We start from the raw sequence: 288,358 nt of genomic DNA, 5'->3' as shown, positions 1-288,358 counted from the left end.
CAAGCAATCGTCTCAACTCACTGTCCACCAGCGAATTCACACTGGGGAGAGGCCGTTCACCTGCTCCATATGTGGGAAGGGATTCATTCGATCATCCCAACTCGTGACACACCAGCGAGTGCACACTGAAGAGAGACCTTTTAATTGTTCACTCTGCGGGAAATGTTTTAAAAGTTCTCAGGAAGTGATGACCCATCAACGTGTTCACACTGAGGAGAGACCTTTTAAATGCTCAGACTGTGGAAAGTGCTATAAAACATCTGGGGATCTGATGTCTCATCAACGTGTTCACACTTCTGAAAGACCATTCAGATGCTCTCACTGTGGGATTGGGTTCAAACATTCTTCTCACCTCACTGTACACCAGCGAATTCACACTGGGGAACGACCTTTTAAATGCCCAGATTGTGGAAAGTCCTATAAGAGTTCTGGCTATCTGATGATCCATCAACGTGTTCACACTCAAGAGAGACCGTTCAGATGCTCTCACTGCGGGACAGCATTCAAGCAGCCATCTCACCTCACTCTACACCAGCGAATTCACACTGGGGAGAGGCCTTTCACCTGCACTGTGTGTGGGAAGGGATTCACTCGGAAAGCCCTCTTGCTGAGTCACCAACGGGTTCACACATAACTATGAGTGTTGGAGTTTGTTGTTAGTTATATCCTGAACCAAACCATGTTCATTGGCTAATAAACCCATTTGAGTTGTTAATATTTTGGATAAAAATAAAATAAAGCAGCTTTGTAATTCAACGGAGATTGGCGCATCTTTTCAATATCTCTGACTCATTTGCTCTGAGTGAGTTCATTTTGAAGAGCAATTCCTCGTCTTCTCCGTCCTCACCAACAAGTGTGAGGTACTCATGGAGCTTCTTTACTACTGAGATTGAAACAATATGATCGGCTTTCTCTCCCTCCCACTAATCCACGGTAAAATTGCCCCTACAGTTCCTCCCTGTCTGAACCTTGAACTCTTGTCTTCCTTCAGTTTCTCTCTGATCTGCTTTAATTAATCTCAACATGTCCAGGAGACCCAGCTCATAGTCTCTGAATTCTATTCCTACTAACCATTCAAGTTCTCCACATTAGCTGATACTGTTAAGATTCTGTTCTATTTTGTGCCCCTCGCCATGAAATCAATAACGTCACCCATTCTGAGTAAATAATCAATCCTTCACCACGCCATCTTAACAAGCTTCTGCCTGTTTTCCATATCCTTGCCCTCTCCAAAGTCCTTGAACTTGGTGTCCCCGAAGGCTGCTCTTCTTTCACATCACAATGAGGATGTGAAGTTCCTATCCCTGACCTACATGAGTGAACCAGTTTGTGATTTTACAACACTCAATCACTATTCCCTAGTGCCAGCCCTACCAGATTTAATGACCATGGTTTCATAACCTGCCTTTGTTTTCATACATTGTCTCATGCTCCTTTATTTTTAGAGTCATAGAGATGTACAGTTAGGAAACAGATCCTTCGGTCCACCTGTCCATGCCGACCAGATATCCTAACCTAATCTAGTCCCATTTGACAGCACTTGGCCCGTATCCCTCTAAACCCTTCGTATTCGTATACCCATCCAGATGCCTTTTAAATGCCGCAATTGTACCAGCCACCACCACTTCCTCTGGCAGCTCATTCCATACATGCATCACCCTCTGTGTGGAAAAGTTGCCCCTTATGTCTCTTTTATATCATTCCCCCCCCCCCTCACCCTAAACCTATGCCGTCTAGTTCTGGACTCCCCCATCTTAGGGAAAAGACTTTGCCTATTTATCCTATCCATGCACCTCATGATTTTATAAACCTCTATAAGGTCACCCCTCCGCCTCCAATGCTCCAGGGAAAACAACCCCAGCCTATTCCGCCTCTCCCTTTAGTTCAACTCCTCCAACCCTGGCAACATCCTGGCAAATCTATTCTGAACCCTTCCAAGTTTCACAACATCCTTCCGATAGGAGGGAGATCAGAATTGCACACAGTATTCCAAAAGTGGCTGAACCAATGTCCTATACAGCCACAACATGACCTCCCAACTCCTACACTCTGTCCAACAAAGAAAGCATACCAAATGCTTTCTTCACTATCCTATCTACCTGCAACTCTACTTTCAAGGAATTATAAACCTGCACTTCAAGGCCTCTTTGCTTCGCAACGTGCCCCTTACCATTCAGTGCAAAAGTTCTGCTCTGATTTTCCTCTCCAAAATGCCTGTCAGCTCCTCTGGATTGTCCATCCACATCAATGATGCATTTGAAGTCTCGAGCCAGAATGACAGGACTGGATGCCACCAGCAGCAGTGGGAGCTGCTGCTGGTTGCCAGGCTGCTCACTCTTTACCACTGGAGTGTACGTGTTAATTAGTCTCAGGGAAGCGTTTCTGTGGATAATGTCTGCTGTGAAGAGGCACCCATCCACCACCACCTTAACTTCAGAGATGGTGAAGTTGCCTCATCACAGAATACCCAGACCAGAGGAGTGGCTATTGTTTCCCCATGATCAAATCAAAGGCCCAACGGACCATAAATTCGACTATTTCCTGTAGCTTCTGAGGTGCAGTATCCCACACTCCAGCGGAAACAGGAAGACTGCTTTGATGTTGGCCACATAAGCCAATGTGGAGACACATTGTGTAGTCGATTTAATGCTATGCACATTAATACTAGGAATTTTAAAACTCTTTTTAAGAGTTCATAGAATTACCCAACATCCATTCAGCTGCAGGCTTGTTACTGGGGGAATCCCTGTGGTTTGGGCAAGTTATTGGACGCCGTCAGTACTGAAGTAGCCACCTTGTTCCTCCATGGGCTGTGGGGATGAATTGCCCTGCTCTGATATCGTCAAGGTGAGAATGAAGCCAGGAAGGTCCATTTCTGAGTTTGACAAAAGGATTGTTATGCACAACTCCTGATTCAGAGTGTCACTGCTCCTGGTTACCTGCTGTAGTCGTACCAGCATTTCCAGGTTTGGTGGGGGGGGGGGGGTGCTCCTCTCCTTCTCCCCTGTGGCGCTCTGCCTCTTTTTTTCTGTTGATTACCATCCCTCTGCACATCTTCGTCTTCAGAGGAGCTACATGATGTATCCATCATGCAGCTGCCTCTTGCCACTTTGCTCTGGGCTTCAGAGGCCTAATGTGTTTTTCTTTCTTGGTTATTTCTTACTGGTATCTATTCCCCTGCTTCTTTCACTTCCCCCTCCTCCACTGACTCCAGCTGTTCAGATGGAGGTTGGGTCAGTTGTTGTGCTGCTGCGCTGGCTACCCCTCCCTCGTCTCTGGCTTGTCCATCCTTCTGGGTGCCCCTTGTATTAGGTTCTTGCTGAGGGGTGGTACCTTACTGACAAGCAATCCTTCCTCCACCCTCTTCACCATCACCCCAACTGTACTGCACATCTATAGCCAGAGTGTGGGCACTAGCAGAGACCAGAGCTCTGGTTGGGAGGTCACTGAATTGACGTTACACTGAAGCCAGTATAAAGATCCATCAAGCTTAGCTCAGCCTCAGCTCAACCAATGATCTTGCATGTTCTGCTCCCAATCCAGCGCTGATCTCAAGGCCTTCCAATGGTGAAGGTTCTGAGCTCAGACCATGGATCTAGGTGTCTCCCCTACTGAGATGTGGTGTCCCTCAGGTTAAAGCACCACCAGCTGTCTCTCTCTCTAATAAGAAACAATCCTATGGTCCAGAATGAGTGTGGCATCTTTCCTATTTAATGTGTAGCTCAGACTGGGAAAGATGCCATATATATTTGTAATATATAATTTGTGATATTATATCCCTGGGATGCCCAAAGAAATGTTTAATTCTCTATAATATGTATTACATACGTCAGTTGTCCTTGTGGGAGGTAAGTAGAAAGATTGCTTGTACACTGAACAATAAATAGATTTAAAATTTACAATGGTGGTAACAACGCAGAATTCCAAGTTCTGGTGAACGTCCCCTATGCACAGAATTGCTTAACACTGCGTACGCGCAGTATTTTCCCTAACCACAGTCTAGAGCATGCGCAGTGACAGTGACCCTGAAGGTCAGCAGCTGTATTCTTCGGTTTCACAAAAGGTAACAATGAGGCAGAATGGAGGGGGCAATGGACCAGGCGGTTCAACTGAAATGCTTTGTAAATAACTTGTGGGATGTGGTAGACCCCATATAAAGAAATTATCTGTCCCTGTTTCACAAAACAGGATGAATCAAGGCTTTCTTTCAACAATAGGAGTGGCAGGGTGGCTCAGTGGTTAGCACTGCTGCCTCACAGCACCAGGGACCCGAGTTCAATCCCAATCACGGGCGATTGTCTGTGCTGATTTTACACGTTCTCCCTGTGTCTGCGTGGGTTTCCTCCCACAATCCAAAGATGTGCAGTTGAGTGAATTGACCATGCTACGTTGCCCCAGTGTTCAGGGATGTGTAGGTTAGGTGCATTAGTCAGGGATAAATGTAGAGTAATAAGGTAGGGGTCTGGGTGAGTTACTCTTCAGATGGTGGGTGTGGACTTGTTGGGCCGAAGGGCCTGTTTCCACACTATACAGATTCTATGAATAGGCTCTGGATAACGGCTGCCACCTTTGTAAGGAGCAAAGGGCAACAAGGCACATCCTAGGCTAGGGGAGAGAATGTTGTGAATGTTTCCCCTGGACTGACAAGGATGGAGTATATAAACTCCTTTTATAGGGAGTGAGGAGGGGAGGATTTACATACAGCAAACTCCACATAACAAAAATATTTGTCTTTTCTGAATTTCTGCCCCGGACTGTTTGAGATGGCATTTGTAAACTTATTTTAATGTGTTTTAGGAGTTGCAGATGGGAAAATCAAACCAAAAACAGACCAAGATCTGAGTGTGCCACATGGTTCATTATTCATTCAGCACTGGATATTATTGGCCTTTGAATGTCGGTATTGAGTAACATAAAATTCCATCCTTACATCTGCCAGTAGCTTTTGCCCAACATCTTAAATCTGTGTCCGTAATACTGTTAGTATCAGCTGCACTTTATCTACCTTATCTAAACCTACCAAAAACCTTTGTCAAATCTCATCTCAATCTCCTTTGCACTGTTCAGAACAACTTCAGTTTCTCCAGCCCAACCTTACAATTAATATCACTCATTCCTTGAATCATTCTGAGAAATGTATTTTTAAATCTCCTCACAGATAGAAAGGGGGGAGGCAGGAGAGGAGGGGAGTGTGGAGTTTTTGATAAGGGATAGCATTACTGCTGTACTTAGGGAGGATGTACCTGGGAACACATCCAGGGAAGTTATTTGGGTGTAACTGAGAAATAAGAAAGGGATGATGACCTTGTTGGGATTGTATTATAGACCTCCTAATAGTCAACAGAAAATTGAGAAAGAAATTTGTTAAGGAGATTTCAGTTATCTGTAAGAATAATAGGGTAGTTATGGCAAGGGACTTTAACTTTCCAAATACAAACTGGAACTGCCATAGTGCTACAGGCTTAGATGGAGAGGAATTTTTAAGTGTGTACAAAAAGATTTTCTGATTCAGTATATGGATATACGTAATGTAGAAGGTGCAAAACTTGACCTACTCTTGGGAAATAAGGCAGGGCAGGTGACTGAGGTGTCAGCGAAGGAGCACTTTAGTTTTAAAATAGTGATGAAAAAGGATAAACTGGACCTAAAAGTTGAAGAAGGCCAATTTTGACAGTATTAGACAACAATTTTTGATTGAGGGGAGATGTTTGCAGGTAACAGCTAGAAAATGGGAAGGCTTCAAAAATTAGATAAGAGAGTCCTAACACAGTATATCCTGTTAGGGTGAAAGGTAAGGCTGTTAGGTCTACAGAATGTTGGAGGTTTTAGTTAAGAAAAAGAAGGATGCATATGTCAGGTATAGACCAGACAGATTGAATGGATCCTGAGAATAGTATAAAGGCACTAGGAGTATACTTAAGAGAGAAATCAGGAGTGCAAAAAGGGGACATAAAATAGCTTTGGAAAATATGGTTAAGGAGAATCCAAAAGGATTTTATATATACATTAAGGACAAAAGGGTAACTAGGGACAAAATAGGGCCCCTCAAAGATCAGCAAGACAGCCCATGTGTGCAGTGGCAGGAGATAGCAGATACTAAAGAAGTATTTTGCATCAGTGTTTACTGTGAAGAAGGAGTTGGAGGATACAGAATTGAATTTATTGTCACGTGTACCGAGGCACAGTGAAAAGCTTTGTCTTGCAAGCAATACAGGCAGATCACAGAGTTAAGTTGCATAGATAGTAAATAGTAGGTAAATAACGGCAAAAACAAAAACATGGCTACAGGCAAATGTTAAGAATTTGTGAGTCCATTCAGTATTCTAACAACAGTAGGGCAGAAACTGTTACAAAATCATCTGGTGCGTGTGTTCAGGCTTCTGTACCTTCTCCCCGAAGGTAGAGGTTGTAGAGAAACATTGCCAAGGTGGGATGGATCTTTGAGAATGCTGGTGGCCTTTCCTTGACAGCGATCCTAGTAGATGGATTCTATAGATTAGATTAGATTAGATTAGATTAGATTAGATTAGATTACTTACAGTGTGGAAACAGGCCCTTCGGCCCAACAAGACCACACCGCCCCGCCGAAGCGTAACCCACCCATACCCCTACATCTACCCCTTACCTAACACGACCTAGATGGGACGTTGGCCTTTGTAATTGTCCGGGCCGAGTTCACCACTCTCTGTAACCGTCTCTGATCTTGAATGGTACAGTTGCCATACCAGGTAGTGATACATCCAGACAGAATGCTCTCGATGGCTCACGTGTAAAAGTTGGCAAGGGTATTCGCCATCATGCCCAATTTCCTCAGCTGCCTGAAGAAGAAGAGACATTGGGCCTTTGTAACCAGTGCGTCCACATGAGGAGTCCAAGAAAGCTTGTTGTGGATGACCACTCCCAGGAGCTTGACACTCCACTCATTCCACCTCTGTGCTATTAATGTGTGTGTGTGTGTGTGGGGGGGGGGGGGGGCATGAGTAACATCCCACCAAAAGTCAATAATGTGTTCCTTGGTTTTGCTGGCATTGAAAGCTAGGTTGTTCTCAGTGCTCCATTTTTCCAGGTCTTCCACCTCCTGTTTGTAGACTGTTTCATCGCCATCTGAGATTTAACCGACTATGGTGGTGTCATCAGCGAACTTGTAAATGGCATTAGTGTGGAATTTGATGACGCAGTCATGGGTATACAGTGAGTACAGTAGGGGGCTGAGTATGCACCCCCTGGTGGTCTCCAGTGTTGAGTATTAGTAAGGGTGAAATATTGTCCCCAATCTTCACTGATTGTGGCTTGTGGGTCAGGAAACTGAGGATCCGGTTGCAGAGAGTGGGCCTTAGTCCAAGATCACTAAGTTTAGAAATCAGTCTCGAGGGGATAATAGTGTTGAAGGCTGAACTGTAGTCAATGGGTAGGATTCTTACATAGCTGTTCTTGGTGTCAAGATGTTCTAGGGAGGAGTGAAGGGCAAGTGATATGGCATCTGACGTGGATCTGTTGGTCCGATAGGCAAATTGGAGTGGGTCAAGAGTAGTGGGGAGGCTGGAGTTGATTAATGCCATGACCAGCCTTTCAAAGCACTTCATGACCACCAAAGTTAGGGCCACTGGGTGGTAGTCATTGAGACATGCTGCGTGAGACTTCTTAGACACAAGGATGATGTTGGCCCTCTTGAAACTGGCAGGGACAGTGGCCTACTGCAGGGAGATGTTGAAGATGTCCAAGAGGATCTCTGCCAGTTGATCTGCACATGCCCTGAGTGCACAACCTGGTACTCCGTCTGGTCCCATCACTTTCCTTGGATTCACACGAAGGAAAATTGATCTGACCTCTGATGCAGTGACTGTTGGGATAGGTTCGTCAGGACTTGTGTTACCTCTCCGCCGAAACTGGGGGGAATAAATGGTGGAAATAAATGGTGACACCTTGAAACATGTCCATATTACAGGAGGAGGTGCTGAATGTGTTGAAACACATAAAAGTGGATAAATCCCCCAAACCTGATCAGGTGTATCTCAGAACTCTGTGGAAAGCTGGGGATGTGATTGCTGGGCCCCTTGCTGAGATATTTGTATCATCAATCATCACAGGTATGGTGCCAAAAGACTGGAGGTTGGCTAACGTGGTGATGCAATTGAAGAACGGTGGTAAGGAAAAGCCAGGGAACTATAGACCAGTGAGCATGATGTCAGTGGTGGGCAAGTTGTTGGAGGGAATCCTGAGGGATAGGATGTAATTGTATTTGGAAAGGCAAGGACTGATTAAGGATAGTCAGCATGGCTTTGTGTGTGGGAAATCATATCTCAGAAACTTGTTTGAGTTGTTTGAAGAAGTAACAAAGAGGACTGATGAGGGAAGAGCAGTAGATGTTGATCTATATGGGCTTCAGTGAGGCATTCGATAAAGTATCTCATGGGAGACTGGTTAGCAAGGTTAGACCTCACGGAATACAGGGAGAACTAGCCACTTGGATACACAACTGGCTCAAAGGTAGAAGACAAAGGGTGGTAGTGGAGGGTTGTTTTTCAGACTGGAGGCCTGTAACCAGTGGTGTGCCACAAAGATCGGTGCTGGGTCCATTGCCTTTCAACATTTATATAAATGATTTGGATGTGAACATAGGAGGTATAGTTCATGAGTTTACAGATGACACCAAAATTGGAAGTGTAGTGGACAGCAAAAAGGTTTACCTCAGAGTACAATGGGATCTTGATCAGATGGGCCAATGGCAGAAGTGGCAGATGGAGTTTAATTTAGATAAATATGAGGTGCTGCATTTTGGAAAAGCAAATCAGATCAGGACTTATACACTTAATGGTAAGATCCTGGGGAGTGTTACTGAACAAAGAGGCCTTGGAGTGCAGGCTCATTTCTCCTTGAAAGTGGAGTTGCAGGCAGATAGGACAGTGAAGAAGGCATTTGGTATGCTTTCCTTTATTGGTCAGAGCATTGAGTATTGGAGTTGGGAGGTCATGTTGCAGCTGTACAGGACATTGGTTAGGCCACTTTTGGAATATTGCATGCAATTCTAGTCTACTTCCTTTCAGAAGGATGTTGTGAAACTTGAAAGGGTTCAGAAAAGATTTATAAGGATGTTGCCAGGGTTGGAGGATTTGAGCTATGGGGAGAGGCTAAATAGGCTGGGGATGTTTTCCCTGGAGCATTGGAGGGTGAGGATGATCTTATAGAGGTTTATAAAATCATGAGGGGCATGGATAGGATAAATAGACAAGATCTTTTCCCTGAGGTGGCGAGTCCAGAACTAGAGAGCATAGGTTTGGATTAAAGGGAAAAGATATAAAAGGGACGTAAGGGGCAACCTTTTCACACAGATTGTGGTGCGTGTACGGAATGAGCTGCCAGAGGAAGTGGTGGAGACTGGTACAATTGCAGTTTAAAAGGCATCTAGATGGGGATATGAATAAGAAGGGTTTGGAGGGATATGGGCCAGGTCAAATGGGATTAGCTTCATTTAGGATATCTGGTCAGCATGGACAAGTTGGACTGAAGGGTCTGTTTCTGTGCTGTACATCTCTCTGAGTCTACGAGAACTTCACATCCTTCATGGTGATCACTTGTTTGTGCAGACCCAAATACTCTGTGTTCGTGTGGGTGATGTTATCACACGCAGACTCAGTAACACTGATTCCTGGGTATTTTCTCAACCGGGAGAGTGTCCTCTGACCTCAGTGCTTCTGATTTCTTTCAAGCTGCAGACTCCGCCATTTGATTTTAAAATTGAAGACAATGAAATTATTTCTGTATTTTGAACAAGTAGCCTACCTGATTTAGCTTCTCGTGCTGTTCTCCATTATTTGTGAAAACTTGACATGGCTCTGGGGCTGGTGTGTCCCCTTAACTGTGGATCTGAATCAATGTCCATCCACTGAGATGATGCTGCTCCTTTAGCAAGGTTAGGTAGATCTTGTTTTTTTTTAAAAGGTCATAAAGATAGAGGGTCTGTTTTCGCTGCATTTATCTGCTTGAAAAGTTTAAGTTTAAAACAACACTTGTACAATGAAAGGGGAGTGACCATTCTCCTGGCTCAGCTTTTCTCTGGTTTGGTTTGGGTTTTTTAGCAGTCTGAATGTTCAGAGCTGCTAGTCAGTTTAAGCTGGTCAAAGAAACAGCTACATGGGAGAAGGTGTTCCATGCTGAACCTCTCTGCCATCTCTCTCTCCTGTAAGAACCTGTGTCTGATTTTTCCTTTTTGCCAAGGGGGTGTTTATGGGGACTGTTGCAGGCATTTGGAACAGCATCATTAAGTTGCGATAGAATCGGTTAGATTCTTAAATACTTAAGTGATTCTGTCCTCTGTTCTCTTTTGTTTGTGTTTCATTCAGTAATCTTGCAAATGAATTCTGCTTTGTTCAAAACTAAGTGGTTGGGCCAGCTGCATCCCTCCTGGAATATCCACTCTACATCTACTTAAAACAGCTGGCAAAGTTAGGGTCTGGGCTACTTTCTTAAACTGTTTTGAGGAGATCTGGCCTGGTCCATAACAGACTGGGGGCTCTTTGTAGGATTTGTCCTGTAGTTTCAAACTGGGATTAGGGTTGCTGAACTCAAAGACAGTGAGTGATCGGTGTGAGTGTCTTTTGTTCTGGGTATTGAATTTGGTTGGTTTGAACCATGCTATGGATAGCAATGGCTCTTTCAGTCACTAAGAGTTTTCTGGGGGTGGAAGAAGTGACTTTAGGGGCTTTACAAAAGATGAACAAAGAAAAGTTGCTGGAATTGGCAGCCGAGCTGGAGTTGGAGCTGCCTCCTTCCATGAGGAAACGAGAGATAATGACAGCAACAGCTCAGCATTTAAATTGGCTGAAAACACCATCAGAATCTTTAGAGATGGCAAAGGTTCAATTGAAAATGATGCAGCTTGAGTTAGAGGCTAAAGACATGGGGCACAACAGAGGCTCAGTGATTAGCACTGCTGCCTCACAGCACCAGGGACCTGGGTTTGATTCCACCCTCGGATGACTGTCTGTGTGGAGTTTGCACGTTCTCCCTGTGTCTGTGTGCCTTGCCATCGGGTGCTCCGGTTTATTCCCACAGTCCAAAGATACTCAGGTTAGGTGGATTGGCCATGCAAAATTGCCCATGGTGTCCAGAAATGTGCAGGCTGGGTGTGTTAGCCATGGGAAATGCAGAGTTATGGGGATGGGTCTGAGTGGAATGTTCTTTAGAGGGTTGGTGCAGACTTGGTGGGCCAAATAGGCTGTTTCCAAACTGTAGGGTTTCTATGTTCTATAATCTAACAAGGAAAGGGCAAAAGAAATGAAGTTGTTTGAATTATGATTAAAAGCAGAAGAAAGAGGAAAAAGGACAAATTGCTTTAGCAGAACTAAAAGAAAGAGAAAGAAGAGAGTGGAAAGTAAGAAAGAGAGGGAGTTTAAACTTAAGAAGTTGCAATTTAGACAGGAGTTCAAAAATTCACTTCCTGAAGTAGTGAGAACTCATGTGGAAATCTTAATAAATTAAGATTAAGGGGTTTTAAAATGAAGCCATCTTTGGATATTGATGTTTTTTAAAGGGGAAGGTGTGACGATGCTGCTCCTTTAACAAGATTATGTTGTCCTTGGCTTCTTTTTCAGTGAGGTCATAAAAGCAGCGATTCCAAAACATCTGGCTTGGATATGTTTTAGGGCCAATTTGATTAGAGCTAACAGATACTGCCTCAGGCAAAAGATTTTAAGTTTTCATTAAAAAAACACTTGTATAATAAAAGGGGAGTGACCAGTTCTCCCAGTTGAGCTTTTCTCTGGTTTGATTTGGTTTTGGCAATCTGGCTATTCATTGAAAGCAGTTAGGGAGTTTTAAGACTGCTGATCCACAAAACAGCTACATGGAAGATGTTCCATGCTGCCACTTCTCTCTCTCCTGTAAGACCCTGTGTTTGATTTTTCCTTTTGTGCCAAGGGGTGTTTATGGAGATTATTTCAAGTATTATTAAGTTGGGATGATCTGTTGGATTTTCTGATCGGTTAAGTTATTCAGTATTCTGTTCTCTTATGTTTGGGTTTCATTCGATAATCTTGAAATAAATTCTGTTTTGTTTAAAACTAAGTGGTTTGAACAGTTGCATCCTTCCTGGAATATCTGTGTTTTACCTGCTTAAAACAAGGAACAAATTTAGGTTCTGGGTACTTTCTTTTGAGGAGCTCTGGCTTGATCCATAGCACCATTCAGAATTGGAGGGTGCATTAGCAAGGTGGCATCAGACATTAAGGACCATATTGAGGGCTTATAGTCATGACTATCCAGAGAAAGGAAATTCAATTTTTTAATTTTTGCCATTAGAAACACACCAAATGAATCGACCGAATTCAGTTCATTTGCATTAGTTTTGGGCATGAAGTGAGAGGGTCTGTTAAAATTGATTCAGGGGAAATTGGTAACTCAGAATTCAGAGACCACTTATTTGGACAATGTGTCAGATTTTGGGGAATGATTAAATAGAGCAGGGGAGATGGCTAGACAGCATTTAAAAGTATCACAGCGTACAATGGTCAGCAGACATCAAAAAATCGCAATTTTGCTATTGAAGTTAAGGTATTAGTGTTACCTCCAGTGATAGGTGAACCTTTAAAAGGAAGGTTTAGTGGACATTATCAAATCAAAATGAGTTTGAGTGGGGTGAACTATTTGATAAGAACTCTAGACAGAAAGAAATCTGACAAAGTGTGTCATGTAAATATGCTCAAAAGGTATTTTGACAGGAAGGAAAGCAAGAGGAGACTGTGTTATTGGTAACAACACAGAGGGAAGAACCAAGTTCAGAGAATTGAGAATTGGACATTCCTCAAATTAAATTGGACCATGAGGAAGTTGTCAAAAATTGGAATAAGTTACTTAATTACCTTCCAGAGGCAAATCAAAATGACCTGGAAGAGTTATTGCTATCACATGGGGAGATATATGGTAATAAGCTGGGAAGTACAAATCTAATTGTTCATGATGTAGGTATGGGGGTACTACTCTAATTAAGCAACATCCTTATGAGCATAATCTGCTAAAATTGACACAAGCTCAAAAGGAGATTGAATGCATGCACCAAGCCGACATAATCAAAGTAAGTTACAGTGACTGGTGCTCACCCATAGTAATGGTGCCAAAACCAGATGGTACCCAACAATTATGTGTGGATTATTGCAAAGTCAATGCAGTTACAGAGACTGATGCATATCCAATTCTATGTTTGGAAGACTATGTTGAAAAGATGGGACAAGCAACTTATATGTCGAAGTTGGACTTGCTCAGAGGGTACTGACAGGTACTTCTGTCCAAAAGATTAGATTCCCTACAGTGTGGAAACAGGCCCTTCGGCCCAACAAGTCCACACCAACCCTCCAAAGGACAACCCAGACCCATTTCCCTCTAACACTATGGGATCTTTAGCATGGCCAGTCCACCTGACCTGCACAGCTTTGGATCATGGGAGGAAATCGGAGACACGGAGAGAACATGCAAACTCCACACAGACAGTCACCCAAGGCTGGAATCAAACCCAGGTCCCTGGCACTGGGAGGCTGCAGTGCTAACCATTGAGCCACTGTACCACCCCAAGAACAAAGACAATTTTGGCTTTCATAATGCCGAATGGACTGTATTAATTTAAAATCATGCCAGTTGGTATGGAAAATGTGCCAGCCACATTTCAGAGGCTAACCAATAGGGTCATTTCCGAATTACCCAATTGTGTCATATATATACATAAACTGGTGATTTTTAGTCACACATAGAAGAAAAGTTTGCAACATTTGTCAGACTTCTTCAAACGACGTCAGGAGGCAGGCTTGGTGACAAAACTGGCTAAGAGTGAATTTGCCGAAGCCCAAGTCACCTTCCTGGGCCATGTTATTGGACATGGACAAATGGCCCCACGGGATGCAAAAACCAAGGTAACTGGGGAGCTTCCCATACCATCGACAAAAAGAGCACTTCCTGGGATTGAATGGATTTTATCAGATATTTGTACCAAGTTTTAGCAGAGTGGCTGCTCTACTCACTGAATTGCTAAAGAAAGGCAAGACGTTTCAGTGAACAGCAGACTGTCAGAAGGCATTTGACAGCCTGAAAACTGTGTTAACTACTGCCCCAGTGTTAACCACACCTAATTACACAAAGCCATTCAAAGTGGCTATTGATGCGAATGATGTGGGTGTCAGTTCTGTGCTCTTGCAAGAAGACGACGAGAAGATAGAAAGACCTATCGGATATTTCTCCAGGAAACTGAACATTCATCAGTTGAGAAGGAGACTTTGAGTTTGGTGTTGGTGTTATAACATTTCAAAGTTTATGTCACCAGTAATGTATCTGAGACAATCATATGCACTGATCACAACGCATTTAAGTTTGTAGCAAATTTTAAGGACAAAAATTCCAGACTGTTTAGATGGAGCTTGTTGTTACAGCCATTCAATTTTAAAACTGTGCATGTGGCAGAATGAGAAAACATCATTGCCGACGCATTGAGACTTGAATGAGAAACGGAGGCGTTCGGTGGCAGGAGTAAACGGACTGAAACAGAATGTAGTAGTTTGCATGTCTACAGTCAGTGTAATGTATATGAGTGTTATAGTGTACTAACAGTTTACGATTAAGAGGTTTTAAAATGAAGCCACTTTGCATATTGCTTGTCCTTTTTTTGAGGGGTAGGTGTGACAATGCTGCTCTTTTAGCAAAGTTAGGTTGTCCTTGGGTTTTTTTTTCAGAGGGATTGTAAAGACAGAGGTGCAGTTTTTTTCTGCGTTTATCTACTTGAAGAAGCTTTTCAGCATTTAAAAAAAACTTGAACAATGAAAGGGGAGCGGCCAGTTCTCCTGCCTCAGCTTTTCTCTGGTTTGGGTTTTTTAGCAGTCTGGATGTTCAGAGCTGCTAGTCAGTTTAAGCTGGTCAAAGAAACAGCGGCATGGAAGAAGGTGTTCCATGCTGAACCTCTCTGCCATCTCTCTCTCCTGTAAGAACCTGTGTCTGATTTTTCCTTTTTGCCAAGTGGGTGTTTATGGGGACTATTGCAGGCATTTGGAATAGCATCATTAAGTTGCGATAGGATTGGTTGGGTTTTTAAATAGTTACATTGTTCTACATTCTGTTCTCTCTTGTTTGTGTTCGTTCGGTAATCTTGCAAATAAATTGTTTAGTTTAAAACTAAGTGGTTGGACCAGCTGTATCACTCCTGGAATGTCCACTATATACTTGCATAAAACGAGAAAAGTTAGGGTCCGGCTATTTCCTTGACATGTTTTGAGGGGGTCTGGCCTGGTCCATAACACTATTACTCTGTTTTGTCGCTGCTCTCCCTGATCAACTCTCTGTCATTGTTGAACTTAAACTGTCTCCAATAATGGGTGTATTTTTTTTTGACACTGATCTAGCTTCATTAGAGCCAGCTCTCACAGTGAACAGAATGCTTGACACTCCGAGTTTTTTTTTCTTTTTTTCTCTCTACCCCCACACCTAACTGCAGTAGTGCTTATTTATTCCCCCGCACCCATGTTGTGTGTGTGCAGGTGTAAGACACAGTGAAAGACACAAGGTGCATGAATCTTTATTCAATTTCCACCACCAGGAAGCAAAGAAATACCCAAGTGGCCAGTGACAAGCAGTGCCCTTCACATCAAAGGGCAATGCTGTGTGATCAAACAGTCAAGGGGACGGCAGGGATTCCAATAATAGGTGTAACTGTCCGAGGTCAGAAAGTCATAGAGTTGTACAGCAGGGAAGCTGACCCTTGAATCCACTCATCCATGCCAACCAGATATCCTAACCTAACCTAGTCCCATTTGCCAGCATTTTGCCTGCACCCCTCTAAACCCTTCCGATTTATCTACCCATTCATTGTATCAGCCTCCACCAATTCCTCTGGCAGCTTATTCCATACATGCAGAATCTACTGCATGAAAAGGTTTCCCTTATGTCCCTTTTAAATATTTCCCCTCTCACCTTAAGCCTATGACCTTATCTATTTATCCTATCCATGCCCCTCATGATCTTATAAACTTCTATAAGGTCATCCCTCAACCTCTGGCACTCTCGGGAAAATAGCCCAAGCCTTTTCAGCCTCTCCCTATAGCTCAAACTCTCCACCTTGGCAACATCCTTGTTGCACCATTTCCACTCCTCATGCTACCCAGCGAATCTTCTTGAGTTGCAGCCCCTGCTCCTTTCAGAGGGACAGGGTTGTCTTTAACTCGTGCAGGCTGCTTTAAACAGTGTTAGCCTCATATGTCTTTGGGCCCAGCATTGAGGTTGTGCAGTCACTTAGCAGCACATCAACACTGAGTTGCACCTCATTACCAGTTACATTACTGACAGCACAACGTTTTTGAGCCATCTGCATCACTCTGATAGGAGCAGGTAAATTTCCCATCGTCATTCCTGAGCTCAATTCCCAGCCTGATCCAATTTTAGCCCTTGATGTTTGACAGCACTGAACAGCATGTAGCATGGGGGGGGGGGGGGGGGATGGGGAAAAACATGAACAAAAATATTTTATTGTTACTACCATTGACTCTCTAAATGATGCTTTTACAGTTGAACATCACCGGACCGTTGCTGCTGGTAATTACCTTCCCTTCGTAGCTCCCACAATGCCATGAGGTAAGGAGTTGTTTGTTGAGTCCAAATCAATGACAATGGCTTTCACATAATGGAGACTTCCAAACTTTTCCTCAGGATTATTAGAAAGCAACTTTTGACCCCGTCACATAATGTGATATTAGGAAGATGACAAAATGTTTTTTGGTCAACTATGTAGTTTTCAAGAAGTATCTTAAAGTGCGAAACTGAGCCTGGGAAAGGGAGAGGTTTAGTGCAAAGATTTCACAGTTTATGGCCTTGGCAGCTGAAGATTGAGAGCACCAAACAGTTAAAATTGAAAATGCTCAGGAGGTTGGAACTAGAGGTAATGCAGATATCTCAAAAGGCATTTTGAAAATTCGTCCTTGGGATGTGGGCAGTGCTGGCTGAGTTAGCATTTATTGGCCAGCCCTAATTGCCTTTGAGAGGGCTGGAGGACATTACAGAGATAGATACAGAAGAGACTAACAAGAGGTTTGATTAGAAAGATGAAAAGTTTAAAATTTAGCTGCGTGAGCGTGGGATGGTAGGTAAACAAGATGTGGTGCAAATACTCACCTGCACAGTAGAGGTTTGGATGGCCTCACTGGATTACATCACTGGGTGAATAACGATAACCTGTAACTCCTTCCCCTACAGCATTGTGAGAGCTTGTGTGGGAAGATAAAGGTAGCAGCACCTACCTTTGGTTGGGAGAATGGGCAGTGGTAAACCTTCATTCAGATACAGGCAATGAAAGGAACGATAAAACACTAAACAGAGCTCAAGTTCACTCATTAACAGAAGCAGAGGAATAAGGCAAGTACAGAGAGGGGAACGTGAGAGAATGGTAGGGAGAGCATTACAATAATTAAAGTCCAGAGGTAACAAAGCATTCAATGAGAGTTTCAGCAGCAGATGCACAGAGATTAGTAGGAGTTGGGTGATGTTACTGAGGTGGAAGTCTTGGTGGTGACGGGGATATGTGTTTGATGGCACAACAGTCCCGCAGAACTTCCTGCAGTCCATGCACTGAAATGGTCTCTCCCCAGAGCTGGTGTTGTATATGACGGAGTGAATCCCTTCCCACACATTGGAAATTAATTCCTCTCCACAATCCCCACAGTTTCTCCCAAGTTTGACTGCATTTGTGGTTTGGAGAAAGTGAGGACTGCAGATGCTGGCGATCAGAATCGAAAAGTGCGGTGCTGGAAAAGCGCAGCAGGTCAGGCAGCACCTGAGGAGCAGGATAATTGACGTTTTGGGCATAAGTCATTCCTGATGAAGGGCTTATGCCTGAAACATCGATTCTCCTGCTCTTCAGATGCTGCCTGACCTGCTGTGTTTTTCCAGCACCACATTTTCCAATTCTGCATTTGTGGTTTGTGAGCTGTGATGATTGGCTGAAGTCTTGTCCACACACACAAGTGTACAGTTTCTTTCCAGTGTGAACAGAGCTTTATCCTTTCATGTTTAAAATCTGATCGAGTTCCATTTGTGATAAAATGGGCGACTCCATCAGATCATGGTGTGACGGTTGGTATGAAAATCTTCACCTTCTAATGTCCTCTGAAGTTGATGTCAAACAAAAAACAAGAGAGTGAGAGAGAATCTCTTACAAGACTCTGGCTTCTGTGTGAAGACAGGGACTGAAGGAGAGGGATGTTTGACACCCATATGTTAACCAGAGCTTTGACAGAATCTTCCAAACCGTCAGCCTCCATCACCGAGGCGGAGCACGGTAGCAACTGGATGTGAACACCATCACCTCCCGGTCCCCTCCAGGTCACACACTGTCCTGACTTCTCTGACATCCAGTCTTGGTGGAACAGAAATTTCCTTCAATTAAATCCTGGTAAAACTGAGGCCTTTGTCTTCATTCCCCAACACAAACTCCACTGCCTTGCCACTGACTCCATCCCTCTCCCTGGCAACTATCTGAGGCTGAACCAAACACAACATAACCAGTGGGAAATATTTCCGCCCGAGATGAAACTGAGGAGAAACTGTGGAGATGTGGGGATTGTGGGGAAGAATGCATTTCCCCTTCTGAGCTGGAAATTTATGGGCACAGTCCCACCAGTAACAGGCCATTCACCTGCACAGTGTGTGGGAAGCGATTCACTCAGTCATCTAACCTGCTGCAACACCAGCTCGTTCACACGGAGGAGAGACCATTTCAATGTATGGTCGGCAGGAACTGCTGTAAAATGTCTGGGGGACTGTTGTGCCATCAATGTGTTCACACTGAGGGCAGACAATTTAAATGCCCAGATTGTGGAAAATGCTTTAAAACTTCCAGGGACTTGACGTCCCATCAACATGCTCACATTAGTGAGAGACCATTTAAATGTCCAGACTGTGGAAAATGTTATAAAACCTCTGGGGACTTGACGTCCCATCAACATGCTCATACTAATGAGAGACCTTTTAAATGCTCAGACTGTGGAAAATACTATAAAACGTCTGGGGACCTGATGGCCCATCAACGTGCTCACACGGAGGAGAGACCTTTTAAATGCCCAAACTGTGGGATGTGCTATAAAACTCCCAGGGACCTAATGTCCCACCAACTTGCTCACATTAATGAGAGGCCTTTTAAATGCCCAGCCTGTGGGAAATGCTACAAAACCTCCAGGGATCTGATGTCCCACCAACGTATTCACTCTGAGGAGAAAGCGTTTAGGTGCTCTCTCTGTGGGACTGGGTTCAGGCGATCATCTGACCTCATGGAGCACCAGCAGGTTCACACTGGGAAGAAACCGTTCAGCTGCTCAGAGTGTGGGAGGGGATTCACTCGTTCATCCAACCTGCTGAGACACCAGCAAGTTCACACTGCGGAGAGATCTTTTACATGCCCAGACTGTGGGAAGTGCTACACGAGCTCCTGGGAACTGACTTGTCATCAGCGTGTTCACACTGAGGAGAGACCGTTCAAATGCTCGGACTGTGGAAAGTGCTTTAGGAATTCTGTGGAACTGATGTCCCATCAACGTGTTCACACAGAGGAGAGACCTTTTAAATGCTCACACTGCAGGAATATAAGTTCCTGGGGACTGTTTTATCATCAACGTGCTCACATTGAGGAGAGAACTTTCAAATGTCTAGTGTGTGGGAAGTGCTATCGAAGTTCTGTGGAACTGATGCCCCATCAACATGTTCACACAATGAGAGACCTTTCAGATGTTTTCACTGTGGGACTGGGTTCAGGTGATCATTCAAACTCTCAGTGCACCAGCGAGTTGACACCAGAGAGAAAGAATTTACCTGCTCCATGTGAGAAAAACAGTTAGCTCACTCATCAACCCTGCTGAGATAGCAGAGAGATCACACTGGGGAGACAGACCGTTCACCTGCTCCACGTAGTGGAAGGGATTCACCTACCCATCAACCCTGCTGAGAAGCACAGAGCACACAAATCTTAACAGCGATCGGACTTTGCTGTTCATCAAGTTCAGGACTGAAAGCAAAGTTTTAATATTCTGTATAAAAGTCAAATAAGCTTTACGTTAAATATAGGTCATTGTAGGATGTCTTGACTTAGAAGAGTCAGCACCACTTTGTCAACGGGAAGTCATGTCTGACAAATCTGTTTGGATTCTTTGAGGAAATAACAAGCGAGTTAGAGAAAGGAGAGCCATGAATATGATCTGTTTACATGTCCAGAAGGCATTTGCCAAGGTGCCATACAGAAAGCTGCTAAATAAGATGAGTCACTGATATTAGGGGCAAGGTACTGGCATGGATTTAGGATTAGCTGACTGACAGAAGGCAGAGAGTTGGGATAAAGGGGTCTTTTTCAGGATGGCAGCTGGTGACTAGCGGAGTTCAATAGGAGTCAGTGTTGAGTATTATACATTAACAATCTGGACAAAGGAGTTGGGGCATTGTTGCTATGTTTGCACGTGACACAGTGATCGATGGAGGGACAGGTCATACTGAGGAAGTGGGAAGGTTGCAGAATGTCTTTGACAGGTGAGGAGAGTGGACAAAGAGGTGGTAGGTGGAATACTGTATGGGAAAGTGTGAAGTTATATATTTTGGTTGGAAGCTAGAGGTTTTAGAAAACTATTTTCTAAACGGGGAAAAAGCTTCAGATATTTGACACACAAAGAGACTTGTGAGTTTTAGTTCAGGATTCTCTTTAGGTAAACGTGCAGGTTCAGTTGGTTGTTAGGAAGGCAAATGCAATGCAGGCATTCATTTCAAGAGAGCTAGAAAACATGAGCAGAGATGTACTGTGAGGCTATAAAAGGTTCTGGTCGGACCACATTTGGAATATTGTGAGTAGTTTTGGACCTGTTTCTAAGGAAAGGAATGCTGGTGTTGGAGGGGGTCCAGAGTAGGTTTCCAAGAATGATCACAGGGATGAGGGGCTTGTCATATGAGGAATGATGAAGGACTCTGCATCTGTACTCAATGGAGTTCAGAAGGATGGCATGGTGTGGGATCGGATTGAAAATTACAGAATACTGACAGGCCTGGATAAAATGGATGTGGAGAAGACAGTCCTAGTAATAGGAGAGACTAGGACACCAGGGCAAAGAATCAGAATACAGGGATAACCTTTTAGCCTTTAGAGGAAAAGGAATTTCTTCAGTGAGAGGTTGGTTAATCTGTGGAAATCCTTGCTGCAGAGGATTGTGGAGACCAAATCACAGTGCAGGTCAGACAGAGATGGAAATTTATTGATTAGTAAGGGGATCAAGGGTTTTGGACAGAAGGTAGGAGAATGAGAAACATATTAACCGTGATCAGTTGGTGGAACAAACCTGATGGAAATAGATGGTGTCATCTTGAAAAATGTCCACATTAAAGAGGAGGTGGTGCAGGATGTCTTAAAATACATAAAAGCGGATAAATCCGCAGGACCTAATCAGGTGTACCGTAGAACTCTATGGGAAGTTAGGGACGTTATTACTGGGCCCCTTTGTTGGGATATTTGTATCATCGATACTCACAGCTGAGGTGCCGGAGGATTGGAAGTTGGCTAATGCAGAGCCACTGTTTAAGAAAGGTGATAAGGAAAAGCCAGGAAACTATAGACCATTGAGTCTGACATCGGTGGTGGGCAAGTTGTTGGTAGGAATCCTGAGGGATAAGATTTATATTCATTTGGAAAGGCAAGGACTGATTATGGATAGTCAACATAGCTTTGTGCATAGGAAATCATGTCTCACAAACTTGATTGACTTTTTGAAGAAGTAACAAAGAGGATTAATGAGGGCAGAGCAGTAGATGTGATCTATATTGACTTCAGTAAAGCATTTGACAAGGTTCCTCATGGTAAACTGTTAGCAAGACTAGATCTCATGGAATACAGGAAGAACTAGCCATTTGGATACAGAACTGGCTTGAAGGTAGAAGACAGAGGGTGGTGGTGGAGGGTTGTTTTTCAGACTGGAGGCCTGTGACCAGTGGAGTACCACAAGGATCGGTGCTGGGTCCACTACTTTTCATCATTTATATAAATGATTTGGATGTGAGCATAGGAGGTACAGTTAGTAAGTTTGCAGATGACACCAAAATTGGAGATGAAGTGGACAGCGAAGAAGGTTACCTCAGATTACAATGGGATCTTGATCAGATGGGCCAATGGGCTGAGGAGTGGCAGATTGGGTTTAATTTAAATCATGTGAGGTGCTGCATTTTGGGAAAGCAAATCAGAACAGGACATATTCACTTTATGGTAAGGTCCTGGGGAGTGTTGCTGAACAAAAAGACCTTGGAGTGCAGGTTCATAGGTCCTTGAAAGTGGAATCGCAAGTAGATATGAGAGTGAAAAAGACATTCCTTTATTGGTCAGAGCATTGAGTATTGGAGTTGGGAGGTCATGTTGCGGCTGTACAGGATACTAGTTGGGCCACTTTGGAATATTGTGTGCAATTCTGGTCTCCCTTCTATTGGAAGGATGTTGTAAAACTTAAAAGGGTTCAGAGAAGATTTACAAGGATGTTGCAAGGGTTGGAGGATTTGAGCTCTCGGGAGAGGCTGAATAGGTGAGGGCTGTTTTCCCTGGAGCATCAGAGACTGAGGTGTGATGTTATAGAGGTTTATGAAATCATGAGGGGTGTGGATGGGGTAAATAGACAAGGTCTTTTCCCTGAGGTGGGGGGAGTCCAGAACTAGAGGGCATAGGTTTAGGGTGAGAGGGGAAAAATTTGACAAGGACCTTAAGAGGCAACCTTTTCACGCAGAGGGTGGTGTGTGCATGGAATGAGTTGCCAGAGGAAGTGGTGGAGACTGGTACAATTACAGCATTTAAACGGCATCTGGATGGGTGTATGAATAGAAGTGATTTGGAGGAGCCTGTGTTGGACTGGGATGTACAAAGTTAAAAATCACACAACACCAGGTTACAACAGGTTTATTTGGAAACACGAGCTTTAGGAGCGCTGCTCCTTCATCAGGTGGTTGTTTGAAGGAGCAGCCTCCGAAGGCTAGTGCTACTAAGTAAACCTGTTGGACTATAACCTGGTGTTTGTATGATTTTTAACTATGAATAGGAAGGGTTGAGTGGGATATGGTCCAAGTGCTGGTAAATGGGACTAGATTAGTTAGGCTATAATGCTGACCATCCACCTCCCCCTGATCATGGATATTGTTAACAGTTTTGTACCTCTTCTGCTTCTGCCTCTGTATCTCTCGCCGATAAGTCCACCATCACCAACAGTCCTGAGAAAGACTGACCCTTCATCCTACCACCCTTCCAAACTACTGCCCCAGCTCCACCTCCCTTTCCTCTCTAATGTCCCTGAACTTGCTTATCCTTCAAGGCCCCTCCCATTTCTCATCTACACACTGCCTCCAGTTAGTTTTCACATGAGACAGCACCCAGCTCTACCTCACCACCATTCCTCTCCGTTTCTCGACTGTTGCTAGATTATTGAACTGCTAATCACACATCCACTAGTGGATGAGCAGAAATTACCTTCAATTAACAAATCAACAAAACTCAAAAGGCATTGTTTGCAGTCACCACGAAAACTTCCACTCCCTATTCCCAAGTTCATCTCTCTCTCTTTGGAAACTCTCTTCAGACTGAACGACACTTCAAAATCTTGGTCTCATCAGGAGGCAAGGTGTGTTTTACTGTCACTGGGCTAATCATTCAGATCATGTCCTGGGGAAAATTGGCAGATGGTAAGATTTGAACTCAGTAAATATCTGAAATTCAAAGCAGACATTGTTATAAAGACTATGCCCTTTAGGGACAGAATTCTGCCAACTTTACTGAATGGATGACTCCGGACTCCGGACCCACAACCCAATAGTTGTGGCTGACCCTTAACTGCCCTATAAAAAAGCCCAGCAAGTTCTATCCATCACTAAAAAGGTGTCCCACCAGAAGGATAGACACAGCAGAGGGAATAGCATAGTAACATAAAGCTAGCAGGGAATTGCCCTGGGAATCTTCAATGTTTCCTCCAGACCTCCAGAAGTATGATTGCACCAAGGTCAAACTTAGGCAGGAAAACCTACAAGGTACCTGCCAACACCCACACCCATGCTTGTAACCTGTCCTGCTGATGTATCAGTGCACCTCTGTGTGAACAGCATTTGGAGGTAGCACTGAGGATGACAGACCCTTCGGTCCAACCCATCCATGCCGACCAGGTATGCCAACCCAATCTAATCCCACCAGCCAGCACCCGGCCCACATCCCTCCAAACCCTTCCTATTCATACACCCATCCAGATGCCCTTTAAATGTTGCAATTGTTCTAGCCTCCACCACTTCCTCTGGCAGCTCGTTCCATACATGTACCATTCTCTGCGTGAAAACGTTGCTCCTTAGGTCTCTTTTATATCTTTCCCCTCTCACTCTAAACCTATGCCCTCCAGTTCTGAACTACCCCACCCCAGGGGAAAGACTTTGTCTATTCATCTTATCCATGCCCCTCATGATTTTGTAAACCTCTATAAGGTCAGCCCTCAGCCTCCGGGGTGTAAAACGTCTTCTGCACACAGGATTTCAACGTCCACCACTTAGAGTGGCCCAACAGCAACATTTAGAGTACGAGCTCATCAAGTCCAGAACTAGAGGTTTTGGGTGAGGGGGCAAGATTTAAAAGGGACTGAAGGGATAACGTTTTCACGCAGAGGGTGGTGCGTGTGTGAGCTGCCAGAGGAAGTGGTGGAGGCTGGTACAATTGCAACATTTAAAAGGCATTTGGATGGGTGTATGAATGGGAAGGGTTTGGAGGGATGTGGGCCAGGTACTGGCTGGTGGGACTAGATTGGGTTGGCATACCTGGTCGGCATGGACGAGTTGGACCGAAGGCTCTGTCATCCTCAGTGCCAACTCCAAATGAACAGAGGGATGTGGGCCATGTGCTGGCAAATGGGACTGGATTAATTTAGGTTGGCATGGGCGAGTTGGACAGAAGGGTCTGTTTCCATGCTGTGTAGCTCAATGACTCTATTGTCCCAAAGAACATTGCTGCTCGATTGGATGCGCAGCTATTGGAGGGAACCATCAAGTGGTGGGGTCAGGGAGCTCTCCTTGTTCGGGAGTTGTCCCCTTGGGAGGGCTGGCTTTATACAGCATAGCTCTCAAGAGTGGGACCATCTCCTTGGACGTTGTAGCAATCTGCTCAGCACCAGTAATGCCCAGTCACACTGTCCTTCCCAGTCCAATAGGCACCATCAGAGAGAGGCGATATTGAAACAAGCAGAAACTGTTATTTTTAGTAGAAATTCACCGTTTTTTCAAGCCGGGGACCATTGAAGTGAAGCAGTGACGACCATTACCTTTGAAGAAAATCAGCAGGCCCGGCAGCATCTGAAGAAGGATCACTAAAGTCGAAACATTTTGCCTCCCCGCACGGACGCCGCCAGAGGTGAATTTTTCCAGCAATTTGTTTTCTTTGGTGTTATTTGCCTCACTCACTCAATTGGAGGACCAACCGCCCGGGCTCGGTCTTCCAGCCCCGCCCACTCATTCACTCCGATTGGTTGGAGGACCAAGCGCCCCGGCTTGGTCTTCTAGCCCCGCCCCCTCATTCACTCCGATTGGTTGGAAGACCAACCGCCCGGCTCGGTCTTCCACCCCCCCCCTCTCATTCACTCCGATTGGTTGGGGGAACAACCACCTCGGCTCGGTCTTCCAGCCCCGCCTCTCATTCACTCCGATTGGTTGGGGGACCAACCGCCCCGGCTCGGTATTCCAGCCCCGCCCCTCAGTCGCTCCGATTGTTTGGAACACCAAGGGCATTGGTTCCTCCAGAATCACGCTCACTTCCTATTGGTTTGGAGCGGCCGCCAATCACCTTAATATGAAACACTCTACATGTGTCATGTCATCATGCACCAACGTCTGCTCCAGATTTGTCCCTTTATTCAGAGTGTCTGATCTGTTCAGTTACAAACTATTCATGTGCAGTATAGGGTTTTCAGTGCTGTGCTCTGTTATTTGAGACAGAATCAATGGTTCTGGGGCTGATCTGACCCCTTTCCAGTAAATCTGAATTGCTCTGTTTCACCTCTGTCCTCCCTGTCATCTCTCTGATATTGTTTAACCTCCTCTGTCTCTCACAATGGGGCCACCTAACCCATGTGCAGAGTTTTATTGGTCAATTTCCTCAACTGCCTAACCTCCTGATTTACCAGCTTGACTTTCCCACAGGATCATTCAAAAGTCAGAAATTGTTTTTATTTCTCCTGTATAGTCCATCCTCTTCCACTTCTGAGATTATTGACCAACAAATTCTGCACTGTTTTATACTCCCTATATTTTATCCGACATACGATTAAAGAGTTTATATTCATTCACAGGATGAGGTCAGTTAAGAGTCAGCAACATGTAGGCCAGACCAGGTAAGGATGGTAGTTTCCTTCCCGAAAGGACATTAGTTAACCAGATGAAGTTTTCCAACAATTGGCAATGGATTCATGGTCATTATTAGACTCTTAATTCCAGTTTTTTTTATTGAATTCAAATTTGACCCTGGGTCCTCAGAACATTATCTGGATCTCTGATTAACAGGCAAGCAATAAGACCACTAGGCCATTACTGTTTCTGTCTCCACTGCCTGACGTGCTGAATTTTTTTCAGGATTTTCTCATTGCAGATGTCCAGCAGCCACACTGTTTTATTATGATTGTATTATAGATGCTCACAGGACAAAGCTTGGAAAGCCAAAGGTTGGAAATCTAGACACAGTAATTAAAAGATGGTTTGTATCTGGGTGCGTGTTGCTTACAGATGTTGGTCCCTGGTTGCACGGTTTTGTTCAGAATTGTTCACAATCCCTAGAGTGTGGAAACAGGCCCTTCAGCTCAACAAGTCCACATCAACCCTCCAAAGAGTAACCCACCCAAACCCATTCCCCTCCTCTGTATTTACCCCTGACTAATGCACCTAACTCTATTGGCAATTTTAGTATGACCAACTCACCTGACCTGCACATCTTTAGACTGTGGGAGGAAACCAGAGCACCCGGAGGAAACCTACGCAGACACGGGGAGGATGTGCAAACTCTACACAGATAGTTGCCTGAGGCTGGAATCAAACCTGGGTCCCTGGTGCTGTGAGGCAGCAGTGCTAACCACTGAGCCACTGTGCTGCCCCAGGCAGGCACAATTTAAGACCTGAAGGTGAAGGAACCCCTGGGGCTTGTGGCCATAATATGATAGAGTTCACCCTGCAGTTTGACAAGGAAAATATATAATAGTAATAGTATTACATTTGAGTAAAGGTAACTCCAAAGATGAGGGAGGAGTTGGCAAGAATTGATTGGAAGGAAAGCTGAACAACGAAGATTGGTGGAACAGCAATAGGTTCTGGGGAGTAATTCGGAAGGCACATCATAAATTCATCCCAAGGAAGGAGAAACGAATACTAAAGGGAGGATGAAGCAACTGTGGCTGACAAGGGAAGTTAGGGACAGCATAAATACAAAGGAAAAAAACATACAACGTGGTGAAGATTAGTGGGAAGCCTTTAAAAACTAGCAGAGGATAACTAAAAAAATTCTGTAAGCAGGGACAAGGTGAAATTTGAGGGTCAGCTAACTAGTATTATAAAAGAAGATTGCAAGAGTTTTTTTAAAGATATATAAAAAGGTAACAGAGAGGGAAGTAGATATTGGGCCACTGAAAAATGAGGCTGAAGAAATAGTAATGGGAAACAAAGCAATGGTGGAGGAACTGAACAGGTACTTTGCATCCGTTTTCAGAGTGGAAGACACCAGCAGCATACCAGAATCTCAAGAGAATCAGGGGGCAGTGGTGAGTGTAGTGGCCATTACTAAGGAGAAGGTGCTGGCAAAGCTGAAATCATCCAGACCAGTTGCATGACACACCAAAGTTCTGAAGGTGATAGCTGAGGAGATTGTAGATGCATTGGTGGTGATCTTTCAGGAATCACTGGAGTCAGGGAGGGTCCCAGAAGACTGGAAAATGGTTAACATAGCGTATCTGTTTGAGAAGGGAGGGAAGCAGAAGAAAATAAATTATAGGCCTGGCACCCTGACCTCAATCATTTGTAAGACTGTCAAGTCCATTATTAAGGCTGAGATTGTAGAGTACTTGGAAGTACGTGATAAAACAGGGCTGAGTTGGCATGGCTTTATCAAGTGGTTCTATCGAGAGCAAATGGAGAAAGATGTGAATCCAGGCTCAGACAAGGAAATATGTGAGAAACAGTTTGGTCCAGTGGCAACTGGAAAGGAGGGAAGCAGCTGATCAGATTATTTCAGATTTACTCATTCTTAGTGACTAAGAACATCCATGAGCTCCTTGTATTTATTGGGAGAGCATTTCAAATAAGGTTGGTTTATTTAACTTTATCCAATGTATTAACACCAACACCTGAGCTAGAGATTATTGATATCAACAGAAACAGGCTCCAGTCAATATAGCTCAGTCCTCAGTGAAATAAACAGCCAAATAGAATTCCTGTAGTTATTGATAAAACAGTTGGTGTTTCAGAAGGGTAGATGAAGTCATGAATGACTTCTCACACTGGAAGCTGGTGAACAGCCTCTCCCAGTATGAACTCGCTGGTGTGTCCTCAGGGTGGATGACTTAGTGAAGGTCTCCCCACAGTCAGAGCAGGTGAATGGTTTCGCCCCAGTGTGCTCTCGCTGGTGTACTGAGAGTATATACGATTGTCTGAATCCAGTCCCACAGTGAGTGCATCCAAATGGTCTCTCATCAGTGTGTACACATTTTTTTGGGCACATCAGTTCCCCAGACCTTTTTCACATCTCCCACAATCTAAGCATTTAAAAGATATGTTATCCATGTGAGTGTGTTGATGGGACAGCAGTTCCCAGGAACTTTTATAGCACTCGCCACAATCTAAATGTTTAAATGGTCTCTTATCAGTGTGAACTTGCTGGTGTTTGAAAAGGATAGATAAATCAGTGAAACCCTTTGCACAAATTAGGTAGGCAAATGGCTTCTCCACAGTTTGAATGCGTTGGTGTCTCAGCAGTGCAGATGTCTGAGTGAATCTCTTCTCACACTCAGGGCAGCTGAACGGTCTCTTCCCAGTATGGCTTCGCTGGTGCACAGTGAGCTCCTCAGTTCGTTTGAATGCAGAGCTGCAGTCAGAGCACTGGAATGGTTTCTCCTCACTGTGAAGACATTAGTGACGCTTCAGGTCTCCAGAGCTTTTAAAGAACTTTCCACACTCTAGGCAGTGAAAAGGTCTCTCCTCAGTGTGAACTTGCTGGTGTTTCAGCAGGTTGGATAACTAGGTGAATTCTTATCATGTCAGGAGCAGGTGAATGGCCTCTTCCTGGTGTGAACCCATTGGTGTGGTAGCAGCCCTGATGAGCAAGTGAATCCCTTTCCAGCTCAGAGGGGAATCTGAATCCCTCCCCACAGTCTCCACATTTCCATAGTTTACCTCAGATGTGAGCACTGCTTATGCTTTCCATATTAATCATCCAAAAATATGGATGTTACACAAAATTGTGGCAGATGCTTATGTGATGTATTGTTTTAGCTGTCTGACTTCAAATCATCTCATTCAAGTACCCTGTAAAATTAATGTAAAACAGGAGAAAATGGAGTGAGAGAGAACCAACAAAAAATACAAAGGCAGACTGTGAAGGACAGCTGGTAGTTTGGGCAGCCAGCACTCGGAGAAAGTGACATAAAAGCTGCTGGATTGACATTTTTAAAAAATCAAGTTGCTGATATTCTGCAGGGAAGGGAAGCTGCAACCAATGTAACCAACAGAAGAGTCTGGCCTCTCTGGAAGGAGGGATGAAGAGAGACAGAGATAGAGAAGCTGGTGTTGAAGCTGAACTGTTGTTGCTGGTTTGAATGGACATCACCATACCTTTATCAGCTCTGTGTAAAATCCTTTAACTCCTTACCCAACAGCACAGTGTAAGCTGCTTCACCACAGAGACTGCAGCAGTTCAAGGTGGTCAAAAATCATCTTCTATACTGAAGAGTTCCTGTCATCAGTGGCATTCAAATCCAACGTAGATTGATAGCATCTTCAACAATATTTGTCCTTAAAACAATATCCTGTTACTTTATATGAACAGTGTCAAGTTAGCAACCTGAACACCAACACAATTTCTCTCTCTTTAACAGTTTCACATTGGACATTGCATGGCCCAACTGGATTCCAGTGTCTTTTGGGGCTCACCCCAGCAGCTTCTCCTCCATCTCCAGTCCAGCACAAAATCCAGAATTTCCTGCTCCCTGCTGGGGAACCACAACCACAAGCTACTCCAAAAAACCATCTTGAAGACGTTCTGTGAATTCCTTTATTTGCGATCCACTACCAATCTGATTTTTCTCATCGACCTGCTTATTGAAGACCCCCATTATTATTGTAAGAGCCTTTGAAACCGAAACAGCAGGGTTAAGTTTATAGTTTGAAAATGTAAGTGGTTTGTGAAGTTTTCAGCGTAATTTTGTCACAGCCCTGAGGCAATTCTTTCAAGCCAGCATCAACAATTACTTGTCTTTAAATTGCACTTTTAACCTTGAGCAAGAGTAAGTCAGAGACTTGGAATTCTACAGTAAGGAACTCACCTCTAAAGCTATGACCTTGACCTTCTGTAAGAGCAACAGCCACAGATTCATAGGAACATCAGCAGATTTAAGTGACCCTGCAAGATATTCACCATCCTAACTTGGAAATATATTCACTGTCGCTGGGTCAAAATCCTGGACCCCTCCCCCCACCCAAGAGCATCGTGAATGTCCCTACACCACATGGACTGCAGTGGGTCAAGAAGACGGCTCAGCATCACCATCTGCAGGTCAATTAGTGATAGGCAACAAATATTGGACTAGTCAGCAATACCCATATCTCATGGATGAATAAAAAAATTCGTCAATCTATGCATTTTAAAGAACAGTTCACAGGAGCTGTTAAATGCAGATACAATTACAACAAATGTTTGATATGCAAATAAGATGATACCTGCGACAAGTTACCAGGATTTTCCCTCTCTGGGCGGAGCAGGTAACGGCTGTCTGGTGTTTTTTGTAAGTCACGGTATAGTCCAGTTATTGTTTTTTTAACAGCTAAAATTTAAAGTTTTTTTTAAGCGCCTAGCGGACCTGGAAGCTGGTGTCACGCTAGTTTACCTGGGAAGGTTTTTTTTCTTATAAAAGCGTGCAGGCGAGGAACCCGAGGCACTACAGGGGTAGAGCCTCCCACCCACCCTCCTCCTCTAACCTAATAATAAGACCCATTGTGATAAGCAGGTAAGTGTTGCATTTTGCTTGTTTGTTTCTTTAGATCTAGTTTTTAAAGTTTACCTTTTAGAGGGATGGCAGCGAAGGCAGTGCAATGTTCCTCTTGCAACATGTATGAGGTGAGAGAAGCCATTAGCGTCCCTCCTGATTACACTTGCAAGAAGTGCACCCACCTCCAGCTCCTCCAAGACCGTGTTAGGGAACTGGAGCTGGAGTTGGATGAACTGCGGATCATTCGGGAGGCAGAGGTGGTCATAGATCAGAGCTTTAGGGAAGTAGTTACTCCGAAAGTTATAGAGAGATGAGTGACAGTGAGGGGGAGTGGGAGGAAGCAGCCAGTGCAGGGACCCCCTGCGGTCATTCCCCTCAAGAACAAGTATACCGTTTTGGATACTTGTGGGGGGGGACGACTTACCAGGGGTAAGCAACGAGGTCAGGCCTCTGGCATGGAGCCTGTCCCTATTGCTCAGAAGGGAAGGGTGGAGAAAGGTAGAGCGATAGTTATTGGGGACTCAATAGTGAGGGGCACAGATAGGCGGTTTTGCGGGAGCGACAGAGACTCACGATTGGTATGTTGCCTCCCAGGTGCAAGGGTACGTGATGTCTCTGATCGTGTTTTCCGGGTCCTTAAGGGGGAGGGGGAGCAGCCCCAGATCGTGGTCCACGTTGGCACCAACAACATAGGTAGGAAGAGGGGTGAGGATGTTAGACAGGCTTTCAGGGAGCTAGGTTGGAAGCTCAGAGCTAGAACGAACAGAGTTGTTGTCTCTGGTTTGTTACCCGTGCTACGTGATAGAGAGTCGAGGAATAGGGAGAGAGAACAGTTAAATGCGTGGCTACAGGGGTGGTGCAGGAGGGAGGGATTCCGGTGTTTGGATAACTGGGGTTCTTTCTGGGGAAGGTGGGACCTCTATAAACAGGATGGTCTCCACCTGAACCTGAGGGGCACCAGTATCCTTGGGGGGAGGTTTGCTAGTGCTCTTTGGGAGGGTTTAAACTAACTCTGCAGGGGCATGGGAACCTGGAATGTAGCTTTAGGGTGCAGGACCTTGAGTGTAGGGAGGTTAGGAACATGGCATCGATCTCGAAGGAGGGTGCCTGTAAACAGGAAGGTGGCTTGAAGTGTGTATACTTCAATGCCAGAAGTATAAGAAATAAGGTAGATGAGCTTGCAGCATGGGTTGGTACCTGGGACTTCGATGTTGTGGCCATTACAGAGACGTGGGTAGAACAGGGACAGGAACGGCTGTTGCAGGTTCCAGGGTTTAAATGTTTTAGTAGGGTCAGAGATGGGGGTAAAAGAGGGGGAGGTGTGGCATTGCTTGTCAAGGATAGTATTACAGCAGTAGAAAGGGTGATGGAGGAAGACTTGCCATCTGAGGTAGTTTGGGCGGAGGTTAGAAATAGGAAAGGTGAGGTCACCCTGTTAGGAGTTTTCTACAGGCTTCCTAATAGTCCGAGAGAAGTAGAGGAAAGTATTGCGAGGATGATTCAGGAGAAGAGTGAAAGTAGCAGGGTGGTTGTTATGGGGGACTTTAACTTCCCAGATATTGACTGGGAAAGCTACAGCTCGAGTTCGTTAGATGGGTCGGTGTTTGTCCAATGTGTGCAAGAGGGTTTCCTGACACAATATGTAGACAGGCCAACAAGAGGTGAGGCTATACTGGATTTGGTTCTAGGTAATGAACCAGGCCAGGTGTAAGACTTGGAGGTAGGTGAGCACTTCGGGGACAGTGACCACAACTCGGTGACTTTTACTCTAGTGATGGAGAGGGATAAGTGTGCACTGCAGGGCAACAGTTATAGCTGGGGGCAGGGAAATTATGATGCGGTGAGGCATGACTTAGGATGTGTGGATTGGAAAAATAGGCTTCAAGGCAAGGACACAAATGATATGTGGAGCTTGTTCAAGGAGCAGCTATTGGGTGTCCTTGATAAGTATGTACCAGTCAGGCAGGGAGGAAAGGGTCTTGTGAGGGAGCCGTGGTTTAATAAGGAATTGGAATCCCTTGTAAAAGGGAAGAGGGCGGACTTTGTAAAGATGAGGCATGAAGGTTCAGTTGGGGCGATTGAGAGTTATAAGGTAGCCAGGAAGGATCTAAAGAGAGAGCTAAGAGCAGCGAGAAGGGGACATGAAAAGTCCTTAGTTGGTAGGATTAGGGAAAACCCAAAGGCTTTCTATAGGTATGTCAGGAAGAAAATGATGACTAGGGTAGGTATCGGTCCAGTCAAGGATAGTAGTGGGAAGTTGTGTGTGGAGGCGGAGGAGATCGGTGAGACACTAAATCAATACTTTTCGTCAGTATTCACTCAGGAACAGGACATTGTTGCCGATGTGAATACTGAGTCACAATTAATTAGAATGGACGGCTTTGAGGTATGTAGGGAAGAGGTGTTGGAAATTCTGGAAAGGATGAAAATAGATAAGTCCCCTGGGCCTGATGGCATTTATCCTAGGATCCTCTGGGAAGCAAGGGAGGAGATAGCAGAGCCATTGGTCTTGATTTTTATGTCGTCGTTGTCTACGGGAATAGTGCCAGAAGACTGGAGGATAGCGAATGTGGTCCCCTTGTTCAAGAAGGGGAGCAGGGATAGCCCGAGTAACAATAGGCCAGTGAGTCTCACTTCTGTCAGCATGGTTTTGTGAAGGGCAGGTCGTGCCTCACAAACCTTATTGAATTCTTTGAGAAGGTGACCAAGGAAGTGGACGAGGGTAAAGCAGTAGATGTGGTGTATATGGATTTTAACAAGGCGTTCGATAAGGTACCCCATAGCAGGCTAATGCAAAAACCACAGAGGTATGGCATTGAGGGTGCATTAGAGGTTTGGATTAGGAATTGGCTGGCTGGAAGGAGACAGAGGGTAGTAGTTGATGGTATAGGTTCATCTTGGAGCGCAGTTACTAGCGGTGTTCCACAAGGATCTGTTTTGGGACCATTGCTGTTTGTCATTTTTATAAATGACCTGGAGGAGGGGCTTGAAGGTTGGGTGAGCAAGTTTGCGGATGACACGAAAGTCGGTGGAGTTGTGGACAGCGAAGAAGGATGTGGCAGGTTACAGCGGGATATAGACAAGTTGCAGAGCTGGGCAGTAAGGTGGCAAATGGAATTCAATGTAGCTAAGTGTGAAGTCATTCACTTTGGTAGGAGTAACAAGAAGATGGATTACTGGGCTAATGGTAGGCTACTTGGTAGTGTGGATGAGCAGAGGGATCTTGGTGTCCATGTACACAGATCTTTGAAAGTTGCCACCCAGGTAAATAGTGCGGTGAAGAAGGCATATGGTATACTGGGCTTTATTGGTAGAGGAATTGAGTTCCAGAGTCCTGAGGTCATGTTGCAGTTGTATAAGACTCTGGTGCGGCCTCATCTGGAGTATTGTGTGCGGTTTTGGTCGCCATATTATAGGAAGGATGTGGAGGCATTGGAACGAGTGCAGAGGAGGTTTACCAGGATGTTGCCTGGCATGGTAGGAAGATCGTATGAGGAAAGGCTGAGGCACTTGGGGCTTTTCTCATTGGAGAAAAGAAGGTTTCGGGGAGATTTGATAGAGGTGTACAAGATGATTAGGGGTTTAGATAGGGTTGACAGTGAGAACCTTTTTCCGCTAATGGAGTCAGCTGTTACTAGGGGACACAGCTTTAAATTAAGGGGAGGTTGGTATAGGACAGATGTTAGGGGTAGATTCTTTACTCAGCGGGTTGTGAGTTCATGGAATGCCCTGCCAGTAGCAGTGGTGGACTCTCCCTCTTTATGGTCATTTAAGCGGGCATTGGACAAACATATGGAGGTTATTGGGCTAGTGTAGGTTAGGTAGGCTTTGGTCGGCGCAACATCGAGGGCCGAAGGGCCTGTACTGCGCTGTATTTTTCTATGTTCTATGTTTATTGATGTGTACCTTTTACAGTCCTCCTCCCTGTTAACTTTTGCATCACAATTTGATAATCAGTTAATTCCTCAATAAAGCAGTTTATCACTTCCTCATGACTTGTTCAGTCAGCAAAGGAATTGAGATTTAGTATGCTGAGCGACCATGCTTTATTCATTTTAAATTTCTGTTTGCAGTTTATTGGAATTCTGCCTCCAATTTTTAAAATTGGAATTCAGATTTCTGATGTCCAAACTTTTACATATTATTAGGAACAGTGGGCTCAGTGTTAACCATGGAAGTGGAACACTACTTCCCAACTTTGACTGTCTTGAGTAGCTTCTCTTAACTACTACATTCTGATTTCTGTGTTATATCAGGCTTGCCATCAATCGCAGTATGACTGATCTATGAGGTGAACCTGAGCAGGATGCGTGGAGTCATAGAGTCATAGAGATGTACAGCATGGAAACAGACCCTTCGGTCCAACCCATCCATGCTGACCAGGTATCCCAACCCAATCTAGTCCCATCTGCCAGCACCCGACCCATATCCCTCCAAACCCTTCCTATTCATATACCCATCCAAATGCCTCTTAAATGTTGCAATTGTACTAGCCTCCACCACATCCTCTGGCAGCTCATTCCATACACGTACCATCCTCTGCGTGAAAAGGTTGCCCCTTAGGTCTCTTTTATATCTTTCCCCTCTCACCCTGAACCCATGCTCTCTAGTTCTGGACTCCCTGACCCCAGGGAAAAGACTTTGTCTATTTACCCTATCCATGCCCCTCATAATTTTGTAAACCTCTATAAAACAGCCCCAGCCTGTTCAGCCTCTCCCTGTAGCTCAGATCCTCCAACCCTGGCAACATCATTATAAATCTTTCCTGAAACCTTTCAAGTTTCACAACATCTTTCTGATAGGAAAGAGACCAGAATTGCACGCAATATTCCAACAGTGGCCTAACCAATGTCCTGTACTCAATACTCTGACCAATAAAGGAAAGCATACCAAACGCCTTATTCAGTATCCTATCTACCTGCGACTCCACTTTCAAGGAGCTATGAACCTGCACTCCAAGGTCTCTTTGTTCAGCAACACTCCCTAAGACTTTACCATTAAGTGTACAAGTCCTGCTAAGATTTGCTTTCCCAAAATGCAGCACCTCGCATTTATCTGAATTAAACTCAATCTGCCACTTCTCAGCCTATTGGCCCATCTGGTCCAGATCCTGTTGTAATCTGAGGTGACCCTCTTCGCTGTCCACTACACCTCCAATTTTGGTTGAACAGGCAAACAGCAGAATGGATGGAAAAATCAAAATAGAACCATCCTATAAGCATTCCAACCCCAGAACTCTATCAACAAACACATTGACTTGGATCCCATTTACTACCCCCTGAGAAAAAGAGCAGGACGTGACATCACCACAGGAAATGACATCAATGACCCAAGGAAACCTAAACACAAATAGAAAGTGTGTCATGCCACCAGTGGTTCACCTGGAGGCTCACTGATGAGGAGAAAGTGAGGACTGCAGATGCTGGAGATCAGAGCTGAAAAATGTGTTGCTGGATTCCTGAAGAAGGCCTTATGTCCGAAACGTTGATTCTCCTGCTCCTTTGATGCTGCCTGACCTGCTGCGCTTTTCCAGCAACACATTTTTCGGCTCATTGATGATGCTACCTAGTGATAAAATGTCTGAAAATGAACCTTCCAGCTCAGCGAGCATCTTGAACCACAGAAGAACACCCTGCCTATTATATCTGCACTGGCTCTCCAAATGAGCAACATGACCAGTGTCATTCTCTTGCCTTTCCATTTAGTGCTGCATATTGTTTCTATTCACATAATTATCTGATCCTAACTTGAATGTCTTGTTAAAAGATGCTGCTACCACACTCCTAGGAAGCATTCCAAAACCTAAGATTTCCCTCACCTTGCATTTGCTTCTTTTGCATTTCACTTTTAAGTCATGCCCATTGGTTCTTGATCCATTTATAAACAGAAACAGTTTCTCCCTATCTCCTGCATTTGGATGACTCATGATTTTGAAAACTTCAATCAAATCTCCTTTGATCCTTCTCCTGTCATGAAAACTGCCTCAGTTTCTTTGCATTATCTTTACAACAAATTCCTTATACCTGGAACCATTCTGGCAAACTTCAGCACTCTCTCAATCAGTTCTCTTTTTTTCCTGAAGTGCAGCACCCAGAACTGTACACAATATTCCAGCTGAGGTCTAATTAGTGCCTTACACAAGCTCAGCATAGCTTCTTCTCATCTATGCCCGTAGTAATAAAGCTATTAGTTTCATTAATCGCTCTGTCTACCTGTCCTGCCATCTTTATTGACTGATGCATGTATGCATCTAGGTCCCTCTGCTCCCTTTATAGTATGATGTGGAGGTGCTGGTGTTGGACTGGAGTGGACAAAGTTAATAATCACACAATGCCAGGTTATAGTCCAACCGGGTTATTTGGAAGCACTAGCTTTTGGAGCGCTGCTCTTTCATCAGGTAGCTAAGGACCAGTGCTCCAGAAGCTACTGCTTCCAAATAAACCTGTTGGACGATAACCTGGTGTTGTGTGATTTTTACAGCAGTCACTGTATATTTATATTGTCCATGTTGTTCCTGAACTTCATCTGTTATCTATCCACCCATTCCACCTATCGTCAATATCCTTTTGAAGTTGTACACTGTCCTTGCAGCTTATAATTCTCTGATGTTTCTGGCTGTCTGTAAACTTTGTAAGTGTGCTCTGGAAAAGGAAGGGTCTCGATGCAAACCCCTGGGGAACTCCACCACAAAGTTTCCTCTGCCTAAAGAATATCCTTGACCATTCTTAGCATTCCATAAATGCTCTCTGTTCAGATGAAATCCATATGGTTTGTAGATGGGCAATTCATTCCTGACATAGTCCCTCATAAGAGTTCCTCAACAAATCTGAAAATGCTGATGGGGCATCAGTTGCCGGAACCTTGAAGGTACTTGTCACACTCTAAGCATATCAGATGTATCTCCCCAATATGATTTTGGGAATGTTTCAGGAAGACGGATGACTGAACGAATCTGTTCTCATGCGTGGAGAAAGTGAACTGCCTCTTCCTATTGTGAGTGCCATGATGTGGAAGAGCCAGTGTTGGACTGGGGTGGGCAAAGTTAAATGTCACATAACATTAAATGGTCCAACAGACGCATTTGGAAGTACAAGCTTTCGGAATGGGATTGTAGGATTCAGAATTTATAATAAAAGATCCTTTAGTCAATATGCATGATCTTCTTGGAGACCCTCTCCACTTTGAGCCAGCAATTGGTGGTGTCGATGGTAGCTGTGGAGTGGAGGTGCTGGTGTTGGGCTGGGGTGGTCAAAGTTAAAAATCACACAACACCAGGTTATAATTCAGCAGAATCTTTGACTATAAATTCTGTGTCCTAACACTCTGCCCCACTAGCTACCTGATGAAGGAGCAGCGCTCCAAAAGCTTGTATTTCCAAATAAACCTGTTGGACTACAACCTAGTGTTCTGGATTAGTGGTGCTGGAAGAGCACAGCAGTTCAGGCAGCATCCAAGGAGCTTCGAAATCAACGTTTCGGGCAAAAGTCCTTCATCAGGAATAAAGGCAGTGAGCCTGAAGCGTGGAGAGATAAGCTAGAGGAGGGTGGGGGTGGGGAGAAAGTAGCATAGAGTACAATGGGTGAGTGGGGGAGGGGATGAAGGTGATAGGTCAGGGAGGAGAGGGTGGAGTGGATAGGTGGAAAAGGAGATAGGCAGGTAGGACAAGTCCGGACAAGTCATGGGGACAGTTACTGAGCTGGAAGTTTAGAACTAGGGTGAGGTGGGGGAAGGGGAAATGAGGAAACTGTTGAAGTCCACGTTGATGCCCTGGGGTTGAAGTGTTCCGAGGCGGAAGATGAGGCGTTCTTCCTCCAGGCGTCTGGTGGTGAGGGAGCAGCGGTGAAGGAGGCCCAGGACCTCCATGTCCTCGGCAGAGTGGGAGGGGGAGTTGAAATGTTGGGCCACGGGGCGGTGTGGTTGATTGGTGCGGGTGTCCCGGAGATGTTCCCTAAAGCGCTCTGCTAGGAGGCGCCCAGTCTCCCCAATGTAGAGGAGACTGCATTGGGAGCAACGGATACAATAAATGATATTAGTGGATGTGCAAGTAAAACTTTGATGGATGTGGAAGGCTCCTTTAGGGCCTTGGATAGAGGTGAGGGAGGAGGTGTGGGCACAGGTTATACAGTTCCTGCGGTGGCAGGGGGGAAGGTGGGTTGTAGGGGGGCATGGACCTGACCAGGTAGTCACAGAGGGAACGGTCTTTGCGGAAGGCGGAAAGGTGTGGGGAGGGAAATATATCCCTGGTAGTGGGGTCTGTTTGGAGGTGGCGGAAATGTCAGTGGATGATTTGGTTTATGCGAAGTTTGGTAGGGTGGAAGGTGAGCACCAGGGGCGTTTTGTCCTTGTTACGGTTGGAGGGGTGGGGTCTGAGGGCGGAGGTGCAGGATGTAGACGAGATGCATTGGAGGGCATCTTTAACCACGTGGGAAGGGAAATTGTGGTCTCTAAGGAAGGAGGCCATCTGGTGTGTTCTGTGGTGAAACTGGTCCTCCTGGGAGCAGATCCGGTGGAGGCAGAGGAATTGGGAATACGGGATGGCATTTTTGCAAGAGATAGGGTGGGAAGAGGTGTAATCCAGGTAGCTGTGGGAGTCGGTGGGTTTGTAAAAAATGTCAGTGTCAAGTCGGTCGTCACTAATGGAGATGGAGAGGTCCAGGAAGGGGAGCGAGGTGTCAGAGATGGTCCAGGTAAATTTAAGGTCAGGGTGGAATGTGTTGGTGAAGTTGATGAATTGCTCAACCTCCTCGCGGGAGCACGAGGTGGTGCCAATGCAGTCATCAATGTAGCGGAGGAAGAGGTGGGGAGTGGTGCCGGTGTAATTACGGAAGATCAACTGTTCTACGTAGCCATCAAAGAGACAGGCATAGCTGGGGCCCATACGTGTGCCCAATGCTACCCCTTTGGTCTGGAGGAAGTGGGAGGATTCAAAGGAGAAATTGTTAAGGGTGAGGACCAGTTCGGCCAAACGAATGAGAGTGTCGGTGGAAGGGTACTGTTGGGGACATCTGGAGAGGAAAAACCGGAGGTCATGGCGGTTGAAGGTGTAGAGGGATTGGATATCCATGGTGAAAATGAGGCGTTGGGGGCCGGGGAAACCGAAATCTTGGAGGAGGTGGAGGGTGTGGGTGGTGTCTCAAATGTATGTGGGGAGTTCCTGGACTAGGGGAGATAGGACAGTGTCGTGGTAGGTAGAGATGAGTTCAGTGGGGCAGGAGCATGCTGAGACAATGGGTCGGCCAGGGTGGTCAGGCTTGTGGATCTTGGGAAGGAGGTAGAACCGGGCAGTGCGGGGTTCCCGGACTATGAGGTTGGAAGCTGTGGGTGGGAGATCTCCTGAGGTGATGAGGTTCTGTATGGTCTGGGAGGTGATGGTTTGGTGATGGGGGATGGGGTCATATCCTAACCTATCTAGTCCCACCTGCTAGCACTTGGCCCATATCCCCTCCTATTTATATACCCATTCAGATACCTTTCAAATACTGCAATTGTACCAGCCTCCACCACTTCCTCTGGCAGCTCACCCTATACACGCATCACGCTCTGCGTGAAAAAGCTGCCCCCTTGGTCTCTTTGAAATCTTTCCCTTCTCATCCTGAACCTCTGCCCTCTAGTTCTGGACTCCCCCATACCACAGAAAAGACCTTGTCTGTTTATCCTATCCATGCCCCTCATAATTTTAAAAAGCTCAGACCATCCAACCCTGACAAAATCCTTGTAAATTTTCTCTAAACCCTTTAAAGTTTCAACTTTCTTCTGATAGGGGGGAGATCAGAATTGCACGTAATATTCCAAAAGTGCCTTAACCAATGTCTTGTACAGCTGCAAGATGACCTCCCAACTCCTGTACTCAATACTCTTACCAACAAAGGAAAGCATACCAAATGCTGTCTTTACTGTCCTATTGACCTGCGACTCCACTTTCAAAGAGCTGTGAACCTGTACTCCAAAGTCTCTTTGTTCAGCAACACTCCTTAGGACCTTACCATTAAGTGTATAAGTCAAGTTCTGATTTGCTTTTCCAAAATGCAGCACCTCACATTTATCTAAATTAAACTCCATCTGCTACACATCAGCCCATTGGCCCATCTGATCAAGATCCTGTTGTACTCCTAGGTAACTTTCTTCGCTGTCCACTACACCTCCAATTTTGGTGTCATCTGCAAACTTACTAACCATACCTCAAATGTTCACATTTGATTCATTGATATAAATGATGAAAAGTAGAGGACCCAGCACCGATCCTTGTGGCACACCATTGGTCACAGGCCTCCAGTCTGAAAAGCTACCCTCCACCACAACCTTCTTGTCTTCTATCTGCGAGCTAGCTCTGTAATCAAATGGCTAGTTCTCCTTGTATTCCATGCGATCTAACCTTGCTAACCAGTCTCTGACGAGGAACCTTGTCGAATGCTTTACTGAAGTCCATGTAGATCACATCCACTGCTCTGCCCTCATCAATCTTGTTTGTTACATCTTCAAAAAACCCAATCAAGTTCATGAGAAATGATTTCCCATGCACAAAGCCATGTTGACTATTCCTAATCAGTCCTTGCCTTTCCAAACACATGTAAATCCTGTCACTTAGGATTCCCTCCAACAGCTTGCCCACCACCAATGTCAGGCTCACTGGTCTGTAGTTCCCTGGCTTTTCCTTACCGCCTTTCTTAAATAATAACACCATGTTAGCCAACCTCCAGTCTTCCAGCGCCTCACCTGTGACTATCGATGTTACAAATATCTCAGCAAGGAGCCCAGCAATCACTTCCCTAACTTCCCACAGAGTTCTGGGGTACACCTGATCAGATCCTGGGGATTTATCCACTTTTATGCATTTCAAGACATCCAGCACCTCCTCCTCTGTAATATGGACACTTTTCAAGATTTCACCATCTATTTCCCCACATTCTATATCTTTCTTCCATGTCTTTCTCCACAGTATATACTGATGCAAAAAATTCATTTAGTATCTTCCCCATGTCCCCTGGCTCTATACATAGGCTGCCTTGGCTGATCTTTGAGAGGCGCTATTCTCTATCTCTTTGCATTCTCCTGAACCATTTTTGCCCAAGCTACCTCATGTCCCTGTTAAAGTACAGATTTGAGACAGCCCAGGGGAATCCCTGTGGACTCAGACCTGTAAAGCCTTGGTTTGTCCCAAAGATCATACTCTTTAGAAGTCTAGAATAAAAACCTCTAACAGACAGTTTAGTTTAATTTTAGTCATCCCCTTTACTCACTAATAGCATCACTGTTACAACATAAACTCTGATACCTATACTCTGAGACACCAACACCTACCAACAGGTGGAGCTAGACCCGACCCCACAACTAGGAAACAAAATTACATATCTCCTAAGAAAATTACACAATTCCAGATAATTAAACAAGACGGAATTCCAAAAAAATGAAACCAGATGGGACCAACACCCCACGATTCTATGGACTACCAAGAATCCATAAACCTGGAGCCCCCCTCAGACCGATAGTCTCACTACCCGGAACACCAACTTACAGACTGGCCAAAGACCTACACGCAAGACTGAAATACCTAGTAGAAGAGTCACAGCACTCCATCCACGCCACCCAGGAATTCCTAAAAATCATCAAAAACACCAAAATAGAGGAAGACGAAACAATGGTCTCATTCGACGTAACAGCACTGCTCACCTCCATCAACATCGACCTGGCAAAGGAAACACTTACCACACTTTTAGAAGAGACCATCACACACACCCCAACCACCATCAATCACATTACCAACGAAAACAGCATGAAGCTAGTGGACCTGTGTGTCACAACCCACTTCACCTTCAACAACATAATCTACAAACAAACCAACGGCACACCCATGGAATCTCCACTATCAGGATTCATAGCAGAAGCAGTAATGCAAAGACTAGAACAAACAGCTCTACCAACTATCAAACCAAAAATCTAGGTCCGCTATATAGATGACACCTTTGTCATCACAAAACGAAACAAGATAGAAGAGACATTTAACATCATCAACAACACCCTCACAGATGTAAAGTTCACCAAGGAGGAAGAAACCGACAACAACCTCACATTCCTGGACGTCACAGTCGAAAGAACGGAGAACTACAAACCTGCGTATACAGAAAACCGACAAACACTGACCAAATACTTAACTACACCAGCAACCATCCCAACACACACAAACAAAGCTGTATCAGAACACTATTCCAATGAGTCACCTCACACTGCAGCACAGACGAACTTCGGAAAACAGGAGAGCCACCGATACAACGTATTCAAGAATGGATACTCAAAAAATACAGTCCGCAGATTCCTCAAGAACAAACCATGACAAGCAGACCAAACACAGCCAGAAACCCTAACCATCTTACCATACATCAAAGAAGTTTCAGAAATGACAGCCAGACTATTAAGACCCCTCGGAATCCTAGTAGCACACAAACCCACCAACACTCTCAAACAAAAACTAACAAACTTAAAAGATGCAGTACAACCCATGGACAAAACCAATGTTGTCTACAAAATTCCATGCAAGGACTGCCACAAACACTACGTAGAACAAACAGGAAGAAAGTTAGTCACCAGGATAAATGAACACCAGCTAGCCACAAAAAGACATGACCCCCTCTCCCTCGTAGCCCTACACATGGAGGAAAAAAAGCCACCATTTCGACTGGGACAACACATCTATCCTGGGACAGGCTAAGCAAAGACATGCCAGAGAATTCTTAGAGGCCTGGCACTCCAACCACAACGCCATAAACAAACACATAGATCTAGATACCATCTATCAACCCCTCAGAAAACAAACAGGAAATGACATCACCACAAACCCCAGGAACCCAATCCAGGACAAACATATAAATAGGAAGCAGAAGACAACAGCTTTGCTTTACTTGGAGGTTGTCACTGATGATGTTGCCTAGCCAGGTAATGAAATGTCTGGATATCAAACCTACACCCTACACCTCAGCTACAAATCTTGCTGATACCTATAAGCTAAACTAACTATATCCTAATAACCTAGGAGAGTAGGCTACTCTGATGTAATGCTACAAAGTGGCTTTCTTTATACAAAAACATTGTATGTTCTTAATTAGACAGATAACAGTGAAAGACAATAATTCATAAGGAAGAAAAGTTAATTGACAGATATGTGTGCACTTGACTAATCACACCTGCAGGCCTTGAGCTATCCATCAGGTGAGAAAAACATATCCACCTTGCGAGTGAGATAAACTCCTATCATAAAGAGGTCCAGTCTGAGCTAATTGGAGAGTTCATAAAGTAACTTTGCACAGCTCGCATGTCTGATACAATTGTTTTACGAAATGGCTTCTTAGCAAAGAGGGCAAACATTTGGCCATAAAATGGCTTCCCAACAGATTGTGTCAGAATCTCTTCAATGTTAGGTTTAGAGTAATTTTAAGCTGGGAGCAGATTCCTGCTTTTTATCTTAAGCACAGAATCATTCTGTACCTGAGGCTGAAATGTTACAGCCAGGCTGTATTTAAAATTATTAATTAGTCTTGAATTAAACATGCCTTCTTTTCAAGGTTGTGATTCAAATTCAAATAAGACATAAGATCTGACTAATTAGAATTGACAGTGGGGCAGTCATGGTCTGTAAAAACAGCAAGTAAATTAAAGCTTTATCAATATTACATTTTACAGAGTTTGCATTTCATAACCAGTAATGGCTACTCAATATCATCATAAAGTCCCAAAATGAATTAAATTCAATCCATAACAGATAAGCAGTAAGAGTTAATTTTCTACTGGCACCAACAGCCTCAACACTAAAATGGTCGGTCTCTCTCTCGTGTCCTTTTGAACTCTCAAGTCAGGATTTTGTAACAGCAAAGATGTTTTTCTCTGTGTCTGCCCCATTTGCAAGGAGTAAAAGAATCCATTATAATTAACAGCATCTGACCGTTAATCACAAAGTTTTTGATAGTACTGAGTTTCATTTCAGGGTCAGAATCGAACACTGTCATTAACTTCACAAGGGAAGGGCTGTGAATGTTATCACTTAGTGTCCTGTTCACACAGATTCACAAATGCTAAGGCAAATGTTCTTAATTGTCTTACAGCATTCTGTTATCACTTGGTGAGCCCAGATATCCCTATCTTCTTCATTCCTTGAGATCCCTCCTTTTTCTAAGCCTTCCTGCCTGTCTGTTTTCTAGTGCAGTAAATGTGTTCTATAATTCAGCATGACATTTTAGTCTAAATGTTTAAAGACAAGGTTTAAGGCTATAGACATTCTCCTCCCCTTTTTGCCCTCCTGATTTCCTTAAGTATACCCCTACTGCCTTTGTAACCTCTAAGGAATCACTGGATCTCTCCTGTCTATACTTGTCATATGCATCCTTCTTTTTCTTCACCAAAACCTCAATTTCTTTATTCATCCACCATTCCCTACACCTTTCCTTCACCCTGGGGCTATCGTTCCAAGTTAAAAAGGTGCATGCTTGGAGGGATACATGTAGATGCTGATCTGATGATGAACCTGCTGTACTTCTTTTCTAGCTCGTTGGAATTCTGGGTTTAGAAAGTGTATTGGATGAACCTTGTGCTATGTACACTGCTGCTAGTGTGCATTGATGGTGAAGGGTATGACTGCTGAAGGCGTTGGATGGATTGGCAATCATATTTTGTCTTGGATGGTGTCAAGCTTCTTAAGTTTTGTTGAAGCTGCACTTACCAGGACGAGCAGAGAGTAGTTGATCACCTACCTATCTTGATGGGTAGGCACTGGGGAGACGGGAAGTGCTTTATTTGCCAGCAAAAATCCGAGCTTCCGACTTACTTTTGCAGCCATTTATATATATATATATATATATAGTCCACACAGTTTCTAGTCAGTAATCATCCCCAGGATGCTGCTACATTTGTAGATACGGTATTCATAATAAGGGTTTTCAGTGCAAAGGTGTGCCTGGGTCCACTGATACAGTTTCACTCTAGCGACGGCTTTACATGAAATGTGTCTACCAGATTTATTATTGAGCCTTTCAGACCTCTGCCTCGACCTTCCAATAACAAAATGAATCATGACACCAGATTTTGAATCCTCAGTGGCTGTTACCCAGCATTCTCAGCGGGGCGGTAACCCCCCCCCCAAACAACGGGAGCATACTGCGCAGGCGTGATGTCGTGCCCTGTATGGAGCATGCGCGGAGTCTGTGGAGGTGACGGGCGGAGTTTTCCTCGGATCCGCAAAGCGTAAGAATGAGGCGGCCCTTGAGGGACCGATGGATCCGGTTGATGAACGGGAAGGCTTCATAAATATGTTTTGTAAGTTTCGGACTCCGAAAGAGATTTTTCGGTCCCGTTGTTTGCACAGAGCGAGGCCGCAGCTCACAGCGTTAGGCTGGAGTTAACGGTAGCCATTTTTAATAGCACCCCCCTCTCCTCCCCCCCCCCCCCGCAACCAGTGCAGCGGGGCGCGTGCGCAGTTGCCTTTTTATTTAGCAATTTATTTTTCTAATGATTGCGATTCCAAGTAGTAGTTTCAGAAAGGCCACAACTTGTCCATGAAACTGCATTTGTCATTCAGTCCCAATGACTTACGGATGAAACAGAACAGTGGTGGAGAAGGCAGTTATGTTCTGCAGTTGCCATGACCTTGTTCCATATCTAGCCCCTTGTGTCCTATCACAGCTCTGCTCAGTGATGGCTTTTGTAAACTTCGTTTGCAGAATACTAGAAGAGGATTTCTCAGAAAATCAAGTGAAAATTAAACATCAATCTGAGAGTCATGCCCACATTAACACTTCAGTTAAACAATGACATACTAACACATTTATATACTTATGCACAGGCACTCTCAAAGCAACTTGTAGTCACTCATACTCACAATCTCTCACATTCACAATCTGTCTTAAAACACACTACAAGCAAGCAAACACTAACTCACATACTCATGCACGTATTGAATCACATGAGCAATCTAATATGTACACACACCCACTCATTTCACATATGCTCACACTCCTGTCACATCAGCAAGCACACCCACACATTCTCTCTCAAACTCACTCATTCAGATTTAGACACTCACTCTCCTACTTAATATGCACATCCCTTTCACTCATTCTCATTACGCTCTTGCTTTCACAATCTCTTCTTATGCATGCACTCAGAATCACTCACGCAATCACATTCACTGACACTATTCACTTTCATGCAGTCTCTCACATACACACTCCTACATGCAAATGCATATATTCATTCACACACTCAAACACTAATGAGACACCCATATACACAGTCTTTTTTACATGCTGACAGGCACATTCACACAGACCTGGTGTCACATGCACATAATCACATACTCAACCATGCTCTCTTGTCCACACTCATGCATGTGTGCACCCATGTGTATGTTCATGCACACATAGAATCCCTACTGTATGGAAGTACCCATATGTGTACACATACTGACACTTAAACGTACACTCATACTTGTAAACTTCCATATGCTAGCATATGTTCTTGTTCACACGCACTGTTACACTTACAAACGCACACATTCATGGTCACTCTTGTGTAAAGAATAACAATTACGTGGGAGTGAGTTACAGTTGGGTGTGAATTGCAGACTGAAATCTAATCAAGGGGATTGGAGTGGTTTGCATATTGAATAACAGATAATTGGGAATTAGTTGCAGTCTGGAATTTAATCAAGGTGTTCAAGTAGTTTATATACTTCTGAGAGTGAGTTACAAACTGAAGTCTAATTGAGGTGGTTTAATGTGCGGACTGCAGTGGGACTTGGGTGTCCTGTGCATGAAAAAAGTTGGTTTGCAGGTGCAACAGGTAATCAAGGCAAGTGGAAAATTGTCCTTCATTGCTAGAGAAATGGAGTTTAAAACTAGGGAGGTTATGCTGCAGCTGTATAGGGTGCTGGTGAGGCCACACCTGGAGTACTGTGTATAAGTTTGGTCTCCTTACTTGAGAAAGGATGTACTGGCATTGGAGGAGGTGCAGAGGTGTTAAAGTACAGATTTGAGATGGGACAGGGAATCCCTTTGTGGACTCAGACCTGTAAAGACTTGGTTCGTCCCAGAGATCGTACTCTTTGGAAGTCTGGAATAAAAACCTCTTACAGACAGTTTAGTTTAATTTTAGTCATCCCCTTTATTCACTAATAGCGTCACTGTTACGACATTACACTGATACCTATAAGCTAAGCTAAACTAACTAGGTTCTAATAACCTAGGAGAGTAGGGTACCAGCTCTTCAAGTGCCCTGTCAGGCTACTCCGTTGTACTGATACAAAGTGGCTTCCTTTATACAAAAGTTTGAAAAAAAATTGTATGTTCTTAATTAGACAGATAACACTGAAAGACAATAATTCGTAAGGAAGAAAAGTTAATTGACAGGTCTGTGTGTGCTTGACCAATCACTCCTCCAGGCCAAGAGCTACCCAGCAGATGGGAAGAACAAATCCAGCCGAGTTAGGCATCTGCTGGCAAGATAAGTTCCTATAAAGAAATACCAGTCTAAATTAAGTGGGAGATGTCATAAGGTAGGTCAGGCAGCATCCAAGGAGCAGGAGAATCGACGTTTCGGGCATGAGCCCTTCTTCAGGAAGGCTCGTGCCCGAAAGGTCAATTCTCCTCCTTGGATACTGCCTGACCTGCTGCGCTTTTCCAGCAACACATTTTCAGCTCTTCTCCAGCATCTCCAATCCTCACTTTCTCCTCTATGTCATAAGGTAACCTTGCACAGCTCGCATGTCTGATATCATTGTTTTACAAAATGGCTTCTCAGCAAGGAGGGCAAACGTTTGGCCATAAAATGGCTTCCTGACAGATTGTGTCAGAATCTCTTAGAATAGTTTTAAGGCTTAGAATAATTTTAAGCTGGGAGCAGATTTCTGCTTTTATCTTCGGCACAGAACCATTCTGTACCTGAGGCTGAAATGTTACTGCCAGGCTGTATTTAAAATTATTAATTAGTCTTGAATTAAACATGCCTTCTTTTCAAGTTTGTGATTCAAATTCAAATAAGACACAAGATCTGACTAGTTAGAATTGACAGTGGGGCAGTCTGTAAGGTGTCCCTATCTTTTTTGATTAGATTAGATTACTTACAGTGTGGAAACAGGCCCTTCGGCCCAACAAGTCCACACCGCCCCGCCGAAGCGTAACCCACCCATACCCCTACATCTACATCTACCCCTTACCTAACACTACGGGCAATTTATCATGGCCAATTCACCTGACCTGCACATCTTTGGAGTGTGGGAGGAAACCGGAGCAACCGGAGGAAACCCACGCAGACACGGGGAGAACGTGCAAACTCCACACAGTCAGTCGCCTGAGGTGGGAATTGAACCCGGGTCTCTGGCGCTGTGAGGCAGCAGTGCTAACCACTGTGCCACCGTGCCGCCCACATTCCTTAAGTTCCCCCCTTTTTCTGAGCCTTCTTGCCTGTCTATTTTCTATGCAGTAAATGTGTTCTATAATTCAGCATTACATTTTAGTCTAAATGTTTAAAGACAAGTTTTAAGGCTATAGACTTTCTCAGAGGAGATTCACTAGGTTGATTCTGGAGTTGAGGGGGTTGGGTCATGAGAGATTGAGTAGACTGGAAGAATGTGGGGCGATCTTGTAGAAACATAAAATTTATGAAGGAAATAGATAAGCTAAAAGCAATGAGGTGGTTTCCACTGGCAGGTGAAACTAGAACTAGGGAACATGGCATCAAAATAAGGGAGAGCAGATTTAGGATTGAGTAAAGGAAGAACTTCTCTTCCTAAAGGGTTGTGAATCTATGGAGTTCCCTGCCCTGTAAAGCATTTGAGGCTGTCTCATTGAATGTTTTTAAGGCAAAGATAGGCAGGTTTTTGAACAGTAAAGTAATTGAGGGTTATGGTGAGCAGTTGAGTAAGTGGAGCTGAGTCAATGAAAAAGATCACCCATGATCTTATTAACTGGTGGAGCACGGTCATGTGGCCAGATGGCCTACTCCTGCTCCTATTTCTTGCATTCTTAATAACAGATACCTGGGAATGGGTTACGGACTGGAATCTAATTGAGGAGTCATGGTGGTTTTTGTACAGAGTCACAGTTCCTTGGGAGAGAGTTACAGTCTGGAATCTAATCAAAGCTATTTATGCTGCACTTTATTGAATGTGGCCTTGATTCAAGGACTGTACTCTCCCCTCACCTTTGGAATTCAGCTCATTTGTCCGTGTTTGAACTAAGACTGGAGGTCAGTAGCTAAGTGGTTCTGACAGAACCCAAACTCTGCATCACTGAGCAGGTGCTATTGGATGTCACTGTTAGTGACACCTTCCATCGCTTTACTAATGGTCAAGAGTATACTGAAAAGGTGATTAATGGCTCGGTTGGATTTGTCCTGTTACCTGTGTGCAGGACATATCCTGGCAATTTTTCAGATTATTGGTTGGATGCCATTGCTGTAACTGGAAGAACTGAGCAGTTGTGAAAACTAAGTGTATCTCTTATCACACTCCGAGCAGGTGAATAGTCTCTTACTTGTGTGAACTCAGCAGATGAATGAACTGAGTGAATCCTTTTCCATACTCTCGCCAGTATGGATGTGTTGATGTATCAGCAAGTTGTGAGGCCATGTGAATTCCTTCCCACACTCAAAGCAGATAAACCATTTCTGTCCAGTGTGAGCTTGCTGCTATCCCAGCAAATTTGCGATCTGAATAAATCCCTTCCCATGCACAGGACAAATAAATGGCCACCCCCCAGTGTGAATTTCTTGTTGTGTAGTGAGGCTGACAGTCTGACACACTTTCCACAGGAAGTACAGTGGAATGGTTTCTCCTCAGTGTGAGTGACATGTTTCTGGAGGCTGCATAAACATGGTTATGAGCAAAGGAACTCCTTTTCTCACAAGCTTGAGTTTTTTTGAAGAAATAAACAAGATGATTGCTGAGAACAGAGGAGTAGACATTGTTTACTTGAACTTTAGTAAAATCTTTGACAAGGTCTAGCGTGGTAGACTAATCAGTGAAGTTAGGTCACACGGGATTTCGGGTGCGCTTGCCAATTGAATGCAAAATTGGTTTATCGACAGACAAAAGGATGATGGAGGGTTGTTTTCAGACAGGAAGCCTGTGACCATTAGTATTCTACAGTGATCGGTGCTGGGTCCACTCTTGTTTGTCATTGATGTAAATAATCGAGATGAGAATATAGGAAGCATGGTTAGTAAGTTAACATTTGGCACCAAGATTGGTCTAGTGAATGGTGAAGAAGGTTATCTCGGATTACAAAGAGATCTTGATCAATTGGGTCAGTGGGCTAAAGAGCGCGTTGGATAAATGTAAGTTTTTACATTTTGGTAAAACAAACAAAGGCATGACTTATATAATGAAAAGCAGGGCCTTGGGTAGTGCTGCAGAACAGAGAGACCTAGTGATTCAAGTACATAATTCTTTGTAGTTTACATCACATTTGGATAGGCTGGTCAAGAATGCTTTTAGCATACTTGCCTTCTTTGTTCACACCTTTTGAATAAAGGAGTTGGGTTGTTGAAGTACAGGATATTGGTGAGACATCTTCTGGAGTACTGTGTGCAGTTCTGGTTTCCTTGATATAGAAAAGATATTAAGCTGGAGAGGGCTCACTAGAGACTTACAGGGACATTGCTGGGAATGGAAGGTTTGAGTTATAAGAAGAGGTTGGAGGGATTGAAACTTTTTCACTTGAGCATAGGAGGTTGAGAGGTGAATTTATAGAAGTTTTTAGAATCATGAGGTATTGCTAGGGTGAATGGCACGTGTCTTTTCCCTCTGGGGGATTTCAAGGCTAGGGGGCATATATTTAAGGTGAGTGGAGAAATATTTATAAAAGATATGCGGGGCCAGTGCTTTTACAAAGATCATGGTTCATGTGTGGAATGAACTTGCAGAGGAAGTGGTGGATGTGGGTACAGTTAAAATAAATTTAAATAAGTAGATGAGTTAGAAATGTTTGGAGGGATATGGGCCAAGTCCAGATGGGTGGAACAAGTTGAGTTTGAAATTATGGTCGGCACAGACTGGTTGGACTGAAGCATCTGTTTCTATGCTCTATGTCTCTGTGACTCTAATCTAATTTATGTCTAATTTTATTACTGGGGCATGAGCAAGGCTAAAAAAGGCCAGCATTCACTGGCTGTACTGCTATGACAGCTCTCCTACAGCGCTGTTCAGTGAGGAGTTACAGGATTGTCAGACAGCAGCTATGAAGAACCAGCGATACGCATCCACAAAAGGAAAGTGGGGTGCCTGGAAGTGGAGTTTATAGGTGATGGTTCCCCATACGTGCTAGCCTTGATTTTCTTGGAGACAGCTTCTGTCAAAGTTATTCCTGTGATGTAGAAGAAATTGTGTCCTTAAGTATCCCATTGTCTCTCCTTCTGTCGAGGGCTGAGTCTTGTGAAGGCCCAGGGCAGGCAATGGGTCCCCTTCCCTGAAGGATATTCACAAACTTGAGTTTTTAAGACAATCCAGTAACATTTCTTGGTCACTACTTCGGAGTGTCTTACTCTCTCAATTCCGGATTGAATTAACTCCATTTTACAATCTCCTGTTGCGTCTTAAATAGTTCTTTCTCACCTGTTCATGATGCAAATTTGTTTTACAGGGCATCACAGAAGCACATTTATTATCAAGAATTCCAAACAAACATTCTTTCAAGATCTGTGAGTGAATCCATTCATCAGAACTTGATAACCATTGGATTTTCAACATTTGTCTGTTCTGCTTGTGGGAAAAGATTTCAAACATTGGTGTGGCTGGAAATATACCAAGACACATACGTCCAAGCGAGTGTTCCAGTGAACTGACCGTGGAGAGAGCTGTAACTAGTTACACAGCCTGAGTGAGCGTGTTCTAACATACTGACCGTGGACAGATCTTGAACCAGTTGCATAGTCTGAATACCTTCACAGTATTCACAGTGGGGAGAAACTGTATCCCTGTCCTGTGTGTGCGTGAGGAGTCAGCTGATAAATCAATATGGAGAGACATGAGCACACCTGTACCATAGAGAAACCCTGGAAATGTGCAGATTGTGGGAAGGGATTCAAATACCCATCCCTGCTGGAAACCCATCAACGCAGTCACACTGGGGAGAGGCCGTACACCTGCTCTGTTTGCAGGAAGGGATTCACTCTGTCATCTGACCTTCTGAAACATGAACGCACTCACACTGGGGAAAGACCATTCATCTGCCCTGAATGTGGGAAGGGATTCAGTGACTCGTCCAACCTGCTGAAACACCAACAAATTCACACTGGGGAGAGGCCATTCATCTGCTCTGAATGTGGGAAAGGATTCACTCTGTCATCTGACCTTCTGAAACACGAACGCATTCACACTGGGGAGAGGCCATTCATCTGCCCCGAGTGTGGGAAGGGATTCAGTGACTCATCTAATCTGTGGAGACACCAGCGCGTTCACACTGGGGAGAGGCCATTCATCTGCTCTGAATGTGGGAAAGGATTCACTCGGTCACCCCACCTGCTGAAGCACCAGCGAGTTCACACTCGAGAGAGACCATTCATCTGCCTAGAGTGTGGGAAGGGATTCAGTGACTCATCCTACCTGCTGACGCACCAGCGAGTTCACACTGGGGAGAAGCCATTCCCCTGCTCTGAGTGTGGGAAGGCATTCTCTCAGTTATCTAACCTCAGGGCACACCAACTAGTTCACACTGATGAGAAACCTTTCAAATGTTCGCTCTGTGAGAAAAGCTATAAACGCAGACGTGAAGTGCTGACACATCAACGCATTCACACTGGGGAGAGGCCATTTCCCTGCCCAGAATGTGGTAAACGATTTGTACATTCAAAAAATCTTCTGAAACACCAACGAATGCACGCTGGTGAGAAGTTGTTACCTGCTCCTTCTTGGGAAAGGATTTACTCAGTCATCCAACCTGTTGAGACACCAGCAAGTTCACAAGTGACTGTAGAGCAGGCGCCTGTCGCTGTTGTTGTTCTTAATGAAACTTTTCCTCATGTCAACACTGCATCTTTTTCCCAAAACCTTAACTCTAGCTCCCCAATGCTTGGACCATCACAGAATGGAAACAATGTTTTATTTCTCTACCTTAACTAAACCTGTCAATAACTTGTACACTTGAGGCATGGTGACTGGGACTAGACTCTAGTTCAGTCCTAAAGAGAACTTTCTCACACCACCAGGTTATTGTCCAACTATTTCCCACAACCGGTCCCTCCTCCCTACCTGCTTAGCACACCCTCCTCCTTCCTGAAGAAGGGCTTATGCCCAAAACGTCTACTCTCCTGCTCCTTGGATGCTGCCTGACCTGCTGCGCTTTTCCAGCAACACATTTTTCAGCTCTGAAAGCTAGTGCTTCCAATTAAACCTGTTGGACTATAACCTGGTGCTGTGATTTTTAACTTTGTACACTCCAGTCCAACACCATCTCCAAATCATGACTACCATCAACACCTTTAAAAAGGTCAATATTTTTTCCCTGATTTTCTTCTCTATCTCGATTTATGAAGTTCAAGGTTCCATATGTTTTGCTCACAGCTCTCTCAATGTGTCCTGTCATCTGTATAGTGTCCCTACCTTGCAGCCAGAAGATCTGGTTTCAAGCCCTTCCTGCTGTGGAGCTGTTAGAGCAGTTTCATCTTTTTCTTAACTGATGATTGAACCATGTCCATTGGAGTCTGTTTTTGCTGAAGGTAATGAACACCAGCTCAGTTAAACAGACTACCAGGGTGGGGTGGAATAATAAACTCAAGTTCATTTCTGCAATAAACTTGTTAATTTGTACAATAGATCTGTGTAATCGGCATTCATTTGTAAATTGGATTGATTCATTTGTGGGATTCTCAAACTCGTTAAAAGTAAACTAGCTGACTTTACTTATCCATTTAAACCTTCTGTTGATCTGTATGAAAATTGTGTTCCCATATGAAATAAATTTGTATATGGTTACAGAAACCTGTGTTCTGTTGTCTAAATGAACCTGTATTGTAGCTGCTGCTGGTTTGAACCACAGCTTTGCCTCTGTATAGATTTTAAATCTGGGGCCATTGTGGATGAGATGGGGGAGGAGAGGGACAGACTAAACTATTGAGCTGCTGCTTTCTCCCACACCACCCTTCTCTTTTCCCCCTATAATCTCACAAAGATGCTTCTTTGAGTTCTCCATACCTACGGAAGGGGTGCTCCATTTCGAGGCAGCTGGGAGCTGACTGGATGAGCTGGGATTTGGGCAGAGAGGGATCTTTGAGTGACAGAGCTGAAGGCATTTCAAGTAGGTCGTGGCAGCCATAGCTGCTCCTGCCATGTGAATGAACCAGGAGGTGAGTATCAGCAGGTTTCTGTCTGTATGTGTGTGGGTACAGTTGGAATCTCACTGCCAGCGTTGAATCTTTGCCACCCCCGAAACATCCCAACTGACATAAACTCTGGGAATATGGTCTGTCTCTCATGAGAGAAAGGGAATGTGAGAAACCACAGAGAGAGCTAGGATCCACTTGAATGTGGAGTGTCCCTTCCTGAGTCTCTTCTCTGTCTTTCCTTCCCTCCTGTCGGTCTCTCTCTGGCTTTTTTCCCTTTTCTTTCTTTCTCTGTCTATTTCTCATTCTTCCTTTGTCTGTCTCTTCTTCAGTCAGTCAGTCTGTCTCTCTTGTTTTCCCTCTCTCTGCCTTCCTGTCTAGCTCATGCTGTCTTGCTTACTCCCTTCCTCTTTTTTTTCCATCTTTTGTCTCAGTCACTCAGTCCCTTCCTTCCATCTGGAGCAAAACTCCAACTGAAAATAAAAAAACCTCCTTCAGCTGATATGGAACTCCAGTAAACATGGCTCTGATTCAGCTCTAACATTACACTTCAGTTTATGGGAAGGAATTGAGATGCTAATGCTGTTAGCACACAGCAGAAACAATGTCTGGACTCTACAGCTGGTTCTTTGCTGTAAAATGTTTGAGAATATTGAGATGCAGCTACAGCCACCCCTCTGTCCTTGGTATTGATGTGGATTTATGTCTCAAATTCTACCTGTGATGCAATGACACTCATTAATGTTGGATTATTTTGAATGAATACAATTGAATATAGAAAAGGTCTCCTTCTTCCTATAAATAGCCAAGAAGTTAGACTATTTGACAGATCTAGCTCACCTTTGATAAATTGTGCCCAAAGGTGATTAAACTGTGTATAAAGTATTTTGGTGCACTCCTTCATTACTTCCACATCTTGTGTTTGATTGTATGACAGATAATCCAAGACTGTGCACTCTGGTTTGAGATATCCCAGCCAGGGATGACATCCTCCCACTAACTGTCCTGTTGAGACTTGTAACAATGTTGTAAGCTTCCTTGTGATCACCTCATTCTTTTAAACCATGGAGGATACATGCCAGTTTCTTCAATTTTTCTTCATGCAGCATCTTTACAATCTGGTGAACCTTTAGTAGGAGTTTAACACTGGTAAATATGTAGTTTTGTAGGTGAGACGACCAAAACTGCTCACAGCACTTCAAGGCCCTACACAACTGAACCAAGCCGTACTCTGCTTACAATAAAGGTCAACCTGCTGTCATGGTCACAAAGCATGAAGAGACACACAAACCAGTATAGATTTTCTAAAAAAATTAATTATTTTAAAGTGGAATGTTGTATGAAAGTGGATACTACCAATTGCAATGAATGCATGTTGTTAAATGGGATCTTGATCATATGGGCTGAGGAGTGACAGATGGAATTTAATCTAGATAAATGGTGCTACATTTTGGTGGGGTAAATCAGCAGGACTTAAACGCTCAATCAAAAGGTCCTGGTGAGTGTTGTTGAACATAGAGACTTGGGAGTGTAGGAACATTGTTCCTTGGAATTGGACTTGCAGGTAGACAGGATAGTGAAGATGGCATTCACTACACGTGCCCTTATTTGTCAGCACATTGAGTATAGGAGTTGGGATGTCATGTTGCAACTGTACAGGGCATCGGTTCAACCACATTTGGAATAGTGTCATGCTCAATGGTTAGCATTGCTGCCTCACTGTGCCAGTGACCTGGGTTCAATCACAGGGTGACTGTGCAAACTCCACATGTTCTCACCATGACTGTATGGATTTCTTCCAGGTGCTTAATTTTCTTCTTACTATCCAAAGTTGTGCAAGTTATGTGGATTGGCTATGCTAAATTGCCTGTAGTGTTCAGGGATGTGCAGGTTAGGTGTGTTAGCCAAGGGAAATGCAGAGTTATGGAATTAAGGTAGGGGATGGGTCTGGGTGGATACTCTTCGGAGGGTCGGTGTGAACTTGATGGACCAAATGGCCTGCTTCCAAACTGTAGGGAGACTATGGAATTCTGGTCTCCCTCCTGTCAGAAGGATGTTGGGTAAGTTGAAAAGGTTCATAAAAGAATTAGAAGGATGTAGCCAGGGTTATAGAACATAGAACATTACAGCGCAGTACAGGCCCTTCGGCCCTCAATGTTGCGCCGATCAAAGCCCACCTAACCTACACTAACCCACTATCCTCCATATACCTATCCAATGCCCGCTTAAATACCCATAAAGAGGGAGAGTCCACTACTGCTACTGGCAGGGCATTCCATGAACTTACGACTCGCTGAGTGAAGAACCTACCCCTAACATCAGTCCTATATCTACCCCCCCTTAATTTAAAGCTATGCCCCCTTGTAATAGCTGTAATAGGTTGGAGGGTTTGAGCTCTCTGGAGAGGCTGAATAAGCTGGAGTTGTTTTCCGTGGAGCATTGTAAGCTGAGGGGTAACCTTATAGAAATTTATAAATCATGAGGGGCATGGATAGGGTGACTAGTCAAGATCTTTTCCACTCCAAAACTAGATGGCATAGGATAAAGTTGGGAGGGGAAATAACGTAAAGGAGGTCTCTGGGGCAACTTTTTCATGCAGAGGGTGGTGTGTGTGTGTGTGGAATGAGTTGCCAGGGTTAGAGGAGGTGGTTCAGGCTGGTAAAATTATGCCATTTAAAAGGCATCTGGATGCGTATGTGAATAGGAAGGTTTAGTGGGAAATGGACCAAATGCTGACAAATGGGATTACAATAATTTGGGGTAAAAACCAAAACAAACTGTAGATGCTGTAAATCAGAAACAGAAATTGTTGGAAAAGTTCAGCAGGTCTGGCTTCATCTTGGAGGGAAATAAGAGTTAACACCAAATTTTGTGTACAGCCCCCTGATGTTTCACAAGCCCAGTTCTGCACCCATCCCTAGTTTTGTGGCTCCCAATCTGTCCTTCCAGTTTTGCAACCCCTAACACTGCTTTCCTTTGTAACCACAATTTTGTGCAGTATCACCCCCCCCCCCCCCCCAAATCGATGCACTGCCTCATTTTTCACCTCACAGTGCCTTCACCTGACCCCAATTATAGTGCAATTTTGCAGAGCCCCCAAAAAGTTTGCACATCCCCATGTTTTGTGCCCCTGTCAATTTTCCAGACAAGTGCCTCTGTACTGTCTATAGGAATGAGCCTGACTTTCCAGTTGTTTGCTGTTTCAATAAACCATTTTGTTCCCATTATGAACATTTAATTCCTGGAGCTGCTGCAATGATCCACTGAAGCTTCACGCAAGCTCAAAGAACAACACCTCATTTTCACTTTGAGTGGTTTACAGCCCCTCAGTCTGAATCCTCAATCTTCAGAAACTGACTCCATGGTGTTTCAACTCCATTTTTTTTTACATGTCAATCCCTGCGCCACCCTCCCCCGTCCACACAGCCTTGTCTGGTTTGCTTTGCCCTTAGACGAGAGGATCCATTCTTTCACATCTTACCTTAAAACCATGATCTGGAAAACGCCGGTGTTGGACTGGGGTGTACAAAGTTAAAAATCACACAACACCAGATTATAGTCCAACAGGTTTAATTGGAAGCACACTAGCGCGTGGGAACACCTCCCACCTTGTACATAGCAGGTAGTCATGTGACTCAGCCAACGTTGTCTATCTTATACGTTGCAGGCAAGGATTTCGACCTAAAAACCATTTTATATCCCTTTTCACAATCACAAACAAGTGCTTTGTCTTTTGCATTGGGCCTCTGCACCAACTACAGCCTATCTTCTGTCTTGTCCACGAAAGTAAAAATTCATTTTACAACACTTTTCAGTTTTGAAGAAGTCATATAAGATTTGAAATATTAACTCTGCTTCTCATTCCACAGATGCGGCCATATCTACTGAGTTAGGAGAAAGTGAGGACTGCACATGCTGGAGATCAGTCAAAGAATATGGTGCTGGAAAAGCACAACCAGTCAGACAGCGTCCGAAGAGCAGGAGAGTCGACGTTTCGAGCGCAAGCTCTTCATCAGGAAGGAGCACTTCCTGATGAAGGGCTTAATGCTTGAAACATCGAGTCTCCTGCACCTCGGATACTGCCTGACCGACTATGCTTTTCCAGCACCATACCTACTGAGTTTCTCCACCAGACTCTTGTTTGTAGCAGTTTTCCAACACACAAAGCTTTTTGCTTTTATTTTAACAAATGCTTGCCCAGGTCTTGGACCTACATACCATCTGCCTGTTTCCAGTTAAAAGCAGGAGCTAGGAAAATCTATTACACCCGGTAAATTAGGACGTAAATTAGTATTTGGACGTGGAATTTGTGGAAAGAAGTAAATGGCAGAGAGAAAAGTGTATGTGCAGGGGGAATTGCAAATTTGTGCAGGAATCTTTTTATTTAAATAATGTAATTTATTCATGAAAAAAATACATAGTTACTAAAGAAGTTCCATTTTGTACAATGGCAAATAAAGAAAACAAAAGAAAATTGGAGTTGGACTCTATCCAATAAACAAACTAAATATAAACATTATATTTACATATATCTGAGCCAGCGGGAGAGTTCTGAAAAATTAACTTTTACAGAAAGACCTTACACGGTGGTCCTTCTCACTGTGCTTTGATGGCAGCTGCCCCAAGCTTTACTGCATTCCTCAGCATGTAGTCCTCAATCTTTGAATGTGCCAGTTTGCAACACTCTGTCGGGGTCAACTGCTTGTTCTGGAAAACCAACAAGTTTTGGGCAGACAAAAGAGCATCTTTCACAGAATTAATGGTCCTCTAGGTGCAGTTGATGTTTGTCTCTGTGTGCATCCTAGGGAACAAACTGTAGAGCACAGAGTTCCATGTCACGGAGCTACTCGGGACAGACCTCGACAAAAAACACTGCATCTTTCTCCAGACTTCCTTTGCAAAGGCACATTCTAGAAGGAGATATGTAATGGTATCTTCCCCCATGCAGCCACTTTTGAGGGTAATGTGTGGTGGCACAGACTGGGCATACATGAAGGATCTCATAGGTAATGCCTTTTTCACCACCAGCCAAGCAATATCTTAGTGCTTGTTGGGGAGTTCTGATGATGAGGCACTCAGCCAAATGACTTTGACAGTCTGCTCAGGGCACCATGCGACAGGATCCACCCTCTCCTTTTCCAGCAGGGTCTCAAAGGTGCTACGTGCTGACCACTTCCTGATGGGCTTGTGATCAAAGGTGTTTTTCTTTGCAAACGTCTACATGAAGGATATGTAATATGGAAAGGTCCAACTAGTTCCTTTCAAAACCATCAAGAACACAACAGCCCCGAATCCTATATTGCAAGCAACACAGTCCTCGCTCTCGCTCTAACCCAGAGCAGCATTTTGCTTCCTAGCTTTCTTGGGATCTGGCTGCCATTGGATGGGCCACAGCAGACCTTGCCCAGCCCTACCCACTTTTCAACTGAGTGACTTGTCAGGGCAGTTAAAAATCAGCCAGTACTCTGAACAGGTCTGGTGTCCGTGTTACAGGAAGGATATTGTTAAGCTGGGGACAGTTCAGAAGAGATTTCCTCGGATGTTGGCAAGAATGGAGGGTTTGAGTTGTAAGGAGGGGCTGACACGTTTTTCACTGGAGCATAGGAGGTTGAGGGGTGACCTTACAGAGGTTTATAAAATCATGAGGGGCACAGACAAAGTGAATAGTAGGTGTCTTTTCCTTAGGGTGGAGATTTCATGACTAGGGGCATATTTTTAAGGTGAAAAGGGAAAGATTTAAAAAACACATGAGGGGCAATTTGTTTTTACACTGAAAGTGGTTTGTGTGTGGAATGAGCTTCCAGAGGAAGTGGTGGATGCAGGCACAGTTACAATGATTAAATGACATTTGGACAGGTACATGAACAAGAAATATTTGGAGGGATATGGGCCAAGAACAAACAGGTGGGACTAGTTTAGTTTGGGATTTTGTTCAGCATGGACTGGTTGGACCGAAGGGTCTGTTTCTGCGCTGTATGACTCTCCAACCACATTGCTCTGGGTCCAGTATTACATGTAGGCCAGACCAGTTACGGCAGTAGATTTCTTTCTTGGACAAGCAATGATGGTTGCCACAGTCTCCATTATACGTGATTGGCTTTTTCGGTTCAGATTTGTGGATTAAATTTCAATCCCAGCAGCTGCTGTCCCCAGAACTTGTGCCTGGGCCTCTGGATTCCTCATCCAGTGAGTTGACTACTGCTTGATCCCTGGCCTGCCTCACATCAAAACTGACCCCCCCCCCCATCCCCCATCCCCCATCCCCCATCCCCCATCCCCCCTTCCCCCTTCCCCCTTCCCCCTTCCCCCATCCCCCATCCCCCATCCCCCATCCCCCATCCCCCATCCCCCTTCCCCCATCCCCCATCCCCCATCCCCCTTCCCCCTTCCCCCTTCCCCCATCCCCCATCCCCCATCCCCCATCCCCCTTCCCCCATCCCCCATCCCCCATCCCCCATCCAAACCTCAAGTCCATTGTTAGGGAGTTTTCTTGGAGAGACACTCAAAAGTACAGTACACACCAACACCAGCTACAGTAGGGGATAGTGTTTGGGGCCAGGGTAATTTACAATGTAGTTGTTGTAATCAGCCTGTTTGACTAGTTTACAACGCACTTCTTGGACCTGGTATGACTTGAACCCAGGCCTCATGGCTCAGAGGTAGTGACACTACTACTGAGCCACAAGAGCCCTTTATTCACAATCTGTATTTGTGACTTTGACGCAAGGGAGAGGAGCTATCACCAAGTTTGCCGATGCCACAAAAGTAGGTGGTGTGGGTAAAAGAAACTTGGCAGATGGGATGTAATGTGGGGTGATGCACTCGGCAGGAAGAGGAGCTGAATGTTATTTAATTGGAGAAAGACTGCAGAAAATTACAGAGCAGGCAAAGTCTTTACCCTGGGGTGGGGGAGTCCAAAACTAGAGGGGCATGGGTTTAGTGTGAGAGGAGAAAGATATAGATTTGTGGGCGGCACGGTGGCACAGTGGTTAGCACTGCTGCCTCACAGCGGCAGAGACCTGGGTTCAATTCCCGCCTCAGGCGACTGACTGTGTGGAGTTTGCACGTTCTCCCCGTGTCTGCGTGGGTTTCCTCCGGTTTCCTCCCACAGTCCAAAGATGTGCAGGCCAGGTGAATTGGCCATGCTAAATTGCCCATAGTGTTAGGTAAGGGGTAGATGTAGATGTAGATGTAGATGTAGATGTAGGGGTATGGGTGGGTTACGCTTCGGCGGGGCGGTGTGGACTTGTTGGGCCGAAGGGCCTGTTTCCACACTGTAAGTAATCTAATCTATATAAAAGAGAACTAAGGGGTAACTTTTTCACGCAGAGGATGGTATGTGTATGGAATGAGCTGCCAGAGGAAGTGGTGGAGGCTTGTGCAATTACAACATTTAAGAGGCATTTGGATGGGTAAATGAACAGGAAAGGTTTGGAAGGATATGGGCCGGGTGCTGGCAGGTGGGACTAGATTGGGTTGGGAAATCTGGTCGGCATGGTCGGGTTGGACTGAAGGGTCTGTTTCCGTGCTGTACATCTCTATGACTCTATTTGTAGCAATCTGTGGCAGCAAGGCCAGTCCCATCTTTCACAACACCAAGGACAGGTAGAACCTCAGTATGTCCTGACACTTGGTGCTTGCATATTGAGGACCTGCACACAGCTTGATGCAGCCAAGCAGCATTGGTGCAGCGTTGCCATCATGATGAGGGCAACATTGGGGACAGTCTCCCCTCTCCATGCAGAGCTTTGTACATGCTGTCCCTGTGAAAGTGGTCCATCTTAAATAGAAAAAGAAATTGCTGCAAAAGCTCAGCAGGTCTAGCAACACCTATGGAGAGATATCAGAGTTAAAGTTTCGGGTCGAATGATCCTTCCTAAGAACACGGATTTTACATAGATCAGTGCAGGAATTACATAGGGTAGGCATAATCGCATGATAACAAGTGCAAAATGGCTAAATGTGAATAGCACGTTAATTGGAGGGGGTATCAGTGGGCTGAGAGAAAAAAACTTATTTATTTACTTATTTATTTTACTTGTGTTAGTCCTAAATGGCATTTCCCTTCCCCACCCCGCCCCGTACAAGCAGGGACTAAAATCTTCCTTGTATCCACCCCGTCTCTCCCTTTAGGTGGTTTGCAGGGATTTCAATGAGATCCCCCACTCAGGAAGAGAGGAGGAAAATGAATAGATTTCACAAAGTGACCTCTCCCCCAGAGTCTGAGCTGGGCCAGGAAGAGGGGGGGAGGGGCAACCCGTCCAACGGCTTCTCTGGCCCGCGCAGGCAACCCGTCGCCCTGGAAACCTCGGCTCGAGGAGGGAGAAGAGGGGGCGAAAAACCGGGTGCGGGCGGGGCTGCCACGCCGCGGGCATGTCGCCACCCAGCACCGTGATTCCATTGGCTGTTTCTACTATCAATCGTGTGAACGGACCAATAGAAAAGGTTCGGACACAGGAAGCCTTCGTCCTCCAGCCAATCAGAGCCCCCCACTGTCTGAATTGTGGAGGTTGGACAATGAGCTTCTGAAGCTGCTCAGCAAAGGCGCAGCTGGTGCTCATCTGTCTCTCTGAATGAAAATTGAGCTTCAACCCAGGCTGAAACCTCCTCTTCTGTCTGACCTCTGTGAGCACAATGCTTTATTTTCTCTCCCTTTCCACTCAATTTCTCGTGGTGCTAGACCTAATTTTAGGGACTGAACAAGTGTAGTAGGGAAGCAATTTGGCGAGAGCGATCATAATACTAGGATTTAAGATAGTCATGGAAAAGGACAAAGATGGCGCAGAAATAAATATTCTGAATTGGTGGCAGACCAATTGGTTGAGACATTTTGATGTGATAAAATAGCACCTTGCCAAAGTGGCTGGGAGCAACTACTTGTGGGTAAACTTAAAATAGAACAGTGGGAGTCTTTCCAAAAGGAAATTGTGAAAGACCAGGGCCATGTTCACATAAAGGAGAAGGGTGGTGTGGGATATAGGTAAATTAATGTTACTTCTGCAATTCCATTTTACTAAGTAAAATGAACTCACACCAGTATGTAATTGTTTTAGCCACGAGCTGAGTCAACAAGAATGGAAACGATGTGGAGGAAATGTATAATTGTTTTTGTATTAGCTAAAACTGTATGTCAGAAGGTAGACATTACGGGCAAATAGATAAGATGTTGTGAGGGGATGAAGTTAAGCTAGATACGCCTGTACAAACAGTAGGTATAAACATCTGCTTCCCACTTTTACAAAAACACAGGAACAAACCCCAATTAAAAGGGTCATAGGGATTAGAACGGCCTCGGGAAAGGCACAGATGAAGGGGGTAGATAATGATGAAGAAAGGATATGCCTAACAATGACCTACAGCAGGATGAGGTCAAACAGCCTTGTGAGGCCAGGAATAAGCATTTTGTCACAGATAAGGCCGGATAAGGCAAGAGATAAACAGGGGTAATGGGGGCCGGTCTTAGGGAAGTGGAGGATGTAAACAGGGGAGGGAGCAGTGTAGAACAATAGAAATCAAATCATATAAATGTTGTGTATGAATTGAATTTGGTGTGTATATGTCCTCTACCTTATAGGCACTGGACATCTCACCCACTTGCAAGTGTAAAATAAAGGACACTGCTGATTCAGATTTTGTCTTGGACTGCAATTATTGAGGTGTGTGAGCTTTGTTTCTCACAGTGGGAGCCACAATCCAGAGAATTCTGGATGTACAGGATTGGATAAGGAAAACGATGGAAAACGTATGGAAGATACTGAGGGCTCAGAACATCATAAGTTTTCAAGACATATTGAAAATGCAGTAGGTTACTTTAAACGAGATGAGGAAAGTGAAAAGGAACATGAAAAATGCATTGGTAGGGAGAATAAAGAAGGAAATCCTGGACAGGTTGAAGAAATAATCTTCATAATTGTGCTTTTAATATCACAGTCAGATTCAGATACAAGGATAATATTCGCTATCCTGTGTGTTTGGTCAGGTTGCTTGAGATTTTAACACACAATTAATAATTAAACTATTAAATTCTCCAGTTGTAAATAATTGTAAAACAATATGGAAGAAATTATCTACAATTTTATTTGGATTTCTGCCCAAAGGAGGAGGGAGGTTTAGTGGGATTGGGATTTACAGCTTTGGGGACCAAGAAGAAAAATTGTTCCACAGAAACTGGAATTATCCGTTCTGAATTTCTATCCTATTCTGACCTTTTGTAAACTCCTTTTCCAGTAGATTAGGAGAGGATTAGAAACAGCCAAACCAAACATCATCAAGATCTGATAGAAACCACTTGATTCATCAGGAGCTGAATATGATCAGTATTTGAATGTGTTCATCTGGTTTATCAGTGGGACAATATTTCAAACACCAGTGTGACTGGAAAAACACAGAGACAAATACACACGAGTGTTCCAGTGAGCTGACTGGAAAGAGCTTTAACCAGTTGCACAGCCTGAAAGAAATCACATCATTCACAGCAGGAGAAACCATACAGTTTGTCAACAAGAGCGAGACACAAGGACAACGGCACTGTGGAGAAACCATGGAAATGCGGGGACTGTGGGAAGGGATTCAAATACCCATCCCGGCTGGAAACTCATCGACGCAGTCACACTGGGGAGAAACTGTGGAAATGCGAGGACTGTGGAAAGGGATTCAATTACCCATCTCGGCTAGAATCTCATCGACACAGCCATACTGGAGAGAGGCTGTTCACCTGCACTGTGTGTGGGAAGGGATTCAATCAGTCAGCCAATCTGCTAAAACACCAGCTTATTCACACTGAGGAGAGGCCTTTCAGCTGCAGAGACTGTGGAAGGAGGTTCAGGCAGTCATCCAACCTCACTACACACCAACGAGTTCACACTAAGGAGAGACCATTCGTCTGCTCCGTGTGTGGGAAGGGATTCATTCAGTCAGCTACCCTGCTGACACACCAGCGTATTCATTCTGATGAGAGGCCATTCAGCTGCACTTACTGTGGGAAGAGGTTCAGGCATTCAGGCCACCTCACTGTACACCAGCGAACCCACACTGGGGAGAAGCCATTTATCTGCTCCCATTGTGGCAAAAGATTCACTGATTCATCTGCCCTGTTGACACACCGGCGAATTCACACCGGACAGAGGCCATTCACCTGCACTGAGTGCGGGAAGGGGTTTGCTCATTCATCGAATCTAGTGGTACATCAGCGAGTTCACACTGGGGAGAGGCCGATCACCTGCACTGAGTGTGGAGAGGGATTCACTCAGTCATCCCAACTGCTCAGACACAAGCAAGATCACAAGTGACTGCAGAGAATGGATTCTGTTCTGAACCATAATGAGGACTGAGCCCCTTTCATCCTGACAGTTTGGATTTCTTTCTGCTGCTGTTAATAATTTTTGTATATGGATAGGAGTTTAACATTTTGCATCGATGGCTGATTTTATTCTTGCAACTACAATGTCCTTTTAAGAACCACTGTATATGATCTTTCTCCGTAATTCAGGAACAACAGTACTCTGAACTCAATCCTAAATTTTAGTTTGCTACAAATTCTACATTCAGTGTCTGAATTGATGTCTCCAATGAGAAAGTGCTGATGCATTCTTGCTCAGTGACCTGTGCATTCCCACAGAGCAGGAAGAAAGGGAATGGGAATTGGTGGAGAATCAAGAATCTCCAAACGTTACCCCTCTGTCAGGTACAGAAATCCCCTCAGCACAGGAATGGAGATAAATCCAATCCGAGTAACGGGATGGAGCGAATCATTGTATAATAATCTTGCAAAAATTTCAGAAATGTTTTGAATTTTATAGAAATAGCCCCCACTCAGTTTCTTTAATGAAGAATGCTTCCATCAGCCTATTAGCTGACAGGCCATATCTCCAACACAAACCCTGAAGCAAGGCATTTCTAACCCTGATGTTTGCGAGTGGCTCAGGAAATTCAGCTGTCTGTGCAAAGGTGCAAACTAGTCTCGAGGTGAAAAGAATCGCTCTCGACAGGAAAACAATTTTGATGTGATCCAGGCTGGCTCCAGCCCAAACCCCACCCTCTAGTTCACATGAGGAAACTTGATCAGAGGAACACTGCTCCCAGATATAGAGACCAGCAGCCACTGCACCTCATTGATTTGTTCTTTGGAATTGGTAAGCTGCTCTTGCCTGTCACGGGATGTAAGCCTATTGTATCTATTTAGCTAATGCTTCAGCTTTAAACTATTTCTTTGCAATAAGCTACTTTAAAATCACTTGAGCTAAAATGCATTTTCAGGTAACCTGTGACTCCTGACCTAAACCTTGCAATTGGTGTGAGATTACAGTGGTTGAGGACATAGTCTTGAGAAACTGCAGGTTTTTTGAACAAAAATGGCAATGTTCTGAAACAAAGTCAGGCGTTTACAATGGCTTTGGAATATTACAGGAAATAATTAACAGAGAAAAGAGGCATGCTGTGGGTAAGAGATATCCTGGGAATCATACCAGATTGCAACAGGAATTACCGTGGTTTCCCAATGGCTTTCTAAATGTAATGAAAAGGAAGTGTATCTAGAACCATTTCCTAAAACTGCATGCTGTGGATCCAACCAAGGATCAGGCTCGTTTAGATCTGGTCAGATGTAAAGAGGCAGGTTTTATCAATAATCTTAAGAAAAAGATCCATTTGAAAACAATGACCATAACATGGTGGAATTGAGCATTCCGTTTGAAAGGAAGAAATTTGGATCAGGTGCAACTTAAACAAGGGGAATTACAAAGGAACGAGAACAGAGGTGGTTCAACTGCAAAAGGAACTTGGCAGAGAAGATAGTAAATAAACAGTGGTAGAGGTTTAGAAGTCATGACTTGGAATAAAAACAATGCTCAGTGACAAAGGAGGATTTGAAGAAGGGGATAAACTAACCATGATTGACCATAGAAGTTAATCATAGAATCCCGACAGTGTGGAAACAGGCCATTTGGCCCAATGGATCCACACTGACCCTCCGAAGAGTGGACCCACCCAGACCCATTCCCTTACCATATCACTCTATATTTCCCCTGACTAATGCAACTAACCTACACATCCCTGTACACTATAGGCAATTTTAGCATCGCTGACCCACCTAACATGCACATCTTTGGAAGGTGGGAGGAAACTGGAGCACCCAGAGGAAACCCACATAGACACGGGGAGAATGTGCAAACTCCACATAGACAGTCACCCGAGGGTTGATTCGAACCCAAGTTCCTGGCATTGTGAGGCAGCAGTGCTAACCACTGAGCTACCATGCTGCCCTAGTATTGAATCAGTTTGAAACAAAAAAAATTGCAAATATTAGTGGTAAGCAAGATGGCGACAGCGGGGTAAGCAACATTCAGCTCCTGAGCCTGGAGTTCGACTGCTCCTGGGCAGCATAGAGATGGCACTGTACAGCGGAGCCCACTGCATCTACACCTTTTTCGATCTTTCCCAATCTTTTTCTCATTAGCATTACTTTTTGATAGGCTCAGTCTTGGCAGGAGTGGCAGCAGAGACAGGAAGCATCAGTGGTGGGTAAGGCCCAGAGCAAGATTCATCTCGGACACAGCTAACAACGGACCTCGAGTCACCAGTCGTGACTCTTTGCATTCTTCATGTATTCCGGTACACGTGACAATAAATCTAATATAAATCTAATCTAAGAGGATTGGGAAAGTTTTGAAATTCATTTTCTGAAGTAGTACGAACTCATGTGGAAGAGCAGAGAGTTAAACAGCAGGATTAGCAGCTGAAATGGCCGATGATTATAAATTGGTCCAAAAATCAAAATTTGGCTTCCAAAATCAATTTCAATCCTTGAGGGATAGAAATTGGGGAAAAGAGAAATCCTCTTGTGGAAAGGGAAAGATAGGTGTCAGTGAAGATCATAAGGATAACTTAGCATGGAGTAAAAAGGAAACCTTGAAGGGGAAAGTGAAGTTAAAAATTCCAGTGTTTTCACTGCAATAAAGTAGGCCACATGAAATCAGTGTTGGTGGGCTAGGAAAAGCACTGGGAAGCTAGATGTAGGGATACAGGATAAGCCAGTGAATTTTGTTGGAGTGGTAACAGAAAGCACGGTGGGTGCTAAAAATCTGCCCCAGAATGTACAACCTGGTTGGATGTTGGTTAAGGAGGAAGGGCCAAATCTTCTTAAACCATATAGCTGCTAAGGTAAACGTTGCTCGCATAGGCCAGGAGCAGCAAGTAAAGAGGTTACAATATTAAGAGATACAGGATCCTCTCAATCTGTGATGTCTAACAGTGAGGAGATATATAATCTGCAAGACTATTTCCAGAAAAGGTACTAGTGATAGGAATTGACGGTGAGACAAGAAGTGCTCAATTATGTAAAGTGAGGTTAGAGTGTCTAGTGAAGAGTGGAGAAGTTGTGGTAGGAGTACTGGACAAACTCTCAGCTCTAGCAATACAATTTGTCCTTGCTAATGATATAGCTGGTTCACAGGAAGGAATGCTGCCTACTGTGGTTGAAAAGCCAGTGGAAACTGAAGTAATGCAGAACACAAATCCCGGAATTTTTCTTGACTGTGTGGTAATGAGGTCACTAAATCACCAGTTGAAACAGGAGAGATCAAGAAGTACAGATAAGAAAGTTGAAGCAGAATTAGCAGAGACCCTTTTTGATCACATGGTTGACACAAACTGGGAGCAGGTGGATGATAAAGCAGACAATTTTAGTTCAGATGAATTAACTGAGTTACAACAGAAAGAGGAAAATTTAAAGCAATTGTATCAAAAAATTGTATCAGAAAAAGAATCCAAATGTATTCCTGAGTGTTATTATCTGAAAATGGATGTCTCAATGAGCAACTGGAGACCATCACATATTCAGGCAGACGAGAAATGGTCAGAAGTTCATCAAGCCACTGGGTTGTTGGAAGGAGGTGTTGCGAATACTACACGAGCTACCACTAGAGTTATTTAGGAATGAGAAAAACTGAAGCTAAAATGCAACAACATATTTTCTGGCCTGGCTTGGAATGTATTTGAATTTTGCCAGACATGTCATAAATGTCAGGTAATTGGAAAACCATAGGCAGTAATAAAATTTGCACCTTTAATACCTATTCCTGCGTTTGAGGAAGCTTTTACAAGAGTCTTAATTGATTGTATAGGAGCCCTACCTCTAACAAAAATTGGGAATCAGTATTTATTAACAATAATGGATGCGTCCACTAGATTTCCAGAAGCTGTTCCATTACACAATATCACAACTAAAAGGATTGTAGAGGAGTTACTCAAATTTTCACTAGTAGATATGGACTACCAACAGAGATACAATCAGATCAAGGATCAAACTTTACATCAAAATTATTCAAGGAAGTTATGGGCAGCATAGGAATGAAACAATTCAATTCAATTCTTCTGCTTACCATCCAGGCAGTGCTAGAAAAGTGGCATTAGACATTAAAGACCATGTAGAGGACTTATAGTCAAGACTATCTAGATGATTAGGATAAGGGAATTCTGTTTGTGCTGTTTGTGATCAGAGATGCTCCAAATAAATCGACCAAATTCAGTCAGTTTGAATTAGTTTTTGGGCATGAAGTGAGAGGACCATTAAAATTGATTTAGGAGAAATTGGTAACTCACAATTCAGAGATCCCAGATTTGGAATGTGTGTCAAATTTTAGAGAACAATTAAATAGAGTTGGGGGAGTTGGCTAGACTGCATTTGAAAGTATCGCAGCATACAATGCAACAGACAAGAAATCAAAAACTTGGAAATTTGCTATTGGAGATAAGGTATTATTGTTACTATCAGTGATAGGTGAACCTTTAAAAGCAAGGTTTAGTGGACCTTATCAAGTCAAAAGGATATTGAGTAAGGTGAACTATTTGATAAGGACTCCAGACAGAAAGAAATCTCTCAGGGTGTGTGCTGTGAATATGGTCAAAAGGTATTTTGACAGGAAGGAAAGTAAGAGGAGAATGTGTTATTGGTTACAACACAGTTTGAGGAACCAAGTTCAGAGGATTCTGAATTGGACATTCCTCAAATTACATTGGACAATGAGAAAGTTGTCAAAAGTTGGAATAAATTGTTGAGTTATCCTCCAGAGTAAAGTTGAAATGACCAGAAGAGCTTTCGCTATCACATGGGGAGATATGTGGAAATAAGCTGGGAAATACTAATCTAATTATGCATGATGTAGATACAGGTGATGCTGATCCGACTAAGCAATATCCTTATAGACAAAAACTTCTAAATTTGGCACATGTTCAAAAGGGGATTTAATGCATGCTCCAAGATGACATAATTGAAGTGAGTTACAGCGACTGGGGCTCCCCAAAATAACGGTGCCAAAACCAGATTGCACACAACAGTTATGCGTGGGCATTCGCAAAGTCATTGCAGTTACGGAGACTGATGCATATCCAATTCTGCATTTGGAAGATTCTGTTGAAAATGTGGGACAAGCAACTTATGCTTCCAAGTTGAACTTGCTCAGAGGATACTGGCAGGTGCCTTTTGTTGAAATTAGCACAGGCAATTTCGGCATTCGTAACATTGAATGGACTGTATCAGTTTAAAATCATGCCATGAAAAATGCGGCAGTCGCATTTCAGAGACTAACCAGTAAGGTCGTTCCTGGATTATCCAACTGTGTCGTGTATATAGATGACCTGCTGAATTTTAGTCACACATGGAAGGAACATTTGCAACATTTATCAGATTTGTTCGATTGACTTCAGGAGGCAGGCTTGGTGATAAACCTAGCTAAGAGTGAATTTGCCAAAGCCCAACTCACCTTCCTGGGCCATATTATTGGACATGAACAAATAGCCCCACGGGATGCAAAAACAAAAGTAATTGGGGAGTTTCCCATACCAGTGACAAAAAGAGCACTTCCTGGGATTGAATGGATTTTATTGAAAATTCGTACCAAGTTTTAGCAGTGTGGCTGCTGCATTCATTGAATTGCGAAAGAAAGACGTTTCAGTGGACAGCTGACTGTCAGAAGGTATTTGACAACTTGAAAGTTGTATTAACCACTGCCTCAATATTAGCCACACCTAATTTTGCAAAGCCATTCAAGGTGGCTATTGATGCAAGTGATGTGGGTGTCAGTGCTATGCAGGAAGAGTATGCTAAGCTGGAAAGACCTATTGAGTACTTCTGGGGGAAATTGAACATGCATTCGATAGTTGAGAAGGAGACTTTGAGCTTGGTGTTGACATTACAGCATTTCAATGTTTATGTTTCCAGTAACATATCTGAGACAATCATATACACTGACCACAACCCATTGAAGTTTGTGGAGAAATTTAAGGACAAAAATGCCAGACTGTTTGCATGGAGCTTGTTGTTACAGCCATTAATTTGAAAATTGTGCATATGGCAAGATAAGAAACCATGATTGCCGACGCATTGTTGAGACTTGAATGAGGAGCAGAGGTGTTCGGTAGCAGGAATAAAACAGACTGAAACAGAATGTATTTGTGCATGTTTGCATGTTTATAGTCAGTGTAATGTATGTGTGTATTATAGAGTACTACAGTTTATGATAAAGGGGTTTTAAAATGAAGCCATTCAGTGTTCAGTGTGTTTAAGGGTGGGGATGTGTGATAATGATGATGCTCCTTGAACAAGGTTTTGTTGTCCTTGGCTTTTTTTTCAGAGAGGTTATAAAAGACACAGACTCTGAAAATCAGTCTAAGTTTGAAGGGTTTTAGGGCCAATTTGGTCATAACTAACAGATACTGCCTCAGGCAAAAGGCTTTCACGTTTAAAAAAAACTTGTACAATAAAGGGGGAGTGGCCAGTTCTCCCAGCTCAGCTTATCTCTGGTTTGGTTTGGTCTGGCTATTCACTGAAAGCAGTCAGGCAGTTTTGAAGGTGCTGGACCCAAGACGCAGGTCCATGCTGGTACTCTCTGTCTGACTTCTCTTCCGTAAGACCCTGTGTTTGATTGTACCTTTTGTACCAAGGAGTGTTTATGGGGATTGTTGCAAGTATTGGGAATAGCATCATTAAGTTTGTATAAACTTTTGGAATTTGGATTGGTTACGTTATTCTATATTATGTTCTCTTGTTTGTGTTTCATTTGGTAATCTTGTAAATAAATTCTGTTTTGTTTAAAACCAAGTGGTTTGACCAACTGCATTCTTCCTGGAATATCCACATTACACCTGCTTAAAACAACTAGCAAAGTTAGGGTATGGGCTATTTTCTTCAAATGTTTTGAAGGGGTCTGTCCTGGCCATAACATAAGGAATCTGCTGCTATCAAATTCCACATGTGTGCTTATGTAAGGTTTCAATCATCTGTTTTGGGGATGTCATGAGTGGAATGTGGCATATGATACCAAAAATGGCATCTGCAAACCAGATAATTAAGGGTTAATTGGACATAGCAACAAACAGTTGTTGGAGAGTAGAAAAATACATGAGAGCAAGATGTTTTGCAGCAGAACCTGGACATGGTTTTGACCACCAAGTACAGAAGTATGTATGAAAAAACTAAGTTGGGGCAATTCAGCACATCACATCAAATGCAGTTTACGTCAGAGACATTTCACAATTGGCCTTCACCATTGGACTGGATCTAAACCACTGGTGTGGAAATTGAGATCAAACTCCCATGTGGCTGGCAGTTATTGTAGAATAATAGAATCCCTACAGTGCAGAAACACGCTATTTGGCCAAAAAAGGCCACACCGACCCTCCGAAGAGTATTCCTCTACCCTATCACTTTATATTTCCCCTGACTAATGTACCTAACCTACACATTCCTGAACACGATGGGCAATTTAGCATGGCCAATTCATCTAACCTGCACATCTTTGGATATTATTGAGGAGTACCTGATAGGCCTGCGGCTCACTTGTTTGAACATATCTAAGCCATTTAAGCTAATAATTAATTCCATTATATTTAAAGTAGTATAACCTAATACGTTCCATACATAGTAATTTAAATTAATAAACTTGCATTATTTCAATGTGCATGTCAATTCTTGTACTCATTTTGGTCAGATCTCAAAGAATCAGTTAAGGTACTTCAGAATAACATTGCAGACACTGGGTGCAGTGTGGGTGTTGTTACCTGTACAAACTTTACAAAGGAAGATGGTGAAGTGTCACTGAATTGAATTCTGTGAAGAATTGAAGCCAACGGAATGAAGAGTCCTGTGAGAGCAGGGATGTAAAATTGTTTGCGATGAATTATTTCCCAGGCTCGAGGAGAGTGGACAGTATTGGGACCACCTCTCTTCTGGACAGATATTAATGACATGAACAATGCAGATGATTTCAAAATCCTAAACGAAGCAACAAGTCACAAATGAATGACACCAAGCAGAAAGTCACAGAATCTGTTCTTGTCCAAAAGAAAAGGTTTTTTTTGCAGAACCTTGTATTGTAACCTTTCCTGTTCTGCGTGTTTTTCCTGAACCTGATGTTCCAATAATCAAGTAAAAGCCTCTCTGCGTGAGGCTTGGTCTCACAACCTTGGATTTGAAATGGAACACCTGATTTAAAGGCCCCAAGGGTGAGATTGGGGTATGTTAATCTTGCAACAGAGCAAATTGATCAGTATCAAAGTGAAAGCGAATGTTAAATTGTACAGTGCCACAAGGAAGTGACAGTGAAATTGAAGGAGGGAAATAAAGGTGGGTTAGTGATTGTGGGAGGGAGAAAAATCTCTCAGATGAGGTGTGCTTTGAAGGAAAATCATCACCTTAGAGGATGTAGTCATGCAAAAAATAATTGCTTCCTTAGTGCATTCCTTTAGCACGTGATAGGGAGTAAAATGCAGAAAGCAATCATTAGGAGAAAGTGAGAACTGTAGATGTTGGAGATCAGAGTCGAAGAGTGTGGTGCTGGAAAAGCACCGCCGATCAGACAGCATCCGAGGAGCAGGAGAGTCGACGTTTCAGGCATAAGCCCTTCATCAGGATTGAAGCTTGTGGGCCAAAGGAGCTGGGAGATAAATGGGAGCGGGGTAGGGCTGGGTGGAAGGTAGATGGGAATGCAATAGGTGGATGAAGGTGGAGGGTGAAAGTGATAGGTCGAAGGGGAGGGTGGAGCAGATAGGTGGGAAGGAAGATGGACAGGTAGGACCGTTCAAGAGGGTGGTGCCGAGTTGGGAGGTTGAGACTGGGATAAGAGGGGGAGGAGGGGAAATGAGGAAACTGGTGAAATCCACATGGATCCCGTGTGGTTGGAGAGTCCCAAGATGGAAGATGAAGCATTCTTCCTCCAGGCATCGGGATGTTAGGATTTGGTGATGGAGGAGGCCTAGGTGTGTCCTTAGTGAAGTGGGACGGGTGTTAAAGTGTTCAGCTACACGGCAGTGGGGTTGGTTGGTGCAGGTGTCCCAGAGATGTTCTCTGAAATGATCTGCAAATTGGCGTCCTGTCTCCCCAGTGTAGAGGAGACCACATCAGGTACAATGGGTGCAGTAAATGACATGTCTGGAAGTACAGGTAAAGTTCTGTCGGATATGGAACACTCTTTTGGGGCCTTGAAACGAAGATGAGGGGGGAGGTGTGGGCACAGGTTTTGCACTTCTTGCAATGACAGTGGAAGGTGCCAGGAGGGGAAGGTGTGTTTGTGGGGGACATGAACCCGACAAGGGAGTCGCAGAGGGAATGGTCTCTCTGAAACGCAGATAGGGGTGGGGAGGGAAATATATCTCTGGTGGTGGGGTCTGACAGTAGATGCCAGGAAAGGTGGAGAATAATGCAGTGTATCTGGAGGTTGGTAGGTGGAAGATGATGATCGGGGGTAGGTTCTGTCCTTGTTGCGGTTGAAGGGGTGGGGTTCAAGGGCGGAGGTGCAGGAAGTGGGGGAGATGCACTGGGAGGGGAAACTGCAGTCTTTGAAGAAGGAGGCCATCTGGGATGTTCTGTGGTGGAATTGGCCCTCCTGGGAGCAGGTGCGGCAGAGGAATTGTGAATAAGGGATAGAGTTTTTACAGGAGGCAGGGTGAGAGGAGATGTAATCTAGGTAGCTATGGGAGTCAGTGAGTTTGACGTGGATGTCTGTGTTGAGTTCATCACCAGAGTTGGAGATGGAGAGATCCAGGAAGGGGAGGGATGTGTCCGAAATGGTTCAGGTCAACTTGAGGTCGGGGTGGAAGGTATTTGTGAAGTCGATGAACTGTTCAACCTCCTTGTGGGAGCACGAGGTGGCCCTGATACATTCATTGATGTACCGGAGGAAAAAGTGGGGGATGGTGCAAAGTAACTGCGGAAGATTGATTGTTTCACATACCTGACAAAGAGGCAGGCATAGCTGGGTCATGTGCAGGTGCCCATGGCTACCCCTTTAGTCTGGAGGAAGTGGGAGGATTGAAAGGAGAAGATGTTGTGGGTGAGGACCAGTTCAGCCAGTTGAATGAGAGTGTCAGTGGATGGGTCCTGGTTGGGTCGGCGTGAGAGGAAGAAACGGAGGGCTTGGCAGACTTCGTCATGGCGGATAGATGTGTACAGGGACTGGATTTCCACGTTGAAGATAAGGCGTTAGGGGCTGGGGAAACAAAAGTCATGGAGGAGCATTGCCCAGACTTGGATTCAAACCAAGGTTCCTGTGGCCATAATGCGGAGTATTGACCACACAGTGCACTGTGCTGAAAGTTGAAAGCAAGTACAGCCCCAGAGGGCATGCCCAGAGCAGTACCAGAGACACAGAAAAGTGAACTTTCCACAACAAATATGCTTGCTAAATAGTGTTAAAAATCACACAACACCAGGTTATAGTCCAACAGGTTTATTTGAAAGTACTAGCTTTTGGAGCAATAATGAACAGAGATGAGGGAACTCAAGAGTGGGGCGAAATTTTGGAATTCGGCACTCCTGAAGCTGTGGAGGTCAGTCATTGAGTCTGCGATTTTAAAACATCACAATTTAGGGAATAGTGCAGGCAAATGTTGAAAATGTATGTTTCAATAAGCAACGTAGTTGAACATCAGTTAATTCACCAATTTCCACACATAAGGAAGTGACCGCTGTTGCAGACGATCATATAATCCGGGTTCCCAGCCCCAGAATCAGAGAAACTCAGTGCCACAGCCGAGAAGATACAACTGAAATGTGGGTGGAAATCAGGGTACTCTGTGGCTCCAGTGATGCAATCAGTCAGCGCGCAGTCCCCCTATGATGGTGTCAAGGCGCATGAAGTGCCGAGGCTGTAGGAAATATCACAGAGCAATGTTGAGCAGAACAGAATTTATTGGAAAAGACCAGTTTTTCATTTTGGAGAGTGTTCTGTCGCTGGGAAATGTCTCAATCGTGAATCGAAAAGCTGCAAATATTCAACTGATGAAGAAGGATCTGTGGATAGAAAAACAGAGGCGGGGTTTTAGCTCGATGACCTTTCTCATATCATTAACCCTGCTTTGAGTGAATCTACTGAGAAAAGACTGTTCCATATTATTCAATTAGCTGCAGACACGCACAGGTCATTGAACCAACCAAAAATAAACAGATTTATTTCAATGGGCTGTTTGAACGTTATCTTTAAATTTGGTGCCAACTTGAATAAAATAAGTGCTGTTATGAACAGAGGGTTCTTGTGAGCTAAAAGAAACAGCTTAGTTCTTTTGCAATTTATAATAGTTCACGTGAAAAACAGGCTGCCACGCATCAAAACCATCAGTTATTTTCATACTTGCACTATTAATCTGTTACAATTGTCTTTTAAAATATTTTGGAATCAGCTTCTGTTTGTTTCTCTCAAAAATCATCCCCTATTTCAATAACCCTGAGGAAATTAAAATGCTGCTCCAAACTTTTCTGTCATTCACTGGTCGTTTTGAACCTCTGACCTTCAGTTATTGACTCACCTGAAACGGGGAATTTCTATCCGACTTGGTCTGTTTCCTCACATCACCTGGAAAACTGTGATTAGATCATTCTTTCCTGTTTTCACCTGGCGTGACCCTTATTTTTTTTCCACAATCCCCAATGAACACTGTCTGTGTCTTTTATGAATGTCTACATCCCAGTAAATTCTATCTGTACTTTCATATAGAGTCCAACAGCACGAAGACAGGCCCTTTGGCCCAAACTGGTCCATGCTAACCTCATTTACCTGTATTTGGTCCCCTATTCTTCTAATCCTTTCAAATCCATGTATTTGTTGAAAATGTGTTGCTGGAAAAGCGCAGCAGGTCAGGCAGCATCTAAGGAGCAGGAGAATCGATGTTTCGGGCATGAGCCCTTCTTCAGGAAACTCCTGCTCCTTGGATGCTGCCTGACCTGCTGCGCTTTTCCAGCAACACATTTTCAGCTCTGATCTCCAGCATCTGCAGTGCTCACTTTCTCCTAATCCATGTATTTGTCCAAATGCCTTTTAAATGTTGTTAATGTACCCACCTCAACCGCTTCCATTGGCAGTGCATTCCATATGCGTACCCCTTCTGTGTGAAAAACGTTGCCCCTCTCGTTCCCTTTTATTCTTTCCCTTCTAACCTTAAACTGATGTTCCCTAGTCCTTGAATCCCCAACCCTGGGAAAAGACTAAGTGCATTCACCCTATCCACGCCTCACATGATCTGATACACCTCTATAAGGCCCCCCCTTAGTCTCCTACACAGTAAAGTGAAAAGTCCTAGCTTTTTTTTATTAGATTCCTACAGTGTGGAAACAGGCCCTTTGGACCAACCAGTCCACACTGACCCTCCAAAGAGTAACTCACCCAGACCCACTTTCCCTCTGACTAATGCACCTAACACTATGGGCAATTTAGCATGGCCAATTCACCTGACCTGCACATCTTTGGACTGTGGGAGGAAACCAGAGCACCCAGAGAAAACCCACACAGACACTGGGGAAATGTGCAAAATCCACACAGACAGTCACCCAAGGCCAGAATCAAACCTGGGACCCTGGTGCTTGAGGCAACAGTGCTAACCACTGAGCCACCATGCCACCCTTGTCCAACTGCTTCCTACAACTCATACCATTGAGTCCTGGCAACACCCTTGTAAATTTCTTCTACACTCTCCAGTTTAATAACATCCTTCCTATAATAAGGTGACCAAAACTGAACACAATACTCCAAGTGCAGCCTCACCAACGTCCTGTATAACTGCAACACTTCTTTCCAACTTCTATACTCAGTGCCCTGACTGTTGAAGGCCAGTATGCAAAAAGCCTTCTTCAATGCCCTATCGACCTGTGACTCTACTTTCAGAGAACTATGAACCTGAACTCCATGATCCCTCTGTTCCACAACACTCATTAAGGCTATACCATTCACCATGAAGTTCCTACCTTAATTTAACTTTCCAAACTGCCAGACCTCACACTTATCTATATTAAACCCCATTTGCCATTTCTCAGCCCACTTTCCCAGCTGATCAAGGTCCTGCTGAAATTTCTGATAACCTTCCTCACTGTTCACCATATTGCCTGTTTTAATGTCATCTGCAAACTTACTAATCATGCCTTGTACATTCTCATCCAACTCATTAACATCGATAGCAAATAGTAATGGGCTCAGCACCGACCCCTGAGGCACTCCACTAGTCACAGGCCTCAGTCCAACAAACATCCTTCCACTATTACCCTCTGCTTCCTACCATTAAGCCAATTGTGTATCCAATTTGCCAAGTCCCCCTGGATTCCATGTGATTTAACCTTCCAGAGCAGCCTAGCATCTGAAACCTTTTCAAAGGCCTTACTGAAGTCCATCTTAACTACATCTACCACCCCACCCTCAACAACCTTCTTGGTCACTTCATCAAAGAACTCTAACAAATTTGTGAGGCATGATCACGCATTCACAAAGCCATGCTGACTATTCCTAATCAAAGCCTCTCTTTCCAAATGCATGCATATCTTATTCCTCTGAATCTTTTCAAGTAACTTACCCACTACAGATGTTAAGCTTACTGGTCTACAATTCCCAGGCTTTTCTTTGCAGCCCTACTTGAGTAACGGCACAACATTCGCTCCCCCCCAGTCTTCTGGGACCTCACCCATGGCTAATGATGATGCAAAAATATCAGCCAGACCCTGCAATTTCTTCTCTCAACTCTTGCGGTGTTCTTGGATATATCTGGTCAGGACCAGGGGATTTATCCACTTCATACATTCTAATACATCCAGCACCTCCTCTACTGTGATGTGGACTGTTCCCAAGATATCACCACTAAATTCCTGAAGTTCCCAAATCATCATGTTTTTGTCCATGGTAAACTGAGAAGAGAAATATTCATTGAGAACCTTGCCCACCTTTTGCAGTTCTACATATATATGTCCACTTTGGTCCCTGAGGGGCCCTATTCTCTCCCTAGTTATTCTTTTTCCTTTAATATACTTAAAACAACTCTTTGGATTAACCCTAATCTTTTCAGCCAAGGCTATCTCGTACCCCTTTTTCGCCCTCTAGATTTCCTTCTTCAGTAAACTCCTGTATTCCCTGTATACCCCCAGGGATTCCCTTGATCCCAGCTGCCTATACCTGAACCACACCTTTTTTCTGGTCAAAGCCTCAATATCTCTTGCCATCCAGGGTTCCCTCTTCCTGCCAGCCTTGCCCTTCACCCTCACAGGAACACATAGACCTTGAACTCTAGTTATCCCACTTTTAAAGGCCAGAAGTCCCTTTGCCTGCAAACAGCCTACTCCAATCAACCTCTGCAAGCTCCTGTCTTGCCCCAGTTTAGAACTTGAACCTGTGGACCAGTTTTGTCCCTCTCCATAACTACTGTAAAATTAATAGAACTATGGTCACTGGTCCGGAAGGGCTCCCCTACTGTCACCTCAGTCACCTGTCCTGCCCTATTCCCAAGAGTAGGTCAAGTTTTGCCCCCTCCCGAGTAGGACCCTCTATGTACTGCTTGAGGAAACTTTCCTGAATGTGCTAAGCAAATTCCATCCTATCTCAGCCCTTATAGCTCTAGCAGTCCCTGTCTATGTTAGGAAAATTAAAATCCCTAACTATGGCAACCCTATTGCTTCTGCAAGTGTCCCCAGTCTCCCTGCATATTTGTTCCTCTAATTCCTATTGACAATTTGGGGCCATATGTGCAACCCCAATAATGTCACCAGCCCCTTCTTATTTCTGAGCTCCACCCACTGGATGATCCTTCACTTATTTCATCTCTGACTACTGCTGTGATACTCGCCTTAATCAGAAATGCAACTCCCCCTCCCCTCCTGCCACCACCTCTGTCCTGCCTAAAGCACCTGTAACCTGGTACATTAAGCTACCAGTCCTGTCCCTCCCTTAGTCATGTTTCCGTAATGGTGATGATATCCCAGTCCCATGTACACTCTACTCCCTGAGTTCATCGGCTTCACATGTCAGCCCTCTTGCATTGAAATAAATGCAATTTAATCCAACAGGCATTCCTCACTCAGTCATGTTCCAGTCTGACTTGTCTTTCCAATTTCCTATTTCTAATTACTGTATCTCCTTCTGGCCTCACACTTGCCTCCCTGCTGTTGAGGATGCCATCCCCCCGCCAATCTAGTCTAAACCTTCCCTTGCAGCACCAACAAACCTGGCCACCAAGATATTGGTCCCCCTCCTGTTCAGGTGCAACCTGTCCCTCTTGAACAGGTCACCTCTGTCCCAGAAAAGACCCAGTAAATATATCCCAGCAAATCCCTCGTGAAAGGATGCTGGGCTCATCAACCCAAGTTCAATGCAGCAAATCTCTCCCCAGTGCTATAGAATCACATTAATGCTGCAGGAAAGGTCTTTGCTGTTTCTGCAGTCACATCTGAATCGGTTTACCCGATACCTTCCTCAGCCACCTGCTTCCAGCACACATAAATCTGTAGAAATCGAACAACCTCAGTCTTTTACACACTCAATAACCTTCATAACCCCTGGGGCCACAAATTGTAAAGCTTCTCCCCATTCTGAGTTCCCTAATATCAGTTCACTGTTTGGCAAGTGTGTGTCTGGTGCTGTTCCTGGCACATCCTCAAGCACTATACTCATGTATGGGTTTTTTTTTGGCTGGTTCATTTTGTGACGCCGTGCCCGCCTAATGGTTCCAATCCGAGTCCTGGCAATGACTTTTGTCCCCATTTCTTCCCTCTTAACATGTGATAAAGTAACACATTAAGGAATCATTAATATTGCAAGAAGAGACACAATGAGAGGCATGTGAAATGCTGAAGTTGTGAGATTAAGCCTCACCAGAGCAGCTTTTATTAACATTGACCAGTGATTCCCGGAACATCAGGCTCAGGAAAATGACAGAGAGCGATTGAAACAGACTTCATTGGGAAATACCAGTTTCTGTGGCAAACTGTGTGGTTTAGTTCACTTGTCAGTTTTGCCCAATTTAGGATTTTGAAATTGTCCACTCTACACAAATGCGGGTCATTAATATCTGACCAGAAGAGAGGTGGTCCCAATACTGACTCCTGGAACAGCACTGTGCACTCCCCTCGAGTCTGAAAAACAACTCCTCACAGACAATTGTACATCCCTGCTGTCACGTGACTTTTCATTCCATTGACTTAAATCCTTCACAGAATTCAATTCCACAGATCTTGTCATTGAAAGATTTCCTTTTTGTGTTCGGCTCATTGAGCCGAGTGTCACGGTGGGAGGGCATGGGCCTGCAGCCTAGGGGTCATGCCCTACCCTGGGAACCATATTCTGCTGTTTTTCATTTCACTAACGCCAGGGAGTGTTATCTGCTGTTCTGCATAATTTACTCAACTGTTTTGAGAAGCAAGTTAAATAGTCTCAACTATTTTCTGCTAATAGTAATGCTATCAATCTCTCAAACTGCTTTGATTGGTAAATGCTGAAAACATGCACAAGTTGAGACTGTCTGCTCTCACACATCCCTTTTCTCCACAGGAGATGGCAAGATTATGGAGTGAGTTGCTTTCTCCCATTGCTGTTACTTTGGAATGATTTGAACAGTAAAATCTATGCTATGAGCTGGTGACATGGTGAAGTTCATACACCTCAAACGCAGTGCATCTCCCTGCAGTAACACTGATTCAGACAGCAGCAACCTCCCTGTGATATCGAGAAGGACACAGACATAGCATGAGTCGGAGAAATTCTTTCTCTCCCATTGGCTCTGTATCTTTCGGTCTGGCTCAGATGAAATTATTTGGATAAGGTTCCCAACAGAATTTTAGTTTCTGTGCATGTGCGACCTCCCTTTTGCACACTCTTCCACACTTTTCATGCCAGCCCCCTCCCCCACCTCACAAGCCCATGTTAGATAGGGCTTCTTTCCGCCAGCACTGCTTGCTAGTGAAAGATGATTTATCCCAGGAGAGGGAAAGCCCTGTTCCAGAGGGAGGGAGCTAACACAGCCTCCTGGGAGCAGTCAGTCAAAATGGGAAGAAGCTGTTCTTAAAACTCATTACTTTTACTTTCCAAAGCAATGAGAATATTTTTAGTTTACAAAAAAAAACTCACCTGGTTTATTGTTAATAATTTGGACGGGGCTCTGGCTCGTTTTGTAAGGAAATGATTCTCCCTTTGGGTGGGTTGAGGTAAGTGCGAGAGGTTAAAGTCAACTGGGAGAAAGTGAGGACTGCAGTTGCTGGAGATCAGAGTCGAAGGGTATGGTGTTGAAAAAGCATAGCAGGTCAGGAAGCATCCAAAGAGCAGGAGAATTGACTTTTCGGGCAAAAGCCCTTCATCAGGAATGAGGCTTGATGGGCCGGGTTCAAATCCCCAACAACCCCTGGCTGTGAATAAAGAACAATAGAACAAAGTAAGTTGCAGCACAGGAACAGGCCCTTCGACCCTCCGTGCCTATGCCTATCCACCTGCACTCCTATCTAAACCTGTTGTCTATTTTCTCAGGATCTGTATCCCTTTGTCCACTGCCCATTCATGTATCTGTCTACATGCATCTTAAATAATGCTATCATGCCTGCCTCTATCACCTCCGCTGGCAACTTGTTTCAGGCACCCACCACTCTCTGCATAAAGAACATTTCACATGTGTCTCCCTTAAACTTTTCCCCTCTCGCCTCGAACCTGTGACTTGTGATAGGGGAATGGGTCTGAATGGGTTACTCTTCGGAGGGTCGGTATGGACCTGTTGGGCTGAAGGCCCTGTTTTTACACTGTAGGGATTCTAATTCTAATTCTAAAAAAAAAGCAGAAACCCAGTTTCCAGCTTTGTGCATCTTTCAAAGCTCTTTCTGTACCAAGTGGGAGGAAATGGTTTAATAATCTGCCATTGGAGAGAGCCCAGTCCCTGTGGAAAGCACAGTCAAGAGCGCAGGGAGACAGAATGAGAAGAAGATGTTCTTGAAACTCCTTGCTGCTTTGAATTCCTGGACCAATGTCGGATGTATTTCACGCTGGTCTCAGCTGAACACCGACACCTAGCAATGGGACCTTGGCCTAGAGGTATGATTCTCACATTGAGGCTTGTATGTTGTAGAAATGCAAGAGGTCAGGTCACAGACAATTAGATTAGATTCCCTACTGTGAGGAAACAGGCCCTTTGGCCCAACAAGTCCACACCGATCCTCTGAAGAGTAACCCACCCATTCTCCCTCTCTTATATTTACCCCTGACTAACGCACCTAACACTATGAGCAATTTAGTGCGGCCAATTCACCTGACCTGCACATCTTTGGATTGTGGGAGGAAACTAGAGCACACAGAGGAAACCCACACAGACATGGGGAGAGAACATGCAAATTCCCTCATTGTGGAGAGCCGACACAGCTGCGGTGTGTTGCATGGCTTCCATCTACACTGTGACCAATTTGTGATTCTGAGTGAAATCAGAGTCCGACCAACTGAATGTGGGAAGTTAGACAAAGGGTATATTGCCACATTCGGGACACAGCTGTGCAACAGAATCTTACACAACAACAGTGAAGGTCTTTTGACATGATCCTTAAAGGGACATGCCAGAAGCCAGGTGGACACCGAATAATTATTTGATTCACTAATAATTTTTTCATATTTGTTGAGCTCAGGTATGCAGAGTGGCTCAGTGGTAGCATGCTGAACTCAGAACCCAGAGGTCAATGGATCTGAATATTTGGAAGTTCCATTGTGCCACACCCGTCATTCCCTTCTGCACCCTTCCTTTTGCTCTGCTTCCAGTAAGTCGATGAAATAAAAATTTCGTATTGATCCATGGCCAAGTTTACACACAGGTGAGCTGACACATGTGTGAAGGTCTGAATGGTTTTCTCCTGTTCTCCGTCAGTCCATTATAATCTGAATCATAAAAGCTGTTCTCTGAGATGGAATCAACTGGTGAAGTTGAAATACATCAGTTGCTGGTGTGTTTCATGTGCAGGACGCCCTCCGGTAATTCCCCAGGCAGTTTCAGACAGCCGTGTCTTCCCGGTGAAGTGAAAAGTTATGAATGACAACAGGATCATCATGTAGGAGGCAGCATCACTACACAGATGCAGTTCACCATTACTAGGACAGATATCATTGACTGTGAAAAACCACAGAAGAGTCCCTGTGGACTTGATGTGCTCGACGGCTTCTTTGTACACGGTAATGACGCCATGAGTTTATGACATCAATCTCACTGTCTCTGGGATAGAGCTTCAAATCCTCCCACTTCCTCCAGACCAAAGGGGTAGCCATGGGTACCCGTATGGGCCCCAGCTATTCCTGTCTCTTTGTCGGCTACGTCCACTTTCTGTAATTACACCAGCATCACTTTCCACCCCTTCCTCCGCTACGTTGATGACTGCATCGGTGCCACCTCGTGCTCCCACAAGGAGGTTGAACAATTCATTAACTTCACCAACACATTCCACCCTTACCTTAAATTCACCTGGATCATCTCTGACACCTCCCTCCCTTTCCTGGGCCTCTCCATCTCCATTAATGACGACCGACTTGACACTGACATTTTTTACAAACCCACCGACTCCCACAGCTACCTGGATTACACCTCTTCCCACCCTACCTCCTGCAAAAATGGCATCCTGTATTCCCAATTCCTCCACCTCCGCCGTATCTGCTCCCAGAAGGACCAGTTCCACCACAGAATACACTAGATGGACTCCTTCTTTAGAGACCGCAATTTCCCATCCCACATGGTTGAAGATGCCCTCCAACACATCTCATCCACATCCCGCCCCTCCGCCCTCAAACCCTATCCCTCCAACCGTAACAAAGACAGAACCTCCCTGGTGCTCACCTTCCACCCCACCGACCTTCGCATAAACCACATCATCCGCCGACATTTCCGCCACCTCCAAACGGACCCTACCACCAGAGATATATTTCCCTCCCCACCCCTTTTCGCTTTCTGCAAAGACCAGTCCTCTGTGATTACCTAGTCAGGTCTACACCACCTAACAACCCACCGTCCCGGCCTGGCACCTTCCCCCGCCACCACAGGAATTGCAAAACCTGCTTCCACACCTCCTCCATCACGTTCATCCAAGGCCCCAAAGGAGCCTTCCACATCCATCAAAGTTTCACCTGCACATCCACCAATATCATTTATTGTATCTGTTGCTCCCGATGCAGTCTCCTCTACATTGGGTAGACTGGACACCTCCTCACAGAGCGCTTTAGGGAACATCTCTGGGACACCCGTACCAATCAACCCCACCGCCCCGTGGCTCAACATTTCAACTCCCCCTCCCACTCTGCTGAGGACTTGCAGGTCCTGGGCCTCCTCCACTGCCACTCCCTCACCACCCGATACCTGGAGGAAGAACGCCTTATCTTCTGCCTCGGAACACTTCAACCCCAGGGCATCAATGTGGACTTCACCAGTTTCCTCATTTCCCCTCCCCCCAGTTCCAACCTTCCAGCTCAGCACCCTCCCCATGACCTGTCCTACCTGCCAATCTCCCTTTCCACCTATCCTCCTCCTATCACCTCCATCCCCACCCCCATTCACCTATTGTACTCTTTGCTACCTTCTCCCCACCCCCACCCCCCTCTCATTTATCTCTCCACCCTGGAGGCTCCCTGCCTCCATTCCTGATGAAGGGTTTTTGCCCGAAATGTCAGTTTTCCTGCTCCTCGGATGCTGCCTGACCTGCTGTGCTTTTCCAGCACCACTCTGATCTGAACTCTGGTTTCCAGCTTCTGCAGCCCTCACTTTTGTCTCTGAGATAGAGCAGACGAATGATAACAAAGGCTCATCTTTAACCCTCCCTTCCGCGTTGGACTGTCTGCAGCCCCACAGCTCAGGGCCATGGGGATGACTCTCAGTGAATGAATGCTTCTCTTGGATTCTCTTTATCTGGGACAGTCGGTGTCAGACATTAACTCCTGCTCTGTCAGCAGCAAACAAATGGACACCCATGTTGCAAAAGGGTTTCTGCACGATAGCTGTGTGAAGACAACCCTGAACTTTCTTTTAATTTCAAAAATATACTTTATTCATATAATAATTTGATGGTCAGTACAGTTGGACATGTACTGACACACGTAAACATTTACATACTTGTTGGGCCGAAGGGCCTATTTCCACACTGAAGGGAATCTAATCTAATCTAAAAATAACTTAAGGTTTTATTTTAAAAAGTGACATATCAGATCAGGCAATGCATTAAAGGTGTGAGGTAAGAATCTGTCTGCATCCCAATCTTGAGTCAGACTGCTTCTATTTCCAAAGTGGAATTTACAAAATATTACATGGACTGACTGCCTGCATTGACTGCCTGCAGATTCTGCATTTTTTGAGCCTGGAGCTCAGTGACCAGTGGTGTTTTGTAGAGATCTGTTCTGGGACATCTGCTCTTTGTGATTTTTATAAATGACTTGGATAAGGAAGTCGAAGGGTAGATTAGTCAGTTTGCCGGTGACGTAAAGGTTGGTGGAGTTGTGAATAGTGTGGTAGGCTGTTGTTGGTTGTAACAGGACATTGTGTTGCTGGAAAAGCGCAGCAGGTCAGGCAGCATCCAAAGAGCAGGAGAATCGATGTTTCGGACATGAGCCCTTCTTCAGGAATGAGGAAAGTGTGCCCATGCCCGAAACGTCGATTCTCCTGCTCCTTGGATGCTGCCTGACCTGCTGCGCTTTTCCAGCAACACATTTTCAGCTCTGATCTCCAGCATCTGCAGTCCTCACTTTCTCCTGTAACAGGACATTGACAGGGATGCTGAGCTGGGCTGAGAAGTGGCAGACAGAGTTCAACCTGGACAAGTGTGAAGTGATTCATTTTGGAAGGTCAAATTTGAATGCCGATTACAGGGTTAAAGGCAGGATTCTTGGCAGTGGGAAGAACAGAGGGATCTTGGGGTCCACGTCCATAGATCCCTCAAAATTTCCACCTAAGTTGATCGGGTTCTTAAGAAGGCATATGATGTGTTGGCAAATATTAGCAGGGGGATTGAGCTTAAGAGCCACAAGGTGATGCTACAACTCTAACGAGCCCTGGTTAGATCACACTTGGAATATTGTGTTAACTTCTGATCGCCTAATTATAGAAAGGATGTGGAAACTTTAGAGAGGGTACAGAGAAGATTTACCAGGATGCTGCCTGGACTGGAGGACATGCCTTATGAAGAAAGGTTGAAGGAGCTAGGACTTTGATCATTGGAGCAAAGAAGGATGAGTGGTGGCTTGATAGAGGTGTACAAAATGATGAGAGGCATAGATAGAGTGGATAGTCATAGACTTGTTCCCAGGGCAGAAATGGCTACCACGAGGGGGCATAATTTTAAGGCGATTGGAGGAAGATTTAGTGTAGATGTCAGAGGTAGGTTCTTTACACAGAGAGTGATGGTATGTGGATTACACTGCCAGCAGTGGTAGTAGAGTCAGATACATTAGGGATAGTTAAACGACTCTTGGATAGGCACATGGATGGTAGTAAAATATAGGGTATGTAGGTTAGTTTGATCTTAGAGTAGGATAAAGGGTCAGCACAACATTGAGGGGTGAAAGGCCTGAACTGTGCTGTTCTGTTCTATGTTCTATGTACCACTGGTGCAGATAGAACATGAGCTCAGTATCCTACATCTGAGGTAGGGACATTACCACTGCCTGAGTGGCACCTGATTTATTATTAAGTGAGATTTTGCCATGCTGCTTCATTGGTCTGTCAGTTTGCTTCTTTCTACTGGTGGATATCACAAGTACGAGGTTCTCCGGGTCCCAATCCCAGGCGAGCCCTTGTTGTCTTTGATTTTTTTTACAGTCTTCGGGGGAGCATGTAGGTGATTCTTTTTGAAATGGATTTCAGTCTGTGATCCCAAAGGGCCTTTGCTGTGAAAACATCTCATCCAATAAACCTGTTGGATGTTAACTTGGTCTCACATGACTTCTGACTTTATATGACATTCAAAGGAAAAGGAATCAAGTTTTCAACTATGTCTGTCCATGGTAGGTAGACTGGCTTCCACACTAGTGTTGATCAGTCTGTATCAATGCAAATATGCCTCCGTTAAATATCCTTCAGTACAAGGACTCTGTTTGCTGACCCTGATCAGTGGAAAGAGTTTCTTACTATCTGTTCACTCAAACTGTCCAACCCCACCGCTACCACCCCCAACATTATAAATAGTGCCAAAATTGTCAGATGGTAGGTGGAAACGTGGAAAGGAAGCAAAACAGAAAAACCAGTCTCCAGCTTCATGAATCTTTCACAACTCTTTGTCAACCAGACACAGGGGAGAGTGAAGGGTGAACTGTCCAATTGAGCAGAGCCAGTCAAGGGAACTTTCCTTTATTGAAGATGCTGGGGCATTCACTCTGAGGTTCTCAGTGTCATTACCTGATCTGAGAGATTGAAATAACCAGAATACAATGTAAAGATCAGGACTTCAAATGGAATCTTGACTCCCGCACAATCAGATCCTTGGGAACAGAGAAGGAGTGGAGAGGCTCAAAGGGAGATGGCCCCGGGTTTAGGGGAGCTGGTTCCCAGTGACATGGACTTCTCTGCAATAGGTGGGATCAGACCGTTTCTGTGTCTCCACAATCAATGTCCCAGACTTGAATGAGTAAAACTGGCAAAGGGCAACTGTTATTCTTGTCAAATCAGAATCTCCACCTGAAATTTCATTGCTCATCCCTAATACTCCATTGGCGGAGGCGAAGAGATACTTATTTGAACTCCTTGGCACCTAAGTACAGTGATTATATTGTTAGGGCAGGAGTTCCAGGATTCAGACCAGTGACACTGAAGGAACCGTGATTTATTTCCAACTCAGAATGGTAAGTGGCTTGGAGGGGAATGTGCAGTTGGTAGTTTTCTCATGTGTCTGCTATCATTGTCCTTCTAGATGGAAGCAAACTCTCACTGGGCTGATTCTGGCAGCTAATCAGAGGTGGGTACTGCAGATGCTGGAGATTAGAGTGGTGCTGGAAAAGCACAGCAGGTCAGGCAGCATCTGAGGAGCAGCAAAATTGACTTTTCGGGCAAAAGCCCTTCATCAGCTTCAGTGTGTGTATGTTCTATTTGTAATCAGGAATTTGTTTTCATTTGGATAATTCACACAAGAGAAAGAAATCTTCTTTTCCTGACTGGGAATTGTGTTCAGGCCTCGGCAATGCAAGTTCTGAATCTTAACCACTGGAACACCAGACATGCTGACAGTAACCCTTGTGACCTGACTCCTATACGCTATGGTATCATTTCTTCACATCAGAACCACCTTCACCAGAAATGTTTTTCTTGCTAAGCTTCAAAACAATTCATACTGTTGCCTGGGTTTCAATGTGAAGAAAGCAGAGTTGGTGTTGTTCAGCATATGTACTGCAGGAAGGTGCGGGACAGGCTGATACTAAAACAGACTGTTTGAAGGTGCTGAGCTGCAGTGGAGGGGGTGGCACCAACAAAGGTGTTGTTCAACTCGTCTGATTCCAGACCCTGAGCAAGAAATAACCAGAAGCTTCTCACTGAATTTGTTCAAGGTCTTGACTCGAAGAGACCATGACTTAATGCATGAAAGTATATTTCACTTCAAGGTTCAGTTCCCTAGATGGGACACCATGAATACAATTTACCCATCTCAAACTTCAGTCTCATTTGTTGTGTCACTTGAGATTAAAATTTACAGGGAAAATATCATTGAGATAAGCACTTGAAAGGTCAGAGCAGTCAAGGATACAGGCCAAATGCTGGAAACATGGATGATGGGCCTCTTTTTGTGCTGTAAAAACATGATGATTTGATCATCAGAGGTGGAACAAGTGGAGAGTGTCAAGCTCCTGGGAGTGGTCATCCACAACAAGCTTTCTTCGACTCTTTATCTGGATGCACTGGTTACAAAGGCCCAACAACATCTCTTCTTCCTCAGGCAGCTGAGGAAATTGGGCATGATGGTGAATACCCTTGCCAACTTTTATAGGTGTGCCATCGAGAGCATTCTGTCTGGATGTATCACTACCTGGTATGGCAACTATACCATTCAAGATCAGAAACGGTTACAGAGAGTGGTAAACTCAGCCCAGACAATCACAAAGGCCAGCCTCCCATGTATAGATTCCATCTGCCAGGCCCGCTGTCAAGGAAAGGCCGCCAGCATTCTCAAAGATTCATCCCACCCTGGCAATGTTTTTCTACAACCTCTACCATCGGGGAGAAGGTACAGAAGCCTGAACACACGCACCAGCCGGTTTTGTAACAGTTTCTACCCTACTGTTGTTAGAATACTGAATGGACTCACAAACTCCTAGCATTCGCCTGTATTTGTGTTTTTGTTTTTGCTGCTGCTTATCGATTATTTACTTATCAATGCAACGTAACTCTGTGATCTGCCTGTATGCTCGCAAGGCAAAGCTTTTCACTGTGCCTCGGTACATGTGACAATCAATTCAATTCAATTCAATTTATCTTGGAGGAGAAACTTATCTCCAATGAAAATAAAAGCCAAAAAATGTGACACCAAGAAGTGCTCTTGCCCTCATCCCTGGTAGTCTATACACCAGAGTGACTGTGAATATGGAAATTTCCAGCAGAAAAAGAGGCAATACTGAAGCAGCCTACTGAGGACAAATGCGTTTCCTTTGCCAGTGAAACTCACCATCTCACAAAATGAGGACTCTGGATGTGAAGCAGTGATGGTGATTATCTTTTCAGGTTGCTCACCTTGTGAATGTTATTATTGCTGCTCATGTCCCTGTTAACACCACAGCTCTTGCAGCATATAGGTCTTGTGCATGCATTGGGTCAGTGGTGCAATGGATAATGCATCTGACTAAGGATCAGGAGATTGTAGGCTTGAGCACAATTTACAATTTCTTTATATTTCCAAACTCATCTTTCTCCTTGTCCTGAAGCCAAGGTGTCGTCTGAATTGAGGGTATGCAGGAATAAGAATCCTTTCATTGTCTCACATCAGTAAATGTCACCGAGAACATCAGAGTCAATATTTGTAGCGCTGTCAGAGGAGGGGAAGCTGAAATAGTCCCAGAAAGCTGCCCATGGGCACCATTCTATTTTCCAAATCCACTGTGGTTCCTGGGAATGGAAAGGAAACAAAACCAAAAACCTGGTCTTAACATTGTGAATCTTAAGAAATGGGAATCAGAGGAGAACAAAGATTGAACTATCTGACTGAGCAGAGACAGTGAAAGCACCTTCCCCTTCTTTAAGAGGGACATCGACTCTGATGTTCTCAGGGATGTGAAGCGATCCAAGGCACTGAAAAGATTCCTGTCAGGGCTACTCTGCTTTTGCTGTTGTCACTGTCGGGAACAACCAATCCTGATTCCCTGACCAGTAATTGAACCCTGGCCAAGTCAGTGAAAGCACCTAATTCTAACCACTCGACTACCAGGGATGAAGGCAAGAGCACTTGCATCATTTCTTAATGACACAGCTTTTGGCTTTTTCTTTTCACTTGAGGTAAGTTTCTCCTCCAAAATCATCAAATCATGATGTTTTTACAGCATGAAAAGAGGCCCATCATCCCATGTTTCCAGCACTTGGCCTGTAGCTCTGACATTACAAATGTTCATCTCAAAGATATTTTCTCCTTAACATTTTAATCTCAAGTGACACAACGATTGGGACTGAAGTTTGAGATGGGAAAACTGTGTTCATGGCCCCTCACTCACAGATGGGAACAAACAGTCACATTCCCCCAAGAGTGACAGAGGCCTCAGGAGAGTAGGATTTCATCCACTTGGCTTAGATTGTTCCACTTCAGACTTCAAAACTAGAGTCTGGTTACAGCAAAAAAAAAGGAAATATTTGGCTGCTCCCCTGCCCATGTTCCTCTCCTATTGTTTACCTGTCACTCTGCAGTTTATAGGACTGAATGGTCTTCCTCATGTTCCTGGAAGGAGAAACAGGAATGTGATATTTCAAACACATTCTGGCATGTGGAGGAAATGACATTGTCATACTTTCAGATGATATTTAAAGTGCGCCTTTGGATGTTGGATGTATGGCGTGTACAAAATCTTTCACAGACCCCAGTGAGGCTCAGACCGATAACCCTTGGCATAGAAGACCAGTGCTTGAACCACTGAGCTACAGGGCCAGAACTGTGCACTTGGAGAGAGGAGCTAGAGTCACAGAGTCATAAAGATGTACAGCACAGAAACAGGCCCTTCAGTCCAACTCGTCCATGCCAACCAGATATCCCAAAATTATTCTAGTCCCATTTGTCAGCACTTGGACCATGTCCTTCCAAACTCTTCCTATTTATATACCCATCCAAATGCCTTTTAAATGTTGCAATTGTACCAGCCTCCACCACTTTCTCTGGCAGCTCATTCCATACACGTACCACTCTCTGTGTGAAAAAGTTGCCCCTTAGGTCCCTTTTAAATCTTTCCACTCTCACCCTAAAACTATGCCTGCCCCAAGGACTCCCCCAAGCAGGGTAAATATACAAGATCTTTTCCCCGATCCACGCTCCTTATGATTTTATAAACCTTTATAAGGTCACCCCTCAGCCTCCAATGCTCCAGGGAAACAGCCCCAGCCTGTTCAGCTTCTCACTATAGTTCAAGCTGTCTAACCCTGACAACATCCTAGGAAAACTTTTCTGAACCTTTTAAGTTTCATAACATCCTTCCTACAGGAGGAAGACCAGAATTGCACATGAAAGGGGCCTAACCAATGTCCTGTAGCCACAACATGACCTCCCAACTCCAATACTCAATGCTCTAAGCAATAAAGGAAAGCAGACTAAATGCTTTCTTCACTATTCTATGTACCTGAGACTCCACTTTCAAGGAGCTATGAACCTGCATTCCAAGGTCTCTTTGTTCAGCAACACTCCTTAGGATCTTAGCATTAAGTGTAGAAGACCTGTCCTTATTTACTTTTCCAAAATGCAGCATCTCACATTTACCTAAATTAAACTCCATTTGCACTCCTCAGTCCATTGGCCCATCTGATCAAAATCCTGTTGTACTTCAAGCTAATGTTCTTTATTGTCCACTATACCTCCAATTTTGGTGTCACCTGCAAACTTGCTAACTATATCTCCTATGTTCACATCCAAATCATTTATATAAATGATGAAAAGCAGTGGACCAAGCACTGATCCTTGTGGCACTCCACTGGTCACAGGCCTCCAGTCTGAAAAGCAGCCCTCCACCAACCACCCTATGTCTTCAACCTTTGAGCCAGTTCTATATCCACATGGCTAGTTCTACCTATATTCTGTGTGATCTAACCTTGCTAATCGTGGACTTCACCAGTTTCCTCATTTCCCCTCCCCCCACCTTACCTCAGTTCCAACCTTCCAGCTCAGCACTGTCCTCATGACCCTGTCCTACCTGCCATCTCCCTTCCCACCTATCTGCTCCATCCTCCCCTCTGACCTATCACCTCCATCCCCACCCCAATTCACCTATTGTACTCTTTGCTACCTTCTCCCCAGGTGCCCACCCCCCTTTATCTCTCCACCCTGGAGGCTCCCTGTTTTAGGACAAGCCAAACAGAGAACAGCCAGGGAATTCCTAGAGACATGGCACTCATCCACAGATTCAATCAATAAGCACATCGACCTGGACCCAATATACCGACCACTGCAACAGACAGCTGGAACTGACAACCGGAAGTGGCAGAGACAAACCACTACAAATGCCAGAAGAAACATCACAGAAGCGCTTCACAGGAGGCTCCCAAGCACTGAGGATGTCACCTAGACAGGGGACGAAATGCCTGCAACACAAATTCCCAGCTCGGCGAACAGAACCACAACAACGAGCACCCGAGCTACAAATCTTCTCACAAACTTTGAGCTCCCTGTCTCCATTCCTGATGAAGGGCTTTTGCCCGAAACATCGATTTTCCTGCTTCTCGGATGCTGCCTGACCTGCTGTGCTTTTCCAGCACCACTCTGATCTAACCTTGCTAATCAGTCTAATATGAGGAACTTTGCCGAATGCCTGGCTGAAGTCCACACAGATCATATCTACCGCTCTGCCCTCACCAATCATCTTCATTACTTCTTCAAAAAAACTTACCATGCACAAAGCTATGCTGACTATCCTGAATCAGTCCTTGCCTCTCCAAATATTTGTAAATCCTATCCCTCAGGATTCCCTCCAACAACTTGCCCACCACTGGTGTCAGGCTCACTGGTCTATAGTTCCCTGACTTCTCCGTACTTTTCTTAAATAGTGGCACTATGTTAGCTAACCTCCAATGTTCTGGCACCTTACCTGTGACTATCAATGACACAAATATCTCAGCAAGGGGCCCAGCAATCACTTCCCTAGCTTCGCACAGTGTTCTAGAGTACACTTGATCAGAGTCTGGGTATTTATCCATGTTTATGCATTTCAAGACATCCAGCACCACCTCCTCTGTAATATGGACATTTTGACAGATGTCATCATCTTATTTCCCACATTCTATATCTTCCATGTCCTTCTCCACAGTAAATACTGACGAAAAATACTCATTTCATATCTCCTACATCTCCTATGGTTCCACAAAAAGGCTGACTTGCTGATCTTTGAGGGGTCCTATTCTCTCCCTAGTTACCTTTTTGTCCTTAATGTATTGATAAAGTCCCTTTGGATTCTCCTTCACCCTATTTACCAAAGCTATCTCCTGTCCTCTTTTTGCTTTCCTGCTTTCCCTCTTAAGTATACTCCTTTTTACTCTTTTAAGGATTCACTCATACCTGACGTATGCTTCCTTCCTTTTCTTGAGCAAACCCTCAATTTCTCTCGTCATCCAGCATTCCTTACACTGAACAGCCTTGCCTTTTGCCCTAACAGGAATATATTCTCTCTGGACTCTCATTATTTCATTTTTGAAGGCTTCCCATTTTCCAATCATCCCATTACCTGTGAAAATCCACACCCAATCAACTTTTGAACATTTATGCCTAATGTAATCAAAATTGGTCTTCCTCCAATTCAGAACTTTAACTTTTCAATCCTGTCTATCCTGTTCCATCACCATTTTAAAACAAATAGAATTATTGGCACTGGCCCCAAAGTGCTCCCCCACTGATACGTCAGTCACTTGCCCTGCCTTATTTCCAAAGGTAGGTCAAGTTTTGCACCTTCTCGATTATGTACATCCACATACTGAATCAGAAAATGTTCTCGTCCACACTTAACAAATTTCTCTCCATCTAAACCCTTGCCACTGTGGCACTCCCAGTCTATGTTTGGAAGTTAAAATCCCCAACCACAACCACCCTATTCTTAAAAATAACAGATCTTATTACAAATTTGTTTCTCAATTTCCTGTTGATTATTAGGGCGTCTATAATACAATCCCAATAAGGTGATCATCCCTTTCTTATTTCTCAGTTCCACCCAAATAACTTCCCTGGATGTATTTCCAGAAATATCCTCCCTAAGTACAGCTGTAATGCTATCCCTTATCAAAAGCGCCATTCCCCCTCCTCTATTGCCTCCCTTTCTATCCTTCCTATAGCATTTGTATCCTGGAACATTTAGCTGTCAGTCCTGTCCATCCCTGAGCTGTGTCTCTGTAATTGCTATGATATCCAAGTCCCATGTTCCTAACCATGCCCTGAGTTCATCTGTCTTTCCTGTTAGGCCTCTTGTATTGAAATAAATGCAGTTTAATTTACCATGTGCTCTGCTTTGTTCCTGCCTGCCCTGACTGTTTGACTTCCTCCCTTCACATTCCTGATGAAGAGCCTATACTCAAAACATCGACTCTCCTGCTCCTTGGATGCTGCCTGACCAGCGGTGCTTTTCCAGCACCACACTCTTTGACCTTGGACCCCTTTCCCAACTGTACTAGTCTCAGATCGATCTCTTTTCGCACTATCTCCCTGGGTCCAACTCCTCCACGCCTTACTAGTTTAAAGTTAAAAATCACACAACACCAGGTTATAGTCCAACAGGTTTAATTGGAAGCACACTAGTTTTCGGAGCGACGCTCCTTCATCAGGTGATCACTTGATGAAGGAGCGTCGCTCTAAAAGCTAGTGTGCTTCCAACTAAACCTGTTGGACTCTAACCTGGTGTTGTGTGATTTTTAACTGTGTACACCCCAGTCCAACACCAGCACCTCCACATCCTGGTTACTAGTTTAAACCCTCCTCATCATTTCTGGCAAATCTCCCTGACAGTATATTAGTCCCCTTCCAATTCAGGTGCAATCCGTCCTTCCTATACCGGTCTCTTGTACCCCAGAAGAGATTCCAATGATCCAAAAATGTGAACCCTTCTCCCCTGCACCAGCTCCTCAGCCACTCATTCCTCTGTTCTATCCTCCTCTTCCTACCCTTAATAGCTCATACCTCCAGGAGGAATCCAGATATTACTCGCCTCAAGATCCTCATTCCTGAAGAAGGGCTGATGCCCAAAACGTCGATTCTCCTGTTCCTCGGATGCTGCCTGACCTGCTGCGCTTTTCCAGCAACACATTTTAAGCTCTGATCTCCAGCATCTGCAGTCCTCACTTGCTCCTCCTTTTTAAATACCTGCCTAACTTTCTATATTCTCCCTTCAGAATCTCATCCTTTTTCCTTTCTTTGTTGTTAGTTCCAATGTGTAGAATGACCTCTTTCTGGTCCCACTCTACTTTGTGAATATTCTGCACTCTGTCTGAAATATGCTTGATCCTGGTACCAGGCAGGCAGCACACAATTCTGATTTCTCACTGTCGGCCACAGAAACATCTGCCTAGAGAATCCCCTTTCACAATTGATTGCTTGGAACCTGATGTACCTCTCGTTACATTAGAGCCAGTCTTGGTACCAGAAACTTGGCTGTTCATGCAACATTCCCCTGAGAGTCATTAGCCCTCTACATTTTCCAAAACAGCATACTTGTTTGAGATGGAGATAGCCACAGAGGACTCCTGCACTACCTGCCTCCCTCTCCAATTTCCTGGCAGTAACCCTAATCTGAAATGTCATAGATGATTGAAAAGCCAGCGTATGATAAACCACGACGTAATAAAACTGAGATAGAGCCAAAGGGATCATGTGCAGAATGATGGGAAAATGCAGTGCTGAATCAGATAGTGTCCAGGGTGATATAAACAGAGTTCTTCCCTGGGAGAAAGTGAGGACTGCAAATGTTGGAGATCAGAGTTGAAGACCGTGGTGCTGGTCAGGCAGCATCTGAGGAGCAGGAGAATCGACATTTCAGGCATAAACCCTTCCTGAATTCCTGTACTTTTCCAGAGATCTTTTCTGGTAGTCTAGTGTTAAGGATTCAGTGTTTTCACTGCCATGGCCTGTTAATGGTGAACATTTATTATAATAAATACTGATTGCTGAATTATGTCATGGACCCGTCAGAATCACTTCATGACGTATTACAGTTTCACATCAGCATTGTCAGCAGCCTGACTGTGCAAACAATTTAAAACAAGAACATCAGGAAAAATGAAGGGCAAAGGTAGTTTGTGAGAGTTGACTGCAGGCCTAGTGGAGTCAGGCTCAATGTGAATGCTGAAGACTGGCTTGACCTGCTACACAGATCACTCTGCATCAATCACCCACAATGAGTCTCCTTTGTGGGTTGCCCTTTGCACATCTCACCTCAATTCATTGTCCCGAGGGGATTAACACATTTTTTAACTTGACAAATTTTATTCAGGTCTTTTTTGCAGCCTCATATTAAGACCATAAATTTGAGGTGCAGAAAGAGATCATCAAGACTGCTCCGCCAATCAATGAGCTCATGTCTGATCTGATAATCCTGAACTACACCTTCTTGCCTTTTCCCATAACCCTTGATACCTTTACTGGTTAAAGATTTGTCGATCTCAGCCTTGAATGTACTTAATGACCCAGAACTGACAGCCCTCTGCTGTAAAGATTTCCACCGATTGACAACTGTCTGAGGGAATAAATTCTACCACATCTCTTTCTTAAATGTGTGACACTCGTTCTGATATTAGGCACTCTGGTCCTAGACTGTCCCAAAAAGGAGCCAAGCTTTCTGCATCCAACCCATTAAATCTCCAAAAACATATCTTTCAATAAGGAGCAATTTTATTAAACAGTACGGTGTCTGAGCAGGCAAAGGCAATGGATTTCGGTGCTTCTTTCCATTTATTTCATCACTGATGTGAAATTTTCACTTATTTGGCTCTCTTTGTGGTTTTAATGTCAGGAATTCATGTTCATTTTAAGAGTTTGCACAAGAACAATAAATCTCTATCCCCTGACTGGGAATCAAACAGCAGTAAGTACTGAATCCCAGTTACTAGGGCATCAAGGAAGGCACATGTAACGCTTGCAAGTTTTCTTGTTGACACTGCTTTCGATCTTATTCTCAGTTGCAAAATAATAGAGTGACGGAGTTTTTAACAGCAATGGGACAGGTCCTTCGGCCATTATATCAATGTCAGTCATCAAACATCTCGCTTTTAAATCAAGTTTCCAGCACTTGGCCTTTGGTTACTGACATTTAAGTGCTCATCTAAACAGTTATTCAATGTCTCGAGGGCTTCAAAGGAATAAAAACAGCTCCTTCAACCAATGACAGGAAACATTGCTGTTTTTTGGGATATGAGCTCAACATTCTCTTCCTTAAAGACAGTCCCGAAAGGGAAACTCTTTCTTGGAGACACTTGCTGGTTTTCCTCATAATGCCAATAGTGTGGGTTTAAATTCGGCAGGTTACCACAAATGACTGTCTTTTTCAACCTCTCTGCTTATCTATGGTGTGGCAGCACTCAACGTAAACCACCACCAGTTGTTTGTCTAAAACAGTCCAGAATAGGTAATGGCGACTTCAAAATTTAAATGTGTGGCTTAGTGTCAGACTTTGTGATACTATATCCCTGGGATACACACAAGGAACATTTTATTCTCTATTATATGCATTATAGAGGTCAATGCGCTTGTTGATGATAAATAGAAAGACTGCTTGTATACATAACAAATACATTGAAAATGCAAAATGGCACAACTGCAATCTCTGGTAAACGTGCCCTAGGCACTGAAATGCTTATCTCTGCGCATGCTCAGACTCGCTCCGCCCCCCAAACGCAGCTTTGAGCATGCGCGTTGGTGGCGATCCTGAGGAGGGGTCGTTGTTTTTTTCTGCTCCGCAAAAGGTAACAATACGGCAGAGCGGACGAAGCGATGGATCGGGCGGTTAGACGGAGAGGTTTCGTAAACACTTTGTGCATGCGGAAAACCCGAAATCAGGTCACATCTGTCCCCCCTTTTTGACGAAACGGGACAAACCGCGATTTCCTCCCTCACAGCGGCAGGCCGGGGTTACGGCCGCCATTTTCGCAGGAAGCGAAGGGCAGCAGCGCGCATGTGCGGCCCTTCTGGGCCCAGGGACAGAGTGTCTGTCTCTCGTGCGCTGTGATGCGGGGGTGCTGGTCTTGGACTGGGGTAGGGGCTCTGTAAAGTGTGGCGCTGGGTGAAAAAAAAGAAGCCACAGCAGGTCAGGCAGCATCTGAGGAGCAACGGAGTTGATGTTTCGGGCGTAATCCTTCACCAGTCCTGACCTGCTGTGCTTTTTCAGCGCCACACTTAATCTACTCTTGACTTCTCCAGCAGATCTCACTATCTCCTTGGACTGGGGTGGACAAGGTCAGAAGTCACACGACACCAGGTTAGGGTTCAACAGGTTTACTTGAAATCACAAGCTTTTGCATGTATGTGAAAGCTCGTCATTTAAAATCAACCCGTTGAACTATAATCTCTCCTGGACTGCTCGGATGGAGTTCAAACACCTTTTACAGGGCAGTTGGAGGGGAGGATTTACATACAGCAAACTCCAAATAACAGAAATATTTGTCTCTTCTGAATTTCTGTCTTGCATTGACTGAGATGACTTTTGTAAACTTACTTTACAGCATGTTTGGAGTTGCAGATCGGAAGTTCAAACCAAATAACATACCAAGATCTGAGTGTGTCACTTTATTCATTATTCATTCAGCATTGGATATTATTGGCCTTTGAATGTAAGTATTGAGTGAAATAAAGGTAATGTAAAATTCCTTACATCTCCCAGTAACCCTTGCCCAGTAGCTTAAAGCTGTGTCTCTAATACTTTTACTGTCAGCTAATTGGAATATCTATACTTTATCTATTTTTCTAAACCTGTGACAAACTGAGACACCTTATCCAATCTCACCTCAATCTCCTTTGTTCTGTGCAGAACAACTTCAGTTTCTCGAACTTGATCTTACAATTAATATTGCTCATTTCTTGGACTATTCTGATAAATCTCATTTTAAATCTCTCCGGGGCCCTCATATTCTTCATGGTGATCACTTGTTTGCACACACCCAGATGCTCTGTGTTCATGTGGGTGATGTTATCACACAAGGACAGTTGCTCAGTAATGTCACCCTGATTCCCAGGAATTTCCTCAACTGAGGGAGTTTCCTTTGAACCCAGTGTTTCTGATATCTTTTGAGCTGCATTTGATTTTAACTTTAACTTTAAAATCAAATGTATTTATTTCAACATTTTTAACCAGTAACCTGCACGATTTGGCTTCTGGTGGTACTCTCAGCTTTATATGTGAAAGCTTGACATGCCTGTGGGGCTACTGTGACTGCCTTCGCTATGGATTTGAATGAATGTCCATTCATAGCTTTGTTTCATCTCTGCCCTCCCTGATCTACACTCTGCCGTTGTCTAACTTCTCTGTCTCCAAGAATGGATGGAACTGTCTTAGGTATTTTATTGTAGCTTCCACTGACTAAAAGAGGTTTTTACAGCTGAATATCGCCTGATCATCTGGCAATTATCTTCTATTACTGGCTCCCGTTACACAGGGAGTTATTTGCCAAGTGATGATGAAGGGATTGTGATACGTGTCCAAGTCAGTGACAACCAATTTATATCAATATTGTGTTATACGCCAACTTTTGACCCCAGTCTCACACAGATATTAGGGATGTTACGAAATGTTTGATGGTGAAGTGCATAGTTTTCAAGGAGTATTTGGAACTGTGAAACTGAGGTCAAGAAAGGAAGAGATTTAGTGAAGAAATTTCACTATTTATGGCCTTGGCACCTAAAGATTGAGAACACAGTTGAAATTAAGATTGCTCACTGGGGTTTGGAATTAGAGGTGTTATGGACCAGGCCAGACTCCCTCTATACATTTTAAGAAGGTATCCAGAACTTAACTTTTTCAGTTCATTTAAGCAGACGTAAGGTGAATATTCCAGCAGTGATGGAGCTGGTCAAACCACTAGGTTTTAAACAACACAGAATTTAGTTACACCCAAACAATAGAAAACAGAATTTAGAGTAAGATAACTTATGTGAAAACCCAGTCGACTCTATCACAATTCAGTGATGCTGTTCCAAATACCTGCAACATTCCTGTAAACAGCTGCTTGGCAAAAAAATATAAAGTCAAACACTGGTTCTTACAGGAGAGATGTCAGAGAGAGATGATCAGCATGGAGTTGTTTCCTTCAGTCTCTAGCTAAAACTTGACCAGCAGCTTCAAACAGACTGCTTACTAAACATAAACTAAGCCTAACCAGAAAAACCCTGAAATGGGAGAACTGTCCACTCCCCTCTAGTGTTTAAAACAAAATCTTGAAAACATTTTCAAGTAGACATTTCCAGACACATTGGAGCCTCTGCTTTTATGTCTCCTCTCAAAAGAAAACAAGGACAGAATAACCTTGTTAAAGAAACAGCATTGTCACACTTTTTCCCCTTTAAAAAAAGAACCACCAGTATCTAAAGATGGCTTCATTTCAAAACTCTTAATCTTAGTGTTAGAATCCTGCAATGCATATATGTTACTTTGATTATAAACATGCAAACTTTCTGTGTTAGTCCGTTTACTCCTGCCACTGAACGCCTCAGTTTCTCATCCAAGTCTTGGCAGTGCGTCGGCAATCACATTTTCTCGTCCTCCCACATGCACAGTATTTAAGTTGAATGGCTGTAGCAACATCCTCCATCTGAATAGTCTGGAAATTTTGTCTTTAAATTTCAGTAGTTAATGATCAGTGTATATGATTGTCTCAGATACATTACTGATGACATAAACGTTGAAGTGTTGTAATGCCAACACCAAGCTCAAAGTCTCCTTCTCAACTGTCAAATGTTTCTGCTGATGAATGTTCAATTTCCTGGAGAAATACCCAAAAGGTCTTTCTACCTTCTCATCATCATCCTGTAAGAGCACAGCACTGACACCCATGTCACTCGCATCGATAGCCACCTTGAATGGATTTGCATAATTAGTGTGGCTACTACCTGGACAGTGGTTAACAGAGCTTTCTGGCTGTCACATGCCTTCTAATTGTCCGCTGTCCACTGAAATATCTTGCCTTTCTTTAGTAAGTCAGTGAGTGGAGCAGCCACATTGCTAAAATTTGTTACGAATTTCAGATAAAATCCACTCAATCCCAGGAATCGTATTTCTACTATTTTTGGCGATGGCCTGGAAAACTTCCCAAATATTTTTGTTTTTGCATTCTGTGGGGCCATTTGTCTATGTCCAGTAACATGGCCCAAGAAGGTGACGTGGACTTTGGCATATTCATTCTTAGCCAGGTTTACCACCAAGCCTGTCCCCCCACCTGAAGTTGATTGAACAATTGTGATAAATGTTGCAAATACTCCTTCATGTGTGACTAAGAATAACCAGGTCATCAATGTACACAACACAGCTGGGTAATCCAGTTTGTCTCTGAAATGTTGCTGACACATTTTTGCCATGACTTTAAATTGGTTCAATCTGTTTGGCATTATGAAAGCTGAAATTGGCTTCACTCTTTCAGACAAGAGTACCTGCCAGTATCCTCTGTGCAAGTGCAACTTAGAAATATAAGTTGCTTGCCCTCTTTGTCCAATACAGTCTACCAAACATGGAATTGTATATGAATCAGATGTTGTAACAGCATTACTTTGCAATAGTCCATACACAACCGTTGGGTGCCATCTGATTTTGGCACCACTATTATTGGTGAGCTGCAGTCACTGCAACTCACTCGATTATGTCATCTTGGAGCATGCGTTCAATCACTTTTTGAACCTGTGCCAACTTTGAGGGTTAAGCCTGAAAGGATGTTACTTAATCAGAACAGCATTTCGTATATTTACATCATGCGTACTTAGGTTAGTACCTCCTAGCTTATTCCCACATGTGATTGTAGTAACTCTTTTGGTCATTTCGATTTTCTTCTGGAAGGTAACTTAATAATTTATCCCAGTTTTTGACAACTTTCTCATTGGCCAATTTAGTTTGAGGACTATCCAATTCAGAATCCTCTGATCTTGGTTCTTCAGTTCTATGTTGTAAGCAATAACACAGTTTCCTTACCTGTCAAATTTTGAGCATGTTCACATGACCCACAGTGAGATTTCTTTCTGTTTCGAGTCCTTATCAAATAGTTCACCTCACTCAATCTCCTTCTGACTTGATAAGGTCCACTAAACCTTATTTTTAGAGAATTACCTATCATTGGCAATAACACTAACACTTTATCTCCAATAGCAAAATTGCAAGTCTTTGATTTCTTGTCTCCTTCTTGTTTCATCGGATGCTGCAATGATGAAGAGTTTATGCTTGAAATGTTGACTCTCCTCCTCGGATGCTCTCTGACTGGCTGTGCTTTTTGACTCTGATCTCCAGCATCTGCAGTCCTCACTTTCTCCTATTTAAATGCTGTCTAGCCAACTCCCAGCTCTATTTAACTGTTCCCTAAAATTTGACACATAGTCCAAATATCTGGTCTCTGTGTTATGACTTACCAATTTCTCATTAATCAATTGTAGCAGTCCCCTCACTCCAAGCCCAAAAACTAATTCAGATGGACTGGATTTGGTGGATTCATTTGGTACATCTCTGATGGCAAAAAGTACAAATGGAATTCCTTTATCCCAATCATCTGGATAGTCTTGACAATAAATCCTCAACATAGTCCTTAATGTCTGATGCTACCTTTGTGCTCCCTGTGATTCTGCATGATATGCAGTAGATTTGAATTGTTTTATTTCCAAGCTGTCCATAATTTCCTTGAATAATTGATGTAAACTTTGATCCTTGATCTGATTGTATCTCTCTGGGTAGTCCAGATCTCGTGAAAAAATTAACTCCTCTACAGTTTTTTTAGTTGTGATATTGTGCAAAAGAACTGGAGCTGGATGAACTTCAGATCATTTGGGAGGCTGTCGGCGTATTTGAGAGGAGTTATAGGAAGGTAGTCACACCACAGGTAAAGGAAAAAGGTAAATGGGTTGCACTCAGGGAACGGAAATGGAACAGACAGTGCAGGGATCCCTTGTGGCCATTCCCCTCAATAACAAGGATAGCGTTTTGGATACTGTTTGGGGGGGGCGGGAGGAGGGTGGGTGCGACTTACCAGGGTTAAGCCATGGTGTACACGCCTCTGGCATAGAGTCTGTCCCTGTTGCTCAGAAAGGACAGGGGGAAATAGGAGTAGAGCGTTAGTCAGTGGGGACTTGAGCATTAGGGGCACAGATAGGAGATTTTGTGGGAACGAGAGAGACTAGTGGTTGGTGTGTTACCTGTCAGGGTCCGTGATGTCTCTGATTGTGCTTTCGGAATACTGAAGGGGGAGGGGGAGCAGGCCCAAGCCATGGTCCACATAGGCACCAACAGGTAACAAAAGGGATGGAGATGTAAGGCAGAAGTTCAAGGAGCAAGGGTGGAAGTTGAGAGCTAGAACAACAAATATTATCTCTGATTTGTTACCCGTGCCACGTGCTAGTGAGGCGAGGAATAGGGAGAGAGAGCAATTGAACACTTGGCTACATGGATGGTACAGGAAGGAGGGATTCAGTTACCTGGATAATTGGGGGCTCATTCTGTGGTAGGTGGGATCTCTACAAACGGGATGGTCTAAGCCTGAACCAGAGGAGTACTGATAATCTAGAGGGGAAATTTGCTAATGCTCTTCAGGAGGGTTTAAACTAATTCAGCAGGGGGATGGTAACCTGAATTGTAGCTCCAGTGTACAAGCAGTTGAGAGTACTGAGGTTATAAGTAAGGTTTCAAGGTCGCAAGACTGTATTGGCAGGCAGCAAGCTGGTTTGAAGTGTGTCTGCTTCAACGCCAGGAATAGCTGAGTGAACTTGCAGCATGGATTGATACCTGGGACTTCGATGTTGTGGCCATTTTGGAGACATGGATAGAGCAGGGACAGCAATGGTTGTTGCGGGTTCTGGGTTTAGGTGTTTCAATAAGAACAGGGAAAGTGTTGCTTTGTTAGTCAAGGACACTATTGTGGTGGCAGAGAGAAGGCTTGATGAGAACTCGCCCATTGAGGTACAGGAAAGGAGAGGCCACCCTATTAGGAGTTTTCTATAGGCCTCCAAAAAGTTCCAGTGTTGTAGAGGAAAGGATAGCAAAGATGATTCTGGATAGGAGCAAAAGTAACAGGGCACTTGTTATGGGGGACTTTAACTTTCCAAATATTGACTGGAAACATTATAGTTTGAGTACTTTAAATGGGTCAGCTTTTTTTTCCAATGTGTTCAGGAGGGTTTCCTGACACAGTAGGTAGACAGGCCAACAAGGGCGAAGCCACATTGGATTTGCTACTGGGAATGAACCCGGAGAAAGTGAGGTCTGCAGATGCTGGAGATCAGAGTCAAGAGTGTGGCGCTGGGAAAGCACAGGAGGTCAGGCAGCATCCAAAGAGCAAGGGAATGGATATTTCGGCATAAGTCCTTCATCAGGTGATGAACCTGGCCAGGTGTTAGATTTGGAGGTAGGTGAGCACTTTGATAGTGACCACAATTCGGTTATGTTTACTTTAGAGATGGAAAGGGCAAGAGTTATAGCTGGGGGTAAAGGCAATTTTGATGCAATTAGACAAGGCGTGAGATGCATAGGATGGGCACAATTGAAATGTGGAGCTTTTTCAAGGAACAGAGATGAAGACGAGATGTTAGGGAGTTTGAGAGTTACATGTTAGCCAGGAAGGACCTAAGAGCTAAGAACAACTAGCAGGGGACATGAGAAGTCTTTGGCAGGTAGGATCAAGGAAACCCCTAAAGCTTTCTTTAGGTATGTCAGGAATAAAAGAATGATTAGAGTAAGGTTAGGGCCGGTCAAGGACAATAGTTGGAAGTTGAGCGTGGAGTCTGAGGAGATAGGAGAGGCCTTAAATAAATATTTTTCGTCAGTATTCACACTGTAAAAAGACAATGTTGTCGAATAGAATAGAGATACAGATTGGATGGTATTGAGGTTCATAAGGTGGAAGTATTAGCAAATCTGGAGAGTGTGAAAATAGGTAAGTCCCCTGAGCTGGATGGGACTTATTCTAGGATTCTCTGGGAAGCTGGGGAGGAGATTGCGGAGTATTTGGCTTTGATCTTTATTCGTGGTCTACAAGAATAGGGCCAGAAGCCTGGAGGATAGCAAATTTTGTCCCCTCATTCAAGACGGGGAGTAGTGACAGCCCTGGTAATTATAGACCACCTTACTTTGGTTGTGGGTAAAGTATTGGAAAAGGCTATAAGAGACAGGATTTATATACATCTACAAAGCAATAATTTGTGAAGAGTAAATTGTACCTCACAAACCTTAGTTTTTTGAGAAGGTAACTTAACAGGTGGATGAGGGTAAAGCAGTTGTGATGTATATGGATTTCAGTAAAGTGTTTGAAAAGGTTCTCCATGGTAGGCTATTGTAGAAAATATGGAGGCATGGGATTGAGAGTGATTTAGCATTTTGGATCAGAAGTTGGCTAGTTGTAGAAAGACAGAGTGGTGGTTGATAGGAAATGTTCATTCTGGAGTTCAGTTACTAGTGGTGCACCGCAAGGATCTGTTTTGCAACCACTGCTGTTTGCCATTTCTGTTTGAGGGTACAGAAGGATGGGTTAGTAAATTTGCAGATGACACTAAGGTCAGTGGAGTTGTGGACAGTGTGAAAGGATGTTACAGAGGGACGTAAATAAGCTGCAGAACTGGGCTGAGAAGTGGCAAATGGAGTCTAATATGGAAAAGTATGAGGTGACAGGAGTAACAGAAACACAGAGTACTGGGCTAGTGATAAGTTTCTTGGTAGTGTGGATGAGCAGAGAGACCTCACAGTTCATATGCATTGATCTCTGAAAGTTGCCACCCAGATGGAAAGTGTTGTTAAGAAGGCGTGCAGTATGTTAAATTTATTGGTAGAGGGACTTAGTTCCAGAGCCATGAGGTCATGTTGCAGCTGTACAAAAGGGAGCGGCACGGTGGCTTAGTGGTTAGCACTGCAGCCTGTCAGCGCCAGAGACCTGGGTTAGATTCCAGCCTCTAGCGACTGTGTGCACATTCTCCCCGTGTCTGCATGGGTTTCCACCGGGTGCTCCGGTTTCCTCCCACAATCCAAAGATGTGCAGGTCAGGTGGACTGGCCATGCTAAAATGCCCATAGTGTTAGGTGCATTAATCAGGGGGAAATGGGTCTGAGTGGGTTAGTCTTTGAGTGTTGGTGTGGACTTGTTGGGCCAAATGGCCTGTTTCCACACTGTAGGGAATCTAATCTAATCTAAAACTCTGCTGCGGCCACACTTAGAATATTGCATACAGTTCTGGTTGCCGTGTCATTGGAAGGATGTGGACGCATTGGAAAGGGTGCAGAGGAGATTTACCAGGATGTTACCTGGTATGGAGGGAAGGTCTTATGAGGAACGGCTGAGGGACTTGAGACTGTTTTCATTAGAAGGAAGATGATTAGATTCCCTGCAGTATGGAAACAGGCCCTTCGGCCCAACAAGTCTACACTGACTGTCTGAAGAGTAATCCACCTGCACCCATTCCTCTACCCTACATTTGCCCCTGACTCTCATCAGACCTCTGCGTACAGCTTAAAAGCAGGACAGTTTATCACCGTCATATCACTCAACCCATACTTTTGACATCAGTCATAAGCAGATGAGCAGTGCAGTTAACAATGCTCCATTGAATAGAGGAAGCAGCTCAAGCCTCATTAGGTTTGCTCTACTTTTAATGCCTTTAATCACCTTTCAAAATTACTTTTTGATCCTTTCAAACTCGATGTAGGTTTGACCAGGGTCCCTCCTTCCTGAAACGTCTCTTGGCTTATGGTACAAGCTCATCTGCACTTAAAATGGCTTTCTTCAGCTCATCATACATCCCAGATACCTCCTCTGACAGTGATGCGAATACCTCACTAGCTCTGCTTACAGGTTTTGTTTGGATCAACAAAACCCACCGTCACTGGCTGCTGCATTTGTTTAGCCACCTTCTCAAAGGAGATGAAAATGGCTTTTACATCTCTCCTCAAATTTAGGCAATGCTTGGATATATTTAAACAGATCCCCATGGGTTTGCTCATCCTCATTCTCTTCCTCACTAATCTTACCTTCAGCCTTCATCTCCATCCTTTTAAACTGACTTTCCTGTCTAAGTGCCAATGTATGAAATTCAGACTCTTCCTTCCCCCCCCCCCTCTCTTTTTTTCCCTTTCTTCTCTCTCTTCATATTTCCTCTGCTTTTAATTGTAATTCAAACAGTTCAATTTCTTTTTCTCTTCCATCTTCTTTTGTCTTGAACTCAAGCTGCTTAATTCTCAATTGAATTTTAGGCATCTTCAAAGATTCTGATAGCGTTTCCAGCAGTTTAAATGCTGATCTAATGCTGCAATAACCACATCTTTTTCCGGCCACACAGGCAATTTCAGCTCCCGCTTGTTTGCAAATTCCAACAGCTTTTCCTTGTTAATGTTTTGTAAAGCCCCCAAAGTCACTTCTTCCACCACCCCAACACTCTTAGTGACTGATAGAGCAATTACCATAAGCACTGTTTAAACCAATGAATTCAACACTCAGAACAAAATACACTGACACCTACCACTTGCTGCCTTTCAATCCAACAACCCTAATCCAAAATCGAAACTATAGAATAAATCCCGCAAATGGTTGTTATCTGTTATGGACCAGGCCAGACCCCCTTAAAACATTAATTGAAGGTATCCAGAATCTAACTTTTCTAGTTTTTTTAAGCAGATGTAAGGTGAATATTTCAGGAGTGACACAGCTGGTCAAATCACTCGGTTTTAAACAAAACAGAATTTACATACATACAAAAGAAAACTGAATTTAAAATAACATATCTGAAAACCTAATCGACTCTATCGCAGCTCAACAATGCTGTTCCAAGTACCTGCAACTTCCCTATAAACAGCCCCGTGACAAAATGTAAAATCAAACATGGGTTCTTACAGGAGAGATGTCAGAGAGAGAGAGAGAGATGATCGGCGTGGAACTGTTTCCTTGGGTCCCCAGCTAAAACCTGACCAGCAGCTTCAAACAGACTGCTTACTTAAGCCAAACCAAACCAGAAAAACCCTGAGCTAGGAGAATTGGCCGCTCCCCTTTCATTGTATAAGTGTTTTAGAAAAAACTTAAAGCCTTTCAAGTAGGTATTTCCAGACATATTGGAACCTTTGCCTTAATGACCCCTCTTGAGAAAAACCAAGGACAGAATAACCTTGTTAAAGGAGCAACATGGTCACACAGGTAATACAAATATCTTGAAGGGCACCTTTAAAAATTCACTCTTGGAATGTGGCATTGCTGGCTGGGTTAGCCTCTTTTTGGCCAGTCGTAATTGCCCTTGGGAGGGCTGGAGGCCTTTCTCTCTGTGTATCAGGAGACTTGAATAGACGGACATAAAATTTAAAATTTAGCTGTGCAGGCACAGGGTAGTGGGTGAACCAGGCTTTTAGTAAATACTCATGCGGGGAGCAGAGTTTTTGATGACCTCAAGATTACATCATTGGGTGAATAACCTACAATTCATTGCTGTATAGCATTGTGGGAAGTCATTTGGGAAGATAAAGCTGTTAGGACAGTAGCACATGGTTGGGAGAATGGGCAGTGGTAAAAACCTCATGCAGATATATGCAATGGAAGGAGCAATAAAACATTAAACCGAGCCCATGTACACTCATCAATGGAGGCACAGGAAGTTAGACAAGTGCAGCGAGGGGGCGGTGGGGAGTGTATAAGGACAGTTAAGGCCAGAGGTAACAAAGGAATGGTTGAGAGTTTCAGCAGCAGGTGAACAGAGACTAGGATGACTCAGGTTATGCTACTGAGCTGGAAGTGGGCAATCCTGAAAAATCACCTCTGGATGAAATATTTCAAAACATGGTTATGACATTTTTTTTCAGACTCATAGTTGCCAGGGAGTGGGATGGAGTTTGTGTTGGGGAATGATGACAAAGACCTTGGTTTTGCCATGATTTAATTGGAAGGAATTTCTGTTCCACCAGTACTGGATGTCAGACAAGTCAGGACAATGTGTGACCTGAAAGGAACTTGGAGGTGATGGTGTTCACATTCACCTGTTACCCTGCTCCTTCTCAGTGATGGAGGCTGAGCATTCGGAAGATTCTGACAAAGTTGTGGTCAAGTTGTAGGTGTCTAAAATCTCTCTCCTTCAGTCCCTACCTTCATATAGACGCCAGAGTCTTTCACTGTTGTTGTTTGATATTAATTTCACAGGCTATTAGAAGGAGAGGATCTGCAAACCAGCCATCACACTATGATCTGATGGAGTCGCCTATTTTATCACAAATGGAACGTGATCACATTTTAAACATTGAAGGAAAAAACTTCCTTCACACTGGAGATAAACCGCACACTTGTGTGTGTGGACAAGGCTTCAGCCAACCATCAGAGCTCACAAACCACAAATGCAGTCACACTGGGGAGAAACTCTGGAAATGTGGGGATTGTGGGCAGGAATGCATTTCCTCTTCTGAGCTGGAAACTCATCGACGCAGTCACACTAGTAACAGGCCATTTACCTGCACAGTGTGTGGGAAGGGATTCACTCAATCATCTAACCTGCTGCAACACCAGCTCGTTCACACTGAGGAGAGACCATTTCAATGCCTGGATTGCGGGAAGTGCTGTAAAAATTCAGGGGGACTGCTCTGCCATCAACGCATTCATACTGCAGACAGACCATTTCAATGCCCAGACTGTGGAAAATGCTTTAAAACATCCAGGGACTTGACGTCCCATCAACATGCTCACATTAGTGAGAGACCATTTAAATGTCCAGACTGTGGAAAATGTTTTAAAACCTCTGGGGACTTGACGTCCCATCAACATGCTCATACTAATGAGAGACCTTTTAAATGCTCAGACTGTGGAAAATACTATAAAACATCTGGGGACCTGATGGCCCATCAACGTGCTCACACCGAGGAGAGACCTTTTAAGTGCCCAAACTGTGGGATGTGTTATAAAACTCCCAGGGACCTAATGTCCCACCAACTTGCTCACATTAATGAGAGACCTTTTAAATGCCCAGCCTGTGGGAAATGCTACAAAACCTCCAGGGATCTGATGTCCCACCAACGTATTCACTCTGAGGAGAAAGCGTTTAGGTGCTCTCTCTGTGGGACTGGGTTCAGGCGATCATCTGACCTCATGGAGCACCAGCAGGTTCACACTGGGAAGAAACCGTTCAGCTGCTCAGAGTGTGGGAGGGGATTCACTCGTTCATCCAACCTGCTGAGACACCAGCAAGTTCACACTGCGGAGAGATCTTTTACATGCCCAGACTGTGGGAAGTGCTACACGAGCTCCTGGGGACTGACTTGTCATCAGCGTGTTCACACTGAGGAGAGACCGTTCAAATGCTCGGACTGTGGAAAGTGCTTTAGGAATTCTGTGGAACTGATGTCCCATCAACGTGTTCACACAGAGGAGAGACCTTTTAAATGCTCAGACTGTGGGAATCACTTTGCAAGTTCCTGGGGACTGTTTTATCATCAACGTGTTCATATTGAGGACAGACCTTTCAAATGTGTAGTGTGTGGGAAGTGCTACCGAAGTTCTGTGGAATTGATGTCCCATCAACATGTTCACATGATGAGAGACCTTTCAGGTGCTTTCATTGTGGGACTCGGTTCAGGTGATCATCTCAACTCTCAGTTCCCCAGTGAGTTCACACCAGGGAGAAAAAATGTACCTGCTCCATGTGAGAAAAACAGTTAGCTCACTCATCAACCCTGCTGAACAGCAGAGAGATCACATTGGGGGATATACCATTCACCCGCTCCATGTTGGGGAAGGAATTCACTGACTCATCAACCCTGCTGAAACAGCACAGAGTTCACACATCTCAACAGCAATTGGACCTAGCAGTTCATCCAGTTCAGGACTGAAAGCAAAGTTTTAATATTCTTGATAAAAGTCAAATAAATCAACTTTGTTATAAATACCATTTGGCAGGTCATTGTAAGGATGTGCTCATAATGTACTTGGAAGAATCAGCATGGCTTTGTCCAGGGGTAATCATGCCTGACAAATCAGTTAGAATTCTTTGAGGGTATAACGAGGAAGTTAGATAAACGAGAGCCAGTAAATGCATTCTGTTTTGATTTCCAGAAGCCATTCGACAGGGTGTCATACGGGAAGCTGCTAAATAAGAGTCCATGATGTTAGCAAGGCACTGTCAAGGATTGACGATTGGCTGACTCTTAGAATGCAGAGAGTTGGGATAAAGGGGTCATTTTCAGAATGATAGCTGGATGATGAGTGGAGTCAACAGGGGTCAGTGTTGGTACAACAACTATTCACATTATACATTAATGATCTGAACAAAAATTGAGGACATTGTTGCTAAGTTTGCAGATGGCACAATGATTGGTGGAGGGACAGGTTGGAAAGAGGAAGTAGGAAGGCTTCAGAATGACTTGGACAGTCTTGGAGAGTAGTTAAAGAAATGGCAGGTGGAATACATCATCGGAAAGTGTAAGGTTATACATTGGTAAGAAGAGTAGAGGCATAGGCTATTTTCTGATTAGAAAAATCTTCAGAAATCTGAAGTGCAAAGGGACTTGGGAGTTCTAGTTCAGGATTCTGTTAAGATTTTCATGCAGGGTCACCTCGTGGCAAGGAAGGCAAATACAATGTAGGCACTCATTTCAAGAGAGCTAGAAAACAAGAGCAGAGATACACTGCTGAGGTTATGAAAGGCTCTGGTCCGACCACATTTGGAATATTGTCAGTAGTTTCCGGCCCAGTATTTTAAGGAAAACGGGGATGAATAGGGTAAATAGACACGGTCTTTTTCCTGGGATGGGAGAGTCCAGAACTAGAGAGCATAGGTTTAGGGTGAGAGGGGAAAGATGTAAAAAGGACCTAAGGGGTAAAGGGTGGTGCGTGTATGAATGAGCTGCAAGGAGAAGTGGTGGGGGCTGGTAAACTCCAACATTTAAAAGGCATCTGGATGAGTATATGAATAGGAAGTGTTTAGAGGGCTATGGCCAAATGCTGGTAAATGGGACTAGATTAGGTTAGGATATCTGGTTCGCATGAATGAATTGGACCAAGGGATCTGGTTCCGTGCTGTACGTCTCTATGACTCTGTGCTGGTATTGGAGGGATTCGGCAGATACATCTTCCGGGATTGCTCTGCACAAGTTTTTGAATTTCTTGGAGCTTTTCCAGTGACACCGATTTTGGAAATCTCTCCCCACAGAAACAATAAACAAACCTTTTACTTTGTATGGTGAAAGGCTGAATGATAGTGAGGTGCTGGTGAATGGAGTGACTCTGTTTGATGTTGCTGTATTATTTGGTTGGAATTGACGATCTGGAAATGCATCCCATTGAAAATGCTGTAAAAAGAATGGACAGAAAGCAGTCCAACCGTCAGGCCAGAGTGAAATCCTCCATCCAATTTGGCAGTGGAGTATCTCTCCTCACCAGAGTCCATCCGTGTTTCTTTCTTTTGGCTCTTTGATTTTTGAATCTCGGTCGTGGAGACAGTGATGGCAGTGGCTGGAGGCTTTTGACGGTTGGCTATGAGGTGCTGAATCCAGTTGATGGCATCGAGGCTTCATCAATATCTGTAGTTTTGCTCGAGCTGGATTCTGCAGTGAGATGGCTGATGGCTGGATCATGGTTGCCAATGGGACCCAGTGAGAGCGGTAGTAGCAGCGAAGGATGATAGCAACGATGAAGCCTGGTATGCCCCACAAAGGTTGGCGGCAGCAGTCAGCGCTGAGGACAGTTGGCAGACAACAGGCGAATCTTGCCTAGTGTGGGGAAAGCATTCCTCAGGCCAGTGCTCTTGGGGAAAGCTCAGCTTGGAGTGTCTGCAGGCCCATGGCTTAAGAAAAAACTGTAGTATTTGACTTTTTAAGTTTTTTTGAGTTTAAAAGGTAAAATTAACAATGTAGTGCTGAACATTTTAACTCCTTTATTTTTCAACAACAAATTGAAAACAACAAATGTTACAGAACACAGCGGGTCAGCCAGCATCCATGGAGAGACAGCAAGCTAATGTGTTAAGTCTGCATGAATTTTCATGACTTTGATGATATCTGCATCAGTAGTTGCAGATACATTCTATTTTGTTCAAAAAGCACAAAGCTGTAGGCAGTTAATCCATGTGACATTTTACAAATTCCTACGTTGGAAGTGGAAGCGGTCTGACTCAAGGTTGAAATACAGACAGACTCTAACCTCACACCTTTAATGCATTGTCTGAGCTGAAATGTCACTTTTTCTTTTTAAAAATAAAACCTTAAGGTATCTCGGGAATGTGACTTGAAAGAAGTTCTGGATTTGCATATTAATGAATCGAAACCTGCAACCGATTCTAAAAGGTGAAAGACTTAACTGCAATCTAGGTTTGTTCAATATATCACATCAGTTTTATGTCCTTTTGCTATAAATTGTGTCCTATAATCCTGCTCCACTAGCTACGTGACGAAGGAGCAGTGCTCCGAAAGCTTGTATGTCCAAATAAACTTGTTGGACTATAACCTGATGTTGTGTGATTTTTAACTCTGTCCATTCTAGTCCAATACCGGCACTTCCATATCGGTGGTATCAGCATCACAGGCTCAGTGGTTAGCACTGCAGTGTCACAGTGCTCAGGACCTGGATTTGATTCCAGCCTCTGGCGATTGTTTATGTGGAGTTTGCACATTCTCCCTGTGTCTGTGTGGGTTTCCTCCAATAATCCAAAGATGTCCAAGTTAAGTGCTTGCTTAAGTTAAGACCTTGCTAAATTGCCCATCATGTTCAGTAATGTGTAGGTTGGGTGCATTAGTCAGGGGTGAAATTAGGGTAGGGGAATGGGTCTGGGTTGGGTACTATTCAGAGGATCAGCGTGGTCTTGTTTGGCCAAAGGGCCTGTTCCCATACTGTAGGGATTCTATGATTCTTCTACGATTATCAATGCTGTCTGACCGTATGTGATCTCCAGCATTTGTTTTATTTTCTGTACAGATTCCAGCATCTGCAGTAATTTGCTCCTCTTTATTTTTCAACTTCTGGAACTAAGATTTTGTACCTAAGTTGCTGCTGTTTGTGGTGATATTGTCTACTTTTTTTTTAATAGGCAATACCTGAGTGCATATCATAATGACATCTAAACCTTTTAAAATGCCTTCAACTGATGGGGTGGGGGAAAATCTTATCGGTCCTGGTTTAATGCACGATTCATTCAGAATGGGAATTATTTCCTTTGTTTTAGTCAAATAAGTTTGAGTTTTGATGGTGTGCACCTACCAGCAAGGGCTTGATCAACTCTGGCAGTTTCCTGTAGCACCCAGTGAAGATGCTAATAACTGAGGTTATATCACACTAAATTTTTGCTATAAATTCTGTGTGTTAAGATTGAGCCCTCCGCTATCACTTGATGAAGGAGTGACACTCCGAAAGCTAGTGTGCTTCCAATTAAACCTGTTGGACTATAACCTGGTGTTGTGTGATTAATAACTCTCAGTTTATTCACTGGAAGACCTTTCTGGTGCACAACGGTTGAATGACTCAATGGGCTATTCAATTTCACACTTTGAAGTTGATTATTTCTTCTTCCTATTCCCCCATCAATTGAGGGAGCTTAATCTCATAGAGCAAAAAAAAAATCAAATTGTCCATCAAAAAAAACCCTAAACCTAAAACAAAGTTCTGTCTCTAGCGAGTCAACATGTAACCCCACCCTTCAACCACAGACTTTGGAGGCCGAGCCGTCTTCAATTTTCTGATTGGCTGGAGGATCAATAGCTCCGGCTTTAAATCACGCCCCTTGCTTGCTATTGGCTGTAATAAGTTGTCAATCATTCGGACGGGGTCCTGTGGCATGCGCACATTTAATTAGGTTCACGAGCGGGTTTGTGCGAGTGTTGGCCTCAGTGCCATATTTGTCACGGCGAGTGGTGACTGAAGCGCTCAGCGCAATATTCCATGAAGAAAGTTTCATGATTGCCCAGTTTAGGTCTTAAGCCCCAAACGTAGGTTTTCTGGGTCCGCGATTTAAGCCGCAGAAGAGCCTCCGGCTTCTTTACTGAAGCAGGTGCCGGTTAACGGCCGCCAGTTTGGTTCAACCGGGGGCGGGGTGCACAGGCGCGGGTTTGATTGGTGATGTAATTTAGTGGGCGTGTCGGGTAGTTCCCCCGCCCCCTTCCTTGTTTGGTTCCCTTGGGAGGTTTTACTGCTGTAAAAGGTGAGATGAAATGAAGCTCAATGTGATAAAAAGCAGCAAAATCATCAGAAACCACCTGTAAAATTTACAGGTGTCTCAGCAGCTGGATGTCTGACTGAATTCTTCCTGCACATGGAGCAGGGTCTTTCCCCAGTGTGGCTGTGCCAGCTCAGGTGAGTCACTCAGGTGTATCCCTGTCATTGTCCTGATATCATCAGTTATCTCCATAATGTCGGTAACGTTTTCTCTCCTGGCTGGATGATCAGATAAATTCTAATCCAATAGACAGAACACCCATATAGTTTCTCTCACCTGTGTGTGGTGTGATTTTATTTCAGGGAGAAAGTGAGGATGCTGGAGATCAGAGTTGAGCAGGAGAATCGACATTGCGGGTGTAAGCCCTTCATCAGCAATGAGGCTTCTGGGCCAGGAGCTGAGAGATAAATGGGAGGGTGGGGTTGGGGTTGGGTGGAGGTAGCTGAGAATGCAATAGGTGGATGAAGGTGGGGGAGAAAGTGATAGGTCAAATAGGAGGGTGGAGCGGATAGGTGGGAAGGACGACAGGTCAAGAGGGTGGTGCCGAGTTGTAGGTTTGGGACTAGGATAAGATGGGGGATGGGGAAGTGAGGAAACTGGTGAAATCCACATTAATCTCGTGGTTGCAGGGTCCCACGGTGGAAAGTCAGTTGCTCTTCTTCCAGGCATCGGGTAGTTAGGGCTTGGTGACGGAGGAGGCCCAGTAGTTGCATATCCTGGGGGGAGGGGGAGTGGGAGTGGGGGTGGGGGGGAGTTGAAGTATTCAGCCATGTTGGTTCCGGTGTCCCAGTTATATTCTCTGAAACGATCCGTAAGTTGGTGTCCTGTCTCCCCAATGTAGAGGTGACCACATCAGGTGCAATGGATATGGTAGATGACATTGGTGGAAGTACAGGTAAATTTTTGTTGAATGTGGAAGGATCCTTTACCCCAAGGCCTCATCTTCCACCTTGGCACACTGCAACCACAAGGTATTAATATGGATTTCACCAGTTTCCTCATTCCACTACTGCCCCCTCCCCCATCCCCCATCCCATGCCCAAGCCTCCAATTCGGCAGCACCCTCTTGACCTGTCCATCATCAATCCCATCTATCTGCTCCACCCTTCTCTCCAACTTCTCACCTCCCCGACCTTCATCTACCTTTTGCATTCTCAGCTACCTTCACCCAAGTGTCAGCCCCCTGACCCACATGCCTCATTCCTGATGAAGGGCTTATACTCCGAAACATCGATTCTCCTGCTCCTCGGACTCTGTCTGACTTGCTGTGTTTTTCCTGCACCACACTCATGATTTTATTTCAAAAACTTCCTGGCGGCCCACCTTCTACTCCCTCTGGTAGGCCAACGACCCGGATATTGATTCCCCTGCCGCTGTTTTCCAAGTCATCGACTTGCTCAGACAGGGCCTGAGCCTGTTCCTCAAGGGCGTGGATTCGCCCCGCCGAAGAGGCAACCTCGGTCTCTGACGCCGCTGTCGCCCTTCCCAAGCCATTCCAACTCCTTCTCCTGCTTTTGCAGCATAGTGGAGATGGGCTCCAGTTGATTCCGAGTCTCTTCCCTCATCTCCTGGATCAGCTGTCGGATCACTCCGAGTTCCTCCACGATGTTCTGCTGTGCAGGCGTTTCTTTCACAGCTGCAGAGATGGCTGGAGCTGCTTGCCCAGTTGCAGTCTCAGGCCTGCCCGCTGTTTTCAAGTGTCCTGAGTGTTGAGACTTGGCCTTTTGCTTTTCCCCTTAGTCATTCTTGCGTGCTCGAGAAGGATTTAAACGGTTGTCTTACCGTTTAACAATACGTTTTTCCAAAAAAAAACTTAAGATGGGGGCTGAAAAAATATTATCTTGGGTTGGGGTGCAGAGCTCAGCAAGGCTGATCTATTCAGATCGCCACCATCTTGCATCCCCACCTGTGTTCTTTGAGGATCACACACACACACACAAACACAAACATTCTTGTAAATCAAACAGTAATTTTTATTTGTACAAGGGCTGGTTTTCCTACTGGTAGTAAGGTATTGATACCCTAAGGGTCAGTCTGAGAAGACCAAACGGTTACAATACACACAGTTTTGAGACATGTCTGGTTAGATGCAAATTGTTCTGTTTGGCAGTTGGATCAGGCAATGGGCTCGTGACACATATAGTAATAAGATTTACAGAGAACTGAACAAACAAGATGTCGTTACAAATTTACACATCTACTGACACCATATTGTGAAAAAGAACAAAACAAGCGATCAGGTAAGCTGGAAAAATGGTCACTGCAGCCAGGCCTAATGAGATTACAATTTCAATCCTTTTACCAATCTTTTCCATCTTGCTCAATCTACTGAGTGATGTTGTCAATTCGTTTTTCAGAATCGTCAGTCCATAAACAACAATCAGGTCCAATAACAGCACAGGCGCCTCCTTGAGCTGGTAGCACATAGTCCAACACCATCTGATTTTCTAAGTCCAGTGTCCTTATCTCCGATGTTTTCTGGTTCACTAATCCCATTGCAATCGCAGTTTCATTTTCCATCTTGGCGAATGCATGTGCCAACTCATTTAGTTCATATAGAGCTGATACTGTACCACAATTTGGTCACATAGAAGCAAAAGAAGTCCTGCTATCCAGAGTATTCACTTTGCAGACTACGTTTGCTCCACTTTGTGTAGTGGTACCCTGTCCATTCAGATGATGGAGTGGGGCCATTTCTGGGAGTCAAAAGGCAGGGACGTAATGCACCAAGGCACGGCCTCCATTAAAGTCAACGGGCAACCAGGAGTAACCTGTATGGTTACACACCCATGTGGTCATTCCTCACAGTTCAGGCTGCATTTTGTATGACTGTATATTGGAACATGTGTAGCGATGTGTTCTGTCCATGCTACCAACATTCGTGGCACTCTCCATCAAAGGCAGGTTCATCTCTGGCTGCTTCTTTATGCACATCTTGGTCTGTAATTATGTAATGGCAGTGGCTAGGGTAAGACCACCCTATCTTGGGTCTGCTTCCATTTGTTCACTCTATACACCAGTCAACAATTGGATGTATAGTAATGGGTATTCCTTTGGGTGCCTCCTGGCATCTCATATATTCTCGATCCTTCTGAGCTTTCCCTCCACATTTAATTTGGCACATCGGCAGTTTATCTCTTGTGGCATCACAGTGTTGTTGACTATATGGATCATCTATGTGAAGGTGTAATAGTGCGCACACAGCACAGGCTGGGATTGGAGTCCCCTGAGTAGAGAAGCCAGCTCCAACCGACCGACCCAGGATGTGGAGTGCAGAAGATCTAATGTTTCTCAGATACAGATCCGTTGTTCTTACTCCTTACTGCTTGATGAACCTGCTGTAACCATTCACTGTTATAGGTTTGGACTTCCAGGTTGTAAACTAGTCAAATGCATACTTTGCACTTTCTTCCTTTGGTATTGACAGCGTAATTAAATCGAAAATCTCTTTGTCATCTATGACCTGGCCCTTGAGGATAGTCGAAGAAATAAACCTGAATGGTTTGCTTGGTGCACCATTAACTCCATTTAAGTGTTGTCCTGAAATATCGCATGCACTATCATTAGTTGAAGCCAGTCAAAGTACAAAGACACAGTGCTTGTACCAAATTTGTATTTCTCAGGGTATTATTGGTATTCACACAGAAGATCGTGGTATCTTCAAGGGCACGTGGGATTGTGTTCAAATAACAACTGAGGTCAGTGAGTGGTGAAAATCGCCTCCTTATTCAGCAACTGCTGAAAATGTGTTGCTGGAAAAGTGCAGCAGGTCAGGCAGCATCCAAGGAGCAGGAGAATCGACGTTTCGGGCATGATTCCTGAAGAAGGGCTCATGCCCGAAACGTCGATTCTTCTGCTCCTTGGATGCTGCCTGACCTGCTGCACTTTTCCAGCAACACATTTTCAGCTCTGATCTCCAGCATCTGCAGTCCTCACTTTCTCCACTTTATTCAGCAATTATAGCACAAGTTCAAGGTGGCATTGGAATCCCAAAATACAGTTCTTACAAGAGCCCCTTTATACACAGTACAACACATATGAAAATTCCATTACTTTGGTGTTACATTTTTTTATCTGTAGTACACAAAGGTTTGAAGGGCTTCTATCCTGGGAGATAGGAGATGGGTTAAAACTTACTAAATGCTGGCTGCTAATTCTGATGGGATTAACAATGGCTGTCTAGTCTTCTTGCGTAATTACGAGGTGTTAGTCCTTTTGCCTTTTAAATTAGTAAATGTTAGTAAAAATACTGGGCCTATATGCTTGAAATAATTTAGAAATATTAATTAAACAAAGAATAATAAACTGCTGACTGCAGCTGGGTGGTGAGATTTATTTACTATTTGCTGGTATGAGTTTCATTCATTCATGCAATTTCATGCAAGCACTGTTTTGTCAGTTTGCTTCTTAAAGGGATAATGGTCCAGGTAAAAGGTAATTAACAGGTACAGGTACTTAATCCATTCAGGTCCAGGAGGTGCTTGGTAAGGACTGATTAATATTATAATGTTTCGTGGAGAGTTGGTGGGGATGGTATTGTTCTGTATGCTGATAATGTGTGGAAATGCAGTAATGGGTTTGAAAGGATTATTTTTAAATTGGATATTACAGAACCGCGGTTTTCTGAATGAATGGATGAAACCGTGTTATAGTCAATAATGAGTTTGTAAAGGGTTATGAATGAATGAATGAACAGGAATCCGGTATTAATTAATACAGCGAGCTGGTGAGTAAGTTAATAATGATAGCCTATAATACAATATCTCACAGGCACTTTGATTTAATGCATGTATGCAATAGGTACAAATACTCCTACAGAAGTCAGGGGCTGGTGAATTAGTGGAGAACAGGCAGATAGTTGGTATTGGGGCACTATCATCTGTGTCTGATCTGTAGATATTGCCAGATCCACTCTCACTTACTCCCAGCCTGAGGACTAATATCCCGATAATATAGAATAGTCTTACCTTCATGATAGCACCTTTTTACAATGACTCAAATTAGATTACTTACAGTGTGGAAACAGGCACCTTCGGCCCAACAAGTCCACACCGACCCGAAGCGTAACCCACCCATTCCCCTACATTTACCCCTTTACCTAACACTACAGGCAATTTAGCATGGCCAATTCACCTGACCTGCACATCTTTGGACTGTGGGAGGAAACTGGAGCACCCGGAGGAAACCCACGCAGACACGGGGAGAACGTGCAAACTCCACACAGTCAGTCGCCTGAGTCGGGAATTGAACCCGGGTCTCTGGCGCTGTGAGGCAGCAGTGCTAACCACCGTGCCACCCACGTATCCACTTAAGTTTTTTGATTTATTTTGCAGTTGGTGTCATTAGCAGGACATCATATGGTCCTTCCCATCTGGGCATCAATGCCTTTTGGTTCAATGTTTTAACCAGTACTTGATCCCCTGGTTGGGAGTCCAGATTTAATGATTCCGCAGGTAGTGGTACCTCCTGCACCTCTGCCATCTGGAAATGATACTTAGTCATAGCATGAGTTGAATTCATCAAGCATTTCATTATCTCTTGCATGCAACTCTCTAAACCGACTAGGCTTAATCTGATAGGGAGCCAGTAGTGGCCTTCTAAAGACAACTTCTGCTGGAGTAAGTTTCATTTGCTTCTGGGGAAGGGTTCGAATTATCATCTGAGCATCTCCAGCCAGGATCTGCCCGATTCTTGCTTCAGTTTAGCTAACAATGTTTTTGAGTTAAAAATCACACAACACCAGGTTACAGTCCAACAGGTTTAATTGGAAGCACACTAGCTTTCGGAGCGACGCTCCTTCATCAGGTCTATCACCTGTCAAGATAGAGTGTGGTGCTGGAAAAGCACAGCAGGTCAGGCAGCATCTGGGAGCAGGAGAATCGACGTTTCGGGCATAAGTCCTTCATCAGGAGGGCTTTTGAGTCTCCATTTTGTGTCTCCGTTTCTGCAAGGACAGACTTCTACCCATCTGCTAAACAAATCAACCATCACTAACACAGATTTATAACCATTATTACTGGACAGTTGAAGAAAATAAACAAAAGGTCCCCACGTCAAGGGAGTATGATTTTGTCTTGCCCTAATTGCTTTACCAGGCTTGTTCAACTGGCATATATAGCAAGTCTTTGCAATTTAGTTTGCTTCTTTATGTAAGGACCCCCTTCCCCCTTCTTTATATTACCAGGAAGATAGAATTCTGTCCACTGACCCAACCCCCCCCCCCCCCCCTTGCCACTGTGTATCCACACATGGCAAACCTTTAACAGGATGAGTACAAGTGTTTTTGGCGCAACAATTTGCCCATCCGGATGGTGCCAAATTCCATTAGAATTCTGCAGGCAGCCATCCTTCAACTATGATGCATGCGAATCCATAGCTTTGCTTTGCAATGCAGTTAACTTCTTCCATAGCTGGAATAGATAGGGATTGTCATTGTTGGGGCTTGTAAGGAAGAGTCTTCAAAAGGAAGTCACCTTTGAAGACTGGAGAGTTAGGTGGAGAACTGGCAGATGGAGTTCAATCCGGGCAAATATGAGGTGATGCATTTTCGAAGGTCTGATTCTAGAGCGAACTATACTGTAAACGGAAGAGCCTTGGGAAAAGTTGATGAGCAGAGAGATCTGGGAGTTCAGGTCCATTGCAGCCTGAAGGTTGCTGCACAGGTGGATAGAGTGGTCACGAAGGCATATGGTATGCTTGCCTTCATCGGACTGGGTATTGAGTATAAGAACTGGCAGGTCATGTTAAATTTTGACCCATTAACCCTGAGTAAACAGGTATGTTCCCACAATCAAGTGTAGGTGAAAATGGGTTGGCTGTGCTGAAAGCAGCCAATACCAGGATAGGGCCTGAATTATGCTGGTGCATAAAGGACATCAGACAGAGGAGCAGAAGAAGGCCATTTAGCCCATCGAGTCTTCCACTATCAAAAGAGATCATGGCTGATTGGATAAGCTTTTGAGTCATGCAGTCCTACAGCATAGAGACAAGCCCTTTTGGTCCAAACTAGTCCATGCTGACCAAACTATCCATTAACGCTAACCCCATTTCCCTGCACTTGGCCCATATCCTTCTAAGAGAAAGTGAGGACTGCAAATGCTGGAGACCAGAGTTGAAAAGTGTGGTGCTGGAAAAGCACAGCAGGCCAGGCAGCATCCGAGGAGCAGGAGAATTGACATTTTGGGCATAAGCCCTTCTCATCCAAATCATTGATATCGATGACAAATAACAATGGGCCCAGCACCGACCCCTGAGGCACTCCACTGGTCACAGGTCTCCAGCCTAACAAGCATCCTTCCAGTATTAACCTCTGCTTCCTACCATCAAGTTAATTGTGTATCCAGTTTGCCAGCTCCCCCTGCATTCCCAGAGGCATGTGGAACCTTATCAAAACCTTATTGAAATCCATATGGATTATGTCGACTGCCCTGCCCTCGTCAAGCTTCCTGGTTACTTTAAAGATCTCTAACAAATTTGAGAGGCATGATCTCCCAAGCACAAAGCCATTCTGACTGCTCCTAATGCCCCTGCCTTTCCAAATGCATGCATATATTATCTCCCAGAATCTCCTCAAGTAACTTACCTAACACAGATATTGTTAGGCTCACTGGTTTATCGTTACTAGGCTATTCTTTGCAGCCCTATTTGAATAAGGGCACAACATTCTCTACCCATCAGTCTTCCATGACCTCACCTGTGGCTAACAATGATGCAAAAATATCAGCCAGGGCCCCCGCAATTTCTTCTCTAGCCTCTTGCAGTGTTCTTGGATATATCTGGTGAGGCCCAAGAGATTTATCCACCTTCATATGTTCTAATACATCCAACACTTCCTCTACTGTGATGTGGATTGTCCCCAGGATATCACCACTAACTTCACTTTCCTGCCTTATCCCCATAATCCCGGATTCCCACATTGATCAGAAATCTACGGATACATTCCCAATGCTCATTGACAGAAAAGTTTTTAAATATCTGACTGCAGGATCTGGTATGAAAGTTCTGTGGAGTTGATGTGCCATCAATGTGTCTGCACTGACAAGAGATCATTCAGGCTCTCACTGTGGGAGTTGCTTCAGAGGATCCAGCAAATTCACACCAGGGGGAAAACTGGCATCTGCTTGGTGTGTGGGACAAGGTTCAAATTGGTCATCCACCACACGACACAGCAACAAGCTCATTTTTAATAAGAAAACTTTGTAATATTCTGTGATCAGAGATTTAAAATCAAAATGGTCTTGCTGTCCTCCAAACCCATTGACACTGGTGAGAAGCTGTTTACCTGCTTTGTGTGTGGGACAACAGTCACTCAGTCATCTCACCAACTGTGAGTTCACAAGTGATTGCAGGGGTTGGATTCTGCTGTTAATCACATCCAGGACTGAATAGCATTCTGATAGTCTGGTTTTGCTTCTGCTGATATTAACAATCCTTGTAACTGGGCTGGAACTTGATAATATATTAACCAATACATGGTTAATAATTTAGCTTTACTTAAAACATTTTACTGTGGATTTTTCTTTCCCATCTGAGTGTTTAACATTACCTGCTAAAACTCAAAGGATAATCTGGGGAGGGATCATTGGGAGATTCAGCAAATCATAGTCCTTTAGGGTCATACTGAGGGACAAATAGCACTTTGATCTTTCTCATCTCTCTTTGACAGTAAAATCCCCACGTGGGTTAATCCTGAGGTGTGTAAGAAATATTTCTCAACTGCACTTTTCAGTGGTTCTGTCTGCTCAATCCCTCACCTTCTCCTTGTAACACTGGGTAGCTGCCCTGACTGAGAAATTCACCAAATGACATTCCCCCAGCTTCCTTCTCAGATAATAATCTAATTTCCTCTTTAGTATCTTCATCAAATCTGCCTCCACCACTCTCTAAGGCAGCACATTCCAGGTCTTAACCGCTCACTTTCTCCTCACGCCTCCATTTCTTCATTTTCCAACTACCTTAAGATTTTACTTTTGTTTCTAATGAGTCAACGGGATATCAATGTGGAGTGGAATGTTTTGTCAGTGTTGTCATGGTAACCTGTCTACAGTGAAGTGACATTTTTGAATTCTAATCTCCACCCACTCTACTGCTCTTTCCCGATCAGCCTGAAAGTGTTTACCTTCAAGCACTTATTCAGTCGTCTTCTGAAGGTTCCTGTTACTGCACCACCCTTCAGACACTGCAGTTCAGATTATAACAGCTCATTGTGGAGTGAAATGTTTCTCCCTGTCTGCTCTGAAACTGCAGTTTGAGATTCTAACTCAGTTCCAAATACACTTACCCAGGAAGAGATAGAAGAGAAACTCAGTGTCTTTTCATTAAAACAGTGGAGGATGAGGAGAACTGTGAGCATGAAGTTTAAAACTGGATCAAGGTCAAGGTGCAAACTATCACAGACATTCGTTCCTCACGATTTGACTGCAGGGGAGACATTGATGGGTTGATCTTGTGAGAAACAAAGCTCACACACTTCAATAATTTCAGTCCGAGACAAGATCTGAATCAGTAGTGTCATTTATTTTACACTTGCAAGTGGGTGTGATGTCCAGTGTCTATAAGGCAGAGGACATACACACGCCAAGTTCAATTCATACACAACATTTATATGATTTGATTTCTATTGTTTTACACTGCTCCCTCTCCTGTTTACATCCTCCACTTCCCTAAGACCGGCCCCCATTACCCCTGTTAATCTCTTGCCTTATCCGGCCTTGTCTGTGACAAAATGCTTATTTCTGGCCTCACAAAGCTGTTTGACCTCATCCTGCTGTAGGTCATTGTTAGGCATATTCTTTCTTCATCATTATCTACCCCTTCATCTGTGCCTTTCCTGAGGCTGTTCTGATCCCTATGACCCTTTTAATTGGGGTTTGTTCCTGTGTTTTTGTAAAAGTGGGAAGCAGATGTTTATACCTACTGTTTGTACAGGCGTATCTAGCTTAACTTCATCCTCTCACAACATCTTATCTATTTGCCCGTAATGTCTACCTTCTGACATACAGTTTTAGCTAATACAAAAACAATTATACATTTCCTCCACATCGTTTCCATTCTTGCTGACTCAGCTCTTGACTAAAACAATTACACTGGTGTGAGTTCATTTTACTTTGTAAAATGAAATTGCAGAATTTCAGAAGTAACATTAATTTACCTATATCCCACAATCTCATCATCATTAAGTTGACATTCTCCAGTCAGATACATCCCAGATTAAATCCAGAAGAACTGCATCACTGTCCCTGGGATATCGAGACTGAGGGACTGGAAGTTTCTGGGACAATGGCACTTCTCACTCTGTAAGCTGATCATGTCTCACTTCCCATTTCCCCTGGGCTCCTCCTCCTGTTCCACTTTCTGGAACAAAATGGAGTTCAGTCCAGCCCATAATAAGCATGGCTGACGGAGGGTGGTTCCCAAGCACTGCAGTGATGTCATAAAGCAGCATCAGGCAGCCCAACTGATCCCTTCCTTCTCCCTTTCAATGTGGAGAGCTGGGAATCTCTGTATCAAAATGGCACGCAGTTGGTGAATAATGTTGGTGAGTTACAAGCACAAATAGCTGTGTGAGAATCTAAGTTGCATCAGTAATGAAATTTGTGGCTTAAAATTGTGTGGGAACGACATTGTTATTGTTCAAATGCAGGAAAGGGAAGAAGAAAAGGGTGCTTGGGTGGCCATACTGATTACAGGTAGTTTGTAGATTTGCTTCAATGATTAAATTTGGATTGATATTCAAAGTGAACTGGGTTACTGGAGAAACAGCTTCAGCTGAGAATCAGTGAATGAAGAAGAAAGACCCACAGAGCAGTTCTTCAAGGTCGACTGCAGACCAAACATCTCAAGTCAGCTCTACTTTCAGATCAGAAGACCTCAACAATTCCACACACTGTCCTCAGGGAAGTTCTCCTGTCAGTAATGGGACCAACTGTACAGCTTTCAATAACGCCATAAAATAAACTTGATTAAATGGTTACTTACCTCACGGCTGTTTGCAGGATCTTGCTATGCACGTTGATGTGAAACAATAAAGGAGGTTATTTCTAAAGGAACCAACATTTCTTTGCAATCATAGAAAGGCTCGGGAGACTTTGACAGATTTGACACTTATCCAGAATTCTAACAACCGGAGCTGGGCTGGAGCTGATTAACGTCATCAGGAAAAGATTGCAGCTGTCCTGAACATGGTTCAGGATAAGTGCTTGAAGGTAAACACTTTCAGGCTGATGGGGAAAGAGCAGTAGACTGGGTGGAGATTAGAATTCAAAAAAGCCACTTCACTGTAGACAGGTTGCCATGACAACACTGACAAACATTCCACTCCACATTGATATTCCATTGTTATTGCTATTGACTAACAATAACAGCAGAATCCAATCCCAGCAATCACTTGTGAACTCATTGGTGTCACCATAGATTGCTGGAAAGAACGAATCTCTTTCCATACAAAGACCAGGTGAACGGCCTCTCCCCCAATGTGAACCCGCTGGTGTATATAGAGATCAGATGATCACCTGAATCCACTCTGCAGCAACTCCACCTCAATGGTCTCTTGTCAGTATGAACAGGTTGATGGTGAGCCAGATCCCCAGAACTTTTGTAGCACTTCTCATAGTCTAGGCATTTGAAAGGTTTCTCCCCAGAGTGGACACGCTGGTATATCAGCAGGTTGGATGAATTAGTGACTCCCCATACCCAGAGCAGGTGAAAGGCCTCTCCCCAGTGTGGACTCACTGTTGTATCAAGGCTGGATAAGTGTCTTGAATTTCTTGCTGCAATGAGAACATTGGAATGGGGAATACCCAATGGGAATGCACTGGTGCTCCCTCAGTCCATATGGACATTTAAAACTCTTATCCTAGTTATAGCAATGATACTGTCTCTCATCATAGTGAACTTGCCAGTATCACAGCATCACCCATAAAAACATATATTTCTTCCCACACACAGAACAGGTAAGTGGCCTCTCTCCAGTATGAACCTGCTGGTGTGTCAGCAGGGTGGATGAATGAATAAAAGCTTTACCGTTCTGAGGAAGATCAGCGGACACGAAACATTAACTTTGATTTCTCTTCACAGATGCTGCCAGACCTGAGCTTTTTGTTTCGGATTTACAGCATCCGCAATTCTTTTGGTTTTTATTAAATGCTTTACCGCATTTGATGCAGCAGATTGGCCTCTCCCCGTACGACCGCATCGATGACATTCCAGCTGATCGGGGTTACTGAATCCTTTCCCACAGTCCCTATATTTACATGGTTTCTCCCCAGGGTGACTCTGCTTGTGTTTTGACAATCCAGCTGATCAACTGTAGCCTTGTCCACACACAGGACATGTGCACGGTTCCTTCCCACTGTGAGTGGTGCTTTCTGTTTCCATGATCAAAGGCTGTTGATATTCAGATCCTGAGGAATCCAGCATCACTGTCAGATCCTGACGTGATATTTGGGTTTTCCATTTGTACATCCTCTCCTTCTAATTTCTGGTGAAATGAATTGATAAAAAGCAATGAGAGAGAGAAACTACAAAAATGCAAAGACAGATTGTGAAGCTGAGCTGAATGAATCTGTTTTTTTATGTGGTCAGCATGTGAAAAAGAGATTACTGAAAGCTGCCAGACTGTCAAGACTATTTGCCAGTGTCCATCAGGAAATGGAACCATGTTTGGGCCTAGACAGCTGAATTTAGGAAGTTAGTAAAGAAGGGTTTCGATATGACATGTGAGCCAAGAGCAGCAGGTGTATGGAAACATTCTCCCCAAATCCCTATCAAGTCAGACACCATTCTGATTTGGACATAACTTGCTGTTGCTGGGGGAAAATCCTGTAAACCCTCACTACAAAGCATTGTGGTTGCACCTTCACCACCTTGTCTACAGCGGTTCAGTAAGAAGGAACCCATCACCTTCTCAATGGGTAACTCAGATGGTCTTACCAGTCTCGCCCATATCTGAGGAAAGAAGTAAAAGCTGTCTTTCGAGTTACAATGGATGAAAAGACCCCACAGATATACTTCTTATGAGCACATAGTTGAGTGTTTTGTGATTTGTGGAATTCTATGTTACTGGTTTTTAAAAAGTAAACTTCTGAATTTGTATGGTTTGGTTTATTCTATTTTGTATTCATCTCTAATACTAATAATCTTCTGTTTTATTGCTGAAGCAAAATCTGCAACACTGTATGCTTAACTTACAGTGAGAGACTACGTTGTTAAAATCAGGTTTCTGTCTGGCTTATAGAGTCATAAAGATGTATAGCATGGAAACAGACCCTTTGGTCCAATCCATCCATGCCAACCAGATATCTCAACCAGGCTTGTCCAACAGCATCATCAATTGGAATCATAACAGCTGGAGGGCCACTGTGGGGGGTTGGGGGTTGGGGGGGGGGGGGGGGGGGGGGGGGAGGGGGGGGTAGGATCTTGATGGGATTTTAGAGTTCGTGAGGCTATAGATTGGTTCTGGGATGTGAAGCACTGGGGAAGTTTATTGCACAAAACTTAACAATAACTTTGGATGTCGGCAAGAGTTCTCTACAAATGGGCGATCGAACAATAGATTATCTAAAATCTTTGATGGAAGTCTAAACAGAGAAAGTTAGCAGATAAATTAAAGGTGGAAGAAAGAATAGGATCTTGTGATGATGAGATATTTCAGGTCATTGTACAAAATTTAGAATTAACTTAGAAGCAGGATGTCACAGTTGGAACTGGCTGATGAATAGCTATAAATGGAAGAAAATAGGCCATCTGGAGAAAGAGAAGTAAACGTAAAACTTGAAATTGTGGAAAGTGAAAAACTCGAGTAATGGAATGATAAGTCAAAGAAAAACGGGATAATGGAGACAGAAATGCAAACGGAGATGGATTTTTAAAAGGAAATTCCAAAGAGATAAGGAAATTAGCGAACACTAGTTTGTCAGAGGAAAGCTTAGAATAGAGAAGGAAGAAATAGATAATAGTCTGCAGGATGATTATGATTCCATTGAGGGGATTTATCTCAGAATTTACACTTTGTGTTTAACTTCAACAAGGATAGAGTTGAAACAGATTTTACCTCATTTGAGAAGGTATCTATTCAGATGAAATGGCCAAAAGGAATTTGGACCTTAAAGTTACAAAATATTTTGATGGGTACAGCTATGACTGTGTACACCAGCTTGTCAGAAGTACAATCTGCAGCATTTGGAACTGTCAAAGCTGCAATATTCAATGCTTACGAGCTTGTATAGTCCTTCCATCTCAGTCACTCAGATTTGTCGCATGTATTTGAGTGCCACCACTTTTGTTTTTACTGGCAGGGGTTTTCTCAAAGTCTACATGAGTAGAGCTTTCTGCATTGGGCGTGTCAGGAGATTCAGTCTTCATTTAAATTTAGCTCCTCAAGAAAGAAACCTAATCAGACGTTTTAAGAATTTCCAAGGGACTGTCAGATCAGTCAAGCTAGAGAAATGTTTTGAGAATGTGAGGGAAATTATGCTCACAATTCAAAAAGCATTATTTCAAATTCAAAAACTTATGAGTGTGAAGTATTCAAGGGGGCTGCACAGTGACTCAGTGGTTAGCACTGCTGCCTCACAGCGCCAGGGACCCAGGTTCAATTCCAGCCTTGGGCAAATGTCTGCATGGGTTTCCTCCGGTTGCTCCAGTTTCCTCCCACAGTCCAAAGATGTACAGGTCAGGTGAATTGGCCATGATAAATTGGCCATAGAGTTATGTGGGTATGGCTTGGCTACTCTTTGGAGGGTTGGTGTGGACCTGCTGGGCTGAAGGGCCTGTTTCCATATTGTAGGGAATGAAATCAGTGAACGTGGAGATCTTTCACCTCCCCTGATCTTAAATTACTGGAGAAGTTCTTTTTCTTGCAGAGTCAATTCTTGCAGAAACCAAAAGGAATCTGGTGATTTCTCAGTATGAGGAAAAGTGCAGCTCATTCCTGCTAACACAGAGTCAGTATATCATCACGCCCAGAGATAGCGACGATAGTGACACATAAGAAAGACGACAATTCAAACAGTATGAAAAAAAGGAGCATCTTCACCGAAGGTTTCATGCCTGAGAAAGAGGTTTGTGAATTGACAGAGTCAGATATGCAAATGGACTGAAGTTAAGCTCAAAATGAGGCTTCAATGATGTGACAGTGACATCGCAGAGGGTCTGGCCAGAAGCTGGCCATAACTGGGTGTTAAATATTACAGGTTAGAATCAATTTGAAATGAAAATAAATGATGGAGCAACTGGATAACAGGAAGTGCTCCCCACCCTGTAGAGAATTTGTTTAAAAAAGCATTATACATAATCAAAAGCAATATGGAAATTCCATTTCAATAAATGGAAAGAAAGAACTGTGGGTGGTGGAAATCTGAAACTAAAACAGAAATTGTTGGAGAAACTCAGCAGATCTGGCAGCTCTTGGAGAGAACCATTAAATTTTTTTTTAGATTAGATTACTTACAGTGTGGAAACAGGCCCTTCGGCCCAACAAGTCCACACCGACCCGCCGAAGCGCAACCCACCCATACCCCTACATTTACCCCTTACCTAACACTACGGGCAATTTAGCATGGCCAATTCACCTGACCTGCACATCTTTGGACTGTGGGAGGAAACCGGAGCACCCGGAGGAAACCCACGCAGACACGGGGAGAATGTGCAAACTCCACACAGTCAGTCGCCTGAGGCGGGAATTGAACCCGGGTCTCTGGCGCTGTGAGGCAGCAGTGCTAACCACTGTGCCACCGTGCCGCCCAATTTGCTTTCTCTCCTCAGCTGCTGCCAGACCAGCCCAGTTTCTCCAGCAATTTCTGTTGTTATGATGGAGAGGCGATTGTTACAATTAGTAGCATCAGGTATTCGTTCAGAAATTGGAGAATTTACAACTAAACTCAAGCATTTTAATGGTAATCCTACATTTTCTGATGGATCGGGTCAAGTTGCATAGTTCAGACATTTCCCAAAATCTCATCCATTTTTAGTTTCTCCCTGTTCTCCTGCAATGATCTTTGACTGTCTTCTCCCTTGAGCGACTCACTTCCCACTTCACTGGCCCTAGTCTCACAAAACAACTCACCAAGACAGATACACCAGAAAATACCATTCAGCATACAGATTGGCACCTTGTACCTGCGCCACATCCAATATGTTCATGATCTTATTGTGGTCACAGCTTCTGCTCTACACCTGATAGTATTTTACTCTGTTGTCATAGAGTATAAAGGCAGTAGGAGTATACTTAAGAGGGAAATTGGGAGGGCAAAAAGGGGACATAGGATAGCTTTGGCAAATAGGGTAAAGTAGAATCCAAAGGGTTTTTACAAATACATTAGGGACAAAAGAGTAACTAGGTGGAGAATAGGGCCCCTCAAAGTTCAGCAAGGCAGCCCACATGTGGAACTGCAGGAGATGGGGGTGAAACTAAACAAGTATTTTGCATCGGTGTTTACTGTGGAGAAGACCCAGAATGTGGGGAAATACATGATGACATCTAGAAAAATGTCCACATTACAGAGGAGGGGGGGCTGGATGACCTGAAATGCGAAAGGTCGATAAATTCCCCAGGACTTGATCAGGTTTACCCTAGAAATCTGTGGGAAGCTAGGGAGGTGATTGCTGGGCCCCTCGCTGAGATATTTGGATCATCGATAGTTCCTGGTGAGGTGCTGGAAGACTGGAGGTTGGCTAATATGGTGCCACTGTTTAAGAAAGGTGGTAAGGAAAAGCCAGAGAATGATAAACTAGTAAACCTGAAATCGGTGATGGGCAAGTTGTTGGAGGGAATCCTGAGGGACAGGATTTACATGTACTTGGAAAGGCAAGGATTGATTAGGGATAGTCAGTATGGCTTTGTATGTGGGCAAGCATGTTTCATTAACTTGATTGGGTTTTTTCGAGAAGTAACAAAGAGGATTGATTAGGGCAGAGTGGTGGACGTGGTATATATGGACTTCAGTAAGACGTTCGACCAGGTTCCCCATGGGAGACTGGTTAGCAAGGTTAGATCTCATGGAATACTGGGAGAACTAGCCATTTGGATACAGAATTGGCTCAAAAGTGAAAGACAGAGTGGTGGAGGGTTGCTTTTCAGACTGGAGGCCTGTGACCTGTGGAGTGTCACAAGGATCAGTGCTGGGTCCTCTACTTTTCACATTTATGTAAATGATTTGGATGCAAGCATAAGAGGTATAGTTAGTAAGCTTGCAGATGACACCAAAATTGGAGGTGTAGTGGACAGCAAAGAGGGTTATCTTAGATTACAACAGGATCTTGACCAGATGGGCCAATTGGCTGAGGAGTGGCAGATGGAGTTTAATTTAGATAAATGTGAGGTGCTGCATTTTGAAAAAGCAAATCTTAGCAGGACTTATACACTTAATGGTAAGGTCCGAGGGAGTGTTGCTGAACAAAGAGACCTTGGAGTGCAGGTTCATAGCTCCTTGAAAGTGGAGTTGCAGGGAGATAGGAGAGTGAAGAAGGCGTTTGGTATGCTTTCCTTTACTGGTCAGAGGATTGAGTACAGGAGTTGGGGGTCAGGTTGCAGCTGTACAGGACAATGGTTAGGCCACTGTTGGAATATTGTAGGAAGGATGTTGTGAAACTTGAAAGGTTCAAGAAAAGATTTACAAGGATATTGCCAGGGTTGGAGAATTTGGGAGAAGTTGAATAGGCTGGAGCTGTTTTCTTGAGAGCGTTGGAGGCTGAGGGGTGACCTTACAGAGGTCTATAAAATCATGAGGGAAGGATAGGATAAGTAGGTAAGGTCTTTTCCCTGAGGTGGGGGAATCCAGAACTAGATGGCACAGGTTTAGGGTGAGAGGGGGAAAATTTAAAAGGGATCTAAGGGGCATCTTTTTTCATGCAGAGGGTGGTGTGTGTTTGGAATGAGCTGCCAGAGGAAGTGGGGGAGGTTGGTACAATAACAGCATTTAAAAGGCATCTGGATAGGTAGGTGAATAGGAAGGGTTTAGAGGGATATGGGCCGGGTGCTGACAAATGGGACTAGATTAGGTTAGGATATCTGGTCAACATGGACAAGTTGGACCGAAGGGTCTGTGTCTGTGCTGTACACCTTTATGACTATATATAGGAGAAAACAACAGTTTAATGTCGAAGGAAATCAGGAGGACAAAAAGGGGGCATGAGTTAACCTTGGCTAAGAGGATTAGGGGGAATCCAAAGGGATTCTTTAAGGATATGAAAAGAAACAAAAAAAACTTGAAAGAGAATAGGATCCCTCAAGGACCAAGGTGGACATGTGTGTGTACAAACGCAGGAGATGGGCAAGGTCCACAATGAATATTTCTCATCTGTGTTTACTGTGGAGAAAGACACAAAGACTCGGGAACTTGGGGATGATAGTGACGATATCATGGGGACGGTCCATATCACAGTGGAGGTGCTGTTGGATGTATTAGAATGTATGAAGGTGGATAAATCTCCTCCTCCTGACCAGACATATCCAAGAACACTGCAAAAGGCTAGAGAAGAAATTTGCAGCATCATTAGCTATGGGTGAGGTTCCGGAAGACTGGAGGGGAGTGAATGTTGTGCCATTATTGAAGAGGGCTGCAAAGAAAAACCTGGGATCAATAGACCAGTAATCTTAACATCTGAGGTGGGGAAGTTACTTGTGAAGATTCAGAGAGGTAAGATATGCACGCATTTGGAAAGAGAGGGATTTTGATTCGGAAAAATCAGCATGACTTTGTGCGTGGGAGATCATGCCTCACAAATTTGATGAAGTGACCAGGAAGATCGACAAAGCCAGGGTGGCAGACGTAGTCTATCAGGATTTCAGTCAGGCCTTTGTTAAGGTTCCATATTGTAGGCTGCTCTGGAAGGTTAGACCGCATGGAATCCAGGGGAGCAGGCAAATTGGATACGCACTTGGCTTGATGGTAGGAAGCAGAGGGTAATAGTGGAAGGATGCTGTCAGACTGGAGACCTGTGACTAGTGGAGTGCCTCAGGGGTCAGTGCTGAGCCCATTGCTGTTCATAATCTACATCAATGATTTGGATGAGAATGTACAAGGCATTGTACAAGGCATACAAGGTCAGTGTGCCAGAAGCCTTCTTCACTGCCATGTCTACCTGTGACTCCACTTTCAGAGAACCGTGCTCCTGAACTCCAAGGTCCCTCTGTTCCACGACACTCAAGGCCCTACCATTCACCATGGAGCAGATACACTCCACTCCAGGCAACATCGTGGTAAACCTCTTCTACACCTCACCAAATGCTCCACATCCTTCCTATACTTTGGTGACCAGAACCACCCTCACAAATAGTGTGACATGGTGACACAGTGTTTAGTACTGCTGACCCAGGCTCAGTTCCAGCCTTGAGTGACTGTCTGTGTGGAGTTTGCACATTCTCCCCATGTCTGCATGGAATTCCTCCCACAGCCCAAAGAAGTGCAGGCAATGTGGACTCGGAAATGCACGCTTACAGGGATAGGGTAGGGGGCATGTGGAGGGGTAGGTCTGTGTGCGATGGTCTTTGGAGAGTCAGTGTGGACTCAATGGGCTGAAAGGCCTGTTTCCACACTGTAGAGGTTGTATAATTCTCTGTGAAATCCAAATGTGGCCTAATGGAAGTCTTATAAGCAGCAACACGACTTGTCAATTTTTATACCATGCCCTAACCAATCAAGGCAAGCGTGCCTTCTTTAGTACCTTAACCAACTGTTTACAGGGAGCTATGGACTTGGAGCCCAAGATCCCCCTTTGTCTCAATACTTCTAATGACCCTGCCATTTACTATGTACTTCCCTCTTGCATTCGGCCTCCCAAACTGCATACCTCACACTTGTCTGGATTAAACTCCATGTGCCATTTCTCCATCCAACCTTCCATCTGATCACTATCCCGCTGTACCCTTCCACAATCTTCCTCACTATCCGCAATTCCACCATTTTGGTGGCATTGGCAAAGTTGTTAATCAGACCACCTACATTTTCATTCAAATCATTTATAAACATGACAAACCTTATGGAATACCATTGGTCACAGACCTCCAGTCAGAAAAAAAAACACCCTCCACAACTATTCTGTCTTCTACAATCCAATTTTATATCCAACTTAGCAACTCGCTGTGAATCGATCCCATGTGACTTCATCTTCTAGACCAGCCTATCATGAGGGAGCTTGTCAAATGCTTCAGTAGAGTGCATGTAGACAACATCCATTGCCCTGCCTTCATCAATCATCTTTATCACTTCCTCAAAAAAACTCAATCAGGTTTGTGAGACATGACCTCCACTTCAGAAAGTCATGATGCATATTGTCCTCATGGACTTTAGCAAGGCCTTTGATAAGGTCCCTCATGGCAGGCTGATATAGAACTTGAAGTCACACAGGACACACTGAGATGGATACAGAACTGGCTTTGTTATAGAAAGCATACATTCGTGGTGCAAGTGTTACTGTGACTGGAGATCTGTGACCTGTGCTTTTCTGTATTACTCAGTGCTGAGACACTTGTTGTTTACATATATATATTATAAAAGTGATTTGAAACAGAATGTAGGTGGTCTGATTAAAAAGTTTGCGAATGGCACAAAGACTGGGGGGAGCAGCGAATAGTGAGGAGGAATGCCAGAGAATACAGCAGGGTATAGATTGACTGGAGAAATGGCATATGGAATTTAATCCAGACCAATGTGAAGTAATGCATTTTGGAAGATGTATGCAGGAGGGAACATAGAACACTATAGTACAGTATAGGCCCTTCAGCCCTCGATGTTCTGCTGATCTTTTATCCTAGTCTAAGATCAAACTAAACTAGAATAGCCTTCATTTTATTATCATCAATGTGCCTATCCAAGATTCGCTTCAATGTCCCTAATGTATCTGACTCTACTACCACCGTTGGCAGTGCATTCCACACACCCACCACATATTGTGGAAACAACTGACCTCTGACATCTCCCTTAAACCTTCCTCCAATCACCTTCAAATTATGTCCCCTTCTGACAGCCATTTCTGCCCTAGGGAAAAAGTTTCTGACTATTCGCTCAATCTGTGCCTCTCACCATCTTGTACAGCTGTATCAAGTCACCTCTCCTTCTTCACTCCAATGAGAAAAGCCCTAGCTCCATAAGACATGCCCTCCTATCCAGGTAGCATCCTGATAAATCTTCTCTGCACCCTCTCTAAAGCTTCCACATCCTTCCTAAATGAGGTGACCAGAACTGAACACAATATTCCAAATGTGGTCTAACAAGGGCTTTATGCATAACCTCATGGCTCTTAAACTCAATTCTCTTGCAAATGAAAGCCAACACACATACGCCTTCTTAACAACCCTATCAACTGGGGTGGCAACTTTGAGGGATCTATGGACATGGACCCCAAGATCCCTCTGTTCCTCCACACTGCCAAGAATCCTACCTTTAACCCTGTACGCTACCTTCTAAAATGAATCACTTTACACTTTTCCAGGTTGAACTCCATCTGCCACTTATCAGCCCAGCTCTGCGTCCTGTCAATGTCCCGTTGCAACCTACAACGGCCCTCCACACTATTCACCACTCCACTAACCTTCATGTCTTCAGCAAACTTACTAACCCACCCTTCTACTTCCTCATCCAAGTCGTTTATAAAAATCACAAAGAGCAGAGGTCCGAAAAGAGATCCCTGTGGAACACCACTGGTCACCAAGCTCCAAGCTGAATACTTTCCATCTACCACCACCCTCTGTCTTCCCTGGGCCTGGAGGAACTTGTACTTGGAGTCGGAGGAGATCGGCGAGATTCTTAATGAATACTTTACCTCAATATTCACAACTGAGAGGGACTTTGACATTTGGGAGGAAAGTGTGAAACAGGCTGATATGCTCAAACAGGTTGATGTTAAGAAGGAGGATGTGCTGAAAATTTTGAAAATAGTAAAGATAGATAAGTACTCTGGGGCCAGATGGGATATTCTCAATGGGAAGCAAGGGAAGAGATTTCTGCACCTTTGGCGATCTTTGCATCCTCACTGTCCACCTGAGTAGTGCCAGATGACTGAAGTATAGAGTAAATGACAGAATCTTGAGAAACATCAGAGAGAGGCATCCAAGCATACAGGTCTACAGTTCCCTGAAAATGAAAACACAAGCAGATATGATGGTTAAGAAGGCAAACAGTATAAAAATTGACAAGTCATGTTGCAGCTCTGTAGAACTTCAGCGATGCTACATGTGGAATATTTTGTACAACCCTGCTTGCCACACCACCATAAGGATGAAAGGCTTTGGAGAGGGTACAGAAACAGTTTACTAGGATGTCACCCTGTTTGGAGGATATCCGTGATGAGGAGAGGTTGGACAAACTTGGCTTGTTTTCATTTGAACATCAGAGGCTGGGGAGCAACCTGGTAAAAGTTTACAAAATTGCATGAGGCATGGGTAGAATGGATAGCTGGAGTTTTTTCCCAGGGTAGAAATGACAATTACTTGGGGATATAGGTTTAAGGTAAAAGGGGAAAGTTTAAATTAGATAATGAAAGGCAAGTTTCAGAGGATGGTATGTACCCAGAATGCATTTCAAGAGGAAGTGGGAGAAGCAGATACAATCACAATGCTTAAAAGACATCATGACCGATTTGTTAATTGGCAGGGAGTACAGTGAAAGAGGTTTCTTGTTTAGTAAAACATCATGTAGGGCTGACCTTATAGAGGTTTATAAAAGCGTGAGGGGCATGGATAGGATAAATAGACAAAGTCTTTTCCATGGGATGGGGGAATCCAGAACTAGAGGGCATAGGTTTAGGGTGAGAGAGGAAAGATATAAAAGAGACCTAAGGGGCAAGTTTTTCATGCAGAGGGTGGTAGGTATATGGAATGAGCTGCCAGAGGAAGTGGTGGAGGCGAGAATAATTGCAATATTTAAGAGGCATTTGGATGGGTATATGAATAGGAAGGGTGTGGAGGGATAAGGGATATGGTCCAGGTGCTGCAGGTGAGACTAGATTGGGTTGGGATATCTGGTTGGCATGGACAAGTTGGACTGAAGGATCTGTTTCCATGCTGTACATCTCTATGACTGTATGTGTTAGCATAGGCTTATTAGTGGGTTGAGGGCCTGTTTCCGTTCTGTACAGGATGACCTCCATATCCACGGAATCATTTTCAGTTACCTGCAGTTTACCATGGCCCGAACATATTATGGGGAACATTCTGGAACCAGGGACCAAGAGGCTGCCAGAAGGGATGGCTCCCCATTTTAATGAATGGGTTTGCTCCTATCTACAGTTTCAGGCTTCCATGGTAGGATCTTGGAATCTATTCCCTGTGGGTATGGGGCGACTATCGTAGTGTTCTTTCAAACTTCAGTTCCCCAAATATGGACTGGAATACTGGTAGTGTAAAGGTCAGGGAGGGAAAATCTTCCTGGATTGAATGCATGAGAGGTCCGCAAAACATTGCGTTCAGTTCAACAAGACAGAATGCTCTGTTGGACCTACTTTTTGGAAATGATGTGGACCATGTCGAATCAAGCGTCAGTGGGAAAACATTTAGGAGACAGTGATTATTGTGTGGTAAGGTGGAAGATAATGTCAGAGAATGACAACCATCAATTCAGAGTAAGAAAATTCAGTTGATGGAGATCTGTCTTCAACGGAGCAAGGACAGAGCTGGGTAGCAATGACTGGAATGGGAAAGTCTAACTAAATAATGGGCAACTTCAAACAGGAGATGGCTCAGGTACACTCAAACAGGAAAGGAAGGGCTAACACATTCAGGGGCTGCTTGTTTGACAAAGAAGATAACATTTAAGATAAAGAGGAAAAAAATGCACTTACGATAGGGGTCAGGAAGAAAGTCCAAATTGAGAATGTCGAGGAATACAGAATGTTCAGAGGTTGGGGCGAGTGGGTGAAGAAACAAGCAAGTGAAGCGGAATTATGAGAGAAGACTGGCAACCAGTTATAATACACTGGGTATAACAAAATGTCGGCAAGAAACCAGAGAAACTGCAGCTTCTGGGTTCGGTCAAGGGTAAATTTCAGGAACACTGCAGCCCCATTTGAAGCAGCAGAGGCAGCTGATCAGATTGTCACTTTGAGTGAGATAATAACATTCCATGCACTCCTCCCATTTATTGTTGTACACAACAGAAAGAGAGATATTCGATGAACAAACTTGCATGAGACACAATAAACATACTGCATGTCAGACATTAAGCGGTTTATATTTAGCATAATTAAGTTAATCAAATGTTGAAAAATTGTGTTATTGGGTAAGATAGTAATTAGTTAAGAGAAAGGGAGGTCGGTTTTGTTTTGTTAAGAAAGGGAGACAAAATTCTTAGCGGAGCAACGAGAAAGGGAGAAGAAACAGAAAGGGAGAGTAGAAAGAGAAAAGGGAGAGAGTTCAAATTTCAGAAGTTGCAAATTAGTCAGGAAAGTCAAGTTCACAGGACTGAGATGAACGGAGAAGGTAGGAATGTATGCAGATATGATAAACCACTTCCACGTTTCAATGAGAAAGACACTAAAGCCTTTTTTATTGCATTTGAAAAATTGGCTAGGCAGATGGACTGGCCAGAGAACTTGTGGATAATGCTAGTTCAGATAAAACTGGTAGGCAGGACTAGTGAGGTGGACACCCCATGCTGGTCTGTTACCCGCTCTCGATCTCTTTATTTCCAACTGCCACCAGGGACATTGACCGCCTCAACCTGTCCACCCCCCTCACCCACTACTGATGAAGGGCTTTTGGCCGAAATGTTGATTCTCCTGCTCCTCAGATGCTGCCTGACCTGCTGGTTTTCCAGCACTCCACTCAGGACGAGTGAGGTGTTTGCAGCGCTGTCAGATGAGGGGTCAAGAGATTATGCAGATGTCAAATAAGTTATTTTGAGTACTAATGTATTGGTACCAGAAGCGTATAAACAGCAGTTCAGAAACAAAGGTGGACCCAGGTCAGACTTATGTTGAGTTTGAAAGAATTAAACAGTCATTTTGATCGATGGGTGTGGATCTTAAAAAATAGACAAGACACATGAGGATCGAAGAGAGATTATTCCGCTGATAGAGTCTAAAAGCTGTCTACCAGAGATGATAAGAATTCACGTGGATGAACAGAAAGTTCAAGAAGTGAGAAGAACTATGGAAATGACAGATGAATATGCATTGGTGCATAAAGCGAAATTTAGCTTCTGACAGAAATTTCATCCCATGAGGCACAGAAACTGGGAGAATGGGAGATCCTTTACTACAAAAGAAAAAGAAGATCACCCTGGAAATAGCTTACCACAGGAGGAAAAAGATGAAAAGGAGGTGAAAGGCCTCAGGTGGGGCACGTAAAGTACCAGTGCTGGTTGCTGAAGAAAGGCATTGTGGGAAAAGATGTGGTAAAAGAGGCTAAGCCAGTAAGATTAGTGAAAGTAGTAAAGGAAACCCCAAGAGATGTCAAGGAGCAGTGGGAGAGTGCACACCCTGGGCAGGGGCAGTGTATTGAATTAGTGCCCAATCTTGATAAAGACTTCCCTCTGTGGGTAAAGATTACTTAGGAAGAACAAGGGGTGAAAGGAAAGAAGTTACAATTTTAAGAGCTATGGGATCTGGTCAGCCTTTAATACAGGTCGTTCTGCTATAACATGCATTTTGTCAGCGTGAATTAGCTATAACGTGATTGACAAATTGTGGACATTATCTGGATAATGCAAACTCTCTACTGAGCGGATATAGCAATTTTGTTTTAGCGATTTTCCACAGCACGAGGAACACAATTATGCCGTCATAGCAGAACAACCTATACGAAGAGATGAAAGTATATGCACTACTTCTGAACAGTTACCTGAGAGGGTGATCATTTGTGGAACAGATAGACAGAAATTTAGCATTGAGATTAGAGTGCTGCCTAACCTGCTGTGCTTTTCCAGCACTACTGTAATCTTGACTCTAATCTCCAGCATCTGTAGTACCCACTTCCGCCTATAAACCTAGCATTCCCCAGGTTGGACAGCTAAATCAAGGCTGGGGAAATAACAGTGGGAGTGACAGACTGAGTGTCAGCTCCAGGAACACAGTTTGTTCTTGGAAATGACTTTGCAGGATCCAAGGTAGTAGTGACATCCCTTGTGATGGAGAAGCCAAGGGAAAACCAGGGAACTGAGGTGTTAAAAGAAAAATACCCTGGAGTTTTTCCCAGAGTGTGTAGTAACAAGATCCCACTATCATAAATTACAGTAAGAAGGAAAAACTAAAGAGAAAGACGAAGGAGTTGAAGTTCAGTTAGCAGAACCCTGTTGGATGAAATAGTACAGGAAAAAAAGCCTGAACAGGTAAAGGGTTAAGCAGAGGTGTTTAGTCCTGACAAGCTAACAGACCTACAGCAGAAAGATGAGATGGTAAAAGATCCATATTATGATGCATACTTAGAAAAGGAATCAGAATGTATTCCCGAGGGTTGTTATCTTAAGAATAGAATCCTCAGGCAAAAACTCTTAAGACAGGTTCGTGCAGAGGGGAAATGGGCACCAGATTGTGTTGCCGATGGCATACAGACAGGTGAGCATTGCGGGTAGCACATCAAGTAGGTGCAGGTGGTCAGCTCGGGTGTGGGGAAGTCTCAGGCTAAGATACAAATTCTATTGGCCTGGACTGCACAAGGATGAGGTAGAATCTGGCGTACAATATCGTACATGCCAGGTAATTGGAAAGCCGCGGACAGTAATAAAACCAGTGCCAATAAACAGGGGACTGGGTATTAGTTCCTGCCCTAGCGAGTGAGGAATCAAATCCAGATGACGTGGATTTTGGTGTGCCTCAAAACTTAGTTAAATAACAAGGAAGTCCTTGAAGAATGGGATAGGATAGTGAGCTGTCTGTCTCAGGTACCGCAGTAAGAGGACATGTGCAGGAATAGAATGGGGACGACTAATACTATTCTGCATGAGGTGGGAGTAGGGAATGCTGTTTTGATAAACCAACACCCCTACAGACTTAATCCTTTCAAAGCCACACATTCCCATAAGGAAGTGGATGTGATTGATGCTCAACAAAGACATCGAACCGAGTGGAGTTTGCTGATGGTGTGAGTTCCCAAACCTGATGGGACTCCATGATTTTGTGCGGACTATTGGAAGGTCAACACCGTTACTAAGTCAGACTCATATCCAATACCAAGGTTGGAGGATTGTGTAGAGAAATTTGGACATGCCACTTACATCACAAAATTGGGAACTTAGTGCGTGGTTATTGATTGGTATCTTTATTGGAAAAAGCAAAAAAAGAGGCTTCTGCGTTTGTCGCCCCAAATGGGCAGTTATCATTTCAAAGTGATGCCCTTTGGAATGAAGAACGAACCTTCCACATTTCAAAGATTTATGAACAGAGTTGTGGCAGGATTAACTAATTGTGCCGTCTATCTCGATGATTTAGTGATCTTTAGCCATTCATGGAAAGATCACATGGTACAGTTCCAGAGCTCTTTGAATGATTATGGAAAGCAAAACTGGTAATAAAGTTTTTAAAAATAAATATAAATGAGAATAAAAAAATATAATAAAGTAAGGCGAAGGCAGAGGTGACGTTCTTGGGACGTCACATCAAACATGGTAGGTTGACCCCACAGAACGTGAAGATGAAAGCCAATGAGGAAGTTCCATAAACCATCCTCGAAGAAAGAGATGCTTTGATTTTTCAGACTTAGCGGATTCTACTGGAAGTTTGTACCAAATGCTGCAGCATGGTGACACCGCTGATGGACTTGCTAAAGAAGAACACAAAATTTTGGTGGACAGAACAATGGCCTTGAGAATTTAAAGGCCATGTTCACCACTGCACCACTTTTAGCTCCACCAAATTCTTAAAAACCCTTTAAAGGTGCAAATGGAGTTGTGTTAATACAGGAGGATGGTGACAGAATTGAAAGGCCAATTGGTATTTTATCAAAGAAATTCAGTACACACCAGGAAAGGAGTTTGGTACTGTCCTTACAACACTAACATTTGAGAGAGGATTAATGTTTCAGAGATGAAGAGTGTGGTGCTGAAAAAGCACAGCCGGTCAGGCAGCATCCAATGAGCAGGAGAGTCGATATTTCAGGTATAAGCTCTTCATCAAGAAAGCATCAGCTTAATTTCTGATGAAGACCTTGTGCTTGAAATATCGACTCTCCTGCTCCTCTCCTGCTGGAAAAGCATCACACTCTTCATCTCTAATCTCTAGCATCTGCAGTCCTCACTTTCTTCTAATGTTTCAGAGATGGCTGCGTACACAGACTTCAACCCCTTCACATTTTTGGAAAGGTTTAAAGACAAAAATAAGGGACAATATCATTCGAGTCTTATGTTACAGACTTGTCGTACATGTTGCAGGTCATAAAGATGTTATTGCAGGTGCAATATTGTGGATTTAAAAGAAAATATATGGATAAGATACTGCCCAATGTTATACAGAAGAACCACGGTTACCTAAACAACACAGGCGGGGAGTATTTTGTTCAGATAATCGAATGTTCGGATAATCAAATGCTGGATAACACTGTTAAGCCAAGCATCGGAACTTGTGATCTTGTCCGGATAATCCAAAATTCAGATAATCGAGGTTCCTCGGTGTTCGTGTGCAGAATTAATATAAGCATAACTTAGATTAAGGACACATTTATTTAATAATGGCTTTAAGATTTAAGAGAAAGAAATTAAGCCATTGTTTCATTACTGCTTCATTCTTTTTTTTGGGGGGGGGGGGGAAGAAAAGAAGTGTTGCAAAGTCAAAAAAAGTGTGCATGGTCACTTTAAGAGAGAGTACAGTCACTTTAAGAGAGAGTTGCCTTTCCTGACCTGAGAGATCATGATAGCACATGTGTTTGTGTTTAGCTGAGAGGTGCAGAGTGCATGGAGAATTGAGAATATGTAACAATCAGCTTGGGTTGTGTTTTGATGTTAAGGCAGCCGGGTTTGAATTTAACCAATTAATTTAAACTCTGTCCAGGATACCAAAAGCCAATAAAATTGAATTTTGTTGTACTGACAACATCGGAGGATTGTAAAAATGAAGGGCATTTGAAGATTAAGTAGAGCTAACTGCCTATCAAACATGAGAGCACGTGTCATCTGAAATGGCTGTCAACGCGCTCAAAGAAATCTCTCAGGAGGCACCATCTATTTAAAGAGTACCAAGATAATTTATAGCTAAAAATACTTGCAGTAAAAAGTAAGATGACAACCCAGCAGATTCGGAAGGATGCAAGGGAAAGAAGCAGATTTGGAAGACCGAGAGGAAAACAGAGTAAGAGACTGGATGGACTTTGAGAGATGAAGTTAATTTACTGTTGAACAAATACATTATTGGAGCAGCATTTTAAAAGAGTTGTGGTAAGATAGTGATTAGTTAAGAAAAAGGGGGCTTGGGTTTGCTATTGGTTTTGTTCAGTGTTCACTTTTAGAGTCGGGAAAATATATTGTTATTTTTTTTCTGTAAACTGTGGAAATCACAGGTTTTCTTTCACTCACTCACATTTAACAGATGAAGAGGCAAGGCGAGCTCTTCTGGGTGTTTTAGTTTTAATCAGTAGAGGGATTTGACCTGTGTCATAACATCAGATGCTGAGTTTCTCCAGCATTCTTTGTTTGGATTATTTGTATTTCTAAATAAATTCTCTCGACGTGACAAATGCCTTAAATACTTGTTCACAAGGGTGTCTGTTTGTTTAAACATCACTCCGTGAAGATTTCAATCATCCATTTTGTAAGATACAGGCACATAGTAACTGAACAGTCCCCACTGAAAAATACAAAATACATTTCTTTCCTCATCTTTTAAACCTTGTTTATTTCTCTGTATTGTTGAATATGAAGCCACACAACTACACCAGAAACCTCCTGTCCTTACAACCTTTTTAACCAATTCGTGAAAATGGAGTCCATAACAGGCGAATTGGCAAAAGGTTGCTGACACAGAAGAAAACGAAAGTGCTGAAAGTGTTGAGCGAGACTTGGCAGACGCACGAACGTTTCTTACAGTCTGTACCAGAAACAAACGGGTTTAATTGAAGCAGATTCACAGATTTATTCACTGTCTGAGTGACTGGAGTCACATGGGCTGCTTAAGGGGAGGACATCATCATCACCTAATTAATTTTGAATGTTAAATGCTGAAGCAAGTACTGAAAATGGACAGCAATGTGATTGAGAGGAACACATTGGAAGCTTGGGATTTTGTAAAGAAATTACCTTCTACACCCATGGTGTCAGTGAAAAACCCATTTGCCACCTTGTAAAATAGGATTTGAACACTTACCATGGGAGGACGGGTTAGTTCATCTGGTAGAACATGTGCTGCTCAAGTGCAGAGTTGTAGGTGAGCTCCACACTGTGCAACATCTGAAGACCCACTCAAATATAAGGAATCCAAGTATGACCTTCGCAGAGCCATTAAGACAGCCAAGGATCAATACCGAACCAAATTAGAGACCCAGACAGACACCCGGCGACTATAGCAAGGACTGAATGACATCACAGGTTCTCAAAAGAGACAATGCAAGATAGCGAATGATGACACATCTCTCGTAGATCGTCTCAACGCCTTCTATGCTCGCTTTGAGCAGAATTTCAGTGGACAGGTAACACCTATTTTGACAGGTCCTGACGAATCTATCCCAACGGTCACTGCATCAGAGGTCAGATCAGTTTTCCTTCGTGCGAATCGAAGGAAAGCGATGGGACTAAACGGAGTACCAGGCCGTGCACTCGGAGCATGCGCAGATCAATTGGCAGAGGTCTTCTCAGACATCTTCAACCTTTCCCTGCAGCAGGCCACTGGCCCTGCCTGTTTCAAGAGGCCAACATCATCCCTGTGCCTAAGAAGGCTCAGGCAGCATGTCTCAATGACGACCGCCCAGTGGCCCTAACTTCGGTGGTCATGGCATGCTTTGAAAGGCTGGTCATGGCATTAATTAACTCCAGCCTCCCCACTACTCTTGATTTGCCTATCGGACCAACAGATCCATGTCAGATGCAGTATCACTTGCCCTTCACTCCTCCCGAGAACATCTTGACACCAAGAACAGCTACGTAAGAATCCTACCCATTGACTACAGTTCAGCCTTCAATACTATTATCCCCTTGAGACTGATTATTAAACTTAGTGATCTCGGACTAAGCCCCAATCTCTGCAACTGGATCCTCAGTTTCCTGACCCACAGGCCACAATCAGTGAAGATTGGGGACAATATTTCATCCTCACTAACACTCAACACTGGAGCCCCCCAGGAGTGCGTACTCAGCCCCCTACTGTATTCACTGTATACCCATGACTGCGTCGTCAAATACCAGACTAATGCCATTTACAAGTTCGCTGATGACACCACCATAGTCAATTGAACCTCAAATGGTGACAAAACAGACTACGGATGGGAGGTCGATTACCTGGAAAAATGGTGCACTCAGAACAACCTTGCTCTCAATGTTGGCAAAACCAAGGAACTCATTATTGACTTCCAGCAGGATGTTACTCATGCCCCCTACACATTAACAGCACTGAGGTGGAACGAGTGGAGAGTGTCGAGCTTCTGGGAGTGGTCATCAACAACAAGCTTTCTTGGACTCTTCATATGGACGCACTGGTTACAAAGGCCCAACAATGTCTCTCCTTCCTCAGGCAGCTGAGGAAATTTGGCATGACGGCGAATACCCTTGCCAATTTTTATCGGTGTGCCTTCGAGAGTATTCCGTCTGGATGTATCACTACCTGGTATGGCAACTGTACCATTCAAGATCTGAGACGGTTACAGAGAATGGTGAACTCGGCCCAGACAATCATAAAGGCCAACCTCCCATCTATAGAATCCATCTACCAGGTCCACTGTCAAGGAAAGGCTGTCAGCATTCTCAAAGATCCATTCCCACCCTGGCAATGTTTTCCTACAACCTCTACCATCGGGGACTAGGTACAGAAGTCTGAACACACGCACCAGCCGGTTTCAAAACTGTTTCGACCCTACTGTTGTTAGAATACTGAATGAACTCTCAACCTCTTAGCATTCGCCTGTACCTGTGATTTTGTTTTTGCTGCTATTCTTGATGGGCCAACCCCTTCATCCCATGCATCAGCTTAGCAAATCTCTTTTACACTGCATTCAATGCCAGCATATTCTTTCTTGAAGAGAATGATCAAAATTGTAAGTACACCAGGAATGGCTTCACCAATATCCTGCACAGTTCTTACAAGATCTCCCTATCTTTAAACTCCAACACCTCGCAACTAAGACCAAAATTCCATTGTCTTCCTTCATTATTTGCGGCACAAGTTTAAGACTTTCTTGACCCATTCTTCTCCTTTTCTGTACCAATCCTGAATGGAAAAGAGTTATAATAACCATCTGCAAAACACTTGCCCAGCTTTGTTACCTAAAGTTAAGATTTGACTAAATTCCGATTAGATTTCCCCTCAGCGTGGAAACAGGCCCTTCAACCCAACAAGCCCACACCGACCCTTCGAAAAGTAACCCAATTAGACCCATTCCCCTCTGACTAATGCACCTAACACTACGGGCAATTTAGCATGGCAATTTACCTGACTTGCACATCTTTGGACTGTGGGAGGAAACCAGAGCACCCGGAGGAAACTCACGCAGACACGGGGAGAACGTGCAAACTCCACACAGACAGTCACCCGAGGCTGGAAGTGAACCTGGGTACCTGGCGCTGCAAGGCAGCAGTGCTAACCACCGAGCCACTGTGCCGTCCAAGGATGTTCCCCTTCTTTGTTTGGACTTCTACACACTGGCTTACAAAAGCTGTATTTTAAAAATTCCGATAAACCTTTCACCCGATGACGACCACATTAACATTGGGGAAATTGAAAGAGTCTGCCATCACAACCCCATTACTTCTACACTTCCCTTAAACGTGCCTCCTTATCTGCTCTTCAATGGTTGGGTTTATGTAAGGAGTTTTCTAAGATGGCATCCCTCCTTATAGCTGTAATAGATCCCCTGAACAAAATTATGACAGCTCCTCCTCTTTACCACCTCCGCTGTTTTGCACAAAGGCCCTGTATCCATCTGCCTTTTCTCGGCTGACTCCAAGCATTCAAATAGATACCATTCACTTGTCAAATGCCCTTACACCTTAACTGGCCTGTGATAATGCCTTCCTGAATTACTTGCTGCTTCTCTTTTTGGCCCTTCTGAGCATTTTGAACATTCCGTCTAGATCACCGCCCCCAAAAGCACCTCAAACTGACCCCCCCCCCCCCCCCAGGATGCAGCTCCCATTCCAGTTCAGGTACAGTCCCATGCACAGAGAATAAATCATGGATAAGGAACAACAAAAACTTCTTCCTCTGTGCAGAGAAGTCCAATGATGCACGAAATGTCTAGTAGAATGGGATCTCCCTGTTCCCAATGGCTCACGTGAAACAGGAATGTCATTTGGAGCGAAATAAACACCACACGCTCCTCGCACTTGGAGCTGAGGATGGAGGAGATCGGGGAGATGGAAAGCCTTTCAAACTAAATTAGTCTGCCTTAAACAAGATAAAGATTTGATTGGCAACAGCTTTGACAAAAAGATGATTTATATAATTTTTTTCTCCCAAATAGGTAAACAGGATACGGTGTTGACAAACATCATCAGAAACAAGCCCACATAACCTGGCTGAGACATAGATTAATAGCAGCATCGATAAAACAATTCCGACACAGTCTTGGGAACTCACTGGTGGTCAACCAGTTCTGATGAACCAGGAAATCCCTTTGCACACAGACACTGTGCAGATGGATAATCTTTACCTAGTGTGAATATGGTGATGTACAACAATGTGATCATTTCTAAAACCTACCCGACAGTTATACAATGGTTACTAACATGGACGAGGTAGGACTGCGAAATTAAACTGCATTTATTTCAATGCAGAAGGTCTAACAGGTAAGGCAGATGAACTCAGGGAAAGGTTGGGAACATGGGACTGGGATATCAACAATTAAAGAGACGTGACTCAGAGATGGACAGACCTGGCAGCTTAACGTTCCAGGGTATGGAGGCTATACAATAGAAAGAAAGGGGAACATCAGAGGAGGGGGAGTGGTGTTTTTGATTAGGGATAACATTATGGCTGTACTTAGGGAGGATATTCCTGGGAAAATGTGCAGGGAAGTTATTTGGGTGGAATTGAGAAATAAGAAAGGGATGATCACCTTAATGGGATTGTACTATAAACACTCCTTCCCCACCACAATATCCCAAAATCTTTCTCAATGCACTGACCAAAATATATCAAATGCCTTTTTCACCTCCCTGTTTTCCTGCGACTCCATTTTGAAGGAATTATGGACCTTCTCCCTTTGTTCGGCAACACTCCCCAGGACCTTACCATGAAGTGTGTAAGGCCTGCCCTGATTTGCCTGATGAAAATGCAATACCACATACTTATCTGAATTAAACTCTAACCGCCACTCCTTGGCCCATCTAATCAAGGTTTGATTCTACTCAGAGATGACCTTCCTCACTGTCTACTACACCACCACTTTTGGTGTTACCTGCAAAGGTAGTAACTATTCCTCCTATATTCAAATCATTTATATAAAAATGACAAAAATCAGTGGACCCAGCACAGATCCTTGCAGCACACCATTGGTCACAGGCCTCCAATTCTAAAAACAAACCCCTACCATCATTAATTATCCTCTGTCTTCTATGTTCAAGCCAATTTTGTATCCAAATGGCTAGCTGTACCTGGATTCCATGCGATCTAATCAGTCTACCATGTGGAATTTTATCAAAAGCCTTATTGAAATCCATATCGACAACACTGCTCTGCCTTCAATCTTCTCTGCCACTTCTTCAAAAACCTCAAGTTAGTGAGATGCAATTTCCCATGCACAAAACCAAGGTGATCATCCCTGATCAGTCTTTGCCTTTCCAAATACATATAAATCAGAATTCCCTCCAACAATGTACCCACAACTGACGTCAGGCTCATCAGCCTGTAGTTCTCTGGCTTTGCCTTACCACCTTTCGTAAACAATGGCACCACATTTTTACCATGGTGTTTACCATGGAGAAAGCCATGAAGACTTGGGGAAATTAGTGGTGATATCTTGGGGACAGTCAATTACAGTAGAGGTGGTGTTGATATTTTGGAATATATGAAGGTAGATAAATCTTCCGGTCCTGACCAGATATATCCAAGACCATTGCAAGAGGCTAGAGAAGAAATTGCAGGGGCTCTCGCTGATATTTTTGCATCATCGTTAGCCATGGGTGAGGTTCAGAAGACTGGAGAATAGCGAATCTTGTGCCATTATTCAAGAAGGGCTGCAAAGAACAACCTGGAAAATATAGACCAGTAAGCTTAACATCTGTGGTGGAGAAGTTCCGAGGGATAAGATATACATGCATTTGGAAAGACAGGGTTTGATTACGAGTAGTCAGCATGGCTTTGAGAGTGCTGCCTCACAAATTTGTTAAAGTTCTTTGATAAAGTGACCAGGAAGGTTGATGGGGGCAGGGCAGTAGACGCAGTCTATATGTATTTCAGCAAGGCCTTTGATGAGGTACCATATGGTAGGCTGCTCTGGAAGGTTCAATTGCATGGAATCCAGGGGGAGCTGGCAAATTGGATACACAATTAGCTTAATGGTAGGAAGCAGAGGGTAATAGTGGAAGGACGTTTGTTGGAGTGGAGGTCTGAGACTCGTAGAGTAACCCAGGGGTCAGTGCTGGGCCCGTTGCTGCTTGTTATCGATATCAATGATTTGAATGAGAATGTACAAGGCATGATTAGTGAGTTTGCAGATGACACTAAAATAGGCAGTAACGTGGATAGTGGGGGAAGGTTATCAGAAATTGCAGCAGGACCTTGATCAACTGGGGAAGTGGGCTGAGAAATGGCAAATGGAGATTATAAGTGCGAGGTCTTGCATTTTCGAAAGTCAAATCAAGGTAGGAGTTTCATCGTGAATGGTAGGGCCTTAAGGAGTGTAGTGGAACAGAGGGACCTTGGAGTTCAGGTGCACAGTTCTCTGAAACTGGACTCCCAAGTAGACAGGGCAGTGAAGGAGGCTTTTGGCACACTGGCCTTCATCAGACAGGGTATCGAGTATAGAAATTGAGAAGTTATGTTGCATTCGTACAGGACATTGGCAATGCTACCTTGGAGTACTGTGTTCAGTTTTATTACAGGAAGGATGTTATTAAACTGGAAAGAGTGCAGAAGAAATTTACAATGATGTTGCCAGGATTCAATGGTCTGAGTTTTTGGGAGAGGTTGGATAAGCTAGGACTTTTTACTTTAGAACGTAGGAGACCAAGGTGGGGAGGATCTTATAGAAGTGTATAAGATCATGAGAGGCCTGGATTGGGTGAATGCACTCAGGCTTTTTCCCCAGAGATGGTGAATCACTGTCCAGAGGGCTTCAGTTTAAGGTTAGAGGGGAAAGAATAAAATGGAACCCGAGGGGCAACTTGTTTTGTTTTACAAAGAGGGTGGTACGCATATGGAATGAGGTGCCAGCAGAAGTGGTTGAGGCCGGTACATTACCACATCGAAAAGGCATTTGGACAATTACATGGATAGGAAAGGACTGTAAGCATATGGGCCAAATGCAAGGAAATGGGATTAACATGGACGGACATTTTGGAATACTCGTTTGGCATCACCTGTGTTTCCACACATATGCTCCTTAAAGATCAACAGGCTGCCTAAGTATGTCAAAATTGGCCTTACATCAATTTAGGACTTTAATTTTCAGACCAGACCTATCCTTTTCTATAAGGAAATATTACTTTTAAAATAATGATGATGGGCCCGAAAGTATTCCCCTACTGACACCTCGGTCACCTGCCCTGCCTTATTTCCCCAATAGAAAGCCAAATTTTGAGCAGGGGTTAATAACATCAGTACAAACAGTCCAAAGACCACAGTTCATTCCTTGATGTGAGTAAGAGCAAAATCCTTCAACTCCGATTCTCGTTGAACATGCTGGTGTGTTAACAGTTTGGATGACTGAGCGAATCCCTTTCCACATATGCAGCAAGTGAATGGTCTGTCCCCACAGTGAACTTGCTGGTGTATCAACAGGGAGGATGAATCAGCAAAGACTTATCCACACTTGGAAAAGGTGAATGGTCTCTCCCCAGTATGAACTCGCTGGTGCCTCAGCAGGTTGGAGGAGTGAGTAAATCCCTTCCCACACTCTGAACAAGTGAATGGTTTCTCCCCGGTGTGAACCCGCTGGTGGATCAGCAGGTGAATTGTCTGAGAGAACCCTTTCCCACACTCCAGACAGGTGAATGGTCTCTCCCCAGTATGAACTCGCTGGTGCCTCAGCAGGTTGGAGGAATGAGTAAATCCCTTCCCACACTGTGAACAAGTGAATGGTTTCTCCCCGGTGTGAACCCGCTGGTGGACCAGTAACTTAGATGCGCGCGTGAATCCTTTCCCACATTGAGAACAGGTGAATGGTCTCTTCCCAGTGTGAACTCGCTGGTGCTCCTGCAGGGAGGATGACTGAGTGAATCCTTTCCCACACACAGAACAGGTGAATGCTTTCTCCCCGGTGTGAACTCGCTGGTGCCTCAGCAGGTTGGTCGACGAAACAAATCCTTTCCCACACATGGAGCAGGTGAATGGTCTCTCCCCATTGTGAACCCGCTGGTGTACCTGCAGGCTGGATGACAAAGCAAATTCTTTTTCACACACAGAGCAACTGAATGGTCTCTCTCCTGTGTGCACTCGCTGGTGTTTCAGCAGGTGAGATGTCTGCATGAACCCTTTCCCACACACAGAGCAAGTGAACGGTCTCTCCCCAGTGTGAACTCGTTGATGTTTCAGCAGGTTGGAGGACTGCGTGAATCCCATCCCACAATCAGAGCAGGTGAATGGCTTCTCCCCGGTGTGACTGCGTTGGTGTATTTGCAGCTGCGATGGGTAAAGAAATCTCCTCCCGCAATCCTCACATTTCCACAGTCTCTCCCCTGGGTGACTGCGCTGACGTTCGGACATTTCAGATTAATCTTCCACACACAGCCAATACGTGTTTCTCCCTGGTGTGAACAGTGCTTTTTTCTTCAATGTTCAAAGGCCTGAGATAATTAGGTTATGATAAACAAAGTGACTGTCAGATCAGGTTATAGTTTTGTTCTCTAATTGCAATCACAATTTCAAACAGAAAATAAAAGCAAGGAGACAGAAACCAGGTTGTGAAACTCAGAAATTAATCTGGTCAATTGTGGAGCCAACACTTAGGGAAACTGCTGGATTATCAATCAGACTGAACTGGTTCATAAATGTCCTTCAGGGCATCAGTCAATGGTTGACCAAAACTGCAGAAAGAGGTAAGAGTTTGGAAGTACGGAAAGGAAGGAGAGGCATTTTATACATCTGCAACTCAACCCCGTTCCCGTTTTATCCTTCAATCCCTCAGAGGGAAGAATAAGCAGCAAAATACTTGAAATCTGAAATAAAAACAGGAAATAATGGAGATACACAGCAGGTCTGGCAGCATCTGAAACGGTGACAGATGTGGGAACCATTGCAACCTTGAAGTGTTTTGGTGATCATCCATTACCTTACAATGTAGGTTACACACTGTACCAGAAAGTGGGACTAGCTTAAATAGGTGCTTGATGACCAGCATGGATTTGAGGGACAGTGTATTCAACACTTTTACCCGAGTCTCTGACTCCATTTTGTTCCGTGTTTCTCTGATTCTCCCTTTTGGGAAGCAGGCAGGAGTGGCAAGCAGTGGAAAATGCAAATAACATGTTGGCCTTCATAGTGAGAGGATTGGAGTACAGGAGCAGGGGATATCTTTCTGTAAGGGTTTTGGTGAGAGCACACCTGGAGTACTGTGTGCACCTTTTGTTCTCCTTTCCCAATGCAGGAAGCCCTGGTTATTGACAAGAGCATAAAGAAGGTTCACCAGACTGATTCCTGGGGTCTCAGATCTGTTGTATGGAGTCTCAATCCTCATTTAATTCTCCTTTCTTTTGTCTTTCTGAGCCACTGACTGCATCACGAATTAATGTTTGACCTCCCATTTTCTGACCTGAGTTTGACACGTCTAAACCTACACTTTGACTCCTAGCCCATCACCATACTACTTTCAAATTTCACCAATGGAACTGGCAAAAGCATCCACAAGAATATTTATTCTGGGTCTCCCCAAGACAACTGGTCAGGCTTGTACAGGTCCGAGCCTTCCTCAGAAACAGTCCCAATGCCTCATGAATCGTAACTCTTTTCTGGTACATCATTTTGCAGCCACACATTCATCCTAGAATCCCTACAGTGTGGAAATCTCATCTATCCCCTTATTCCTGCTCTCACTAGCATATGTGCTGAAGTAGCTCACGATTAAAATGGCCGCCTGGGCTTTTTAGCTGGCACAAGATGACCAAAAGAGGCTGGCAGCTACATATAGATTTCACAGCCAGACTTGTGCTGTGATCTTCATACAGAGTTCCTGGATTACGTAATGAAAGATCCCTTGGGGGTTATAAAAGAATCCTTTGAGAACAAAGGAACAAAGAAAGTTACAGCACAGAAACAGGCCCTTCAGCCCGCCAAGCCTACGCTGATCCAGATCATCTATCTAAACTGTTGCCTATTTTCTAATGATCTGCTTCAGTCTGCTCCCTGCCCATTCATTTTTGCAGTTTGTAACAGAGAGTGAGGTGAGACACAGAAAAGGTGAAGCTGAAAGATTGAGTGCACTACTCAGTCTCGGCAGTTCAGAAAGTCACATGGTCCTAATGGAAACAGTCAATTGGTTAGTGATACCTGCAGAGAATTTTCTTTACTGTTCTTCAAGTATATATTAGCTTAAATAAAGTTAGGAATTTTGATTATAATGGAAGTGTTTGAAAAGGAGGAGGTCCTAGCTGGATTAAATTCTCTTAAAGGAAGAAACCACCTTAACTTGAAGAAAAGTCATGGCAGGAGACCTCAGATGCGTGGTGTGCTCCTCTTCGTTAGGTAAGACAAAGCAATAAATGGTGTATCCACAAACTCTAAATGACCACCAGTACCCAAAAAGGCCAAAGAAAGGTTATAAAAAGAGAGGGCAGAACTGCAGAGACATAAACAATTGAAGCTCAAGTGCAGATGTGGATAATTTGAAGAAACTTTTATCTACAGATTAAGGGAAGACCAAGAGAGATAGATTACAAAATACAAGTGAAGACGTTGTTGTGTCTCCTAGTTTTTTGTGGAATCTAAACAAATTTTGTTCAATGGCTTGGGAAAGTTCTAAAGTGATTGAATTGCACCCTTATCAGTGGAATTCAAATAGACGAATTCTCATTAGAAAAGGAAGTAATGATACTTAGAGTAGAAACAGTAAAGATTAATTTGAAATGAAACTTACAGCATGCAAATAGCAGTTGTAGTAAACTAGCGGTAAGTCAGAAGAACTGTTGGTTTGATCTCTCCGGCTGAAGTGAGAGATGGGTTGTTCTCAATTTGTCAGCTATGTCACAGAATTGTAGTAACTTTATATTAGAATTGATTGTAAAAGACTATCAGAATTCTTAATTATCCATATTACAGTAAGTAGAGAATTTGGAAGAGTTCATAGGGATAAGCAAGTATTTGGCTTATTGGCAGTGGCAAATGTCTGGCAAGACGGAAGTGGGTACTGCAGATGCTGGAGATCAGAGTCAAGATTAGAGTGGTGCTGGAGAAGTACAGCAGGTCAGCCAGCATCAAAAGAGCAGGAAAATCAAGGGCTTTTGGCCAAAACGTCCATTTTTGAGCATGTGGTGGAAAAGGACAGCAGATCCCCTTCTGTGCAGCAAAACTACTCGTGGTGGCATGAACTTGGCTGATGTTGTTGTTCCTCAGTCACCACCCCAAATAGTACCCAGAACACGATGTATGTTTGAGAGGGGAATGAACAACGAGGTACTCCTGCACTTCCTTCCTGAGCCTTTTACTTTGTCTGATGGTGACCCATTCCTTTTCTGTCTGTGTAAACCTCACCTTCTGTGTGACCAATCAGGTAAACGTGCCACCACACATTCTCAGTATCGCTGACACTCCAGACCGAGTCCACCCACAGTTCCAGCTGTGAAAAGCAGTGAGCCGGTGGCTGTAGATCGACACACTTCCTGCATACAGGAAATGCCCCTTATTTCCCCCATTGTGCAAGAGGAGCACATCACACTTCTGAGGTCTCCTGTCATGACTTCTCTCCAGAAGGTGGTGGTTTCTCCCTTTAAGCAAATTTAAGTAAGCTAGGAACTCCTCCACCTACTTAAACACTTCCATTATAATCAAAAATTCCTAACTTTATTTAGGCTAATATATGCTTGAAAAACGGTTAAGAAAGTTCTCTGCAGGTATCACTTACCAATTGACTGTTTCCATTAGGACCATGTGACTTTCTAAACTGCCGAGACTGAGACTGAGTAGCGCACTCAATCTTTCAGCTTCACTTTCTCCCTGTCTCATCTCACTCTGGTTTCAACCAACTTCAAAGGACTCTCATTTAGCCAAGCAGCACTCACAATGCAGCCTTGTCATTTTCATTGTCTTCTCACACCCACTCTGACAGGAGCTAAAAGAAGAGAATATCATCCTTCAATTCAATAATTTATAACTCGAGACCCAACAGTTTCAGGATCAGACAGCTGTCAGGATCTGGAACATTCCACCTGAAGAGGTGCTGGACTTCAAGTCCAAAAGGAACTTTAAAAGCAAGTTTGCAGGTATTTGAGAATGATGAATTTATTGGTTAAAAATCATGAAGTGGGCGATTCAAACTAAATATGACGGGATTCTGGGTAATCCAAGATGGAGGACGGGAAAAATTTGTGGCTGTAAGAGCTGCTCCTTTTTTTGAGGTATTTTAGGTGTTGGAGATGATTTCCTTGAATTCCAAGAACAGCAATTATTGTTTTATATGCTGTTGCAGTGTTTTGGAACTTTAGAGAGAGCGAGAGAGAGCGAAAGACCATTGCTGGACATCGGAGTGCATCTGGGAAAATTAACAAACAGTGAAATTCACAACTAATCTTGGAGGAACTGTTGGGCGAAGTTCACAGCACAGAATCAGATAGGTTAATTGTTAGACCATAAGATCATAAGACAGAGGAGTGGAAGTAAGGCCATTCGGCCCATCGAGTCCACTCCGCCATTCGATCATGGCTGCTGGGCACTTCAACTCCGCTTATCCGCATTCTCCCCGTAGCCCTTAATTCCCCGAGACAACAAGAATCTATCAATCTTTGCCTTGAAGACATTTAGCGTCCCGGCCTCCACTGCACTCGGCGGCAATGAATTCCACAGGCCCACCACTCTCTGGCTGAAGAAATGTCTCCGCATTTCTGTTCTGAATTTACCCCCTCTAATTCTAAGGCTGTGTCCACGGGTCCTAGTCTCCTCACCTAACGGAAACAATTTCCTAGCATCCACCCTTTCCAAGCCATGTATTATCTTGTACGTCTCTATTAAGTCTCCCCTTAATCTTCTAAACTCCAATAAGTACAATCCCAAGATCCTCAGCCGTTCCTCATATGTTAGGCCTACCATTCCAGGGATCATCCGTGTGAATCTCCGCTGGACACGTTCCAGTGCCAGTATGTCCTTCCTGAGGTGTGGGGACCAAAACTGGACACAGTACTCCAAATGGGGCCTAACCAGAGCTTTATAAAGTCTCAGTAGCACAACGGTGTTTTTATATTCCAACCCTCTTGAGATAAGTGACAACATCGCATTCATTCTGGCTATTGAGGGAGTGCAGCATAGGTTCACGAGGTCAATTCCTGGAATGGCAGGATTGCCTTACACGGAAAGACTGAAGCGACTGGGCTTGTATACCCTTGAGTTTAGAAGACTGAGAGGGGATCTGATTGAAACGTATAGGATTATGAAAGGATTGGACACTCTGGCAGGAGGAAACATATTTCCGCTGATGGGGGAGTGCCGAACCGGAGGACACAACTTAAAAATACGGGGTAGACCATTTAGGATAGAGATGAGGAGAAACTACTTCACCCAGAGAGTGGTGGCTGTGTGGAATGCTCTGCCCCAGAGGGCAGTGGAGGCCCAGTCTCTGGATTCATTTAAGAAAGAATTGGATAGAGCTCTTAAAGATAGTGGAGTCAAGGGTTATGGAGATAAGGCTGGAACAGGATACTGATTGGGAATGATCAGCCATGATCATATTGAATGGCGATGCAAGCTTGAAGGGCTGAATGGCCTACTCCTGCATCTATTGTCTATTGTCTATTGCTTTCTTAATCACAGACTCAACCTGCATGTTGACCTTTAGAGAATCCTCGACTAGCACTCCCAGTTCCCTTTGTACTTTGGCTTTACAAATTTTCTCACCGTTTAGAAAGTAGTCTGTGCTTTTATTCTTTTTGCCAAAGTGCAAGACCTCGCATTTGTTCACGTTGAATTCCATCAGCCATTTCCTGGACCACTCTCCCAAACTGTCTAGATCCTTCTGCAGCCTCCCCACTTCCTCAGTACTACCTGCCTGTCCACCTGCCTGTTGTTTTAAGTCTGTCCAAGAGAAAGGCTGCAGTAGTGAGTATAGTGGATTCTTTCTTGATTATATGTTTTTGGAGATAAGTCTCTTGATTAAACTTAAAATATAAGCCACAGCTATTAATTTAACCTGGGGCAGTGTTTGTAGAGGAATAAGACGTTGTTATTTTCTGGGTCTGTAGATTGTGAAGGAGCAAAAATGGCATTTGCAGTGATATGTACTTCTTGTCAGATGTGGGAGTTTAAAGAGTTTAAGGGTTACTGCAGATTATATCTGCCATAAATGCTGTTGGATGCGAATCTTATCAGATTGAGTGGATCGGTTGGAGAGACAGATACAAGCGATGAGGAATTTGCAACAGCAACAGTATGTGATGGATGGCAGTTACAGAAAGGGGGGAAAGTCTCAGATACAGTCATATAAATGGGTTAACTCCAGGAAGGGTAAGAGAGGTCAGCACCTAGGGCAGGAGTCTTTTGTAGATATACCCATTTCAAACAGGTATGCTGTTTTGGAAAATGTTGGGGGTGATGGATTCTCAGGGGAACGTAGCACGAACAGCCAAGTTTCTGGTATTGAGACTGGCTCTAATGCAACGAAGGGTATGTCGGCTTCCAAGAGATCAACTGTGTTAGGGGATTCTGTAGTCAGAGGTACAGACAGACGTTTCTGTGGCCAGCAGAGAAAAAGCAGAATGGTGTGTTGTTTCCCTGGTGCCTGGATCAAGGATGTCTCAGAGAGGTTGTAGAATGTTCTCATGGGGGAAGAGGGGCCAGCAGGAGGTCATTGTCCACATTGGTACCACGATATAGGAAGGGAAAAGGTTGAGATTCTGAAGGGAGATTACAGAGCATTAGGCAGAAATTTAAAAAGGAGGTCCTCAAGGGTAGTAATATCTGGATTACTCCCAGTGCTACGAGCTAGTGAGGGCAGGAATAGGAGGACAGAGCAGATGAATGCATGGCTGAGGAGCTGGTGTATGGGAGAAAGATTCACATTTTTGGATCATTGGAATCTCTTTTGGGGTAGAAGTGACCTGGACAAGAAGGACAGATTGTATTTAAATTGGAAGGGAAATATACTGGCAGGGAAATTTGCTAGAACTGCTTGGGAGGATTTAAACTAGTAAGCTTGGAGGGTGGGACCCAGGGAGATAGTGAGGAAAGAGATCGATCAGAGATGGGTACAGCTGAGAACAGAAGTGAGTCAGTCACGGCAGGCAGGGACAAGGTAGGACTAATAAATTAAACTGCATTTATTTCAATGCAAGGGGCCTAACAGGGAAGGTAGATGAACTCAGGGCATGGTTAGGAACATGGGACTGGGATATCATAGCAATTACAGAAACATGGCTCAGGGATGGGCAGGACTGGCAGCTTATTGTTCCAGATACAAATGCTACAGGAAGGATAGAAAGGGAGGCAAGAGAGGAGAGGGAGTGACATTTTTGATAAGGGATAGCATTTCAGCTGTGCTGAGGGAGGATATTCCTGGAAATACATCCAGGGAAGTTATTTGGGTGGAACTGAGAAATAAGAAAGGGATGATCACCTTATTGGGATTGTATTATTGACCGCACCAATAGTCAGAGGGAAATTGAGAAACAAACTTGTAAGGAGATCTCAGCTATCTGTAAGAATAATAGGGTAGTTATGGGAGGGGATTTTAACTTTCCAAACATTGACTGGGACCAATAGTGTTAAAGGTTTAGATGGAGAGGAATTTCTTGAGTGCGTACAAGACAATTTTCTGATTCAGTATGTGGACGTACAGACGAGAGAAGGTGCAAAACGTGACCGACTCTTGGGAAATAAGGCAGGGCAGGTGACTGAGGTGTCAGTGGGGGAGCACTTTGGGGCCAGCAACCATAATTCTATTCGTTTTAAAATTGTGATGGAAAAAGATAGACCAGATCTAAAAGTTGAAGTTCTAAATTGGAGAAAGGCCAATTTTGACGGTATTAGGCAAGAACTTTTGAAAGCTGGTTGGAGGCAGATGTTCGCAGGATGGCTGGAAAATGGGAAGCCTCCAGAGATGAGATAACAAGAATCCAGAGAGTGTATATTCCTGTCAGGGTGAAAGGGAAGGCCGGTAGGTATCGGGAATGCTGGATGACTAAAGATATTGAGGGTTTGGTTAAGAAAAAGAAGGAAGCATATGTCAGGTATAGACAGGAAAGATCGAGTGAATCCTTAGCATATAAAGGAAGGAGGAGTAGACTTGAGAGGGAAATCAGGAGGGCAAAACATGACATAGCTTTGGCAAATAGAATTAAGGAGAATCCAAAGGGTTTTTACGAATATATAAAGGACAAAAGGGTAACTAGGGAGAGAATAGGGCCCGTCAAAGATCAGCAAGGTGGCCTTTGTGTGGAGCTGCAGGAAATGGGGGAGATACTAAATGAATATTTTGCATCAGTATTTACTGTGGAAAAGGATATGGAAGATATAGACTGCAGGGAAATAGATGGTGACATCTTGCAAAATGTCCAGATTACAGAGGAGGAAGTGCTGGATGTCTTGAAACGGTTAAAGGTGGATCTTTAACCCCAGGACCTGATCAGGTGTACCTGAAAACACTGTGGGAAGCTAGGGAAGTGATTGCTGGGCCTCTTGCTGAGATATTTGTATCATTGATAGTCACAGGTGAGGCGCTGGAAGACTGGAGGTTGGCAAACGTGGTGCCACTGTTTAAGAAGGGTGGTAAGGACAAGCCAGGGAACTATAGACCGGTGAGCCTGACCTCGGTGGTGGGCAGGTTGTTGGAGGGAATCCTGAGGGACAGGATGTACATGTATTTGGAAAGGCAAGGACTGATTCGGGATAGTCAACATGGGTTTGTGCATGGGAAATCATGTCTCACAAACTTGATTGAGTTTTTTGAAGAAGTAACAAAAAAGATTGATGAGGGCAGAGCAGTAGATTTGATCTATATGGACTTCAGTAAGGCGTTCGACAAGGTTCCCCATAGGAGACCGATTAGCAAGGTCAGATCTCATGTAATACAGGGAGAACTAGCCATTTGATACAGAACTGGCTCAAAGGTAGAAGACAGAGGGTGGAGGAGGAGGGTTATTTTTCAGACTGGAAGCCTGTGACCAGTGGAGTGCCACAAGGATCGGTGCTGGGTCCTCTACTTTTTGTCATTTACATAAATGATTTGGATGTGAGCACAAGAGGTACGGTTAGTAAGTTTGCAGATGACACCAAAATTGGAGGTGTAGTGGACAGCGATGAGGGTTACCTCAGATTACAACAGGATCTGGACCAGATGGGCCAATGGGCTGAGAAGTGGCAGATGGAGTTTAATTTAGATAAATGCGAGGTGCTGCATTTTGGGAAAGCAAATCTTAGCAGGACTTATATACTTAATGGTAAGGTCCGAGGGAGTGTTGCTGAACAAAGAGACCTTGGAGTGCAGGCTTATAGCTCCTTGAAAGTAGAGTCGCAGATCGATAGGATAGTGAAGAAGGTTTATGGTATGCTTTCCTTTATTGGTCAGAGTATTGAGTACAGGAGTTTGGAGGTCACGTTGCGGCTGTACAGGACATTGGTTGGGCCACTGTTGGAATATCGGAAAGATGTTGTGAAACTTGAAAGGATTTTGAAAAGATTTACCAAGATGTTGCCAGGGTTAGAGGATGTGAGCTACAGGGAGAGGCTGAACAGGCTGGGGCTGTTTTCCCTGGAGCGTCGGAGGCTGAGGGGTGACCTTATAGAGGTTTACAAAATTATGAGGGGCATGGATAGGATAAATAGGCAAAGTCTTTTCCCTGGGATCGGGGAGTCCAGAACTATAGGGCATAGGTTTAGGGTGAGAGGGGAAAGATACAAAAATGAGACCTAAGTGGCAATGTTTTCACACAGCGGATGATACGTGTATGGAATGAGCTGCCAGAGGATATGCTGGAGGCTGGTACAATTGCAACATTTAAGAGGCATTTGGATGGGTATAGGAATAGGAAGGGTTTGGTGGGATATGAGCCGTGTGCTGGCAGGTGGGACTAGGTTGGGTTGGGATATCTGGTCGGCATGGACAGGTTGGGCCGAAGGGTCTGTTTCTATGCTGTACATCTCTTTGACTCTATGACTGTTCTTTCAAAGAGAGGGATATTAATTGGATAACTGTGTGCTCTCTCTCAGGCCAATATCTCCTTCTTCAGCGACAGTACCCAGAACTGAGCACATATGCCAGGGGTGATCTAACCGAAAATTTAAATATTTTGCAAACAGATCAGAAATATTCTCCCACAGACAAAACAGACAAACCTCTTTCTTTCCACAGTTAAATGCCACTGACATTCAGACCCTGATGACTCCGCTTACTGTCAGAACTTGCTCTGAGATCCAGGTCTGCAATCAATTAATATCCTGTAAAACAGATTCACAAACAAAAAAGGTCAGTCCAGGAAAGAACTCCAGAATACAGTACAAGATTCTTGCAAAAAGACAAACATTTCTCTTTTTCACCACACTACCCTCCACACCCCCCCCCCCCCCACCACACACACACACACACCCACACACCCACCCCCACACCCCTAGAGGATGGCAGTCTCTCTCTCTCTCAGTGCCCCCCTCCCCCTAGGAAGATCTCAGTGACTCTCTCTCTCAGTGCACCCCCCCAGAAGGATCTCAGTGAGTCTCTCTCTATCTCACTGCATCCCCCACCCCAGGCCATCTCCTCTGCTTTGAAGCTCTTCAGCCACACCTTGCTCCCCCACCCAGAAGTATGCAGAGCTGCACCCATTATTACAGCGAGGAAATCAGCTATTGACAGAGAGTTATCAAGGAGCAGACAGGTGAATTAGCGTTCTGATCCCAATTATATGAACACTGGACAGACGGATGTGCTTTGACAGATCACAATCTTTAAAGCAGGGCTTCCTGCATTGAGTCTTCAATAGAAAACATGGAGCTCTGACCGAGTTACAGACATTGCTGCTCCACTAATGATCTAATGCTGCCTGGCTTGCTGTGTACTTCCAGCCCACTGCTTGGATTCCAGCACCTGCAGTTGTTTTGTCTCTAAAGCGTAACAGGAGCAATTACGCTGCCTGAAGCCAATACTGTGAATCCACACCAACAGCAGGTCTCCCCCAACTTTGCCTTTTTGTACCACGTCCTGCACCTTCCCTCACCCTGACATTGCCCCTCCGGACAAAGACAATCACGTGATTTGCGCTGGCTCGAGCATCACTTGGTTGGAGGACCAGCCGGGGTCGCCTGGGTCCTCCAGGCCCGCCCCTCTATCCGCCTATTGGACCGGAGCCGCCGTCAATCACAGCGGCGCCCAGGGCGAGTCGAGGCATGCGCAGTGCTCTCCGTTTTTGATGCTGTGCCTGGGCTCAGTGGAGAGCACTGCAGCCTCACAGCACCAGGGACCTGGGTTCGATTCCTGCCTCGGCTAACTGTCTGTGTGGAATTTCCACGGGTCTGCACGGGGTTTCCTCCCAAAGATATGTAGGTTAGGTGAATTAGCTAAATTACCCATGGTGCTAGATGCATTAGTCAATTTAATCTGAAGGTTCACCCTGTGATAGGGAAGAAATGTGTGTCCTTCCTAATGTCATAGAATCAAGCAATTGCAACAATTATATGGAACCTTTCACACAGTCACTCTCCTATGATGTAAAAGTTGATTAAAGATTTTGGTTTTAAGATATACTGTATCTTGAAGGAGAGGGAGGCTTAGGACGGAAATTCCCTACATTGTGTCATCAGCTGCTCCAATCCTGGAATGATGGAAGTGGGTGGGTCGTAAAGGCTATCTAGAAAGGGGATTAAAAACCAAAATAACTGTGGATGCTGTAAATCAGAGACAAAAGTAGAAATTGCTGGAAAAACTCAGCAGATCTGGCAGCATCTGTGGAGAGAAATCAGAATTGACATTTCCTCAGAACTCAGGAATTTCTATTTTTATCCAGCAAGGGGAATTGAAGGAGTGCATCGGCTTTTAAGGTTGACGATGGTCAATATTGTGTGCAATTCTGGTCTCCTTTCTATCGGAAAGATGTTGTGAAACTTAAAAGGGTTCAGAAAAGATTTACAAGAATGTTACCGGGGCTGGTGGATTTGAGCTCTCGGCTGAACAGGCTGGGGCTGTTTTCCTTGGAGTGTCGGAGGCTGAGGGGTGACCTTATAGAGGTTTACAAAATTATGACGGGCATGGATAGCGTAAATAGGCAAAGTCTTTTCTCTGGTGTGGGGGAGTCCAGAACTTGAGGGTTTAAGGTGAGAGGGGAAAGATTTGAAAGAGACCTAAGAGGCAACTTTTTCATGCAGAGGGTGGTATGTATATGGAATGAGCTGCCAGAGGAAGTGATGGAGGCTGGTACAATTGCAACATTTAAAAGGCATTTGGATGGGTATATGAGTAAGAATAGTTTGGAGGGATATGGGCTGGGTGCTGGCAGGTGGGACTAGATTGGGTTGGGATATCTGGTCGGCATGGACGGGTTGGACTGAAGGGTCTGTTTCCATGCTGTACATCTCTATGACTGTATGACTCTATGACTGTCTTAGAGTTTATGGTTGCCTCGTGGAGCTTGAAGCTTGGCATTGCAATGTGTCCATGTATTCCATGACCATAGTGGTACAGAAGATTTCTGCTGCCTTAAACACGATGACAGATCTTGTATCGTTGGGCTGACAAAGTGTCACTGATCGCCAGCAAACTGCTCTGAGGTAAGGGTCGGGCAATGATATAATGCTGCTGTAGGAAAGGGGACAGGGAACAGAGAACCCCATACAATAGCTCTCCCCACTTCTCACTATTTTCACTCCCAAAACGAGGGAGAACCTGATACCACCTCCATCTCCTATCACAACACCTTATCCCATACTAGAGTGTGTCTGTCTTTGCACAAGTAGAGGTGGAACAGCCATTACCGGGATCTACTGGGGCTCTGAAACTCTGAGTGAAGAGCAAAAAGTTAAAAATCACACATTGATGACACATGATCACACAGGCTGCGAAGAACATGGGGCAGTTTTTTGGCTCCTGGGAAGGACCTTCGCAGCCTGTGACACATTATCAATGAGAATGAGCACCTCACCAAGACCTTCCCCACATCGTCACTTCTCGCCTTTAAACAACCACCAAACCTCAAACAGATCATTGGACATCGCAAACTGCCCGGCTTTCAGGACAATACCATACGATGTTGTCATGGTAGACGCTGCAAGACGTGTCAGAGTATCAATGCGGATACCACCATTATGTGTGGGGACATCTCCCACCATGTACGTGGCAGGTACTCATGCGATTCAGCCAATGTTGTCTATCTCATACGCTGCAGGGCTGCATGCGCTAAGGCATGGTACATTGGTGAGATCAAGCAGGGGCTGCGGCAACAGATGAATGGTCACAGCACCAACAATCAACAGACTGAAGTGGTCCCCCCAAGTCAGAGAACACTTTAGCGGTCCAGGACATTTGACCTTGGATCTTCAGGTGACCTCCTCCAAGGCGGACTTTGGGACAGGCAGCAACGAAAAGTAGCCGAGCAGAGGCTGATAGCCAAGTTCGGTATCCATGCGCCCTCTCATTGACTTATACCCCCTTACACTCACACTCACACACATACACACACTCACAGACACTCATAACCCCCCCACCACCACACACACACACTACCGCACCCATATACACACATACACATATAAGTTTGTGGGGTGAATTTGTACTTGCAGAATTACATTTTACTTTGCTCAAAACCTGCTGGAATCCATGTAAGATTCTGTAAATCTGTTTTTTAGATTAGAATCAGTCTGATCATTGTGACACAGACAGTCTCACACAGGGAAGCTGACACCTTAAATACATTATCTGGGTCGACATGACTCCAATTGTTAAAGTTCATTTGAGAAAGTAACTTTTAAAACAGTTTTGTGATTTACGTATGAAAGAAATGAAACTAACATGGTCATTCTAACAGATGAGAGCATTAACAAACAATCCAGGTCTTTTTCAATGTATAATTTCAGTAACATCACACTGTAAACTTTCGCTATCAACTCTGTGTCTTAGGATCTTATACTCCACAACCACCTGATGAAGGAGCAGTGCTCCGAAAGCTAGTGCTTCCAAGTAAACCTGTTGGACTGTAACCTGGTGTTGTGTGATTTTTAACTTTGTCCACCCCGCCGGCATCTCCAAATCGTGAAGAGCAAAAGCATCTGAACAGAGCAGACATTTGAGAAGACTGTTTCAACCTTTGCTGAAGTCCACGAAGTGTACCAGATAAAAAAACAATAAGAAGCACCTTGACGACAAAATGTAATTGATCAAGTGTCTGCTCCTGTTGGGGAGGGTGGGGGAGGTGGGGTGAGTTGACAAAATGTTCACTTTCCTTAGCTGGATAATCCAAGATGGAGGACGGGTAAAAATGTGACTGTAAGAGCTGCTCTTTTTTTGAGGTATTTTCAGTGTTGGAAGCTGATTTCCTCGAATTCTAGGTTTATAAGCAGTCGCATCGTTTTGGAACTTTATCAAAACAACAGAACTTTCAAAAGGAGGGAGACGAAGGCAATAAGCATGTGTAAAGTGAATCGAAGAGAAAAATAAATCTCCACTGATGTCTGACCCAGCAGTGAATCTGCTCAGCTGACTACCGTTTGATCACAAGTACCTGTGAACATTCCTGTTGTCTAAGAAAAGTAAACAAACAGCCAACTTCACAGCCCACCTTAGAGATAACTGTGTGGGAGAGCTCACAGCATGGGAACAGCTTAGTGACTTATTAGAGTGTAACCTTCCTTCCTTTTCAGAAATCTGCAATAGTGAGTCTTTTTTGATCATAGGTTTTACTTTGATCTGTCTCTTGATTAAATTTAAAAACATAAAACACAGGTACTAAGGTCGCCTTGAGTAGTGTTTTTAGAGCAGTAAAACTGTGCTATTTTCTTGGTCTGTACATTGTTAATGTGCTAAGATGGCCTTAGTAGAATGATGTGCCCTTCCTGTCAGATGTGGGAGAGTTTCCATGATCCTGATAATTATGTCTGGAGGAAGTGTGTTCGGTTGTGAATCCTATCGGATTGCATGGATAGGTCGGAGCAGCAGTTAGAGACAATGAAGAACTTACAGGAGTTGCGGGTGTGAAAGATGTTGGTCGCAGGAAGGGGAAAAAAACAAAGATACAGTCAGGTAGATGGGTTACCTCCAGGAAAGGTAGAAGAGGAGGTCCTGCAGGAGTGTCCTGTGATTTTCCTGATCTCAAACAAGTATGTTCTTTTGGATGTGATTTACTTTCAGGGTATTGTACCACTAATGGCTAGGTTTCTGGAACTGAGACTGGCTCTAATGTAACGGGGAGTACATGAGGTTCCAAGCAATCGATTGTGATAGTGGACTGTAGTGAGAGGCACAGGCACACGATTCTGCAGCCAATAGTGAGAAATCAGAATGGTGTGTTGCTTTCCTGGTGCTAGGATCAAGGATATATTGGAGAGGGTGGAGAATATTCTCAAAGAGGAGAGGCACTAGCAGGAGGTGGTTGCACATGCTTAGATTCTCCAAAGTGTGGAAACAGGCTCTTCGCCCCAACAAGTCCACACCGACCCTCCGAAGAGTAACCCACTTCCCTCTGAGTAATGCACCTAACGCTATGGGTAATTTAACATAGCCAATCCGCCTGACCTGCACATCTTTGGACTGTGGGAGGAAACCGGAGCACCCGGAGGAAACCCACGCAGACACGGGGAGAACGTGCAAACTCCACACAGACATTCGCCTGAGGCTGGAATCAAACCCGTGTCCCTGGTGCTGTGAGGCAGCAGTGCTAACCACTGAGCCACGATGCCAATGAATGTACACATTGGAACTAACAACATAGGAAGGGAAAAAGGATAAGATTCTGTGGAGAGAATAAAGGAGTTTAGGCAGGAATTTAAAAAGGACACCCTCAAGTATCGTAATATCTGGATAACTCCTGGTCCACAAGTTAATGAGGGTAAGGTAGAAGAGGATAGACCAGCTGAATGCGTAGCTGCGGAGTTGGTGCAGGGGATATGGATTCACATTTTTGGATGATTGGAGTTTCTTCTGAGGTGGAAGTGAACTGTATAAGAAGGATGAATTGGAAGTGGACCATTATACAGGCAGGGAGATTTGCTAAAGATGCTCAGGAGGATTTAAACTCATAAGGGGGAAGGCAGGGGGAGCCCAGGGAGATAATGAGGAAAGAGATCAGTCTGGGACTTAATGTTTCAGGGTATAGATGCTATTGGAAGGATAAAAGGGGTGGGGGCGCGGGGGTGGGGGAGTGGCAAGAGAGGAATGGGTGTGCTTTTTTGATTTGGGATAACATTACAGCTGTACTTAGGCAGGATATTCCTGGGAATAAGTCCAGAGATGTTATTTGGGTGCAACTGAGAAATAAGAAAGGGATGATCACCTTATTGGGATTGTACTGTAGACAACCCCCACTAGTCAGTGGGAAACTGAGAAACAAATTTGTAAGGAGACCACAGTTATCCATAAGAATAATAGGGTGGTTATGATAGAGGATTTTAATTTTCCAAACATAGACTGGGACTGCCATAGGTTTAGATGGAGAGGAATTTGTTAAGTGTGTACAAGAAAACTTTTTGATTCAGTATGTGGATGTACCTATTAGAGAAGGTGCAAAACTTGACTTACTCTGGGGAAATAAGACAGGGTAGATCTTTGAGGTCTCAGTGTAGGGAGCACTTTGGGGCCAGTGACTATAATTCTAATAGTTTTAAAATAGTGATGGAAAAGGATAGATCGGATCTAAAAGTTGAAGTTCTAAATTGGAGGAAGGCCAATTTTGACGGTATTAGGCAAGAACTTTCAAAAGTTGATTGGAGGTGGATGTTTGCAGGTCAAGGTTAAAAAATGACATAACAAGAGTTCAGAGACTGTCTGTTCCTGTTGGAGTGAAGGGCAAGGCTAGTAGTTGTGGGGAATTCTGGATGAGGAGAGAATTTGAGATTTTAGTCAAGAAAAAGAAGGAAGCATATGTCAGGTATAGACAGGAGCGATCGAGTGAATCCTTCTATGAGCGTAAAGACAGCAGGAGTACACTTAAGAGGGAAATCAGCAGGGTAAAAATGGGATATGAGAAAGGGCCAAGGAGAATCCAAAGGGATTCTATAAATACATTATGGACAAAAAGGTAACTAGGGAGAGAATAGGGTCCCTTGAAGATCAGCAAGGCAGCCTTCGTGTAGAACCACAGGCGATGGGGGAGATACAAAATGAGTATTTTGTAGAAGTGTTTACTGTGGAGAAGGATACTGAAGGATATAGAGAACGTGGGGAAATAAATTGCGACGTCTTCAAAAATGCGCGTATTAGAGAGGAAGAGGTGCTGGCTGTCTTACAATGCATCAAGGTGGATAAATCCCTGGGACCTGATCAGGTGTACTCTAGAACTCTGTGGGAAGCAAGTGAAGGGATTGCTGGGTCCCTAGCCGAGACATTTGTATCATCAGTAGCTGCAGATGAGGTGCTGGAAGACTGGAGGTTAAGCGTGGTGCCACTATTTAAGCAAGTTGGTAAGGAAAAACCAGGGAACTATCGCCTGACATCAGTGGTGGGCAGGTTGTTAGAGGGAATCCTGAGGGGCAGGATTCACGTGGATTTGGAAAGGCAAGGACTGATTAGGGATCATCACCTTGGCTTTGTGAATGAGAAATCGTGTCTCTTGATTGAGTTTTTAGAAGAAGTAATGAAGTGGACATACCAACTCCAATACTCAATGCACTGACCAATGAAGACAAGCATGCTAAATGCCTTCTTCTACCTGTGATTCCACTGTCAAGGAACTATGAACCTTGACCCCTAGGTCCCATTGTTCAGCAATACTCCCCAGAGCACTGCCATTAACTGTATGAATCCGGCCTTACCAAAGTACCTCATATTTATCTAAATTAAACTCCATCTGCCAGTCCACGGTCCATTGGCCCATCTGATCCAGGTCACTTTGAGCTCTGAGATAACCTTCTTCACTGTCCACTGCCCCACCAAGTTTGGTGTCATCTGCAAACTTACTAACCATACCTCCTGCATTCACATTGAGGTCATTTATATAAATGGTAAAAACTAATGGACTCAGCATCAATCCTTGTGGCACTTGACTGGTCACAGGCATCCAAGTCCAAAAAGTAATCATCCACCACCGCCCTCTGCTTCCTGCTTTCAGCACAATTTTGTATCCAATTTGCTAAGATCCCCCTGGATTTTCGGTGATCTACCCTTACTAACCAGCCTCCCATGCAGAACCATGTTGAATGATTTGTTGAAATCCATACAGACAGTGTCTACCATTCTATCTTCACCAAACAACTTGGTCACCTCTTCAAAAAAGTCAATCAAATTAGTGAGACATGATTTCCCACGCACAAAAACCATGTTTCCTCTCCCTAATCAGTCCTTGTCTTTCAAAATGCATGTAAATCCTGTCCCTCAGAATCCCCCCAACAACTTACCCACCACTAATGTCAGGCTCGGGGCTGTATAATTCCTTGGCCTTTCCTTACCACCTTTCATGATTAATGGCACCACATTAGCCAACCTCCAGTCTTCCGGCACTTCACCTGTGGCTACCAATGATACAAATATCTCAGTAAGGGGCCCAGAAATCTCTGAGCAAGAACTTTCAGAATTGGAAACACTTGGTCAGATAAATTTGGTTGAAGCTTTGTCAACCAGCATTTCTTGCTAAGTCAATGTTCATTGAAAATCCGATACTGATGGAACTTTGCTAACTCAAGGTATTCAGGGACATGGGGCACAAATCAGACATTGTACATGGAATATATTTAATGGATTAAATCGCCGACTCCTACAATGGCAGAATGTTACAGCCAGAAGGAGGCATTTCAACCCTGTGCATTTGTGCTGTTTCTTTGAAAGTGCTGTCATGTTTAGACCCTCACATCCACTTATAGCTTGTAACCCTGGAAGTGCTTTCGGTATCAAACACCTGCCAACTCCCTCTCAAAATTGTTTGTAGGATCAAGTTCAATCTCGTTTTCAGGTCGAGAATTTTCCAGATCTCCACAACTCTCTGTGCTGGCCCCGAAATGTCTGAGCACAACATTGAGCCGGAAGATTGTAAACTATTGAGTCAAAAGATGAGCTGCTGTTCTGTGAACTCTCACTGAACTTCATTGGAAAGGGGGAAGGAGGCCCAGGACAGAAATCAGAGTGAGAATGGGCCGCAGAATTAAAACAAGTGACCTGAAGCTAAGGGCCCATTGCAGAATGAATGGAGGTTGTTTCACAATGTGATCACCCAATCTGTGTTTGATCTTGAGCATCAAGTGCAGTCAAGAAATACAATTTGTAAAAATTTCATCTCAAAACAAAATGGTGAAAAGCCTTAAGAACAATGCTTTATTTTCAGGGTGGGTCACATGATCATGTAGAAATATTTTACAAAATAATGAAAAGCAACTGCCGGAATATCAAATTTTATGCCATTTTATTTTTAAAATCAGCAGAAATAAACCTCAAACTCTCAGTTTGAACATGGTTCAGTCCTACTCGTGATTAGCAATAAAATCCAACCTGGTAGCCACTGCAGAGCTCCACTGGTTTCTCGGTGGATCGGATATTTGATTAAGTCCCTTCGCAAATGCTCCGAGCAAGCAGACAAACTCTGTCCAGTGTGAACATGTTGGTGAATGTTGTGGGAGTGATGGTTTTTCTGTGCACCCGCTGCTGTTGTCCTTTTGGGTTTGGAAGGTGGTGTTAGTTGAGTCGATTTTCTTTGCATGAATGAGCTGCCAGAGGAAGTGTTGGAGGCAGTTACAATTGCAACATTTAAGAGACATTTGGGTGGGTGTATGAATAGGAAGGGTTTGGAGGAATATGGGCCGGGTGCTGGCAGGTGGGACTAGATCGGGTTGTGATATTCTGGTCGGCATGGACGGATTGGACCGAAGGGTCTGTTTCCATGTTGTACATCTCTATGTCTCTATGACTCTATGACTGGGATAAATGGGTCGATTTTCTGGTTTGTGATCAGTGGCTAGTGGGGTGCCTCCAGGATCAATGTTGAGATTGCAATTGTTCACAATTTACATAGATGATTTGGAGATGGGGACCAAGTGTATGTGTCAAAGTTTGCAGATGACACTAAAATGAGTGGTGGGGTGGGATCCAAGATGGCGGCGACCCAGCAAGTCTGAGTCTACAGTGCTGCTCCCAAGACTTGGGCAAAGTGGGCCACCTGCCTCCACCACATTTACCAAATCATTTAAAATAGTTTTTACTTAATGTAATTAGTTGCTCAGTACTGAATTTAAAGAATCTAATCTCCTGTAAAAATGACGAAAGGGATGGGAGCCTGCAGTTCTCAGCAAGCAGGAGCCCCTCCCCTACCCTCTCCAGCTGCAGCAGAGGCGTCCGCAGCCGCCCCGGGGGACTTACTCATGGAAATAATCTTCAAACTCGACGCGAAGATCGACGCCTTCATCGAAGAGTCCCGGAGCCGATGGGATTCACTCTCGGCCGCGCTGCAAAAGCACGACCGAGACATCAAGGAAATTGAGCGCCAAGTCAGAGGGGCGGAGCTAAAGGCCGCGACCTCCGAGGCGACAGCAGAATCGAGGTTGCCGAAACAATATTTGTTGGTTGGGCCTTCCTGAACGGGAAGAGGAAGGCCAGCTTACAGCGTTTCTCGAACATTGGCTTCCACAGCTTTTAAATCTGGAGGCTGGATCAGGCCAGGTAAGGGTAGAATGGGCCTACTGGGTTGCAATACGCGGGCCCGGCTCGAACTAGCGCCCCCGCCCGGTCCTGTTCCAGCTGCAGAACTACAAGGAGAGGCAGATACTCTTAGAAGCCTCCAGAAATCTTGGGAAAGATCCCCAAGCCATGATTTATAAAGGATCCAAGATCATGTTATTCCAGGATTTTCCCCCAGCTCTGGTCCGAAAGAGGAAGGCATTTGACGAAGCGAAGAAGTGTTTAAGGGACTTAAATATTCAGTACTCCTTGCGTTACCCAGTAATGCTATGCTTTAACCATGAAGGGTCCATGTATAACTTCGGATCACCAGAGAAAGCCAAGGGGTTTTTGGACTCTCCTAGATAAATTGTAAGAGTTAATTGATGTTTTGCTCTCCCCCCACCCCTGTTTACACCCCCCCATTTTTTATATATTAATCCCTTTCATTACCTTACTGTTTAATACCATCTTCGGGGGGTGGGGAGAGTGTTTTATTTATTCCTTCTCTACTTAGCGATTTTCTCCCCCTTTTTTTATATGTCTAGGCTGGAGGGTCTAGTTAATGTAGGTGGGGGGAGGTGGTTACCTTATCCTATTTTATCTCTGTCTTTAGGAGCGGGATTGTTTGCCCCTGTTATTTTGTATTACTATATTTAATTATTACTTGCTGAGACTGTAATTTTATAGTTATATACGTGTCTACATGGTATTAATATTACCAAATATATCTAGGTGTTGGTGGGGGTGGGGTTGGGTGCTCACTGCTAACTCTAGCTCTGTAGTATATTTGAATTTTCTTCATCCTATCATGGGGTGGGGCACTGGTTGGAAGACGATATGATGGGCTTTTGGAAAGGAAGTGGTGCCCCCGGGAACAAAGGGGAAAATCTCATTTTAAATATGTTTCATATTTTTTTTATTTAGAAATAGTTTTTTATTATATTGATGTGAGTGTATTAAGGAGCCTTTATTTTTGTGAATTTTACATGTTCTATGCTCGGGATGTCCTGGATAGGGTTCCCCTCCCGAGGGGTCTCGGACTTGCCCGGACGATTATGGTTAATTATCGGTTAAGCAGTGCATCTGGAATGTCAAGGGAAGTAATTCACCAGTCAAAAGGAAGAAAATATTATCAAACCTCAAGAAAGAAAAGGTTGATATAGCTCTCCTACAAGAGACACACTTATTGGATAAAGAACATTTGAAATTACGACATGGTGGATTTGATCGGGCCTTCTTTTCTTCCTTATGCTCAAAAAGAAGGGGGGGGTTGTTACTCTTATTCGGAAGAATTTCCCTTTCAAAATTCTAAATCAGATAAAAGACAAATCTGGACGATATATTCTGATTAAAGCCCTTATAAATGGAGAGGAATATGGAATCTTAAATTTGTATTGCCCCCCAGCACATCCTTTTAAATTTATAACGGAAGCCTTCTCAAAATTGATGGCTCTCAGTGCTCGTCATACAATTATAGGAGGAGGTTTTAATTGTATTATGGATCCGGAAATAGATAGGGTTCCCAAGAGTACCGCAGGAGTATCTGCCAGATCTAGACAATTAGTGGATTTGAACAAAGAATTAGGATTAGTAGATGTATGGAGATGCCTGCACCCACTGGGCAGAGATTTTTCTTTTTACTCCAATCCACATAAATGTCATACTAGAATTGATATGCTTTTTGCCCCCTTGATTTTTTAAAATTCCATATCATCCTGTAAAATAGGCAGTATAGCAATTTCCGATCACACTGCTGTATATATGGAAATCAAGGCGAGGAACAATGGGACATCCCCTCGGCATTGGCGTATGGACCCCTTCCTATGAAAGACAGTAAATTTGTAAAGTACTTCTCTCAAGAATTTAAAACTTTTTTAGAAATTAATTCAGGTACGGCTAGCAACCCATCAATGATGTGGGAGACCATCAAAGCTTACACGTGAGGTTTGATCATCTCATACTCAGCGACCCAGAAAAAATTAAAGGGAGAACAACAGCGTCTGCTCAAAGCTCGCTTAAAAGCAGCTGAAACAGCATACGCTGACAGACCTTCTATTATCAAATTGCAAAGGATTACGGCCCTTAGGACAGCTCTAAACACTACGCTTACCCAAACGGCTAAGAGGGAAATATTATTTGCAAAACAAAGGTTATATGAATTTGGCGATAAACCTGGTAGATATTTAGGGTTTCTTGCAAAGAAAAAAAAGGCCCCTCAAACTATCACGTCTATCAAGGAAAGAACGGGTATTTTGACTCATGATCATAAAAGGATTAATGCAATCTTTAGAAAATTTTATTCTGATTTATATAAATCGCAGGATTGTGAAGACAGGACTAGGAGGATGCAGTCATTTTTAAAAACCTGACCTTTCCAGACCTAACTCCGGAACAGGTATTGGTCTTGAATGTTCCCCTAACAATCCAAGAAATACTTGACGCTATCAGACAACTTCAGAGCAGTAAGACACCTGGCCCAGATGGCTTTCAAGCTGAATTCTACAAAGAATTTACACGAATATTGGCTGGTCCACTTATGGACATGTATAACTATTCATACAGTCAGGGATGTCTCCTGCCTTCGCTGAAAGAGGCGAATGTCTCTCTTATCCTTAAAAAAGGCAAGGACCCAGAAGATTGCATGTCATACAGACCAATATCCTGGCTAAATGTAGATTTTAAAATCCTCTCTAAAATGTTAGCATTGAGGCTAGCAAGGGTATTGCCACATATCATAAAGGAGGATCAGACGGTTTATTAAGAGCTGTAGGTCATCCAATAATGTCAGAAGGGTTTTGAATGTGATTCAAGCCTGCCATCAGGGAAATATGCCAGGAGTAGTAGTTTCATTAGACGCAGAAAAGGCATTTGACAGGGTTGAATGGTCATATTTGTTTTACACATTGGAAAGGTTTGGCGTTGGACAGGTGTTTACCAAATGGGCCTCAACATTGTATAGTGATCCCAAAGTAGTTGTGGTTACCAATGGATTAGGTTCGGATAGCTTCAGTGTGGGTAGGGGCTGCCGTCAGGGATGTCCTCTCTCGCCATTGTTATTTACGCTAATAATTGAGCCACTAGCAGAAGCTATATGGGCTGATCCTAATATAACGGCCCCGAGGATTGGTACAGGTAAACATAAAATTACTCTTTATGTAGATGATGTTCTTCTATTCCTCAGTAATCCTCTAATGTCCGTACCTTGCTTAATTCAAGTTATTAATACGTTTAGCGCATTTTCAGGCTATAAAATTAATTTCTCAAAATCGGACGCTATGCCAATGGGTGGCCTTGCTATGATACCCCACTTATTGGACAGATCCCACTTTCCCTTTCGTTGGTCCCTGGAGGGTTTCTTATATTTAGATATTTTTATTACCCCAGTATTTGGTCAGTTATACAAGGCTAACTTTGTGCATTGACTGGAAAGGATAAGGCAGGACCTCCAGCCATGGGGAGACCTTCCAATTTCCTGGCTGGGTAGAATAGCACTAATTAAAATGAATGTCCTGCCCCGTCTCCTATACCCTATGAGAATGCTTCCAGTGATACTGCCGAGGATGGCACTACATAAATTATATGGCTGGCTGGGTTCCTTCATCTGGAATCATAGACGGCCCTTCATTAAGCTGAAGAAGCTACAGCTTCCACAGGCAAGGAGAAGATTGGACTTTCCAGATTTTAGGAAATATCAGTTAAGTTCCCCATTAAGCTACATAGCTGATTGGGTCTTGTCTGACCCGCAATCAATCTGGTTGGACATCGAGGCTTCTCAAGTAAAATGCCCACTTATTAACCTCTTATTTTCAGACAAGAGGAAAATCATCACGGATCAATGTAAAATCCCTATAATACTCAACACAATTAAAGCTTGGAATATAATGTGGCAAAATGAGGGCAATTCACATAAAACATTCCCCTATGCTCCGATAGTGGGGGCATGGGGGTTTCAACCAGGGCTTACAGATGTTACTTTTAAACTCTAGAGATCCAGGGGTATCTCATGTTTAGGGGATCTGTTTAAAGAAGGGGCCCTGATGTCTTTTGAACAGCTGCATCAGAAATTTGGATTACCTAATCTCTTTCGATACTTCCAAATTCGAGATTACATACAGAAGAAGACTACGCTGTTAGATAGTCTTTATAAATCAGACAGAGAACGTAGAGTGTTATGGCCAATGGGGGTATCTTCGGTCAGCACTATTTATCATTTATTACATGATGAAGTATCGGTATATATGGACAATCTGCTTAAAACATGGGATCAGGATTTGGGACTGGAAATCTCTATAGAAATGTGGAATGACATTTGGGAAAATGCCAGAAAAATCTCCATCTGCAACAGAACTCAGGCCATTCAGTTGATGATACTTCATATAGCACCGGACCGATTGGCAAAATTTAAGGCAGGAGCATCTCCAATGTGTCCCAAACGTAAAACAGAGGTAGGCACTCTTGTACGTTGCTTAGGGACCTGTCATAAGATCCGTAGATATTGGACTAAAGTAGCAAGTGCTCTGACAGAAATCTTAGGAACGGAAATTAGAGTGGACCCTGTCTCTCTCCTTTCCGGCTTTTTGAACTTACCCTCCCTGGATATACACAGGAAGAGATTATTTTCTATTCTCTCTTTCTGTGTAAGGAAAAATATTTTGGTAAACTGGGTGGCTGAGGGCCCCCCTGGACTTTCAAATTGGCACAGATTAATTATGAAATGTATTCCCCTTGACTTCCTTACAAATATGGTGCACCAAAAGACCGAATTATTCCATAAAATATGGCAGCCCCTTCTTGAATTACACAAATACAGATATTTCGGCCATCCTTAGAAGGACTTTTATTTAATTGAGATGGCGAACCTGGCTCGTCCAGGGCCCCTTGGGAGAGGAATCCCACATGAATACGGGTTTTGTTATGATTTGATGTTAACATATTCCGAGCATGTATCTCACTACCCATTATCTGTCAGGTTTTTTTCTCTTATTTGAATAATGAATTATATATTCTGGTTAGTTGTAGGTTAGATTAGTAGTTAGTTGAGCTTTTTTCTCTCGGTCTGCAGAAGGATGTAGATAGGTTAAGTGAGTAGGCAATGGTCTGGCAGATGAAGTACAATGTTGGTGAATGTGAGGTCATCCATTTTGGGTAGTAATAACAGCAAAATGGACTATTACTTAAATGGTACAAAATTGCAGAATGCTGCTGTGCAGAGGGACCTGGGTGTCACAGAGTCATAGAGTTGTACAGCTCAGAATCAGACCCTTCGGTCCAACTCGTTCACGCTGACCATGTATCCCAACCCAATCTAGTCCCACCTGCCAGCACCAACCCATATCCCTCCAAACCCTTCCTATTCATATACCCATCCTTTTAAATGTTGCAATTGTACCAGCCTCCACCACATCCTCTGGCAGCTCATTCCACACACGTACCACCCTCTGTGTGAAAAAGTTGCCCCATTCAGTCTCTTTTATATCTTTCCCCTCTCACCCTGAACCTATGCCCTCTAGTTCTAGACTCCCCGATCCCAGGGAAAAGACTTTGCCTATTTACCTTATACATGCCCCTCATGATTTTATAAACCTCTATAAGGTCACCCATCAGCCTCCGACACTCCAGGGAAAACAGCCCCAGCCTGTTCAGCCTCTCCCTGTAGCTCAAATCCTCCAACCTGAGAAACATCCTGTAAATCTTTTCTGAACCCTTTCAAGTTTTACAACATCTTGCCGATAGGAAGGAGACCAGAATTGCACGCAATATTCCAATAGTGGCCTAACCAATGTTCTGTACAGTCACAACATGACCTCCCAACTCCTGTGCTCAATACTCTGACCAATAAAGGAAAGCATACCAAATGCCTTCTTCACTATCCTATCTACCTGTGACTCCACTTTCAAGGAGCTATGAGTCTGCATTCCAAGGTCTCTTTGTTCAGCAACACTCCCCAGGACCTTACCAGCCTTCGAACTTTCTGAGACATCAGCAAACCCACAATGGAGGGAGGCCATTCACCTACTCTGTGTGTGGGAAGGGCTTTACTCAGTCATCCTGCTTGTTGAAACATCAGCAAAGTCATAGTAGGGGAAGTCTTTTCCCTTGTCCCATGTGTGGGAAGAATTTAACTGACTGTCCAGACTTCTGAAACACCACCAGACTGAGGGGGAGTGCTTTTACATGCTTTCTGATTAGATTAGATTCCCTACAGTACGGAAACAGGCCCTTTGGCCCAACAAGTCCACACCAACCCTCCAAAGGAGGACCCACTCAGACCCATTCCCCTACCCTATATTTACCCCTGACTCATGCACCTAGCACTATGGGCAATTTAGCATGGCCAATTCACCTGACCTGCACATCTTTGGATTGTGGGAGGAAACCGGAGCACCCGGAGGAAACTCACGCAGAGAATGTGCAAACTCCACACAGACAGCCGCCTGAGGCTGGAATCGAACCCAGGTCCCTGTCACTGTGAGGCAGCAGTGCTAACCACCATGCCGCCCGATATTATCTGTGGGAAAGGATTTAATCAACCGTGCAAGCTCCTGATACATCACCGCATTCACACCAGGGAGAGGCCGTTGTGTGGGAAAGGGATTCACTAATTCATCTGACCTAGTGCTTCATCAGCAAGTTCACACTGGGGAGAGGCCATTCACTTGTTCCATATGTGGAAAGGGATTTACTCAGTCATCCCACCTTTTGACACATCAACTTGTTCATACCGATCAGAGACCTCTTCAATGCTCTGATTGTAAGGAGGCCTTTAAAAGTAAAAAGGATCTGTTGATAATCCAGTGAGTTCACACTGGGAAGAGACCATACATCTGCTCTGTTTGGGGAAGGGTTTCACTCAGTCATCCTCCTGCCTGACCCACCAGTGAGTTCACAAGTGATGACAGGCCATTGGGTTCAGTGGTTTTGTTACTGTTGATCATGTTAAGAATTGAATCATAGAACACAGAACATAAAACATTTTAGCGCAGTACAGGCCCTTCGGCCCTCCATGTTGTGCCAACCTGTGGAACCAATCTGAAGCCCATCTAACCTACTCTAATCCATTTGTATCCATATGTCTATCCAATGACTATTTAAATGCCATTAAAGTTGGCAAATCTACTACTGTTGCAGGTAGGGTATTCCACGGCCCTACTACTCTCTGAGTATAGAAACTACCTCTGACATCTGTCCTATATTTATGACACCTCAATTTAAACCTATGTCCCCTCATGCTAGCCATCACCATCTGAGGAAAAAGACTCTCACTGTCCACCCTACCTGACCCTCTGATTATCTTGTATGTCTCAATTAAGTCACCTCTTAACCTTCTTCTCTCTCACAAAAACAGCCCCAAGTCCCTCAGCCCTTCCTTCCATACAAGGCAACATCCTAGTAAATCTCTTCTGAAAACTTTCCAAAGCTTCCACATCCTTCCTGTTATCCTTTCATTCTGAGAGGTAGTTGATTTTGAAAAACGAATATGGTTTCTGTATATTATTCTGGATAAATTGCAAGCAGCATATCAACCTTTGTTCGAGACATATTATTGTAAACTTTTCTCTCTCCCACCTGAGTGTTGAACATAACTAGGATGGAGCTCAGAAGTGACCATCTAGGGTGAGGAATGTATGGCAGGAACAGAATCTCAGCCTGGTCATAGTCTTCAGGGTCACACTGAGAATGATCAAACATTTTAGTCTTTTTCATGTCTTTCCTGCAGCAAAGTCCCTGTGTGGATTAATTTTGAAAGTTTGCAAGGAACACGTGCTTCTGTCCAATATACTTTCACACTTACCAAGGCCAGGCTGTGTGATGTGAAAGGCCACAGGGCTGAATGGATGGAAAGATGGTACCAAAGTCCCTGTGAAAGCAGCTTTTTGTAACCATCATCGTTCCGATTTCCATGAAACAGAGGAGACGTTTCATTACAACTGTGTTTCAAGACAGGAACAGTGGACACATTCCGTTAAATCAGAGATTAGTGTGAAGCTATGCTGTGTTCCTGAAATGGCAGGATTCAGTTTTTAGCTTTAAAATGACAATGGTCGTTCAGTGAAGTATTTCATGTGTTTTTGTGTCAGAACTGAGGCAAACGTTTTAAACTGCCATCAAAAACGACTCATATCGCATTTTCCACATGGAGTAATAACAGGTCAGAGACTGGGAATTCTCCAGTGCATAAGTCAACCTCCAACCTGCCACCGCTCCCTTTTAGAAGGGCAATGACAACAGACGTGTGGGAAGATCAGCATCTGCAAGTTCCCCTGCAAGACACTCACCATCCTATTGCCAATCTATTGCCATTCCTTCTCCTGGAACTCCCTGTCTAACAGTATTGTGAGTGTCCTCACTGAACGTGGACTGCAACTGTTCAATAAGGCAGCTCAGCATCACCACCTGCAGGCCATATAGGGACGGGCTGTAAATACTGACCGAGTTAGTGATGCCCATATCTCATGAATGAATAAGACAAGTTTATTAATCGATGCAGATTGAAGAGCTCACAGGAACTGTTAAATGCTGATACAATTATACAAAAAATGTTTGCTCTCCAAATAAAACAGTATCTGCTACACGTTACCTGAGATTCCCCATTTTATTGCTGCCTTTATTGTCACTTATTAAGTGTTTGTAGTCGTCCTCACTGTTAACTTTACCTCTTAATTTGGTAATCAGTCAATTCAAAGCTACAGCATTTGATCACTTCCTCATGACTTATTCAGTCAACAATTGAATTTAAAAACTAAGCTACCATGTTTTATTAATTTTAAATTTCTATATGAGTTTTACTGGAATTCTGTCCCAAGGTTAAAGGTTAAAGTTCAGATTGCTGATCCCCAACAGTGGGCTCAGTGTTGCTCCCCATGCAACATTGCGTCCAACCTTTGACTGTCTTGAGTAGCTGTTGTGAACTGCTGTGTTCTGATTTCGGCTTGGTATCTGGCTTGCCTTTTATCAGGTATGACTGAACCAGGCAGCAGAATGGAAGGAAAGCTGAAAGCAGAGTCACAAAATTGTCATGGTGCAGAAGGAGGCCAGACTGCACATTGTACCTGCACTGGCTCGCCGAGATATGGAATCCCACGGCATGGAAGCAGCCTATACCAAGCCCGAGAGGCGCATTCCGCACAGACTGACCCTATCCCTGTAACCCTGCACTTCTCATGGCTAACCCACCGAGCCGACACATCTTTGGATTGTGGGAAGAAACAAGAGCAACCTGAGGAAACCTGTGCAGTCATGGGGAGAATATGCAAGGGCCACACAAATAGTTGTCCAAGGGTGGAATCGAACCTGGTTCTTGATACTGTGAGGTAGCAGTACTAACCACTGAGCCACTCTATGAGCAATATGCCTTACTCTCATTCTCTTACCTTTCCAATTAGCCCTTCATATTGTTTCTCTTTGCATAATTAACAGATCCACTCTTGACCATCTTGTTTAAAGTTGCCACTACCACATTTCCAGGGAGTGCATTCCAAATCCGAACTATTCACTGCGGGAAAAGTCTCTCATCTTGCATTTGCATCTTTTGGATTTTACTTCGAAGTTATGTCCTTTGGTTCCCAATTGATTTGTAAACAGAAACAGTTTCTCCCTATCTCCGACGCCCAGACCCCTCAGGATACCGAAAACTTCAATCAAATTTCCTCCAAGCCTTCTGTCCTGTAACGATGGCCCAATTATGGGGGTGCTGGTGTTGGACTGGGGTGGACAAAGTTAAGATGCTCCTTCATCAGGTAACTCTACACTCTACACTACATACTCTCTCTCTCTCTCTCTCTCACTCACACTCACACACACACATTCTCTCTCTCTCTCTCTGTCACATGCATGCACACACACACATACATCTATGGGGTGAATTTGCATTTGCAGATACATTCTACTTTGTTCAAAAAACGCACAATCTGTAGGCAGTCAATTCATGTGACATTTTATAAATTTCTACTTTGGAAATCGAAACAGTCTGACTCCAGGTTGGGATACAGACAGACTCTAACCTCACACCTTTAATGGATTGTCTGAACTGAGACGTCACTTTTTTTTAATAAAACCTTCAGATTATCTCTGGAATGTGATTTGAAAGAAGTTCTGCCATTTACATATTAATGAATCAAAACCTGCAACCCCATTCTAAAAGATGAAAGACTTAACAGCAATCCAGGTTTGTTTAATAGCGTATCAGTTATATCTCACTATGATGTTTTGCTATGAATTCTGTGTCCTATGATCCTGCCCCACTAGCTACCAGACAAAGGAGCAGCGCTTCAAAAGCTAGTGATTCCAAATAAACTTGTTGGTCTATAACCTGGTGTCGTGTGATTTTTAGCTCTGAAGTGTATGAAGCATGCAAGGAGCAATTGCAAGCTTTTTGATAATTGGGCCCTTAAACAGTGAGAGGCAGTGCCCGTGGGAGCGATGGGCCCAGGTGATGGAAGGGACGGTTTCTTAAACATGTTGCGTAGGTTCCAGACCCCGAAATACAGGTTTATTTGGCAGTACTAGCTTTTGGAGCGTTGCTCCTTCATCAGGTAACATCTGGTACTTCCACATCATAATCAAAGAAATACTTGTCCCTTCTGAATTTCTGTCCTGGCCTGATAGTGATGGCTTTTGTAAATCTCTTTTGCAGGAAATTGGAAGAGGATTTTAAGAAAGGGAACTGAAAAGTAGACCTCAGATCAAGATCTGAGAGTCACTGACTTCATCAGGACCTGGGTGTTATCAGCCTTTCAGTGTAAGCAGTGAATATCAGGTCATGGTCACACACTGCATACTATTTCTTCCTCACACTCCACGCTCCTCCTACAATCAGCTAATGAGATCAGCTTTTTCTTATCATCTAAACTTATTTAAACTTTGCCATAATCCTTTGCTTTAAACAGAATAATTGCAGTTTCTCCAATTTAAACTTGCAACTAAAATTCCTTGTCCCTCAACCTGTTCCAGTGAATGTCCTCTGCACCCTCTCCAGGACCTCACCTCATAGAAACATACAGTCGAGAAGAGGCCCTTCAGCCCATCAGATTTACTTATCTCTCAGCCTCCTTGGGTCCCACTCCCACATTCCGGATGAAGGGCTTGTGTTCGAAACATCGACTCTCCTGCTCCTCGGATGCTGCCTGACCAGCTGCGCTTTTCCTAATCTCTAGCACGTGCAGTCCTCACTTTCTCCTATTACCATCAAAATTGACTTTCCTTCAATTTAGAACTTTAACCTTTAGATCCGGTCTATAATTTTCCATCACTACTTTAAAACGAATGGAATTATGGTCGCTGGCCTCAAAGTGCTCCCCCACTGACCTCTCAGTAACCTGCCCCGCCTTATTTCCGAAGAGTAGGTCCAGTTTTCCTCCTTCACAAGCAGGTACATCTACAGAGTGAATCAAAATATTTTCTTGTACACACTGGACAAATTCCTCTCCGTCCAAGCCCTTAAAACTATGGCAGTCCCAATCTATGTTTGGAAGGTTAAAATTCCCTAATTATCACCTCATTATTCTGACAGATATCTGAGATCTCCTTTCAAATTTACCCTCAATTTCCTGCTGACTTTGGGAAGTCTATAATACAAATCCAATGAGGTGGTCATCCCTTTCTTATTTCTGGAATACTGTGCGCTAAATAACTCAACAGAGCCTGGTTTTCCACCACCAGTCATCATTTATTTATACATGAACAGTCTTTGACCGTAGTCCTGTCTCAGACAGACACTAAAGTGGCAGCCTTCCTGACTGTCAACTATTTTGTGTCAGCCAGCCGTTGTGGTGGGTGGGCCAAGGGGACTGAGAGATAAATGAGAGGGGAGTTGGGGCTGGGGGGATGGTAGCTGGGAATGTGATAGTTGGATGAAGGGGGGAGGGTGATGGTGATAGACCAGAGCAGCGGGCAAAGCCGATAGGTGGGAAGGAAGATGGACAATTAGGACAGTTCAAGAGGGTGGTGCCAAATTGGAAGGTTGAATCTGGGATAAGGTGGGAGGAGGGTAAATGAGGAAACTGGTGAAATCCACATTGATCCCGTGTAGTTGGAGGGTTCCAAGACAGAAGATGAGGTGGTCTTCCTCCAGGTGTTGGGTGCCTAGAATTTGGTGGGGGAGGAGGTCTAGGACTTGCATGTCCTTGGCAGAGTGGGACAGGGAGTTGAAGTGGTCGGCCGCAGGGCGGTGGGATTGTTTAGTGCGTGTGTCACAGAGATGTTCTCTGAAACGTTCCGCAAGTAGGTGTTCTCTCTCTCCCCAATGGAGAAGAGACCACACTGTTATGAAGATGTGGGTGTACTTTAAGAAAGTTAAAAGCAGCAGAACTATTTGAGACAGCACCAAGTGTACTCAGAAAGGTAACAATGTAACAGTGGGTTGAATCACCCAATTAGTTCATTGGTTGGAGACAAAAACAAACTCCAATCAAGTTTGAATTGAGTAAGGGTTGGAGGATTTGAGCTGGGGCTGTTTTCACTTGAGCGTCGGAAATGAGGGGTGACCTTCTCGAGGCTTACAAAATTACAGTGTGCTCCTGTTAGGGTGAGAGGCAAGGTTGGAAGGTGTAGAAAATGTTGGATGCCTAGAGAAATGTTTGGTCAGAGTGAAAAGGAAACTATAGACAGCCCAGATCGAATGAATTCCTAGAAAGGTATAAAGGCAGTAGAAGTACACTTAAGGAAGGAAATCAGGAAGGCAAAAAGGGGACATGAGATAGCTTGGGCAAATAAGATTAATGAGAATCCAAAGGGATTTGACAAATATATTAAGGAGAAACTAAGCAGAGAATAGGGTTGAGGTCAGCAAGGCCGTATTTGTGTGAAACTGCAGGAGTTGAGAGCAGTACGAAATGAGTATTTTGCATCAATTTGGAGAAGGATATGGAAGCTACAGAACTTAGAGAAGTCAATAGCTGTATCTTGAAAAGTTTCCATATTACAGAGGAGGAGGTGCTGGGCGTCTGACAGCACATAAAGGTGGATAAATCCCCAGGACCTGATCAGGTGTATCCTCAACTTAAAATAACCAAACGCTGGAGATCACAGTGGGTCAGACAAAATCCATGGAGAGAGAGCAAACTAACGTTTCGAGTCTAGATGGCTCTTCATCAGAGCTGAAGTGCAGGGAACAGCATTTCTGCGATAGTTTGGTGGGTGGGAGTAGGGTAGTGGGTGTACGGTGCTGATAGAGAAAAGACGTTGATAGTTCAAATTAAGGTGCCCTCGATTTTTGTCGGAAGTGAGGGAAGTGATTGCTGGGCCTCTTGCTGAGATATTTGTAACAGCAATAACCACAGGTGAGGTGCCTGAAGACTGGAGGTTGGATAAGGTGGTGCCATTACCCCTTTAGAGTCTCCTTAACCCTATTTACCAAAGCTATCTCACGTCCCCTTTTTGCCCTCCTGATTTCCCTCTAAAGTACACACCTATTGTCTTTATACTCTTCTCAGGATTCACTTGATCTCTGCTGTCTATACCTGACAGTAGACAAGTGATAAGGAAACTCCAGGGAACTATAGACCAGTGCACCTGATATTGGTGGTAGACAAGTTGGAGGGGATCCTGAAGGACAGGATGTACATGTACTTGGAAAGACAAGGACTGATTCGGGATAATGAACATGGCTTTGAGCATGGGGAAATTGTGTCTCACTGACTTGATTGGGTTTTTTGAAGAAGTAACAAAGAGGATTGATGAGGGCAAATGTGTCCACGTGATCTATATGGAGTTCAGTAAGGCGCTTGATAAGGTTCTGCATGGTAGCCTGGTTAACAAGGATAACACTGGACAGGTTCCTCAACAATCCAAGCCCTTAACACATGGAATACAGGGAGAAGTAGCCTTTTGGAATCAGAACTTACTCGAAAGTGGGAGACAAAGGATGGTGGTGGAGGGTTACTTTTCAGACTGGAGGCCTGTCACCAGCGGTTTGCCACAAGGATCACTTTTTGTCATTTATACAAATGATTTCGATGTGAACATGGGAGGTAAGTTTGCAGATGACACCAAAATTGGTGGTGTAGTGAAGAAGGTTACTTCAGAGTGCAATGTGAGCTGGATCAGTTGGCCCCACAGGCCAAGGAGAGGCAGATGGAGTTTAATTTAGATAGATCTGAGGTGCTGCATTTTGGAAAGGCAAATCAGGGCAGGGCTTATACACTTAATGATAAGGTCCTCGGGAGTGTTGCTGAACAAAGAGACCTTGGAGTGCAGGTTCTTAACTTCTTGAAAGTGGAGTTGCAGGTAGATAGGATAGTGAAGAAACTGTTTGGTTTCTTTGCCTTTATTGGTCAGTGCATTGAGTACAGGAGTTGAGAGTCATGTTGAAGCTGTACAGGATATTGGTTCGGCCACTTTTGGAACGCTGTGTTCGGTTCTGGTCTCCATGCTGTAGGAAAGATGTTGTGAAACTTGAAAGGGTTCAGAAAAGATTTATAAGCATGTCGCCAAGGTTTGAACTATAGGGAGAGGCTGAATAAGTGGAGCTATTTTCTCTGGACCATCGGAGCTGAAGGGTGACCTTATAGAAGTTTATAAGATCATGAGGAACATGCAATAAGCTGAACAGCCAAGGTCTTTTCCCCAGGGTAGGGGAGTCCAAAACTAGAGGGCATAGGTTTAAGGTGAAATGGGAAAGATATAAAAGGGACCTAAGGGGCAACCTTTTCACACAGAGGGTGGTATGTGTTTAGAATGAGCTCCTAGAGGAAGTGGTAGAGGCTGGTACAATACAGTATTTAAAAGGCATCCGGATGGGTATATGACTAGGAAGAGTTTAGAAAATACCTACATTAGTCCCTGTTTTCACTAAAGAAAAGAAATCTGAAGAGGATTTTCGCTGTTATGAAAAAAGGCGATATTTTTCCCATATAAATTAATGCTTCTTCGCTTTCCGTCATTTCCATTTATGAAAGGTTTCATAGGAATGCTTTACTTTCGGATAGTGAGAGTTACCTCTCCTTTCAATCGTCTGCTGCTCACTTGCTAATTCTTTTCTAGTCAGGAATTGCTTGCGCTGCACAATTGTCCATTTTTGTTTCATTTCTGACCTTGTAAGAACTATCAAATTCTTCAAGACTTTGATTCGCCTAATCGATTCTGCTCACACCAAAATGTTAACTCTGTTTCTCCCTCCATCCATACTGTCTGAACAGTGGCACTTTCTCTTCGACAGTAGTTTGCTGCAGTTTGCTATGGTTTGGTTCCAGGCCCTGTTCAGCGAACCAAGACTGGAAATACAGACAGGGCAATGTAGAGCTGGTTTGTATCAAGGTGGTGATGGCTGCAGAGTGTTAGTCCCTTTTCATTGAGTCATTAAATCAGTTAATGATTAGAATACAGAAAGAGACTGTTTAGACCTTTGTATCTGTCCTGCCTTTCCACATGAGTGAATCAATTTCTTTCACGTCCCTGCTCTTCCACAAAATAATCCTGCGGAGATAGTGACTCCTCAGTTGCCTGTAGAGAAGATGGCATTTGACCTTCCTGAATTACGGTAGCATTTGGTGTGTAACATCCAAGGTTGGAGAGTGTGCTGTATCATGCGCTCCCCTCCCCCCTCTCTCTCAACCCACCATCTCACTGATCATAACATCAATTTCAAAGCTTTTCCCAGTTCCTGATATTGCCTGTTTTAGATTTGATTCCCTACAGTGTGGAAACAGGTCCTTCGGCCCAACTAGTCCACACCAACGCTCTGAAGCCTGAGGCTGGAATCGAACCTGTGACCCTGAGGCTGTAAGGCAGCAGTGCTGGGCGGCATGGTGGCACAGTGGTTAGCACTGCTGCCTCACAGCGCCAGAGACCCGGCGACTGACTGTGTGGAGTTTGCACATTCTCCCCGTGTCTGCGTGGGTTTCCTCCGGGTGCTCCGGTTTCCTCCCACAATCCAAAGATGTGCAGGTAGGTGAATTGGCCATGCTAAATTGCCCATAGCGCTAGGTGCATTAGTCAGAGGGAAATGGGTCTGGGTGGGTTGCTCTTCGGAGGGTCAGTGTGGACTGGTTGGGCCGAAGGGCCTGTTTCCACACTGTAAAGTAATCTAATCTAACCACTGTGCCACCCTAAATACTTCGCCTACATTCCATTTAAAATACAGCTTCATCAACTGTGATTATTTTCTAAATAAAACTTTGAAACAAACAAAACATAACTGCGGACACTGGAAATTTGAAACAAAAGCAGAGATTGCTGGATAAATTCAGCAAGTCTGGCAGCATCTGTAGAGAGAAGGCAGAGTCAATGATTTGGGTGCTTGGACCCTTCAGAATCAATAAAACAATTGGTTTATTTTGAAACCAAAATTTATTTCATAATGATTAACAAATTTGATTAACACAGTATGAAACATCAGATAATAAATATTTATTTTTCTAAATAACCCAACATGCATACAGAAGGTAATTAGAACAGAGAAACTAATTGCAGATTCTTGATGGATCAATTATGAAATGTTGAAGATGGTTTTCAATCGGTCTTTTTTTCACACGTAAATTGGCATCACTAAACACAGGCAGTTATCACCCAGATCTCCGCAGATACAAATCATTCAGGATACAGCAAGAATAATTACTTTTGTGGCTTCTCAGAGGACAGCTGAATCGGTTTTTCCTGTTATTGCGCTGGAACCTCAAAGAGGCTTTCACAGAGAGGCAGATAATGATCAGGGAGTATCTCTGTAAACAGGCAGCACCCTAAAATAAAAAAAAATGGAACCCCAAAGATAAAAGCAACAAAGGCTAACTCCGAACAGCCATGACTACAGCCATGTGATTTCAGGGCAACATTCCAAGCAAATTGCTCAAGGAATGTCTTCAAAGAAAATGGTCCAGTGTCTTGTTTGTAACCCAGTTTCTTGAAAATAGATAGTTCAATTATGACAGTCTTTTCAAATGTCCACTGTTCACCTTGCTTGCAGCCCACTCAGAGAGTCATAGATATGTACAGCACAGAAGCTGACCCTTTGGTCCAACTTGTCCAAGCTCACCAGATATCCCAAATTAATCCAGTCCCATTTGCCAGCATTTGTTCCATATGCTTCTAAACCCTTCCTATTCATATACCCATCCAGATGCCTCTTAAATGTTGTAACTGAACCAGCCTCCACCACTTCCTCTGGCAGCTCACTCCATACACACACCACCCTCTGTGTGAAAACGTTGCCCCTGAGGTCACTTGTAAATATTTCTCCTCTCTCCTTAAACCTATGCCCTCTTGTTTTGGACACCCTACCCTGGGGAAAAGACCTTGACTATTCACCCCATCGATGCCCCTCATGATTTTATAAACCTCTATAAGGTCACCCCTCATCCTCCGACGCTCCAGGGAAAGCAGCCCCAGCCTGTTCAGCCTCTCCCTATAGCTCAGATCCTCCAACCCTGGCAACCCTTGTAATTCTTTGCTGAACCCTTTCAAATTTCACATCTTTCTGATAGCAGGAAGACCAGAAATGAACACAGTATTCCAAAAGTGGCCTAACCAAAGCACTGTACAGCTGCAGCATGACATCTCAATTCCTCCACTCAATGCACTAACCAATAAAGGCAAGTGTACCAAATGCCTTGCCCTGTTTACCTGGGGACTCCACTCTAAAGGGACTATGAACCTGCACTCCAAGATCTCTTTGTTCAGCAACACTCCCAGGACCTTACCATTAAGTGTGTAAGCCCTGCCCTGATTTGCCTTCCCAAAATGCAGCATCTCACATTCATCTAAATTAAACTGTATCTGCCACTCCCCAGCCCATTGGCCCATTTGGTCAAGGTCCCGTTGTACTCTGAAGTAATCTTCTTTGCTGTCCACTCCACCTCCGATTTTGGTGTCACCTGCAAACTTATGAACCAAATTGCCGATATTCACATCCAAATCATTTAGGAAACCCTCAGAATAAAGTAAACTTTCCCCACAGAGGCGAATTTTTTGTCGAGATCAGGTACTAACTCCATACCCAGCCCCTGCCTAGACTGTCCACTCTCCTGCAGCTCCTCAGCTCTTCTTGGGGTCTCCTTTACTACCTTCAATAATGCCACGAGCTTAGCTTCTTTTACCACATCTTTTCCCACAGTGCCTTTCTTTAATGACCAGCACTGTGTCCTTACGTGCCCCACTTTACCACAGTGGAAACACTTGAGGCCTTTCACCTCCTTTCCACCCTCTTGGGCTTCTTTTCTATCCTGTGGCAAAATCTTACCAGTGGCAAAATCTCCACTCTTGGTTTCGTAGTGTAGTATCGCCCCTACTCCCAACTTCTATCCCTCACAGGACAGAATTCCAGCCTGAAGCTTGTATTAGGCACCAACATGTACTCATCTGCTAATTCTGCTGCCCTTTTCACTTCCTGAACTTTCTGTCCCTCCATTTGAATTCTTACCATCTCTGGAATAATCTCTCTTAGAGCCTCAAGTGTCCTATCTATTTTCGAAGCACGCACCATCGATCAAAATGATAATGTCTAATTCTTCCAAACTCAACGTAAATCTGACCTGGTCCCTTCTTTGTGTTTCTGAACCGCTGCCTATATGCGTCTGGTACCAATTTATAAGCACGTAAAATAACCTGTTTAACCTCTCCATAATCTCTTGACCCCTCATCTGACAGTGCGACAAATACCTCACTAGCTCTGCCTACCAATTTAGTCTGAACTAGCATCACCCATAAATCCTCGGACCACTCCATCTGCCGAGTCAATTTTTCAAATGAAATAAAGAAGGCTTCAACATATTTCTCATCAAAATGTAGCAGCTTTTAGACATATTTGTATATATCACTACTTTCTTTTTTAATCTCCATCCTGTTAACTTGACTTTGCTAACTAAGTCGCAACTTCTCAAGTTCAAATTCTCTCTCTTTTTGTCTCTCTCTTTCTTCTGTCTCTCTCTCTCTCTCCCTTTCTTCTCTCTCTGCTCAAAGAACCTTCTCTCTCTTTCTTTTTCCTCTCTCTTTGATTATCTTTTAACTCCACTTTTATCAATTGTAATAAAAGTTTTTCTCCCTCTACTGCATTTAACTGTTTCTCTGACACACCCAAGTATTTGAGTCACGCCATTACAATTTCAGCTTTAGATTAGATTCCCTACAATGTGGAAACAGGCCCTTTGAACCAACAAGTCCACACTGACCCTCCGAAGAGTAACCCACCCCCCTCTGACTAACACACCTAACACAATGGGCAATTTAACATGGCCAATTCACCTGACCTGCACATCTTTGGACTGTGGGAGGAAACCAGAGCACCCGGAGGAAACCCACACAGACACGGGGTGAATGTGCAAACTCCACACAGACAGTCGACCAAGGCTGGAATGGAACCTGGGACCCTAGTGCTGTGAGGCAGCAGTGCTAACCACTGAGCCCTTTTGTCCTTGGTTAAATCCAAATCTAGCTTCTTTCCTATTTCTGAAAGTATGACCTTTTTCTTTCCTTCTGAACTTTCTTGGCAAATTTGAGAATCATCTTCAAATCCCAGAACCTCTTTAGCAATTTTAAGAGCCATTTCTCTCATGTTTAATTTAATCAACCACAAGTTACTGAAATGAAACAAATTGTCTCACCTAGGTTTTATTTAAAGATCCAGGACACTAACCTGCAAGTATTTAAATCTACTGGGTGTTTTCGTACCCTAAATCTATTCAACTCTGTGTAAACCAGCTCAAATCACAAACCCGAGCCCCCAAATCTGTTACGACACGTGGGAGCTTGGCAATTCTCCTCCCAACTGTTCAGTTTTGCCCCGGTCTTATACCGCAGAGCATTGGATTGTGTCATTGGCTCTTAAGATTGTCAATATACTCAATTCAAGCTTGATTGGACATTGGTATTTTTTCGGGGAATAATTTAAACTGATTGGCCTAATTCAAATTTGTTTTTTTTGTCATTTCCAGGCAACCAGCTACTCCAGTAGCTGGAGCCCACATTGCAGTGTGACTTATTGAGAACACTTGGTGCTGTCACTGAGAGCTTTTAACTCTCTTAAAAGGAAGAGTTCACCCACATCTTCATAACAGGACACACTGTAGATAATCTAATCGAGTAGTTTAAGTGAGTGGGCAAAGGTCTGGCAGATGGAGTACAATGTTAATAAATCTAAAGTCATCAATTTGGTAGGAATAACAACAAAAAGGACTACTAGTTTAATGGATAAAAAACTGTAGCATGCTCCTGTGTAAAGGGACCTGGATATTCGTTTGCATTAATCACAGAGGGTTGGTCTGCAGGTACAGCAGGTAATTAAAGTGGCAAATGGAATTTTGTCCCTCGTTACTAAAGGGATTGGGTTTTAAAAGCGAGGTGGAGGGGGAGGGGGTTATGTTGGAGCTCTACAGGGCGCTGGTGGGCTCACACCTGGAGTATTGCATGCAGTTTTGGTCTCTTGACTTGAGAGAGGATGTACTGGCACTGGAGGGGCTGCAGAGTAGGTTCACTTGGTTGACTCCAGAGTTGAGAGAGTTGGCTTCAGAGGAGAGACTAAGTAGATTTGGATTATTTTCATTGGAATTCAGAAGCATGAAGGGGAGTCTTATAGAAACATGCAAAATTATGAAGGGGATAGATAAGATAGAAATAGAGAGGATGTTTCCACTGGCAGGTGAAGCTGGGTCAAGAGGACATCGCCTCAAGTTTAGAGGGAGCAGATTTAGGATTGAACTGAGAAGGAACTTCTTCACACAGAGGGTTGTGAATCTGTGGAATTCCTTGCCCAGGGAAGTCATTGAGGCTTCCTCAGTAATTGTTTTAAAAGCTAAGATAGATAATTTTTTGGACAGTAAAGGGATTAAGAGACGCTGTGGGTAAGTGAAGCTGAGGCCACAAAAAGATTAGCTGGACGGCCTACTCCTGCTCCTAGCTCTTATGTTTTGATGACCATTTCTGACCGACGCTGCCAGACTTGCTGAACTTTTCCAGCTTTTCTATTTCTGCCTCCACCATCACTCTGCCTCCTCCCATTAAGCCAATTGGCAAGCTCACCCAGAACCAACTTTACTGATTAGTCAGTAGTGCAGAACCTTGTCAAAGGCTTTACTAAAGTCCAAATAAATAGTGTCTACTTCTCTGCCCTCAATCTTCTTGGTTACTTCCTCAAAAAAATTCAATCAAAAGAACTTGAAGCTTTATGCAGACTGTGAATCTCACTTGCAAAGGTACCCCAACAAATATTTCCTGGACTACATTCGAGGCAGTGTCTATGAGCAGTATGGTCCAGAGTCGTCGAGGAAACAGGCTATTCTGAACCTAGTCATGGCTAATGAAACAGGATTAATCAACAAGCTCCATATAAAGGATCCTCAAGGTGACAGTGATCATAAAGTGATAGAATTTTGTGCTCAGTTTGAAAGGGAAAAGTGTGGGTCACAGACTAGTTTATTCAGCTTTAAAACAGGTATTTAGTAACTTATGAAGGCATTCACTCACTGAGAGACATCCCTACGGCCCTAAGGGTTTGGGGGGGGGGGGGGGGGTGGGTGTGGCTGGGCAGGACAGGATGGGAGGGAAATCAATTCGCATTTTAACGCCTTTAAGTTGTAAAGAAATTTCGTGAACAGCTGATTAAGAGTGTGGAAATGCTTACGGTTTTGAAAGGTCAGCGTATTATTCAACATGAAACTTTATAACGAGAGAATATTTGCCAAAGGGCTTGTTCTGTGCTGGATGTTTCTATGTTCTATAATTTGCAAAGCAACTGATCAGGATTTTTAAAAAAAATTAAAGGAAATTTAGACGTAAACAAATTTCGTGAACGCTGAATAACATCGACTATAAAAAGTCTCATGGTTTTGAAATGTGTGGCATATGACTCCCGTGAAGCATTTTCAATGGGCCTGAGCTTTTTCTTAATTGGAAGGAATGTTATGCCCTAATAATTAGCAAGTGAACTGTCTTTCGGAGATGCAATTCCTGCTTTTATCTAATGTCTGAAAGATTTGACCATATTTAGCAGGATTTTGGGTCCATTTCCAACTTCTTGCACCCCGGCCAAGAAATCCACAAACAAGATTCTGGCTGTTTGCAGTTTCAAGCCTCTGTACCTCTCGACAGCACTTTAGTTTAAGCTGAAATAAGTTCCACTCAAAGTTGAATGGAACATTCAAATGGTGCATTGAGATAAATCTAATTCCTTTTTTGATCATTGTTATGGTCTCGGTGAGTTTGCAGCAAACTGAATAACAGGGAGGAGATAAACACAAGGTAACCCAATGCAGAATCATCCACTTGAGAAAGAGCTAAAACAGCTGAAAGAGTTGACAAGCCAAACACAGACATGCATGAGAATGCCTAGAAGCATGGCATTCCAACCAGAACTCCATCATCAAACACATTGATTTGGACCCCATTTACCACCATGTGAGGAAAAGAACAGGAAATGACACCACCACAGGAAATGATGTCACCAACCCAAGGAAACCTAAACACTTAAATAGAAAGTGGGACATGACACTAGTGCTTCACCAGAGACTCACTGATGATGTTACTTAGTATGATGACGAAACAACTGAAAACAAACCTTCCAGCTCAGCGAGCAAACTGACATCCAGAGCTGAAACATCACATTTGGTTGTTTTTCCATGGATGCGTCTTCATTTGTAGGATATTTGCTGGTAATTGTGACATTTGCCCCGGTAAGGTCTTTCGAAATCCGCAGAATCTGGCATTTTCCAACATGTCAATTCTGGTCAACACTATCCTTATCCTACTCTTCCATTTCAATAAAAGCTGCTCGAGGTGAGGTTTGAACTCACAGCGCTGGCATTTCACACACCTCTACGCTGCCCTTGAAGCATTGCACACCAGCCGATTGCTTCGCTGGCGCCACGTAGCAAAACGCGCATCCAGATTTTCAGTTGTGTCTTTGTGGCACGGACTATATCGGCTGATGGGCCTGTTTGTGTAATTGCGATTGTATAATTGAAAAAAAACCCAAAAGAAGTGCGGATGATGCTAGAAATCAGAAACAAAGAAATTTCTGGAAAATCTCAGCAGGTTTGACAGCAACTGTGGCGAGAATAAGGAGTTGATGATTTGGATCCAGTGATCCTTCTTCGATCTGATCGTAGTAAGGAAAATATTGACATGAAGTTTGGGGGTGGAGTGGGCACAATTGGTGGAGATAAAGCCCAAATAGAGAGATTCATAGTTGGACAGACAAACGACTGGGTAAAGATCAGCCTGGGAGAATAAGTAATTGCTCACGGGGACTATGACTGGCTGACAATGGGGCTGTGTGTGGTAGCAGCCCAAGTGATGACAAGGTCTGGTGTGTGGGGTCGTTGTATGAGCAACGAATAGAGTCAACTAGATTGAGTGAACTGCAGATAAAGTGCCGCTTCACCTGGAAGATGTATACGGGAACTTGGAGGTGAGGAGGGAGGAAGTAAACAGGGCAGGTAATACACCTTCTGCGATTGCAGGTGAAGGTGCAGTGGTGCTGTGTGTTTTGTTAGGAGTGAACCAGGGTGTCCCAGGGGAAATGGTCCACACAGAAGACTGACAAGGGACAGGAGGAGAGTACGTTTCTGGTGGTCGCATCCTGCTGTGGGTAATAGAAATGCCGTGAATGATCCTATGAATATGGATCCCGGTGACATAGTAGGTGAGGACAAGAGGAACGTGGTCTGTTGTATACATCAAACCATCAGCACTTAGAGAGTTAGCAAATTGGTTTATAACCAACCTGGTTTGGGAGTTCGTCAACCGCACCATCTGGGAAACATATCACATCCAGACAGATCTTAGTGCTGAATCTAATTGAATGCATTGCAATTTGTTAAGAGCTACATGCTTTGACACAATTGTATGAACTAACCAGTTCACTGCTATCTGAACACCAGTTGTCTTTGAAGGGATTATTAAATATTGGATATGTTAATTTAAAAGCTTATGCCTGATTCATTATAAACTGCTTACAATCCCACATTATGTAAAGCTGCCTGTTTGATTTTAAATAGTATCCAATGACAAATAGACCCCCTAATAATCAGCAGGAAATTGAGAAACAAGTTTGTCAGGAGATTTCAGTTATCTGTAAGAATAATAGGGTGGTAATGGTAGGGGATTTTAACGTTCCAAACATAGACTGGGACTGCCATAGTGTTAAGGGTTTAGACGTAGAGGAATTTGTTGGGTGTGTACAAGAAAATTTTCTGATTCAGTCTGTTAATGTTCCTACTAGAGAAGGTGCAAAACTTGACCTACTCTTGGTGGTAGACTGGAGGAAGACTGGAGGGTAGCTAACGTGGTGCCACTATTTAAGAGAAGTGGTAAGGAACTATAGACCGGTGAGCCTGACCTCAGTGGTGGGCAAGTTGTTGGAGGGAATCCTGAGGGACAGGATGTACATGTATTTGGAAAGACAAGGACTGATAAGGGATAATCAGCATGGCTTTGTGTGTGGGAAATCATGTCTCACCAACTTGATTGAGCTTTTTGAAGAAGTAACAAAGAGGATTGAAGAGGGCAGAGCAGGGGACATGATATTTGGACTTCAGTAAGGTGTTCAATAAGGTTCCTCATAGGAGACTGGTTGGCAAGGTTAGATCTCATGGAATACAGGGAGAACTAGCCATTTGGATACAGAACTGGCTCAAAGGTAGAAGACAGAGGGTGGTGGTGGAGGGTTGTTTTTCAGACTGGAGGCCTGTGACCAGTGGAGTGCTACAAGGATCAGTGCTGGGTCCACCACTTTTCATCATTTATATAAGTGATTTGGATGTGAATATAAGAGATATAATTAGTAAGTTTGCAGATGACACCAAAATTGGAGGTGTAGTGGACAGTGAAGAAGGTTACCTCAGATTACAACAGGATCTTGACCAGATGGGCCAATGGGCTGAGAAGTGGCAGGTGGAGTTTAATTTAGATAAATGCAAGGTGCTGCATTTTGGAAACGCAAATCAGAGCAGGACTTATACACTTAATGGTAAGGTCCTAGGGAGTGTTGCTGAACAAAGAGACCTTGGAGTGCAGGTTCATAGCTCCTTAACAATCAAGTTGCAGGCAGATAGGATAGTGAAGAAGGCGTTTGGTATGCTCCCTTTATTGGTCAGAGTATTGTGTACAGGAGTTGGGAGGTCATGTTGTGGATGTACAGGACATTGGTTAGGCCACTTTTGGAATATTGTGTGCAATTCTGGTCTCCTTCCTATCGGAAAGATGTTGTGAAACCTGAAAGGGTTCAGAAAAGATTTACAAAGATGTTGCCAGGGTTGGAGGGTTTGAGCTCTTGGGAGAAGCTGAACAGGCTGGGGCTGTTTTCCCTGGAGTGTCCGAGCCTGAGGGGTGACCTTATAGAGGTTCACAAAATTATGCGGGACATGGATAGGATAAATAGACAAGGTCTTTTCCCTGGAATGGGGGAGACCAGAACTAGAGGGCATAGACGGGGGGTTAGAGGGGAAAGATATAAAAGGGACATAAGGGGAAACCTTTTCATGGTGCTTGTATGGAATGAGCTGCACAGGAAGTAGTGGAGGCTGGTCCAATTACAGCATTTAAGAGGCATCTGAATGGGTATATGAATAGGAAGGGTTTAGAGGGATGTGGGCTAAGTGCTGGCAAATGGGACTGGATTAGGTTAGTCGGCATGGATGAATTGGATGGAAGGTATATCTCTATGAATCTCTGACTCTAAATGGTGCCAGTTTATTACTCTGCCCATCTGCTTAGAGACATGTTATGGACATCTGTGTTTATATCATTTGGCTAATTGACTCTTCAGCATCTGCGGTTTTCACTATCTCCGGGTTTAGGTGTTATCAGAGTGAACAAAGACTGGAGCTGGAAAAAGCAGGGCAGGTCAAACAGCACCAGAGAAGGAGGAAGGGAATCGATGTTTCAGGTCACAACCTTTCATCAGGACATGAAACCCACCAGGAGGATGATTGTGCACAATGGTCAGATGGTCCATTCCTGATGAAGGGCTTTTGCAGTGTACTTCACCAAGTTTCCTCATTTCCTCTCCCCTCCACCTTACCCCAGTTCCAACCTTCCAGCTCAGCCTGCCCGACCTGCCAATCTCCCTTCCCACCTATCCTCTCCACCCTCCCCTCTGACCTATCACCTTCATCCCCACCCCCATTCACCTATTGTACTTTTTGCTACCTTCTCCCCAGCCCCAGCCCCACCCAATTATCTCTCCACCCTGCAGGCTCCCTGCCTTTATTCCTGATGAAGAGCTTTTGCCTGAAACGTCAATTTTCCTGCTCCTCGGATGCTGCCTGACCTGCTGTGCTTTTCCAGCACCACTCTGATCTAAACTAAGGCTTGATATGTGGCATCTATTCTTCTGCTGTTGAACCATGTGCATTGCAGCTTAGCAGATGTACTTGCAAGTGCCAAGATTTAATGACAAAATTATTCACAAAATTGGCCCAAACCACGTGTGTTACCAGTATACATACCATCTATCTCAATGATAAGAGAGGGGAACCATTCATCAACTTATGACAGGACAACATTTATGTTATCTATGACACAATGAGGTAATAAAAACTACAAAATTAAATAATGGCAGGTGACAACTTTGTATGACACCACTAACCAATTAAACAGGCCACCTCAGCATCTGACAATTAAAAACCAGTTGACTTTCCTCGCATAGCAGTAACAGAGTTAGCTCTCATTTGGCAGCAGTACACTATGACTGCTTGCAGCTAGAATTCGCCAAAGTTTAAAGCCATGGGTATCGCAGACATTTTAGGGTCTCTTGCGATGCACCATTGGTGGGACATATTTAAGAGTGGTCACCTAAAGCTTCAGCAGTACTCTTGCTCTCACGGCACCCAATTATTACATTGTTGCTAATCTCCCCTTGCAAAACTTATCATTAAGGGTTAATTGGACATAGCAAAGTGCAATTGATGGTGAGTGGAAAAATATATGAGAACAGGCTGTTTTGCAAGAACCTGAGGACAAGTTGTTTTGCAACGAAATCTGGACTTGCTTTTGACCACCACACACAGATGAATGTTTGGAAAAAGTACTCAGTAGGGGCAATTCAGCACAAATGATGAAATCTAGCATACTGTTCATATCAGGGACTTTTCACAATTCATTGGAATTCACCATCAGACTGGGTTCAAAACTGGTGATGTGGAAGCTGAGATCAAATTCCAAGTCCCAGTTACCATTCAGGGGACCCTAACAGACACTTGTTTGAACATATCTGAGTCAATGAAGCTAATAATTAATTACAATATATCTTAAGCACTATTAGGGAATAATTAGTTCCAAACATTATTTATGTATCCTATTATGAAGATGTGGGTGTACTTTACAAAAGTTAAAAGCAGCAGAACTACCGGACACAGCACCAACTGTTCTCAATAAGGCAACAATGTATGTAACACTTGGTCAAACAACTTGATTAGCTCGATGCCTGGAGACAAAAAACAAATTCGAATTTGGCCAATCAGTTTAAATTATACCCTGAAAAAATATCAAACTCCAATCCAGTTTGAATTGAGTATATTGACAATATTAAAAGCTAATGACAATCTGATGCTTTGGGGGGTATAAAACCAAGGAAAATTGAACGTTTGGGAGGAGAACTGCCACACACCAGCATGTAAGACTGCTCGAAAAAATATCTCTCTTAGAAGTACTTTCTCGATCAGTAACCTGTGATGCAGAAATTTCTAACAAGGAGAAAAGGAGACACTGGAAGATCCAAAGACAAGAATCTACAGCTGCCTGGTTTTGAGATAAGAAGTGTTGTTTTGTAAATCTTAATTGGGAGTTTTATCGAACTGGTATTATAGAAGAGAAGATAAAAGATAAATTAACGAAAGAAATTGTAAATAGTGGTTAGTTAATTATTCTCTGTTATACTTTAAGAAATAAAGTTGTTAATCTTTACATAGTTCTTGGCCACTCGAAATTTTACAGATTCCTGCACGGGATGAATCTTTTCTGTGTTGCTGGTTTTAGATTGAGCAGGAGGGTTTACCCTGTGTCATAACAATACATACACACAGACACATACATATGTTAAAGCACTTCAGCCTAACATTGCAGATGGTGGGTGCAGTGTGGGCCATGTTGTCTGTATGAACTTTCCAAAGGAAGATAGTGAAGTTTCACTGAATGGAACTCTAGGAAGAATGAAAACCCCAGTGACAGCGGGGATGTAACATTTTCTGTGAGGAATTGTTTCCCAGGCTTGAGGAGAGCACACCGTGCTGTTTCTGGGAGTCAGTATTGGGGCCATCTCTCCTCTGGTGAAATATATAATGAAAAAGGCTTTTTCCAGCAATTTCTGCCTGTGTTTCGAATATATAATCATTTGCACTTTTGAACGGAACAGATGATTTCAAAGTTCTAAATGAGGCAAGAAGTCACAAAAGCACTAAACGAGGCAGAAAGCCACTGAAACTGCTCTTTGCCAAAAAACAAAGTCTTTTTGCAGTATCTTGTTCAGTAACCTTTTCTGTTTTATGTGTTTTTTTCCTGAGCCTGATGCTCCAATAATCGGGGGTTCGTGGCAATAAAAGCTGCTCTGTGTGAGGCTTGATCTCACAACTTTGGCTTTGAAATGGATCTGAGGATGAGACTGTGACACGGTAACCCAGCAATGGGACAGACAACGGTTTCAATGTGAAAGAGAATGTTAGAACGTCGAACAATACAGCTCAGCAACGGGTCCTTCGGCCTACGGCCAAATTAAAGCAATCCCTTCTGCCTGCCTTTTGCATATTCATGTCAAAAAATATGGAGCTGGAAAAGCGCAACAGGTCAGGCAACATCCGAGGAGCAGGAGAGTCAACTGTCCTGTGCTTTTCGAGTGTCATGCTTTTCGACACTGATCTCCAACATCTGAAGTCCTCACTTTCTTCTAGTTACATATTCTGTGTTTATCTAAAAGTCCTTTAACCCCCCCCGTCAGATCTGCCTCCACCACCACCATTGGCAGTGTGTTCCAGACTCCTACCACCCTCTCTGGAAAAGACTTGCCTCTCACATCTCCTTTGAATTTTTCCCTTCTCCCCCTTAAATGCATGCCCTTTGAACTCTGGGAAAAAGAGATTCTGACTGTCATCCCTTTTCACAAATCTCATAACTTTATGGAAACCATTTGGAGTTCTAGCCTCTCCTTATGGCTCATACCTTCTCATTCAGGCAGCATCCTGGTAAACTTCGTCTGCACCCTCTCCAAAACCTCCACATCCTTCCTGGTATGTGGCGACCAGAATTGAATGCAATACTCTTAAGTGTGGCTAACCAAAATCTTTCAAGCTGCAACATGACAGCCTGACGTGTACTCAATGCCCCGACCAATAAGGGCAAGCATGCCATATGCCTTTTTTACCACCCTATCTACTTGCGTGGTCACTTTCAGGGATAGTGCAGTCCCACGGGGAAGTGACAGTGAAATGGAAAGAGGGAATTGAAGGAGGGTTAGTGATTGTGAGAGGGAGAAAAATCTCCAGCACGAGGTGGGTTTGAGTTCTCAACCATCGCCTGCAGACATCTGAGAGAACGGGGTTTTGAAGGAACAAAAACATCACCCCAGAGAATATATTCATGCAAAAAGATGCTGCTTTTCTGCATTGCTTTATCTCTTGTGATTGAGAGTAAGGTGAGGAGGAGGAACACCCAAACCGAGGTTGCTGGGGCCATAGCACAGAGCACTGACCGCTGTGCGATCACGGACCACATAGTGTACTGTGCTGGAAATTTAAAGTATGGTTCCAGAGTGTAAGCCAAACGCAGCACTAGACACATGGAAAAGGGAAGTTCCCACAACAGGAATACTTGCCATATAACGGGTAGGGATGAGGGAACTCAGAGTGAGGTGAAACCTTCAAATTTGCTGTCCCAGAGACTGTGGAGGACAGTCGTTGAGTCTGTTCAAGACTGAGATTTCAAAAACAGAACAGGGAAATGAATATTTCAAAAAGCAATGCCGTTTAACGTCGGTCACTGCACCGGTGTCCTCCCACAAGGAAGTAACCACTACTGCAGACGATGACATTGGTCCCAGTTCCCAGGCCCGGCATCAGAGAAACTGGGTGGCACAGCCGCGAAGATCCAACTGGAAATGGGGAATGGGAATGAGTGCGCAGAGCGACTCTGTGGTTGTGGTGATGTAATCAGTGAGCACGTGGTCCTTCCATGATGGTTAAGGTTAGGGTGGTGTTGGAAAGGCGGAGCAGATCAGGCAGCATCCGAGGAGCAGGAGAATCGACGTTTCGGGCAAAAGCCCTTCATCAGGAATGAAGCTGGGGGCCTCGGGGGTGGAGAGATAAATGAGAGAGGGGGGTGGGACTGGGGGGAGGGGGGAGGGAAACGGTAGCTGAGAGTGTAGTAGGTGGATGGTGGTGAGGGTAAAGGTGATAGGTCGGAGGGGAGGATGGAGCGGATAAGTGGGAAGGAAGATTGACAGATGGGGCAGGTCATGAGGATGGTGCTGAGCTGGAGGTTTGGGAACTGATTTAAGGCGGGGGGAGGGGAAATGAGGAAACTGGTGAAGTCTGCATTGATGCCCTGGAGTTTGAGGGTCCCGAGGCAGAGGATGAGACATTCTTCCTCTAGGTGTTGGGTAGTAAGGTAGTGGTGATGGAGGAGGCCCAGGACCTGTATATCCTCAGCAGAGTGAGAGGGGGGAGTTGAAATATTCGGCCTTGGGGCGGTGGGGTTGATTGGTGCGGGAGGTGTTGTCTGAAGCGTGCTGCGAATAGGTGTCCAGTTTCCCCAATGTAGAGGAGACCGCATCGGGAGCAACGGATACAGTAAATGACATGTGTGGAAATGCAGGTCAAACTTTGATGGATGTGGAAGGTTCCTTTGGGGCCTTGGACAGAGGTGAAGGGGGGGGGGGGGAGATGTGGGTGCAGACTTTGCAATTCCTGCGGTGGCAGGGGAAGGTGCCAGGAGGGGAGGGTAGGTTGTTCGGGGGCGTGGACCTGACCAGGTAGTCACGGAGGGAACGGTCCTTCTCTGACAGTATAGATGAACATGAAATGCCGAGGCTGGGAGTTCCAACCTGACCTGGAGCAGCTTCTATTGACATGGAGCAGGGAGCATTTGGGATATCAGGCTGGGGGAAACGTCACAGAGTAACGTTGAGCAGAACAAAATTGATTCGAAAAGACCGGTACCTGATTTTCGGGAGTGGTCTGTCCCTGGAAAATGCTTCAATTATCAATCGAACAACTCCAAATATTCAACTTGTAAAGAACCATCTGTGGATAGAGGAACAGAGGTGAGGTTTTAGCTCACTGGTCTTCCTTACAACGCAGGCCCTGTACTGGGTTATATTCTGGGACGAGCTGTTTCGTCCGTTTCATGTTATTCAATTTGCTGCAAACTCACAAAGGTCATTCAACCATTTGAGAGGGATTTGTTATATCTCATTGGGTCATTTGAATGTTGTGAAATTTGGTGGCAACTTGAAAAATAAAATGCATAAGTGCTGGTGTGATGAACAGAGGATGGTTGAAAACTAAACTAAACAGCTCCATTCCTTTGCAGCTTGTTAGTAGTTCATTTGGAACAGGCTGCCACACCTTTCAAAACCACACCAGCTCTTTTTATTCTTTAAATTATTCCGTTAAACTTTTTACACCTGTCTTTTAAAATATTCTGGAATCAGCTTCCACATGCCTCTTCTCAAAAACCATTCCCCATTTCAATAACTCCGAGCAAATAAAAATTCTGGTCCAAAGTTTTCTTGATCGTTCACTGGTGAGGAGAGAGATTTAAAAAATACATGAGAGGCAAACGTTTTATACAGAGGCTGGTTCGCATGTGGAATGAACTTCCTCAGGAAGTGGTGGAGACGGTTACAATTACAATGTTTAAAAGACATTTGGATGGACATATGAATAGGAAAGGTTTATAGGAAGGATATGAGCCAGGAGCAAACAGGTAGGATTTGTTTTATTTGGGATTATGTTTGGCATGGTTTGACTGAGGGGTGTGTTTCCGTGCTGTATGACTCCATGGTGAATGATCCAGCAGAATGCTACCACCAAACATTCTCCCCCCCGCCTCTGACCCGGCCCTCTGGGACATCCTAGTCCATTCATTGACCACTAACCCCACTCCCATTCCCATGGCACCTTCCCATGTAACCGCACAAGGTGCATCACCTCCCCCTTCACCTCCTCCCCTTCATCATCTAAAGGCCTACACTGTCTTTCCAGGTGAAGCACCTGTACCTCCTCCAATCTTGTGTCTTGTATTCGCTGCACCCAGTGTGCACTGGAGAAATCAAATGTAGATTGGGTTTGCAAAACAGCTCCGGTCTGTGTGCAAGAATGACCCTGACCTTCCTATTGCCAGTCATTTTATCACAGCATCCTGCTTTCAGGCCTACTGGTCTGTCCTGGGCGTGCTGCAGTGCTCCAGTGATCCACAGCACAAACTGGAGGAACAACATCTCGTCTTCAGAGTCGGCACTTTACTGCCTTCTGTGCTTAATATTGAGAATGACACCTTCAAATTGTGAATCAAATTTCATTTGTTTTCCCTCTTTCAGTTTTACTTGCTACATTCTATGTCACCATGTTCTCTCTCCCCTCCACCCCCGTTGGACTGTCTGATCTTTCAAGACTGGTCGGTAGACACACCATTGTTCTGTCATTCTCACATTCGGATCACTTTTTTTAGAATCCCTACAGTGTGGAAACAGGCCCTTCGGCCCAACAAGTCCACACCAACCCTCCGAAGAGTAACCAGTCAGACCCATTCCCCCTACCCTATATTTACCCCTGACTAATACGCCTAACTCACTCATCCCTGAGCACTATGGGCAATTTAGCATGGCCAATTCACCTGACCTGCACATCTTTGGACTGTGGGAGGAAACCGGAGCACCCGGAGGAAACCCACGCAGACACTGGGAGAATGTGCAAACTCCGCACAGAGAGCCACCTGAGGCTGGAATCGAACCCAGGTCCCTGGTGCTGTGAGGCAGCAGTTAGCACCACTGAGCCACTATGCTGCCAAATCTCTACAATCAACATAGGGGTGGCATGATGGCTCAGTGGTTAGCACTGCAGCCTCACAGTCCTAGGTTCAATTCCAGCCTCGGGTGACTGTCTGTGTGGAGTTTGCACCTTCTCCCTGTGTCTGTGTGGGTTTCCTCCCACTGTCCAAAGATGTGCAGGTCAGGTGAATTGGCTGTGCTAAATTGCCCGTAGTGTTAGGTGCATCATTGAGAGAGGAATGGATCTGGGTGGGTTTCTCTTTGGAGGGTCGGTGTGGACTTGTTGGGCCGAAGGGCCTGTTTCCACACTGTATGGAATCAAATTTAAACATCTTTTTCTTCCCTGACACAACATTCTAAACGGGGAGAAAGTGAGGACTGCAGATGCCGGAGATCAGAGCTGAAAAATGTGTTGCTGGAAAAGCACAGCAGGTCAGACAGCATCCAAGGAGCAGGAGAATCGACGTTTCGGGCATAAGCCCTTCTTCAGGAAGGAGGAGGGTGTGCCAAGCAGGCTAAGATAAAAGGTAGGGAGGAGGGACTTGGGGGACAGGCGTTGGGAATGCGATAGGTGGAAGGAGGTTAAGGTGAGGGTGATAGGCCGGAGAGGGGGTGGGGGCGGAGAGGTCGGGAAGAAGATTACAGGTCAAGAAGACAGTGCTGAGTCCGAGGGTTGGGACTGAGAAAAGGTGAGGGGAGGGGAAATGAGGAAACTGGAGAAATCCGCATTCATCCCCTGTGGCTGGAGGGTTCCTAGGCGGAAGATGAGGCGCTCTTCCTCCAGGCGTTGTGTTGCCATGGTCTGGTGATGGAGGAGGCCAAGGACCTGCATGTCCTTGGCGGAGTGGGAGGGGAGTTGAAGTGTTCAGCCACGGGGTGGTTGGGTGGTTGGTCTGGGTGTCCCAGAGGTGTTCTCTGAAATGTTCCACAAGTAGGCGGCCTGTCTCCCCAATATAGAGGAGGCCACATTGGGTGCAGTGGATGCAATAAATGATGTGTGTGGAGGTGCAGGTGAACTTGTGACAGATATGGAAGGATCCCTTGGGGTCTTGGAGGGAAGTGAGGGGGGAGGTGTGGGCGCAAGTTTTGCATTTCTTGCAGTTGCAGGGGAAGGTGCCGGGAGTGGAGGTTGGATTGGTGGGGGGGTGTGGACCTGACGAGGAAGTCCCTTAAAGACACAGTCACACAACACAAAGGTCACTGCAGAGACCATTTTTTAAAAAAAAGCCCGAGGTTCTGCAATGAAAGGACAGAATTCCATAAATCTTCACGGTCCACTTCCTGTCAAGGAGATTGAATTGTTGACAGCCGGAAGATGGCAGATCTTCAGGTCAGATTGAAGTCAAGCTGGATCAAGTGTTTGGGAAGTGGAAACAATTCAGCTTTTCTGGGGTTAGAAATGGTCAGACAAACTGGTGCTTGGAAACTTTATCAGGTTTCTAATAACTTGAACTGCCAGACTAAGTGAAGGAGACTTCCAGCTTCTGAGGTTTACTGACCAGCCAGATCAGTGTGAACATTGATCAGATGAGTTGTCAGGAAACCCATCAGTACTCTGGATTACCCAAAATCCAAAAGGCATGTTTTCCAGAAATTAATTTCCATAAATCCTATCTTCCAAAACACTTGTCTTTCTTTTCCCCTCTTGATTCATTTCACTTTCTGTGTTTAGAATAGAATATCCTTTATTGCCACATGGACGCCATTGGAGAACGAGAGTGAAAAGGTTTTACAATGTGTGCCTCTTATGGCACCATCAGGTCAGGCAGCATCCAAGGAACAGGAGAATCGACGTTTCGGGCATTCCTGAAGAAGGGCTGATGCCCGAAACGTCGATTCTCCTGCTCCTTGGATGCTGCCTGACCTGCTGCGCTTTTCCAGCAACACATTTTCAGCTCTGATCTCCAGCCTCTGCAGTCCTCACTTCCTCCTCTTATGGCACCATCTTGGGTACAAACAAGGAATATAAGTAGTTGTATTACTTTACAGAATATCAAAAAATAAGTTAGAAATAAGACATTGTTAAAGGATTGACATTACAGTGAGGTAAAAAATTTCAGATAAACATTACATTGCAGCAGCTCAATGCAGGGCCTCTGGAAGTGGTCTGACCATTCGTGCCAGACCCCAGCCCAACAACTGCCCCTGTTCCAAGCGTCCAGTCCACTCCATAGACGCACTCAGCTGCTCAAAGATGCGTTCTAGGTCTGCCTTTCCTGTGCTGCTCTCCAGCCGGGATTCATCGCCCCGGGCTGCTCCAGGACTCGCTGCCCACAACTGCCACTACTCCAGGATTCGCCTCCGGGGCTAAGGGGAGAGAAAAAGAAAGTAAGTAAAGAAAAGAACATGCCAAGCAGAGGGGCAGGAGCATCTTACTTGCAGGAAGTAGCAGGCAAATCACAGCAGATATTAAATCTGACCTCATTTTCCAAATAAATAACCATAAAAATTCTTAATGTTTCAGTAAGTGTCCAAACTGTTTCATATCTTCCTCCTTTTCTCATAGATTTGGAGTTTATTCCCAACACTGTCCACAGTACTCAAGGGCATTCCCACCAGTGCTTTGTAGAATTACAGTGAGACTTGCAAATAAGGGCAACAATCTGACTGTCTTTCTGATTACTTGCCCCACCTACAAACTACTGTATGTGATCCAAGGACACCCAGACCCTTCTTCAATGCAGCATTCTGCTGCCTCCTCACACACTTTTCCACAATTAGGCTCAAGCTGTCATTTTGGATTCCCCAATATCTTTCTTGCTTTACAGATTCAGTCTAACCTCCTCACATTTTGCTCAGAAAGTCTGTTTACAAAACTGTAGACTCTTTCATTCAAGTCAGTCAGATAGATTGCAAATAGTTGAAGTCCCAACACTGATCTGTGGTACTGCATGAGTTAAAGTTTGCCAGCCTGAAAACTAATCATTTATTCCAATTATCGGGCTGCTGTTAGTCAGCCAAACCTCTGCCATACGAACCACCAACACTTTGAGCTATTAGTTTGCACAGAAATATTTTCCCTGGAATCTGATTGAACACTGGTCAGAAATCCAAATACACAACATCTCATCTTCCTTCTCCACCTTCCTTATTACATCTTCTAAGAGGTCAAATATCTTAGTGGGCGGCACGGTGGCACAGTGGTTAGCACTGCTGCCTCACAGCGCCAGAGACCCGGGTTCAATTCCCGCCTCAGACGACTGACTGTGTGGAGTTTGCACGTTCTCCCCGTGTCTGCGTGGGTTTCCTCCGGGTGCTCCGGTTTCCTCCCACAATCCAAAGATGTGCAGGTCAGGTGAATTGGCCATCCTAAATTGTCCGTAGTTTAGGTAAGGGGTAGGGGTATGGGTGGGTTGTGCTTCGGCGGGGCGGTGTGGACTTGTTGGGCCGAAGGGCCTGTTTCCACACTGTAAGTAATCTAATCTTTACTCTTGTTGGAAGTGAGGATGGAGGAGACGATGGAGAGGAAAAGACCTTCACAAGGAAGCAACGTATGTGAGAGATATTGTTGTCTGGATCCTTATACACAAATCTCAAAAACCTAATATGATGGTGTCAACAAATATCAGAAGGACAAAACACTGATGGTTATTACGAGGGGATGGGACTCGGGAAGTGAGGAAGTCTCGCCAGGGGAGACGTGAACCATGAACCAACTCAAAAAGGCTACTGGACGAATGTGACAATTCACAGACATTCTGGGAGAGGAGAGAGAAACAGACAGACACACACTGAGCAAAGGGACACACAGCAACCAAAGGATATTTGGATTTCCAACAGGTCAGTCTTCAATTTAAAAATTGAACATATTCTTGCTGAAAGTAGCTAAATTGTGAAGACGATGTAAGAGGTATTCCAACTGGATAATGTAGAGATGATCAGTAAAACATTGTCTGATGCAGTATAAATTGGAGAGTGTGATGTTTACCAGAAAGAATCAGTAAAAAGCCTTTAAATTAAATGGGGAGAGGCTGAAGGACTCTCAGCTACAGAGGGATCTGGCTACCCTGGAATATGAATCACATTGAGTTAGGCTGCAGGGCAGCAAGTGATTAGGAAGACAAAGATTTTTTTTCCCATTCGTTCCTGGGATGATAGCATCACTGGCTGCACCAGCAGTTACCCCCCATTCCTATCAGTTCTTGAGAAGGTGGTAATGAGCTGCCCTATTGAACTGCTGAACTCCAAAAAAATTTAGTTTTGTGGAGTAACAGAATGTAACAGAAATTAAAGAGCAGTTTTCTTTTTGCTGCCTTCAATTTCACATTCAACCATTTAGTTTCTGCTTAGTTAGAGTTCATAGTCTTATTGATGGTCTCAGCATGTTTATATATGGCAAAACACAACGGAATGAGTTACAAACTGGAATCTAATTGAAGGGATCAGGGGTTTTATATGGAACATAACACATATTCGTGAGTGAGTTACAGTCTGAAATCTAATCAAGGGATTTGGGTTAATTTATATAGGGAGGCAGACAAAAGATGGAGAATAATAGACCAGTTAGCTTCTGTAACGGGGAAAACGCTTGAGTCGATCATCAAGGAAGAAATAGCAAGGCATCTCAATAGAAATTATCCCGTTGGGCAGGCTCAGCATGGGTTCAGGAAGGGTGCATCATGCTTAACTAATCTTTTGGAATTCCATGAGGTTATTACGAACACAGTGGACAATGGGGACCCAGTAGATGTGGTTTATCTAGATTTCCAAAAGGCATTTGACAAGGTGCCACACAAAAGACTGCTGCATAAGATAAAGGTGAGGGCGTTAGGGGCAATGTATGAGCATGGATAGAGGATTGGCTAACCAACAGGAAGCACAGAGTGGGAATAAATGAATGCTATTCTAGTTGGCAATCAGTGACTAGTGGTGTGCCTCAGGGATCAGTGTTGGGGCTGCAATTATTCACAATTTACATTGATGATTTGGAGTTGGGGACCACAAAGTGTATCAAAGTTTGAGGATAACACTAAGATGAGTGATAGAGCAAAGTGCGCAGAGGACTGTGAAACTTTGCAAAGGGGCATAGATATTTTAATTGAGTGGGCAAAGGTCTGGCAGATGGAGTACAGCGTTAATAAATGTGAAGTCAGCCATTTTGGTAGGGGTAACAGTAAAAAGGTTTATTACTTGAATGGTAAAAAGTTGCAGCATGCTGCTATGCAGAGGGATCTGAGTGTCCTTGTGCATGAATCACAGGAGGCTGTTCTGCAGGTACAACAAGTAATTAGGAAGGCAAATGGAATTTTGTTCCTCATTGCGAAAAGGATTGAGTTTAAAAGCAGAGAGGTTATGTTGCAACTGTACAAGGTGCTGGTGAGGCCACACCTGGAGTACTGCGTACAGCTTTGGTCTCCTTCCTTGAGAAAGGATGTACTGGCACTGGAGGGAGTGCAGAGGGGGTTCACTAGGTTGATTCCGGAGATGAGGGGATTGGCTTATGAGGAGAGGCTGAGTAGACTGGGATTATATTCATTGGAATTTAGAAGAATGAGGGACGACCTTATAGAAACATAAGAAATTATGAAGGGAATTAATAAGATAGAAGTAGGGAGGATGCTTCCACAGGTGGGTGAAACTAGGACAAGAGGGCACAGCCTCAAGATTAGGGGGAGCAGATTTAGGACTGAATTGAGAAGAAACTTTTTCACCCAGAGAGTTGTAAATCTATGCAACTCCTTGCCCAGTGAAGTAGTTGACTAAGATAGCTCCTTTACTGTTCAAAAAATAATCTAAGAGTTCTGGTGAGAGATCGGTTAAATAGAGCGGAGGTGTTGAAAGATCAGCCAAGATCTTATTGAATGGCAGAGCAGACTCAAAGGGCCAGATGGCCTACTCCGACTTCTAGCTCTTATGTTCGAGTAACAGATACTAGGGAGTGAATGACAAAGAATCTAATCTAGAGGTTTGAGAGGTTTATGTCCACAGTCTCAGACACTTTGGAGTGAGTTACTGACTAGAATCTAATCCTGGGGTTCAGCGTGGCTGATATGTGGAATATCAAACACACAGAGTGGGTTACAGACCGGAATCTAATCGAAGGGTTTGGTGTGGATCAAAAAATTGGGGGCAATCGTGAGAGGCATACGATTTGGGGGAGGGGGGTGTAATGTGAGGGGGCAACATTGGGAGGGTGTTCAGTGGAGGGAGTGGCAGCACAAAATGTGGCATGGATGTAAATTGAGAAAAGGGCACAACAATGGGGCAGGGATGATATTTGGGGGGGGGGGGGGGGGAGATCAAAAATTTGGAGGGGATTGAGTGCCAGATCTGAGAGCGGGAACAACATCTGGGGAGGTGCAAAATTTGGGTGGGCATAATTTGTGGAGGGCCTGCAAACATTTGGAGGCACCACACAGTGGGCATAAAACGGGGCGGGGGAGGGGGGGGAGAAACAGGGAGAGCTGCATAACTTTGTGGGAGGCTGTGCAACTGGGGAGGGCAGTTAGGGGTGGCTGCAAACAGGGGAGTACGATACTAAAGAGGGGCAATATTTGGGATGCAAGTTTTGGCAGGGGCACAAACTTTCAGGGTGAGCAAAATTTGGGGGCCCACATAACAGTGCATGTTGTATAATTGGGGGGGGGGGGGCAAAATGAGGCAGTGCATAATTTGGGGAGGATGCAAGAGGAAATAATATTGTGGTGGTGCAAAGCAGGAGTAGGCATAAGATTAGGGGGCAGAAAACTGAGGTGAGGGGAAAATCGTGTGTGTGGAAAATCAGGGGGTGTTGTACACTATTTGGGGAAGGTCAAAATTTATGTGGTCGATAATGGGTGTCAAGTTTTTAGAGGGATGCAGAGCTTTGGAGGGGGGGCACAATGTTTGAGGAGCTGCAAAATTGGAGTGGACACAACAGTGGGGAGGCTACATAAATAGGGAGCCACTGCAAGATTTTGGGTGTTTGCAAAATTAGAGGGGTCTCCACAAACGAGTTCCCTCTCCACCCCCACCCCTCCTCCCAATGTTTGGCATGTGAAAAAATTTGGGAGTACAACATTTTTGGGAGGGTGCGATATTATGGGACTACCAAATTTGGTGGGGACAAAACTTTGGGTGAGGACTGCATGGTTTTTGGGTTGCATAATTTGTGAAGGAGCTGCAAATCCTGGTGGGGGGGTCTGCAGAGAGACGGGGCAGGAAAGTTACGGGGGATTAAATGAGATGGGGCAATAAAAAGAGAGGAATAAAAAGAAGGGAGCACAAAGAGACTGAAGAAGGGGTGAAATTTTCTGATTCAGTATGTGGATGTACAGACAAGAGACTTGACCTACTCTTGGGAAATAAGGCAGGGCAGGTGACTGAGGTGTCAGTGGGGGAGCACTTTGGGGCCAGCGACCATAATTCTATTTGTTTTAAAATCATGATGGAAAAGGATAGATCAGATCTAAAAGTTGAAGTTCTAAATTGGAGAAAGGCCAATTTTGACGGTATTTGGCAAGAGCTTTCAAAAACTGATTGGAGGCAGATGTTCGCAGGTAAAGGGACGGCTGGAAAATGGGAAGCCTTCAGAAATGAGATAATGAGAGTCGAGAGAAAGTATATTCCTGTCAGGGTGAAAGGAAAGGCTGGTAGGTATAGGGAATGATGGGTGATGAAAGAAATTGGGAGTTTGGTTAAGAAAAAGAAGGAAGCATATGTCAGGTATAGACAGGATAGATTGAGTGAATCCTTAGAAGAGTATAAAGGTAGCAGGACTATACTTAAGAAAGAAATCAGGAGGGAAAAAAGGGGACATGAGATAGCTTTGGCAAATAGAATTAAGGAGAATCCAAAGGGTTTTTACAAATACATTAAGACAAAACGGTAACTAGGGAGGGAATAGGGCCCTTCAAAAATCAGCAAGGCCGCCTTTGTGTGGAGCCACAGGAAATGGGAGAGATTCGAAATGAGCATTTTGCATCGGTAGTTACTGTGGAAAAGGATATGGAAGAGATAGAATGTAGGGAAATAGATGGTGACACTTTGCAAAATGTCCATATTACAGAGGAGGAAGTGCTGGATGTCTTGAAACATATAAAAGTGGATAAATCCCCAGGACCTGAACAGGTATACCCAGAACTCTGTGGAAAGCTAGGGAAGTGCTTGCTGGGCCTCTTACTGAGATATTGTTGTGTGATTTTTAACTTTGTACACCCCAGTCCAAATCATGAGACATTTCAATCATCGATAAGTCACAGGTGAGGTGCCAGAAGACTGGAGTTTGGCTAATGTGGTGCCACTGTTTAAGAAAGGTGGTAAGGGCAAGCCAGGGAACTAAAGACCAGTGAGTCTGACCTCAGTGGTGGGCACATTGTTGGAGGGAATCCTGAGGGACAGGATGTACATGTATTTGGAAAGGCAAGGACCTGTTAGGGACAGTCAACATGGCTTTGTGCGTGGGAAATCATGTCTCACAACCTTGATAGAGTTTTTTTTAAGAAGTAACAATGGATTGATGAGGGCAGAGGAGTAGATGTGATCTATATGGACTTCAGTAAGGTGTTCGACAAGGTTCCCCATGAGAGACTGATTAGCAAGGTTAAATCTCATGGAATTCTGGGAGAACTAGCCATTTGGAAACAGAACTGGCTCAAAGGTACAAGACAGAGGGTAGTGGTGGAGGGTTGGTTTTCAGACTGGAGGCTTGTGACCAGTGGAGTGCCACAAGGATCGGTGCTGGGCCCTCTACTTTTTGTCATTTACATAAATGATTTGGATGTGAGCATAACAGATATAGTTAGTAAGTTTGCAGATGACACCAAAATTGGAGGTATAGTGGACAGCAAAGAAGGTTATGTCAGATTACAACAGGATCTTGATCAGATGGGCCAATGGGCTGACAAGTGGCAGATGGAGTTTAATTTAAATAAATGCGAGGTGCTGTGTTTTGGAAAAGCAAATCTTAGCAGGACTTATACACTTAATGGTAAGGTCCTAGGGAGTGTTGCTGAACAAAGTGACCTTGGAGTGCAGGTTCATAGCTCCTTGAAAGTGGAGTTGCAGGTAGATAGGATAGTGAAGAAGGCGTTTGGTATGCTTTCTTTTATTGGTCAGAGTATTGAGTACAGGAGTTGGGAGGTCATGTTGTGGCTGTACATGGATATTGGTTAGGCCACTGTTGGAATATTGCGTGCAATTCTGATCTGCTTCCTTTCGGACAAATGTGAAACGTGAAAGGTTTCAGAAAAGATTTACAAGAATGTTGCCAGCTTTGGAGGATTTGAGCTTAGGGCGAGGTTGAATAGACTAGGGATGTTTTCACTGGAGCGTTGAAGGCTGAGGGGTGACCTTTCGAGGTTTATAAAATCATGAGGGGCATGGATAGAATAAATTGACAAAGTCTTTTCCTGGGGTGTGGGAGTCCAGAACTAGAGGGCATAGGTTTAGGGTGACAGGGGAAAGATATAAAAGAGACCTCAGGGGCAACTTTTCATGCAGAGGGTGGTGTGTGTATGGAATGAGCTGCCAGAGGAAGTGGTGGAGGCTGGTACAATTGCAACATTTAAAAGGCATCTGGATGTTATATAAATAGGAAGGGTTTGGAGGGTTATGGGCTGGGTGCTGGCAGGTGGGACTAGATTGGGTTGGGATACATGGACGGGTTGGACTGCAGGGTCTGTTTCCATGCTGTACATCTCTATGACTCTAAGTTGGGAAGGACAGAGACTAGGGCAGAAAATCAGTCAGAAATACAAAAGATAGAGCAAAACAGAGCGAGAGAGAGAGAAACAGAGAGACATATGGGGTAAAAAAAAAGAGACAGGCAACAAAAGTAAAAATAAAGAGTGTGAAACAATAGAGAGAAAGGCAGAATGAAGAGGTAAGAACCAGAACACAAAAGAACAAGAAAGAAACGGGCAGCAAGTGACAATGTAAGAGAGAGAATAAAAAGAGACAAGCAGAGAGAGATTAAGAGAGAGATAGAGAAAATAAGAAAAATGAAAACAAGTCACAAAGAGACAGGCAGGAGTTAAGGAAAGTCATGGAGAGAGTGAAGAGGGGATATTCACCTTTCCAGTGACTCACAACTTTCTCAATAACTTCTCTCACTCCCTGTCTCCCATGAGGGACAGATCCTGCTGCTGGAGTTTTCTTCAGTCTGGATGGTTCAGGGAGGGGTGGGGGTGGGGGATGGGTGCTGGGGGTGGTGAGGAAGTGAAAGGATCAAAACTTACATTGAGATTCCAACAATGCCCACATTCTCTCTCCATTACACACACAGACATAAACCCTCTGATACTTACCACATGGCAAAAGGAACTATATACAGTTCCAGAGCCTGCTTCAGGTCTGTAACTCAAAGGCACCCTCCGCCCAAATCCCAACTCATCCAGTCAGCTCCTAGCCTCCTCGACCTGGCGCACACCTCCCCCAGGTATGGAGCAATCCAAGAGGCATTTTTTTGTGAGACGAGAGGCAGGAGGTGTGAGAAAAAGCAGCAGCTCTGTAATTTATTCCAGACAGCCTGTCTGTCCGTCTCCTCCCCCACCGGCCCCAGGCTTGAAACCACAACAGAGACAAAGCTGTGGTTCAAACCGGCAGCAACCACAACACAGGACCATGGGCCTCTACAACCAATGGACACAAAATTTATTTCACAAAGGATTTTCACATCGATCAACACAAGGCGTGAGTGGAACTGAAATAAACAAGTCAGCAAATTTACTTTTAATGAGTTTGAGAACTCCACAAATGAATCAATCCGTTTTATAAATGAACGGTGATTACACAGATGTATTGTCCAAATTAACGAGGTTATTGTACAAATCAACTTGAGTTTCTTAAACACATTAACCCTGACCTTATACTGAGGGATACTGTCTGTTTGTATCTCTCTATGGATGTTTGTAAGTGTCTGTATGTCTGTGTCTCGCTCTCTGTATACGTATTTCTATCTGTGTGTGTGCCTGCAATGGGGTACACTTTGAAAGAATGAATTAATGTGATGAATTAGTCAGTCTCTCTCTCTCTCTCTCTGACCCTCTAGTGTTGAAAGGAATACCACACTACCCTCTGCTGGCCTCCCCATGTCCATCACCAGCACCACATATTTGTCCCACATCTGCTTCCTGGTCCTCAGGAAGAGGGGGGAGGTGATCGGACCTGGATCAATCAAAGCTTTGTTAAAAACAACAACAGTTGCTCTGCCGTCACTTGTGAACTTGCTGGTGTCTCAGCATGTGGGGGTGACTGAGTAAATCCTTTCCCACAGAAGGAGCAGGTAAACAAATCACCAGTCTGTGCTCACTGGTGTCTCAGAAGATTTAGTGCAGCACAGAACAGGCCCTTCGGCCCTCGATGTTGCGCTGACCTGTGAACTATTCTCAGCTCGTCCCCCTACACTATCCCATCATCATCATCCATGTGCTTATCCAAGGATTGTTTAATTCTCCCTAATGTGGCTGAGTTGACTACATTGGCAAGTAAGGCATTCCATTGTCAAATGGACAAGTTGATTCTCACACCCAGAGCAAGGGAATGGCCTCTGCCCAGTGTGTCAGGCTGGATGACTCACTGAATCCCTTCCCACGCTCGGGGCAGATGAATGGCCTCTCCCCAGTGTGACTGCATTGGTGAGCTTCCAGCAGGGATGGGCTTTTGAATCCCTTCCCACAGCCCACACATTTCTATGGTTTCTCCCAGGTGCAGCTGTCCTCGCCTTTGTCCATACTGGATGATCAGCTGATCCGCACCCATACACAGGACAGGGCTAGAGTGTCTCTCCACTGTCAATGGTATGGTGTTATTCAGGCTGTGTAACTGGTTCAAGCCCTGTCCACAGTCAGTTCATTGGAACACTCACTTGGGTGGATGTGCCTTAGTGCATTTCCAGTCACACTGATGTTTGCAATCTTTTCCCACAGACAAAACAGACAAGCATTGAAAATCCATTGATTTTCAAGTCCTGATGAATTGACTCACACAGATCTTGATGGGATGTTTGGACTTCTTGCTATTAAATGTGCCTCTGAGATTCTCTGTTCAAAAAAAAAGTTAAATCAGGAAAAGGTGAGTATGAGAAAGAGAACTGTTTAAGAACTGGAGCGTCGGAGGCTGAGGGGTGACCTTATCGAGGTTTACAAAATTATGAGAGGCATGGATAGGGTAAACAGGCAAGGTCTTTTCCCTGGGGTCGGGGAGTCCAGAACTAGAGGGCATAGGTTTAGGGTGAGAGGGGAAAGATATAAAAGAGATTTCAGGGGCAACCTTTTCACACAGAGGGTGGCACGGGTATGGAATGAGCTGCCAGAGGAAGTGGTGGAGGCTGGTACAATTGCAACATTTAAGAGGCATTTGGATGGGTATATGAATAGGAAGGGTTTGGAGGGATATGGGCTGGGTGCTGGCAGGTGGAACTAGATTAGGTTGGGATATCTGGTCAGCATGGACAAGTTATGACATCTCTATGACTATGACTCTATAACTGAAGGAGGTGGTGAAATGGAGTTCATTGAATCTGCTAATTGGTATGAAAGACACTCAGAAATAGTGACCATGAAAGATTACTGGATTGTCATAAAAACTCAACTAGTTCACAAATGCCCTTCAGGGAACTGCCTGCCCTGGTTCTCCACAAGACCCAGCCCTCAATGGGAGGAGAAACAATGAAAGCAGTGAGATACTTAAAGACACAGTTTCCTCTATCTACATCAGAGGAATAGCTGTGACAGATCTGCCCTCCAAGAAGGTCAAGACCAACTTGTATGGGGAATCATCACCCATAAATACCCCTCCCAGACACACAGGGTCCTCTTGTGGTACATGTTGTTTCTTCATACCTGCTGCCTGACAATCCTGTAATTGCTCAGTGAACAGCGCTGTGGGAGAATGGTCACAACAGTGAATGCTGGCCTCTTTAGCCTTGCTCATGTCCCAGTTATAAAATTAGATGTAAATTCAATTCTCAATTATCCTTGAGAAATACCTCTCCCTAAAATAAATTCCTGAACTTTGAACAGGCACCTTTAGTTTTTTTTTAGATTAGATTCCCCACAGCATGAAAACAGGCCACTAGGCCAAGTCCACACCGACCCTCTGAAGAGTCACCTACCCAGATCCATTCCCCTATTGATTTATTGGCAATTTAGCATGGCCAATTCACCTGACCTGCACATCTTTGGATTGTGGGAGGAGCCCCACGCAGACACGGGGAGAATGTGCAAACTCCACACAGTCGCCCGAGGTTGAATTGATCTGGGTCCCTGGCGCTGTGAGGCAGCAGTACGAACCACTGAGTCACTGTGCTGCAGCAACTACTCCTGGGAAAATTTCCCATCACACCCTCACAATGGTGGTTATTGGAGATGGTCAGTCTCAGCAGTGCTGGGGGTTAAACCCAGCAGCTTCTCCTTGCTTTCCACTCCAGATGAAAATGAAACAACAAAAATTGACTCAAACAGGAGGCCAGAGACCTACTTCCCCATCCAATCGCTACCCTGATGTAAAGCAACTTTTTCACTGATCTGCCTGTGCTTCAAGACTGGGTTCTGGGACTCCAGCTCACTCAACTTCAGTCTTCAACGACCAACCACACGGAGTTCCTCCTCACTGCTATGAACTCCAGCCACTTGTCCCCTGGTGCAGACGGCTCTGACCCGGGCTCTGGAAGCCTCTGAGACTCAGTGTCACTGAGGCTGTGTTCAGCTTCCGGGAGCAGCAGTACACATGCACTGCAGGACTGTCTGCCTTCGGAGGAAGGGCCATATTGCGTTTGCATAGTGCCACCCTTTCACGTATTCATCTCTGCGGGGTGTTCTGAGTTTGCCATGCACCATTCCATTCAATAAATATGCACATGAAGGTGGGCTTTGGAATCTGTAGCAGTTCTTCTGCAGGCTACGTCTACCAGAGTTTCAAAGAATGAGGGGGATCTCAGAGAAATGTAAATAATTTTGACAGGTCTGAACCGGGCATGGTATAAACGTAAGAGCTAGTAGCAGGAGTAGGCCGTCTGGCCCTTCGAGCCTGCTCCGCCATTCAATAAGATCATGGGTGATCTTTTCATGGACTCAGATCCATTGACCCGCACTCTCACAATATCCCTCAATTCCTTTATTGTTCAAAAAAAATCTACCTTAACTTTAAAAACATTTACTGTAGTAGCATCAAGTACGTCACTGGGCAAGAAATTCCACAGATTAACAACCCTCTGGGTGTCGAAGTTCCTTCTCAATTCAGTCCTAAATCTTGAGGCAATGCTCTTTTGTTCTAGCTTCAACTACCAGTGGAAACATCCTCTCTACTTCTATCTTATCTATTTCCTTCATTATTTTATATGTTTCTATAAGATCCCCCTCATTCTTCTGAATTACAAAGAATATTAGATTACATTACACTACCTACAGTATGGAAACAGGCCCTTCGGCCCAACAAGTCCATACCGACCCTCCAAAGAGTAACCCACCCAGGCTCATTCTCCTACCCTATATTCACCCCTGACTCTATGGACAATTTAACATGGCCAATTCACCTAAACTGCACATCTTTGGATTGTGGGAGGAAACCGGAGCACCCGGAGGAAACCCACGCAGACACGGGGAGAATGTGCAAACTCCACACAGACAGTCGCCCAAGGCTGGAATTGAACTGGGTCCCTGGCGCTGTGAGATAGCAGTGCTAACCACTGAACCGCCATGCCGTCCCTATAATCCCAGTCTATTCAATTTCTCCTCATAAGCCAACCCCCTCAACTCTGGAATCAACCTAGTGAACCTCCTCTGCACCCCCTCCATGCCATTACATCCTTTCTCAAGGAAGGAGACCAAAACTGCCTCACCAGTACCCTATACAGCTGCAGCATAACCTCTCTGCTTTTAAACTCAATGCCTTTAGCAATGAAGGACAACATTCAATTTGCCTTCCTAATTGTGGTACCTGCAGTCCAACCTTCTGTGATTCATGCACAAGGACACCCAAGTCCCTCTGCATAGCAGCATGTTCTATCTTACTTTCTTTTACCATTCAAGTAATAATCCTTTTTATTGTTACTCCTACCAAAATGGATGACTTCACATTTATTAACATTGTCTTCCATTTGCCAGACCTTTGCCCACTCACTTAATGTATCTTTGTTCCTCTGCAAAGTTTCACAGTCCTCTGCATACTTTGCTCTGCCACTCATCTTAGTTTCATCTGCAAACTTTGACACACTACACGTGGTCCCCAACTCCAAACCATCCACATAAACTGTACATAATTGTGGTCCCAACACCGATTCCTGAGGCACACAACTGGTCAATGATTGCCAGCCAAATTTGCATTCATTTATGTCCACTATTTGCTTCCTGTTAGTCAACCAATCCTCTATCCATGCTAATACCATGCATACTTATCTTAAGCAGGAACCTCTTGTGTGGCGCCTTGTTGAAGGCCTTTTGGAAATCTAGATACACCACATCCACTGGGTCCCCATTGTCCACCTTACTTGTAATGTCTTCATAGAATTCCAAAACATTTGTTAAGTATGACCTGCCCTTCATGAACCTATGCTGCATCTGCCCAATGGGACAATGTCAATTGAGTTGCTTTGCTATTTCTTTCTTGATAATAGACTCAAGCATCTTAACCCACTACAGAGATTAAGCTAACAGGTCTATAATGTTCCATCTTTTGTCTACCTCCCTTTTTAAACAGTGACATCTCATTTGCTGTTTTCCAATCTGCTGGGACTGCCCCAGAGTCCAGTGAATTTTGGAAAATTACCACACGTGCACTTGCTACTTCTCCTGCAATTTTGTTTAGTATCCTGGGATGCATTCCATCAGGGCCAGGAGGCTTATCAATCCTTCGCTCCATTAGCTTGCCCAACACTATCTCCTCCGTAATCATGATTGTTTCCAGATCCTCACCTACCTTTGTCCCTTTGTCAATTACCCGCATGTTATTAGTGTCCTCCACTGTGAAGACCTGTTCAATGCCTCGGCCATTTCATCATATCCCATAACTAAATGACCCTTCTCATCCTCTAAAGGACCAACATTTATTTTAGCCACTCTTTTTCGTTTTACACACTTATAGAAACTTTTGCGATCTGCCTTTATATTCTGGGCTAGATTTTTCTCATGTTCTATCTTACTTTCTTTTGTAGTTCTTTTTGTGGCTTTCTGTTGACCTTCAAAGTTTTCCCAATCTTCTAGCTTCATGCTGTTTTTGGCCACTTTGTATGCATTCTCTTTTACTCTGATAGCCTCCCTTATTTCCTTAGCCACCCATGACAGATTACGCCGTTTCTTACAGTCCTACCTTTTCACTGGAATATACTTTTGTTGAAAGCAATTTTTCAAAGTGCTCAAAGTCCTCCACTGCTTGTCAACTGTTCCACCATAAAATCTTTGTTTCCAGTCTACTTTAGCCAAGTCCTTCCTCATTCTATTGTAGTCTCCCTTGTTTAAGCTCAGGACCCTGGTATTGCATTTTATCATCACACTCTCCATTCTAAATTCAACCATACTGTAATCACTACTTCCAAGAGGATCCCTAACTATGATACCATTCATTATTCCTGCTTTATTATACCGGACCAGATCTAGAATAGCTTGCTCCCTCGTCAGTTTCATTACATACTGTTAAGAAAACTATCATGGAAACACTCAACAAACTCCTCCTCCTCTAGGCTACCCTGACCGAGCTGGTTCAACTCATCTATGTGTAGATTAAATCCCCCTTGAGAATTGCGATACCATTTTTACAGGCATTCGTTATTTCCTTGTTTAATGCCCGCCCCAATGTGATGCTATTATTTGATGGCCTATAGACTATACCTATCAGAGACCCTGTTTTCCTCTTATAATTTCTAATTTCCACCCAAATAGATTCAATCTCATTCTCCAGAGAACTTATATCATCTCTCAGCACTGCCCTGATGTCATCCTTGAATATCAGAGCTACAACACCTCCCGTACCTTCCTGTCTGTCCCTCCGAATGGTCTGATACCCCTGGATATTTAACTCCCAGTTGTGACCTTCTCTGTAATGGCTATTAAATCATATGGATTCACGATGATTTGTGCTGTTAACTCATCAACCTTGTTATGAATGCTACGAGCATTCAGGTAAAGTGTCTTTATGCTAGCTTTCTTACCCTCATGATTTGCAACATTTCTAATAATATCTCCTGAGTTATCCTTTCTCTTTGCTTCTCTCATAGTCTGCCTTGAACTGAAACCCCCCTGCACACATACTACCCTCCTGCTTACCCTTTTATCTGCCATCAGACCCTCTGTCGTTTTCCTTTTCCCTTCCCTCCCCCCCTCCCTTGACTCACCAGTTTAAAGTCCTAGTGACCACCTTATTTATCCTTTTCGCTAAAACAGTGGTTCCAAATTGGTTCAGGTGGAGACTGTCTCATCGGTACTGATTCCCCCTCGTTCCAAAACTGATGCCAATCCCACATGAAATGGAACCCCTCTTTCCCACACCACTCCCTTAGCCATGTGTTTATTTCCCTAATTTTCTTATCCCTAAGCCAATTTTCACATGACAGTGGCAGTAATATGGAGATTATGACCCTCCAGGATGTGTTCCAGAACAAAGGGTTGCATTCTCATTGCATGTCGTAGGTCATTACAGACTGGGATCAGGAGAAACCTATTCAGCTTGAGACTGATCAGCCTGGGGAATTTCCTGTCACAGTAAGTGGTTGAAGCGAATATATGTAATGCTTTCAAGAAGAGTTCCATGTCGTTGTTAAGGCTGAAGGGTCAAACGGTGTGGGAAAAGTAGGCACTGAGTTGGCTGATCAGGCACGATAATACTGAATAGTGTAACAGGCTTGAAATGCCGAATTATCTATTCCTGCTCCTCGTTTCTATGTTTCATCTGAACCTCAGGGCAGGAACAAACTGCCCTGAAGCTGGAAAATAGAAGTAAAGATATAAGATGTCCAGTTCTGGTCGTCCTATTATAAGAAAGATGTGGATGCTTTGGAGAGGGTTCAGAGGAGGTTTACCAGGATGCTGCCTGGACTGGAGGGCTTATCTTATGAGGAGAGGTAGACTGAGCTCGGACTTTCTTCATTGGAGAAAAGGAGGAGAGGAGGGGACCTAATTGAGGTATACAAGATAATGAGAGGGATAGATAGAGTCGATAGCCAGAGACTATTTCCCAGGGCAGAAATAGCTAACACGAGGGGTCATAGTTTTAAGCTGGTTGGAGGAAAGTATAGAGGGGATGTCAGAGGCGGGTTCTTTACACAGAGAGTTGTGAGAGCATGGAATGTGTTGCCAGCAGTTGTGGAGGCAGGGTCACTGGGGACATTTCAGAGACTACTGGACATGCATATGGTCACAGAAATTTAAGGGTGCATACGTGAGGATCAGTGGTCAGCACAACATCGTGGGCTGAAGGGCCTGTCCTGTTCTATGTTCTATGTTGGAAATTCTGAGTAAAGCAGCAACTGTGGAGTGAAGCTGAGTTAAATGTTCAGGGCAGCACCTTTTCATTGGAACTGATAAAAGTTGGGAATGTTACAGATTTTTCAGCAATTAAAGGAGAAAGTAGATAGAAAGAAATTACAAAAGTTCTGTTGAGGATCCTTTGAGACAAATCTTCGTCACTATAGAAACACAGGTCACTCTGCTCTTGCACATCATTTAGGAGAGCACCTCTTATTTTATACTGTCCCTGCAGTAATTCGCCACACTGTTTCCAACAGCAATGTCCTCCAGGTGATACGAAAAGTCGTGAATGCTAAAATCGTCGTTTATAATTTCCTGTGCAAATCTGATTCTGCCACGTTTGCCTCCTGCCCTCCTCCAGTGTTTGAGAGAAAGCTGCAGAGGTATACCATCCCCCAGCACTGCCTGCCCTGTGGAGGGAAATGGTTTAATCCATGTGTCAATGGAGAGAGCCTGGTCTGAGAGGAAAGGAGCAAAGGGCACCCTCTTGGGAGCAGGGTGACAGACCGGGAAGAAGCTGTTCATTGCGACTTTCACAGAGATTGTTTTTTCTAATAAACCTGTTCAGAGATGTTATTACATAATTCTGAAGCAGACTGAAGTTAAACCTGGGTTTACCCCATCCAAGGTTTGGACATTGTCACTGTTTGATTGTCACCTGGTTTATTGGTAAATGAATTGGCTTCTCGGTCTGGCAGTAGATTCTTACTCTGGGTGACTGCAGGGACTGTGAGAGGTCCCAGGTCCAAATCCTGGACAAGCCCTTAATGTCTTCGACTCCGTCCCTTATTTATTGTTTGACATGCTTAAAAAGCCACTTCGAGAGTGCGTGAAGGTGGCTTGTTTTTATGAAATCGCTGTTGGTCTGAGATCCCAAAGGTCTGTGAATTGAATATATCACATTCGGAGAAGACGGAATCAGGTTTTCAAGAACTTCTCTCCCCATGGTGAGCTGGCTTCACTGCTGATGGTGAAAAGCGTAATATATATGCAACTATGTCTCCTTCGAATGCCCTTAAATCAATTTGCTGACCCTGGTTAGTGGAAAGAATTTCTCACCATCAGCTCAGTCAAACTGCCCAATCCCACCGCTACCCATCCCCAACATTATAAAGAGTGTCAGTTGGGAGGTGGAAACATGAAAATGAAGCAAAACAGAAATCCCAGTCTCCAGCTTCATAAATCTTTTAAAACTCCGTGAACCAGACTCAGGGGAGAGTGAAGGGTGAACTGTCCAATTCAGCAGAGCCGGTCAAAGCACCTCTCCCTCCTTTAAGACTCTGGGACATTGACTTGGTCTCACGACCTGATCTGAGACATTGAAACAATCAGGATTCTTTGAAAGGATCAAGCATTCATACAGAATCTTGGTTCTCACACAATCAGATACTTGGGAGTGGAGTAGAAGCGGAAAGGCTTGTAGGGAGTTGGTCCTGAGTTCAGGGGAATGGGTGCATGGTGACATAGGATCAGACTGTTTCTGTGACTCCACAATGAATGTCCCTGACTTTAATTTGGAAGGTAAAACTAGCCAAGGACAATATATTCTTGTGAAATCACAATCTCAATCTGAAACTCTTACCTAACCTACTTACTCCACAGATGGAGGTGATGATCTACTTTCTTGAATTCCTTCCCACATAACTACAGCCATGATGCCATTAGGGAGGGAGTTCCACCCATTGACACTGAAGGAACAGTGGTATATTTCCAACTCAGAATGGGGAGATGTTTGGAGGGGGATGTGCAGATGATAGTGGTCCCGTGTATCTGCTGTCATTATCCTTCCAAATGGAAGCAAACTCTCACTGGGCTGATCCTGGCAGATTCAGGATGTGCGTTCTGTTTGTAACCAGGAATTTGTTTTCATTGGGATAATTCACCCAAGAGAAAGAAATCTTCAGTTCCTGACTGAGAATTGCGTCCAGCCCGGGCGATGCAAGCTCTATAATGTAACCACTGAAACACCAGTGATGCTGATGGTAATACTTGTGGCCTGACCTGTGCATACTCTTGTGTCATTTCTTCACATCAGAAGCACCTTCAACAGAAATGTTTCTCTCTCTAGCTTTGAAACGGATCATATTGTCGCCCATGTTGCTGTGTGAAGAAAGTGGGACCGTCATAATCTGATGTTGTTCAGCAGATTGTTATAGACTAGACCAGACCACTCAAAACATTCTTGAGCAGGCAACCCAGACCATAACTTTGCAATTTCTTTCGGGAAGTGTACAGTGAAAATTATCTGGGGTAAGTTAGCTAGGTAGACTACTAGATTTTAAAACAGACAGAAAGTTATTCACAAAATTACACAATGAATCACAAAGATCAGAATAAAGGACCCCTATAGAACTCAGTCCATCCAAACTAGACTTAATTATGCTGTTCCGAGTATACACAACAGTCCCAATAAGCAAACTCTCTTGAAAAACCGTATTAAAATGGAACAGCTGCTTATAAGTTGAAGTGAGAAGGGCAGAAAGAGAGACAGCCTGTTCACATAGTCCACTGCTGAACGTCCCAACTCGTTTTGGACTGAACTAAACTGCTCAGCTAGAGAGGTAAAAACAATGACTGCAAATGCTGGAAAGCAAATACTGGATTAGTGGTGCTGGAAGAGCACAGCAGTTCAGGCAGCATCCAACGAGTAGCGAAATCGACGTTTCGGGCAAAAGCCCTTCATCAGGAATAAAGGCAGTGAGCCTGAAGCGTGGAGAGATAAGCTAGAGGAGGGTGGGGGTGGGGAGAGAGTAGCATAGAGTACAATGGGTGAGTGGGGGAGGAGATGAAGGTGATAGGTCAAGGAGGAGAGGGTGGAGTGGATAGGTGGAAAAGGAGATAGGCAGGTTGGACAAGTCCGGACAAGTCAAGGAGAGTGCTGAGCTGGAAGTTTGAAACTAGGATGAGGTGGGGGAAGGGGAAATGAGGAAGCTGTTGAAGTCCACATTGATGCCCTGGGGTTGAAGTGTTCCGAGGCGGAAGATGAGGCGTTCTTCCTCCAGGCGTCTGGTGGTGAGGGAGCGGCGGTGAAGGAGGCCCAGGACCTCCATGTCCTCGGCAGAGTGGGAGGGGGAGTTGAAAGGTTGGGCCATGGGGCGGTGTGGTTGATTGGTGCAGCTAGAGAGCTGACCACTCCCCTTTCATTCTACAGGTCACTTCTAAAACATGACCACTTTGGCCTGAAGTCTCATCTGTTTACATATAAACAATCCTTTTCATCTCTGTACCAAACCAATCTGATCAGAGCCGGCCTGGTTTATGACCCCTCTGAAAAACATCAAGGATAAAGTTTCCTGGGAAGGTGAGCATAACAGTTTAAAACACTTACTTCAGGCGCCGGGGCATCCATTTGCCGAGAGGTGTGAGGGATGAGCAAAGGACTGCTGGGAAGGTTTTAAGTGGGTGAGATCTAAACCCGAGACCCTATACTGTATGGCCTCCCTCCCACCGACCTCCTCAAACCTTACTAAGAATGTGTAAACTCGGTAAATTTTCAGGTTTCTCTTTTTATTTTCTCTTCTTTTCCTTTATTTAGTCCCGTGCGGGCTTTCAGTGTAGCGGGATATGGATGTTAGGGCAGTTGCATGTTCCTCCTGCAGAATGTGCCAGGTGAGAGACACTTCACATGTCTCTGCCGACTACATCTGTGGGAAGTGCACCCAACTCTACCTTCTCGAAAACCGAGTTAGGGAACTGGAGCTGGAGCTGAATGAATTACGGATCATCCGGGAGGCTGAGGGGGAGATTGAGAGGATGGACAGGAAGGTGGTTACTCCCCAGACACAGGATAAGGACAGCTGGGTTACTGTCAGGGGAGGAAAGGGAACCGACGGTCAGTGCAGGGATCCCCTGTGGCTGTTCCCCTCAGCAATAAGTATGCCATATTGGATACTGCTGGTGGAGACGGCCTACCAGGGGAAAGCCATAGTTGTCAGGTCTCTGGCACTGAGACTCAGAAAGGAAGACGGGGGGGGAAATAGAAAAGCGCTCGTGGTAGGGGACGGATTGACAGGAGATTTTGTGGTCAGGAATGGGACTCCCAGAAGGTATGTTACCTTCCCGGTGCCAGGGTCCGGGATGTCGCCGATCGGGTTTACAGGATTCTGAACAGGGAGGGTGAGCAGCCAGAAATCGTGGTACATATTGGCACCAATGATAGAGCCAGGAAAGGGACTAAGGTTCTGAAAAGTGACTACAGAGAGTTAGGCTGGAAGCTGAAGAGCAGGACGAGTGGAGTAGTGATCTCAGGTTTGCTACCGGCGCCATGAGATAGTGAGATGAGGAACAGTCAGTGAGTGCAGCTTAACACATGGCTGCGAGGCTGGTACAGGAGGGAGGGCTTCAGATACCGAGACCATTGTGATGCCTTCTGGGAAAGGTGGGACCTGTACATGAAGGACGGGTTGCACCTGAACTGGAGGGGCACAAATGTCCTGGGTGGGAGAGTTGCTTGTGTGATTCGGGAAGGTTTAAACTAGTTTGGCGGGGGGTTGGGAATCAGAGCCACATGTCTGAGAGGGGCACAGTTGCAGATGGGGCAGTGACAGGATGTATTGAATCTATCGGGAAGGTTTCTGACGCAATGAAACAAAGGGATCGGTTAAAGTGTGTCTGCTTTAATGCAAGGAGTGTCCGAAATAAGGGTGACGAACTTAGAGCATGGATCAGTACTTGGGGCTATGATGTTGTGGAGATGTAGGTTTCACAGGGGCAGGAATGGTTCCAGGGTTTAGAACGTTTAAAAAGAACAGGGAGGGTGGCAAAAGAGGAAGGGGGTGTAGCATTGCTAATCAGCGAGTGCATCACAGCTACAGAAACGAAGGTTGTTGAGGAAGGTTTGTCTACTGAGTCAATATGGGTGGAAGTTAGGGACAGCAAGGGAACAGCCACCGCATTGGGGGTTTTCTACAAACCTAATAGCAGTAGAAAGATTGAAGATCTCATAGGCCGGCAGATTCTGGAAAAATGCAAAAGTAGAATGGTTGTTGTTATGGGTGATTTCAACTTTCCCAATATCGACTGGAACCTCCTTCGTGCAGATGGTTTGAATGGAGCCTTTTTTGGTCAGGTGTGTTCAGGAGGGTTTCCTTACTCAGTATGTAGACAGGCCGATGAGGGGAGAGGCCATTTTGGATTTGGTGCTTTGCAATGAGCCAGGACAGGTGTCAGGTCACACAGTGGGAGAACACTTTGGTGACAGTGATCATAACTGCCTCACATTTACCATAGCCTTGGAGAGGGAAAGGAGCAGTTACCGAGGGAGATCTTTAATTGGGGAAAAGGAAATTATGAAGCTATCAAACAGGAGTTGAGAAGTACAACTGGGAGCAATTGTCCCACAGAAAGGGCACAGCAGACAAGTGGAGACTGTTTAAGGGGCAGTTGTTGCGAGTGATGCACGAATTTGTTCCTCTGAGACAGGTAAGAAAGAGTAAGATTAAGGAACCTTGGTTGACGAGAATAGAGGAGCTTCTTGTCAAAAGGAAGAAGGCAGTTTACATAATGTAGAGGAAGCAAGGATCTAGTACAGCTTTACAGGATTACAGGCTTGCAAGAAGGGAGCTCAGAAATAGACTGAGGAGAGCCAGGAGGGGGCACGAGAAAGGCTTGGCAAGAAGGATTAGGGAGAACCCAAAGGCATTTTACTCATATGTGAGGAATAAGAGAATGATCAGGGAGAAGGTAGGGCCGATCAGGAATAGTGGGGGGAACTTGTGTGCGGAGTCTGAGCAGATAGGGGAAGCCCTAAATGAGTTGTTTTGCTTTGGTTTTCACCAAGGAAAGGGACCTTGTTGCGAATGAAAAATTTGAGGAGCTGGGATACAATCTGGACTAAGTCAAGATTGATGAAATTGATGTGCTGGAAATTTTGGAAAACATTAAGATTGATAAGTCCCCAGGGTCAGACCAGATTTATCCTTGGCTGCTCCGGGAAGTGAGAAAGGAGGTTGCTAAGCCGCTGGCGAGGATACCGGAGTCGTACCAGAGGATTGGAAGGAGGCAAATGTTGTTCCTCTTTTCCAGAAGGATAATAGGGAAATCCCTGGCAATTACAGACCAGTCAGTCTTACGTCTATGGGTCAGCAAAGTTTTGGAAAGCATTCTGAGGGATAGGATTTATGACTATTTGGCAAAGCACCATGTGATTAATGGCAGTTAGCGTGGCTTTGTGAGGGGCAGGTCATGCATCACAAATTTTATTGAGTTCTTTGAGGAGGTATCAAGACAGGTCGATGAAGGTCGAGCAGTAGATGTGGTGTATATGGACTTTAGCAAGGCATTTGATAGGGCTCCCCATGGTAGGCTCATTCATAAAGTCAGGAAGTATGGGATACAGGGAGATTTGGCTATCTGGATTCAGAATTGGTTGGCTGACAGAAGGCAAGGAGTGGTTGTAGATGGAAAGTATTCTGCCTGGAGGACGGTGTTGAGTGGGGTCCTGCAGGTCTCTATTCTTGGGCCTCTACTCTTTGTAGTTTTTATAAATGACTTGGATGAGGAGATTGAGGGGTGGGTTAGTAAATTTACAGATGACACAAAGGTTGGAGGTGCCGTCGATAGTATCGAGGGCTATTGCAGGCTGCAGCACAACATAGACAGGATGCAGAGCTGGGCTGAGAAAGGCAGATGGAGTTCAACCTGGATAAATGCGAAGTCACGCATTTTGAAAGGTTGAACTCAACTGCTGAATATAGGATTAAAGACAGGGTTCTTGGCAGTGTGGAGAAACAGAGGGATTTGGGTGTGCAAGTACATAGATCCCTCAAAGTTGCCACCCAAGTGGATAGGGTTGTTAAGAAAGCAAATGGTGCTTTGGCTTTCATTAACAGGGGGATCGAGTTTAAGAGCCGCGAGGTTTTGCTGCAGCTCTACAAGTCCCTGGTGAGACCACACTTGGAATATTGTGTCCAGTTCTGGTTGCCCTACTATAGGAAAGATACAGAGGCTTTGGAGAGGGTGCAAAGAAGGTTTACCAGGATGCTGCCTGGACTGGGGGGCTTGCCTTATGAAGAAAGGTTGAATAAGCCTGGACTTTTCTCTCTGGAGAGAAGGGGGAAGAGAGGAGACCTGATCGAGATATATAAGATAATGAGAGGAATAGATAGGGTTAATACCCAGAGGCGTTGCCCCAAGGCAGGATTGACTGGTACGGGGAGTCATAGTTTGAAGATATTAGGAGGAAGGTATAAAGGAGACATCAGAGGTAGGTTCTTTACGCAGAGCGTTGTGAATGCATGGAATGCGTTGCCAGCTGTGATGGTGGAAGCAGAGTCATTGGGGACATTTAAGCGACTGCTGGACATGCACATGGATAGCAGTGAGTTGAGGGGTGGGTAGATTAAGTTACTATATTTTACGTTAGGATTAAACCTCGGCACAACATCGTGGGCCAAAGGGCCTGTTCTGTGCTGTACTTTTCTATGTTTCACTAAGTATATTTCACTTGGAGTGAAGCATAAAATAGAGAGATACTATGAATAAAACAATGGCAACTTCCATCAGAGAAAGAATGAATACTGAAACAGCCACCTAAGGACAAATGTTTTCTTTGCCAGTGAAACTCACCACCTCTCAAAATGGGGACCATGGAAGTGAAGCAGTGATGGTGATTAGCTTTGATGGTTGCTCACCTTGCTGGTCATGTCCATGTAACACCACAACTCTGCAGCATATAGGCCTTAGGTATGCACAGGGTCAGTGACGCAATGGATAACAAGTGTGACTCTGGATCAGGAGACTGTAGGTTCAAGCCCTATGTGGCCTACATGTAATTCATGATCTCTTTATAATTCCTCATTGCCCTGAAGCCGAGATGAGGGTTGAATTCCTGATCTGCAGGAACGAGAATCCTTTCAGTGACTCACATCAGTAAATGTCCCCGAGAACATCAGAGTCAGTCTCACAGAGCTATCAGAGGAGGAGAAGCTGAAATAGTCACACAAGCTGCTCATGGGCCCTGTTCAATTTCCCAAACCCACCGATCCAATCACTGCAGCTCCTGAGAATGGAAAGGAAACAAACAACAAAACCCAGTCTCTACTTCGTGAATCTTTAGAAACTCTTTGGGAACTGGAATCAGAGAAGAATGAATAAGCAAAGATGATCAAGGCACCTTTCCCTTCTTTCAGAGGCTGGGCCATTGACTATGATGTTCTCAGGGATATTAAAATTGAGAGGATTCCCATTGTCACTGTCAGGAACAATAAATCCTGATTCCCTGTTGGGAATTGAACCCATGTCATGGCGATGAAAGCGCTAAATCCTAACCAGGGATGACAGCAAGAACGCTTGTATCATTTCTTAATGACACAGCTTTTGGCTTTTTTTCACTGGAGGTAGGTTTCTCCTCCAAAATGAGCAAGTCACTGAGGTTTGACAGCACAGAAAGAGGCTCATCATCCCAGTTTCCAGCACTTGGCCTGCAGCCTTGTGTGCGCTAACGTTTCAGGTGTTCATCTCAGTGACACTTTCCCTGTTACGTTTTAATCTTATGCAACATAATGAATGGGACTGAAATTTGAGACCATAAAACAGAACCTCATTTTCAACCACAGAAGGAAACAAACAAGACACATCCCCCCAAGAGTGACAGAGGCCTCAGGAGAGACCAACCTGCAGAAAGCAGGATTTCACCCACTTGGCTTAGATTGTCCCATTTCGGATTTCGCAACCAGAGTCTGGTTACAGCAAAGAAAGGCAGTATTTGGCCACTCCCCTGTCAATGTTCCTCCTGCTTTGTTTCCCAGTTACTCTGTACGTTAGACTGTCTCGCCTCGCTCTTCCTGCCAAAGTGGAACATTGCTCACGTCAGCTGTTTCCTGTGCCTCCAAATGGTCTTCCTCAAGTACCTGGAAGGACAAACAGGAATGTGATATTTCAAACACATTTCTGGTCAGTGGAGGAAATGACATCATCACAATTTCAGGCGATATTTAAAGTGCTGCTTTGGGCGTTGGATGCAGCAGGTATACAAAACTTGCACAGGACCCTGTGAGACTCAAACTCACAACCCCTGATTTGTAAGGCCAGTGCTCAAATGAGGAGGAGTCTCATATACACTAGAAGCTGCAGTGTTATCGATTGGACAGCCTGTGTATTATAAGCCCAGACATAACAAAACTGAGACAGAGCTGAGAGGGTCATGTGCAAAATGATGGGAGAATGCAATGCCGAATCAGACAAGTCTCCAGGGTGACATCCGCCCTGCTAATCTAGTGATGAGGATTCAATGCTTCCACTGCCATGGCCTGTTAATGGTTAACATTTATAGTAATAAATAGGAAATCCTGACTGATCTTTAGAAGCAGAATTAAGTCGCGGACCAGTCAGAATCACCTCACTGCATGTCACAGTTCCACGTCAGTAATGTCAGCCGCAATTGCCTGACGTGCAATCTGTTTATAACACAAACAAGGGGATGGCAGGAAAAATGAAGGGCAGTGGTGAATTTGGGAGAGCTGACTGTGGGCCTAGTGGAGTCAGGCTCAATGTGGGTGCTCAAGATCGATGTTCGCTGCTTACCCTGGCAGACAGATCATGAATAGTGTGGTGCTGGAAAAGCACAGCAGGTCGGGCAGCATCCGAGGAGCAGGAAAATCGACTTTTCGGGCAAAAGCCCTTCATCAGGAAAAGAGGCAGGGTGCCTACAGAGTGGAGAGATAAGTGAGAGGGGGGTGGGGGTGGGGTGAAAATGGCATAGAGTACAATAGGTGAATGGGGGTGGGGATGGAGGTGATAGGTCAGAGAGGAGGGTGGGGGAAGGTAACAAAGAGTACAATGGGTGAGTAGGGGTGGGGATGAAGGTGATAGGTGAAGGGTTCCAGCATCTGCAGTCCTTGTTTTTACCTAGTTGTTTTTAACCCTACTGCGAATCCTCTTGCAAGGATGCCTGCCTTGAAGAAGTTTTCCTCCTCTCTCTACAAGAATCTCAGGGAGTCTCTCCTCAGCACCGTCCTCATGACCTGTCCGACCTGCCTATCTTCCTTTCCACCTATCCACTCCACTCTCCTCTCTGACCCATCACCTTCATCCCCACCCCCATTCACCCATTGTACTCTTTGCTACCTTCCCCCACTCTCCTCTCTGACCTATCATCTCCATCCCCACCCCCATTAACCTATTGTACTCTATGCTACTTTCTCCCCACCCCCACTCATTTATCTCTCCACTCTGCAGGCACCCTGCCTCTATTCCTGATGAAGGGCTTTTGTCCGAAACGTCGATTTTCCTGCTCCTCGGATGCTGCCTGACCTGCTGTGCTTTTCCAGCACCACTTTAATCTCGACTCTGGTTTCCAGCATCTGCAGTCCTTGTTTTTACCCAGACGGATCACGATGCCAACAGTGTGGGTCTAAATCCCAAAATTGCTGAGGTTACTGCTTATGACTTTCCTTTTCATGCTTCTGCGCATCTGAGGTGTGGAGTCCCTCAGGTTAAACCACCAGCAGCTCTCTCTCTCTCTCTCTCTCTCTCTAATAAGAAAGCAGCCCCATGGTCCAGATTAAGTCTGGCAACTTTACTATTTAATGTGAGGTTCAGTGTCAGACTTTGTTCTATTATATCCTGGGATGCACAAGGAACGTCTTATTCTCAATTAAATGTATGTTAGTTGTCCTGGCAGAAAGTAAATAAGTTAACCCAGAATGCCGAGTGCTTGTGACCATCCCCTATGCATAGAATTGCTCATCATGGCCCAGGCACAGTTTCTTTCCACCTATCCACAGTCTTGAGCATACGCGGTGGGAGTGAGCCTGAGCAGCAGCTGTTCTTTTCCTTGGCTTCACAAAAAAGGTAACAATGAGACAGAGCGGGGGAGGCAATGGTCCAGGCGGTTAGACATGGAGGCTTCGTAAATAGTTTGTGGATGTGGTTGACTCTGTAGAAAGAAACTCTGTCCCTGTTTGATGAACTCAAGGCTCCCTCTCAGCCACAGGCCTCGGTAATGGCCGCCATCTTTGTAAGGGGCGAAGGGCAGCAGGACACACGAGCAGCCATCCTGGGCTGGGGAGAGAATGTTGTGGTTGTCTCCCCTGGGCTGACAGGGATGGAGTTTATAAACTCCTTTTACAGGGAGGGAGTTACACACAGCAAACTCCAAATAACAGAAGTATTTGTCTCTTCCGAATTTCTGTCCTGGACTGACGGAGATGGCTTTTGTAAACTTATTTAACAGCATGTTAGAAGAGGAGTTGCAGGTGGGAAACTCAAACCAAATAACATACCAAGATCTGAGCGTGCCACTTTATTCATTAGTCATCATCATTGGATATTATTGGCCATTGAATGTAAATATTGAGTAAAACAAAAGTAACATAAAGTTCCTTCCTTACACCCGCCAGTAACTCTTGCCAAATAACTTAAATCTGTGTCTCTAATACATTTACTATTAGCTAATGGAAGAGCTGCACTTTATCTATCTTACCTAAATCTATCATTAACCTAGACATCTTCATCAAATCGCACCTCAATTTCCTTTGCACTGTGCAGAACAGCTTCAGTTTCTCCAACCTGACCTTACAACTAATATCCCTCATTCCTTGAACCATTCTGATGACTATTCCTTTTAATCTCTCCATGGACTGTCACATCCTTCATGGTGATCACTTGTCTGTGCAGACCCAAATACTCTGTGTTCATGTGGGTGATGTTAACACACAGAGGGAATTGCTCAGTAACGTCACCCTGATTCCCAGGGTATCTCCTCAGCGCTTCTGATAACTTTTTGAGCTGCATTTGATTGTAAAGTTGAAAACAATGAAATTATTTCAGTATTTTTAAAGCAGTAACCTTCATGATTCAGCTTTTGCTGCTGTTCTCAATTATCTGTGAAAGCTTGATATGGCCCTGGAGCTGGTGTGGATCTGAATCAATGTCTGTCCATTGCTTTTTTCACCTCTGCTCTCCCTGATCAACTCTCTGTCATTGTCTAACGTCCTGTCTCCTATAATGGGTATAACTGTCTTATAGGTATAAATGAGGGTTTTATAGCTGAACATCACCAGACCATTTGATGCTGGCATTTATCTTCCCTTAGTAGATCCCGCACTGCCATTAGGGAAGCAGTTATTCACCAAGTGATGATGAAAGATGTGTCCAAATTAATGACAATTAATTTATATCACTACAGTGTTATAAAGCAACTTTTGACCCCAGTCACATAATGAGATATCAAGAAGATGACAAAACGTTTTATGGTTAAAAATGTAGTTTTCAAGGAGTATTTTAAAGCACAAAACTGAGATCAAGAGAGAGAGAGGTTTAGTGAAGAGAGTTTATGGCCTTGGCAGCTGAGGGTTGAGGGCTTCAAATGTGGAACAGTTAAATTTGAGAATACTCAGGAGGCTGGAATTAGAGGCAATGCAGATATCTCAAAGAGAATTTTAAATAATTCATTTTTGGATGTGGGCATCGCTGGCTGAGTTAGCCAGCTGTAATTGCCATTGAGAGGGCTGGAGGACATTACAGAGATAGACAGAAAAGACACTATTAAAAGGTTTGAATAGAAGGACCTAAAGTTTAAAATTTAATTACACAGGCATAGGGTGGTGGGTAAACCATAGAGTCATCGAGATGTACAGTACAGAAACAGACCCTTCGGTCCAACTCATCCATGCCAACTGGATATCCTAAACTAACTAGTCCCATTTCCTTAGAATCCCTACAGTGTGGAAACAGGCTATTTAGCCCAACATGTCCACACTGAACCTCAGAAGAATATCCCACACAAACCCATTCTCTACATTTACCCCTGACTAATGCACCAAACCTACACATCCCTGAACACTATGGGCAATTTAGCATGGCCCATCCATCTAACCTGCACATCTTTGGACTGTGGGAGGAAACCATAGCACCTGAGGAAACCCACCCAATAGCCAGCACTTGGCCTATATCCCTCCAAACCCTTCCTATTCACATACTCATTCAGACGCCTTTTAAATGCTGCAATTGTACCAGCCTCCACCACTTTCTCTGGCAGCTCATTCCATACACACACCACCCACTGTGTGAAAAAGCTGCCCCTTAGGTCCCTTTTAAATCTTTCCCCTCTCACCCTAAACCTATACCTTCTAGTTCTGGACTCCCCCACCTCGGGAAAAGACTCTGTCTATTTATCCTATCTATGCCCTCATGATTTTACAAACCTCTATAAGGACAACCCTCAGCCTCCAACCCTCCAGGGAAAACAGCCCCAGCCTACTTCGCCTGTCCCTGTAGCTCAAATCCTCCAACCCTAGCAACATCCTTGTAAGTCTTTTCTGAACCATTTCACATTTCACAACATCTTTCCGATGGGATGGAGACCAGAATTGCACACAATATTCCAAAAGTGGCCTAACCAATACCCTGTACAGCCATAACATAATCTCCCAACTCCTGCATTCGATGCTCTGACCAATAAAGGAAAGCATCTTCACTATCCTATGTGTGACTCTACTTTGAAGGAACTATAAATCTGCACTCCAAAGTCTCTTTGTTCAGCAACACTCGCTAGGACCTTTCCATTAAGTGCATAAGTCCTGTTGGGTTTCGCTTTTCAAAATGCAGCACCTTGTATTTATCTAAACTGAACTCCATCTGCCACTCCTCAGCCCATTGGCCCATCTGATCAAGATCCCTTTGTGCTCTGAAGTAACTTTCTTTGCTGTCCACTACACCTCCAATTTTGGTGTCATCTGCAAACTTACTAACTACACCTCTTACGCTCACATCCAAATCATTTATATAAATAACGAAAGGTAGTGGACCTAGCACTGATCCTTGTGGCACTCCACTGGTCACAGGCCTCCAGTCTGAAAAGCAACCCTCCCCCAGCATCCTCTGTCTTATACCTTTGAGCCAGTTCTTTCTCCAAAACACTAGTTCTCCCTGTATTCCATGAGATCTAACTTTGCTAACTAGTCTCCCCTGGGGAACCTTTTTGAACACCTTACTGAAGTCTATATACGACACGTCCACTGCTCTGCTCTCATCAATCCTCTTTGTTATTTCTTCAAAAAAATTCAATCAAGTTTGTGAGACATGATTTCCCACGCACAAAGCCATGTTGACTATCCCTACTCAGTCCTTGCCTTTCGAAATACATGGACATCCTGTCCCTCAGGATTCCCTCCAACAAACCTGACTTGTTGCGAATAATCACACCAGGCCCAGAGTTTTGAATGACCTCAGGATTACATCACTGGGTGAACAACCTGTAACTCGCTCCCTTACAGCATTGTGGGAGCTTGGGTGGGAAGAGAAAGCTGCCAAGGCAGCAGCACATGGTTAGAATGGGCAGTGGTAACAACTTCATTCAGAAACAGGCAAGGAAGGAACTATAAAACACCAAACAGAGCTCAAGTACAGCCATTAACAGAGGCCGGGGAAGTCAGGCAAGTGCAGAGAGGGGAATGTGAGAGGTTGGTGGGGAGTGAATAAGGACAGTTCAGGCCAGAGGGAACAAAGGAATGGGTGAGAGTTTCAGCAGCAGGTGAGCAGAGACTAGGAGGAGTCGGGTGATGTTCTTGAGGTGGAGGTGGGCAGGCTTGGTGATGACGGGGATATGTGGTGGAAAACTCACCTTGGGGTGAAATATTTCACCATGGTTAAGGTGTGTTTGGTTCAGACTCAGACAGTTGCCAGGGAGAGGGATGGAATTGGTAGCGAGGCAGTGGAGATTGCAATGGGGCCTGGTGACAGAGGCCTCAGTTTTGCCATGATTTAACAGGAGGAAATGTCTCCTCCACCAGGACTGGATGTCAGCCAAGTCAGGACGGTGCGTGACCTGAAGGGAACCGAGAGGTGATGGTGTTCACATCCACCCTGCTCCGCCTCGGTGTGGAGGCTGAGTGTTTGGAAGATTCTGTCAAAGTTCTGATCAAGTTGTAGGTGTCCAATATCCCTCTCCTTCAGACTTTATCTTCAGACAGGAGCCAGACTCTTGTGAGAGATTCCCTGTCACTCTCTTGCTGTTTGTTTGACATCAATTTCACAGGATATTAGAAGAGGAAGATTTGCAAACCAATCATCGCACCCATTTCATCACAAATGGCACGTCATCAGATTTGATGAGAGAGAAACCGTACAGCTAATCATCAGGCTTCACAAACCACAAACGCAGTCACACCAGAGGGGAAACTGTAGAAATGTGGGAATTGTGGGGAGGAATTCATTTCCCCTTCTGAGCTGGAAACTCATCGACGCAGTCACACTAGTAACAGGCCATTTACCTGCACAGTGTGTGGGAAGGGATTCACTCAATCATCTAACCTGCTGCAACACCAGCTCGTTCACACTGAGGAGAGACCATTTCAATGCCTGGATTGCGGGAAGTGCTGTAAAAATTCAGGAGGACTGCTCTGCCATCAACGCATTCATACTGCAGACAGACCATTTCAATGCCCAGACTGTGGAAAATGCTTTAAAACATCCAGGGACTTGATGTCCCATTGACATACTCATATAAATAAGAGACCATTTACGTATCCAGACTGCGGAAAATACTATAAAGTGTCTGGGGACCTAATGTCCCACCAACTTGCTCACATTAATGAGAGACCTTTTAAATGCCCAGCCTGTGGGAAATGCTACAAAACCTCCAGGGATCTGATGTCCCACCAACGTGTTCACTCTGAGGAGAAAGCGTTTAGGTGCTCTCTCTGTGGGACTGGGTTCAGGCGATCATCTGACCTCATGGAGCACCAGCAGGTTCACACTGGGAAGAAACCGTTCAGCTGCTCAGAGTGTGGGAGGGGATTCACTCGTTCATCCAACCTGCTGAGACACCAGCAAGTTCATACTGCGGAGAGATCTTTTACATTCCCAGACTGTGGGAAGTGCTACACGAGCTCCTGGGGACTGACTTGTCATCAGCGTGTTCACACTGAGGAGAGACCGTTCAAATGCTCGGACTGTGGAAAGTGCTTTAGGAATTCTGTGGAGCTGAAGTCCCATCAACGCAATCAAACCCGAGTTCTAGGTAGTGTGATGCAGCAATGCTAACCACTGGGCTAAAACGTTGCCCAAAATTGACTTGTGAAAGCTGGAAATTGAACCAGGAACCTTTATATCATTAGGCTAATATACTCTGAGCGGAGCTATGTCAATGGTAATTTGTGGAGCAGGCCCTTGGAAAATGTGACCAGGAAAGCTGCTGGATTAATGTCGAAACCCTAGCGTGTTCACAAATGCCTTCGGGAAAAAGAACCTCCCACCTGTCTGGCCTACATTGGACTGTGGTCTCTGTGGGAGGAGAGAGAGCTGGTAATAACAAGTGACAAACAAAAGGGACATTTTCTCCATTTAAAGGGGAGGAAGAACAAAGCTGTTGTCTTCAGTAGCCACTGCAATCTCCATTACTTATCACCAATAATAGCACCAGCTTATAATGATACATTAAAAAAAACTGTCATTTCTAGCTTCTGTAGTGCAGAGTTTTTTCTAGTTTTATTATTGTTATCTCCGATAACCTGGCCTTCCACTGGGAGCTGTCAGACCCCACTCTCAGCTAACGAGGGCTGGTAGTTTGTCGTTTCTACAAGCTGGTTGTGGAGTCTCCCCATCCTGTGCTGGATTAATTGGTCCCACCATACCAGGATATAAGGGACAATAAGGGTGGTGAGGGTATGAAATGAGCTGCCAGAGGATGTGGTTGAGGCTGGTAGAATTACACTTAAAAGGCATCAGGATGGGTACTTGAATAGGAAGGGTTTAGATGGTTATGCGCCAAATGCTGGCAAATGGGTCAAGAGTTATTCGGATATCTGGTCAGCACGGACGAGTTGGACTGAAAGGTCTGCTTATGTGCTGTATTTCTCTCTGACTCTACGTGACCTATTTTATTTCCTGAGAAACTTTGTGAATCTTTATATGATATTAAACGGGTGATCTAAGTTGTGAATGGACAAAATAAATAGGAAGAGGCAAGCACCTCTTGCATGTCTGAAATATGCTACATCTCCCTGAACCATTTCAGAGTGAAGCTGCACAACTGGCGTGAATAAATGTTGGAGTGGTAAAAGATTGAGCATCCAAATAGTCACAAATTCAAATGAATATATTCAAATGGATTCCAAATATTCACACCAAGTTGAGTACTAACTGACTGACACATGTTGAACACAATGTGATGTCATTTCGGGACACACCATCCAGAGTGGCCACACCCACTCTGCAACAACACTGTCAAATTATTTCAGAGTTTCAGACTGCTCAATGAGCTTGTCCCTCATTATTGTAAACTGAAGAGAGAACATGTTTATGTTACCTCATCCTCATTTCAACCACCTCAATTCATGGACCAATCCATGAGTGGGTGACACGGTGGCACAGTGGTTAGCACTGCAGCCTCACAGCGCCAGAGACCCGGGTTCAATTCCCGCCTCAGGCGACTCTCTGTGCGGAGTTTGTACATTCTGCCCGTGTCTGCGTGGGTTTCCTCCGGGTGCTCTGGTTTCCTCCCACAATCCAAAGATGTGCAGGTTAGGTGAATCGACCATGCTAAATTGCCTGTGTTAGGTGAAGGGGTAAATGTAGGGGAATGGGTCTGGGTGGGTTGCGCTTCAGCGGGTCGGTGTGGACTTGTTGGGCCGAAGGGCCTGTTTCCACACTGTAAGTAATCTAATCTAATTTAAGTGATCTAGTAGATAGACAACCAGCAAAATAAAGATTCCCATTCACCACAATGACAGAGACCATTTGACCCCGTGAGCTGCATTGAAAGAGCAGTTGCAGTTCATTGATTAGGAGCGAGATTGTGCCAGTGAAAACAGATGGAATTAAGATCCATCACATGACTGTCCATACTTTCTGTCTCACCACTGTCTCCACCATCAGTGCTAGGCAACGGGGTCAGTTGTAGAGTTTTTACAGCATGGCAGAAGCCCTTCAGCCCATCATGTGCACCAATGTCATCAAACATCCATCTGTTTAATCTGATTTCCCAGTATTTGGCCTGTCTATGCTATGGCATATCACGTTTGTGACTAAACGAGGGTGAGAACAGTTCATTAACATCGCAGAGAGACAGTTAACATCGCACATAAACCTTTGGTTCTCCCTTTTATGAACCTCTGGGGTGTTTGTTGTGGTTCTGTTCGCCGAGCTGGGAATTTGTGTTGCAGGCGTTTCGTCCCCTGTCTAGGGGACATCCTCAGTGCATGGGAGCCTCCTGTGAAGCGCTTCTGTGATGTTTCCTCCGGCATTTATAGTGGTTTGAATCTGCTGCTTCCGGTTGTCAGTTCCAGCTGTCCGCTGCAGTGGCCAGTATATTGGGTCCAGGTCAATGTGTTTGTTGACAGAATCTGTGGATGAGTGCCATGCCTCTAGGAATTCCCTGGCTGTTCTCTGTTTGACTTGTCCTATAATAGTAGTGTTGTCCCAGTCGACCAAAAGAGAGAGTTTGACCCCACTCCACAGCTTACCATTGGATAAACAACACACTGAGGAACCTGCAAAAAAATGGACAGATAACCAGGTTTGACCTACAGAGAATGAAATCTGAAAGCAACACCACCCCCAGATTCTATGGACTACCTAAAGTGCACAAACCAGACATCCCACTCAGACCCATCGTATCACTACTAGGGACACCATCACACAAATTGGATAAAGAACTACAGCAGAAACTGAAACACCTGATCAGCGGATCCAGACACTCCATACAGTCAACACAGGAATTCTTGGACACCATCAGAAATATACACATGGACTAGGAAGAAACTATGGTCTCATTCGATGTAACGGCACTGTTCACCTCCATCGACAAAACCCTAGCCAGAGAAACAATAGCCAACCTGCTGGACATACAGAACAGACAACAAGACGGGGAACCTATCAACAAAGACTGCATACTCAAACTACTGGACCTGTGCCTCACAACACACTTCACATTCAACAACCAAATATATGAAAAAATCAACGGCATACTCATGGGCTCACCCATCTCTGGACTCATAGCAGAAGCGGTAATGCAAAGATTAGAACAAACAGTCTCACTGCAAATTCAACCCAAACTCTGGGTCAGATATGTGGATGACACCTTTGTAATCATTAAAAGCACAGAAATAGAAAACACACATCGGATCATCAACGCCACACTCACAGGAATCCGATTCACTAGAGAGGAAGAAAAGGATAACCAACTCCCGTTCCTAGACGTGATGGTACAGAGAACACCGAACGGAGAATTCACCACAAAGGTTTACAGGAAAGCCACACGCACAGACCAAGTCCTGAACTACGAAAGCAACCACCCCAAAACACACAAAAGAAGTTGCATCAAGACACTGTTCAAAAGGGCCACAACACACTGCAGCACACCAGAACTGCAAAAAGAGGAAGAAGAACACCTCTACAATGTATTCGCCAAAAACAGATACCCCCGCAATTTCATCAACAGATGCCTAAGGGAAAGACAACAGAATGAGGACATGCCACAACCCAAAGGACTAGCCATGTTACCATACATCAAGAACATTCTGAACTGGCAGCTAGAGTACTGCGACCACTAGGACTCATAACAGCACACAAACCAACAGCCACTCTCAGAAAACAACTCACCAGGACAAAGGACCCGATACCCAGCATGAGCAAAACCAACGTAGTGTACAAAATCCCATGCAAGGACTGCACAAAACACTACATAGGACAAACAGGAAGACAGCTAACGATCCGTATCGATGAACACCAACTTGCCATGAAACGACATGACCAGCTATCCTTAGTAGCCACACGCGCAGATGACAGGAAACATGAGTTTGACTGGGACAACACTACTATTATAGGACAAGCCAAACAGAGAACAGCCAGGGAATTCCTAGAGGCATGGCACTCATCCACAGATTCTATCAACAAACACATCGACCTGGATCCAATATACTGGCCACTGCAGCGGACAGCTCGAACTGACAACCAGAAGTGGCAGAGACAAACCACTATAAATGCCAGAGGAAACAGCACAGAAGCGCTTCACAGGAGGCTCCCAAGCACTGAGGATGTCACCTAGACAGGGGAAGAAACGTCTGCAACACAAATTCCCAGCTCGGCGAACAGAACCACAACAACGAGCACATGAGCTACAAATCCTCTCACAAACCTCTGGGGTGTTTCCTGAGGAACGAGTCCAATTTCACTGCAGCCAGCTTGTTTCAGAGTTATGTACTTGCATGACAATGCCCTTGCTGATGGAACTGAGTGAGCAGGAGCCCCAGACTGCACATGACCTGGAGAGACAATGATTGACTCATTGGTTTGATTCAAAGAGTGTTGTGCTGGAAAAGCACAGCCAGTCAGGCATCATCTGAGGAGCAGAAGAATTGACGCTTTGAACATAAGCCCTTCATCAGGGGTGAGGCTTGTGGCATTGTCTCTTCTGGGTCATGTGCAGTCTGGAGCTGCTGCCCACTCAGTTACATCAGCAAGGGTGTTGGCATACAGGCACACAATGCTGAAACAAGCTGGCTGCAGTGAAGATGGACATGTTCCTTAGCAAACACCCCAGAGGTTTGTCAGCAAGTGTGTGGAGGACTGCATAGCGAGGACGTCAATCCAGGTGTTCCCCAACAGGAAACCCTGGATGAATCAGGACATACAAAACCTGCTAAAAACCAGGCATGAGGCCTTCAGATCAGGCGAACCACTCAAATGTAAGGAATCGAAATATGACCTTCGCAGAGCCGATAATACAACCAAGGACAAATACCGATCCAAACTAGACAGACAGACACCCGGCGACTATAGCAAGGACTGAATGATATCACAGGTTCTATAAAGAGACAGTGCAAGATAGCGGATGATGACACATCCCTCCTAGATCGTCTCAATGCCTTCTATGCTCGCTTTGAGCAGAATTTCAGTGGACAGGTAACAACCTATTTTGACAAGTCCTGACGAACTTATCCCAACTGTCACTGCATCAGAGGTCAGATCTGTTTTCCTTCGTGTGAATCCAAGGAAAGCGATGGGACCAGATGAGTATCAGGCCGTGCACTCAGGGCATTGGCAGATCAACTGGCAGTGGTGTTCTCGGACATCTTCAACCTCTCCCTGCAGCAGGAGAAAGTGAGGACTGTAGATGCTGGAGTCGGCATCCTGAAGAAGGGCTTATGCCCGAAACGTCGATTCTCTTGCTCCTTGGATGCTGCCTGACCTGCTGCGCTTTTCCAGCAACACATTTTTCAGCTCTCCCTGCAGCAGGCCATTGGCCCTGCCCGTTTCAAGAGGGCCAACATCATCCTTGTGTCTAAGAAGTCTCACGCAGCATGTCTCAATGACTACCACCCAGTGGCCCTAACCTTGGTGGTCATGAAGTGCTTTGAAAGGCTGGTCATGGCATTGATCAACTCCAGCCTCCCCACTACTCTTGACCCACTCCAATTTGTCTATCGGACCAACAGATCCATGTCAGATGTCATATCACTTGCCCTTCACTTCTCCCTAGAACATCTTGACACCAAGAACAGCTACGCAAGAATCCTACCCATTGACTACAGTTCAGCCTTCAACACTACTTTCCCCTCGAAACTGATTACTAAATTTAGTGATCCTGGACTAAGCCCCACTCTCTGAAACTGGAACCTCAGTTTCCTGACCCACAGGCCGCAATCAGTGAAGATTGTGAACAATATTTCATCCTCACTAACACTCAACACTGGAGCCCCCCCGGGGTGCACACGCAGCCCCCTCCTGTACTCCACTGTATACCCATGACTGCGTCACCAAATACCAGATTACTGCCATTTACAAGTTCACTGTAACACCACCAAAGTCATTCGAGTCTCACATAGTGATGAAACAGACTACAGATGGGAAGTGGAAGACCTGAAAAAATGTCTATTGACTTTCGGCGGGATGTTACTCATGCCCCCTTACACATTAACAGCACAGAGGTGGAACGAGTGGAGAGTGTCGAGCTTCTGGGAGTGGTCATCAACAACAAGCTTTCTTGGACCCTTCATATGGACGTACTGGTTACAAAGGCCCAACAACGTCTCTTCTTCCTCAGGCAGCTGAGGAAATTTGGCATGACGGCGAATACCCTTGCCAACTTTTATAGGTGCGCCATCGAGAGCATTCTGTCTAGATGTATCACTACCTGGTATGGCAACGGTACCATTCAACACTGGAGATGGTTACAGAGAGTGGTGAACTCGGCCCAGACAATTACAAAGGCCAACCTCCCATCTACAGAATCCATCTACCAGGCCCACTGTCAAGGAAGGGCCGCCAGCATTCTCAAAGATCCATCCCACCCTGGCAATGTTTTTCCACAATCTCTACCATCAGGGAGAAGATACAGAAGCCTGAATACACTTACCAGCCAGTTTCAAAACTGTTTCTACCTGACTGTTGTTAGAATACCGAATGGACTCACAAACTCTTAGCATTCGCTTGTACCTATGTTTTTGTTTTTGCCGCTGTTTACCTATGATTTGCTTATCTATGCTATTTAACTGTGTGATCTGCTTGTATTGCTCACAAGACAAAGCTTTTCACTGTGCCTTGGTACATGTGACAATAGATTCATTTCAAGGGGGTTGAGAGATAAATGGGAGGGGATGAGGCTGGAGTCGGTAGCTGGGAATGTGATAAGTAGATGAAGGTGGGGTGAAGGTGATAGGTCAGACAGAAGGGTGAAGCAGATAGGTGGGAAGGAGGATGGACAGGTAGAACAGCTCAACAGGGTGGTGCTGAGTTGGAAGGTTGGATCTGGGATAAGGTGAGAGGAGGGGAAATGAGGAAACTGGTGAAATCCACATTGATTGCATGTAGTTGGAGGGTCCCAAGGTGAAAGATGAGGCATTCTTCCTCCAGGTGTCTGGTGGTTAGAGTTTGGCAGTGGAGGAAGAGGAAGGATCATTTGGGGCCATGGATGGAGGAATTGGGAATAAGGAATAGCATTTATACAGGAGGCAGGGTGGGAGGAGGTGTAGTCCAATTAGCTATGGGAGTTGTTGGGTTTGTAGTAGCTGTCCGTGTTGGGTTGGTCGCTGGAAATGGAGATGGAGAGGTCCAGGAAGGGGAGGGAGGTGTCCAAGATGGTCCAGGTAAACTTGAGGTTGGGTGGAAGGTCTTAATGAAGTTGACGAACTGTTCACCCTTCTCGCAGGAGCAGAAGGTGATGCCGATTGAGTCATCTATGCAGTGGAGGAAAAGGCAGGGAATGGTGCTGGTGTAATTGCAGAAGACGGACTGTTCCATGTACCTGATGAAGAGGCCGGCATAGCTGGGGCCCATGTGGGTGCCCATGGCTACCCCTTTGGTCTGGAGGAAGTGGGAGGTTTCGAAGGAGAAATTGTTGAGGGTGAGGACCAGTTCAGCCAAATGAATGAGAGTGTCAGTGGAGAGTTACTGGTTGTGTCAGTGTGAGAGGAAGAAACGGAGGGCTTGGAGGCCTTTGTCATGGTGGATGGATGTGTGCAGGAACTGGATGTCCATGGTGAAGATGAGGCATTGGGGGCTGGGGAAACAGAAGTTATGGATTAGGTGGAGGGTATGGGTGGTGTCCCAAACATAGGTGGGGAGCTCCTGGACCAAGTGGGACAGGACAGTCTCATGGTTTGCAGAGACGTGTTCAGTGGGGCAGGAGCAGGCTGAGATGATGGGTTGACTGGGCAAGTCAGGCTTGTGAATTTTGGGTCGGAGGTAGAACCGGGCGGTGTGGGGCTCCTGGACTCTGAGGTTGGAGGCTGTGGGTGGGAGATCCCCTGAGGTGATGAGGTTGTGGATGGTCCAGGAGATGATGGTTTGGTGATGGGAGGTGAGATCGTTGGTAAGGGGGCAGTAGAAGGAGGTGTTCATGAGTTGGCACCTGGCTTTAGATGCTGCCTGAAGGGCTGTGCTCTTTGACTCTGATCTCCAGCATCTGCAGTCCTCACTTTCTCCTCATTGATTTGATTCATAGACTGGTGCAGTGGCAGTGTCCCTGCTTCAAGCCCTACCTGTTGCTGCTCTAGAGTTATGTGGTGGCATAGGATGATTAGTAAATATTTTGCAGTGAGAAGCTTGTACAAAAAGAGAAATTGCTGGAGAGATTGAGCAGAATGGTGGCATCCAAGAAGAGAAGGCATTTTGGATCCACTGATCCTTCTTCAGGACAGGCAGAGGATTGCCTTTGAGACAACTGGAAGTAAAGGAGCCATTTTTTTTCTCTTGGAGAGTAGTATTCTGTAGATTACTTTATCAAGTTTGGGTCTTGAAGTATATTCAAGACTGATTTAGATTTTTAATCAATATGGGAATCAAGGGTTTATCATTATCAATCTGAAAATAAGAGCAGAGAGTTCATAGTCACATTTGACGCACTGAAACGTTCTACATGATTAGATTAGGTTAGATTACCTCCAGTGATAAAACAGGCCATTTGGCCCAACAAGTCCACACTGACCCTCCGAACAGAAACCCACCCATCCCCATTCCCCTTCCCTATATTTATCCCTGACTAATGCACCTGATCCTTCTTCAGGACTGAGACAGGCAGAGGATTGGCTTTCGCAAGTAGAGAAGCCATTTCTTCTCTCAAGAGAATATGGGCAATTTAGCACGGCCAATTCACCTGACCTGCACATCTTTGGATTGTGAGATGAAACTGGAGGAAACCCATGCAGACAGGGGGAGAATGTGTGAACTCCACACAGACAGTTGCCGAAATCGAACTTTAACTGATTGTCCAATTGGAGATACATGAGGACACCTACAACTTGCAGAAATTATGGCTGTGTGAGTAACATGGTAAAGGATTTGATTACCTAAGTGAGCTGGACATCAATCGCCAGTTACACTCAGTAGACATCATCCACCTGCTGGGTACATGGGGAGGGATTCACAAAGTCACCCTACTTCATTATATATCACATTAGGGAAAGGCCATTTATATTCTCCAAGTGTGGGAACAGACCCAGCAATTCATCCACCTTACTGAAACACCAGCAACATCACACTGGAGAGAGACCATTTACCTGCACTTTGTGTGGAAAAGGATTCACTCATCTATGATCCTCACTGCACACCAACGTACTGACACTAGAGAGAAATTTGTGCGCAAAGGGATTTACTCAGTTATCTCATCACCCGACATGACAGCAAGTTTATAAATGTCCGCAGGACTTTAAATTTGCTGTTAATCACATCCAGGAATGATAGTCCAATAATATTTGGATTATTTGTGATGATCTTAAAAGTTCCTAGACCGGGCTAGTTTACTATGATAGAAATATTTCAGATTTGATTTTTAAGAAAATACTTCTTTTAAGATGAAACGTGCAACAAAGACTGGTTTGAGATCTAATCTGCAGAAATGATATTTTCACTGAAGCCAAAGTCAAAGTTAAATTGAAGGAGCATAAAGCCGACAGCTAACATACTGCATAATGTGAAAGTGGCCTAGAATATTATGCAGAATAGAGAGAGAAATTTTGCAACGAAGCACTTTGTTGGGCCAAATTAAGAAATCCAGACTGTTTGTGACAATGAAGATCTATAAGCTATATATGATGGGATCAAGAGCATGCTTGATCCTACCACCAAGTTGTCCTTGTGCAATGGACAGGTGCTAGACCTCCTACTTGCAGCAGTAGATAGATGTCTCACTGGGCTAAGCAAGGCTGGAAGCTGTACTCCCGTGAAACAGACGCTGCCCAGATGAGGTTTAATGCTCTCCTACAGGTTTCTGTCATGGTTGAGTTGGACAATTGAAGATTGACTTAAGTTGAAAATAGCACTAATCTACTTGCAAGCAGAGAGGCACTGGCAAGAATGGAATTCCAGTTGAACTATTCAAGGACAGAAAGTCTCATTTACTGTCGCAACCTCATGACCTCCAATTCTCTGTTGGGAGGAACAGAGCTGTTTCCGCAGGAAATACATGATGCAAAAAATCACCACAATTTATATAATGGTTATAGAGAGGATTGTGGAATTTCTAATCATCCTGTATTGGATGTGGGACAAGCAGTTTGGTAATTTAACTCGAGTGGAGAAATGGAGAGATGGATTGAGTTGCAGCTGGATGTTGTCTGTGACAATGTGAAAACTATCTCAGTGCTTCAGGATGAGGTTACCCGATTGAGGCAAGTAGGTCAGTAATATCAGAGGTAACTCCAAGGACTTTAGAGAGGAAAGGGAAGTCTAAGGTGGAGGGTTAGCTTGCTCAGAAGAGTCAAGGTTTCATTAAATAAATTTGGGAGATTTGAAGCCATGAGGGTACAGAACAAAAAGAACAAATTGTTCACAACATTGGTCAACATGGGGAGGTTGGATTGTCTGCATGTTAGTGGGAATAGGGTCAGTGGAGCATGAGGTGCATGTTATTGGCAAGACGAGCTCTGACAGAAGATGAAGGGACAAAGAGTAATTGAGAAAGATGAGAATTCTGCACCCAGTGGTCTATTTGGAAGGGAGGGATACAGCAAGAACAAATAATTGGATTGTCTCAGTTCAATGATAAAGAAGCTCTACTTGTTGGAGGTGAGGATGGAGTAGACAGGAGAGAGGGAGAACCTTTCAAAATGAACTATTATGAAAATTTAATAGATTGAAACAGAACTCATATTTGATCTTTATTCACCATATTAACACATAATAATGGAAGTTATCAACATCAATGAGCATGATTAACTTGGTTGATTGCAGGAAGTAAAAAACAGCAAATTTCGATAAATGTAGTCACATCTGAACTCACTGGTGTCTCAGCAGGCTGGATGAGTGAGTGAATCCCTTCCCACACTCCATGTGGGAGAACGACCTCTCCCCAGTGTGACTGTGTTGGTGTACAATGAGGTCAGATGATTGCTTGAACCTAGCCTCACAGTAAAAGGAAACAAATGGTCTCTCCTCCATGTGAACACATTGTTGGCGTGTCAGCTCGCCAGAACTTTTAAAGCACTCTCCACAGTCTGAACATTTAAAAGGTCTCTTGTCAGTGTGAACCAGCTGGTGTGTGAGAAGGTGGGATGACTGAGAGAATCCCATCCCACTATTGTCCTGTTTCTCTCTCAGCTGAAGCAAAACGTTCAGAGACACAGTATAGTTTTACCGCCTTCATCTATATTCCGGGCCCTGGAGGGAGAGAGAACAATCACCCATGTGCACAGGGACATGAGTTCTCAGTCGTCTCTGGAACAGCAGATTCTTAATGAATTACATAGTCATTTTACAGGGAGGAACGTCCAGATAAGGTAATATACATATTGACTGGGTGACCGTTACAATCACCGAGTGTCAATAGTAAAGATTAAGGCATCTGCTGTTACACAATAAATGTTCTTAACCTTAATTGGCTTCACATAATGAATACCTTTCACCTTGTTAAACTGACCTTACATACAGACAAATGTGAGGTGATACATTTTGAAAGGTTAAGTACGATTGGAAATCATGCATTGAATGGCAGAACTCATAGCCGAGGAATCTGGGTGTGCACATCCACAGATCACTGAAGGTGCTGGTGCAGGTAGATAAGGTATTTAAAAAAAGGACTATTGCATGTGTCTTCATTGGAAGGTGCATTGAGTATAAGGATAGGCAAGTTATGCTGCAGCGTTATTGAACATTAGCTCAGCCACACTAGGAATATTGTGTACAATTCTGGTCACTATACCGACAAGAAGAATGTGGATACTGTGGAGAGGCTAGTTTACCAGGGTGTTGCCTAGTATGGGGGACTTTAGCTATCAAGAAAGCTTGGATAGACTGGGTTTGTTTTCACTGGAACATAGGAGGTTGAGGAGCGTCTGGTTAAAGCTTATAAGATTGTGAACGGCATGGATAGAGTGAAACGTATTAGGCCTTTTATCCCCACGGTGGAGGGGGACAGGGAGGTTAAGGTGCAGGGAGTTTAAAGGAGATGTGTGAGGCAAAGTTTTCACACAAAGGGTGGTGAGTGCCTGGAATGCAGTGCCAGAAGAGGTGCTGGAAGCAGATTCAATATCAACATTCAAGAAGTACATGGATGAATTCATGAAGAGGAAGGTTATAGAGGGATATGGAACCTGTTAATGAAGGCAATTTTACAATGGAAGGGCAAAATCTGTCAACGTCAGCTTGGAGGGCCAAAGGGCCTGTTCCTGTGTTGTATTTTTCTTTGTTCTATAACTGGTCGGCATGGACAGGTTGACCCAAAGGGATTTTTTCCATGCTGTATATCTCTATGACTTGAGTCTTCCCACCAGTTCCCCACATCTATTTCCCCTGAAGATGCTGGCTCTGAGTGATTTAAATTTCACTTTTACTATTTTCTTCTCTGTGTCTGATAGTCAATATTCAATTTTATGGAATGACAAAGCACAGATGGGAACCATTCAGCCCATCATGTCTGTGCTAACTCTTTGAAAGTTCCATCTAATTCGTTCCACAGCCTTCTGTCAAAATATGGACTATCTAATGTCATAAGGCAAGAGGTGGATGGAAAGGTTTTCCCTTTGGTTACTTACACTAATTGAACATTCGCTCAGCCACACTAGGAATATTGTGTGGATCGATCAATAATTCCATGTACTCAACATATATGAAGTATTCACATTGTTAGTTAAGCACACAGTACTTCAAAGTTCAATTCAATAAATCTGCACATTAGATTAGATTACTACAGTGTGGAAACAGGCCCTTCGGCCCAACAAGTCCACACCGCCCCGCCGAATCGCAACCCACCCTTACCCCTACATCTACCCCTTACCTAACACTACGGACAGTTTAGCATGGCCAATTCACCTGACCTGCACATCTTTTGGAGTGTGGGAGGAAACCGGAGCACCCGGAGGAAACCCACGCAGACACGGGGAGAATGTGCAAACTCCACACAGAGAGTCGCCTGAGGCGGGAATTGAACCCAGGTCTCTGGCGCTGTGAGGCAGCAGTGCTAACCACTGTGCCACCGTGCCGCCTTATCATCTCATATCCTATCATGGCATCATTAATGTGAGGCCAATTTAACATGAAATAATGTAATAGCAGAAATAATTTCACATTTGCACATCTCCAAACACTGAAACACAAGTCAGATGATTGACGGTTTTCAGCAATCTGGAGAAACAACTGTGAGGGAAGCACTCATGAAAAGACCTGATCATCTGGTCAAGACCACTGCCTTGCCTGCTGCCTACACGAGTAAACTAAGTAAAAACCAAAAGAACTGTGGATGCTAGAAATCAAAACCAAAGACAGAAATAGCTGGATAAGCTCAGCAGGTCTGGCAGCATCTGTGGAGAGAAATTCAAGTTAACATTTTGGGACCATGACCCTTCCTCATGTTATAGACCAGACCCTCTCAAAACACTTCAGGAAAGTAGCCTGGACCCTAACTTTGATCGTTGTTTTACACCGGTGTAGACTGGGTATTCCAGGAGTGATACAACTGGCCCAACCACTTAGTTTTAAACAAAATAGAATTTATTTGCAAGATTACCAAATGAAACACAAACAAAAGAGAACAGAAGATGGAATAACCTTAATCTATCCAAAAGCCCAACAGGTTATCTCAACTTAATGATAGTGTTCCAAATACTTTCACAATTCCCTTGGCAAAAAAAAAGGTAAAATCAAACATAGGGTTTTACGAGAGAGATGTCAGAGAGAGGGAGGATCAGCATGGACCTGTTTCTTTGGATCCAGCAGCTACACAACTGACTGTTTGCTAAAAACCAAAACAAACCAGAGCCAAAGCTGAGCTGGGAGAACTGGCCACTCCCCTTTCATTGTACAAGAGGTTTTTAAACTTGAAAGCCTTTGCCTGAAGCAGTCTGTTAGCTATATTAAAATTGGCCCTAAAACCCTTCAAACCTAGACCTCCCAGAGTCTGTGTTTATAACCCATCTGAAAAGAAAACAAGAACAACACAACTTTGTTAAACGAGCAGCATCATTACCCTCTGTGCTGCATTTTCTGTTTTTGTTTCATCACTAAACTCTCCACTCCTGATCACTCTACATCACAGCTCAAGACAATTCCACCAACTCAGACTGCTCCTCCCACTCTCTATCATTACTCATCAGACTCATGACTCTCTAGTTTCTCCCAACCGCCAACAAACATCAGCATCATCCCTGCTACAGGCAGTAGAAAGGCGTTGCCCATTTCAACACACCAGGGACAACCATCCACTCCTATTACACTAACTGATTTATGGGTTAAAAAATCACACAATACCAGGTTATAGTCCAACAGGTTTAATTGGAAGCACTAGCTTTCGTAGAGCTGCTCCTTCATCAGGTGGTTGTGGAGTACATGATTGTAAGACAGAATTATAGCAAAAGTTTACAGCGTGATGTAACTGAAATTATACATTTAGAAATACCTTGTTTGTTAAGTCTCTCATCTATTAGAATGACCATGTTAGTTTCATATAGATTGCAAAACCTTTTTTAAAAAGTTACATTCTCAAGTGAACTTTAACAATTGGTGCCAGCCCAGATAATGCATTGAAGGATTTAGCCCCTTGCTAACACCTTCAATGCACCGTGGGCGGCACGGTGGCACAGTGGTTAGCACTGCTGCCTCGCAGCGCCGGAGACCCGGGTTCAATTCCCGCCTCAGGCGACTGACTGTGTGGAGTTTGCACGTTCTCCCCGTGTCTGCGTGGGTTTCCTCCGGGTGCTCCGGTTTCCTCCCACAGTCCAAAGATGTGCAGGTCAGGTGAATTGGCCATGCTAAATTGCCCGTAGTGTTAGGTAAGGGGTAGATGTAGATGTAGATGTAGATGTAGGGGTATGGGTGGGTTACGCTTCGGCGGGGCGGTGTGGACTTGTTGGGCCGAAGGGCCTGTTTCCACATTGTAAGTAATCTAATCTAATCTAATCTAATTATCTGGGCTGGCACCAATTGTTAAAGTTCACTTGAGAATGTAACTTTTAAAAAACGTTTTGCGACTTACATATAAAAGAAATGAAACTAACATGGTCATACTAACAGTTGAGAGACTTAACAAACAATCAAGGTATTTTTCAATGTATAATTTCAGTTACATCACACTGTAAGCTTTTGCTATAAATTCTGTCTTACAATCGTGTACTCCACAGCCACCTGATGAAGGAACAGCGCTCCGAAACTTAGTGCTTCCAATTAAACCTGTTGGACTATAACTTGGTGTTGTGTGATTTTTAACTTTGTACACCCCAGTCCAAATGACTGGGGTGTACACCGGCATCTCCAAATCATGATTCATGGGAGTTGAAGTAAAATCAAAACCATTGCTAACAGGAGCTAAGCTGCAAGATCAAATAACAAAGTCCACATAATAAAATTAAAGATCAAAGCTACAACAGTATGTGGTCATTTGGGGACGGGCAATAAATGCTGGGCTAGCCAGAAAAACCCAAATCCACTGAAATCAAGAAAAATAGTATATTTGCCTGAAAACATTTCAGTAACTCGTCCTTTACGTTGGCATTATTTCCATAATGTTTTGTTCCGACTTATATTGACTACCATACCCACTCCACTCACCTCATTGCCAACAATCTCAGCAATGATTTGGAGATGCCGGTGTTGGAGTGGGGTGTACAAAGTTAAAAATCACACAACACCAGGTTATAGTCCAACAGGTTTAATTGGAAGCACACTAGCTTTCGGAGCGACACTCTTTCATCAGGTGATAGTGGAGGGCTCGATCGTAACACAGAATTTACAGCAAAAATTTGCAGTGTGATGTAACTGAAATTGTACATTGAAAAACTGATTGTCTGTTAAGCCTTTCATCTGTTAGAATACCGTGATAGTTTCACTTCTTTCATGTGTAAATCACAAAACCCTTTTTTTAAAGTTGCATTCTTGGGTTAGCTGTTAACAATGGTGATAGCTAGACAATATGTTGAAGGTGTTAGCCCCCTGTGTTCTCTGTCTATGACCTGATGTTTAGATTGATTCTAATCTAAAAAGTAAGATAACAGAGTTTTACATAAACTCATGCAGTTTTTGAGCTCAGAGTTCTAAATGAATGTATGCAGTTTTTGAGCAAAGTGCAATGTAACTCTGCAAGTACAAATTCACCCCACAAAATATATGTGTGCATGTGGGTCTTTGTCTGTCTGTGTATCTGTCTGGGGTGGGGGTTGTGAGTGTGAGAAAGTGTGTGTGTGTGTGTAGTGAGTGCAGAGTGTCTTAAGTTTGTGAGAGGGTGCATGTGAGAGTGTGGGAGTGTGTGTCTCTATAAGGGTGTGTGTGGGTGTCTCTTTAGGCGTCTATGTGAGAGTGTGTATGTGTGTAGGAATATCTGTGTGTGTGTAGTGCAATGGTGATCACCTGTAATGTGACTCTTGTCTGTGTCGATATGTGCAATCTTCTTGGAGATCCTCTCCACTTTAAGCTGGCGGTTAGTGGTGTCGATAGTAGTCATGATTTGGAGATGCCGGTGTTGGACTGGGGTGTCACATTACAGGTGATCACCATTGCACTACACACACACACACACACAGATATTCCTACACACACACACACTCTCACATACATACGGACACAGGTACACACAGACGCGCACACAGACACACACACTCCCACATGCACCCCCTCACAGACTTAAGACACTCTGCACTCGCTACACACACACACTTTTTCACACTCACAACCCCCACCTCAGACAGACACACGCCCATCACGAAGGACTTAAAGCCCTCCGCTTCTTTCTTTCCCGCCGTACCAACCAGTACCCTTCCACCGACACCCTCCTTCGATTGACTGAACTGGTCCTCACCCTGAACAACTTCTCTTTCCAATCCTCCCACTTCCTCCAAACCAAAGGAGTAGCCATGGGCACCCACATGGGCCCCAGCTATGTCTGCCTCTTCGTAGGATATGTGGAGCAGTCCATTTTCCGCAGCTACACTGTCCCCACCCCCCACCTTTTCCTCCACTACATCGATGACTGTATCGGCGCTGCCTCGTGCTCCCACGAGGATGTTGAACAGTTCATCCACTTTACCAACACTTTCCACCCCGACCTCAAGTTCACCTGGACCATCTCAGACTCCTCCCTCCCCTTCCTAGACCTCTCCATTTCTATCTCGGGTGACTGAAACGATACGGACATTTACTGTAAACCGACCGACTCCCACAGCTACCTAGGCTACACCTCCTCCCACCCAGCGCCCTGTAAAAATGCCATCCCATATTCCCAATTCCTTCGTCTCCGCCGCATCTGCTCCCAGGAGGACCAGTTCCAAAACTAAACCACCCAGATGGCCTCCTTCTTCAAGGACCGCAATTTCCCCCCAGACGTAGTCGACAATGCCCTCCACCACATCTCTTCCACTTTCCGCTCCTCTGCCCTTGAGCCCCACCCCTCCAACTGCCACCAGGACAGAACCCCACTGGTCCTCACCTACCACCCCACCAACCTCCATGTCCAGCGTATCATCCGCCGTCATTTCCGCCACCTTCAAACAGACCCCACCACCAGGGACATATTTCCCTCCCCTCCCCTATCAGCGTTCCGAAAAGACTACTCCCTCCGTGACTCCCTCGTCAGGTCCACACCCCCCACCAACCCAACCTCCACTCCTGGCACCTTCCCCTGCAACCACAAGAAATGCAAAACTTGCACCCACACCTCCCCCCAAGGCACACTTCCATATCCGCCACAAATTCACCTGCACCTCCACACACATCATCTATTGCATCTGCTGCACCCGATGTGGCCTCCTCTATATTGGGGAGACAGGCCGCCTACTTGCGGAATGTTTCAGAGAACACCTCTGGGACACCCGGACCAACCACCCCGTAGCCCAACACTTCAACTCCCCCTCCCACTCCACCAAGGACATGCAGGTCCTTGCACTCCTCCATCGCCAGACCATGGCAACACGTCGGTTGGAGGATGAGCGCCTCATCTTCCACCTGGGAACCCTCCAACCACAAGGGATGAACTCAGATTTCTCCAGTTTCCTCATTTCTCCTCCACCCACCTTGTCTCAGTCAAATCCCTCAAACTCAACACCGCCTTCCTAACCTGCAATCTTCTTCCTGACCTCTCCGCCCCCACCCCACTCCGGCCTATCACCCTCACCTTGACCTCCCTCCACCCAACGCCCCTCCCCCAAGTCCCTCCTCCCTACCTTTTATCCTAGCCTGCTGGACACACTTTCCTCATTCCTGAAGAAGGGCTGATGCCTGAAACGTCGCTTCTCCTGTTCCTTGGATGCTGCCTGACGTGCTGCGCTTTTCCAGCAACACATTTTCAGCTCTGATCTCCAGCATCTGCAGTCCTCACTTTCTCCACAGACAGACAAAGACCCACATGCACACATATATTTTGTGGGGTGAATTTGTACTTGCAGAGTTACATTGCACTTTGCTCAAAAACTGCATACATTCATGTAGAACTCTGAGCTCAAAAACTGCTTGAATTTATGTAAAACTCTGTTATCTCACTTTTTAGATTACAATCAATCTAAACATCAGGTCATAGACAGAGAACACAGGGGGCTAACACCTTCAACATTTTGTCTAGCTATCACCATTGTTAACAGCTAACCCGAGAATGCAACTTTAAAAAAAGGGTTTTGTGATTTACACATGAAAGAAGTGAAACTATCACTGTATTCTAACAGATGAAAGGCTTAACAGACAATCAATTTTTCAATGTATAATTTCAGTTATATCACTGCAAATTTTTGCTATAAATCCTGTGTTACGATCGAGCCCTCCACAATTACCTGATGAAGGAGTGACACTCCGAAAGCTAGTGTGTTTCCAATTAAACCTGTTGGACTATAACCTGGTGTTGTGTGATTTTTAATCTCAGCAATAGCACTGGAGACTACCGCGCAGGCGTAGTACTGCTTCGCGTTTGGGCCATGCGCAGTGACAGTGATAACAACGAGCCAGAGGGGCTGCGTGACCGCGGCGGGAGCGCCGGAGCCGGTGAGAGGGCGGAAAATGAATATGAACACTTATTAAGTACCCCAAACTTCGACTAATAATCTGCATGTCCAGTTTGTCTGTGCCTGGGGCCGTTACCCGGGTTCAGATGCCAACTTGGCGCCGCCGGGAGTTGAGCGCATGCGTAGTTAGCCTTGGGTTGGCAAGGTGGGTGGGGCTTCAGGGCCTCCAGGCAGTGGTACTGATCAGTGAGAGAGAGGCTGGAACACTGACTGCAGAGTTACCTAAAAGGTTGTCTTAATGATTACTGACATTGTGGTCTCATATTTCTGATCTTTGAATTTAATTTATTTTCACGTATACTGAGGCACAGTGAAAAGCTTTGCCTTGCAGATCACACAGTCAAATAGCATAGATAAGCAAATAATAGGAAAACAGTAGCAAAAACACAGGTACAGGCGAAGCTAAGAGCTTGTGAGTCCATTCAGTATTCTAACAACAGTAGGGTAGAAACTGTTTCGAAACCAGCTGGTGCATGTGTTCAGGCTTCTGTACCTTCTCCCTGATGGTAGAGGTTGTAGAAAAGTATTGCCAGGGTGGGATGGATTTTTGTTTGGTGGAAAGAGAGGTCATTAAATAAAGTAGGACAGTTGGGTAAATCAGAAGATTTTTATTTGGATTTGCTTGCGCTTATACTGTGATTTGTAGGGCTTTGGTGAGTTGTGGGTTTGGGGTGTTTGAGTAGGGAAGGTCGCTAGAGCTGAATTAAGAAATAGATACAGAAATATGTCATAAGGCCAAACAAGCCTGCTTCGTGACACATTAAGATTTTATTTGATTTGATTTTGGATTCTCCCATGATACTCCCTTTGTCTAGGCAGTCCTGGTGAGGGAAAACACAACATCCCTGGTAAGTTGTGCCTGCCACAACTAGTGAGTATCTTGATATACAAACTGTTCAGTTAAAACAGAAAGCTGGTGTTTATTAGAAAGGTTCCTTAGCTTAGCGTATAGACTTTGTTGCAGAATTTGGCTTTTTTGAGTGTGCTTAAATCATATATTTTGGGGAACAAGAGAGGAATGAATATTTCAAAGAAACTCAAAGTGTCTGTTTTGATATTCAGTGTGAGCTGAGTGTTATCCCAACACTGTCATCATCTTGAAAATGAGATTGTGAAACCAAACTCACGTTGAGATTCGATTAAATTGAGTGAATCAATAGGAGAGAAATATCATTGAATGTAGAAGGAGAAATGGGTTGGGAAAAAATTTCAAACAGCAGTATGACTTGAACCGCATACATGCCCAAGTGAGTGTATTCCAGTGAACTGGCTGTGGAAGGACCAGTTACACTGCCTGCAAAACATTACTTTGTGGATGTGATGACAACTGATCAGATAAGTTGGACAGACACAAGGACACCTACACCACAGGGAAACCATGGACGTATATGTCCTATGGGAATGCATTCAAGTGTCCATCTGTGTTGGGAATTCATCATTGCATTCATACGGGGAGGAAACATTTCACCTGCACTGAGCCTGGGACTGGATTTTCTCATTTATCCAATTTTTTGAGATACTACTTTGTCTACTCTGATGCAAGAATGTTTAAATGTTTGGACTGTATATGAACTTTAAAAACAGTAATGACCTGCAGAAACGCCAATGCATTCAGACTAGAGAGAAGCCATTTAGCTGTTGGCTTAGTGGAAAGGGATTCACTTGTTCATCTAATTTCCTGAAACACCAATGAACTCACACTGGGGAGGGGCCATTTTCCTGCAGTGCGCACATGAAAGGGTTCACTGCATCATTCACCCAGCTGCTGCACCAGCACGTTCATACAGCAGAGAAGCTCCATTCACCCGCTCCCAAGTGTGGGAAGGGATTCTCTCAAGTTTTTGCCCTTCAGTTACACCAGTGAGTTCACACCATGAGAGGCCGTTCACCAGCCTATATGTAGAAAGAGGTACACTTGGTCATCCCACCTTCTCGGGCACCAGGTAGATCACGACTGACTGCAGGGATTGGATTCTGCTATTCTTGCTACTGATAATCACATCCAGGACTGAATGTGTGGGTTAATTCTGAGAAGTGTAAGGAAAGTGTCCCAGCCTGACTATTGCATGGTTCCGAGGTTCTAGACACAGGAGAGAAGGCTCCTTTATGACTGTGTTCAGAGTCGCACAGGATGACACGTCCTTGTGAGATGTGCTGTTCTGAGACTCCTCAGTCTCACTCAAGTGAGACACCCCTCTGCCTCTTCTAAACTTCAGTGCATTCAAGGCTGGTTTGTTAATCTTTTCTTCATAAAACTGCCATCCCATTACTGTCATTTGTTTGGCAAAACTTCTCTGAACTGTTACCTTCAGGTCTGAAAATAACTAGTAATTTTGGTGAAAAGATTTCAAATGTTTCTGTGACCTTCCTGAGATGACCATTGTCATGTCACAACAACGATGTGCATTTATACAGAACAGTGAAACCTCTCCAGATTCTTCACAGTTCACCAAAAGCTTGTCCAAAGATTTTAAAATACCTTGAAAGACAACGTGGGGTTTGGCAATTGAAAGCATAGCTACGGATGGCAGTGATGAAGGTGAGGGATGTGGAAGTGGTCAGAAATAAAGGAGCACAGGGTGCTTGGATGCTGGAGAAAAGCTGCCTATATGGAACTTCAAGCATTACTCTGAAATGGATCCATTCAGGACATGTGCAGGTCATGTGCAGGATAGTGAGGGCTCTGAGGCTGGAGGAGATTACAGATATAGGAAGGATTGAGAGGCTGGAAGGGATTACAGAGATAGGGAGGTGGTCACTCGAGGCGATTGCAGAGATAGGGAGGATTGTGAGGCTGGAGATGATAGAAATAGGGAGGGCTGTGAGGCTGGATGAGATAACAGTGAGAGGGAAGGTTGTAGGAGCTGGAGGAGATTACAGAGACAGAGAGGATTGTGATATTAGATGAGATTACAGAGAAAGGGAGTTTTCTTGGGAGGAAGTTATGGAGTTCAGGAGGTTTGTGAGGAATATGATTGTGAAGGTAGTGATGTTTGTACAGACCTAAGGGGCAACTTTTTCACACAGAGGGTGTTATGGTTTTGAATGAGCTGCCAGAGGAAGTGGTGGAGGCTGGTACAACTGCAACATTTAAGAGGCATTTGGATGGGTATATGAATTGGGAGGGATATGGGCCGGGTGCTGGCAGGTGGGACTAGATTGGGTTGGGATATCTGGTCAGCATGGACCGGTTGGACTGAAGGGTCTGTTTCCATGCTGTACATCTCTATGACTCTATGCTGGAGGAACTTAGAGGCAGTGAGACTTATAGAGTCATTGAATTATACAGTACAGAAACAGAACCATCAGTCCATCTTGAGTCCAAATTCTGAGGAAGGGTCACTCGTACTGAAATGTTAACGCTGATTTCTCTCCAAAGATAATGCCAGACCTGCTGAGCTTTTTCAGCAATTTCTGTACTTGCTTCAGTCCAACTTGTTTGCACTGATCAGATATCCCAATTTGACCTAGTCCTTTTGCCAGCATGTGGCCCATGTTGCTCTGAATCCTTCCTATTCATATATCCATTCAGATGCCATTCAGAGTCATAGAGATGTACAGCATGGAAACAGACCCTTCGGTCCAACCCGTCCATGCCGACCAGATATCCCAACCCAAACTAGTCCACCTGCCAGCACCCGGCCCACATCCCTCCAAACCTTTCCTATTCATATACCCATCCAAATGCCTCTTAAATGTTGTAATTGTACCAGCCTCCACCATTATCTCTTATCTAGTTCTGAGGCTGGAGGAAATTGCAGAGGTAGGAAGAATTGTAAGGCTGGAGGAGATTATAGGGATAGGGAAGATTATGAGGCAGGAGAGGATTACAGACACAGGGAAGATTGTGAGACTGGAGGAGATTACAGAGATGTGGAGGTAGTGAGACTGCGGGAGATTTTCATCAAAACAACACTGTGATGTCCTTACAGCACATGCATTACACAGTTTAATAAGGCAGTTTGCCACTGTTTTGTAAGAGTCAAATAACGTTGGACAATAAATACTGGTCTGGGCAGCAAACAGCCATCCCATGCATAAATTAAAATGAAGATAGGTTTTTGTTTTGTGGAGACATAGCAGAAGCTCAGATAATTCTCCTTGGAGGTGAGAAGGTTAAGCAGTGATTTAGTAGAGGTGTAGATTTGTTTCCAGGATATTTCATGTGCAGACAGAGAGACATTATTAATATTGTCACAATGTTCAGTAACCACAGACCACAGTTTTCAGATAATTGGCAAATAATGCAGGTGAACATGTGATTATGGGACCTTTATTCCTGATGAAGGGCTTTTGCCCGAAACGTCGATTTCGCTGCTCGTTGGATGCTGCCTGAACTGCTGTGCTCTTCCAGCACCACTAATCCAGTATTTGCTTTCCAGCATCTGCAGTCATTGTTTTTACCTATGTGATTATGGGAATCTGGAAGAATCTAAACATCAGCTGAATGCAGATTTAGCGGTTACTCTCAAAAAAAATTTTGATACCTAACTTTTTAAGGAAAGGCTTGCAGGCTTATGGCAAATTTGAGATCGATTTGCAGCGATTCTCAGGTGAGAGGATGCAGCCCTCATGGGCTGAACGGCCACAACCTTTGCCCTCTATGATGCTGCTCCATTCACTGTGAATGACGAAGCTCATCCTGGGGCAACAGTCAAGGAAGGCAAGGTCCCATGTCACAAAGGGCCCCGGCTGACTGACAGCAGTTGTGGGCCAATAGGAGGAGGAGGAGGCGGGTCCTCTGAGCACTCGGGGTGGGGCCAGGCAGTACGGCCCGTGGACATCTGCGACTCGCGTCTGAGGAGGTTCGTACCGTTCATGAGGAGATACAGCAGAGATTAGGAGAAAAATGGAGCCAGTCTTGACTGGGCTGTTTTGTAAACAGCAGATGTAAACCTCTTGATCCAGATTAGAAACTCTAGGTCCTGCGTTTACAGTAAACGGGAAATCGGCTGCGGGCCTCACGCAGTAACAGGCCCATATTACAGACGCCATTTTTGTTGGGCTAAAGTGCAGCAGAGCGCATGCGCTTCGGGTTTGGTTGTTGGATTGGGATTGGGATTGGGATTGGGATTGGGATTGGGATTGGGGTTGGGTTTGGGTTTGGGTTTGGGTCTGGGTCTGGGTTGGGGGTGTGGGGGTTGGGTGTGTGATTTGAAGAGGACCGTTCACACAGTGAGTTTTCTTTCGTGAACTTGTTTTGCAGACCAGAATCTCTGAAGAAGTTCTGACAGTCAGCAGACCCTCGGGATTTGAATATCATTTTCTGGATTAGTGGTGCTGGAAGAGCACAGCAGTTCAGGCAGCATCCAAGTAGCTTCGAAATCGACGTTTTGGGCAAAAGCCCATCATCAGGAATATGGAAGGAAAAAGGTTTGTGGGAATATAATTCCGATATGTGTGTATCTCGAAAAGTAGCAAGATGTTCCAGTTCGTCGTTAGATCACTCTGGGGTATGTGATCAGTTCTGGGCAGTGCAGCTCAGGAAGGAAATATAGGCCTGACAGCAGCACAGATTTATCCAAATAACTCCAAGTCTTGGAAAGATCTGTCATATTTCATCCCAATCACCCACTTTGTGGTTTTAACCTATAATTTACTCATTCTCAAATGCCTGCAAACTTCATTTTCAAATTCCTTAGCACCCCTTCAGGTGGAACATTCTAGATTCTTGAATCTGAAGTGTTACATAGTGCTGAATTGGAAGATGAGATGCTGTTCCCTGTGCTCCCATTAAGCTGCATTGGAACAGTAAAGGAGGCTGAGGTCAGTGTAGGTGTGAGTAGACAGATAAACTGACAAGGCTGCACTGAGAGTGCTGCTTGGCTCAATGAGAGTGCTTTAGAGTTGGGTGGAAACAGACAGTGAGGTGTATCAGGGAGAAGGTGAAGCTGAAAGATTGAGTGTGGTACACAGTCTCCAGGCTGTTCAGAAAGTGATACAGTCCAGTTGGAAAGAGCCAATTGGTACGTGTTCTCTGCAGAATATTTTCTTCCAATTTTTAAATTTAATATTCATGAAGTACAGATAGGAGCTTTCAGTTGTAATAGACATGTTTGAAATGAAGGAAGATCCTTAGCTCAATTAAATTCTCTTAAGGGGAGTAAATAGCTTAATATATAGAGAAGTCATGTAAGGAGACCTCAGACTCATGGTGTGCTCCTCTTATACAATGTGGGAAATACGGGAGGCTTCCAGTATGCCTGATGACTGCGTGTGCAAGAAGTGTATCCATATGCTGGCTAACATTTCAGAGCCGGAGCTGTGGATGGACTTACTGTAGAATGTCATGGACAACGCGTTTAGCAAGGTAGTCACACTGCATGTGAGAATTACACAGGCAGAAAGGGAATGGGTGACCATCAGATAAAGCGAAAGGCTCTTCACGTAAGTGCTGGAGTCCCCAGTGGTCATTCTCCTCTCAAACAGATATACCACTTTGGATACTGTAGGGAGTGGTTGGGGTGGCCTTTCAGGGGAAATCAGCAACAGCCAAGTTCAGAGTGTCATAGTAGGCCCTGCTGCACAAAAGGGAAGGAAAAAGAATGGCAAGGCTATAGTGACAGGGGTTTCAATAGTCAGGGATACAGACAGGCACTTCTGTGGCCCAGACATGAACCCAGGATGATATGTGACCTCCCTGGTGCTAGGATCCAGGATATCATGCAGCGCTGCAGGACATTTTGGAGCTCGAGAGTGAACAGTCAGTGGTCGTAGAACTCAGAGGTACCAACGACAACAAGACATGAGTAACTGAAAGCTGAATGTAGGAAGACAGGAGATATATTAAAATGCAGGACCTCAAATGTAATAATGTCAGCTTTACTCCCAATACCATGTGTTACTGAGAGCAGGAATAAGAGGACAGATCAGAGGAATGTGTGACTGGAAAAATGATGTACCAGAGAAGGGTTTAAATTCTTGATGCATTGGGACTGTCTCTAGGTAAGGTGGGAGCTGTAGAAGCTTGACCACTTACTCCTGGGCCGAGCTGGGACAAATCTTGGGTCCTTTTGCTGCTTCCATTGGTGAGGTTTTAAACTAGTCTGGCAGGGGAGTGGGAACCAAAGTGTAGGCTTAAATGGGTCAAATTCAGATTAGGAAATGGAAGGTTACTGATGAAATCAGTGGCTCAGAAAGACAAAGAAAGGTTAGATAAACGAGGATAGATTCTGCCTTTATGATAGTGCAGGAATCAGAATGTTGAACCTTCTTTACACTCTAAGTGGCTAATGCATCCTTCTGTGAGTAAGGAGAACAAAGGTGCATACACTATTCCAGGTGTGGGCTCCCCAAAGCCCTTACAGAAAGACATCCCCTGTTCCTGTACTTGAATCCTCTCACTATGTGCGTTCTTTTGTGTTCTTCACTGTTTGCCAATCCTGCTTGCTTCCTAAAAGAGAGATTCACAGAGAAACATGGAACAAAATGGGGTCACAGTCTCGGATATACAATTGCTGAACACAATATCCTATCGAATCTAGGCTGGTCAGCAAGCACCAATACTCTTGACCCATTTTCCGGCTTTCAGCATGTAACCTATATTGTAGTGACTTATAGAGTCCTAAAGATGTACAGAATGGAAACAGACCCTTCGGTCCAACCCATCCATGCCGACTAGATATCCCAACCTAATCTAGCCCCACCTACCAGCACCCGGCCCATATCCCTCCAAATCCTTCCCATTCATATACCCACCCAAATGCCTCTTAAATGTTGCAATTGTACCAGCCTTCACCACGTCCTTTGGCAGCTCATTCCATACACGTACCATCCTCTACGTGAAAATGTTGCCCCTTAGGTCTCTTTTATATCTTTCCCCTCTCACCCTAAACCTATGCCCTCTAGTTCTGGACTCCCAACCCCAGGGAAAAGACTTTGTCTATTTATCCTATCAATGCCCCTCATAATTTTGTAAACCTCTATAAGGTCACCCCTCAGCCTCCGACGCTCCAGGGAAAACAGCCCCAACCTGTTCAGCCTCTCCCTGTAGCTCAGATCCTCCAACCCTGGCAACATCCTTGTAAATCTTTTCTGAACCCTTTCAAGTTTCACAACATCTTTCCGATAGGAAGGAGACCAGAACTGCACGCAATATTCCAACAGTAGCTATATGATCATCTCAACAATTCTTCAACGTTGCAATGATGCCTGCAACCGTCGTCATTTCAGATGCTGTTTTTAGTTTAGATTTCCACAGTTTTGCTTCTGCACTCAGAGTCGTAGAGTTATGCAGCATGGAAACAGACTATTTGGTCCAGCTTATCCATGTTGACCCGATGTCCTGAACCAATTTGGTCACCTTGGCCAGCACTTGGCCCATATTCCTCTATACCTTTCTATTCATATGCTCATCCAGATGCCTTTCAAATGTTGTAATTGTGCCAGTTTCAATCACTTCCTCTGGCAGCTCATTCTATACACGCATGACCCTCTAAATGAAAAGGTTGTCCATAAGGTCCCTTTTAAATCTTGCCCTTCTCAACTATTCACTGAATCCATGCCGCTTATGATTTTATAAACTTCTAGAAGGTCACCCCTCAGCCTCCAATTCTCCAGGGAAAATAGCCTCCGCCTATTCAGCCTCTCCCTATAGCTCAAACCTCCAAACCTACTAACATCTTTGTAAATCTTTTCTAACTCTTTCAAATTTCACACCATGTTTCCTATAGCAGGGTGACTAGAATTGAATGCATTATTCCAAAAGTGGCCTAACCAATGTCTTGTACAGCTGCAACATGATTTCCCAACTCCTGAAATCAGTGCACCAACAAATAAGGCATTCTTCACTATTCTATCTACCTAAGACTCCACTTTGAAGGAACTAAGAACCTACACTCCAAGGTATCTTTGTTTGACAACACTCCATGGAACCTTACTGTTGAGTGTCTAAGTTCCTGCCCTGATTACTTCTTTCAGAGAGGAGGGAGACCAGAATTGAATGCAGTATTCCTAAAATTAGCCTCATCAACTTCCTATCGAGCCACGACGTGAGCTCCCAACTTTGATACCAAATGGGGAAAAAACATGCCAATTACCTTCACTACCCTGTCGACCTCCAACTCCACTTTCAAGGAACTATGCACTTGTTCTTAGCCCTTCAGAGGGATTGAAGGGAGAAAACAGGAGCAGGATTGAGTTGTAGATCTATAAAATGCATCTCGTTCATGCATACCTCTCCCTTCCTTGAAGGAGATTTATGAACCAGTTTGGTTTTAACGATAATCCAGCAGTTTCCCTCTGTCAGCTCCACAACTGACCGGATTTATGTGTTTCAGTTTCACACCTGTGTGTTCTTGTTTCTCCTAGTACATTTGTTTTCTGTTTGAAAGGTTAATTTGCAATTTGAGACTTCAAACGAAACCACACCCAGATCCAAAAGTCACTGTGTTTATCATAATCTAATTATCTCAGGATTTTGAACATTGAAGGAAAAAGCATCATTCACACCGGGGAGAAACGTTCACCAGCTGTGAAAGTCTGTGAAGATTCATCTGAAATGTCCAAACACCAGTATGATCATACTGGAGTGGGAGGATGGAAATGTGGGGATTGTGGGAAGGGATTTCTTTACCCATCCCAGCTGGAAAATCACCAACGCAGTCACACTGGGGAGAAGTCATTCACTTGCTCTGATTGTGGGATGGGATTCACTCAGTCATCCAACCTGCGGATCCACCAGCAGGTTCACACTGGGGAGAGACCATTAACCTGTTCTGAATGTGGGAAAGGATTCACTCATTCATCTAAACTGCTGGAACACCAGCGTGTTCACACTGGGGAGAGACCATTTATCTGCTCTGTTTGTGGGAAAGCGTTTGCTCAGTCATGCAACCTGCTGATACACCAGCGAATTCACAAGAGAGAGAGACCATTCACCTGTTCTGAATGTGGGAAAGGATTCACTCACTCATCTAAACTACTCGAACACCAACGGGTTCACAGTGGAGAGAGACCATTCACCTGCTCTGATTGTGGAAAAGGATTCACTCACTCATCTAAACTGCTGGAACACCAGGGAGTTCACACTGAGGAGAGACCTTACACCTGTCCTGCCTGTGGTAAAGGATTCACTCGGTCATCCAGCCTGCAGATACACCAGCGCGTTCACACTGGGGAAAGACCATTCCTCTGCTCCCTGTGTGGGAAGGGATTCACTCAGTCATCCAAACTGCTGGAACACCAGCGGATTCACACAGGAGAGAGACCATTCACCTGCTCCAATTGTGGGAAGGCATTCGCTCAGTCGTCCAACCTGCTGCTACATCAGCGAGTTCACACTGGGGAGAAGCCCTTCACCTGCTGCCAGTGTGGGAAGGGATTCACCCAGTCATCCAGCCTGCGGATACACCAGCGAGTTCATACCGGGGAGAAACCTTTCACTTGCTCCGACTGTGGGAAGGGATTCACTTCATCATCCAGCCTGCTGAAACACCAGGGAGTTCACACCGGGGAGAGACCGTTCACCTGTTCTGAATGTGGAAAAGCGTTTGTTCACTCATCTAAATTACTCGAACACCAGGGAGTTCACACTGGGGAGAGACCATTCACTTGTTCTGAATGTGGGAAAGGATTCACTCACTCATCTAAACTGCTGGAGCACCGGCGAGTTCACACTGGGGAGAGACCGTTCACCTGCTCTGAATGTGGGAAAGGATTCATTCGCTCATCTAATCTCCTGGAACACCAGCGAGTTCACACCGGGGAGAGACCATTCATTTGTTCTGAATGTGGAAAAGGATTCATTCGCTCATCTAAACTCCTGGAGCATCAGCAAGTTCATACCAGAGAGAAATCATTCACCTGTTCAGCTTGTGGGAAGGGATTTACCCAGTCATCAAACCTGCTGAGACACCAGCGGGTTCACACTGGAGAGAAACCATTCACCTGCTCTGATTGTGGGAAAGCATTCACTCAGTCAACAATCCTGCTAGTGCACCAGCGGATTCACAGGAGAGAGAGACCATTCACCTGCTCCCATTGTGGGAAGGGATTTACTCAGTCATCCAACCTGCTGAGGCACCAGCGAGTTCACGCTGGGGAGAAGCATTCACTCAGTCAGCTTACCTGTTGATACAGCAGCCTGTTCACTCCATGAATAGATTATTCACTTGTTCCACATGTTGGAAGGGATTCACTCTGTCATCCAAGCTGTTAGCACACCAGTGAAATGACACTGCGTGAATCCTGTTCACCTGCTATGCTATGGAAATAGCGTTGCTGTTTGCAAACACACCAGCAAATTCACAAAGAACTACCAAGGAATGAACCTTTGTCACTGGGCGGTTGTATTGATGTTATTAAACCCTACTCTATTAAAGGTGTTAATTTTGTAGATAAAACATTGATACAGTTGTATCAATCCCTTTGGAAATGATCACAATGTCACTGGACATCAACAGATTTACACTGGGTAAAGATTGTCCATCTGCATATTGTCTGTAAAGTGATTTTATGGTTCCTTGGGATTGGTTAAATAACAATGAGTTCCCTAGTAACTCTGCATTGGATTTTGAAGTTACTGTTATCGATATCCAAACAGTGTTTTCTGTGCCTTTTGCTGATGATATTTGTAAACACCATAGGTTCATTTACCTGTATAGGATAAAAATGACATAAATCACCTTTTCCTTAAAATTAAGTCGTATCAAGTCTTTATTTTATCTCCAAGGCGCTCAGAATGAGACAGTCAGAACCCTTCACATGGGCTGTTGGACGAAAGCCTATCCAAAGTGAGATATAGCTTGTGATGCTGGAAGTGTTGTTACAAGCGCTGTTGTGGTGTGTGAAACTTAACTTGGTAATGGTATGGGATCCAGAATGAATGTCCAAAAGGGTAAGAAGGAAAGAAAAGAATCCAGTGAGTGAGGAAGGGGTTAGCATTACACAACAGTTAAGGTTTGACACGGTTGAATGCCAATGATTTTAATGTTACAAGTTAGACGAACAAGGCAGATGAGTTGCAGAAATAAATTAAAAATGGGGTACAATGACTGTTTTAGATCAATTTCATTGTGTTTTGGAATTTGATGTACAGTCGTAACACATACAGAACACCATACGAAGATCTAACAGAATTGCTTAGTTGAATATGGAAGGTGAAAGCATCACAGTGAAGAGAAACTGTACAGAAATTCTGTATTCTTCAGACTAACGTTTGAAACTAAACCAGTGCCACATTGACAAGAAACTGGCTGTATAGGGACTACTGTGGGAAGGGTGTCAAATACCCATCCAAGGCGTAAACACATCAGCGCAGTCACACTGGGGAGAAACCTTTCACCTGCTCCATGTGTGAGAAAGCACTCAGAAAATTCCCCCATGTAAAAGGGTCTGTTCCCCTGCGCTGAGTGTGGTAAGGAATTCATGCAGTCATCCTACCCGCTGTCACACCAGCGAGTCTACACTAGGGAGAGCCCGTTCACCTTCTCAGAGTGTGGGAAGGATTTCTCCTCCCGTCAGCAGGTTCACTCTGAGGAGAAACCTTTTAAATGTGCTGAAGGGAAGTGCTTTAAAAGCTCAAGTGGACAGATGTACCATCAACATGTTCACACTGAAGACAGACCGTTCCGGTAATCTCACTGTGGGGATGGGTTCAGGACGACATCAACTCTTATTGTACACCAGCAAATACACACTGGGGAGAGGCTATTCATCTGCTTTGAGTATGGGAAATAATTAACTCAGTCATTCAGCTTGGTGAAACAGCACGAGTTCACAAGTAACTGCAGTAACAGTTTGTTTTCTGTTCATTCATGGGATCATGGCATCATCAGTTCAGCCAGCATTTATCATCCATTCTGAACGCCCAGAGGATGGTTCAGAATCAAACTCATTGTTTTGAGTCCGCATTCACGTGTTGGCCAGGCTAGGTCAGAATTAACAAAGGTTCCCAGATAGAGTCATAGAGATGTACAGCACGGAAACAGACCCTTCAATCCAACCCGTCCATGCTGGCCAGATATCCCAACCCAATCTAGTCCCAACTGCCAGTACCCGGCCCATATCCCTCCAAACTCTTCTTATTCGCATTCCCATCCAGATGCCTTTTAAATGTTGTAATTGTACCAGCCTCCACCACATCCTCTGGCAGCTCATTCCATACAAGTAGCACCCTCTATATGAAAAAGTTGCCCCGTAGGTCTGTTCTATATCTTTCCCCTCTCACCTTAAACCTATGCCCTCTAGTTCTGGATTCCCCCACCCCAGGAAAAAGACTTTGTCTATTTACCCTATTCATGCCCCTCATAATTTTGTAAACCTCTATAAGGTCACCCCTCAGCCTCCGATGCTCCAGGGAAAACAGCCCCAGCCTGTTCAGCCTCTTCTTATACCTCAAATCCTCCAACCCTGGCAACATCCTTGTAAATCCTTGTGGGCGACATGGCGGCACAGTGGTTAGCACTGCTGCCTCGCAGCGCCAGAGACCCGGGTTCAATTCCCGCTTCAGACTGTGGAGTTTGCACATTCTCCCCGTGTCTGCGTGGATTTCCTCCGGGTGCTCCGGTTTCCTCCCACAGTCCAAAAATGTGCAGGTTAGGTGAATTGGCTACGCTAAATTGCCCATAGTGTTAGATGCAGGGGTATGGGTCTGGGTGGGTGCGCTTCGGCGGGTTGGTGTGGACTTGTTGGGCTGAAGGGCCTGTTTCCACACTGTAAGTAATCTAATCTAATCTAAATCGTTTCTGAACCCTTTCAAGTTTCACAACATCTTTCCGATAGGAAGGAGACCAGAATTGCACTCAATATTCCAACAGTGGCCTAACCAACGTCCTGTACAGCTGCAACATGACCTCCCAACTCCTGTACTCAATACTCTGACTGATCAAGGAAAGCATACCAAGCGCCAACTTCACTATCCTATCTACCTGCGACTCCACTTTCAAGGTACTATGAACCTGCACTCCAAGGTCTCTTTGTTCAGCAACACTCCCGAGGATCTTACCATTAAGTGTATAAGTCCTGCTAAGATTTGCTTTTCCAAAATGCAGCACCTCGCATTTATCTGAATTAAACTCCATCTGCCATTTCTCAGCCCTTTGGCCCATCTGATCAAGATCCTGTTGTAATCTGAGGTAACTCCTTCGTTGTCCACTACACCTCCAATTTTGGTGTCATCTGAAAACTTACTAACTGTACTTCTTTGGCTCACATCCAAATCATTTGTGTAAATGACGAAAAGTAGAGGACCCAGCACCGATCCTTGTGGCACTCCACTGGTCACTGAAAAACAACCCTCCACCACCACCCTTTGTTTTCTACCTTTGAGCCAGTTCTGCATCCAAATGGTGAGTTCTCCCTGTATTCCGTGGGATCCAACCTTGCTAACCAGTCTCTCATGGGGAACCTTGTCAAACACTTTACTGAAGTCCATATAGATCACATCTACTGTTCTGCCCTCATCAATCCTCTTTGTTACTTCTTCAAAAAACTCAATCAAGTTTGTGAGACATGATTTCCAATGCACAAAGACATGTTGACTATCCCTAATCAGTCCTTGCCTTTATGTACATCCTGTCCCTCAGGATTCACTCCAACAACTTTCCCATCAGCGATGTCAGGCTCACTGGTCTATAGTTCCCTGGCTTGTCCTTACACCCTTCAAATACTGGCACCATGTTAGCCAATCTCCAGTATTCCAGCACCTCACCTATGACTATTGATGATACAAATATCTCAGCAAGGGGCCCAGCAATCACTTGCCTAGCTTCCCACAGAGTTCTGGCGTACACCTGACCAGGACCTGGGGATTTATCGACTTTTATGTGTTTCAAGACATCCAGCACTTCCTCCTCTGTAATATGGACATTTTTCAAGATGTCACCATTTATTTCCCTACAGTCTATATCTTCCATATCCTTTTCCACAGTAAATACTGATGCACAATACTCGTTTAGTATCTCCCCCATTTCTGCGGCTCCACACAAAGGCCGCCTTACTGATCTTTGAGGGGCCCTATTCTCTCCCTAGTTACCCTTTTGTCCTTAATGTATTTGTAAAAACCCTTTGGATTCTCCTTAATTCTATTTGCCAAAGCTATCTCATGTCCCCGTTTTGCCCTCCTGATTTCCCTCTTAAGTATACTCGTACTGCCGTTATACTCTTCTAAGCATTCACTCAATCTATCCTGTCTATACCTGACATATCTTTTTCTTAACCAAGCTCTCAATTTCTTCAGTCATCCAGCATTCCGTATACCTACCAGACTTTCCTTTCACCCTGACAGGAGTATACTTTCTCTGGATTCTTGTTATTTCTGAAGGCTTCCCTTTTTCTAGCCATCCCTTTACCTGTGAACATCTGCCCCCAATCAGCTTTTGAAAGTTCTTGCCTAATATCGTCAAAATTGGCTTTGCTCCAATTTAGAACTTCAGCTTTTAGATCTGGTCTATCCTTTTCCATTGCTATTTTAAAACTAATAGAATTATGGTTGCTGGCCCCAAAGTGCATCCCCACTGACACCTCAGTCACCTGCCCTGCCTTATTTCCCAACAGTAGGTTATTGCACCTTCTCTAGTAGGTACATCCACCTACTGAATCAGAAAATTTTCTTGTACACACTTAACAAATTCCTCTCCATCTAAACCCTTAACATTAAGGCAGTCCCATTCGATGTTTGGAAAGTTAAAATCCCCGACTATAACCACCCTATTATTCTTATAGATAGCTGAGATGTCCTTACAAATCTGTTTCCCAATTTCCTGCTATCTATTAGGGGGTCTATAATAAAATCCCAATCAGGTGATCATCCTTTCTTATTTCTCAGTTCAACTCAAATAACTTCCCTGGATGTATTTCTGGGAATATCTTCCCTCAGTACAGCTGTAATGCTATCCTTTGTCAAAAACACCACTCCCCCCTCCTCTCTTGCCTCCCTTTCTATCCTTCCTGTAGCACTTGGTATCCTGCCAGTATCCTGTAAGCTGCCAGTCCTGTTCATCCCTGTAGAAGTGACCTTTACAAGAAGGATGGATTGCACCTAAATTGGAAGGGGACTAATATACTGGCAGGGATATTTGCTAGAGCTGCTTTGGAGGATTTAAACTAGTAAGGTGGTGTTGGTGGTGAACCATGTCTCTGTAATTGTTATGATATCCCAGTCCCATGTTCCTAACCATGCCCTGAGTTCATCTGTCTCCCCTGTTAGGCCCTTTGCTTTGAAATAAATGCAGTTTAATTTATTAGTCCTACCTCGTCCCTGCCTGCCCTGACTGTTTGGTACAGTTGAGAACAGAAGTGAATCAGTCTCAGATTGATCTCTTCGCTCACGATCACCCTCGGGTTCCCCCCCTCCCCCCCCAACTTTACTGGTTTAAATCCTCCCAAGCAGCTCTAGCAAATCTCCCTGCCAGTCCCCTTCCAATTTAGGTGAAATCTGCCCTTTTTGAACAGGTCACTTCTACCCCAAAAGAAATTCCAATGATCCAAAAATGTGAATCCTTCCCCCAAACACCAGTTGCTCAGCCGTGTATTCATCTGCTCTCTCCTCCTATTCCTGCCCTCACTAGCTAGTGGCACTGGGAGTAATCCAGATATTACTACTCTCGAGGACCTCCTTTTTAAATTTCTGCCTAACTCTCTGAAATCTCCCTTCAGAATCTCAACCTTTTCCCTTCCTATGTTGTTGGTTCCAATGTGGACAATGACGTCTTGCTGGCTCCTCTCTCCCTTGAGAACATCCTGCATCCACTCTGGGACATCCTTGATCCTGGCACCAGGGAAGCAACACACCATTCTGATTTTTCGCTGCTGGCCACAGAAACATCTGTCTGTACCTCAGACTAAAGAATCCCCCAACACAATTGATCTCTTGGAACCCGACGTACCCCTCATTGCATTAGAGCCAGTCTCAATACCAGATACGTAGCCGTTCGTGCTAGTTCACCTGTGAATCGATCACCCCCTACATTTTCCAATACAGCCTACTTGTTTGAAATGGGGATAGCCACAGAAGACTCCTGTACTAACTGCCTTTCTCTCTTACCTTTCCTGGAGTTAACCCATCTTTGTGACTGTACCTGCAACTTTTCCTCCCCCTTCCTATAACTGCCATCCATTACATGCCATTGCTGTTGCAAATTCCTCATTGCCTCTGATTATCTCTTCAACTGATCGATTTGATCTGGTAGGATTCGCAACCAACAGCATTTATTGCAGGTATAATCCGTAGTAAACCTTAAACTCTCCTTGAATCCCCACATCTGACAAGGAGCGTATATTACTCGACTAAAGGCTATTTTTGCTCCTTGTACAGACCCAGAAAATAACACTGTCCTATTCCTCTACAAAACACTGCTCCAAGTTAAATTAATAGTTATGGCTTATATTTTAAGTTTAATCAAAAGACATATCTCAAAAAACATAAAATCAAGAAAGAACTCACTCTACTGACTACTGCAGACTTTCTGTAGGCCACACTTAAAACTATTCACTTATCTGTGACTTCGCCCAAAGAGTTCCTCCAAGATCAGTTGTGAAATTCACTGTTTGTTACTTTTACCAGATGCACTCTGAAGTCCAGAGATAGATGAATTCAAACAGCAAAGGCAGTAATTGTGCAGGTTCACTGTGGTGTCAGTTTCTTTCTCTCTCTCTCTCCTGCACTGACCTCACCATGTGCTTCCTTTGTCTGTTCTTCCCCCTTTTAAAACTGCTGTTTTGACTTTTTTTTTCTCCGAAGTTCCAAAACAATGCAACAGCATATAAAACAGTCATTGCTGTTCCTGGAATTCGGGGAAATCACCTCCAACACCTAAAATACCTCAAAAAATGACCAGCTCTTACAGCCAGAAATTATTCCCGTCCTCTGACATCCAATGACATGGAGTTGATTTCTGGTCTCTTACCCTGTTTCTGAAATGATAATGAATGAATTGTTAGAGCTGATTTAAAAGTGAATGACTAAAATAGGTTTTATTCTCATTGAGCATGTCCTCCTGTTTTCTCAGTTGTTGACAATCTCATTCCCCTCGCACCATAACCTTTTCCAGTGAATGTCACAGAAAAGAGGCAATAGTCAGTTGCAGCTGGTCACTGGACTCGAAAGTTTAACTCTGATTTCCTGCCACAGATGCTGCCTGGCCTGTTGAATGTTTCCAGCAATTTCTGATTTCCAGTATCCGCAGTTTTTTAGGTTTTTCGGTATTCACCCTGTTTGTTTCAGAGGAGCCTCAAATGAGGTTTTGGAAATTGTATATTAGGCCACAGATCAGCCATGAAGGGGCCGAGTGGCCTACTCCTCTTCCAATGAAAGTATTCCAGCTGTAAATTGTGGCAATATTTCCCCTCACTGCTCACTCACATCCATGTTGAACACACTCAATGCTGTTACTGGCTGGACGAATCTCCTATGTTTGAACTAAACCTGTTCATATTCAGTGCTGCCTTCCCTGCCTCCTAGGTTTGACTCTCTTCAGAGGATGCTGTCTCTTGTTACTGTGCAAATGGTAACGAAGAACTGATCCTGGAGTCTCATTCCCTTGGGATCCACAAAACCAATTTATTTTTCTCTTCCTCTTTCACTCTGACTCTGTAAAACTCAGTTTCAGTCCGATCTCCTTTCGAGCTCTTCACCAAACCCATTTGGGTGGACTAGAGGCAGCTGGAATTTAATGTAAGGAAGTGGACAGAAACATGCGGAGAGGCTACATTGAAGAAAGCTCCCATTCTAATGACCGAGCTTCTCTGTGACCCAGCGAGTGGTGAGGGGCCTGAGAGTGTGGGGGAAGCAGATTCAATTCGGAATTTATGAAGACACTCAGACACTCCATTCTGGTTTCCCCTTCCCCCACCTCACCCTAGTTCCAAACTTGCAGCTCAGCACTGTCCCCATGACTTGTCCGGACTTGTCCTACCTGCCTACCTCCTTTTCCACCTTCCACTCCACCCTCTCCTCCCTGACCTATCACCTTCATCCCCTCCCCCATTCACCTATTGTACTCTATGCTACCTTCTCCCCACCCCCACCCTCCTCTTGCTTATCTCTCCACGCTTCAGGCTCTCTGCCTTTATTCCTGATGAAGGGCTTTTGCCCGAAATGTCGATTTCGCTGCTCCTTTGATGCTGCCTGAACTGCTGTGCTCTTCCAGCACCACTAATCCAGAATCTGGTTTCCAGCGTCTGCAGTCATTGTTTAACCTCACTCCATCTGTTAATTCAGGTAGACAGATAAAAAGATGCACATTTAGACAGCACTTTCAATGATCTCGGGGCAGTGAAAAATGCTTTAGATCCACTGATTTCACTTCAAATCTCTGACAACACAGGGAGAAATTTTCCTGTTTGTATTAGGTTATCTCTTAGCCCTCTCTTTTCTAGAGAAAAGAGTTTTTAGCTCTACAGTCTTTCCTGATGATTATCGCCGCTCTGTTCCTGTAAGATTTGTGACTGAACCTTTACCTTCCTGGTCCTTGAGCGACAGCCGAAATGATTCCTAATCTGCAAAGGTTTCAGCTGGACTATTTGTATTTGCAATTTTATTCTCACCCTCGAATGTGATGTAAAATTGACATAAAACAGAAGGAAAGAAGTATGTGAGAACCTAAAAATGAACACCAAGGCAACGTGTGAAACTGAGGTGAACAAATGTGGTGATTTGGGGGCCTGGCATTAGGAAAATGTGACCATGATCACAACTGGTTAGAATCACAGAATTCCCTACAGTGCAAAACGAGGCAATTCAGCCTCTTGAGTCTGCACCGACACTCTGAAGAGTCACAGAGATGTACAGCACGGAAACAGACCCTTCGGTCCAACCTGTCCATGCTGATCAGATATTCCAACTCAATCTAGTCCCACCTGCCAGCACCTGGCCCATATCACTTCAAAATCTTCTTATTCATAGACCCATCCAGATGCCTTTTAAATGTTGCAAGTTTACTCCAGACCCATTCACCCACCCTATCTCTAAAGCCCTATTGCTAACTCAACCCACCTAACCTGAACAATACGGGCCAATTTAGCATGGCCAATCTGCCTAACCTGTGCACATCTTTGAACTATAGGAGCTTCATAGATCAGAGCTAGAACACAGCTCTGAATGCTCAGATTGTAGATGAAGGCTTAAAAATACTCACCTCTGAAATTATTTCACTGTTTTTCAAAATGAAATCCATAGGTGCTGCAGCTACAAATTCTCCTTGGAGGAAGAGAATTCAAAACTCGTGTCACTGAGCCTGGGGGCATGGTGACTTCGCAGAGGTCTAGGAACCATCAGAAACGTAACCGGTTTGATGAGCAAGATGGGGGTCAGACAAGGACAAAAAATGGTCTGGCATGGGGAGGGGGGGGATGTGGGGAGCAGGAGACAGCAAATGCCAAAAATGTTACTCCCTTAAAGCCACTGGGAATGGAATTGGGGCTGGAAAAGAAACAAAAGGTTTGTGTAGAGCCAGAGGTGCAGCTCACAAAGAAACAAATTGAAACAAGAAACGAAAGCAAAACAGGGAGCCAGAGTTCACAGTCTGAAATTGTTGGACTCAACGGTGAGTCCAGAAAGCTGTCAAGGTTGGGTATCTCTATTTCAGCCAACACAAACATGAAGGGCCAAGTGGTCTTAACCTTTGCTGGTACTTTCTGATGTTTTTATTCTGACATTTGGAGTTCAGTTCTGATGGTGTTAGTAATCTCTCCAATGGACTGGAGTTTAATATTCTGGAGAAATATCAAATAAATCAGCTTTGCTTCAAACACATCACTATAGATTGTTGTATTTCTCCCCTGAGTGTTTAATATCACCTGGGGCTCAGACAGACAATCTAGGGGCAGAATTGTATGGCAGCAACGGAACTTCAGCCTGGACACATCCTTCAGGGTCACACTGAGGGGGACAAATGGCCCTGTGGTCTTTCTCATCGGTGTTCACTGACAGCAAAGCCCTAGTGTGAGTTAATCCTGCGGTGTGTAAGTAATGTGTCCGAGCTACAGTCTTCCATGGCTCAGAGCTCCTCAACATGGAACAGAAACTCAAATAACAACAGGGTTTAGATTCCGAGGAAGAACAACAGTGAATGGGGAAATATGCTTCAAGTCAAAAGTGTGATCTGCCCCTGATTGGAAGCGAACCTGCAGGTTTAAATTTCCCCTATACATGTATCGATAAAGATATAACACTGTTTAGTAAAACTACGACATAGAGATCTCCAGCACGTGAGCAGTGGGACCAGGGGTGTGAGCAGGCTTGTCTCTATCTCTGCTGAAACCGCACAAGGTGCACCAGCTGGAGATGAGAGAAGGATCTGAGTCAAAGTTATATTTCATGAAGAATGTGGACATGGGCAGGGTTGAAAAAAATGTTAACTTTTACTTTTCAATAACCACATGTAACACACATTGGTCAGGAAGGGATGTAATGGTGTTGGTGCTGGCATTGGAAAGTTTTTCTGAGGAGTCTTACCTGAGACTTTGTCACTTTCTCATGATGTTGTTGTGACTCTCTCCAGGAAATATCTTTTATTCCCACTTTGATATCAATTTTCAACTTGAACACATTCCATTCACTTGTCCTATCCACAGGTTACTGTCAGAAACCAGTCATTTGCTTTGTGGACTGTTTCATGTGACAGTGCTTGCTTTTTATTTCAAAAGCCTTGCAAAAGGCATGACATCATCCAACACAAATCAGCCCTCTCAATTCACCCCAGTTATCTCCTTGGACATTCACTCGTTTTAGTAGCAGCAGTGTGTGTTTTCTATAAATGCATCGCAGAGACTCATACGGCTCCTCCAATAGCACCTTCCCAATCTGCAAATGTTACCATTTAGAAGGACAATATAAGAATGTCAAACTTGCTAGATCCCCCACAGCCCACATACCATCCCGACTAGGAAATATATCGCATTCCTTCAGTGTTTCTTGGTCGAAATCCTGGAATTCCCTCCCTAATGGCACTGTGGGTCTAGCGACAGCACATGGACTGCAGTGGCTCAAGAAGGCAGCTCACCACCACCTTCTCCCTGGCAGAGATGGGCAATAAATGCTGGATGTTGAACCAGTGACAGTGAAGGATCAGCCAGTCTGGAAGGTTATGATTTCCAACTCCCAGTTATTTTACTGACTCCATTGATTGTTCTTTAGGGAAGGAGACTGCCATCCTTACTTTTTAAGGTCGACGTGTGACTTCTGACCCTACAGCAATGTGGTTGAATCTTAACTGCCCCCTAGGCAGTTAGGGATGGACAATAAATGCTGTTTAGCCAGCGACGCCCTCATCCCGTGAATAAATTTTAAAAAGAAATTAATGTGATCGAGATTTGTGTGCAAATCTTCCCTTTCTACCATCTTGCTAATGAGAATGGTGTGTGATATGGAGGGGTGCATGCAGGTGAAAATGATCCCATGCAACTGCTGCAGTTGTTCTTCTAAACAGTAGATATTGTGGGTTTGAAATGTGTGGTCTAGCAGCACAGCTATTGTTGATTAACAGCAGATCCAACTCCTATGATCATTTGTGAACTTTCTTAAGCTTCCACAGACTGGATGAGTGAGTGAATCTTTTCCCACACTCAGAACAGATGAATGGCTTCTCTCCATCATGAACTGTCTGGTGTTTCTGTAGGGCTGAGGAATCTCTGAACCGCTTCCCACACTAGGAACATTTGAATGGTTCCTCCCTTGTCTGGACTCGCTGGTGTCTTAGCAGGATTGATAACGGAGTGAATTCTTCCCCATAATCAAAGCAGTTAAATGGCCTCTCCCCAGTGTGAACTTACTGGTGAGTGCATGGGTTGGATAACCGAGTGAATACCTTCCCACACTCCAAGCAGGTAGATGGTGTTTTCCCTGTGTGAAATCGTTCAGATCTCAACAGAGTAAAATATTCATAGAATTTCTTGTGGGCATGTGAAAATGTGCTTGGTAGACTTTGCGCGCGAGTGTGATGGAGTATATGCCTATAAAATAGTGTTTAAGAGAGTGTGTGTATCTGTGTTTGTGTGAGAGTGTGTAGTGTAGTGGGGTCACCTGTAGTGTGACATGATCCCGGCTGAGGCCATCCTGGGCAGACTCTGCTCCCACCCTGAGTTCACTTCCTTTCCTCTCAGTTGCTACAAGTAAAACCAGAATTTTTTTAAAAATTGGGAGAAATTGCTTGTTCACAGATGTCGGACAGAGGAGCAAGTTTCAGTCTGGATGAAGCTCAGTCTTCATTCAGAGAGAGAAGAGCAGCAGCAGTAACCTCGCTAGGCATTAATGAACAGTTTGAGAGGCTCATGATTCAACATTCATGCTCAGACAACAGAGAAACTCTGGTTCAGCGTGCATCTGGTTTCTTGCTGTTTCCATTGCTCATATGACGGAATTAGGGCAGAACACGGATCCAAGGTGGGGGGGTGGGGGCGTTGCTCTATCAATGAACTCATGACGTATGAAACATTCAGCCAGTAGAATAACAGGGTGAGGTGATCACAATCCAATCATATCGCAGGAGCTGCTTCGGCCAAACAGAGTCTTTGCACATGCACAAATCTCGGTTCCCTCACGCGGATATCATCAAGCTGTTGAAGGAGCAGCATTCCAAAAGCTAGTGTTTCCAAATAAACAGGTTAGACTATAACATGGTGTATGAGTTTTAGCTTTTGTGGGAGCAGTGGAATAGGTGACTGTGACAGTGAACACCATAAATGCCTCCAGGGAAGAAGATTTGGGCTAAAAGCAAGGAGATAATTGGATGAATTAGTGTTCCAAACTTAAGTAAGGAAGGAGTATTGGGGATACAGAGATTTATACTCTTTTATCTGAGAAGCATACTCACACCATTCGGAATGTCTATCCTGTACATACAATACCTTTTCTGAGGCCACATTCTTCTTGACCAATCACCATGGATCGTGGATGATTTTCTTCCATTCCAGTGTTGTGGGTCTTGAGATTATTAAATAGTTCAGTACCGAATCCACAAGCACTGCCACATATTGGGTGGGTGATATTTGCTGAGTGGTGTGTGTGTGATGCTCAGATTTTCACATGCTTCTTCCGTTGTTAGTGTTTGTTCTTCATCTGGCCCTGTTGGCCTGGTCCATGCTGACCAGGTAGCCTAAATTAATCTAGTCCCATTTGCCAGCATTTGGCCTATATCCCTCTAAACAGTCTATTATTGTACCCATCCAGATATCTTTTAAGTGTTCTAATTGTATCTACGTCTGCCAGCTCATTCTATTAAAAAGTTGCCCCTTATCTCTTTTCCCTCTCACTGTAAACCTATGCCTTAGTTTTGATCACCCCTACCTCAGGAAATAGACCTTGGATATTCAACCTATCCATGCGCTTCATGATTTTGTAAATCATTAGAAGGTTTCCCCTCAGCCTCTGTCACAGCGGGGAAAATAGCCTTAACGTATTCAACCTCTCCATTTAGCTGAATCCCTCCAACCATGGCAACATCCTTGGAAATATTTTCAGAACCCTTAGAAGTTTAACAAGATATTTCTTATAGCAGGAAGACCAAAACTGAACACAGTATTCCAAAAGTGGTCCAACCAATGTCCTGTACAGCCACATCATGATATCCCAACTCTTCTACTCAATGCACTGACCAATAAAAGCAAGTATACTAAATGCCTTCTTCACTATCCCGCCTCCCTGTGACTCCACCTTCAAGGAATGATGAACTTGCACCCAAGGTCTCTTTGTTTGACAGCATTTCCCAGGACTCTACCATTAAGTGTATAAGGAGGTAAAAACGAGGTAAAAACCTTTATTCCTGATGAAGGGCTTTTGCCCGAAACGTCGATTTCGAAGCTACTTTGATGCTGCCTGAACTGCTGTGCTCTTCCAGCACCACTAATCCAGAACCCATTAATTTCATAAGTCATGCCATGATTTGGCAACACCTCACATTTATCTAGATTAAACTCTATTTGTCATTCAGCAGCCATCTGATCAAAGTCCCATTGTACTCTGAAATAACCTTCTTTACTGTCCACTGTACAGTCAATTTTGGTGTTATCTGTAAACTTACTAACCATTCCTTCTATATTCACATCTGATGCAGCACCAAATTCTGTGGCACACTACTGATCACAGGCCTCCAGTATAAAAACAATCATCCACCATCATCCTGTCTCCTACCTTATAGTCAATTTTGTATCCAATGGCTAGTTCTCTTTGGATTCCATGTCATCTAACCTTACTAACCAGTCTACTATGCGGAACCTTGTCAAATGCCTTGCTGAAGTCCATATAGACAACATGCATGGTTCTATCATCATTAAGGTTCTTTGTCACTTCTTCAAAAAACTTAATTAAGTTCATGAAACATGATTTCCCATGCACAAAGCCGTGATGATTATTCCTAATTGGTCCTTGGCTTTCCAAAAGCCCATAGATCCTGAGGGACAGGATCTCCTCCAATAACTTACCCACCACTGACATCAAGCTCACTGGCCTCTAGTTCCCTGACTTTTCCTTACAACCTTTCTGAAAATACGGAGCCACTCTCCAGTCTTTTGGCACCTCACCCATGGTTATTTCTGATATAAATAACTCAGCAAGGGGCCCAGCAATTACTTCCCAAAGGTATATCCACCTTTTATGTGTTTTAAGATGCTCCGCTCCTCCTCCTCTTACATATGAACACTTTTCAAGATATCGCTGATTTTTTCTCTAATTTTTCTCGTTTCCATATCCTTCGTCACAGTAAATACTGATGCGAAATACTCCCTTCGTATCTCGCCCATCTCCTGCGTTTCCATACATAGATGGCCTTGTTGATCTTTAAGAGCCCGTAATCTCCCTGGTTACTATTTTGCCCTTAATATATTTGTAGAATCTCTTTGGATTCCCCTATTTGCCAAAGCTATCTTGTGTCCCCATTTGCCCTCCTGATTTCCCTCCAGAGTAGACAGTACTCCTACTGGCCATATACTCTTCGACAAATTCATTTGATCCCAGCTATCTA

At 44.3% G+C, this 288,358-nt stretch overlaps 4 protein-coding genes across 12 annotated transcripts in view; 3 read left to right on the top strand and 1 right to left on the bottom strand.

The window, feature by feature from the left end:
- The window catches only part of LOC140456993 (uncharacterized), a 6,448-nt gene extending 5,692 nt beyond the window's left edge, over positions 1 to 756 (top strand). For all 4 annotated transcript variants that reach the window (XM_072550878.1, XM_072550877.1, XM_072550879.1 and 1 more), the window contains exon 4: positions 1 to 756. This exon is cut by the window's left edge and continues 1,016 nt beyond it. In XM_072550878.1, the coding sequence (XP_072406979.1) occupies positions 1 to 634 (634 nt within the window). In that variant the 3' untranslated portion in view covers positions 635 to 756.
- Positions 757 to 46,374: 45,618 nt separating this feature from the next.
- On the top strand, positions 46,375 to 112,445 carry LOC140456888 (uncharacterized). The gene is made up of 4 exons (XM_072550796.1): positions 46,375 to 46,523; positions 52,844 to 54,318; positions 65,975 to 67,651; positions 112,223 to 112,445. Exons 2-3 carry the CDS (start codon positions 53,218 to 53,220, stop codon positions 66,806 to 66,808), a joined length of 1,935 nt encoding a protein of 644 aa, XP_072406897.1. The 5' UTR covers positions 46,375 to 46,523; positions 52,844 to 53,217; the 3' UTR covers positions 66,809 to 67,651; positions 112,223 to 112,445.
- A 39,249-nt stretch (positions 112,446 to 151,694) lies between these two features.
- On the bottom strand, positions 151,695 to 219,682 carry LOC140456999 (uncharacterized). The gene is made up of 5 exons (XM_072550893.1): positions 219,466 to 219,682; positions 211,311 to 211,546; positions 207,408 to 207,491; positions 165,903 to 166,004; positions 151,695 to 156,220 (listed from the first exon to the last, which is right to left on the bottom strand). Exon 5 carries the CDS (start codon positions 156,138 to 156,140, stop codon positions 155,238 to 155,240), a length of 903 nt encoding a protein of 300 aa, XP_072406994.1. The 5' UTR covers positions 156,141 to 156,220; positions 165,903 to 166,004; positions 207,408 to 207,491; positions 211,311 to 211,546; positions 219,466 to 219,682; the 3' UTR covers positions 151,695 to 155,237.
- A 29-nt stretch (positions 219,683 to 219,711) lies between these two features.
- Positions 219,712 to 274,104, top strand: LOC140456995 (uncharacterized). 6 transcript variants are annotated; one of them, XM_072550880.1, is made up of 5 exons: positions 219,712 to 219,850; positions 221,086 to 221,230; positions 230,768 to 230,917; positions 267,670 to 267,836; positions 271,878 to 274,104. In XM_072550880.1, the coding sequence occupies exons 4-5, from the start codon at positions 267,823 to 267,825 to the stop codon at positions 273,535 to 273,537; spliced, it is 1,674 nt and encodes a 557-aa protein (XP_072406981.1). In that variant the 5' UTR covers positions 219,712 to 219,850; positions 221,086 to 221,230; positions 230,768 to 230,917; positions 267,670 to 267,822; the 3' UTR covers positions 273,538 to 274,104. The 6 variants fall into 6 exon arrangements, with proteins under 6 accessions (XP_072406981.1, XP_072406987.1, XP_072406985.1 ...); XM_072550886.1 differs by having other exon boundaries at positions 271,383 to 274,104; XM_072550882.1 differs by lacking the exon at positions 219,712 to 219,850 and adding an exon at positions 220,341 to 220,442.
- Positions 274,105 to 288,358: the final 14,254 nt, after the last annotated feature.

The sequence above is a fragment of the Chiloscyllium punctatum genome, chromosome 31, assembly GCF_047496795.1.
Source record: "Chiloscyllium punctatum isolate Juve2018m chromosome 31, sChiPun1.3, whole genome shotgun sequence".
In the NCBI taxonomy this organism is placed as follows: Eukaryota; Metazoa; Chordata; class Chondrichthyes; order Orectolobiformes; family Hemiscylliidae; genus Chiloscyllium; species Chiloscyllium punctatum.
Note: the sequence above shows the minus strand (reverse complement) of the source record. Positions and strands in the feature narration are given on the sequence as shown.

Excerpts from the sequence above, each read along its gene's own strand:
- LOC140456888 (XM_072550796.1), top strand. The coding sequence starts at position 53,218 with ATGGAGAGACATGAGCACACCTGTACCATAGAGAAACCCTGGAAATGT. Across the intron at positions 54,319-65,974 it reads TTTTATTTCTCTACCTTAAC|AAGAAATCACATCATTCACA; the intron begins TAAACCTGTCAA and ends TGCACAGCCTGA.
- LOC140456999 (XM_072550893.1), bottom strand. The coding sequence starts at position 156,140 with ATGTCCGAACGTCAGCGCAGTCACCCAGGGGAGAGACTGTGGAAATGT.